Raw genomic sequence first — 288358 nt, forward strand, 5'->3', positions numbered from 1 at the left:
ACCTGATATAACTTTATCAGTTTCCAAATCAATCTGAAGTTAACCTGTGTAATTTTGCACTTAGCTTGGCTCTGTGTCTTGTACAACATAAAGTGCCTGCACAATCTGCACTCAGCTCAAGTTGGCCACGTTATTTCTGACTTGTGGAAAGGGAGAGATGAGCTTCCCCTCCCTGTGTTCTGGTCCATGTTGCTAGTATTTTGCCAGTATTTGCACATGTTTATTTTTCTCTGCTTGCACAATGGATGGAGCACTTGGCCCACGCTGATGGTCAATGCAGAAAGTCAACAAGACCCACAAAGGTGGTGAATTGTGCCCGCAGGGAACAATTAGTTCAAATCAACTGTGAAACTAAAATTTCAGGCTTTCTAGGTGTATAATTTTTACCCCAAAACTGGGAAGATGTAGCTGTATCCTTGGAAAGGCAGATTGGAGGAGCTGGACATGAGCTAACAATGCACATTTGCATCCCAGAATGCCAATGGCATCCTGGGCTGCATCAAAAGAAGCATGGCCAGCAGTTCCAGAGAGGCTACTCTTCCACTCTGCTCTGCTCTGGTGAGACCTCACCTGAAGTGCTTTGTCCAGCTGTGGGGCTCCCGACACAGGAGAGACATGGATCTGCTGGAGCAGGTCCAGAAGAGGACCATCAAGGTGATCAGAGGGCTGCAGCACTTCTCCTGTGAAGACAGGCTGAAAGAATTTGGGCTGCTCAGCCTGGAGAAGAGAAGGCTCGTGCCACAAGCACCAGGTTGAGACCTTATAGCTACATTTCAATATCTGAAGGGAATCTACAAGAAGGCTGGGGAGGGACTGTTTAGAAGGGCTTTTAGTGACAGGATGAGAGGCAGTGGTGTGAATCTAGAGCAGGATAGATTTAGCTTGGGCTTAAGGAAGAAGTTCTTCTAAATACTTTAACAGGCTGCCCAGGGATGTGGTTGAGGCTGGGTCCTTGGGGACATTCAGGATCAGACTTGCTGTGGACCTGGGCACCCTGATCTAGTTGGAGGTGTCCCTGCTGACTTCAGGGCGCATTGGAAAAGATGGAGAAAATGTCCTTTGAGCATCCTTTCCCGCCCAATGCAGTCTGTGAATCTGTGAATGTGTGTGTAGAACAATGAATGCAACTTGATTTTAAAAGAGACAAGCAAAACAAGAACCCCAAATGGTGGTTTATCCAAGCAAGTTTTTGTTTCCTTTATTTTGAATTAAGATTCCAGAAATTATAATAGTGCAAACACTCAGTATAAAAGTTGCAATAAGAAATTTACATTCACATTTAACATTTCAGTCCATTCACTTTTTTGAACATAAAAATAGGACAAATATTCAATTGCTCTTCTCAATTGTAACAATCCTGAAAAAAAGACTGAAAGATACTCTACAATATTCTATTTACATAAAAATAGACCCGTATTATTAATGCAAATCTCTCATCAGAAGTTACCCAGCATGAAGTTATTGTATTGTACTAGGTATATACATACATACATATATATATATAGTGTATAGCTATGTAAGTATAAAAAATATTTATAGGTTCAGTAGGCTGCAACAGTTGGAAAAATGACATCTTGACTCACTAGCTCGTTCCTTAAAGTTAAGACTCTTCCCATTTACCTTTGTGGCTGTTTCTATCGTGATGCAGTAGGCTTCTGGCCTGCTCCCTTTGAAGTCACTGGCAACCCTCCATTTGACATAGAAATTAGTGTTTCCATTACTTTTAGGGGGCTGGAAACTGAACTGAAATATCTTCTGAAGCCTCTTATACCAATTAAGTAGGGAGAAGAGTACATCTGGTTTTCCCTGTAAGGAATGGAGTATCTCCACCTGACGCAAAGAATGATTTTTCTTCCCCCCCCCCCAAATTTAAGCAGAATATTAAAGTTAGCTCAGAAGCAATGCAGAATTTGCTGCCAAGACCTGCAAGTTAAGCAGCTGAGACAATTCCTCTTGCACAATCTCCTTACTAAACACTTGAGTTCGACCAGCCTGATAAAACTCCAAGACTGTATCTTTCCTTGCACTTAATGAAAAGTGCCCATGTGCAGACAACGTAACTGCCCTTAAGACAGATTTGCATATGTTTAAAAAACTGCTAGGGAATATGAATTGGGCCACCCCATTCGTCTATCTGTGTCTCTTTTTTGGGGGACATGAGTAGAGATGCTGCTGTGCCTGCAGCTGACAAAGTCAGGCCACATTGCCCAGCTTGCTGCCAGATGCTGATACCTGTACTCCCACCACAGGGTGTGTTTCTTCACCCTTTTGTGTTTGCTTTCATGTGTACTGCTTCCTAATCAGATTATGTCAAAGCTATTTCTTTTCTCATCAACACCTCTTATAAGTAAAAATTTGGTTTTGAAAAAGAAGGAGCTTGACAGCCATGTTGTGAAGGAACTATGGAGTGAGATGGTAACCAGGCCTGAGTGGACAGTAACTGCTAGCAACAAAAATATCATGGCACTGAACAACTCAAGATAAGTTAAGGGCAGCAAGGGCACTGATGTCTGAAGAAGTAGTGTTTTATGAGCTGAAGGTCACATTTTGACATGCAAAGAAGAGTGATGTGGTGTTAAGAGGCAGGCAGGCATGACTAGCTCCTTCCTCTCTTAGTGCTATGGCACTTACTATGTTTAAATATTACTAGGATCCTTGGAATTATGGATAAAACTAGAAGGAACACTGTGCCATCACATCTAAGCAAACCTGGTTTGGCTGTTTTGAGTGTAGGACACATGATCCATGTGTTTGTTTTTTCCTTCCTACCTTCCACTCCTGATCATAAAAAGAATCACATGCACTTTTAAACCTTTTCAATTAACAGATCAGAATAAACAAACCCAAACTACTTAACATCTCATTTCCAAGCAGAGCCTATGGACATATACCAGAAGGGCAAAAATTAACCCCCTGACAGCAGAAAGTACAAGGATTAATCAAATCAGCAGGATAAAACCCAGACAGAGGAGAGTTGAAGCACAAATTGTAGTAGCAGAGATTTTAAGAGATGGGTCAAATTTGGCTGATTCAGCTTAAGACTGTGAAATGTGTGCTACTACTACTGCTTTGCATCATTATCCACCAACTGTGCTTGCACACAGACAAAAAGAGCCTCCAACAGGGAATTTTTTTAACCTCCATTAGAATTTCACTGAATATATGATCACCACTCTAAAATTCTCTGGTTTGAGTTAAATCAGATTGGAAGAGGTAACTGCTCTTGGACCCTGGCTTTGAAACCAGTTACACTGAAAGCATTCCTTCCCTTCTTACTGTATTCTGTAACATTTTCCAAAGCTGCTTAAATGCAGAAAAGAAACTCACTATTTGCTTTGTCTACATCCAAATTCATATGGACTATCTACTTGTACAAGGGAGCAAGTTCCATAGTCAGTGCACTTCTTTTACTCAAACTCCAGCAAAGCTAGAGTGAAAAAAGCAGGAATTCTAAGCAAAGAAGGATTTCTGCTGTAACAATTTCAGAATGCAATAATCATGAATCAATTGTTGTGGTGGCATGTGCAGTTAATTTTAACCCCTCACTGAAAATTCTGGACACACTGCTTTGAAATGTAAGAGCAGACAACCTTTAACACCCCCCCCCCCCCCCCCCCCCCCATGCACACTAAGGAGCAGAAGACATAAGGAATCATTGAATAACTTCAATGTGCCAGCCCAAGGTGTTCATAACTGATGCCACCATTCACAGGTGTAGGATCAAAGCAGCAGGTCAGGCACTTGAAAGTAAGACACAGTAGTCTGCACAACCGCAGTGATCAAATCCCACAAGAACTGTTGGCTGTGGCACCACCGCCTAGCAAACGTGGCAGTGCAGTTCCAAGTTATAGCTAAGTGGTCTGGATGTTGGTAATGAATGTGCTATGTTCAGCCTGTTCTGAAGAGAAGGGCAGATGGATATTTATTTTTTTTTTCCCAAAGGATCTCCAAACTGTCTCAGTGGATTTTCTTCAGAGACATCTAGGAAATCTGTATTTAGCTTAGAACTGCAGACACCTGTGCATGGCCTCTCTTCATAAATGCTTGGAGCACTTCTTGCACCCACATAGACAGTAAACCAAAGTAGGAAAAGAAGTAGTAAAAAAAGCTTCACAGTGATGCAGCACTGTTTGTTCCTTCAGTTTTATGCAGGTGCGACATGTCCAGTGTCACAGAAGGCATAAAACAGGGATCCTAATATTAAGAAGCAGATCCTCCAGCATGCAGTAAGGCACAAGCAAAACCAAGTCCTTTCAACACATAGGCTATGCACATTAACCAATGCTCATTCAAATGTCAAGGGGCTTCCTTACAGTCAGAAAGCAGGCATTGAAGATGTCAACCTCCACCTGTTTCTAATAATTCCTTCTGAAACTCTGAGAGCATGGCATCAAGAGATCTCCAGTACTCCTGGACATGTGAGCAGACATGAAAACTCAGAAATGGACCTGGTCATGCAGTTAGTCACCAGCCTTATTTTGTTTTGTTGCACTAGGAATCTGGTTGAGCACTCTGCCAGTTCAGATACTCACAACCTGTTCCACGTCACTGAGAGCTTTGCCACTGACTTCAGAAGGAGCACTGGCTTTTCACCTTTTCCTTTTAGAAACTGCTATCTTCTTTTCATTATTTTGTACTCCTGCTAACTTAGTGATCTTTTTAAACCCTTCATTTCACATTTTTGTCCTTGCACCCATCAGATCATTTTGCACCAGGCAACCCAAGAGGCTTGACGTTTTGAGGAGTAATTAAAGACCAATAGACAGCCCCCTCCCTATATGTGCTTTGCCCCATTTATTCACAATTATGTATTTATTAATGGTTTTGATTTGGCCTGAAATCTCAGTGAGAGACAAAATTGGAAGGAATGAAGAGCTAAAAAATGTTGATACAGAGTTCTAGGAAAAGCCAACCACAAACAGGGCTGGGGCAGAGCAGTAGAGTCCAGATTATCATTAGTCACAACGGTTATGCCCCACTGACATGTAAAAACCACTGAATTTAAGATGAGTTAGTTTATAACTGTGTTAGAAACCCTTAACTGCTGTATGAAGCTAATCACCAGTACAAGGTAGTGGTTCTTGTATGCAGGCTACTGGGATATGTTGTATGAATCTACATCTTAATTTATGACAGAAGTACTTGCAGAAGCTGTACTGCTTAGTTAACCCCACAGCCACCTGATGAAACAAACAAATTAATGGATTTCTAGGCCCTATTATAAAACTAGCTCAAACCTGTAAAAGACAAGAAATCCTCATTAATCCATAGGAGAAAGTATTCACAGTCCACATCACCTTTTCCCCCTCTGCCACCAACCTTGGTGTTAACGCTCCTGCAAAACTCCTCGTCTATCATACAGCAACCATATAAGGAATGTGAGAAACAGTCCTGAGCTGGAGTGACCACAGGTGTGAACAACTTGTAAAATGATGCATGCAAAATACCTCCAGGTTCAGCAGCAATACTGAAAAAAATGAGCTAGAGCCTTGGATGTTGATATCCTACATCTCTAGATGATATGGGCCTCAAGCTGTGTTAGGCTGTGATTACTAAGGGAGGCTTCCCAGTAAGCATAGCTTTAGTGGGAGCAGCACTAGCATCAGCACACAACCCACACGCCTGAAAGCCAGAGAACACTGTGAACCTTCTTCTGTTAGTACTCCAGGCAAATACTTTCTGCTCAGCTATAGAAGTTATTTGGAAAATGAGTCAAAAAGAAAAGAAAAGAAAAGAAGAGAAGAGAAAAGAAGAGAAAAGAAGATAAAAGAAAAGAAGAGAAAAGAAGATAAAAGAGGAGAAAAAATAAAAAGAGAAAAGAAAAGAAAAGAAAAGAAAAGAAAAGAAAAGAAAAGAAAAGAAAAGAAAAGAAAAGAAAAGAAAAGAAAAGAAAAGAAAAGAAAAGAAAAGAAGAGAAGAGAAAAGAAGAGAAAAGAAGATAAAAGAAAAGAAGATAAAAGAAGATAAAAGAGGAGAAAAAATAAAAAGAGAAAAGAAAAGAAAAGAAAAGAAAAGAAAAGAAAAGAAAAGAAAAGAAAAGAAAAGAAAAGAAAAGAAAAGAAAAGAAAAGAAAAGAAAAAGGAAAAGAAAAAAGAGAAAAAAGAAAAACCTAACAAAAATTAGGCAACCAAATGAGTCTGTATCTATACACATACATATAGATATACATATGTATGTAGCTAGGAAAACAATCTCTTTGCATTGTGTTCTTTTCATATACAATAACTTATAACCATGTCAGAAATATACTCTGGGTAACGTCAATGGGCCAAATTCACCTCCTTTCCTTTCAGTAGCGTTGCACCTGCATACAGCAATGATGGATTTGACACTTGGTCCTTCTTGGTGACAATACTACATCAACTGCAGTATCAGCAAATACCCATTGAATGTTAGATATTACACCATTACAAACTAGAATGTCTGCTTGGGTTTTTTGTTTGTTTTCTTTTTATATATATTACAGTAAAGTAGAATTTATTGCTTCTAATGACCAGAAGGTACTTTATGAAGATAGCATAGATGTTGATAACACTTTTTATATACTGCATTATGGATCTTGGGACACTGAGGTTGGCAGATCACAACCACTAAATTATTATTATTATTATTATTATGTATTTTTTTCTTCTTCTCTATTTGCTGTTTGCATTTTGATTTCGCTTTGCTGAACGCACATGCAACTAAGTGGATTTAACTCTGTGCTAGAAGTGATATGTCCAAAAAACATTTAGGAGAAAAAAACCAAAACCAAAACCAAAACCAACTTTAGTGTTTTCATTTTTGTCTTACTGAAGTCAGGCATGAGTGGCATGCAGTAGATTGCAAGGAAAAGCAAAAGGACTTCCATTTCCAAAGGATTTTTTATCATCTCCATGCACATGTAAAATGTCTCTTACAAAAATTGTTAACGTTTATTAAAAGTGTGCCTCTTTGCCTCTTTTTATTACAAGTGTACATGCAATTACCTGGCCAAGCTAAAACTATTTACAAAAACCTCATAATACAATACATCTCTGAAAGTGAATGAAAGGCCAATGTTGTCCATCCTTTTGTAACACTGTACAAGATTACAAATAAATAAGGCAGTTATAATACAGGTTTATCACAAATTAAAAAATGTTGGTTGTTTTTTTGTTGTTTTTTTTTTTCACTGTAATACAAAAACTCTAACTTGAAAGAACATTATGGCTAAATAGTCCTCCTGCCTGGGCAGAACATGTAGAGAATCTGGACTTGCTGATAGAAAGAACACACTTCGTTGCTGCTACAAGCGTTCGAGGCAGGAAAATGAACCGGGCTATTTGCTAGTGTGTTCAGACTCCCCGACGTGCTGAAATGGCACAGGTCATACACTGTTTCCCTTCCAACAGTCACTCCCAAGGACTTTCTTTTGCCTTCTGAATAAATTGAAGGCAAAAGCTTGCATGAGATTGAGGCATGTGACCTACCGTCAGTTACAGCCCAGTAACTTACTCAGCTGAGTACCGCTGCGGGACCGCCTCTGCAACCCAAAGCAGAACTTTGCTGACAGAAACTCAGCTCCTGACCTTCATAAGCAGAGAATCATTGGAAAGGACCTCAGAGATCATCTACTCCAACCCCTCTGCCATGGGCAGGGACGCCTTTCAAATAGGCTTGGTTGCCCAAGGCCTCATCTGATCTAACCTTAAACAGCTCCAGGGAAGGAACATCCACAACCACTCTGGACAACATATTCCAGAGTCTCATCACCCTTATACTGAAGAACTTCTTCCTAAGATCCAGTCTAAACCTACTCTCCCTCGGCTTAAAACCAACTGCCCTTGTCCTGTTCCTAGGCACCCTTATGAAACATCCCTCTCCAGCTTTTTTGTAGGATCCCTTGAGGTACTGAAGGCAGCTCTAAGGTCTCCCTGGAATCTTTTGTTCTCTAGTCTGAACAACCTCATCTCCCTCAGCCTATCCTCATAGCAGAGGTGCTCCAGCCCTTGGATCATCATTGTGGCCCTCCTCTGGACTTGCTCCAGCAGTTCTATGTCCTTCTTATGATGGAGACATCAGAACTGGATGCATGCTAAACTCATGGTGATTTCTGCAGGCCTTGTGGATACATAAGGGATGCAGATTCAGCCCCCAGGAGCTGAAGCTCTTGGCTCTCAGTTTCACCTAGAGAAAGCAAAGGAGGAATTGCATGTCTTTTTGTGAAGACAAGGGAGTGTGACTGACCCTGGTGGGAAGCAGCTACCAAACCCAACACATTGTACAGGCTGGATAGAAGGAAGAGCTTTCTAGTCAATGTGAATGGGACATGTTGGGAAATATCTAGCCAGTAATTCAACTGAATTCCAGTTTGCAATCTCAGCAGAGAAAAATAATCTAAAAATCATTTCAAGATGAAAGTAGCATAGGGACACTTTGAAATTAGCTCCCAAGACAGTGAAGCTTGAAGGTCTCTGATACTTATCTTCTTATATAAATAAAGAGAGACTTCAATTATTACTGTTATCTGAAAGAGAAAACATGCAAACTGATGTGAAATATTGTGCTTGCTATTGACAGACATTGACATGCCGGAATGGCACCACTTTGTTGTAGGGCTCCTATCTGTTAATTGTTTTAAGCTAACAGCTGCACAAAACAGTGAACAGAAGTGCAGGAGGCTATTCTGCCCAATGAAGTTTCCATCCTCAGTTAAATTTGAGGGACTCTGGGATACTGCAGGCAGAACTGACTCCTTGCTGGGGCTACAGCAAGATCACCAAGGCAAAGGTTACAGAGCTTGCTCAGAAAATTAATAAATGCAAGATGGGAAATTAAACTGCAAGCATTAAAGTGGACACACTTCAAATCCCAAACAAATCCAAGGAAATCCTTCTGATGTTTTTCAGGGATATTGGAGTGAGACTTGTATTATCTTCAGCCAATTACCAATGAAAATTTGATGACAAGCTTCTCTAATTTGGCAGAAAATGTGCATTTTTGAGGCTATTTGAAGGATTACTACTACTTCTTTCTGTGTACAAAATTTACTGAAAGAATGTAGAAGAGAGGAGAGATTAAATCTCTCATTTAAACATCACATAAGACCCAATATAAAACAAACACACCCAGAGAAGGAAAATGGGGGAAAAATGGTATGAACAAGGAAGGAAAGCGTGAAGGCAAGAGCACAGCTTCATTATATTATGATTTCAACAGGCATTTAGCTTTCCCTTATGGAATGGCTGCTGCACACTGTCTGCAAGTTTCATGTGGCTTTTTGCTAATTTGTGCCTTGGCTGAACTTTCTTCCTGATTCTGCACTGTTTAATCTAGGACAACACAGTGAAAGATATTTTTCCCCATAGTAAAACCAGCAGCAACATCTGCCACAAGAATACAAAGATACAAAAGGGTCTGACTCAAAGAAAGCCTAGAAGCTGACTCCACCATCACTGGTGCTGTAAGATAGCACATGAATACTGGGCTGGCTGCAGCTCTAAGAAGCCATCCTGGTCTATTCAACCATCTCTGGAGGCACAGATGTCCTGCAAAAGGGCTGAATGAGAAGCTGGTGATAGACTGTGCCTCTCTGATCCTTTCCATTCAACAATGAAAGCAATCTTATGGAAGAAACCATTGGAACAGTCTGCCCAGGGTGGTGGTGGAGTCACCAGGTAATTAGAAGAGCCATGGATGTGGTGATGAGGGGTGTGGTTCAGTGGTAATAGCTTAGCAATAGTGGTGAGATTGTGAGCTCTGTGTGAGCAGTTGGAATTGATGATCTCAATGGTCTCTTCCAACCTCAATGGATCTATGATTCTATGGTTCTTAAGTGACATGCCTCATTCAGCTGTTGGAGAAGGGAATAAATCTCAGAAAAACTTTGGAGTAATTCTACTAGCACCTGCTAATCCTTTGAAATATTAAAAATTAATAATCCTGATTTACCTTGCTGCATGATCTTCCCCTGGCCTTACTCCAGGTCTAGGCTGGGGATGATAACCGTCACGAAAATATTAACACAAGGGATACAACTCATTTCTGCTCACTGTCCATTTAGTGCTAAGAAAAACAAAGGTAATATGCCTGTATCTTGGACCTAGTAAAAAGAAGTAACAAAGAAATAATGTCATTGTAAGTTTTTGGGGTGAGTCAATGACTGCATTTGTCTGTGTGTTCACATGCTACCAGATCTACTGCTTGGATCGAATAGACTTTTACTAAAAGTCCATTTAAAAACAATGTTGTGTTAGTATCTGTAAATTATATACATTCACTGATTCAAAAATTGTGTGACTTGGGGTTTGTGAGCTAAATGTAGTGATTAAGAATGCTACTGCGTAGAATCATAGAATGGTTTAGGTTGGAAGGGGCCTTAAAGTTCATCCAGCTCCAATCCCACTGCTACAGACAGGGACACCTTCAACTGGAGCAGATTCCTCAAGGCCCCATCCAACCTGGCCTTGAACATTTTCAAGAAAGGATCATCCACAACCTCCCTGGACAACCTGTTCCAGCATCTCACCACCCTCACTGTAAAGAGCATCTTCCTGATATCCTGTCTAAATTTCCCCTCTTCCAGCTCAAAGCCACTGCCCCTTGTCCTATTACTACAAGACATTGCGAAAAATCCCTCCCTAGTTTTCTTGTAGCCCCCTTCGGGTACTGCAAAGCTGCTCTAAGGTCTCCCCAGAGCCTTCTCTTCTCCAGGCTGAACAGCCCTCACTCTCTCAGCCTGTGCTCCCCCTGGGGGAGGTGCTCCAGCCATCTTCGTGGCCCACTGCACATAATGCTTCCCATTTTGGTAACGTATTTAATGTTCATGTGTGATGATTTAGCTCTCACAAACCCATTAGAAGACATAAATATGTTTTGTGCTCTATGTGGACACCACTTATTCAGTTACATTATGTAATTATTTTGTTTTTAATATATAAAATCTCTATTCTCTACAGGTGTTTATTTAAATGTCTTTGGATTCCTCCAAAGGAGAATTAAATTAGTCCAGAGAACTACCTGTGAATTGGGTAGCTGTTAGGGAGAGAAACCATACAATCACAGAATCATTTTGTCTGGAAGAGGCCTTTAAGGTCATCTAGTCCAACTGTTCTCTAACTCTACCAAGGCTGAGGCTAAACCATGTCCCTCAGGACCACATCTCTGCCCCTTTTCAACACCTCCAGGGATAGGGACATTCCACAGATCAGCCAAAGTACATATACTTAGTACAGTTAGGAAGCAATTATTGTGGTGTTGGTTTTTTTTATAGTCATTTTAATCACAACACTGATTTTGCTAGCTTTGTACTGAAACACTGAGCTGGCAGGGGCCATAAGGATAAATTAGAAGCCCTGCTGGAAACCGCAGCAGCCTGTTATGGCTCCATGGAGAACAGAAACTCCTGCAGCATTTCTTCAACAGTTTGCATCTGTTGACACAGTAGTTGTCCATGTACTTCTAACACAAACAGTGACTGCTTCAGAGCAAAAGCTGATGGCAGGACAATCACTGAGAATGTCCTGTCCACTGAAATCAGTAGTAAAATTGGCCTGCCAAAGGCAATCTGGACAACTTCTGTAGTCTTGGATGGGGGGGGGGTGTGGTTTTTTTGTGTGTTTGGGGTTTTTTTTTGTGTTTTTTTTTTATGGTGTTTTTTTTTTTTTCATAGAATGATAGATGGTTTGGGTTGGAAGGGATCTTGAAGGTCACCTGGTTCTAACCCCCTGCCACATGCAAGGGGGTTCTTGGGTTGCTTATAAATTGTAAATACATGTAAATATTGTATATTTTGTACATATTCATTGCATTTCATACTTCTAGATTCTAGTCTGCTTGTAACTATAGCTTCATTTGCTTTCCCACTGAGCTGGTCTGGCAATTTTATGCTGGGGATAATTTTAAAAGGGAAAAGCAGTGGGAATATGGTCCTTTGTCTGCAGATTAAGAGCAGGCCTTGCTCTCCTGGCATGTTCGCCAGTGTGCTCCTCATTTGGGCAAAGTTTGCCTGTTCTTGTTTCTCAGAATTACAGCTTTATGTAATTGTGCAGCTTTGAAGAGTGAGCCTGGGTAGGATCAAGATATAATAAAACTGTGGCTAAATTTAAGAATTAATTAAGATGTGAGACTGTGCTGGCAAACATGCAAATGTCACAAGGCTAGCAGCAGCAGGTTTGTCACCAGCACAGGACTATTCTTTTGCGATGTTTAGAAAGGTAAAGCTAAATTCTGGAAGGAAGCCCCACGTCCTGTGCTGTTTAGAAAAGCCTGAAGTAATGATACCATCCTTCTGCTCTTCAAGAACACCAGTGCTGTACAGAGAGGAATGTTTCTATATTGCATAAGTGTATTGCTGTGCTTGCTGGGTGGCTCCTCTCTCCCACACAGAGTCAAATGACCTGTGAAGAGACAGCAGCTTCTCATTTCTACCACCTTTCTTTCTCTTTTTTTTTTTTTTCTTTTTAATTATTATTTGTTTATTTTTATGTGAAAGAACATATATATTGTTTTTCTGCCAAACCATTAAGCTCTGTGGTTTATCTATTTCATAGCTTGGTGTTATGATTTGAATTGGAGGTGGCTTTTTATAGTTGTTGTTGTTTTTTTTTTACTTTAAGTGTTTCAGAGCATGCAAGGAGAATTAAAAAAGAAAACCCAAACCATAAGGTTTAGCAATTAGCTGAGTCCAGCCTTCATTAATCTGCCCTTGACAGCACAATGAATGCTGTTCTCTTTGCTTTAACTCCTGCGCTGGGAGCACAACCTCTCTAACTCTTGCTGTAGCCCTGGAGAGTCTCCAGCCGCCCCACACTCCACAGTTCAATGCAGCTTTGTTAATCCCAGACCCAACAATGCTGGCTATGACAGAAAGAGAAACCTCTTTGCTGTGTCACTGCACGTGGATGTGTAAATAAATACGTATTTTTATGTTTATCTCTATAAATCTCTATTAAGTCTACACAGGACTGGTTGTATATGTGCATATATAGATTAAAACATATATATACACACACACATAAATAATTGCTTGCATGTTTAACTATTTTTTTTTTCATCTCCCCTTTAAAAATGCCAAGAAAATATTCCTCATTTCCAGAAAATCAGGTTTTTGACTTTTCCTAACAGAATTGCTAGCCCTTATATGTTCCATTCCAAGAGTTTGTTACACAGTCCCCAAGTTCTCTTTGGTTGGGTTGTAGTGGTCCTTGGTTAATGCCACGGCCTCTCACCTCTGATCTCTTGGTAAAAATTCAGGCAGCCATTTCTCTCCAAGTAGACTGCAAATGGCACCACCACCTCTGCTTTTCTCTAGGCCTCCTTCACAGCCGGCACAGAAGGAAGATAATGCAGTGTTTGATTGGCGTGAGAGGCAGATGCTTGACCTGCTGCAAGCCCAGCTTTGACAGTAAAGCCAGCCGCTGAGGACACTGATGGACAGCTGGTGCCCAGTTTTGTCTGAATGTTTGCTCTCCCATAAGGGTACATTTTCCGCTCTAAGTTTAAAGACCGCGTCTGCCCGTTATTTCCATCAGCCTTTCCTTCTAGGAAATAGGTCAGCATTTCGCCTTTCCCCTTTACACTGACTTTACCTCTGCACACGAATTCATAACTGCACCTTTTTAAGATCCTCTGAACTTCTTCTGTCACCTGAAGACAGAAAAAAAACCAAAACAACAAACTATTAGTTTTTCCTATTCATGTAAGGTGAGTCCTGGAACTGACCACTCCTCCTCATTCTATTTTCTCTGCCACAAAAGAAAATGCTTAAGCAGAACCAATTAGCACTTCCTGCTGCTCTCAGCATCACTTGGAAGTTCCATCATGAGTTAAAAATACACTGGCCAAACTGGAGTCTGAGAAGCAGAACTTCTTGTCTTGAGCTGAAGAATTACACAGGGAGGTAAGGTCTGTTCAGCAGAAATGTGTAACCACACTGTCCACTGTTGGAAGCTGGATCACTTCCAGTGATGGTAATTTACTCCAGAAGAACTATTGATCCCCGGACACTAGATGGCTATTTTGGATAGAGGACTGCGAGAGTGCATTGAGAGGTGCAGCATAGCTTGTAGCCAAGCTCTAGCAGTAAAACAATGCTCCCTGTCTGTGTAGCTTCTCTGGTCCAAAGGATCCAAGGCACTTTTAAATATACATAAAGTGCAGCAGAATGCAAATGGACCTAGACTCTCTCCTTGCACTCCTCACTCAAGCAAAATTGCTACAGCACAGGGACTGGCCCATGCGGTGTTGGCATTCCCTGGCTTGCCTCCAACTGTGTGTACTGCAGCACAGAACTCTGTTTCTTCTGATGGCAAATGGTTCATCTGAGGGTCTCTTTGCCTCTGAGTAGTGAAGTGCATAGAATAGAAAACAACTACACCTCTGAAGCTTGAGTCATCTGAAGAAAGTTGCCCTTTTCATGAGAAGCACAAGGTGAGGTGTGGCAGAGTTTCCTAAGCAGTGTTGAAAACGTAACCACATATGAAGCAGGAAGTATGTAATGTCAGCAAAGCACTCTCAGCAGGGACTCACCTGAATTTTCCCTTGCACTCCAGTACTATCCATCCGGCTGGCAACATTGACAGTGTTCCCCCAGATATCATACTGTGGTCTTCTGGCTCCAATGACTCCAGCTACTACGGGCCCAACATTAATACCTAAAATGTGCAATAAAATGAGAAGAACAATGGAAGTACTGTCAGAGGTGAGTGGAATGCAGGCAAGGCAGGGAAGAGTGCAACTTGCTCTCTAAGGCGGCTGGGAGAAAGGACTCTGAGAGCTAAGACATATAAAAGTATGTAAAAATTGCATGGGAAAGGTTGAATCATGAAGACAAGGATTCCATTTGCTGGAGAAAACAAGACTGGTTGAGATGATTTGGCATCTGTGAACAAAAGGCTTTCATTACACTTCCAGTGTTGAGAAAGCTTTTGCAGGTGCAACTTAACTGAGTAGTTAACTGAGTAGTTAACTTAACTGAATAGTTAAGTACAGTCAGGCAACTTGCAGCATCTCAGCAGTGCAGAGTAAGCCACAAGACTGGGCACACTAAATAGCACTAGGTAAAATTATTGGTGCAGTTTCCTCCTAGATGTGAATAGATTTAGTAAACACAGTTGTGATTAGGTAATATAATAGTTATATAATTAAGTAAACGCAATTATCATTTCTGATAGCAGTGCTCACCATCCAGCCTGCTGAGTCTCCACATAGATGTTGCTGTCCTGCTTCTGGAGACATTTTGGTTCATAGATTCATAGAATGGTTTAGGTTGGAAGGGACCTCAAAGATCACCTGGTTCCAACCCCTGTGCCATGGGCAGGGACATCTTCCACTAAAACAGGTTGCTCAAGGCCTCATCTACCCTGGCCTTGAACACTTTCAAGGAGGGATCATCCATCACCTCCCTAGGCAAACTGCTCCAGTGTCTTACCCCTTCATTGTGAAGAATTTCTTCCCAATAGCCAGGCTAAATCTACCCTCCTTAAACTTAAAGCCCTTCCCTTTTATCCTATCACTACAAGCCCTTGTAAAAAAACCCTCCCCAGCTTTCTTGTAGGCCCCTTTCAGGTACTGGGAGGATACTCTAAGGTCTCTCCAGAGCCTTTTCGTCTCCTGGCTGAACAGTCCCGACTGTCACAGCCTGTTCCCACAGGGGAGTTGCTCCAGCCCTCTGATCACCTTTGTGGCCCTCCTCTGGGCATGTTCCCAGCAGTTCCATGTCCCTTTTGTGCTGGGGGCACCATAACTGGATGCAGTGCTCTAGGTGTTGTCTCATGAGAGCAGAGTAGAAGGGGGAGTTACCTCCCTCATCCTGCTGGTCACACTTCTCATGATGCAGCCCAGGACACAGTTGCTTTCTAGGCTGCCAGCAGCCATTACTGCCTCATAAGTTTTTCATCAACCAGCACCCTCAAGTCATTCTCTTCAAGGCTGCGTTTGAGCCACTCATCACCCAGACTGGATTTGTGCCTGGGATTTCCTTGACTCAAGTATAGGACCTTGCACTTGAACTTGAGCTTCATGAGGTTGGCTTGGGCCTTCTTCTCCATTCTGTCCATGTCCTCTGGATGGCATCCCTTCCCTTTGCCATGTCAACTGGACCACACCGCTTGGTGTGTCACCCACAAGCTTGCTGAGGGTGCACTCGATGTCACAATCTGCATTGCTGTCAAAGATGGTGTTAACCATTGAGTGCAGGACAGGTAATCCTTTGCAGACAGTACAGGGAAATCCAGCAAACAACAATGTTGTGCACTTTGGTCACAACAACCCCACACAGTGCTACAGGCTGGGCTTAGAGTGGTTGGAGAGCAGCCAGGCAGAAAGGGACCTGGGGGTACTGATTGACAGCTGGCTGAACATGAGCCAGCAGTGTGCCCAGGTGGCCAAGTAGGCCAATGGCATCCTGGACTGCATCAGGAATAGTGTGGCCAGCAGGAGCAGGGAAGTCATTCTGCCCCTGTATTCAGGGCTGGTTAGGCCACATCTTGAGTACTGTGTCCAGTTCTGGGCCCCTCAGTTTAAGATCATTGAGACTCTTGAACGTGTCCAGAGAAGGGCAACAAGGCTGGGGAGAGGCCTTGAGCACAAACCCTACGAGGAGAGGCTGAAGGAGCTGGAGTTGTTTAACCTGAAGAGGAGGCTCAGGGGAGACCTTATTGCTGTCCACAACTACCTGAAGGGAGGTTGTAGCGAGGAGGGGGTTGGTCTTTTCTCCCAGGCAACCAGCACCAGAACAAGAGAACACCATTTTAAGCTGCACCAGGGGAAGTTTAGACTTGAGGTGAGGAGAAAGTTCTTCACAGAAAGAGTTATTGGCCACTGGAATGTGCTGCCCAGGGAGGTGGTGGAGTCACCGTCCCTGGAGGTGTTAAAAAAGGGATTGGATGTGACACTTGGTGCCGTGGTTTAGTAGTCATGAAGTGTTGGGTGACAGGTTGGACTTGATCTCTGAGGTCTTTTCCAACCTTATTGATTCTATGATTTTGATGTTGTGCCCATGTGATAATGGTAGAAACGTGACTTACCGACTCGTAGGACAAAGTCGTTGTAAGACTGGTAGTTGATTTCATCAAGAACGTCAAACATCTCGATTGCAAAATCTGCCAGTGTACTTAGGTGGGAATAGATTGATTTTTTAGCCTAGAAACAAAATAGCATTGCACATTAGATCTGCATGGTACTGAAAGGCAAGTGAAGTGAAAAACAATGACAAGCTCAGGCTGGATGGCATATAGGGAAAGGATCTAACGTGTTTTGCTCTTAGTGAGATTGGCTTTTGATGGTGGCTACAGCACATACATTATTTTCTCAAGTACTGAATTTTTTCCTTTTCTCTCTTTCCCCCCCGTTCCCCCCCCCCCCCCCCCCTTTTTTTTTTTCTTCTCTCTTCTTGATTTCTGGGAAGAATGGAAAGCAAAGTTCCCATGGTAAAGTGGTTCTGTTGCTAGAGAGCTGCAGATGTTTGTTGTGACTGTGGCAGGGAATCTAACCTGCTTTCTTACCAGGCTGCTTTGCCTGATGATTATTAATAACTATAGTTTCTGCCCTCTTCTCCCTTTGGGGTTTTTGCTAGCTCCCAGATCCATGGGGTGCATGCTGTTCTCATTTACAAAAAGTCCTGTTAGGTTTAATCCTGTGAGATGCAGAACATCACCATTTTCTTTCCTTTCCAGGCAAGCAAAAGCAAAAGAGCCAGAAGGGAGCAAATAAAGTCCTGAAATATTGACTTGCAAAAAAAACCCACTCAAAAACCCCAAAATGTAACAAAAGAAGTTTTGCTACTTCAGGTTGATTATAAACTGAGGATCTAATTTTTGGAGGATATTGTGGATAGCAGCAATTAGCTCTACTCTGCTCTGGTGAGACCCCACCTGTAGTACTGCATCCGGTTCTGGGGTCCCCAACACAAGACGGTCATTGAACTGCTGGAGCAGGTCCAGAGGAGGCCATAGAGATAATCAAGAGGCCTGAGGCATCTCCTCTATGGAGACAGGCTAAGAGAGTTGGGGCTGTTCAGCCTGGAGAAGAGAAGGCTCCAGGGAGATCTTAGAGCAGCCACCTTCCTGTACCTGAAGGAGGTCTACAAGAAAGCTGGGGATGGGCTTTTTACAAAGGCTTATAGTGATAGGATGAGGGGCAATGGCTTTGAACTGGAAGAAGGGAGATCTGGACTGAATATCAGGAAGAAATTCTTCAGAATGGGGGTGGTGAAACACTGTAACATGTTGCCCAAAGAAGCTGTAGATGTCCCCTCCCTGGAGGTGTTTAAGGCCAGAGTGAATGGGGCCTTGAGCAACCTGGTCTAGTGGAAGGTGTTCCTGCCTGTGGCAGGGAGTGGTGGGGCTGGAGCTGCATGATCTTTAAGGTCCCTTCCAACACAAACCATTCTATGATAATTGATGAAACTCATGGAAGAAACATTTGCTATCAAGAAGTAAGACGTTCTCTGCTGCTCCAGAATTTCTCAAGCAGTGTGTCACTAGAAAGTGGAAAAGAAAGGCTGACATGTTTGTTCTGTGACTCCTGACCTTTCTCCCCTGAGCTACCCTTGACTAGCTAAAGACAGGTTACTAGAACAGACCTTTGACATGGCTCTGTATGGTTGCTCTTATGTCGTGCTTTGATTTGAACAATAGGCATGAATTCTTGAACAGTTTGCAAAGTGAAAGTGGGCTAAAGGTAGGATATGGTGAAAGAAATATGGGGTCAGTGGCAGTCTGGCTTCAGTAGTGTTGCACAAGAGGGCTGTGGCAGCTGGCATGAGATGAGAGCTTGCTGGGTTTTTTACCATGACAGTGAGATTTTGTGCATGGAGCATCTGACAGTGGCTGAGCAACCTGAGAACCAGGTAGCTGTTTGCTTTGTTCAAGTCACTTTTAAAGCGCTCCTTCACCTGGCTAGGAAATTAACAATTACAGCAAAGTGCTGACAGAAAGAAAATGATGGAAGTCATCCCTGGACCAGTCCCAGTTTTTAGGAAGGATATTTTTATGTACCTCCCTGAGTTTCTGGCATTCTGTTTCTTGCAGTATCAACTTGCTCTACTCTTTTCCAGCCTTACTAAGACAAAGAAAGAACAAGAATTAAGTTTAAAGAGCTGCTGACTACACCTCCAACAGAAAAGATGAATACTGAAAGTCTAGAGAAGGGAGGGAGGAGTGTATAGTTTTATTTAGCCCTCTAAACTTCTTTATGTCCCTTATCTTGAAATTACTGCCTGATGAGTGCTTTGATTTAGAATCATAGGCCCTTCTGGTTGGAAAGGATCCTCAAAGGTCATCTTGTCTAAGACCCCTGCAGGGCCCCTCAAAGTTGCAGGATTGACTACTGGTGCCAGGTGCCAGGTGCCAGGTGCACTGCAGGTGACATAAGCCCCACAGAAGAATTACTGGGAAGCTCTATTGAAGCTGCACTGATGAGCACCTCAAAGTTAAGACCCTGATGAAATCAGGACCTTGGTGAAATCAAGGCCCTGGTGAAATCAGGACCCTGGTGATTCACCAATGGAATTTCAAAGGCCTCCACACACAGAGTGAGCTGGTATTGTGCAAAAGATCTACAAAAGAGCTTGTTTTGCGTGCTGCCCTGATGGTGTAACTGCCAAGCAATTATTTATTTAAACATCAGAGGAATAGTTACTGGAATGACATCCCAGAGCATCACAGCAAAGCCACTCTGACAGAGGCAATGGGCATTTACTGTAGTCACCTGTTGAAGTCAAGCTGCAGAAACAACAGTCCAGCAAAATAAGGGCTTTAAATATTGAACTTGGTGAGGGCACTGAGTTCTTTGGTGTGTAAATATCCCAAATTAAGAGCACAGTTAACCCCATCCATTGCCTTCTGTCCATGTCAACAACATAGTATGAAATTGGTGGCTTGCAAGGAAAGGCTGTGCCAGCTTTTCTGAAGAAGACAGGACATACCTAGCAGAGGGGAGACCAGAAGCACTTGAGTCTCTTATGGGTGCCCATGGACACACATGCCTTCATGAGGCAGCCCAGGAACTGCCATCAGGCTGGCAGTGATTGTCAACACACAGTGAGCTACCCAAGAACATCAGGCTGCTAATATGTGACTGTATGCTGAAAATCTGGTGGGAAACTGCCAAAACGATGTATGTAATTTCTACTTGCACTTGAATGTAGTGGGGCTCTACAAAGGGACCTGGCCTGGCTGGATCAACAGCCTGAGGCCAATTTTATGAAGGTTTACTGATGGATTCTGCAATAGGGTCACAACAACCCCATGAACACTCCAGGCTTAGGGCTGGAAAGATGCCCAGCAGAGAAAGACCTGGAGGGACTGATCAACAATCAGCTGAACATGAGCCAGCAGTGTGCTCAGGTGTCCAAAAAGGCTAAGAACATCCTGGTCTGGATCAGCAAGAATGTCACCAGCAGAACAAGGGAGACGGTTGTCCTCCTGGGCTCAGCACTGGTGAGGCCACACCTTGAGTACTGGGTTAAATTTTGGTCTCCTCAATCCAAGAAGGATATTGAGGTGCTGGAGCATGTCTAGGGAAGAGCAACAAAGCTGGTGAAGAGTCTGGAGAATAGGTCTGGTGAGAAGAGGCTGAGGGAGCTGGGGTTGTTTAGTCCGGAGAAGAAGCTGAAGGGAGACCTCATTGCTCTCTGCAACTCTCTGAAAGGACATTGGAGCCAGGTGGGTTTCAGTCTCTTCTCCCAAGTGATAGTATGGAAGGAAATGGTCTCAAGTTGCACCAGGGGAGGTTTAGGTTGGATGTTAGAAGAAACTTCTTGACTGAAAGCATTCTCAAAGATTGGCACAGGCTCCTCAGAGAGGTGTTTGAATCCCCATCCCTGGAAGTGTTTTGAAGAGGCAGAGATGTGGTGCTCAGGGGCATGGTTTAGCTTCAGACTTGGTAGAGTTAGATAATGGTTAGATTTGATGGTCTTAAGGACCTTTTCCAACCAAAAAAAAAAAAAAGTTGTGATTCTAGAATCACATGAACAGTGGGAAGAGACCACAGAAGAGCAGGAACCCAAAGTCAAGGTAAAAGGGTACAGAATGTTAAATAATTTTTGCCTCCACAGAAAAGATCCAAAATTGCCCTGAGTTTTCAGGGAAAGCCAGAATCCTGTACAAGACCACGTGCAGTGGTTTAAAATGCATTCCTCTCATGAGCTCAGAGCAGTATCTCCAGACCTGGACTAACTCAGCTGACCCTTCAGTTAGCAACTATAAAATACAAGAGACAAACATGTTTAGGTTTTGGAACGTATGCTGCCCAGGTTACCCAATAACACCCTTGTTTTCAGGATGATAGTTCAAAGAGCATTTATAGCAGACACACAAGTATGCCGCTGCCTGTTTGCCTGAGATCACATTCAGAGCAAAAATCAAAGGATCTTTCTGGTTTTTTCCTGTCTCTGGGACCCCAGAGTCAAACATTTCAGTGTAAACAGACTTTTTAAAAGTACTTTTTTTTTGGGAGTAACGTGCAGATTTCTAGGAATGGCACAAAGGAAAGCAGCAGTTGCAAATGACCTGCAGGCCAGAAAATCAGTTGCATGTGATATACCACAACATGATTCTAACAGTTGGTTACTGTGTGGCTTTGTTTTTTTATTTACATAACCAGGAGAATTGTTGCTAGGAAGCTCACAGGCCATCTCCTGGTCCTTTTTGCATTTGTGGCATTATCTGTCAATGCTAAACTGTATACATGGTTGGGGACAGGCTGGGAGAGTTGGGGCCGTTCAGCCTGGAGAAGAGAAGGCTCCAGGGAGATCTTAGAGCAACTTTCAAGTACCTGAAGGGAGCTACAAGAAAGCTGTGGAGGGACTTTGTACAAGGGCTTGTAGTGATGGGATGATAGGAAATGTTTTTGAGCTGGAAGAAGGGAAATGTAGACTGGATATTAGGAAGAAATTCTTTCTAGGGTGCTGGAAAGAGCACCAGAACAGGGTGCTGGGACACCAGAACAGGTTGACCAGAGAGGTTGTAGATGCCCCCTCTCTGGAGGTCAGTTGGACATGGCCTTGAGCAACCTGGTCTAGTGGAAGGTGTTCCTGCTCATGGCAGGGAGGCTGGAACTGGATGATCTTTAAGGTCCCTTGCAACCCAAACCATCCCATGATTCTGTAAATACTGGGTTCAGTTTTGGGTTCCTGACTCCAAGAAGCACACTGAGGTGCTGGAGGAGGTCCAGAGAAGGGCAACAAAGTCGATGAAGGGTCTGAGTACAGATGTCTCGTGAAGTGAGCTGAGGGAACCAGGGTTGTTCAGCTTGAGGATAAGAAGGCTGAAGAGAGACTTTCTGGTTCTCTACCACTCTCTGAAAGGAGGTTGGAGCCAGGTGGGGGTTGATCTGAAATTACTTTGACATTTTTTATTGATGAATAACTAAAGGAGTAAAAAGAAGGGCAAAGAGCTGATTTGGTGGAGCAAGTGTAAAGTGCAGCAATATACCTAGCACTGAGTTCCTGTCCATGATGGGTGTTGGGAAAGGCTGTTTGTTTTTATTGTAGGTTGAGCCTAGATTTCACAGATTGTCATCATGGTGGGGGTGGAAGGAACCTCTGGAGATCATCCAGTCCAAGCCCACTGCTAAAAGCAGGGTCACCCACAGAAGGTTGCACAGGATTACAGTTTCTAGGTGAGTTTGGTATGTCTCCAGAGAAGAAGACCCCACAACTTCTCTGGGCAGTCTTCTCCGGGGCTCTGGTACTCTCACAACACTCCTCATGTTGAGGTGGAACCTCCTGTTTTCCAGTTTGTACCCCTTTTCCCTTATCCTATCACTGGGCACCACTGACAAGAATCTGGCCCCATCCTCTTGACATCTGCCCTTTAGCTATTGACAACCATTGAGAAGACATTTTATATTTTAATATTTGAAACAAACAAATCACACTTGAATATTCTTGTCTTAGTTTTGCAGCACCTAGAGTCTCCCTTTCCCAGCATCTTGCAACATCATCTGAGATAGTAGGTTTTAACCAGTACCACTCTGACTTAGGAGCTTTATACACCAATTTGCAGAAAGCGCAGGGCTGCTGACAATGAAATCCCAGATGAAGCCACATGGATTGCAGGTTTCTTTCTTTTGGGCTTCAGTTGTTCTTTGACTTTTAGATTGAAATTGTGGTAAGGTCATACAAGTTATCTACAATCACAGAGAGTTAACTCTGTTTCTGGTGATCCTCTGGAAACTGAAGGAAAATGGCGTTTCCACAAAGTGCCATCATGTAAAATCATCTTACCTTGGTTCCTGAAGTCGGTACGAGTCCCACAGCCGCCATATATGTACTTCCAATTGTCTTGATCTTTTCTATGTCCTTATAATATTCTTTGTCCATAAGCTTTGTTTAAAACATAAAACTGTTAAATATTACATAGTATTTTAGACAAGTAACCACAGTTATCAGACAATGTGTGCAAGCTGATTAAGCCACATTATTTTTTGGTAAGTTGAGGCTTGTCCACTTTGAGATCATTGGAAAAAAAGCATCCATTAACTCACATTTTAATCCTCTTTCTATATTAGAGTTTGAGGTGAGACTCATGTGCCTGAAAGCCAAAGCCCAGAGGGACACCAACTACAAGCAAACAGGAAGTTTACAATACTTTTGTATTAGGCACTTCAGGATACGCTGAGTTGTGAGAGATCATCTGCATTAATAGCAATTTGGGAGAACTGATATGGTCCAGAGACAAAGCTTTTGTACCTTACCTCATCAAAATCAGCAATAATTTCATTTAACAGGCGCAAACATTCCACTCCCATGTTATTGCCATCCAGCTCGATGTAGAAATCATTGAAGTTTGGGATGGAAGCAAACATCACTCCCACTTGTGAGTATGACTGGTAATAAAGGTCCTGCAGTTCATGAGCAGACAGAATCTTTATTTCAGAAGATTAATCTAAACCAGGCGTCATTATTTTGGTACCTATTCTGCTGCTAAGAAACAGCTAGGACAAAAGCCATCATTTTCAGTGGAAAGAAAGCCAGACTTATGGAAAAAGGAGAAAGATGTTGAAAGATCTCTCCACTCAATAATACAGAAGAAAATTAGCACCTAAAGTACTAGACTCGTTTAAATGCCCCTCAGTCTTTTTGTCTGCTTAGATGAGGAAACAGTGAGTAGAAATTTTGTAGAAAGTCTTAACAGTTGCAGAAGTCTTTTTGTATGAGGACTATGAATGCCTTTTCTCAATTTTGCTTCATAAGTCAAAACAGGAGATGGAAAAATTGTACCCTGCAGCACAAAACCTGGGCCTCGCTCCTTCACGTCTTTCCTTCTGTTGTCAAGTCCTCTATTCAACATTACCAATATCAAAGGGTCATAGAATGGTTTTGGTTGGAAAAGGCTGTGAAGATCATTGAGTCCAACCATTCTCTAACTCTACCAAGTCTAAACCATGCCCCTCAGCACTACATCTCTGCCTCTTTGAAATACCTCCCAGGACGGGGATTCAGCCACCTCCCCGAACTCCTGTACAGTAAAATTTCTGCTTAAGAACTTGGAAGGCTCATGGGAAGTAAACCATGGTTCAAATACATTGATTCAAATGCTGTATTGTGGCCATTAGGGTCACTCCAGTGCTCCAGGTATTGCTGCTGCACTGGAAGGGCTTCCTGAACCAACTTATTTAATCACTGCAGGCTTTGATGTTAAAAGCCTCCAAGTCTTCCTTGCATAGCTACGATTCTCAACTTTAAATGGTTGGATTTTGGTAATGTCAGCACATTTCCAGAACTAGAGTGGTCCATATGGAAGTATCTGGCAGTTCATACACTTCATCACTCCAAATCAAACTGAACTCATGAAATGCTGTGATAAATCTCAGTGTTTAAAAAAAATAATCAAAAAACTCAGTGATTTGCATGCAAATCCTTGGCTGCATGGATGGTAAGTGACACAAAATTCCCCCAGCAGAAGAAACAGCCTCAGTCTAATTCTGGATGACACACATTTGCAGAACCATTATTTTAACATGAGTACAATTGTGTAAACCCAAGCCTGTCTTGAAAACACACAGCTGAAGGATGACCCAAGCTACTCAGGGTCACAGCCACACAACATCACCAGGTATGCATGTAAATTTTATCTTGGTTTACCATATTTCTTGGATTAGACATCAGAAAGTGCTGTGCAACGTGTGCTGGCAACAGGTTGAAGAGAATTCTTTTATTATCCAGCTTGACTCTCTCCATATCATCCCTCTCTTCTTCTGCCTGTGGGGATAGAGGAAAAGAAAAACCTTTCCAAAAGGCAAAAAAGTATAATCAGCTGAAGCCATCAAACAGCTTCTCTTAATTAGTCTTTTGATATTAAACTGAGCAAACTAATGTCTGCAAAGCAGTGTGTGTAGAGTCCAATGCAGAGCCACAAGGATGACTGGGGGACTTGAACATTCCTCCTGTGAATAAAGGCTGAGAAACCTGGGACTGTTTAGTTTTGATAAGAGAATGCTGAAAGGGGACCTTATCAATGTCTATAAATATCTAAGGGGTGGATGTCAAGATGAAGGGGCCAGTCTCTTTTCAATGGTTCCCAGTAATAGAACAAGGAACAACAGGAACAAGATGGACCCCAATATGAGAACAAACTTATTTACTGTGAGGGTGATGGAGCCCTGAAGTAGACTGCCCACAGAGGTTGTGGAGTCTCCTTTTCTGAAGGCTTTCAAAACCCACCTGTGTGACCTGCCCTAGATGATTCTACTTTATCAGGGAGGTTGGACTTGATGATCTCTAGAGGTCCCTTCCAACCCTGAACATTCTATGATTTGATGTTTGTACAGAGTAAAAAGCTAGAGAAATCCCCTTAAGTCACATTGTCCTAAGACTCCAATTACTTCCCATGTGGGTGGAGACAGTGACTGCAGTATCTGAATCATAGAATCATTAAGATTGGAAAAGAGCTCCAAGATCATGGAATAGAATAGAATAGAATAGAATAGAATAGAATAGAATAGAATAGAATAGAATAGAATAGAATAGAATAGAATAGAATAGACCAAACCAGGTTGGAAAAGATCTTTGAGATTATCTGGTCCAACCCATCATCCAACACTACCTAATCAACTAAACCATGGCACCAAGCACCCCATCCAGTCTCTTCCTAGACACCTCCAGTGATGGTGATTCCACCACCTCCCTGGGCAGCACATTCCAATGGCCAATCACTATTTCTATGAAGAACTTCTTCCTAACATCCAACCTAAACCTCCCCTGGAGCAGCTTGGGAGTCCAGCCATTAACCTAGGAGTACTAAACCACGTCCCTCAGAGCCACATTTACACCTGTTTTGAACAATTCCAGGGACAGAGTTTCCACCACATCCCTGGGCAGCCTATTCCAGGGCTTAACCACTCTTTCATAATATCTAACCTAAAACTTAACAGATTTGATCCACCTTTCAAACAAAAGAAGCCTGAACAATCACCAGGGTTTAAAGGAAACCTGCATCATTTTGCTGTGTAATGGAAGCCAGCCTGGCAAGACAGTAACTTCAACTGAGAAACAGGTTCGAGAATTGAGTATTTTTAAGGAGAATATGCAATTGAAATACAGTATTTCCATTAAAAAAATCATTTACCTGCCTAGAGGTAGGTTTATTTACTCTGGTAGTTAAAATTATTATGTCATACTATTTGTAAAGCACATTAATTAGTCATGAAAATGTTTCCCCTTGTATAACAGCTACAGAAATTCTGTCATTCATGTGAGTGACAGCATTCAGCATGGGTGCCTCAAAGCTGACACAGCTGAGGACCTTAACTCATGACACTGCTGGCTTGTTACAAGCATCTTGACTTGCAGGAGTTAGGGAGACTCACAAATTAGGAAAGAATTTGAAACATCACACCCTTTACTGGAAACACACTGAATCTCTAGACATCTCAGCTGGCAATCCTAGGTTTGTAAATTCCAGCTTAGTCCTTAGTTGACTCTTCACCAAAACTACTCCTGCAGAATGTGTTCCTTGTTGCTAGAGTGTCTTTTGGCCCCACATTTACATTAGATATTAGAAGAAGCTTCTTGACTGAAAGTGTTCTCAAAGGCTGGAACAGTCTGCCCAGGGAGTTTATGATTCTGATTTCATTTAGAAAACATTTGATCAGTACTATATCATTCATCTCTTCAGTCACAGTCACACAATGGTAGCACAAATCTTCTGCCAACATCCCAATGTCAGCACAATACTTTCAAGCCAAATTCTCAGACATTGTTGAGAAACTGCACTCACATAAACCAATGAAGAATCTACTCTAATCTTTGCTGATGTCTCTTCTCTATCTAGAACTTTCTATTCTGATCAATTGCAAAGTCCACATACTGTTCACAAAATCCCAGTTTGGTGAGGATTAGAAGGGACGTCTGGAGCTCATCCAGTCCAACCTCCCTGCTAAAGCAGGGTCACCCACAGCAGGTTGCCCAGGATCAAAATGCCCAGGTGAGTTTGGAATCTCTCCAGAGAAGATGACTCCACAACCTCTCTGGGCAGCCTGCTCCAGGGCTGCAGCATCTTCACACCAAAGAATTTTTCCCCCTATGCTGAGGTGGAACCTCCTGGGTTCTAATTTCTGCCCATTGCCCCTTGTCCTATCAGTGGGCACCACTGAGAAGCATGGTACCACTATCCATTCCTGAGCAGAAGAAAACCAGTCACCTCTTGCCTTCCTATCTTTTTGGTTTCCATGACAAAATTTAGGAAAAAAACCAAACAACCACCTTTTATTTAAATCCCATACTCCTCTTTGCTACCAAAGTGTTCACTTGGGAAGATATGACCGAGAAGGTTCTCCAGCCACATGCGCTCTTTCCTACCGTTGTGTATGTTTCATAACAAAGGTTTCAGAGCAAGCCACAGAACAAAGACAAAACTGCCAGCACTGAAGCAGACTGTTGTGACCTTGGTCATGTTGCTGGACTTCTGTCTAGCCTTTGATGAATGGAGTTGTTAGCAATTGGAATGTGCTGCCCAGGAAGGTGGTGGAGTCACCATCCCTGGAGGTGTTCAAAAAGGGATTTGACATGGCACTTGAAGCCATGGTTTAGTAGTCATGAGGTCTTGGGTGACAGGCTGGACTTGATGATCTTTGAGGTCTTTTCCAACCCTATAGATTCTATGCTTCTATGGAATAAAAAGACAAATCTAGTATGCCAACATAAAATAAATGAGAAAGAAAAATCTAGCCTGCTGGTTTTCTGGTTGTTTCCTTCTAACAGAGCTTTAAGGCATGTGATGGTTTTTCTCCTCCTGTCTGTTTCCCTTCAATATGGTCATGAAGCTATTGGGAGAGAAATGCAGTGACACTATGGTGTCACACCCATATGTTCAGCTGTGGATGTGACAGTGGTCACAATTATAGGACCACAGTCATGACTAAGAGGCTGAGAATAGATCTCTTGAGTGTTTGGCTTGAGCTAGTGGCTCAAACCAAACCACCAAAGTCATGACTGAATGGGTGGCCAAATCGTCTAAGAGTGTAGAAAAGCATCAAGAATGTTATCATTGTTTATAAACACAGTAGAGTTCTACATTTCCAACACACCTAGCAAGTGGCTTTTTCAGTCTTTGGATGCTAAACTCTAAACTGCTTTTTTTGACTCTGAGAAGGTTCATTTGCCAGGAGCAGGATGAAAGCCACAAAGGTCATGGAAGGCCCTTGAATAACACCACAGCTGGTAGTGGTAGCAAACCTTAATTAAAGACAAATTATGCAAAGAGCAGAATGAGGGGAATGCAGGTCAACTTAGACCACCCTAAACATTCCGAAATGACAAGTCTGCTCATGGGTAAGGACCATGTCATGTTGAAAAGCAAAGCATATTAGCTTAGGCTACAAGCTGGGTTAATCGAATCATAAAATTGGTTTGGTTGGAAAAGACCTCCAAGGTCACCGAGTCCAACTGTCAACCCAAGACCACCATAGCCATTAAACCATGTCCCAAAGTGCCATGTTCACATGTTTCTTGAACACCTCCAGGTATGTTGACTTCACCACCTCCCTGGGCAGCCTGTTTCAATTCCTGACCACTCTTTCAGTGACAAAATTTTTCCTGCTTCTAGATTGTTGCTGGTATCATGGTCTGAGTCTCTGCATGAACTGCACTTAGACTATTCAGATGTACCAAATGTCTAACATCTTGCCTTTATTGGAAATATCTGCTGGGAACATGAAGTGTGTCTTCTCTGCTACTCCTGCATAGAGTCTGAGTGTCCATCCTCTCACCATGTGCTGCCTAAGACAGATCTCATATTTGTAACTCCTCAGGAGCTGCCTGGGGAAAGAGGAAAGATCTCCTTGTGTCTCTTGCAAGGGAAGATAAGGACTGAAAGGCAAGTTAAGGAAAGATGTGGTCATAGAATCATAGACTCAATAAGGTTGGAAAAGACCTCAAAGATCATCAAGTCCAACCTGTCACCCAACACCTCATGACTACTAAACCCTGGCTTCAAGTGCCACATCCAATCCCTTTATGAACACCTCCAGGGATGGTGGTCATGTTCATCTGTGAGGTCTTCTAAATCTCTCACATCATAGAGCTCATGGGAAAGGAAATAAACCAATTACTGGTATTTTCTGAACCTTTCCCCAGCTTTCCTCTTTCTGCCCTTCAGGGGAATACATTGAAAACTGTATTTTCTTCTGTGAGTCATGAACTCCTGGTGCTTATTCTTTGAGCAGCTGACATAAAAAGATGTGTGGGCAGCAGCCTTTCCCAGGCAAAACAGACACTGAGAAGGGAGGAGTACTTGAGGCTAGAGAAAGAAGATTAAAATAGCACAGCTCACAGGTATTTAGATTCCTGGTGGAAACATTGTCCAGACAGCAAAACAGCATCCAAACCTTTGTCTATTTGCCCCTATTCACAGAATCACACAGAACCACACAGAATCACACAGAATGCATTGGGTTGGACCCTCAGAGGTCATCTTGGATTTATTAAGAGGAAATCCTGCTTGACTAATCTGCTAGCATTCTATGATGTCATAACTGAAAGGGTAAGTGCAGAGAAACCAGTGGATGTAGTCTACCTTGACCTTAGGAAGGCTTTTGACACTCCCATAACGCCCTTGTGAGCGAGGATAGAAGGGCAGACAGACAGTGAGATGGATTAGGACCTGGTTACACAATAGAGTGTAAAGGGTGGTAATCAGTGGTGCCAAGTTCAGCTGGAGAGCTAACTGGTGGAGTCCCCCAGGGATCAGTGCTGGGTCTTGTCCTGTTCAACATCTTTATCAATGACACTGATGACAGGACAGACAGACAGTCTGTTCAGTGAGTTTGCTGATGATATGGAACTGGGAGGCTTGGCTGAGACATCTGAAGGCTGTGCAGTACTTGTACAGACTGGAGACCTGGACAAAGAGGAATCTAATGAGGTTCAGCAAGGGTAAGTGCAGAGTCCTGCACCTGGGAAGAAGTCATAAACTGCACCAGTACAGGTTAGGAGGCAATCTGCAAGAGAGCAGCCCCATGGAGAAGGACCTGGGAATCCTGGTGGACAACAAGTTATCCATGGGACAGCAATGTGCCCTTGTGGCCATAAAGGCCAATGGGATCCTGGGGTGCATTAAAAAGAGTGTGTCCAGATTGAGGGAGGTTCTCCTCCTCCTCTACTCTGCCCTGCTAAGAACCTGCCTGGAATATTGCCTCCAGTTCTGGCCTCCCTGGTTCAAGAGGGACAGGGATCTACTTAAGAGAGCCTAACAGAGGGCTACAAGGATGATTAAGGGACTGGAGCACTTCCTTATGAGGAAAGGCTGAGAGCTCTGGGGCTTTTTAGTCTGGAGAGGAAAAGACTGAGAGGGGATCTAACAAATGTATGCAAATAAATGAGGCCTGGGTGTCAGGAAGGAAGGGACAGCCTCTTCTTGTACCCTGTGATAGGACAAGGGACAATGGATATAAACTACAGCACAGGAAGTTCCACCTCAACATGAGGAAGAACTTCTTTACTGTAAGGATCACAGAGCACTGGAACAGGCTCCCCAGAATCTTCTCTGGAGCCTTTCAAGACCCTTCTGGATGTATTCCTGTATGACCTGTGCTAGATTCTATGGTCCTGCTCTGGCAGGGGAGTTGGACTCAAAGGTCTCCAGAAGTCCCTTCCAACCCCTAACATTCTGTGATCTTGTCCCCTGCAATAAGCAGAGGCACCTCCAACTAGATCAGGTTGCTCAGGGCCCCAGCAAGTTTGACCTTGAATGTCTACATTCCCTGGGCAACCTGTTAGAGTATTTCACCATCCTTGTTCTAAAGAGCTTCCTCCTTATGTCCAACTGAAATCTACCCTGCTCTAGTTTCAAACCACTGCCTGTTGTCCTACCACAAGTCCTTCTAAACAGTCCCTCCTCAGCGTTCCTATAGAACCCCTTCAGATGCTTAAGTGCAGCTCTAAGATCTCCCTGGAACTTTCTCTTCTCCAAGTCAAACAGCCCCAATGCTCACAGCCTGTCTTCATGGGAGAGGTGCTCCAGCCCTCTGATCATCCTTGTGGCTTCCTCTGGACCCACTCCAACATGCCCTTGTCCTTCTTGTACTGGAGGCCCCGTTGCAATTGCTACTTAAGGAAAGCAGTCAACGTGATGTTTATCCAGCACCTGCTGGCTAGAAAACTAAGGCAGATTATTGTGAAAATAAGTAAGAAAGGCAATATATAGGAATAAACCCTGTCCTTTTTCACATTCTGCTTTTCCTTTCTACCTGTTTGGTAGTCATGGGCTGCTGGGACATTTTGCCTGGCTTTGCAGAACTGCACCATTTAGAAGCTGGCTTTGTTTTTAATTTCCACACCCTCTGCTCAGGAATCAGTCTAAGCTGTTGTGTCACCTCTAGCAAAACCACTGACTGAAGAGTTACCCCATGAAAATGCCTGGTTTCAAGATACAGCTAAAAAGCAGGCAAGCACTGGTGCTGCACAAACATCATCTTTGTACCTGAAGGTGGCACTCAAGCCCCGGAGAAGAGACCATCACATTGCTTCTGCAGGGCCAGGTTTTTGGTTATCTACCTGGCAAGTCTCTCCTTCAGACTGTAAAAATGCATACCTCTTGCAAATGTCATGGATTAACAAACACAGTCTCAAGCTGTGCCAGGGGAAGTTTAGGCTCGAGGTGAGGAGAAAGTTCTTCACAGAAAGTGTTATTTGCCACTGGAATGTGCTGCCCAGGGAGGTGGTGGAGTCACCGTCTCTGGAGGTGTTCAAAAAAAGATTGGATGTGGAACTTGGAGCCATGGTTTAGGTGTCATGAGGTGTGAGGTATTAGGTAATAGGTTGGACTTGATGATCTCTGAGATCTTTTCCAGCCTGGTTGATTCTATGATTCTATATCCTGGTATTCCCTAAAGAAGGTACAATCTTTCCTAGTTTGTGTTGCAAGGGACCTTAAAGATCAACTTCATTCTGCTTTCAACCAGTTCTTGAGAGAATATGTGGCAGGATTTGCAACTATTAGCACCACCTCCTTTACAATATTTTTAGTGTGTGCAGCACATTTAACAGTGATAACACTTTATATCAAAGTCCTATTAATCATGGAATGGTTTGCAATGGAAGTGGCTTTAAAAAAACATATTTATCTCCAACCCACCTTCCATGGGCAGAGAAACACACACACAAAATCACACACAGAATCACCAAGGTTGGAAGAGACCTCAAAGACCATCGAGTCCAACCTGTCACCCAACACCTCATGACTAAACCATGGCTTCAAGTGCCACATCCAATCCCCTCTTGAACACCTCCAGGGATGGTGACTCCATCACCTCCCTGTGCAGCCCATTCCAATGACGAACGACTCTCTCAGTGAAGAACTTTCTCCTCACCTCGAGCCTAAACCTCCCCTGGTGCAACTTGAGACTGTGTCCTCTTGTTCTGGTGCTGCTTGCCTGGGAGAAAAGACCAACCCCTTCCTGGCTACAACCACCCTTCAGGTAGTTGTAGACAGCAATAAGGTCTCCCCTGAGCCTCCTCTTCTCTAGGCTAAACATCCCACTAGATCAGGTTACACAAGGTCAAATCCAGCCTGTCTCTGAATAGGTCCAGGGCTGCATTCTCCACAACTTCTCTAATTCTGGAAGTTTTTATATATATTTTTTTTTAATAATTGCTATGCTATTATTCCTTTGGTATAATTAGTATTTATTATATAATTATTATATTAAAATTTCTATTTGCACCCTCCCCACCCCCCCAACAAATCCTGGGTGAATGTGTTGCTCCATTTGTAGGGGGGGTTTACTTTTTATTAAATTTATTCACAGAACTATAGAATCATAAAATGGTTTGGGTTGGAAGGGACCTTAAAGACCATCTGGTTCCAATCTCCCTAACAAGGGCATGGGCATCTTCTACTAGAACAGGCTCCATCTTGGCCTTGAACAACTCCAGGGAGGGCGCATTCATAACCTTCCTGGGCAACCTGTTCCAGTCTCACCACCCTCACTGGAAAGAATTCTTCCTAATACCCAGCCTAAATCTAGCCTCTTCCAGCTCATAGGCATCCCCCCTTGCCCTATCATTACAAGCCCTTATAAAAACTCTCTCCCTGGCTCTGCTGTAGCCTGTTTCAAGTACTGGAAGACTTCTCTCTATAAGATCTCCTTGGACCCTTCCCTTCTCCAGGCTGAACAACCCCAACTCTCTCAGCCTGTCCCCATAGAAGGGGGAAAATGTGGTGCTCTGGCCCTCTGATCATCTTCGTGGCCTCCTCTGGACCTGCTCTAGAAGTTCAAATTCCTTCTTGTTTTGAAGGCTCCAGAACTGGACACAACACTTCAGGCCTCACAAGCACAGAGCAGAGAGGCAAAATCACCTCCCTCATCCTGCTGGTCACTCTTGATGCAGCCCAGGACACAGTGGCTTTCTGAGCTGCCAGCAACTATTGCCAGCCTATGTTGAGCTTCTCAGCAAGCAACACCCTCCAGTCCTTCTCCTCAAGGCTGCTCTTGAGCCACTCTTCGCCCAGCTTGCTTGGGATTGTCCTGACCCAAGGACCTTGCACTTGGCCTTGTGTCCAAATTCATGAGTTTGGCATGGGCTCACTTTTCAAGCCTGTAGCAGCCCTTCTGGACAGCAACCCTTCCCTTGTATTGCTAGGGGTTTTTGTTTGTTTGATTGTTTTTGGCGTGGTTTTTTTTTTGTTGTTGTTGTTTCAGGGATTTTGTGGGATGTTTTGGTTGGTTTGGTTTGGGTTTGTTGTTGTTGGTTGGGGTTTTATTTATTTATTTTTTCTTCTGGTTTTCTTGAATAATTTGCATAAGCAAAGGTGGCTATCAATCAGAAAATGCTCCTGTTACTGTCATATGAGGCACATTCAATTACTCAACAGTGTTGTGTCAAAAATTAAACTCTCCTCCCACTGCTTGTTCCAGAAACCCCACATAACAGCAACCAACACATATTTTCTGGCAATCCTGTGGTGTTCAAAAAGGTTACATTTGACACAGAAAAAAATCCCAGCAAAATCAACAAGAACCTCTAACACCCCTGACATGAGAGCAGGAAGCACAAATATAAAGGTTTCAACAACTTGTAATCAGTCAGAATAATGCGTTTTGTCCTCATGAGGTACATAAATCATGCTGGTTTATCTCTGTTCTGGTGATGTAACCTGGATGCACAGAAATAAGATTCACTTGAATTGAAACTGAATCACTTTTCTAAATCTGTTTGTTTGTTTGTTTGTGTGTTTGAATGCTGCTTTTCTTCCTTGTGTTTAGGTGGAACTAAATTTTGTGCCCATTACCCCTTGTTGTGTCACTGTGCACCAGTGAAAGAAGACTGGCCCCATCCTTCTGACACCCAATCTTGAAGTATTTAGAAGGTCTTTTCCAACCTGGTTAATTCTATTCTATTCTATTCTATTCTATTCTATTCTATTCTATTCTATTCTATTCTATTCTATTCTATTCGATTCTATTCGATTCTATTCTATTCTATTCTATTCTATTCTAATCTATCCTAGTTGTAAGCATTTGTGAGAACCCCTCTCAATCTGCTCTTTTCCAGATTAAAAAGGCCCAATTGCCTCACTCTTTCCTTAGATGAGAGATCTTCCATTTCCCTCATTATCCTTGGGGCCCTTTTCTGTATCCTGTCCTTGTCCTTCTTGAACTGGGGAGCCCAGAACTGGACACAGTAGTCCAGAGGTGGTCTCACCAGGGCAGAGTAAAGGAGAAGGAGAACTTCCCTCCACCTGCTAGCTGCACTCTTCTTGATGCACCCCAAGATGCCATTGGACTTCTTGGCCACAAGGGCACATTGCTAGCTCAGGTGTCCATCAGCACCCCCAGGTCCTTTTCCCCAGAGCTTCTCACCAACAGCCTGTGTGGATCCATGGGGTGGTTCTTCCCCAGTTTGACCCTGTGTGTCTCCAAGGGTGGAGCCTCAACCACATCCCTGGGCAACCCGTGCCAGTATTTTGCCACTCTCACTGTAAAAAATTTCCTCCTTTTGTGCTGTCTAAACCTTACCTGCTCCAGTTTCAAACCACTGCCCCTCATTAACAGCCCTTCTAAACAGTGCCTTGCCTGCCTTCCTGTAGGTCCCCTTCAGGTATTGAAATGCAGGTCTAAAGTCTCCCTGGAGCCTTCACCTCTCCAGGCTGAACAGCCCCAACTCTCGCAGCCTGTCCTTGTAGGAGAGGTGATTCTGCCACTCTGCATCTGCTGGCCACACTGCTTTTGATGCAGCCTCGGATGCCACTGGCCTTCTGAGTTGCAAGTGTGCATTGCTGGCTTGTCCACCAGCACCCCCAAGTTCTTTTCTGCAAGGCATTGTTTTGTGTGCATGGATATGAGGAAGAAAAGTCCTGTGACTTACCTGCACAGCCCAGAGGTAGTCCAGACGCAGCTTCAAATCCACCTGCCTGGAATGCAGTGCCAAAGCACATGAAAATAGCAAAATGGCTAGTATTGGTTCATAGCCACGCATATAAAAGGAGCCACCCCTTAAAAATAAAAGGAAAGGAAATGAGTTAAAGCAGGGCTCCTGTAAGACTGCACAGGTTTAACATCAGAACTTCAGTCTGGAATATGTGGGTGCCCTTTAATCAAGGGTCATACAAGCAGGAAGATGAGCAACAGTAAATCTGATCACTGCATCACATCAACATTTCAGCTCCTTGAGGTCTTTGTAATGTGTGTGCATGCTTTTAATTAGGAACTATCAAACCACAGAATCAGGCAGCTTGAATGAAACTGGAACTGGTTGAGGGCTGCTGAAATCTTGAAGTGAAGTTTTCACCTCTGCTTTTCTATTTCATGCTGTGCGTAGGCTGCAGTGTATTCAGCTAAGGTACATCAGCATGAGTCCACAGTAGCTAGTTCCTAAAAGCTGATCTCCTGTTGGAGGATATTACTAGGTCCTACAGCCACTGAGGAGAAGGTGGCTGAAGAAGTTTTTACGGTGTGTTGAGTATGTAGCCCTAAACAACACTGAAAGTTAGAGGACAGTTCTCAGAATCACATATTCACAGATCACATTGGGTTGAAAGGGACCCTCAAAGGTCATCTTGTCCAACACCCCCCCTGCAGTCAGCAGGGACACCTTCAACTAGATCAGGTTGCTCAGGGCCCCATCAAATTTAACCCTGAGTGTCTCCAGGGATGGGACCTCCACCACATCTCTGGGTAACCAGCTCCAGTATTTCACCACTCTCATTGTGAACAACTTTGTCCTTACGTCCAGCCTAAACCTACCCTGCTCCAGTTTAAAACTTCACAGGTGAGCAGTCAGTGCTGTGGCTTGCTACAGAGAAATACCCCTTGGATTTAACTTTGCAAGATACCTACCCTACTGCTTTTCTGTAACCACTGAGTTCCAGAATAACTATGTACAAAATTGTAACAAAAAGCAGGAGAATCATTTTTGGCAAGGAAGATACACGTAGAAATATTGCCAGGGTGAGAGTCCCCACCACGCAGGAGAGGAAAGCGTAGTGGGCTGTGTCGCATGGAAGTTCATTCATGGTTTTATTTGTTCCACCAGGAGAAATGATAACTATGGAACTGCTGGAATTGGTATTCCACACCCAAGGCATGCAGCCAACCTGGAAAAGACAAAAGGGGTGAGAAAGGGATAAAGTTAAATATGAAATAAAGAGAAATGCAGCTGCTATGGGGACTGCCTTGAGTTAAGTTCCAGTTGTGAAATTATGGCTCGAGGGTTCCCATCCAGCTCACTGCTCTAGTAAAATCCCTTTCCTTTCCCTGTAGCACTTTACTCAGCTTGAGGCAGGAGACACTTTGCTCATTAGATGCCATTAAAGCCAACCAATTAAGTCTGGGCTCAGCAGAACAATTTGAATAGTGCTCGAAACCAAAAGACTCTCAAGCCAACATATTCCTGCACGGTGAGGGAACACCAGCAGATATTTTAGGTGGCCACATTGGTGTGAAAGGTTCTTGCACAGAGCACAGGAAGAAATTTTTGGTTTATTGACCTTGAAGATTGTATCTGTTTCAACTAATCAAATAAAAAACAAAACAAAAACAAACCCTTATTTTAAACTCTGAGAAGCTAAACATGAATAATATCTTTTCTCCACCTTTGAGATACTTCTGCTATCACATCTGATTCCAATCCATTTAAATGCATTCAAATTTCCTAGAGGTTCCTCATCAGTAGTTATCCCTGCCATTGCAGTGGTTCAAGGAGTTCAATTTCCTCCCTGGACTGGCAAATTTAAAAATAAAATAAAATAGTTTTAGTGCATTTTTTATGGGAAATGTGTGGAAATGTAACCTGCTTCTTCCAAAGCTGATGTCACAAACGCATCTCAGAACTGTTACCCAAGGAAGAGGGGAACTGCTGGTGAATTTTGCAAGTCTTTAGAGCTCCAGTTTTAATTGCACTTCAGCTGTCACCCTTTATGAAGGGAGAGGACAAGAGCAGAAAAGGGGAGAATGGAGTGGTAGTGAGAAATTGATTTCAACAGCGCTGCTCCATAAGCCATGCCCTGTACTTAAGCTTCCCTTTTGAAGTGTGCTATTAGACCTGATTTCACCCTAACCATCAATAATGGCATTTTATAGCATGCTGTAAAATAACTGACAACCCCAAAGGTGATGAGGCAATAGCCTGCACAGAGGGTTGTAGTCATTTTAAAAGATGAGACAAAACTGATGAAATGTGAGTTAAACTCCTAATGGCTGACATTACGAAAAGAGATGAGAAAGAGTGAGGGAGAAAAATCCGTTTAATGTGATTATGTTCAAGACCTTTAAAAACGCTGCTCATACTCAACTCCTCTGAAAACACAGGCAGGCATGAGGGCTTTGTAAATGATGTGCAACCCACCCAGGAAAACACCATCTGCTCTACCACTGAGAGTGAAACCTCAACACCTAGCTCTTCTACTAGCTGAGAATGCTAGAGGCATTACACAGCAGGATCGAATGATTTCCACCCATTAAACATCTCTCCTAAAATTTCCAATGGTTACAGGTCATTTTTCGCTTCAACAAAGGACAAAGTTTTATTTGTGACCCACTCTGAGGTGTAACTGAATAATCACTGCCTTGTTGGGGGCCAGAATTTCAAAATTCTAATCTGCCTTCTTCAGCCAGTGTTTAACAATTCCTTGGACCTTATGATGCCTCTCATTTCCACTGTCTGGAAGTAGCAACAATGGTGCTTTTTTCCATTTGCCCAGTGTCACATCTATGGGGGCTGATCCACAAAGGCTCCAGCTGTCATAATACTTGTCTCAGTTCCAAAGACAGAACTTGCTGAGATGCTAGCTAGCCTGGAGGTACTGCACACCTCCATGCGATCTGGGCTTCTGAAAAACTCAATGTGAGTTGGCAATTGTTGCTTCCAGCCCAGAAGGCAACAGTATGCTGGCCTGCATCAAAAGAACAATGATCAGCAGGATGAGAGAGGTGATTCTGCCACTCTGCCCCACTCTGGTGAAACCCCACCTGCAGTTCTGGGGTCCCCAGCATAAGAGGGACATTGAACTGTTGAAGTGCATCCAGAGGAGGTCATGAAGATGATCAGAAGGAGCACCTTCCCTATGGGTACAGGCTGAGAGAGTTGGGGTTGTTCAGCCCAGAGAAGAGAAGGCTCCCAGGAGACCTTCTAGTGGCCTTCCAGTACCTGAAGGGGGCTACAAGAAAGCTGTAGATAGACTTTCTGCAAGGCCTTGTAGTGATAGGATTGAGGGTCAAGCTGGAAGAGGGAGGATGTGGACTGGATATTAGGAAGAAATTCTTTCAGTGAGGGTGGTGAGACACTGGAACAGGTTGACTAGGGAAGCTGTGGATGCCCCCCTCCTGGAGGTGTTCAAGACCAGCCTTAAGCAACCTAGTCTAGTATAAGCATGGCAGAGGGTTGAAACAAGATGATCTTATAGGTCTCTTCCAACCCAAACCACTCTATAATTCTGCCATTCTATGATTCCATGCACACTAAGGACTTCATGTATGTCTGTGTGCTACAGGGCTTTGGGTTCCTCACACAGTTGATGTTCAGGAATTCCTAGAAATGTTTGAACATCAGTAATTCTTGGTACCTCTCACAACATTGGAATGTCAAGGGATCCTCTGCCCATTCAGTACACGGGGATCAGCTTGGTAGGTATTCTCAGGGCAGGTCCAGGGAATGAGTGAATACAGAAAATCCAGAGTAAGGGTGTTGGCATCCCAGCCAGCACTGTGGATGGCTGATGAAATCAGTCTCCCTACTGGCAGGAATACATGGCCAGAATCCCACAGAGAGGCACGATTTGAGACATCTGCCTCCTCAGCATTTCCAATTGTGTTTAGTGTACTATTTTGGTGTGGATTCTTTCCTCTGGGAACCTTAACATGTTTAATTCATCAGCATTAGCAGCCAAAATGCTGAAATTGAGCACTAGGAATTTGACAAGGCAATGGAATGCCAAACACTTAGCTGGAACTTTAAATCCCATTTGACATTCAAGTCCACCCTGTAGAACTGGCTGTTATTTGAAAGTAAAAGAAGCTCAATTTCAGAAGGATTGAGCAAGTCCATACAAGAGGATCTTCCTAGACATCACCTGTTGATGGATTGTGGAAGTTATCACAGTGCAAGAACCACTTGTCGTTATTCAGTGCTCCCCATACCTTAACCTCCATACTTCAAGATCTTCTTACCTTTTCTGATCTGCCTACACTAACAATACCCCCTTGTTATTACACAGAAATACATTCTAAAAGTTGCCACATGGAAATAATTCAAGTTGTTTGACTGGTTGCCTCATCCATCATGAAAGATTAGCTATTGAACTAGTGAGTAAGTTGAACATTTAAAAGCAATTTTCCCATAGAATGGTTTGGGTCGGAAAGGACCTTAAAGACCATCTCATTCCAACCCCCCTGGCATGGCCAGGGACACTCTTCACAAGACCAGGTTGCTCAAGGTCCATCCAGCCTGGCTCTGAACATCTCCAGGAAGGGTGCATCCACAACTTCCCTGGGTAACCTGTTCCAGTGTCTCACCACCTTCATTGTAAAGAATTTCTTCCTAATATCCAGTCTAAATCTCTCCTCTTCTGGTTCAAAGCCATTGCTTCTTGTCTTACCACTACAAGCCCTTGTAAAAATCCCCTCCCCAGCTTTCTTTTAGGTCTCTTTGAGTTACTGGAACACCTCTAAAACTTCTCTCCAGAACCTTCTCTTTTCCAGGCTAAACAGCCATAACTTTCACAGCCTGTCCCCATGGAGATGTTCCAGCTCTCTGATCATCTTTGTGGCCTTCCTCTCGACCTTCTCCAGCAGCCCTATGTCTCTTTTATGCTGGGGGCCCCGGAACTGGACACAGTACTACAGGTGGGGTCTCACTAGTGCAGAGTAGAGTAGCAGAATCTCACCCCTCATCGCTCTTGTCACACTTCTTTGGATTCAACCCAGGACATGCTTGCCTTCTGGCCTGCAAGCAACCATTACTGGCTTATGAGTAGCTTTTCATCAGCCATGAAGCACATGACATCAGCAGCCTGAGTGATACTGTTTGACATAGAAAGGTCTATAGGTGTTGACTAGACATTACCTGTGTCATTTGCTAAAAGCCATGCCATACTTATTCAACACTGACTCAGGCAGTGAAAGCTCAAATTACAGCAAAGGGCTTTAGTTTTGAAGGAGCATGCTCTGCAAGTGTGAATAATAAAAGGAGTAGAAACTCAGCAGCCCAGAATATGTGCTGTGGTTAATAGATCTACACCAGGTTGCTCTTTAAACAGAAAGTTAACCCAAGTGGTATTTGGTTTAAATACTCACCACACATCCTTGAGCCACAGAGTATATTAAGATCACAATAAAAATACACAAAATGGTACGAATTTGTATTGTCAGGCACCCTGGAAAACACTGAGGAAGAGGGGAAAAAAAAGAAAAACAAAAGAGAGAAGATTTAGAGATAAATATTTAAAAATAGTTTTAAAAGCAGAGTTGTTATTTTTTAGTGGCTTGTAAAAAGAAGTGAAAAAGTGATGATAAGGAAGTTTTGCCTTCACTGTAAATCATGAAACAAACATGCAGTTGTTGTTGTGCTTGTGTGTTTTAAATGGTAATTGCATTTTTGAGGGTAATAAATGTGAAATTATAATTATCATTATGCATTACTTCTCATTATAATTAAAACCTCTTGAAAGGTTAGGAGGATGTCTGCTCATAATGCAGATAATACGTTAGGGTGGACTTTGATTTTTTTTCTCATGGGGGACATACCCAAAATGTCCTTTGCCTTGCAAAGTATCAGCTGCAAGTAGTGATCCAAGAAATCATGCTATGGTAGCAGAGAATGTTGGAGTGGTATTTATGTCTTCTACTATAAGAGTCATGTTAAATGCCAGGCTAGTTTTATTAGCAGCACTCATTACAATACTGGATTTTGTCAGAGCAGAAAAGCAGCAGAGAATAAAAATGTCTGGTGGAACAGAGTCTTGTGAATTTCTTGCTCATCTCCATTTTTACTCTGATTCCATCAGTGCAACATGGAAAGTGCTTGCCACTGTGAGCATCTTTGAAACCAGTGACAGAAACTGAGAGATGAATGTATAAGTCTGTCAGGCTCTTGTATTTACCCCAGTTACACTGATCTACTCTGGTGACAGGGAAGACCACTTTACTTTCTTTCTCCTTGCACTAAGAATGTTTGGGGCATCTATAATCTACTAGATCCATGATATGTCTTTCAGACCACAGGACTTCTTCCAGTGACTTCAACAGCCAAGAATTGACTTCAGGAAATGATCGATTTAAAGTGGGAACAATCTTGTGTCCCATAAAAGGAAAAGGCTGAGAATTATGAAGACTTAAAATCAAATGGAGCAAGCAAACACCTGATTTTTGGATGAAAGTCACCAGACCTGAAGAAAAGCTGAAGAAAAGCTACCATCAGAAGCATAGCTTCCAGCAGTATCCTTAGAGAGGGGTTTCTGTATCTTGGTAAAACAGAAATAATGTATTGAAACTTTTCCCTTTCATGTGTGTAGAGACTTCTGCCCTGTATGTGTAACCAAGATTTAAAAGTTTGAGCTACTTCTAGGTGAATCAACTTCATCTGGGTGGTGAAATGTAAGAATACAGCAATGACAGAAACCACCCCAAAAACCTACATGCGTGATCTGCAAACACATTCTGGCTTCAGTATGGATTACGTCCATGTAAAAGCAGGTGGGGAACAATGAAGACAGTATCAATTGTAGATTTAATTACATACAGAATCATAGAATTATCAGGGTTGGATGGGACCTCAAGGATCATCTAGTTCCAACCCCCCTGCCGTGGGCAGGAACCCCTCACACTATATCAGGTTGCTCAGAGCCACATCCAGCCTGGCCATAAAAACCTTCTGAGTTAATTTGCTGCACCAGAAACTAGTTTAACTATCAGTTGATGTCAGTAAGTATATTTAGGGAGTTCTTCCTCATGTTGAGCTGGAACTTCCTGTGGTCCAGTTTGTACCCATTGCCCCTTGAATGCACCAATGAAAGGAGACTGTCTCCTTCTTGACACCTGCCCTTCAGATATTTACAATAGAATAGAATAGAATAGAATAGAATAGACCAGACCAAGTTGGAAGAGACTTTCAAGATCATCGTGTCCATCCTATCATCCAACACTATCTAATCAACTAAACCATGGCACCAAGCACCCCATCAAGTCTCCTCCTAAACACCCCCAGTGGTGGCAACTCCACCACCTCCCTGGGCAGCCCATTCCAATGGGCAATCACTCGCTCTAAATAAATAAATAAATATTAATGTATGTGTAAATATTAACAAGATGTGTAAATATTAATAAGATCTCCTCTCAGACTTCTCTTCTACAAAGTAAACTGCTCCAGGTCTCTCAACCTTTCCTCATCAAACACATGCTTCAGTCATTTCATTGTCCTCATAGCCTTCATTGGACTCTCCAGTAATATCCCTGTCCCTCTTGAACTGGGGGAGCCCAGAACTGGACACTGTTCTGCAGGTGTGGTCTCACCAGGACAGAGTAGAGGCAGGGAAGAAAACTTCCCTTGATCTGCTGGTCGCTCTTTTTTTAATGTACCCTTCTTAACGCAAATGCTGACATGGGTTAAAAAAGCAAAGAAACTTTTCAAAGGTAGGGCATGAGACCTGTCTGAATTAAAACTCTGACACTGAAAATATTTATGCTTCTGGCTTTCAGGCATTTAAAGACTGCGTCTGCTTTTTTTTCCTTGACAATAGCACAGAATTTAGAGCTTCGCTTTCTTTTCTTTGTAGAATTTTTATTAGCAAAATAACTAATGTCAGATCCCCAACACGCTAGGAAACTGCCACAGTAAAACAGTATTATGTGGTTTTATGAGTGAGGCATTTGAATGCTAAAGCACGGAGAACCTGAGTCCCTTGTCCGGTGTAAAACAGCAAAAAAAGTGCCAAAAGAGATCGAAATAAGGGAATGACTGCTCTGAAATTCAGTGTTCATTGTGGAGTCATAGAATTACTTGGCTTGGAAAAAGGCCTTTTAGATCATTGATTCTATCCATTCTCTGTACCAAGCCTGGTGCTAAATCACATTCCTCAGCACCACATCTCTGTCTCTTTGAAACACCTCCAGGGGTTTGGATTCAACCACCTCCCTGAGGAGGCTGTTCCAGTCTTTGAGAACCCTTTCAGTCAAGAAGTTTCTTCTAACATCTAACCTAAACCTCCTCTGGTGCAACCTGAGGTAATTTCCTCTCCTATCACTTGTTACTCAGAAGAGACCAACCTCCACCTGGCTCCAGCCTCCTTTCAGGGAATTGTAGAGAGACAGAAGGTCTCACCTCAGCCTTCTCTTCTCCAGACTAAACAACCCCTGTTCCTTCAGCTGCTCCTCACCAGACCTATTCTTCAGACCCTTAACCGTCTTTGTGGCCCTCCTCTGGGCACAATCCAGAACCTCAATGTCCTCCTTGGAGTGAGTGCCCCCTAAATGAACCCACCACATATAGATTTATTATATAAGACAGATTTTCACTGTAAAAATTCAAACTGAGATGTTCTGAGTCTTTGCCTGCCTTTCTTTTTCTAGCCCTGGCTTTGATCCTGTAAGGTACTGAATCTTTAGAGGAACCTGGATTAAAGTAAAATCCTACTGCCTGCCAAAACTGCTGGAACAAAACTCAGATTTGCATTAGCCTCAAGTAAATGGCATCAAGAGGAGCAATTCCCTCCAAACTACCCCTGTGTTTGTACCATCCATAGACTGAAAAACAGATGATAAACTCCTGTGCCTTTATGCAACAAGAGATCATCAAAACTACTCCCAAATAATTGTGTAGGTTTATAAATAAAGATCTGCTCTGGACCAAATACTCTGCTAATATGCTATTTATGTTTCCATGAAAACAATTACTTACCTCCTGCCAAAGGGCATTTTTTTTCTTAACTAAAATTTAGTCTGTTCTAATCAGCAAAGCTGATTAACTGCGTGGGTATTTTCTCCTGATAGTTGCCTGAAAAGACTAAATTTAGATTAAGCCACTACAGATTTCTTTCATCAGAAAATTAGGCTGTAGATGTTTTATTCTGATCTGGCAGACCCAGTTCTCTCCTACAACAACCAAATGTCCCTCTGCATCATTACTGTTGTGAAAATGTAATACAGAATTAATCATTACTAAAGGTTTTGAAAAGGGCAAGGGTTGCATGTGCAAAACATTTTGCTTTTACCATCAAAACAGCTGCTGCTTTGGCAGCAGAAGTTTTGAAAATGAAGGGGAAGTTGGCAGGACTTTACACCCAGATACTAGCTGGAATGGGAGGGAGAAGCAGTGTACTCCACAGTTAGAAAGGAAGAAAAAGTCAGGTTAAATATCAAACCCTCCTGGACATGTTCCTGGGTGATATGCTCTGGGTGCTCCTGCTCTACCAGGGGGTTTGAAGTAGGTGATCTCCGGAGGTCCCTTCCAACCCCCACCATGCTCGGATTCTGTAGTCCTATGACTTGGTAGCTACTGGCAGGTGTTCAGAGAAAATATAGCAAAACAGACAAAATGCATAGCATTACTGGCACTGAATGATACATTGCTGCCATGATTACTCATGTAAAAAGTCTAATTTCAGGTGAATCATCTTTGGGTTTAATGTGTGCCTACTGCCATACTTAGCAATGAAGTTGAAAAGCACATAGATTTCAGACTGTCAAGCATGTGCTGATGGCTTCATATTCCAAGGGAGGAACAAAACACAGCCACTAAAGGAAGAATAGTCATAAAAATCTTAAATCACTTACTTGTACTCGTGTGACATGTAGGTACATAATACAAGCCACTAGGAAGCATATGCAGAACACCAGGAGAACAAGGACTATGGTACTCCTAGAATCAAAAGACAAAGAAAGTAAAGGAATGTAACTCAGAAAATGACAGCAAAAGGCAGAGAGCTCTTTATGAATTGATATTTTGGAGGATCTCCCCCTCCCCCCTTGCTCTCATTTTTCACAGTTAAATGCACTGCTCTCAAGGATGAGGAATCAGTAAATGCTCTTCATTGTTATATCATAGAGTGGTTTGGGTTAGAAGGGACCTTAAAGCTAATCTAATTCCAAACCCCACTGCCATGGGCAGGGACACTTTCCACTAGACCAGGTTGCTCAAGGCCTCAAACACCTCCAGGGACCAGGCATCCACAACCTTCCTGGGCAAGCTGTTCCAGTGTGTCACCATCCTCACTGTAAAGAATTCTTCCTAATATCCAGTCTAAATCTACCATCTTCCTTTTTAAAGTCAGTGTTTCTTATTGTAGAACTTTTATATATGATCCCCAGTGTGACCTCAGTAAGGAAATCAAGGTGGCTCCAATATTCACCTGGATGGTGTGTCAGGAGAGACACTTCCTAATTGTAGGCTGCTGCTGACTCTCATAAGCAGTGTGTGTAACCCAATTATCTGGCAGCTGTGTAAATTACCACTTTTCCTCTTCTAATCTCTCCTTCTCAAAGACATAGAAATCAGAGGTCAGCCAATTCACTCACTTATCAAGTCAAATAAAATCAGACCAGGCAGTGATCCCTGCTTCTAATGAAACAGAGCAACACTCTCCTTCTGAGTGTTCCTCAATGATTAGACAAACCAAGTTGTCCTCAATGATTAGAAGAACCTTAGAATTCACAAAGATAATGTAATAAATCTTTTAATTCTTAATCTTTCCTCTCCTGATCTTGCAATATAGGCTTGCTCTTCATGAGAAGAGGGGTGCAGACCAAACACTTCCCTCCTTCAGAAAACCTGTGTTGTTCGAACAGTACCTTGTGGATGTGAGAAAACTGACAAAAAGTTGTTCACCAATGCTGATGCACCTTCTTTTCTAGTGTTGTGTGAGAACAATTTAGCTTGTCCAGAAGATGTGAGCACCTAAGGGTGCGCTCACCATCATTGGAGAAAGATTGCTTATACAGGGTGTCTAATGAAGAATTCCTCACTGTGGTAATTTTAGGCTGATGCCTAGGAATTTTTTCCACAGACCTTGCATAGAAGTGATAGAATGTAAATAAATTACCATTGGATGCAAAAGAAAAATAACCATAGAATCATAGAATCAATAAGGTTGGAAAAGACCCCAAAGATCATCAAGTCTGACCTGTCACCCAGTGCCTCATGACTACTAAACTATGGCTTCAAGTGCCATGTCCAATCCCTTTTTGAACACCTAAATGATAATGATAAGGCCTAACTAATCCCATTGGTCTGATACCTAACATAAACCTAGTAGTATAAACCAATTCTCTGTCTTTTCAGCTTCGTCACTCTAGCAGACACTGGCTGGTGCTTTTCCTTGGCTGTTGCTGGCCTTGGATGAGTTCTGGTTATGGCTAAGTACTAACAAGCTACCATCTGCTCCTCTCTCTTTTCTCTTGTACAGGTTGGGGGGGGAGAGGAAGGGAGTCAAGAGGGCCAAGCTGTTGGAAACCCCCTGTGGTTTTATCTGGGAGGGTGGGGTGGTGTCTTGTGTTGTTTATAAGTTGTAAATAAATGTAAATATTGTATATTTTGTACATATTCATTGCATCCCATATTTCTAGATGGTAAATATAGCTTCATTTGCTTTCAGCTGAGCTGGTCTGGCAATTTTATTCTGGGGGTAATTTCAACCGTCCACTCTCACTATTTGTCTTTGGTTTCAAACTCATGTAACAGTTCCCACCAGCAGACGCAAAGTTCTGTGGTGTGGCACGTGCATCCAGATCGAGGAGGTGACTTTGGATGCTGTCACTGTGGTTTCTGAATGCAAGTATTAACAGCAGACTCTCCTGTGCTTCTAGACATCCAGCTTGTATTCAGTATGGTAGTGTGCCAGAAATAAATGTAGGGGACATGATTGCAACAGTATCTCTTAAGGCAGCAGCAGCCAACCGCTGCCACTGGTGCTGAGTTGGACCCTGACAGAGATTTAGGCTGGCACCACTGACGATGGGGTGTGTCACATCTAAAAACCAATAAATCTAGCAAAAGACATCAGAAAGGTTCATCATCAGGGCCTTTAGTGGCTACAGTGCATGAATGCCTCCATAGTTGTACAGCTTAGGTTGACAGGAACATATCCTTACTTTCACCAACTCCATCTGGGGCTATAAAAGATGCCCTTAGATGAGAGGCTGCTCTGCTGGAATAGGAATAGGAATTGTGAGGATGTCAAACCCGTTGCTTTCTCTATTTATGCAGCAATTGGCTTTCTTACATTTTCTTGCCTCCAGATTTTGACTAGTGATACATGTCAAACACCATTATTATCACCTCTCCCTTTATAGTAACACATTGCTGTTCTTGTCTTGGCTTTTGCATTTTCTCGTCATACTTATAACTATTTTGGCAATCTAAAGTGCATTTTAAAGCTCCAAGTTCTGTGGAGAATGGAAAATTTTACAGCACTTCTAAAATTTTAGCCTATCTCATGGGTGCATCTGTGTCCCAGTGAAGGGAGAGCCTGAGAGGACTAGTTGTTTAAGTGTGTGAAGCCATCGTCAACGGGCACTAGAAGAGAGAACTTAAGACCATACAGAGGATGGCTTTTCTAACCAACCCAGTGATGCACCAGTCCATCTGAATGGTCTTTGGTGGCCATTTTCTCTGTGAGCTTACATGTTTGTCAGATCAGAGGTTAAAGTGAATCTGTCCAGTTGGTTTTTCAGTGACAGTACTTTCTGGGAAGGCTACCAATGACTGTACCATATGATTCTTGGAAACTCATTCTAGTTTTGACTACACGAATACTCTGCCTCTCCTTGTTCTAAATTGCTATGTACTGAGCAGGGCTTTACTTCAGAAGTAATTGAAAGGGATCTTAACTATGCTGCAATTACTCAGCAGAGGTCATCAGGATGGAAATTAGATGATTCTTTTAAGTGACTTTGAATTCTTCAGATGAAAGCTATTATATAACAAATTTAAACTATAATGATTATTGGAGCAAAAAAGGTGCTTCTCAAACTTCCAATTAGAAATAATGGAATATAGGAATATATATTATTCTGTCTGCAGATGTGTGAATAGAAGAGACCAGAATTTAAAATGGGATTTTCAAAAGCATTATCCTGCAGCCAGTTCTATTCCAACTGAAGTCCTGATAAATGTTTGTACTGCCAGAAATGCTTTAAACAAGTTCAGTAGATTTCAGTGGATTTGTCTTCTAAGTGCAGCCTTCTAGGGGATAAAATAGAGGAAGATGAAATGGGGAAGAAATTGTTTTAAATAAGATTGCAAAATGGATGTGTCACCTCTTCTATTTGCTCCTCTAGACTGTTAGACTGAGGCCATACCAACAGAGAATCTCTTGCTTACAACCATATCAACCTGGGTGCTAAATCCCATTCCAAAGACACTCATGTTTGGACCTGTGCAGGATACTTGAAGATGTTCCGCTTTGAATTACAAGGGCAAAAGCTGGAAACTTACTGTGGTATTATTAGAAGGTAGACAAGGCCAAATAAGGCAGCTAGAATTAGTGAGAGAACTACAGCACTGGTGAAGTACTCATCCTGAAGCTGGTGGTACTGTTAAAGAAAGGAAGAAAGTAAGACAATGAGCATTTGACATACATCCAGCTCCACCCTCCCTCCATGCCTGTCTATTTTCAGGAAGAAAGAAGCACCTATGTTTTACAAGCATGCTAACAGTCATGGCTACATGCATAGGAAATATACCAGGTGAGGCAAGTCTACATAATGTTTTCCTTGACAGCCTTCTGTGGCAGCTGCTCCTGTCAGCCTGACTTTTTGGGTTTCATCCTTTAACTAGTCAAGTCTGGGTTAGTTTCAGACATTGAAGTAGAATTATAAATAATATCTAAAACCAACCAACCAAACAATGCAAATTGAAATCAGTGAAAATCACAGTATCACAGTACATTAGAGGTTGGAAGGGAACTCCAGAGATCATCAAGTCCAACCTCCCTGCCAAAGCAGGATCTCTTAGGGTAGTCCACACAGGAATGCATCCAAGTGGGTTTTGAAAGTCTCCAGAGAAGAAGACTCCACAACCCGCCTGGGCAGCCTGTTCCAGTGCTCCATTACCCTCACAGTAAAGAAGTTTCTCCTCATGTTGAGGTGAAATCTTCTACATTCAGGTTTGAACCTGTTGTTCCTTGTCTTATTATTGTGCACCATTGAAAAGAGTTTGTCCCCCTCCACCTGACACCCACCCCTCAAATATTTATACACATTGATGAGATCCCCTCTCAGTCTTCTCAAGACTAAACAGCCCCAGGGATCTCAGTCTCTCTTCATAGGGGAGCTGCTCAAGTCCCCTGATTATCCTCATGGCTTTCCGCTGGATTCTCTCCAGCAGCTCTCTGTCTTTCTTGAACTGGGGAGCCCAAAACTGGACACAATATTCCAGGTGTGGTCTCACCAGGGCAGAGTAGAGGGGGAGAAGAACCCCCCTAGACCTGCTGGACACACTTTTCTTGATGCACCCCAGGATAAAATAATTTTCAAAAGCTCCAAACTTACTTTATTTTCACGCTCAATTTGCTTGTACTTCAGGGTAAAGAAGTTCAAGTCAGCCATCTCAGACTCTGTTTGCCGGGCCTCTATCAGTCTGCTGATGTATCTGTTGACTCGAGTTCCTGGAGTGTTGTATACAACATTGGTAGAAAACGAGGAACGATTCCTGAGTTTTTCAGAGGCTGTCCTTAACGCTCTCCTCTGTGGCACAGATGAAGAAAGAAGCACTGTATTTATTACCATTGGCATTTTACATTGCTCTTCAGATTATCTCAAGCTCATAGCCAGGATGAGATGGGAATTCAGTCATCTGAACAACTATACAAAGATTCTGTCTCTAAACTCCTTATCTGAAATCCTGATCATATTCAAATCCATGAGAAAACCCTTACTGCATTCCAGGAGTTCAATCTTCATCCACAGAAATTCATTTTACATTCTGCTCTACCACTGACCCAGTAATCAGTCTGATCCCAACCAGTGTCACTTTACCTAGAAAAATAGTGGGTTTGGGTTTTGGTTTTGGTTTGAGTTTTGGTTTTGTTTGAAGACAAGATAACCAAGTTCTTTGTGATGAGCCCCTCACTGCAAGAAAGACATTGAGTTGCTTGAGTGTGTCCAGATAATGGAAACTGAAGGGTCTGGAGAACAGATGTGATGAGGATCACCTGAGCAAAGTGGGGTTGTTTAGTCTAGAGAAGAGGAGGTTGAGTAGAGACCTCATTGCTCTTTACAACTGCCTGAAAAGTGGCTAGAGTGAGGTGAGGTCGGCCTCTTCTCCCTAGTATCAGGTGATAGAATGAGAGGAAATGGCCTGAAATTGTGCCAGGGGACATTTATGTTGGATATTGGGAAAACAATTCTTTCCTGCAAAGGTCTTTTCCAACCTGGTTAATTCTATTCTACTCTACTCCTATTCTATTCTACTCCTATTCTATTCTATTCTACTCCTATTCTATTCTATTCTATTCTATTCTATTCTATTCTATTCTATTCTTAAATTGCCTCTACTTTATTATCAGCCTTTTGATATATTTTCCCCTCTCCCCTGTCCATCTAAGGAGGGGAGTGATAGGCTTTGGTGGGCATTTGGCCCACAGCCAGTACCAAACCACCACAGTGAGGCTAAGGTGGACTTTTACATTCAAATGCAACAGGCCAATAAATTATCAGAGCCTACAAGAAAGCTGGGGAGAGACTTTTTTACAAGGGCTTATATCAATAGGATGAGGGGCAATGGCTTTAAGGTTGAGGACAGTAGATTTAGACTAGATGTTAGGAAGAAATTATTTCCAGTGAGGGTGATAAGACACTGCAACAGGTTGTCCAGGGAGGTTATGGATTCTGCTGTCTCTGGAGGTATTCAAGGCCAGGTTGAATGGGGGCTCAAGCAACTAGGTCTAGAGGAAGGTGTCCCTGCCTCATGGCAGAGGGGTTGGAACTAGATGATTTTAAGGTCCCTTCCAACCTAAGCCATTCTATAAATCTAAGAAATGTTCTGACATGAGAAAATTTGTTGTTCAGATCCCCAGCAGACCCATATTGGGATATCTGGCTATATTACCATATTTATACATCCAGATACACAAGACACAGTGTAAAATATTTCATATGCTTCAGAGAACATGTGGGCTACTTTTTTAAAGTCCTCAAAGAACAGTAAGAATTCACAATTAGACCTTATACACTTCAAAAACCAAAACTGGAGTCTGGAATCTCACTGCAACTGTGTTTCAAAGGAACTAATGAATTTTGCTCCAATTTCCTGCAGAAGCAGCACATGGACTATCCAAACTATAAAAGCTACAATGGCTTCTGAACCTTTAAAGGGAATTGTCAATAAATATGTATTCTTTAAAGAAAACAAATAAACAAGCAAACAAACCCCCCAGAAACAAGCAAACAAAGCCAAAAGGTAAAGCAATCAGTCAAGATGTATTACTAATGCCAATGTACATAGACTACTTCGGAGCACTGGTGGCGTCCTCTATGTCACATTGCCACCTGCTGGCACAGAAAATGGAAGAAGCAACTCTTAACGAAGGTTTTTCTTTCTCCATGAATTTCTGGGTAGATTCCAGATGGAAGTACACACAGCTACTAGTGAATAAAGCAATTCTGAGATACAGCATTACCAAACTATTCAAGAAAGCATTTGTATTAGGGACTAAGAGGTTTCTGATTAATCAGTTGTCTTTGGTCTTTTAGAGAATCACTTAGAGCTACAAAATTATTCTATTATTTTGCATGGGCTGCCATTAGCTTCAGATTGTGCTGGACTTATTATGCAAAAGAAAAGCTCTTGGCAATCTCAGAAAAAGCTTCAGAAAATCTAATTTCCCTAAAGGGAACAGTCAGTAGAAGTCACAGATGCCACCTGTGCTGGCTTGTTCAAGAGAAGCTCCACATTTGACACTTGTTATCATCACTTTTGAGAAAACTTATGTTATCATTGAATTTGTTACAATTTACTTAGAGAAGGAGTGATTTACTTAGAGAAAGAGTGATTGGCCATTGGAATGGGCTGCCCAGGGAGGTGGTGGAGTCACCATCGCCACAGGTGCTTAAGAGGAGACTGGATGAGGCATTTAGTGCCATGGTTTGGTTGATTAGACAGTGTCGGATGACAGGTTGGACTTGATGATCTTGAAGGTATTTTCCAACTTGGTAATTTCTATTCTATTCTATTCTATTCTATTCTATTCTATTCTATTCTATTCTATTCTATTCTATTCCATTCCATTCCATTCCATTCCATTCCATTCCATTCCATTCCATTCCATTCCATTCCTTTCCATTCTATGGGTGTGGGCATTAGGCAGCTCTAGCTCCAGCAGGAGCACCAGAAACTCCTCTATCAATTGTTCACCTCACTTTGTATGTTGTCAAAGTAGGTCTGCTTGATGTAGCCCTGGAATGGAAACCCAAAGGGCCTACACAGATTACCTTATCATCATCTTCACATGTCATGACATTGGAGAAAGGGATCTCCGCTTTGAACATCTTGCGACAGTGCATGAGCTGAACGAGCAGGTAGCAGACTGTCTTGAACTTCATTCTTTTGGCAGGCTTAATGTCTGACAGAATCAGTCCAGGAAATATCTGTGGGTTGGAAAAAAAAGTATTTGTAAGTGTGTTATTGCATTCCTGTGCAGACAGACATTGGGCTTGACAAGGCTAAGTGCTGGGCCCCACACTTGGGTCACAACAACCCCATGAACTCCCCAGGCTTGGGGCAGAGTGGCTGGAAACTGCTCGATGTGGGAGTTGGCTGACAGCTGGCTGCAGATGAGACAGCATATACCCTTGTGGCCAAGAAGGCCAACAGCATCCTGGCCTGGATCAGCAATAGTGTGATCAGCAGAACCAGGGAAGCGATTGTGACCCTGGACTCAGTACTGCTGAGGTCACACCTTGATCATTTTGTCTAGTTTTGGGCCCCTCACCTCAAGAAAGACATTGAGGTGCTGGAGAAGGTGCAGAGAAGAGCAATGAATCTGGTGAAGGGTCTGCAGGAGAAGTCCTGTGAGGAGCAGCAGAGGGAACTGGTGTTAAGCCTGGAGAAAAGGAGGCTGAGACTAGACCATGCTATCTATAACTCCATGGAAGGAGGCTGGAGTTAGGTGGGTGTCGGTCACTTCTCCCAGATACCTAGCATGGTCCCCTCTCAGCCTCCTAGCCATGCTAGGTTGGATATTAGGAAAAAAATCTTCAGCTAAGGTTGTCAAGCCCTGGAACAGGCTGCTCAGGGAACTGCTGTAGTCACCATCCCTGAAGGTATTTAAGAGATGCGTAGATGTGGTGCTGAGGGCCATGGTTCAGTGGTGAACTTGGCAGTGCTGGGTTAACAGTTGGACTCAATGACATTAAGGGGCTTTTCCAACCTAATAAGGCTGTATGATTCCATGATTCTCTGAGTCTGTGCATACCTGCAGACATTCACACCATTCAGTTGTCAGAACAGGGCAATATCAAGAAACAGTGTGTTTTGATAAACATCAGGTATTTGCAGATGGAGATTATTTAATCCCCTTTTTCCCCTTAAACCTGGGGCATAACAAATCTATTGAACAAAGAGTATATAAACACACACTTAACGTTTTGGGAACTCTTTTCCACACAGAAATGTAGACACTCAAAAAAGCATGTTAATGACAAACTCATAAGAGAGGCAGTACTGGCATTTCTTTAACCTTAAAATAAATCCCGGAAAAATACAGAAGAGAAATAACAGGAAGGAAATGAGAATTTTTATGAATTGCTCTTAAGAATATAATTTCAATCTTTCTTATTTCCCCCTTTTTTTTTTTTTTCATTTACACCCACCAAAATCAGAAGAGGCTGGCTTTAGCTTTAAAGACCCATGCATATACATACCCTAAAGGGAGGCTGCGAGGCACTCAGGACTTTTCACTCTGCTGTTAAATATGCACAATATATATCTGTACAGCCTGGAGAAGGGAAAGTTCCACAAAAATCTTACAGTGGCCTTCTAGTACCTGAAAGGGGCTACAGGAAAGCTGGGGAGGGACTGTTTACAAGGGCTTGTGGTGATAGGATGAGAGGCAAGGGCTTTAAGCTGGAAGAGGGGAGAGTTAGACTGGATATTAGGAAAAAATTCTTTCCAGTGAGGGTGTTGAGACACTGGAACAGGTTGCTCAGAGAAGATGTAGATGCCACTTCTCTGGAAGTGTTCAGGGGCAGGTTGGACAAGGCCTTGAGCAAGCTGGTCTAGTGGAAGGTGTGTCCCTGTCCATGGTGGGGGGTTGGAACCAGATATCTTTAAGATGTCTTCCAACCCAAACCATTCCATGAGTCTATGAATATTAAAGATACCAGGAAAGGAACTCTGACCTACTTTCATCTCACAAATCATGTCCCTTCTAAAAAAGAACTTTGTTTTACAGCAAAACAACACTGTGGACACTGTGAAGTTCTCAGTGCTATATCTTGCCTTCTGCTGAAAACCTTGATGAATGCAAGAAATGCAGCACAATCTGTTAAGAGCCTTAAAATAAATAAATAAATAAATAAATAAATACCACAACACCCCACTACACAAAGAAAAATTGCATCCTCCAATGTCTTTGATTCTGCTTTTTCTCTGAACTTGCTCCAGGCCAGCAATACAGGACAGTCAGACCATAGTATTCTCATTCCAACTCATTTTACTTTCACATTTCTTTTTGACCCTTGGTATCACCTCTTCTTCCTAGTAAAATATGATGGGAGGAAATAGCCTCAAGTTGTACCACAAGAAGTTTAGGCCAGATATTAGAAGAAATTTTTTCACTTAAAAGGTTCTCAAAGACTGAAATAGTCTGCCCAGGGAGACGGTTGAATCGCCACCCCTGGAGGTGTTTTGAAGAGGCAGTGATGTGCTGAGGGACACAATTTAGCACCAGCCTTGGCAGAGCTAGAAAATGGTTGGACTTCATGATCTTAAAGGTCTTTTCCAACCCAAACAATTTTGTTTCCTGTTCACTTGTTTCATAATTTTAGGCAAGGTTGGATGTTTCCTGTGACACAGCTGTCAAAGAAGGTTAAGAGCTGGGATTTTCTGACAGAGCACTCTGAAAGCAGCTAGGTTCTCCCCTGCTTTGTGAGTGTCTTTAAATATGCAGAAACCAAACAAGAGCTGATTAAAATTCTGGGAAAACACCCCAGTGTTTGAATTTCAGGTAATGGGATTCGCTGGTGCTTATCTGGGATTCTCAGAAACAGCAGCAGCACTGCTGTTCCCCTGACTGTATTCAATTGCAGTGCTCAAAATGCCGTGGGAAAGAAGATACCAAGGGCATTCCAAACACACTTACAGCCACGATAAATACTGTAGCACTTTGTCTGTCTGTGTTTTTTGTCTTCAGGCAGGCAAGACCATGCCTTCTGGCAGTAGCATCTGTTACGGTCTGCAAGTCATTTTGTCCTGAGCTAGGTGAGCAAACATATGTATTTATTTAGTTAGTTATTTATTCCTACAGTTACAGTCAGCAGACATTTGCTTTCCCATCCTTTTCTGTCACCCTTGTAATACATTCTGCTTATGACACCTCAGCTGTCTGTCACAAAAGGGAGGAACAACCCCCTGTACCAGTACAGGTGAGGGGCTGACCTGCTGGAAAGCAGCTCTGGGGAAAAAGACCTGGGAGTTCTGGTGGACAACAAGATGGCCATGAGCAAGCAATGTGCCCTTGTGGCCAGGAAGGCCAGTGGTCTCCTGGGGTGGATCAAGAAGAGAGTACCTGGCAGGTGTAGGGAGGTTGTCTTCTCCCTCAGCTCTGCCCTGATGAGGCCATATCTGCAGTACTGTATCCAGTTCCAAGCTCCCCAGTTCAAGATGGGGAGTTGTTTGAGAGGGTACAGAAAAAGGCTATGAGGAAGATGAGGTGACTGGAACATCTCTCTGATGAAAAAAAACCTGCTGAAGGACTTGGGGATTTTTAGCATAGAGAAGTCTGAGGGAGGAATCTCATCAATGCTGATCAACACTTAAATGGTAGGTGTCATGAGGATGGGGCCAGACTTTTTTTAGTGGTGCTCAATCACAGCACAAGAGGTAATGGAAACATACTTGAACATAAGAAGTTCCATCTAAACATGAGGAGGAGCTACTTTATTTTTGAGAGTGGTAGAGCATTGCACCTGGCTACCCAGAGAGCTCGTGGAGTCTCCATCACATTTGAAACCCATCTGGACCCTGTCCTGTGCAGCCTGCTCTGGGTGAACCTGCTCCCACAGGGGGGTCAGACTTAATCATCTCCAGAGGTCCCTTCCAATCCTTATTATTATGTGATTCTGTAGCATTTAACAGTAAATAATATGGATTCTATAAGACAAACTCTTAACACTTGGAATGGTGTGGCCACCTTCTTTACACATGTAGAAGTAAGTTTTTAGGAGCTGTGGGGATTAAAACACTCTCTAGGAGATCAGTAACAGGGTAAATCTTACACCAGTGCCTTACATTTCTCCTTTCTACAGACTCCATGTTGCTGGAGGGAGAAAATTAAGAGATGAGAACAATGTTAGAGCACATGACTCATTCCACTGTCACTGGCACCCAAGCCATGGGCTGGCACAGTGGTGATCATCTGGCTAGCAGCTTCATAGCAACTGCAGAAAGAATCCTGAAGCTGTAGACCAACACACTGCAACACAAGTGTTTGCTAGGTGGTAACACAAACAGTTTAATTCCAATGTGAGGGTGAGTATATTCATAAAATCTGAGAATAGTTTGGGTTGAAAAGGACTTTGAGAAGGACTTTAAAGATCACCCAGATCCAACCTCCCTCCCACGGCCAGAGACACCTTCCACTAGACCAGGTTGCTCAAGGCCTCATCCAACCTGGCCTTGAACACTGCCAGGGAGGGGGCATCCACAGCCTCCCTGGTCAATCTGTTGCAGTGTCTCACCACCCTAGCTGGAAAGAATTTCTTCCTAATACCCAGTTTAAATCTCCCCTTTTCCGTCTTGAAGTTCTAACAGCTTGTGCAGTGCAAAGGCTCAGGCACAGATCATTCCCTGTCCAGATGCAAGCTAAAGCTTCTGTCAAAAGGCTGTGTGTCTGCCTGCTAAATCAGATCTGCTAAAGTATATCTGAGCTGTTAAAACCTGGAAAGCCCAAGTTACGCATTCAAATCTCTAGTTAAGTTCCTTGGTAGGAGCTGTCAGACACTGAGCGCAAAGTCCACCCTGGAGCCTTCTAGTCCTGGCAGCAAGAGTAGCTGCAGGTAGCCATCAATTTAGAAGCAGAAATCATCAGTGTGTGCCTAGCTATGGGCTCAGATGTCTAACTTCAGGCATTTCAAATTAGGACAGTTGCTGTGCACTAGCAATGAGAGAGTTTATTTGTCTAGGTTGCAAAGTTTTCATGTGCCCTGTGCATGGCTCTTCTCTTACTACTTTGTGTTCAGAGTTCAAGCAGTCTGAACGTGCTGGTAAGTAGACGATCAGCTAAGCAAAACCATAGAATCACAGAATCCTAGAGTGGTTTGTGTTGGAAGGCACCTTAAAGATCACCTAGTTCCAACTCCTCCACAATGGGCAGGGACATCTTCCACTAGACCAGGTTGCTCAAGGCCTCATCTAGCCTGGCCTTGAACATTTCCAAGGAGGGGGCATCCACAACCTCCCTGGGCAACCTGTCCCAGTAACTCACCACCCTCACTGTAAAGAATTTCTTCCTAACGTCCTTGGAATGAATTAGTCCAGAAAGCTGACAACTTGCAATGACCATGAAAACTTGCTTGACACAGAGAGGACAGGATAATATTCGAAGTGTCAGGTGGAAAAAAAAGTCCTAGGGAGCTGCCAGCCAGATGGATAGATTTCTTGGGCTGTAAGTGCTCTGTTTTACACATTTGGAAAAAAGTTTTACACATTTGGGGAAAAAAATAAAAAAGGAGACTATAAGAACAGTGTGGCATGTTCATGTAGATCTAGCCAGAGTGATTAAATCAAATCAGCTTTTCAGAGAAGGAAATTTCATATAAGTAAAGATGGAGCTTTAAATAAAATGGAAGTGGAACTTTGATGGGACTGGCATATCTTTCTTAATAGAATAGAATAGAATAGACCAAGATCATTGCATTCAACCCATCATCCAATACCATCTAATCACCTAAGCCATGGCACCAAGCACCCCATCTAGTCTCCTCCTAAACACCTCCAGTGATGGTGACACCACCACCTCCCTGGGCAGCCCATTCCAATGGGCAATCACTCTCTCTATGAAGAATTTCTTCCTAACATCCAGCCTGAACCTCCCCTGGCACAGCTTGAGACTGTGTCCTCTTGTTTTGGTGCTGGTTGCCTGGGAGAAGAGACCAGCCACCACCTGTCTACAGTCTCCCTTCAAGAGGGAGACCTAGGACTGGAGGAGACTGGGAGGGGATCTTCTCAGTGCTGATCAGCAGCTAAAGGTGCTCCCCTGGCACAGCTTGAGACTGTGTCCTCTTGTTTTGGTGCTGGTTGCCTGGGAGAAGAGACCAGCCACCACCTGTCTACAGTCTCCCTTCAAGAGGGAGACCTAGGGCTGGAGGAGACTGGGAGGGGATCTTCTCAGTGCTGATCAGCAGCTAAAGGTGCTCCCCTGGCACAGCTTGAGACTGTGTCCTCTTCTTCTGGTGCTGGTTGCCTGGGAGAAGAGACCAACCCCCACCTGGCTACAACCTCCCTTCAGGGAGCTGTAGAGAGCAAGAAGGTCTTCCCTGAGCCTCCTCTTCTCAGGCTAAGCAACCCCAGCTCCCTCAGCCTCTCCCTTTAGGGCTGGTGCTTGAGGCCTCTCCCCAGCCCCGTTGCCCTTCTCTGGACATGTTCAAGAGTCTCAGTGTCCTTCCTAAATTGAGGGGCCTGAGCAACCTGAGCTCGTGGGGTGTCCTTGCCCATGGCAGAGGAATTTGAACTAGATAATCTTTACAGTGTCTTCCAACTCAAGCCAGTCTATTATTCAATGAAACTAAAAACTGCCAGAAAACAAAAATAAAAGCATTCCCTTAGTGGTGACCTCTGCCCCTCAGAGCTACTGGCTTATGCAAAAACTAGCAATCAGAGCAGATCACAAATTTTGGTTACCAGCAGAATTAATTATTTTTATTTTTTTTAAATAGGAAATATTTTATAGTTTGTTGACAATTGCATTGTAACTACTTTGAATTACCTTATATTCATTATATTCGTTCTTGGCTTGCATGATATTTGTAATGAAAGACCTTCCTGTCAGGCCAAATATGGAAGAATGTGGGGTATGTGTCTCCTAAATAAATAGATACATATGTAAATAAATAAATAAATAAAAGGGTCCTGTTTACTTTTCAAATTCAACAGATTCTTGGCCATCTGTTGCTTATAACATTGATTTTCATTCCTCTTGGCATCATACCTGCTCAAGTCAGTTCATATTAATGTCAGAGATGATGCATAAAGAATACAAAACTGTACCTGCATTTCAGCTACCGAGTCTCTGGAGGAAGGAATACAATATAAAATGAGCAGGTACCTGAATTCACCTACAGAAACTCCATCTTGTCTGTCTCATGGGTAGCCTTCTGTTTCTAGGTCTCTGAAGAGTTGAAGAGTGAATGACCGTAGGAGGGGACAGCAGGTGCTTATTTTGAAGGTAAATATACTATTATGGAGCTCATGGTCCAACGATCAGCGTGCAAATATACAAAGAGTGGGGGATGGCTGTGATGTACTGTGACAAAAAGCAAAGTGACATGATGATTGATTGGTGAGCCCAGTGGAGAAGCCAGTCAATACCAGTAAAATTCATGAAGTGTTTCTTTCTGCCAGTTTGGCTGACACTCCACGGAAGCACATCGGAAAGCTAATGTCTCAGCATCTGCTACTGCCACAAGCCCCTCAGTGAGAGCCACGGGTAAGGAAGCATTTGGTTTGGGTAGCTGATGACAAACCTATCAGTCAGTTCTCAGCCATCACCAGCAGGATCCTCAGCAACAAATTATTTACCATGAGGGTAGTGGAACACTGGAACAGGTTCCCTGGGGAGGTGGTTAAGGCCCCCTTCCTGGAGATATTCAAAGTGAAGCTTGACAGGGCTCTGGGCAACCTATTCTAGTTGAGGATGCCCCTGATGACTGCAGAACTAAATGACCTTCACAGGTTCCTCCCAACCCAGACCATTTTATGATCAAAAGACGTGTGACCAGCAGGACAAGGGAACTGATTTTCCCTCCCTACTGTGCTCTTCTTGAGACCCCATCTGGAGCACTGCATCCAGTTCTGATGCCCCTAGCATAAGAGGGAAATGGAACTGCTGGAGTGGGTCCAGAGGAGAGCCATGAAGACAATCAAAGGGCTAGAGAATCTCCCCTATGCTGACAGGCTGAGAGACTTGGGGCTGTTCAGCCTGGAGAAGAGAAGGCTCTGAGGAGACCTTAGAACAGCCTTCAAGTACCTGTTGGGGGCTACAGGAGAGCAGGGGAAGGTCCTTTTACAAGGGCTTGTAGTGGCAGGATGAGGGACAAGTGGCTGTGGGCTTGAGGAAGGTAGATTTAGACTGGATAACAAGAAATTCTTTCCAGTGAGGTTGGTGAGGCACTGGAACAGGATGCCCAGGGAGGTTGTGGATGCCCCCTCCCTAGAGGTGTTCAAGACCAGGTTGGACAGGGCCTTGAACAACCTGGTCTAGTGGAAAGTGTCTTTGCCCATGGCAAGGGGGCTGGAACTAGGTGATCTTTAAAGTCCCTTCCAACCCAAACCATTCTATGAATCTTGAAAAGACAAAGAAAAGTGAGCTCACACAGTAGCAGGCTCTCATCCTAGCACATTAAACATGCATTGACCTGGTTTACTTTGTGAATGTCAAAATGCTGTTCCTCAGTCACTGGTTGGTGCAGCAGAGTTGACACAACACAGTTTCTGTTTGTAATAGCCTTATTTATCCCCTTCTCTCCCTACTTGTCACTGTGCCCCAACCTCTCCACAATTCAGCTGTTTCTCTTTTCAACATGAAATCAAGCTGATGCATAATAACATCAGAAATTAAATTATACATAATGTTGTAGAAGTGAAAACAGCAGAAACCCAAAGCAATCAAATCTAGCAGCAACAAGCAAGGCTCCTACCTTAATTCAAGCCTCCCTTACATTCTCTTCATTTAGAAACTAACTCTAGTTTCAGGAAAGCCACCAGAAAAATCTCTCCCTGACTGCCAAAAGAGAATCTAGCCCACTGGTTTTCCATCTTTTTTCTTTCACACTAGCTAAACCTGAGTCTAATCATATATCGTATATTGGCCAGTAGGTCAAGGGAAGTTCTCCTCCCTGTCTGCTCTGCTCTAGTCAGACCACACAGCTGGTCTGTTGTGTCCACTTCTGGGATCCCCAGTTCAAGAGGGACAGAGATATACTACTGGGTGTGCAATTGAGGGTATGAAGGTGACAAAGGGACTGAAACATCTGATGAGGAAATGCTGGCACCCCTGAGGCTCTTTAGTTAGAAGAAGAGCAGACTGAGAGGGGATCTTATTAATGCTTATAAGTATCTGAAAGGAGGGTATACAGAAGAAGGGGCCAGTCTCTTCTCAGTGGTGTCCTGTGAGCGGCAACAGATACAAACTGGAGCACAGCAAGTTCCACCTCAACATAAGGAAAAACTTTTTTATTGTGAGGGTGCTGGAGCCCTGGAGAAGGTTGCCCAGAGAAGTTGTGGAGTCTCCTTCTCTGGAGACCTTCAAGACCAGCCTGGAAGTGTTTCTGTGTGAACTGCCCTAGGCGATCCTGCTTTGGCAGGGAGGTTGGATTTGATGATCTCCAGAGGTCCCTCACAATTCCAATTCCTACCATTCCATGACTATGTGATAACAGCACAAGAGCAAAACGCGGAACTGTTATTTTCACAGGGGATGAGAACTCTCCATGTCTCTAATAACACCATGATTTAGATGAAGTGCATTAAAAAACACCCTTGAAATGGCCTTTCTGGGATAAAACAACAGGAGTTTTCACTCACAGAATCATAAAAACTCCCAGAGTCATCAAATTCAGACCAAGAAATTGGCTGTGTGCATGGAATTGAAGATGATCTGTTTTTCCTTGGTTATATTTTTGTCAACCTCCCACTGGCTAATAGCTTCCAGCATGGAGCTTTGACAGCACTTTAAAACCTTGTCCATTGTTTTCATACTTACTTTCAGAATTGGATGCTATATTTTTCCCTCTAAAGGTCAAATCAGTGAATGAAACTTGTTTGGGCAGAGACTCAGAAGATAAGGGTGCAAAAGTGTGTATTCCAAGTTACCTGGCTAAGATAAAGAGCAATAAAGCTCTTCCTGGCCTGTAAACATGTTATGGCAGAAAACGTCTAAGATATGTCCCTTAAGTTTGAACTCTTGGAACAAACAGAGTGTGTTCAACTAATGATTATGGACTTTCAAGACTCCTACCAAGTTCACAAAACATTTTGTAGTAGAACAGGTTGCGGAGTCTGCTTCTCTGGAGACTTTCAAGACCTATCTGGATGTGTTGCTGTGTGACCTGTGCTAGATTCTACGGCCCTGCTCTGGCAGGGCGGGCTGGACTCGATGACTTTCGGAGGTCCCTTCCAACCCCTAACATTCTGTGAACCTGTGAACAAAAGGATGCTCTAAACTCAGTAACTGGTTGAGGAAGAAAGGTGTGACTTAAATGAACCTGCTGGGTTCCATCCACTGAGACCCAGAGAGGTCATGGATGTCCCCCTGCTTTAGAAGTGTTCAAGCTCAGGTTTCACGAGGCCTTGAGCAACCTGGTCTAGTGGAAGGTGTTTCTGCCCATGGCAGAGGGGTTGGAACTAGGTGATCTTTAAGGTGTCTTCCAACCTAAACCATTCTCTGAATTCTATGAATCTTCTCTCTGTAAGGTTGAGTTTAGCTTTTTTAAACATTCCTGCCTTGGTCCAAACCAAAAGAGCTAATTTCAAGTGTTTGAAAAGCATTTAAAAATTAAGAACTGCCAGTATTGCCTCTGCTTTCAGAACACGAGAGAACAGTTGTTAAAGCAGGAAACCATATCACAGAATAAGCTACAGTTCATGGAGCTTACCTTCCTACGATGGGATGGCACAATAAAATATGTTTCAATGTTGTGTTTCTTCAAGAAACTATTCCTTTCATGACCATATCCTGGTTCTACCTCATAGTCCCCATTTAGGCACTCTAAGGTGGTCTTTGTAATGTGAACTTTCCTGGAAAGAAAGAAAGAAAGTGAATGTTTTTATGCAAAGCAAAGACACATAATGCCCACATTGCTACTGAAATACATTTGTGTGCAGAAGGTCACAAAGAGGACAAATTTGGTGCAAACCCACATTTTTTTCCCCTTCTAAGTATAGAATCATAGAATCAATAAGGTTGGAAGAGATCTCAAAGATCATCAAGTCCAACCTGTCACCCAAGACCTCATGACTCATAAACCATGGTTCCAAGTGCCACATCCAATCCCCTCTTGAACACCTCCAGGGATGGTGACTCCACCACCTCCCTGGGCAGCACATTCCAATGGCAAACAACTCTCTCAGTGAAGAACTTTCTCCTCACCTCAAGCCTAAACTTCCCCTGGCACAGCTTGAGACTGTGTCCTCTTGTTTCTTATGTCATTTTAGCCAGATAGAGCACAGCCATATTGTACTGCACTTGTCTTCTAAACTTGGTCAGTGTGAGAAAAGAGCTACTGGCTGACCACCCAAACACTTGCACATCTCTTGATTTGTAGGTCAAAGCCACTGGTGGTGTTCTCCAGGGCTCAGTGCTGGGGCCAGTTCTCTTTAGTATCTTTATCAATGACCTAGATGAGGGGATTGAGACACCCTCAATAAGTTTGCAGGTAACACTAAGCTGGGAGGGAGTGTTGATCTGCTGGAGGGTAGGAAGGCTCTACAGAGGAATCTGGACAGACTGGATTGATGGGATTAGGACAGTTGTATGAGATTCAACAAGGCCAGTCAAGTACTGGGTCCTGAACCTGGGTCACAACCACCCCATGAACACTGCCGGCTCAGGGCAGAGTGACTGGAAACTGCTCAATAGGGAAAGACCCAAGGCTGCTGGTTGACAATTGTCTGAACACGAGTCAGCATGGATCAGCATAGCCTGGATCAGCAATAGTGTGGCCAGCATGACCAGGGAATTGATTGTCCTGCTGGACTCATTGGTGAGAGCACACTTTGAGTCCTGTGCTCAAGTCTGGGGCCTCACTCCAAGAAAGACACTGAGGTGCTGGAGCAGGTGCAGAGATGGGCAATGAATCTGGTGAAGGGTCTGGAGAACAGGTCTCATGAGGAGCAGCTGAAGGAACTGGGGTTGTTTAGTGTGGGCAAAAGGTGGCTGAGGGGAGACCTTCTGGCTCTCTACACCTCCCTGAAAGCAGATTGGATTGGAGTGAGGTGGTGGTTGATCTCTTCTCCCTACTAACAAGTGACAGGGCAAGAGAAAATGGCCTCAAGTTGCACCAGAGGAGGTTTAAATAGGAGATCAGAAGAAACTTCCTCACTCATAGTGTTGGTGATCAATGGAACAAGGTCCCCAGGGAGGTGGTTGGATTTCCATCCCTGGAGGTGTTTCAAAGAGGCAGAGAGGTGGTGCTGAGGGACTGACACCAAACTTGGTAGAAGTAGAGAATGGTCTCACTCAATGGCTTTAAAGGTCTTTTCCAACCAAAGTCGTTATAGCATCCTCTACATCATGCAGCTTTCAGAAGTGTTTAGCACACTGCCTGCTTGGAAAAGCATCCTGTTATTTGGAACTGGTGACTTCACACTCCAAATCCCTCTGGTGTGTGGAGGAGAAACTTTTTTTTGCTCTTTTTTTTTGCTCTTCCTCTTCATGTCCCTGACTGTGTTTTTCAGGCAGCTTTCTAATTCCCTTTGTATTGGTAGCACAGCTATCTCTGGTGCTATTCATGAGCTGTCTCGTCCCAAAACTTCTCTTCATGTTTGCTCCCCAAAGACTCCTTATATTTGAAACATTTTCACAGAAGACATCTGAAAATATATTAGTGCTTTCCACTATCAAACATACGTTGGAATTGTTTTGACTGGAAAGCCTTAAGGTACATTTCAGCTGAGTCCGAGGCTGTCCAAGGAGTACTAAAAATTCCAGGACACACCACATGGGTTAGCTGTAGAGGTTTATGTGCTACCAGATAATTTTCACACACCCTGTCCATACCTGAGTGCATAAACAAGTCCCTTTATTTTTTTGGATAGCACATCACCAGTGATGGAAATCTTGCCATGTCAAAGGAGTAAGACACACACTCCCCAGATGTATAGAGGAGCAAGGGTAAAATGTTCTTCAAATTAGTCACTAGAGGGTTTTCCTTTTATGACATGAAATGTTGGAAGTCTAGCATTCCTATGTTCCTAGTATTGCCTCCATCATGTTCTCTATATTTGACACTTTCTTATGAGGGTTTTGTTTGGAAATGTTTTCCTTCTAATCTAACCTCTTACTAACATAAACAGTAAGACAATTTGGAGAACTCCACAGGATAAATCACATAATACCTTGATTGCTTTTACCAAATACAACCCTTCTTATTGAAAGCAGCTGCTTTGCAAATGCCACAAAGAAGGAAATAAATTCTTCACTGTCCTGGTCTCAGCAGGAGCAGTACTGATTGTGCCTGGTGCTGGGAGTTCAAAATCAGTCTCTGCTCAGTGCTATGAGTTCCCAGCTCAGTCTCTGCTCAGGTACCAGTGCTTTCTGCAGCTCTGGGCAGGTTTGCATATACAGTGGCTGATGCTAGCAGTGACAACACGGATGGGGAGAGTTAGCACAAAGGGTTTGTTTGAAGACCAGGGGCACTGCTACATCCTGTGTGCCATCTGGGGCACTCATTTAGTGGCCAGCACAGCTCTGAGCCTTAACATTCACCCATGCAGGTTTCTCTTTTATTTTTTTTTCCTTTGGTTCTTTCTCAGACTTACCCAGGCAGTCCTCCAGCCTCCATGACATTAGCTAAAGTCACATCATTTGACCAGACATCATATTGCCATTTTCGAAGACCCAGGACCCCACAAAGCACCCTTCCTGTATGCAATCCAACTCTCATGTTGAGATCAACCTCTGTGGCTTCTGCAACAGACCTGCAAGAGACAGCATCAGAATATTAATCATTAGACTATGAAGTTGCTCTTGATTTTCTCTTTCTCTCCTTCCACCAAAGTTATCATAGATATATGCAGCTGAGCAACACGATCTTTAAAAAGTCTTCAGACATACTCAGGCATTGTACTTCTCCTTTGCTAGTTTCAAAACAACAACAGAATAGAATAGAATAGAATAGAATAGAATAGAATAGAATAGAATAGAATTAACCAGGTTGGAAAAGATCATCAAGTCTAACCTATCACCCAACACCACCTAATCAACTAAACCATGGCACCAAGCACCCCATCTAGTCTCTTCCTAAACACCTCCAGTGATGGTGACTCCACCACCTCCCTGGGCAGCCCATTCCAATGGCCAATCACTCTTTCTATGAAGAAGTTTCTCCTCACCTTGAGCCTAAACTTCCCCTGGTGCAGATTGAGACTGTGTCCTCTTGTTCTGGTGCTGGTTGCCTGGGAGAAGAGATCAACCCCCACCTGGCTACAACCTCCCTTCAGGTAGTTGTAGACAGCAACAAGGTCTTCTTTGAGCCTCCTCTTCTGCAGGCTAAGCAACCCCAGCTCCCTCAGCCTCTCCTCATAGGGCTTGTGCTCAAGACCCCTCCCCAGCTTTGTTGCCCATCTCTGGACACATTCCAGCAACTCAACCTCTTTCCTAAACTGAGTTGGACCAAAATCTCAGTCTTTCTGAGTTTCTTGACCTAAAGCATTTTCCAGTTTTCAAGAAACCCCAGACAGGGCTATTTTTCATTATGTAAAAGAAAAGAGGGAGGGAAAAAGGATGATAAAGCAAGTGCATTAAATGGCTTTGTCACAAAACTTCCCTATGACTATAAATTTTAGATTTGGGTTGTCAGTTTTGCAATATTTACTATCACAGTCCTACAGAAACAGATATTTTGCTGGGAGATAAACAATGAAGTTTCTGACTGTAATTCAAAAAGCTCAGAGACAGCCTGGGTTAAATCCTGTAGTTTCATGTGTAGCAGTACAGGTGTAGGTGTTCAATCACCCCAAGGGCACTACCAGCACAGCTTCCAGGTCTCTCTGCAGAGCCTCCCTGCCCTCCAGCAGATCAGCACGCCCACCCAAACTGGTGTCATCTGAAAACTTACTGAGGATGCACTCGATCTCCTCATCCTAGTCATCGATGTTAAACAGAACTGGCCCCACTTCTGGCTGTAAATTTTCCTTGATCTTCAGTGACCAAAGTATTTTTTAAAAGCATTATTCAGCTACATTGAATTTGGCAGAGAGGTCTTTAGGAGGATGATTTCAGGAGTGGCCACTGTATTTGGGTTTTGCCTGGCTGCACTTTTAAAAATATAATTAACAGAAAGGGCAACAAAGGTTAAGATATGGGGGAGCAGCACACCTGGCCTTGATTTAGGTAAAGACTTCTGGAGCCCTGAAGTGCTGAAGTATGTACCATTTCAACCATTACTAATGAGAGTAACATGGAGCTCTCTTTTGTTCCCATAGGGAATCCAAGCTTACCACATTTTTTTTTTCAGTCATATTTTATGCAACAGCACAGAAAAGCTTATGCACAGCTTTCTGAAAGATTAAATATTTCCTTGTTCTATTTCCACCCACCACAAGTCAGCTTTCCTTTATTCAACGTCTAATCCTAGTCAAGCCTCAAAAATTACTCCAGGGAATCCTAAAAGGACTTGAGTGTTGTTGTGCACAGAGTCTGCTGGACAAAGCCTTGAGGAAATTAGAGGAGCTAATAATATAAGGCACCTAGAGGTAACTAAACCTCAGTATCTCCACCTGTGCATATTTATTGTGTCATCATCAGATAGCCCTTACACCAAGACCATACCCTGCAAGCCACAGCCCATCAGGATTAAATCCTGATTACTTATCTATATTTTCCTGCAGAACTAATACCGAGGTAATTATCTCCATTGTTGAGCCTGCAAGCCTGTGAGTTTCTCTGTTTGCAAAGAAAGGGTTTTGGTTTCGTCTATGTTGCATTTCATTGTGGGGTTTTTGTTTGTTTTGCAGGGGTTATTTGTTTCCTTTGTTAATTTTTTGTTGTTTGTTTTCATTTAAAACAGTATATAAAACCTCAGCCTGAATTTTTGAAGACAGAGAAACTCAGACACTAATAAAGGGGACAGTCTCAAGCTGCACCAGGGGAGGTTTAGGCTGGATTTCAGGAAGAAATTCTTCATAGAGAGAGTGATTGGCCATTGGAATGGGCGGCCCAGGGAGGTGGTGGAGTCACCATCACTGGAGGTGTTTGGGAAGAGACTGGATGGGGTGCTTGGTGCCATGGTTTAGTTGATTAGATGGTGTTGGATGATAGGTTGGACTTGATGATCTCACAGGTCTCTTCCAACTTGGTCTATTCTATTCTATTCTATTCTATTCTATTCTATTCTATTCTATTCTATTCTATTCTAAAGACTACTCCAAACCTCTGCCAGTACTTTGTCTCTACTGGCTGGATGGAGAGGGGAAAATTTCAGCTGCTTTTAGACATTTGAATAGCATAACAAAAAGGAAATTAAAAGAAATGAGCAAAGAAACATAACATGGCTGATCACACTCCTTGTTAAATAAGCTGGGTTGTATCTTGTACCAATGAGCCACAAAGCAGAATCTGAAAACACCTTATGTTGTGAACAAAAGATTTCCAGCAGCAGTCACTTAGTAAAGAATCTAAATTTCCCCAGAAATGGCAGTGTGCTTCAGGGGTGCTTTCACCATCATTCAATTTAAGTAGGAAAAGAAAAAGCTCATGAAAAGTCATTAAACTTTCTAAATTTACCTTGAATAACTCCGTGCTTTTTATACTGTCCATTTCCATGAATATACCCAAAATAAGGAGCATTAAGTAATACATAAAGAACAGACTTCAAATATCAAATCAGAGCAGTGCCACATTCATGCTCCTGAACTTTTCTGCACGGAAACAACACAAAAAAGTCCAGTGATGCAGAGGGTGAGGGAGCTGGGTTTGCTTAGCCTGGAGAAGAGGAGGCTCAGGGGAGACCTTGTTGCTTTATACAACCATCTGAAGTGAGGTTATAGCCAGGTGGGGGGGGGGGTGGTCTCTTCTCCCAGGCAGCCAGCACCAGAACAAGAGGACATAATCTCAAGCTGTGCAAGGAGAGGTTTAGACTGGATGTTAGGAAGAAGTTCTTCATAGAGAGAGTAATTGCCCATTGGAATGGGCTGCCCGGGGAGGTGGTGGAGTCATCATCATTGGAGGTGTTCAGGAGGAGACTTGATAGGGTGCTTGGTGCCATGGTTTAGTTGATTAGGTAGTGTTGGATGATAGGTTGGAAGCGATGATCTTGAAGGTCACTTCCAACCTGGTTAATTCTATTCTAGTCTAGTCTAGTCTAGTCTATCCTATTCTATAAATATGTTTCTGAAAAGATACCAGCAGTCCATAAACAAGCCACAAAAAGGAAAAACAAAAGATGTTTTCCAAATACATTATTCTCTATTCAGTATTCCTCTTAGGTTCAAGATACAATTTACACAAAAGTTTTGCACATGTTAACACAAAAGTAGGCCCAGCCTTTTCCCATAGGCAAAAGATCACCCAGGAAAACTTGATAGTTCAGCTAGCCCCCTCTCAGACTGGCTGCTATAGCTCCTCTCCCTTCCCCAGTGCCTTTGGTTAGCCAATGAAAAAAATCCACAGGAAGGAGACAGTTCAAACATCAACTTCCACAGTCTCTCACAAAACTAAGCAGCAACACAGTGTGCAGGTGCAAAATAAGGTCAGCATCTCTGAGATCTAATGGGGATGACTGGTGGAGTTATCTGTATCAACTTCACCTCAAACATTGTGACCCTCACTACAAGAAAGAAATTGAGGTGCTGAAGAGAGTCCAGAGAAGGGCAACAAAGCTGGAGAAAGGTCTGCAGAACAGGTCTGGTGATGAGTGGCTGAGGGAAATGGAGTTGTTTATTCTGGAGAAAAGGAGGTTGAGGGGAGACCTCATTGCTCTCTACAATTCCCTGAAGGGACATTGGTCTCTTCTTGCAAGTAACAAGTTATAGGATGAGAGGAAATGGCCTCAGTTTGCATCAGGGGAGGTTTAGATGGATATTAGGAAAGATTTCTTCACTGAAAGAGTGGTCAGGAATTGGAACAGGCTGTCCTGGGAGGTGGTGAATCCACCATCCCTGGAGGTGTTCAAACAACTTGGCACTTTGGGAGGTGGTTTAATGGGCATGGTGCTGTTGGGGTGACAGTTGGACTTGATGATCTTAGAGGTCTTTTGCAGCATTACTATTCTATGATCCTGTGATTTCTGGATGAGCCAAATACTTGTTTAATATAATTTACATCAGTGCTTTGTAAGGAAAGAAACTATTGCTAAAATATGTGTACAACTGCCCCCATAATGCTGTCTGAAACCAGAATTCTATCCAGTTTATCAGAGAGAGGGGGAAGAGAAATGGTAACTGGGCAAAACTCTTCTATATTGCAACTAGCTAAAAAAATATATCTATTTAGAAGGTGAAATACTGTAGTAAATAGTGTGGAACCTTCAAATGTAGTAAGCAATTTAAGCAAGGTGAGGAGAGTACTTGACCTAAGACACTGTTAAAAACCAAGGTAAGAACAACTGCCACCTTAGAGCAACATCTGGCACATTAGAGGCCCTAATGAACACAACCACTTCAATTACTTTTCTCACAAGCCCCTGACAGTTAAGACCCACCTGATGAAAACAATATTGGTGGTATCCAATACTTAACTCCCACTTAAATATCACCATGACGGTTAAGTGACTCTAAAGTAGAATACCTGGAGTGTACCGAAAAACGTACACAAAACTTGATTCTGTAAGAGGAATTGCCCTGAAATTGTGCCACAGGAGGTTTAGGGTAGGGATTACAAAAAAATTTCTTTCCTGCAAGAGAGGTTGGCACTGGAACAGGCTGCCCAGGGAGAGAGTGGAGTCATCATCCCTGGAAGTGTCCAAGAAGTGTGTGGACACAGCACTTTGGGACATGGTTTAATGGCCACGGTGGTCTTGGGATGAAAGGGGGACTCAGTGATCTTAGAGGGCTCTTCTAAGTGGGTCAGTTCTATGATTATAACTTACTGTAATAGAAAGATCACACAGAATCACAGAACCACCAAGGTTGTAAGAGACCTCAAAGATTATCAAGTCCAACCTGTCACCACGGTCCTCATGGCTAAACCATGGGACCAAGTGCCACGTCCAATCCCCTCTTGAACACCTCCAGGGATGGTGACCCCACCACCTCCCTGGGCAGCACATTCCAATGGCTAACAACTCTCTCAGTGAAGAACTTTCTCCTCACCACTGTCTCTTTTATTTCTTTTTAAGAAAAAAAAAATATCCTCAGATCCTCCCACAGTGATCCTGGTCTGACTTTAATTTTGCCCTTGAAAAAAATAGTTTTGTGGAAGACAGGTGAAATCGTGAAAAATTTAAGCATTTTATAATGTTCCTGGAATGTTGCCCTGAAAAAGCTCGATCTAAATGTAATGAGGTAACATTCTCAGTTGTTACTCACATGCAGCACCATATTCCAGGATACTTAAATAACAATTACACAGAATGTGAAGAGAATAGAAAGTATCAATTTATACCAACTCATTCACCTCAAATCCATTGAACAGACACAAGAAGTTTCTGTTCCTTGATTTGCTCTAAAAAGCACATCTTGGTGGTACTTATCTCTGGGACAGACGCTTCAGACAAATCTGTGTGCTGAATTATAATTCAAGTGAATTTACTTATTTATTGCAGGTAACATCCTTCATTGCAGAACCACAGAATCAACAAGGTTGGAAAAGACCTCAAAGATCATCAAGTCCAAACTATCACCTAACACCTCATGACAACTAAAGCATGGCTCCAAGTGTCACATTTAATCCTTTTTTGACGATGACTCCACCACCTCCCTGGGCAGCACATCCTAATGGCCAATCACTCTTTCTGTGAAGAACTTTCTCCTCACCTCGAGCCTAAACTTCCCCTGGCACAGCTTGAGACTGTGTCCTCTTGTTCTGCCGCTGGGTGCCTGGGAGAAGAGACCAACCCCCACCTGGCTACAACCTCCCTTCAGGTAGTTGTAGACAACAAGAAGGTCTCCCCTGAACCTCCTCTTCTCCAGGCTAAACAATCCCAGCTCACTCAGCCTCTCCTCATAGGGCTTGTGCTCAAGGCCTCTCCCCAGCCTTGTTGCCCTTCTCTGGACACATTCAAGAGTTTCAATGTCCTTCTTAAATTGAGGGGCCCAGAACTGGACACAGTACTCAAGGTGTGGCCTAACCAGTGCAGTGTACAGGGGCACAATGACTTCCCTGCTCCTGCTGTCCACACTGTTCCTGATCCAGGCCAGGATGCCATTAGCCTTCTTGGCCACCTGGGCACACTGCTGGCTCATATTCAGCCTACTATCGACCAGAGAGATGTTCAAGAGGGGATTGGACGTGGCACTTGGTGCCATGGTTTAGTTAGTCATGAGGGCTTGGGTGACAGGTTGGACTTGATGGTCTTTGAGATCTTTTCCAACCTTATTGATTCGGTGATTCTATGATTCTATGATTCCTGTTTCCTGACATAAGCTGAACAAGCACCTGCATTTAACCAAGAGAAAAACATGTGCATGGAGCCTGGATCTTACAGTCTTTACTCATATAATTAATTCCTCATTGGGAAAAAAAAAAGTATAAACTGGGATTAATTAATTAACTGTGCTTGTGTACAAAGCATGCTGAATAGGTCAGTAGCCATTCAACAACCCTAAATGAATCTGGCACTGTCTTATAACCTTGATGCTTCTCCATCTTGCCTTGTTACTGTGCTCAGACTACACTAAAGACTTAAATATATGAATTCTTTAAAAAAATAAAATGCTGAAATTGTCAGTTATCTGCTGCCACAAGCTTTGCTTAAACATGTCCAGGTAACAGACTACAGCCCATCCACCTGTCTCTGGAAATCATCCAGATCAATCACCCCTTCATTCACTACTGAAGTTTGACCTACTAGAGTCAGCTACCAAAGTCTGCCCAGGAGTGTGTCCAGCTGGGTTTTAAGTATCTCCAAGGATGCAAACTGCACAACCTTCCAGTGCAACCTCTCCAGCACATGACCACCTCCATAGTAAATAAGTTTTTTCTTCTATTTTCAATAGAATCTCTTGTATTTCAGTTTGTGCCCATTCCCTCTTGTTCTGACACTGGGTAACACTGGGAAAAACTTCTCTTTATTGTCTCTCCCACCAGATATTTGTAGGCAGTGGGAAAACACCCCTTGAACGTTTTCTTCTCCAGGCTGAACACTCCCAGTTCACTCTTTCCTTTTTAATTCCATGCCTCTTTCAAGCCTACATTATCATGACAGCAGCCAATAAGTGCTAACACAAAAAGGGAACATGTTCCCTTTTTAATATTAGCAAAACTGAAGCATTCAAAAAGGAAAGTTCAGATGGTTTTATCTCTACCTTATTTGTACACGTGAAACACAGCACAACTAATGAATAAAAGATGAATGCTAGGTTTAAAAGAGGATGAAAGCATCAGATGCTGCTTTCCAGGGATTTAAGAGCATAAAAGATTCTGGAAAATGTGTACAAGGCTTGTATATCTAACTATGCTTCCAAGAGACAAGGCTTCCTTATAGATGGGCTATCCATATACTGATGGAAGGATTCACATACCCATGATTTGCACTCTTAGAATATTCTTTCAGGATTTTGTGGTATCATAGGCTATTGTGTCTGACAGTCTTTTATCTGTTTTACAATGTTTACAAATACGATAGAATAGAATTAACCAGGTTGGAAGAGACCTTCGAGATCATCAAGTCCAACCTATCACCCAACACCATCTAATCAACTAAACCGTGGCACCAAGTGCCTCATCCAATCTCTTTTTAAACACCTCCAGTGATGGTGACTCCACCACCTCCCTGGGCAGCCCATTCCAATGGCAAATCACTCTTTCTGTGAAGAACTTCCTCCTAACATCCAGCCTAAACCTCCCCTGGCACAGCTTGAGACTGTGTCCTCTTGTTCTGTTGGTGGGAGAAGAGACCAACTCCCACCTGGCTACAGCCTCCCTTCAGTTGTAGACAGCAATGAGGTCTCCCCTGAGCCTCCTCTTCTCCAGGCTAAATAACCCCAGCTCCCTTAGCCTCTCTTCACAGGGCTTGTGCTCAAGGCCTCTCCACAGCCTCGTTGCCCTTCTCTGGACACGTTCAAGAGTCTCAATGTCCTTCTTAAACTGAGGGGCCCAGAACTGGACACAGTACTCGAGGTGTGTCCTAACCAGTTCTGAGTACAGGGCACAATGACTTCCCTGTTCCTGCTGGCCACGCTATTACTGATACAAGCCAGGATGCCATTGGCCTTCTTGGCCACCTGGGCACACTGCTGGCTCATATTCAGCCTACTATTGACCAGTAGCCCCAGGTCCCTTTCTGCCTGGCTGCTCTTGCATTGAGTGAGAGAAACCATATGGATTAATTTTCCCAACTCTTCACATTGAGATATTTTATAAAAGAATATTATCATAAAAACATATGGATTGAGCTAGAACAAGAACCAGACTTCAGTTGCTTTAATGGCTGTCATGATTTAGGCCCTGGCAACAGCTGAGCCCCATGCAGCCACTCACTCACTGCTTCCACCCCCTCACCATGAGAAGGTGAAAAGGAGATTTGGAGAAAAAGTTGAAATCCCATGGGTTGATATAAGGAGAGTTTAACAACACAAAGAGAGAAGAAACAACTGGAATGACAAAAATTGCTAGTGATGTATCATTGCTGAAGTATTGGGGTCAACTTGCTGGAAAGTAACTCTGCAGAGGAAGAGGAGGGCCTGGTGGGCAAGTTCATCATAAGCCAGCAATGTGCTTTTGTGGCCAAAAAGGTCAATGGTCTCCTGGGGTGCATGAAGAAGAGTGTGGCCAGCAGGTCAAGAGAGGTTGTCCTCCCTCTCTACTCTATCCTATTCAGGCCACACCTGAAGTAGTGTGTCTAGTTCTGGGCTCCCCAGTCCAAGAGAGATAGGGAACAGAGTCCATAGAGGCTACAAAGATGCTGAGGGGCCTGGATCATCTCTGTGAGGAGGAAAGGCTTAGAGCCCTGGGGCTGCTTATCCTAGACAAGAGCAGCCTGCGAGGGCATCTTTTCAATGCTCAGCAAGAGATAAAGGGTTGGAGGCATGAGGATGGGGCCAGACTCATTTCAGTGGTGCCCAGTGATGGGACGAAGGGCAATGGGCACAAACTGGAACCCAGGAGGTTCCATCTGAACAGGAGAAGCAATTTCTTTGCTGTGAGTGTGCCAAAGCTCTGGAGCAGCCTGTCCAGAGAGGTTGTGGAGTTTCCTCCTCTGAAGTGATTCCAAACCCCTCTGGACACTGTGATCCTGGGCAACCTCTTCTGGGTGGCCCTGCTTTAGCAGAGGGGTTGGACTGGATCATTTCCAGAGGTTCCCTTTCAACACCCACCATTCTACCATTCAGTGACAGAAAATGTGGTATGCTTGCAGAAGGCCTGTCCCTGAGCCACCACTGCCTCTGTGTTTGGCCATACCTCCCCTTATTTAGAGGGCATGACATCAGTATGGTATCAAATACCCCACTGGCTTGCTCAATTGACCAATGGAACAGGCTACATTAAATGGGCAAGCTTTTGTGTACAATGCAAAAAGTTGGGGACTAAGTGAGGGGAAGCAAACCCTTGAGTTAGCAGTCTGGCTGACCACTGAAAGAATAACTGGCTAGTGGGAGAAGTGGCCAAACACTTTCCAACACAGAACAAGTTAAGGCCACATATGTGACACGCTAGTGAAAGCTTATTCCAAGTACCTTAGCACCATGCTTAATAGTGTTTATGTACATACAGAACTAATACAGATGTGTACTCCCTCCTGTAGCCTGCCCCCAAACCACTTGCATGCACACACAGAGTAATACAGCAGTGAAGAAATTCCCCATCTTCATCCCTTCCCTCCTATGCAATTGAATAATTCTGCAGCTCTTGCTCGAGCCTCATTCACAGTTCTCTCACATTCACATATTTTGCCTTGGTAAAATAATGATCAATGTAGAGCTCTCAAGCATAAAAAACATTCTTTTGATCAGCAAAGTGAATTTCACACTCCATTTCTGGGAAGTGGAGCAAACTGGAGGTTTAATAATGACAGAGAGAAAGGAGAACTCAGCATGCTGTCATCCAGAGAATACAAACACATACACAACATGATCCAGGGTCTGAGTTTACACATTGGTGTGCAAAATGAGCATTATTGCTGTAAAACATGAGACTGGAATCTACTCTTTGTGGCAAATGACAACAGGAATATTTCATTGTTTCTCAGTAGCTTTCTGGCTTCTAATCATAGAATCAATAAGGTTGGAAAAGATCTCAGAGATCATCGAGTCCAACCTGTCACCCAACACCTCATGACAACTAAAGCATGGCACCAAGTGTCATGTCCAATCCCTTTCTGAACACCTGCAGGGATGGTGACTCCACCACCTCCCTGGGCAGCACATCCCAATGGCCAACAATTCTCTCTGTGAAGAACTTTCTCCTCACCTCGAGCCTAAACTTCCCCTGGTGCATCTTGAGACTGCGTCCCCTTGTTCTGCTGCTGGTTGCCTGGGAGAAGAGACCAACCCCCACCTGTCCACAACCTCCCTTCAGGTAGTTATAGACAGCAATAAGGTCTCCCCTGAGCCTCCTCTTCTCCAGGCTAAACAATCCCAGCTCTCTTAGCCTCTCCTCATAGGGCTTGTGCTCAAGGCCTCTCACCAGCCTTGTTGCCAACCTCTGGACACATTCAAGAATCTCAATGTCCTTCTTTAATTGAGGGGCCTAGAACTGGACACAGTACTCAAGGTGCGGCCATTACGTGTGTGCGCCTTTATGTACTCATACCTGTGCGTTTATCCCTCGCAGTAATTAAATAGAGTGGAAAATTGCTATGTTGAATGAATCCCTTCCTAAAATGAGTACCTTGTGACCTGAAGTGTGAGCTGCCAGATGGAAGCTGTGGTAGCAGTGCTGCCTGGATTCCCCAAGCACAGTACTTACGTGATGGTGTCAATCATATCCAGTCCCATTTCGACACAACAATGGGCATGATCCGTTTTGGGCTGGGTCAATCCTGACACGCAGTAGTAACAATCCCCTAGGATTTTTATTCTTCTGCAGTGGTTTTCCTTTAATAAAAAAACAGAGTGGGAGAAGTTTTACTACTCATATAAATCTTCCAATATTTGCAGGGTAAAATCACCAATGCTATGCAGTCATTCAGGGAATCCTTTCTTGGTCTGCTGAAGTAAGCGTGGTCAATACGAAAGGTAATGGTCAATGTCCAAACGGAGAGGGGTGACAAGTGGCGTCTCTCAGAGGTCTATACTGGCACGGGTGCTGTTCAATATCTTCATCAATGATACAGACAGAGAGACTGAGTGCACCCTCAATCAAGATCCCACTACTACTGCTAAGCCACTACCAGTAAACCACGTCACTCAGCACCACATCCCTGCCTTTTTTAAATATGTCCAGGGATGACAGCTCCACCATCTCCACAGGCAGCCTGTTCCAATGCCTGAGAACCAGCAACTTTCAACTTTGACATCAAATCAGGGGATTTCTACCCTATCTTGTTAGACAGCATAGCATAGCATAGCATAGCATAGAATAGAATAGAATAGAATTAACCAGGTTGGAAAAGACCTTAAAAATCATCAAGTCCAACCTATCATCCAACACCATCTAATCAACTAAACCATGACACCAAGCACCCCATCCAGTTTCTTCCTAAACACCTCCAGTGATGGTGACTCCACCACATCCCTGGGCAGCACATTCCAACAGCTAACAACTCTCTCTGTGAAGAACTTTCTCCTCACCTCGAGCCTAAACCTCCCCTGGTGCAGCTTGAGACTGTGTCCTCTTGTTCTGGTGCTGGTTGCCTGGGAGAAGAGACCAACCCCCACCTGGCTACAACCTCCCTTCAGGTAGTTGTAGACAGCAATAAGGTCTCCCCTTAGCCTCCTCTCCAGGCTAAGCAACCCCAGCTCCCTCAGCCTCCACCTGGTAACATCTTGGCCTGGAAGCTGTGAACTGTTTAATCTGGGCAAGCACTCCCATGTCTTCAAACAAACTCTTCCTGTGAAAAATTTTTATAAGAGGATACACAACATTGCTGTCAGACTGGCACAGCAAAAAATAGCTTAAAAAAAGGCAAAAAGCAGCTGGCAGAGAGTTTGATCCATTACCACTTTTCCAAGTCAATTTATTACTTGTGCAGAAGAAAAAGAAAATAAAGGCTACAGCATTTCTGAGGAGAGATTAGTTTTGATGGAAGGCATACGGATAAATCACCTGCTGGTTTTGGAGCTACCACTCTGTTCCTTATCAGCTGTTATCCTCGCTGTCCTTCTTTATCATAATCAAGGAAGACACAGCAATATTGGGAAAAATGGTTTGTTTTCTTTTTCTGGACACGTGAGGCAGGCTTCCAGGAAGGAGATGCAGAGCAGCTTTGTGAGAGCAATCTTTTAAAGGATTGATATGCAAATTCCCAAAGCAAAGCCTTTCCCTCTCTTTGTTCTGTTCCCTCAGCGGCTTCCAAAGAAGCCCTTGACTCGGCAGTATTTCCCACATTTGTGACGGTGATGGATCCAAGCGCCACTGCTTACAAATTCCAGTCACAGTTGGTACAAGCAACGTCTGTTTAGAAACAGCTGATAACCTGCTTTTATGCACATGATGAAAAGCACCAGAGACTGCTAGCACTGCATTAGCCAGGCAGCCTGCCCACCTGCGATGCTTTCCCAAGACCTTTCCAAGCAGATCTGCAGAATTCCCTCTGGCATGACGGTCAGTGTGAAGCAGAAGCCCAGCTTAGAAAGCAGAGGGTGCTTCAAAGTTGCTAGTAGCTTTCTTTAGGATTTCAGACCAGCACTTTCTGAAGCAATTCATTATGGGCCCCTCAGTTTAGGAAGGACATCGAGACACTTGAAGGTGTCCAGAGAAGGGCAACAAGGCTGGGGAGAGGCCTTGAGCACAAGCCCTATGAGGAGGGGCTGAGGGAGTTAGGATTGTTTAGCCTGGAGAAGAGGAGGCTCAGGGGTGACCTCATTGCTCTCTACAACTACCTGAAAGGTGGTTGTAGCCAGGAAGGGGTTGGTCTCTTCTCTCTAGCAACCAGCACCAGAACAAGGGGACACAGTCTCAAGCTGCACCAGGGGAAGTTTAGGCTCGAGGTGAGGAGAAAGTTCGTCATGAAGAGAATCATTTGTCATTGGAATGTGCTGCCCAGGGAGGTGGTGGAGTCACCATCCCTGGAGGTGTTCAAGAGGGGATTGTACGTGGCACTTGGTGCCATGGTCTAGTCATGAGGTCTGTGTTTACAGGTTGGACTTGATGATCTTTGAGGTCTCTTCCAACCTTGGTGATACTGTGATACTGTGTGATTATACCTGTTAGGAGGAAAGGATGGGTGTGGTTTTCTGTTCAAACTACTCTTGGGGTGCTATTGCTGTTGTAGATCTTTATTTAACTTTGGGGGTTTTTTGTTTGCTTTGGTTTAGTTTGGTTTGGTTTTTTAACCTGTGAGGGTTCTGGAGCCCTGGAGCAGGCTGCCCAGAGAGGCTGTGGAGTCTCCTTCTCTGGAGAGCTTCCAAACCCACCTGGACACTTTCCTGTGTGACCTGCTTTAGGCGATCCTGACTTGGCAGAGGGGTTGGTCTAAATGGTCTCTGGAGAATCCTTTCAAACCCTCACATTCTATGATTGTGTGATTAAATGTCTTTTACAGACATTGGTCAGGCATTGGAACAGGCTGCCCAGGGAGGTGGTGGAGTCACCATTGCTGGAGGTGTTCAAGAAACTTGTGGACACAGCTCTTTGGGACGTGCTTTAATGGCCATGGTGGTGCTAGGTTGGCAGTTGGACTCAATGGCCTTAAGAGTTTTCGTGGGTTTTTTGTTGTTGTTTTCCTTCTTCTTTTTAATAAAAAGGAAGAGGGGGAAATTTGTGATTCATAAAATACATAGCTCAAAAATATTTGTCTCAAAGAAATAATAAAGTTTAAGGACCTTTCAGACATCTCCAAGCACAATACATAAGAATACACCCAGGTGCTCTATTCAGCAGGGAGATTGCATCAGGCAAGTGTCAATTCTTCTAAAGGAGAATCCTTCACAGATGACAGATTGCAGCAAGCCTTAATGTTGCTGCTGAGGTGGCATTTTTGTTGGTGTTTTTATTTTTCTGTTGGGATTTAGTTTCTCTGGTTTGTCCCTTCCTTTGTTTTTGTGTGTTTTTGTTGTTTTGGGGTTTTGTTTTATTTTTGCTTGTTTGTTTTTGCTTTAATTTGGTTTTCCTGTGTTTGTCCTTTTTTATATAAGCTATGCAAGTAAGTAATTTTTAGTTACACAAATAGATCCAAAGTCAAGGGTGCGCAGAACATGCTGAGTTCTCTGCATATACTGACCCAGGTGCTCACAAGCCCAAAGAAGGGCAGCAAAGCTGGTGAACACTCTGGAGAACAGGTCTTGTGAGGAGCAGCTGAGGGAACTGGGATTATTTAGGTTGGACGAGAGGAGGCTGAGGGGAGAACCTCTGGGTCTCTGCAACTGCTATGAAAAGAGAGCCACAGGTACAAAGTCTTCACATGTTTCAGATGGCAATAGAATAGAATTAACCAGGCTGGAAAAGACTTTTGAGATCAACAAGTCCAACCTATCACCCAACACTACCTAATCAACTAAACCATGGCACCAAGTGCCTCATCCAGTCTCTTCCTAAATACCTCCAGTGACAGTGACTCCACCACCTCCCTGGGCAGGACATTCCAATGGCAAATCACACTTTCTGTGAAGAACTTCTTCCCAACATCCAGCCTAAACCTCCCCTGGTGCAGCTTGAGACTGTGTCCTCTTGTTCTGGTGCTGGTTGCCTGGGAGGAGAGATCAACCCCCACTTGGCTACAACCTCCCTTTGGGTAGTTGTAGACAGAATGAGGTCTCCCCTGAGCCTCCTCTTCTCCAGGCTAAGCAAGCTCAGCTCCCTCAGCCTCTCCTCATAGGGCTTGTGCTCCAAACCCCTCCCCAGCTTTGTTGCCCTTCTCTGGACACATTCCAGCAACTCAACATCTTTCCTAAACTGAGGGGCCCAGAACTGGACACAGGACTCAAGGTGTGGCCTAACTAGATCTCTCATGTGGAAGACTACGTCAAGGAGAATCAAGTTTGGACTGAAAAAATAATGCATATCCAGTTTCTGCTGGTGGGCCTGAAGAAATATATTCTCTACACTACTGTGCAGAATCTGAAGAGAAGACCCCTGGAGCCAGATTGGATAGGGCCTGGAGCAACCTGGTGTAGTGGAAGGTGCCCCTGCCTTTGGCAGGGGAGTTTGATGATCATTAAAGTCCCTCCCAACCAGAACCATTCTATGATTCTATAAATTTAAGTCACCTTACTTCCTTAGGTCTTTCTAGGAAATCTCTCCAGATGACTGAGCAGAACTTGATTCAAGTTTATGTGCATGATCTGCCTCAGTGGGATCATGTGTCTACACTATCAAGGGACCTTGGGGATAAAAATCACAAAAATCACAGAAATCACAGAAACATTCAGCTTGGAAAAGACCCCCAGGATCACCAAGTCCAACCCAGAACCCTACTCTACAAGGCTCACCCCCAAACAACATCCCCAAGCACCACATCCAAAACACCTTGAAACACATCCAGGCTTGGGTACTCCACCACCTCCCTGGGCAGCTCATTCTGATCCCTGATCACTCTTGCTGGGGAAAATTTCTACTGCCCAGTCTGAACCTGCCCTGCTGCAGCTTGAGTCTTCTCCCTCTGGTTCTATGGCCAATGACCTATGAGAAGGGACCAGCACCAACCTCTCCACAACCTCCTTACAGGTAGCTGTAGAAAACCATGAGGTCTCTCCTCAGCCTCCTCTTCTTCAAATTAACCATACCCAGCTCCCTTAGTTGCTCTTCATCAGATTTATTCTCCAGGCCCTTCACAGCTTCCTTGCCCTCCTCTGCACTGGCTCCAGCACCTCCACATCTCTCTTGTCTTGAGGTGCCCAAAACTGGACACAACACTTGAGGTGTGGCCCGTAGATAGCTTGTATGGGGAAACTGAGCCCAGAAAAGAAACCCTAAACCATTCCTGGGGATATGGCAGGACAGGGAGTAGCTCTCATGACTCTCTTCTTCTCCTACCCCACACTAGATGTTACAGCAAGAACGCTGACAGCGGATGCAGCCAAGATTTGGTGCAGAAGGACCAGCACAGCAGCTCCACTGCTGAGCTTCCTCCTGACTCAACTTCAGAATCACCTTACAATTAGTCTTTGTAAACACCCCCCTCTAGTGCACACTTACCAGTTTCCACAAAGATGGTGGAATTCTATATTTTCCAATATTATCTTTCCAGCCCATAAAACTTTGTTGATTTTCTCTTTTAAAAGCACATGCAAATTAAAAGCATTTTATAGATTCCATAGAATCCATTTCTTGAAGTGATTGCTTCCAGTTAGTTCAAAGCACAGCAGAGAGCTGACTTTTTTTGACAGAGTTAGGAAAAAAAAAAGAAACAACACAGAAGATGATTAAAAATATTAGCTACTGACTCTTCACCTGAGGCTCAGAAGCAACATTGTTAAATTGAATGTCTTTGAGGCTGAACAGGTGCAAAAAACCCACTTCAATAACACTGAAATTAAAACCAAACCAAACTAAAACAAACAAACTGTTAAAAGCTAAGGAAGTAAAAAGGAAAATCTACTGAATTAAAATGGAAGGGAATAAAAATAGACTCATCCCACAGATATTGACAAAGGCTGAAGGTGTATGTAGCTGCAGAGGGAAGAACAAGTAAGTTTCTGTATCTCTCTCTAGCTTACAGAAGAGACAGAATAGAATAGAATAGAATAGAATAGAGACTACCAGGTTGGAAAAGACCTTTGAGACCATCAATGCTGAAATAATCACAGAATCATTGAAGTTGAAAAAGATCTCTAAGATCATCAAGTCAAACCTTCTCCCCTGTACCTCCCTGACCACTGGCCATGTCCCAAAGTACAACATCTACTTTGTTTTTTTGACAGCTCCAGGGATGGAGACTCCAACACCTTCCTGGGAATCCTGGTGAGGGAATCCTCTCTTGAACATGCAAATCAACTGATGATTACACTTAGAACTGCGAAGCGCCTCAACAAAGATAAGATCACCCTGAACGGCCTTCCTGGTGTATTATCTCTGCCCACCAATACAGTAACTGCCCATGGCATGTGGTGGACAGTGGATGGCAAAGAGAGATGGAGGCTGTTGAATGCCAACCCCTGCAGACACACAGAAAGAGCCCCTGGAAATCCATGTATGAACAGTACAAAAACTCCTGAGCTATGCTTGCTTGAAAAGACAGGAAAACATCACTGGAAACACTACAAGCTGGAGCAACGCCACCCAGGACATCACAAGCTGAAGGGATGTCTGCTGGAGTGACATCAGAACACCCTCTTCAGACATATCTGCCCTCCTCCCCACTGAAGAAAGAACCCTGGAGTGGTAAATGTCTCTCTCCATCTCTCCTGCTCTCTCTCCTTCACCATTCTGTCTCTCCCTTTTATTTTCCTTCTTTCACTGTACCGTCTGCAAGAAATAGTCTCACTGTATGACCTAATTTGTGCTTTCATTTTACTCACAGGAATGTTCAAAAGAACCAGGTCTCCTTCACAATTTTGGGATCAAAACACCTGCTCCAATGCCTTACTCCTCTTGCAGGAAAGAAATTCTTCCTAATATCCAACCTTAACTTTCCCTAAACTTCTGAGGCCATTTCCTCTTGTCCTGTTAGTTACTTGGGAAGAGACGTCAACATCAGCCTCACTCCAACCTCTTTTCAGGTAGTTGTAGAGAGTAATAAAGTCTCATTTTAGCCTCCTCTTCTTCAGACTAAACAATCCCAGCTCCCTCAGCCTCTTCTCACAAGGCATGCTCTCCAAACCTCTCACCAGCTTCACTGCCCTTCAAAGAAGCATGAACAAGATCTCATGTTTAGAATATCAAAACACTCTTCCAGTGATGTCATCTGAAGAGAGTCTAAACTTCATTTATCCTCGTCCACTTGTAAATGGAAAGTCTTAGAAGTCCAAGGTGCAGTAATGTGGAAGTTGAAAGGGAAATAATTTAATCTGTAAGCATAAATAATTAATTCTCCACATTGATTAGACACAAGGGAGCAACTGAGAAACATCTGCCAAAAGAAAAGAACAATTAAAAGAAGATCAAAACTTCTCTAACAAGGAAAGCCTTTTCATTACAATTCAGGATGCTGGAGAAATGTCTCCTCCTTTCCAATAAAATCACTTACTACAGCTAAAATATTTTAGGTGTAGCTGAATTTTATCACAAAGCAATGGAATTGTGACTATGCAATACCCATGCAGAAGCATGAGCAACTCTGTTGTGATGATGGAGAAAGTCTTGTGAGGAGACACTGAGGGAATTGAGCGTTATTTAATCTGGACAAGAGAGGGCTGAGAGGACTTTTTTTGCTCTCTACAACTACCTGAGAGGAGGTTGTAGTGAACAGGGTGTTGATCTCCCAAGTATCAAAGAGAGAACAGAGGAAGTGGTCTGAAGTTGCACTAGAGGAGGTTTATGTTGAATATTAGGAGAAATTTCTTTCCTGAAAGAGTGGTCAGGCACTGGAACAGGATGGTCAGGGAGGTGGTGGAGTCACCATCCCTGGAGGTGTTAAAAAAAACAAGTAGATGTGGCACTATGAGACATGGCCTGGAGAAAATGAGGCTGAGGGGAGGCCTTCTTGCTTTCTGCAACTCCCTGAGAGAAGGTTTGAGTAAGGTGGGAGTTGTTCTCATCTCCCTAGTAACAAGTGAAGGATGAGAGGAAAAAACTTTAAGATGCACTAGTGGGGATTTAGGCTGAATGTTAGGGAAAGAGTCTTCACTGAAAGAGCAGTTAAACCTTGGAACAGGTCGCCCAGGAAAGTGGTGGAATCACTCTCCCTGGAAGTGCTCAAAAGTGCTCCCTTAGGTTGCTTAGCCTGGAGAAGAGGAGGCTCAGGGGAGACCTTATTGCTGTCTACAGCTACCTGAGGGGTAGCCAGGTAGGGGGTGGTCTCTTCTCCCAGGCAACGAGCAACAGAACAAGAGGACACAGTCTCAAGCTGTGCCAGGGGAGGTTTAGGCTGGATGTTAGGAAGAAGTTCTTCACAGAAAGAGTGACTGGCCATTGGAATGGGCTGCCCAGGGAAGTCACCATCCCTGGAGGTGTTTAAGAAGAGACTGGATGAGGCACTTGGTGCCATGGTTTAGTTGATTAGATAGTGTTGGATGATAGGTTGGACTTGATGATCTTGAAGGTCTTTTCTAATCTGGTTTACTCTATTCTATTCTATTCTATTCTACTCTATTCTATTCTATTCTATTCTATTCTATTCTATTCTATTCTAAAGCCAAGTGGATGAAGTACCAAGGCATGTGGCTGAGTTGTGGACTTGGTAGTGTTCAATTAATGGTTGGACTTGATGGTCTTAAAGGTCTTTTCCAACCTTAATGAATCAGTGATTCTGTAACAGTCCCTCTCTGTATGAATTCTCTGATGTCTGACTAGGATGAAGCCATACTCCCGCAAGAATACCAATATTGTCACTCATTTTTATTTGGCTTTACATTTTTAAGACTCAATTTCCTGTCTTCAAAGTCATTGAAGCTGGCCCAAAGAACCAGAAGTTATTAAGGGGACCACAGAATCATCGAATCACCAAGGCTGGAAGAGACCTCAAAGATCATCAAGTCCAACCTGTCACCCAAGACCTCATGACTAAACCATTGCTTCAAGTGCCACATCCAATCCCCTCTTGAACACCTCCAGGGATGGTGACTCCACCACCTCCCTGGGCAGCACATTCCAATGGCTAACAACTCTCTCTGTGACGAACTTTCTCCTCACCTTGAGCCTAAACTTCCCCTTGAGCAGCTTGAGACTGTGTCCTCTTGTTAGAATAGAATAGAATAGAATAGAATAGAATAGAATAGAATAGAATAGAATAGAATAGAATAGACCGGGTTGAAAGAGACCTTCAAGATCATCATGTCCAACCCATCAACCAATCCAACCCACCTAAACAACTAACCCATGGCACCAAGCACCCCATCAAGTCTTCTCCTGAAAACCTCCAATGACGGCGACTCCACCACCTTCCCCGGCAGCCTATTCCAATGGGCAATCACTCTCTCTGTATAGAACTTCTTCCTCACATCCAACCTAAACCTCCCCTAGTGCAGCCTGAGACTGTGTCCTCTTGTTCTGGTACTGGCTGCCTGGGAGAAGAGACCAACCCCCACCTGGCTACAACCTCCCTTCAGGTAGTTGTAGAGAGCAATAAGGTCTCCCCTGAGCCTCCTCTTCTCCAGACTAAACACTCCCAGCTCCCTCAGCCTTGTGCTTGAGGCCTCTCCCCAGCCTCCTTGCCCTTCTCTGGACACATTCAAGAGTCACAAAGTCCTATATAAAACACAACTTGCTAAGACTGTTCCTTTAAGAAACCAAACTGTGCTATTGTGAAAACAGAAAACATTGCCATCATTTGAGGCACCGCATTCTGATGACCTCTTCTCCTAACAGAGTTCAGAGACTCAGTGATTTACAAGGTAAAACAAAGCGTACAAGAGAAGCGTTTGAAAAAATGTTCTTCTCTAGAGGTGAATAAAAGAAGGAAGGACGTGATAGAAGTACAAATAATTCCTAGCAGGCACTGTGAAGATGAGGAATTTTCTTCCTTTTTTTTTTCTTTTTTCCCCACAAGCAAATTTTCAAAGGTATTGAATGACAATCATCTGAACCCTAGGGTTTGCCTTCAGAACTCTCTGTCACAAGCTGGAACTATATTTGAAGCTATTTTGATTTCTTTTAAAAATCTGTAGTATTCCAAAAAGAAGAAAGCTATTTGCCCTACCAAAAAAAAAAAAGAATAAAATAAAAACCAAGATCAGTCAAACATCACATACAAAGAGAAAATGCTAATGCTAAAAGGCATAAACCACCTTCTAATTGCCAGAAAGACTGCTCTCTTCTAAATGTCCCAGATCTCTCATCTGCTGGTCCTGGTCAGCTTCAGGATCATAGAATCAATAAGGTTGGAAAAGACCTCAAAGATCATCAAGTCCAACCTATCACCCAACACCTCAAGACTAACTAAACCATGGCTTCAAGTGCCACATCCAGTCCCTTTTTGAACACCTCCAGGGATGGTGACTCCACCACCTCCCTGGGTAGCACATTCCAATTGCCAGCAACTCTTTCTGTGAAGAACTTTCTCCTCACCTCGAGCCTAAACTTCCCCTTGAGCAGCTTGAGACTCTGTCCTCTTGTTCTGCTGCTGGTTGCCTGGGAGAAGAGACCAACCCCCTCTTGGCTACAACCTCCCTTCAGGTAGTTGTAGACAGCAATAAGGTCTCCCCTGAGCTTCCTCTTCTCCAGGCTAAACAACCCCAGCTCCCTCAGCCTCTCCTCATAGGGCTTGTGCTTGAGACCTCTTCCCAGCCTTGTTGCCCTTCTCTGGACTCATTCAAGAGTCTCAATGTCCTTCTGTAATTGAGGGGCCCAGAACTGGACACAGTACTCAAGGTGTGACCTAACCAGTGCTGAGTACAGGGGCACAATGACCTCCCTGCTCCTGCTGGCCACACTATTCCTGATGCAGGCCAGGATACCATTGGCCTTCTTGGCCACTTGGGCACACTACTGGCTCATGTTCAGCCAGCTGTCAACCAGTACCCCCAGGTCCCTTTCTACCTGGCTGCTCTCCACCCACTCTGACCCCAGCCTGTAGCACTGCATGGGGTTGTTGTGACCAAAGTGCAGCACCCAGCACTTGGACTTGTTGAATGCCATCATGTTGGACTCTGCCTATCTGTCCAGCTGGTCGAGGTCCCTCTGGAGAGCTCTCCTACCCTCTAACTGATCAACACCTGCTCCCAACTTGGTGTCATCTGTCAGATCATCAATAAAGATACTGAACAGGATGGGGCCCAGCCCTGATCCCACTAGTGACTGGCTACCAGCTGGATGTGGCACCATTCACCACCACTCTCTGGGCTCAGCCCTTCAGTCAGTTCCTAACCCAGCACAGAGTGGTGCTGTCCAGTACTGAAAGGCCATCCTGCAGGTGTGTGGTGATTGCCCCCAAGATGATCTGAATGAATGATACTGTAAAAACTGAGAGATTCCCTCTTCCTATGGCATGTCAAAATGCCAAAGGTATTCATGAGCAGATACATGCTGTCTTCTGCTTATTATACTTCCTACACTGGTGACAGGGGCTTTTTAAAGCATTACAATTACAACTACCTTGGTTTAGCATGGTTTGACATAAACTTCCCATTGCAGTTGATGTTGCTTCCTAAGAAGCAGCAGCAGCACCCAGCGTGCACACTCACAGCTCATTTTACTAGTCACAGGGAACACACCTTCCACAATTACATCTTTCTTCAAAGTCACAGAGTCACAAAATGCCTGGTTGGAAGGGACCCCGAGGATCATCTAGTCCAACCTTTCTAATTAACAGTCTAGTTAAAATGGTATGGCCCAGCACCACGTCAAGCTGAGTACAATGCAGGGGTATTCAATGCTTCCCTTGGGAGATGATTCCAATAGTCTGACTGTTCTCAAGTTAAACCAAACAATTTCAAAACTAAAGCACAGCATTGTTTCCTATCAGTCCACTTCTCTATTTTGAAGCAATAATGATTATCTAGGAGCTGTTTTAACCAACTGATCAGAATCCTCCTGAAAATTTCCCCAGTTGTGGGGCTCCCAACACAATAAGGACATAGAACTATTGGGCTGGAGCACCTCCCCTATGGGGTCAGGCTGGGAGAGTTAGGACAGTTCAGCCTGAAGAATACAGAATATAGAATTAACCAGGTTGGAAAAGACCTTTGAGATCATCAAGTCCAACCTATTACCCAACACCATCTAATCAACCAAACCATCATCCAGTTTCTTTTTGAACAGCTCTGGTGATGGTGACTCCACCACCTCTCTGGGCAGCCCATTCCAATGGCCAATCATTCTTCCTGTGAAGAATTCTTCCTAACATCCAACCTAACCTACAAAACTGTTTTAGAATCATAGAATCATAGCATTGTTGGGGTTGGAGGGGACCTCAAGGATTATCTAGTTCCAACTCCCCAGCCATGGGCTGGGACCCCTCACACTTGATCAGGTTGCCCAGAGCCACATCCAGCCTGGCCTTAAAAACTCCCAGGGATGGGGCTTCAAACACTTACCTGGGCAAACCATGCCAGTGTCTCACCATCCTCCTGGTCAAGCATTTCTTCCTAACATCCAATCTGAATCTGCCCATTTCTATTTTTTTTTTCCATTCCCCTTAGTGCTGTCATTACCTAGAAGTCCCTTACCTGCTCCATTTCCCCCCTTTATCCCCTCAAATCCAGAGCACCTGGGCTCTGTTGGATTCTCCTCCCACCCCAGGTGTGGCCACTTGGCCCTCCCCACCCACTCCCCTATTTAATCCCCACCAGGAAAGGCAGAAGCCCTAAGCTGAGCCCATCTGGGCTGGAGGATCCTCCTCTCATTGCTGGTGAGTGCCCATGGTGCACACTGGGTGATGGTGGTGGTGACAACAAAGGCCGGGGGGCCTGGTGGCCCCCTGGTTGTTAGGACCAGGATTGATGACTACTCTAATATCATCCACGGGTGCTGACTGGGCCTCCTTATTGTGCTGAGCTCCTCTGTGTGGTCTCTTGGCTGGTGAGGATCTTGCCCCTGGCTCTGGGATGGGTGCAAAAATGGTGGTGGTGACTGTTCTTGGGGAGTTTTATCGTTATATCTGTCCTTCATCTCTTGATTTATCCTTCAATCTACCTGGGTCAAAAATTGCCTTATAAAGGTCCATGGTCCTTAGGTCTATGCCTAGAGATGCAAGTGAGATGGAGATGAACTTGTGTTATGATAATCAAGTGTTAGGTAGAAGAGAAGGGAGACCTTAGAGCAGCTTACCAGTACCTGAAGGGTGTCTACGAAAAAGCTGGGGAGATACTTTTTACAACAGCTTGTACAGATATGGTGAGGGGCAATGGCTTTGAGTTGGAAGAAGGGAGCTTTAGACTGGATATTAATAAGGTGCATCAGTCACACTAAATGGGAAGGCAGCCCATGGGAGAAGCAGGGAGAAGAGGAGCCTAAGCAGGAAAGCTCAATGAGGAGCAGCTGAGGGAGCTGGGCTTTTCTGGAGAAAAGGAGGCTGAGGGGAGACATTCTTACTCTACAGCTCCCTGAAAAGAGATCAGAGCAAGCTGGGAGTTTGTCTTTTCTCCCCAGAAATAAGTCAAGGGACCAGAGGAAGTGGCCTCAAGTTGTGCCAGGGGAGGTTTAGGTTGGATGTTAAAAGAAACTTTTTCACTAAAGTGATTCTCAAGGACTGGAATTGGTTGAATCCTCATTCACAGAGGTGTTGAAAAGAGGCAGAGAGAGGGTTTTGAGGGACATGATTTATCACTAGCCTTGGCAGTGTTAGAAAATGCTTGGACTCTATGATCTTAAAAGTCTTCTCTGATCATAACAGTTCTATGATTTTATGATTCCAAGAGATAGATTGTGAGGAGCATAAGCTTTGTGGAGGTGCTAGCAATGAAATCTCTGAGGATGTGGCTGGCAAAACATAAGAGATCTGATGAAGCTTTGTTTTTTTGGGGGGAGAAAACACATTTTCAGCACACTTTTAAGTGCAATTTGAAAGAAGCTGTGCGACTTCTGCAGGCACATCATTCCTCACCCTTCTCAAATGCATGTGGTACCGTTAGACTGCTAGGAGCAAAGAACATTTCCCTCAGTTTCTTTTCCTTGGGGAATCTGGCACAATGTAAATGCAGTGACCAAAACATAAGCATCAATTATGGTAGGGATCTCATTTTGCCTACAACAGGCTCTCTGAAAAGCTGCCATCATTTCTGTGACAAGTAGTGCTCTGTGGAAAAACTAATTTTACTCTCTAGATTCTTATTATCACAAAGTAGTTTTATGCCATACTGACAATATTCCTGTTTACCATTATCCTGCTTTTAATTTTTTGTTTCATGCAGGATAGAAATGTAAATGTTGAAATATGTTCCTCTCGTGTGCAAACCAAACCCAATGGAGAACACTGAGGACCTCCATGGAGAGGGGAAGAAAAGTAGATTTAAACCCAGCAACTCTTTTCCTAAACAATAAAAATGAACTGTTTTAAAATGAAAGCGTTAGAAATTCCTAGCACAGGGTGGAGGACTGCACCCAGGCTATTATAGACTTGTAATAGGGGTAACTCATCCATCATATTTCAGAAGGGAATGTCAAATCTATTGAAACAAGGATGTTGTACTTACTGTAGCTAATTCATCAAACTTGCCAAAGAGCTCATTCAGCAGCTTCACCAGCTCTTGGGCTGTGCACTGTGATGCCAAACTTGTGAACCCCACAATGTCTGCAAACAAAATGCTGCAAAGAAGGGAAAAGACAGATATCAGTAGAGCAGGACAGCTTCTTATTCTCCTTATCTTCTTTCTAGCACAAATGTGACCCAAAGCATCAACTGTTGTAGACAACCCTTGGGACACTACCAATACCTATATTCTATACTATACAGCCACAGGGTGTAGACAGAATCATTAAGGTTGGAAAACAGCTCTAAGGTCATAAAGTCCAACCTTCTACCCAACATCTGCATGACCACTAGACCATGTCCTGAAGTGCCACATCTACTTGTTTTTTTAACATCTCCAGTCACAGTGGGCACTGTCTGTGCAATCTGTTTCAATGCTTGATCACTCTTGTAGGAAAGAAGTTCTTAGTAATATCCAGCCTCAACCTTCCCTAGTGCAATTTGAGGCTTTTTCCTCTTGTCCTGTTGTTAATTACTTTGGAGGTGGTAGTCAAGCTTTGGCTTCACCAGTGCTGAGTTCAGGGGGACAATCACTTCCTTACTCCTGCTGGCCATGCCATTTCTGACCCAGTCCAGGACATTGTTTGCCTTCTTGGACATACTCAGGTCTTTGCTGAGCAGCTCTCCAGCCATTCTGCCCTGCAGTGTTGATGGGGTTGTTGCAACTGAAATGCAGGTCCTGGCACTTGGCTTTATAAAACCTTGTACAACTGACTTTAGCCCATTAGTCCAACCTATCCAGATTTCTCTGCAGAGCCTTTCTACCCTCAAGCAGATCAACACTCCTGTTTAATTTTGTCTATAGCATAGCAGTTCCATTCATGATGTTCCCTTGTGAGCACTCCAGAAGCACAGACAATTGCTTCTCCTTTTTGCAGTTAGGATCTATTCAGCTCAATTGGTTTCAAAGGCAGTTTTTGCACTGGTAGAGTTCCACATCCAAACTGGTAAACTTTGCATGAAGTTTGCTATGTACTGAAAGACAGATGCTCACAACTTGGGTGCAGTAGCTCCATCATGTGGTTTTACTGCTGCTTGTGAAGAGCTAGCATCTGTAGTGTCAGGCCTGTGTTCTCTGGGCCATGCTGCCTGGCTCAGAGAAATGTCCAGCTTCCATCAGTGTTAGCGAGGGTTTTAATTCCTAATAGCTTAATCAGCTTTAAGAGCCACTCCCCACCTCTGATGATAAAGGGAGATAGTTGAAAGAAGCACAGATACTGCTGTGAGGTAGAGAATCAAAATCCTTATGTAGATCCCGAAACTCAGGAGAATATGGAGCTATGATCCTTTTAATTATTTAGATTCCTTCATTTATTGGCAAAAGCCCTGAGCCCACTGCAGGAACCTAATGCATTTATCTCCAATACCCAGACTATAAATGCCAAACAAGTCTTTATTTATGCAAATGCTAGCAAACAGTCCCATGCTACATGGCCTAGTTACACTTGGCATAGTGTAAGACTGAGCTTGCAAACTGTGGGTGAAATTAAGTACTATGCACTCCCCCTCAACAAACCTTTACTCTAGATAAAACAGCTGATGCTACAAAAGTAGGACTAACAAGTCTACTGTTTCACTTTCATTGTAACCAAGTCTGAACTCTTCCAATAAGCTACAAAAAAAAGAAGAGCAAGCCCAATTCCTGACTCAACCCCCATTTCTATAACTTCATTTAACCCAGCTGCTAAAATCCCTCATTCAGCCACAGCAGGTTAGGTAACCTATGCCAGCACAAAACTGAGTCATCCAAAGTTCAATGGCTTTGATCTGCAAACAAAGAGTCCATGCTGTCATGTTAATCTTCAGGGCAGCCTCCTAGCTCTCCTCTCCTTTGAGTGTGCTCTACGAGAACCTTGCTCAAGATGAGCTGGGTTCAAGGAGAAAAAAAAAGCTACTCCATTCTTATGCCATTTAAACACTAGAAAAACACTTCATAAAGAAACATTCCAGATCTAGTTCACTTTTGTGAATGAATGTGAACCAACCAGATGATGCCTAAGGTAAAAGTTGTAAGAAGAGAGCAATAATGGCAGAAAAAGGCTCTGCACATTTGCCTGGGGAGATCTACTTATTTCCACAGACTCATGAAATCCTAGAACCATTTTGGCTGGGAAAAACTTTTAAGATTGAGTCCAGATCTACCAAGTCTGGTGCTAAACCATGTCCCTCACACCACATCTCTATTTGAAACATCTCCAGGGATAAGGACTCAACCACCTTCCTTGGTAGTCTGTTCCTGTGTTTGAGAGTCCTTTCTTTCAAGAAGTTTCTTCTAATGTCCAATCTAACCCCACCCCTGTACCAACTGAGGCCATTTCATCTGGTACTGATGCTTACTCCTTGGGAGAAGAGACCTATATACACCTCACTCAAGGCTCCTTTTGGGCAGCTGTAGGAAGCAAGATGATCTCCCCTCAGCCTCCTCTTCTCCAGACTGAACAACTCTAGTTTCCTCAGTCACTCTTCATAAGATAATTTCTCCAGATGCTTCACTGGCTTTCTCTGGACACTCTCTAGTACCTCTAACTTTCCTGTAGTGAGTGCCCTCAAACTGAACCCAGTACTCAAGGCGTGGGTTCACAGTGCTGAATCCAGGAGGACAATCATTTCCCTCATTCTGCACTGTTCCTGGTACAGGCCAGGATGCTCTTTGCCTTCTTGGCCACCTGAGCACATGCTGGCTCATCATCAGCTATCAATCAGCACCCCCACATCTTTTTTTTTTTTTTTAACTTGACACCTTTCCAACCACTCTGCCCCAATCCCAAAGCATTCATGGGGTTGGTGTGGCCCAAGTGTTGAACCCAGCACCTGGTGGTGTTAAATATTTTTGATTAATTCATCCTGGATTGACATCACTATGTTGTTTGACAGCCCTAGGCTTGTCTTTCTGGAATTGGTTAACATCAGATAGCAAAGATGCTGCGGGGCTTGGAGCATCCCCTTGAAGAGGAAGAGCTGAGACCTAGAGATACATGGCCTGGAGAAGAGCAGCCAGAGAGGTGCATCTTATCAATTCTCAGCAAGAGATAAAGGGTGGGGGGCAAGAGGATGGGGCCAGACTCTTCTCAGTGGGGCCTAGGAACAGGACAAAGGGCACAGTCTAGAACCCAGGAGGGTCCATCTAAATATGAAGGAAAGCTTAGCTGTGCATGTGCCAGAGCCCTGAAGCATGCTGCCCAGAGAGGTTGTGGAGTTTCCTTCTCTGGAGAGATTCCAAACCCACCTGGACATTGTGATCCTAAGCAACCTGCTGTGAGGGCTTCTGATTTAGCAGGGGGTTGGACTGGTCCCTTCCAAGCCCCACTATGCTGGGATTCTCAGATTGTCTTTTAGCTAATGTGCTGACCAGCATATCTCTTGCAATTCTTCTGTGTCCATCTTTTGCTTCAGTCTTTACTATTTGGACTACAAGTACTGTGGGGCAGTGCCAACACTTACTCTTTGTTGTATAATGTCTAAAACAAATGAAGGCAGCATTTTAGTCAGTGCAACGGGATTTTGACAACAGAATCCAATCAACTATTGGATGCAATAAACATTTTTCCACTGCTATGCTCTGATCAGTTTTTTGGAACATAAAGACTACAGAAGGCCTTTATCAGGAGGTGGCAAAAGCTGCCACAGGATGTGAGAACAGACAAGAGACTGCAGTTCTTACTTTGGCCATGAAAATAACAAGGGTACTAAACCAAGAAACAACAAGATGCACAGTGCCAGAATCCCAGTGATATGCCTGAAGTGTTCCAGGGTCAAATCACACTTTCAAATATTTTCAAAGTTTAAGTCCCCACCTGATTCTCAGCAGAACACAAATTAACACTGGAGTTCCTATTCCTTCAATTTAAATGCATTATACACCCAAAGCCAATGAGAGGTTTAAATGTAGGTCCTGTCTAATATTCAGCACAGAAAAGAGAAGGCTCTGGGGAGACCTTATAGCAGCATTCCAGTACCTGAAGGGGGGGGCTGCAAAAAAGGTGAGGAGGAATTTTTTGCAAGGGCTTTGAGTTGGAAGAGGGGAGTTTTAGAATGTAGAGTATAGAAAGTCTTTACAGTGAGACACTGGAACAGGGTGCCCAGGGAAGCTGTGGACGCTCCCTCCCTGGAAGTGTTCAAGGCCGGGTTGGACAAAGCCTTCAGCAACCTGGTCTAGTGGGAGGTGTCCCTGACCATGGCGGGGGGATTGGTGTTAGATGACCTTCAAGGTCCCTTCCAACTCAAACCACTCTATGATTCTACTGATATACTTAGGGAACTAAAGACAAAGCAACAACAGGAGTGATATCAGTGTTAAGGCACATTCATCACTCCTGCAGATGCTTTCACTGAAGAGCAAAGTAGCCTCAGTTCACTGTAACTTAATTGCTAATTGCCATGGAGATTCACATCCTCAGAGAGGATTGAACTAGAGTGAATTAGGGCTACCTTATTTATGCATGAAAGAGTCCTGGTGTACAGAGGGGCACTTCACAGTCATTGTCAGGCAATTTTATTCTTAAAATACATAGGTTGACATCTATAGGATCAAGAAGTGAGAAGCTAGGCATTAACATTTGTTTCTCTTAATGACCATTCAGGGATATGACTCTCCCTGTTTTCATTCCACAGAAGCCTTAATGATGCCACTGGGGCACTCTGGTGAAACAAAGCAAACAAAAGCAACAACAACAAAAAACCCATCTCAGTTAAATTGCAGCTATTAAAGACAGCACTTCAGATCATGGCTCTTCAGGACATGGTCTAATGGCCATGGTGGTCTTAGGCTGATGGTTGGCCATGATCCTAGAGGTCTCTTCCAACTGAAACAATTCTATGATTCTACAAACGAAATTGAAGTGGGAAGAGAGCTCAGGACATGAGCAGAAGGAGAAGGAGATTAGTTTGATATCTTTCCTTCTGATTGCTTTGTCTGAGATGCAAGGTAACAGCTATGGTTGCCCCTTCTGGGACTTCAAGTTCCCCTTTCTTCTGTAAAACTTCCTGTATTGAGTGAGCAATCCTTTCCTGCCTCACTCCATGGGGCGTGAAGAAGGAGAAATCCTACCAAGTTATACAAGAGATGTGTGAGCTTGTAGGTGGCAAATGTTCATTTTTAGCAGCACTCAAAATCACAGAGTGCCAGCTTGGAAGGGACCCCAGGGATTTTCTGGTCCAACTTTCTAGGCAATAGTCTAATGAAATGCGATGGCTCAGAACTCTGTCAAGCTGAGTTTTAAAACTGTCAAGTGTAGGGAAATCCACTGCTTCCCTTGGGAGATGACTCCAGTATCTGACTGTTCTCATGGTGGAACGTCGTCTTCTGGAGTCCAATGGGAATCTCCCCAGGGTAACTTTTCCCCATCACCCCTTTTCTTTTGAAAAGGAGTCTCCATCCTCTTGGTAGCCACTCTTTATGTACTGATCCATGATATTAAGTTCTCCCCTAAGCCTTCCCTTGTCAAGGCTGAGCAAACCCAGCTCTCCCAGCCTTTCACACAGGCACTCACTTGTGTGCTCTGTGCACTAGAATAGTACTGCTGGTTTCAGTGGAGCCAGTGGTATAAACAAATGCTCAGGAAAATGAGGAGGAGTTGTGTGCCCTGTTTTTTTTCTTTACACTTGGGTCATTTGTTTTAATTAGACTACAACTTGCAGGAATAATGATGTTTTAATGGCATATGCTGCCTGAGCAAGGAGCCTGTAGGGTTGTTGAGAAAACTATGAATAATTTCATCTCTAACTCACTGCAATGAAGGAGAAACAAGCTCTCTCAAAACTGTAAAGAGAGATGTTAAACCACAAAACAAAAGGAGTTTGGCTTTACGAAAAAAATTGTTCTAGGGAATTAGTCTACTGTGAAGTCTTACAAGCTCAGACCACCACCCAAAGGTATGTTCATAGGTGGCATGATCATAGCTACTTCAAATGTTAGAATGGGTGAACTAAACCTCAATTTTTGTTGCCAAGGGAGGTTCAGGTTGGATATTAGGATTTATTTTTTTCCCCACAGAAAGGGTTCTCAGGCGTTGGTGCACGATGCTGGGAGGAGGGGAACGGGGGTTGGTCAAGTCACCCTCTCTGGAGGTCTTTAAAAGATGCATGGATGTGGTGCTGAGGGACATGGTTCAGTGGTAGTAACTTATCAGTAGTGGTGAGTTTCTGAGCTCTGGAAGACAGGCTGGACTTGTTGATCTCAAAGGTCTCTTCCAACCTCACCATTTGTGATTCTAATTGATGTTGAAGGATTTTAATGATTTGCATTGCAGAGAGAAAAATAAAATCCTTAGTACAATGGGGAAAGTCTGAAGTGATTTCTAGCTGAGGAGTTAGCTGTGACTAACACAAATTCCTCTCTATACTACAGATCTGGGAAGAGCTCATCAAAGCTTGACACACCACTGAAGACTTTGCCCTCAACATGGAGAGAGGCATATTGCCATTCCCTTCTGGAGGTGCAGTCGGTCATTAATGACTATTTAATACTTGGTAAAATCTTCATTAACTAATTAATAAACCAGGGATCTTGCCATGGTGCATCTGAAATATGCCAGTATCATTTCCCAGGCCATTGTTCCCTTCTTACAGAGGCAGATATATATGCACACACAGAGAAATATATACAGGGGTATACACTTTTATATATATTTATATATAAATACACATATATTTATATTATTAAACACTAACATATATGTATGCATATATGTATACTTAAATATTTATAGATCTTCAATCCCTCTGGGAGAAAGTAAAGAATAAAGCTGTATGAATATCTTACTTTTCACGTGTAAAATCTAGTGCTTTAAAGACTTTGTCTCTTCAGGCAGCTATTTAGAAGACTGAATCAGATGGAGTTTGTTGCTGGTAAGTTTGGTTTTTTTATGAGAGGGTTTTCTTGTTTTATTGTTGCTTGGTTTAGTTTTTTTTTTTTTTAAGCTGACCTGTGGAAAAATCATTCAGTTGACTTATTGCATGCCTATTTCCTCCAGTCTGGCCCTTTCTGCAGGATAATTCTCTGACAATTGCAGGTATCTGCTGGGGGGGGCAGGGGGGAGGAGGAAGCAAGCCTTGAAACAGGAAAGGTAGAAATGCTGCTGGTTCTTATTTTCCAGTGAAGTGGAAAATAGAAAACGAGCTTTGGGATTAACAACTCCAGTAATTTAGAACTGTAGAGGGTTGGGGTTTTTTTTTAGTTTGGTTGGTTTAATAGTAGTGCTTCACAGAGTGCTAGGTGTGCAGAATTTATTTTTCAGTTATTGCATGGTCCACATCAGTCCTACCTAACATTGTCGTGCCTTTGAATGTAAATCTTGTGGAAAATCCTTTCGGGAGGCTTGAGGAAATCTTCCTTCATTTCCATTGCAACATTCCTGGGTAAAAGGCTCATCAAGAGACGTTCCTGAAAGAGAAAGGTAACCAGCATCAGTTGGGTGGTGTAGATTGTGGCCATTATTCAGAAGGTTTAAAGTAGCAAACTGAACAATCTTCTTTTTAACCTAAGAACTTCTGCTGCATAAATAACACGAGCCTTCCCCCCAAGACTTCTGCAAACTGTGTGGGTGTCTTTTACTAAGTTTTCTACCCTAAAAAAAACACAGGGGTGGGGAGGGGAACCCAACAACCCAGAACTATGCAGAAAGGGAAGAGCCCGCTTCAACAGCAGATAATTGTCCATAATTTTCATTAACATCACAATGCTAATAATAACAACTTACTTTATTGTTACTAGCATTTATCTGTCTGGGGAAAGGCTTCCCAGAATGTTTTTCTGTCCTTTTGTGTGTCTTATTTCTGAACTTAATGAAAGTGTTATGTTACGAGGACTATGACAGCTGGTTATTAAGCAGCTAGAGTGGCTGATGGATTTATTCCCTGGCTGGATCAGCAGAACCATAAGAAAAGTACAATTTTAATGACTTCTTACCCAGCACAGCAATGTCTGTTCCATTCCAGCAATGGAATGCATGACTGCAACCCCTGGTTAAACACCTCTCTTCTTGTTACATCCACAGAGGGATTTGTAGTAGGACTCACTAACCTGCAGACAAAGGCTCCCTAATTTTTTTGGATCTGATAACCATGGATTCACAGAATTGTTTGGGTTGGAAAACACCTCCAAGATAATCAAGCCCAACTATCAGCCTAAGACAACAAGTCCTGTGTGCACAAGTTTCTTGAACACGTCCAGGGATGGTGACTCCACCACCTCCCTGTGACTTGGAGAGGGACCTGGGTCTATTAGTTGATAGTTGACTGAACATGAGTCATCAGTGTGCCCAGGTGGCCAAGGAAGCCAAGGGCATCCTGACTTGTATTAGAGACACTATGGCCAGCAGGAACAGGGAGGTGATCATCCCCCTGTACTCAGCACTGGTGAAGCCACACCTCGAGTACTGTGTTCACTTCTGGGCCCCTCAATACAGGAAGGTACTGGAGCATGACCAGAGAAGGGCAACAAGACTGGTGAAGGGCATGGAGCACATGACCTACAAGGAGTATCTGAGGGAGCTAGGGTCGTTCAGTCTGGATAAGAGGGGGAGAAACCTCATTGTTCTTTACAACTACCTGAAGGGAGGTTTAGGCTGGATAATAGCAAATATTTCTTCACTGAAAGGGTTGTCAAGCATTGTGATGGTCTGCCCAAGGCTGTACTGGAGTCACCATCCTGGGAGATGTTCAAGCAGCCTGTGGACCTGGTGCTTAGGGACATGGTTTAGGGTTGACCCTTCAAAGATCATCCAGTCCAACCTTCAACCCAAGACTGAAGTCTCATCCAACTGGATGTATTCTGTGATTCATGTTTGAGTGGTTTTTGCATCTGATGGAGGGGTGGTGGTGACAAGTGAAAGCCTGAAAGAGTGGGATAGGGAGCACTAATCAATTACCCACAACTCTGCCTAGAGTAAAACAACACTCAAGCTGCAGGCCTTCTTAGTGGGGACAAATGTTGGTGTATTGAGGTAGCCTCAATATCCAAATCCAAATCACTGGGCCTAGGAGAGAGAAACATTTGCACATTTTCACCTTCCTCACTGATCCACAATGCTGTTTAGGCTTATTACAGCTGGTTTCTAGCAAGAAAATTAAATCTTGGCCAAACGACCAACTGAAGCTATTTCTGGAACCTGTACTCTCTTCTCCTGCTGTAAATCTTCACTCAGCATAAACACGGTCTGAAGTGAAATCACATGCTGAGAAACAAGATTCCTTTTGGAGGCTGTAATTGCCTGTCAATGATTTGGCATTCCCTGCACAAACCTCAACAGCAAAACAAAATGACAGATGCAGACCTCTCTTTTGCCATTCATAGTAGTTTTTCATTGCATTTTGATTTTTAAACTGACAGCCCTAGCCTGGGATTTGGGATGCCAAACTGGACTGCCTCTGCCAACTCTCTGATCCTCATTAATGAGGATTTCTGCACCATTACTAAAGAGTTAGTTAATTTTGAAAAGGACACTCAATTTAGGGAAAACCATGCAGATTTCCTTCTCCCAGAACAGTGAAGCACTGCAAGAAACAGAGATAGAACAGGTTATTTTATCTCCTTGGAGGTGTTCAAAGGCAGGTTAGATGGGGCCTTAAGCAACCTGGTCTAGTGGAAGGCAATGATGCCTACAGCAGGGGCTTTGAACTAGGTGACCTTTAAGGTCCATTCCAACCCAAACCATTCGGTGATTCTATGATTTTATGAAATAAAGAACAAATGTTCACTTGACTTCAAAACCAGTCAAAAATGTGCCCACCAAGACAACTAGGAATTGCTCAATGTTACCTTGGCACCATTATGTACATGGCAAAGGAAGAAAATATGAAAAGATAGAGAATCAACCCCAAAATTAAAGTGTTTTTTGTTGCTGATTGCTGGAAAGACTGAATTCAGTTTTGGGGTGTCTCATTACAACAAAGACATTGATATGCTGGAGAGGGTTCAGAGGAGGGCATTAAGGCTAATGAAAGGTCTAGAGAACAAAGACATTGATATGCTAGAATGTGTCCAGAGAAGGGCAACAAAGTTGGGGAGGGGTTTGGAACACAAGCCCTATGAAGAGAGGCTGAGGGAGCTGAGGTTGCTTAGCCTGGAGAAGAGGAGGCTCAGGGGAGATCTTATTGCTCTCTACAGCTACCTGAAGGGAGGTTGTAGCCAGGTGGGGGCTGGTCTCTTCTGCCAGGCAACCAGAACAAGAGGACACAGTCTCAAGCTGCACCACGGAAGGTTCAGACTGGATGTTAGGAGGAAATTCTACACGGAGGGCATGACTGCCCATTGGAATGTGCTGCCCAGGGAGGTGGTGGAGTCACCATCATTGAAGGTGTTTAGGAGGAGACTTGATAGGGTGCTTGGTTGCATGGTTTAGTTGATTAGGTGGTGCTGGATAATAGGTTGGACACGATCTTGAAGGTCTCTTCCAACATGGTTTATTCAATTCTATACAACTGGGGTTGTAGAGCCTGGAGAAAAGGAGGCTGATGGGAGTGCTGCTTTTTTTTTTAACTGGAGAAGACAAGCAGCAGACATGCATATAAAATATTAATCAGACTGTCCCAAAGTCAGTTTATCAATGTGATTTTGAGATTCAGCTTCTACTTTGGCAGCAGGAACTCCAGAGTACATGCTCAATATTACCATATGCTGTCTAATTACACTTTAATGCTTTCATAACTTTAAAAGTTAAGTGGTTTTATGGCCTTGGTCACCCCTATGTTACACTGCACAACCATTTTCATTCCCTGGAAGGATAACAAAAAACTAGTAAAAGAGAGAAGGCAGCCCATCATGGAAGCATGGTTTAGAAGAAGAACTACTAGGATTTGTTTATATCCCTGGTGAGATGGAAAACAAAGAAAGCAGATTTCACAAGTGAATTTTATTTTAAATGATGCTGTGCCTCTTCTTCCAACCAAGTGCAAGAAAAAAGCACTGTTAATGATGGTGGCTTGTAAAAAAACAGGAGGTGGCAATGTTTCAGGACATTGGGGTTCTACACATTGGCCACAACAACCCCATGCAGTGCTACAGGCTGGAGACAGAGTGGTTGGAGACCATCCAGGCAGAGAGGGACCTGGGGGTACTGGTTGACAGCCAGCTGAACATGAGCCAGCAGTGTGCCCAGGTGGCCAAGAAGGCCAATGATATCCTGGCCTGTATCAGGAATAGTGTGCCCAGCAGGAGCAGGGAAGTCATTCTGCCCTGTACTCAGCACTGGTTAGGCCACACCTTGAGTCCTGTGTCCAGTTCTGGGGCCCTCAGTTTAGGAAAGCTGTTGACTTGCTGGAATGTGTCCAGAGAAGGGCAACAAAGCTGGGGAGGAGTTTGGATCACAAGCCCTATGAGGAGAGGCTATGTGCTATGTGTGAGCTGCAAGATAGGTTAAGGATGACTAAACCTGTACCAGACCAATTTGACATCTTTCAGTGCTTTACTGATTATTCTTGCTTAAAGAGAAACGTAGAATCTTAGAATCACAAAAGTGTTTTGGTTGGAAAACACCTCTAAGATCATAGAGTCCAACCACTGACCTAAAGCCATCATGGTCATTGAACTGTGTCCCCAGGTGCTATGCCCACACATTTCTTGAACACCTCCCTGAGCAGCCTGTTCCAATGCCTGACCACTCTTGCAGGAAAGAAGTTTTTCTTAGTCACCAACCTAAACCTCCCCTGGTGCAATTTCAGGCCATTTCCTCTCATTCTACTACCTGATAATGGGGAGACCAACCCTTACCTGGCTCCAATCTCCTTTCAGAGAGTCATAGAGAGCCAGAAGTTCCCCTCAGTCTCCTCTTCTCCAGACTAAACAACCCCAGTTCCCTCAGCTGTTCTTCACAAGACATCTTCTCCAGACCTTTCAACATCTTTGTTGCCCTTCTCTGCACCTACTCAATGCCCTCCTTGTAGTGAGGGGCCCAAATGTGAACACAGTTGTTGAGGTGGAAGGGAATAAAGGTAAGGCAGGATACATCAGCATAGTGGTTAACAAGGCGTTGATAGGTTCCACGTGGAATATTTGGAGTCATGATGGAGGAGAAGGTAAGACTTTATGAAAGAAGTAAGGAAGCATGATATCTTGGCTAAGACAAGAAGAGTGCTGGGCAGCATGTAGTGCAGAAGCATTGGGCTGGAGACAAGGTGTAAAGAGACCCTGAAACCGTTTCATGGTACAAAGTTCACAGGACAGCATGCACAAAATGGAGTGGGGGATAAAATGAGGAAAATTCAGCACTCTGTTGTGCCTTTAAGATACCATCCGCACAATCAGACTGTCTCTCTGGACTCAGTACTGGTGAGGTCACACCTTGAATACTCTGTTCAGTTTTGGACATCTCACTATAGGAAAGACATTATGGTCCTGGAGCATGTCCAGAGAAGGACAACGAAGCTGGTGAAGGGCCTGAAGAACAGGTCTTGTGTGGAGCAGCTGAGGCAACTAGGACTGTCTAGTCTGGAGAAGAGGCTGAGGGGAGACCTCGTTGCTCCCTACAACTCCCTGAAAGGAGGTTGGATGCAGGTGAGATGAAACAAGCTGGCAATCCCTGCCTGTAAAATGCTTTGGATACCCAAGAGCAAAGGACTGCAGCATATGTGTGCACCACTCTAAAAAAAGGAAATGTGATTCCAGAATATTTATGACTGCAGAGTCTTTATGTGGCATCCTCCTAAAAAGGGAAGTGTGATTCCAGAACGCTCTGTAAGTTTGCTAGTAGGATAACAGAAGCAAGAGCAGAGAGAGGCTATGAGGATAAACAAGGAAAGGGGAAGTATAAATAGCATAGCCTGCTTTGCTTGCCCTCATATTTATGAAATCAGAATGCTCTAGAAATATGTCAGTAAGGATTAATCTTCAGAAAGGCAGGCTCACAGCATTAACACTAGGCATAACCTGTCAATGAATAAATGACTGCAGCATCAGCCTGCCTAATATTTTTATTTTCACCCCATAATCATGGTGTTCATTTTCTCTGATACCTAACTAGCACAACTCAATGTGTCCACTAAAGCAGCACAGAGAGCTTAACAGCAAAGTTGGTACTCATTTCAGTTAATGGAAATCTTCCTGGAAGCAAACTTGAGTAAGAAGCAGCTAAATTCATACAAGTAAACAGTGCCTTTTATAGTTAAGGTATCATTATTTGCCTTATGGCAGGTGGCCATATGGATATAATGGGACCATTCTCTAGTACAGATAGCTTGAAATCAATCTTGGCAGGGGAAAAAATCCCAACACAACAGAATCATAGAATCATCAGAACTATAGAAACATTAGAAAAGGCCACATGTCCACCCTCAACACCACTATAGCCACTACCCCATGTCCTGAATTGTCATGTTTACAATAGCATTTCACAGATTCCAGTGGGTTGGAAGGGACCCTCAGTGATCATCTTGTCCAATCTGCAGCAGTCAGCAGAGACACATTCATCTAGATCAAGCTGCGCAGGGCCACATTGAGTCTGACCTTGAATGTCTTCAGGGAGGGGTGCTCAAGCACTTCCCTGGGTATTTCACCACCATCATTGTGAAGAACTTCCTCTTTATGTCCAACCTGAATCTACCCTGCTCCAGTTTCAAAACACTGCCCCTCATCCTATCACTACAAGCCTTTCAAAGCAATCCTTCCCCAGCCTTTCTGCAGCTCCCCTTCAGATACTGGAGTACAGTAACAAGGTCTCCCTGTATCCGTCTCTTCTCGAGGCTAAACAGCTCCAACTTTGTCTGTCACCACAGACCAGGTGCTCCAGCCCTCTGATCATCTTTTTTAGCCCTCCTCTGGACCCACTTTGGCAGATCAATGTCTCTCCTGTGTTGGGGGCCCCAGAGCTGGACACAGACACATCTCACTGGAACAGAGTGGCACAATCATCTCTCTTGTTCTGCTGGCCACACTGCTTTTGATGCAACCCAGGATGTGATTTATCTTCTGGGCTACAAGTACACACTGTTGGCTCATGGAGATGCCCCTGCTTACTGCAGGGGGCTTGAACAAGATGACCTTCAAGGGTGCCTTTTGAACTGATGCATTCTGTGATCCTGTTATCTCCAGACACACTCTGCAACTGATGAGCCAGCATAGAGAAAGAATCAGAGGAACGTTAGGGACTCACTGCTGCACAGAAACTGAGCTCAGTAGTGGGTGTAAGAAGATAAAGGATTTTGAAAAGGCAGGAACCTGAAGTGAAAAGCAGTAATTGTAGAACCCAAGTAAGAAGTAATAAGTGGTAAGCATTTCCTTGCTCCAAGACACAGAGGTCTTGGAAAACCCGAACAAAAAAGCAAATCACAACACAAACCAGTAAAATGACATAGATGCCACAATCTCCAGAGACTAAGGTACAATATTTTGCTTTGAAGAACTTAGAATTTTTATAATCAAGATCAGAAAATTCTAGAAGTCTTTGCTACTTGTCCTCATTTGGCCTTCACAGAGCAGGGAAATGAGCCTGAAGTAATCAGCAGAAAATCTCCTTGCCTTCCAAAGAGGAAAAACAAGGACCAATCATGAGCATGTTAAGGAAGTAATGAGTGTATTCACTCAATTAAAATAACAATTGGGATTCAGATTTAGTTCATTATTACCTTGTCAGACTGGGGAATTCCTAATCAAATGTGCCTGAAGGGAGGCTAAATTCCAAATGAAATCAGTTTATGTTGAAGAGGTAATGGGGAACAGAAAACCTGGAAAGAATTTGAATTACATGGCAAACAGAAGTTCACTCTGGAATGACAAGCCTGAAAATAAAAACAAATTAAAAGCCACACACAACCAACCAAAAAAAAAAAAATCCTCCCCCAAAACCCAACAAAACCAAATAAAAAACCCCAACAACTTAGACTGTATTTTTCTTCTTCCCCAGCTGCAGAGATGGGAGCTCTCTCTTTTCCTTCACAGAAGAATGGCCAAAAAGGAACAGATGAAACATCTTGATAAACCCTCAGTAACAAACCAGGCAGTAGGATGATGAAATTGAGAGCAGCCCTGCAGAAAAGGACTTGGGGGTGCTGGACATGAGCCACCAGTGTGCACTTGTAGCAAAGGCAAATCACATTCTGGGCTGCTTCAAAAGCAGCATGGACAGCAGGTCAAGAGAGGTGACTCTGCTGCTCTGATGAAACCTCACCTGGAGTATTGTGTCCAGCTCTGGGACACCAAACACATGAGAGACATGGACCTGCTGGAAGGCCCCGGGGGGGCTGGAGCACCTCTCCTATGAAGACAGGCTGAAAGAACTGGGGCTGTTCAGCCTGGAAAAGGGAAGGCTTCAGGGATACATTAGAGCAATGTTTCAATATCTGAAAAGGGCCCACAGCAAGGCTGGGGAGGGACTATTTAGAAGGGCTGTAGCAATAGGATGAGGGGCAATGGTTTGAAACTGGAACAGGGTACATTTAGGTTGGACATAAGGTAGTTCTTTACAATGAGAGTGGTAAAATACTGGAACAGGTTGCCCAGAGTTGTGGTTGAGACCCCATCTCTGGAGACATTCAAGATCAGACTCAGTGTGGCCCTGGGCAGCCTGATCTAATTGGAGGTGTCCATTCTGACTCCAGCGGGGGTTGGACAAGATGACCTTCGTGGGTCCCTTCCAACTGGGTGCAATCTGTGAGTATCCAAGTGCCAACAGCATACGATGTTACACACTGGAACGAAAGCAAAGTGCCCAGCTCCATATCCTGCTCATGGAGATAATCTGTGCTTAAGCAGGAACACAACTCAGGAACCAGTTGGCAAACTGCACATGAAGCTATGCCAGCTGCTGTCATGTTAAGCATCTGTGTGAGAGAGTTGCTGGCCCATGGTGGAACTGCCTTGTGTTTAAGGAGTGCCGCACAAGTTGTATCAAGCTTGTGTTGAAGCATTAGCTAGCTTTATATTATCGTTGGGACACTTAGAATCATAGAATCATGGAATCATAGTATCATTAAGGTTGGAAAAAGACCTCTAAGATCATCAAGTCCAGCCTTCTACATAACAACCTCATGTTTTTCCTGTGTAAATCTCTTCCAACCCCAAATTTCCATGATTCCATGACTCCATGATTTTAAAGTTAGCATCACTTGCTCCCTAAAAGACCACATCTAAGCAGCCCATCAGCTTTCCTCCTTGGTTTAGGATGGATATTAGCAAAATATTTATTCACTGAAAGGGTTATAAACATTGGAATGGTCTGCCAGGGCAGTGGTGAAGTCACCATCCCTGCAGGTGTTTCAGTGGCAGATGCACCTGGAACTTAGGGTCATGGCGTGTGCTGCCCAGGGAGGTGGTGGAGTCCCCATCCCTTGAGATGTTCTAAGAAGGATTGGATGTGGCACTTAGTTGTCATGAAGTGTTAGGTATTAGGTGATGGGTTGGACTAGATGATCTCTGAGGTCTTTTCCAACCTGGTTGATTCTATTCTATGATTCTATGGTTTAGTGTTGGCCTTACAGTGCTGGATTGAAGGTTGGAGGAGAGGTTTAAGTTGGATTTTAGGAAGAAATTCTTCACAGAAAGAGTGATTGGCCATTGGAATGGGCTGCCCAGGGAGGTGGTGGAGTCACCACCATTGGAGGTGTTTAAAAAGAGACTGGATGAGGCACTTAGTGATTAGATGGTGTTGGGTGATAGGTTGGACTTGATGATCTTGAAAACAGCCCTTCTCCTACACTTTTCCAACCTGGTTTATTCTGTATTCTGTCTCTTCCAACCAAATATATTCTGTGACTCTGCAACTACTAGACCGTGTCCCAAAATGCCACATGTACTAGGTTTTTGAACACCTTCCTGGGCAGCCTGTTTCAATACCTGACCACTCTTGCAGGGAAGAAATCCTTCCTACTATCCAACCTAAACCTTCCCTGGTGCAGATTGAGGGCATTTTGTCTTGTCCTGCTGTTAGTTACTTGGGAGAAGAGGCCAACACTAGCCTCTCACCAACCTCCTTTCAGGAGAGCAATAATTGCAAAGAGCAATAAGGTCTCCTCTCACAACTCCTCATCTTCTGGCTAAATAACCCCAGCTTCCTCTAGAAGCAAAAACAGTTCTGTGGAGAGCAATAAGAATATGTCAAAAAGAACTTTCCTAATGCCACTTTAAAGCTCACTATGAATTCCTGCATGCTGAGGGAAGAACATGTAGGAGGTTGCCATTCCTGAGGTTGCATTACTTGATAATGTGGCATCCTCCTAAAATACATTAAAATATTGCATGAGTGTCCACAGAGCAGGGCTGGCACTGAAATTGCTCTAACTTAAGAAATCAGCCACAGGAAAATACTTTTGAAGTATTTGGTGTGCTATCTAACCTAATGATCTGAAGCACTATTGCCAGTGTTCTTAACTATGACAGTCAGAGAATCACAGAACTGTTTCAGTTGGAAAAGACCTTTGATACCATCAAGTCCAAATATTACCTAACTCTACAAAGACTGATGCTAAACTGTGTCATAGAAAAGAACAAACACAGTTTTGAAGGTGAATTTTCCAGTACAAGGTTGTGGTTTATTGAAGGAATAAATTCAGCTTTAAGCCTTCTTGTAACACAGAACACATCTTGAATGTGGTTCAGACTCACCATGCAACTAAAATTAGAATCGCAGAACTGTTTAGATTGAAAGAGACCTTTAGGAGCAACAAGTCAAACTGTTTACCCAGCACTGTCAGGTCACCACGAAACCATCTGCCTCCTCCCACATCTATATATCTTTTTAAATCCTTCCACCATTTCCCTGAGCAGCCTGCTCTAGAGCTTGACAAACTGTTCAAAGAAATTTTTCCTAATGTCCAACCTAAGTGTCCCTTGGCACATCTTAGAATCATAGAATCAATAAGGTTGGAAAAGACCTCAAAGATCATCAAGTCCAACCTGTCACCCAACACCTCATGACTATTAGACCATGGCACCAAGTGCCACGTCCAATCACCTCTTGAACACCTCCAGGGATGATGACTCCACCACCTCCCTGGGCAGCCCATTTCAATGCCTAACAACTCTCTCTGTGAAGAACTTTCTCCTCACCTTGAGCCTAAACTTCCCCTGGTACAGCGTGAGACTGTGTCCTCTTGTTCTGGTGCTGGTTGCCTGGAAGAAGAGACCAATGCCCACATGGCTACAACCTCCCTTCAGGTAGTTGTAGAGAGCAATAAGGTCTCCTCTGACCCTCCTCTGCTCCAGGCTAAACAACCCCAGCTCCCTCAGCCTCTCCTCATAGGGCTTGTGGTCGAGGCCTCTCCCCAGCCTTGCTGCCCTTCTCTGGACACATTCAAGAGTCTCAATGTCCTTCTTAAATTGAGGGGCCCAGAACTGGACACAGGACTCAAGGTACATTTTCTCATCCTAATGAAGTTCAATAAAGACCAGTGTAGAGTCTTGCAACTGAGGAGGAATAACCCCTGGCACCAATACAGGTGAGGGGTTCAAATGCAGGAAAGCAGCTCCATGGAGAAGACCCTGGGAGTCCTGATGGACACTAAGTTACCCATGGGACAGCAGCGTGCCCTTGTGGCTAAGAAGGGCAGTAGTTAGTCCACCTACATTTGTCAGAGATTGCTTTGGCTGGCTTCTGCAGAGGATCAAGCATCATCTCTTGCCTTGCAATTTCTGTAAAGTCAGGATCATGTCCCTGCTGCACACAAGCTGTTTGACAAGAACATGGGTTTTGTGCCCACACACGGTCCAGATGAAATTTTGGCTGGCAGGCAATTTGCTGATGCACAGAGCTGGTATTAAGGGTTATGAGAACAGGACATGGGTTTTCATGATGAATTTCATATTTTCTCCTGCGCTGCAATGACAAAAGGCACGAGATGCTGAGAATAAAGAAGTATGAGGAGAACCTGATTATGCATTGATAAGCACGCTGTCAGGCACCCTAGAAATTACTTCTGCCTGTGGCAGTGCAAATCGCTAATTCTTCACTTTGGTTGCTGAACTGGAAGGGAAAAAAAAAAAGGCAAAAAATCCCCACCCCAAAACACACAAAAACCCTAACCCAGCACCCTGTTATCCATTACAAGAGCAAAAGTCCAACGTGGTTTATTTTATTTGAACGTAACATTTCGGGGGTTTTTTCTCCCTCCACCCCCCAGTGCTTGAAATAAAGCAGAATGGACAAAAATCACTGGAGGGCTGCTGTGTAGTTGTCCTTCCACTCAAAGGAGGTAGTGCATATATCCAAAATGTGTAATATCTAGATCAAATTGTTTTGAAGGCAGATCTGAACCCAGCAGGGAATTTGAACCCAAAATGTCCTAAGCAGCAGTTCAAATTATTCTGTACAGGGACCCATAATGTCATTTGCTGACACCATTTCATTCCCCTTGGATAGCTATTAATCAAATCTCCAGCTCAGTGAAGAGGCAGGAGAGGCCACACCTTGAGTACTGGGTTCAGTTTTGAAGTCCTCCCTCACTCCAAGAAGGACATGGAGGTGCTGGAGTGGGTCCAGAGAAGGGCAATGAGGTTGGTGAAGGGTCTGCAGAACAGGTTGGAAAAGACTTCCAAGGCCATCATGCCCATTAAACCAGGTCTGGAAGACCCATATCCACACATTTTCTGAACGCTTCCCTGGACAGCCTGTTCCAATGCTTGACCAATCTTTCAGGAAACAAATATCCTAATAGCCAACCTAAACCTCTCCTGGCACTATTTCAGGATGTTTCCTCTTGTTCTGTCACCTGATACTAGGGAGAAGAGACCAATCCACACCAACTTCCTTTCTGAGAGCTGTAGAGTGCCAGAAGGTCTTCCCTCAGCCTCCTCCAGACTAAACAACCTCAGTGCTCTCAGCTGCTCCTCACCAGGTCTGTTCCCTAGACCCTTCACCAACTTCGTTGTCCTTCCCTGGACATACTCCAGTACCTCAGCGTTCTCCTTAGAGTGAGAGGCACAAAACTGAATCCAGTATTTGGGGTGTGGCCTTACCAGTGCTGAGTCCAGGAGGACAATCACTTCCCTGGTCCTGTTCACCACACTGTTCCTGCCAGAGGCCAGGATGCTGTTGGCCTTCTTGGCCACTTGGGCACACTGCTGGCTCATCTTCAGCTGGCTGTCATCAGCACCTTCAGGTCTTTCTCTCCTGGGCAGCTTTCTAGTCACTGTGCCCCATGCCTGGAGTTGAGCAGTGCAACAATGCCTTGCTTTGCTACTTCAGGATATGGCTTAATGGCCATGGTGGTCTTAGGTTAATGTTGGACTCGATGATCTTAGAGGGTTTTTTCTACTGAAACAATTCTATGGAGAAAGGATGATCTGAAATGGATATGGAGAAATGGTACAACAGGAGTAAAGGGGAAGAGCTCAGGTGCTCTGAGTGAGCAGGAACAGAGTAAGTGCAATCCCAGGGAACAGGACCCAGCTCACAATGCTTCTTATTAAATTCTTGCTCTTCAGAGGATGGCCTTGCTGCTGAGATTTATAGACAGTGAGAGAAGGAATTCATCCCAAGTAAATGATTATAATTATTCTTTCGTGATCTAAAACTGATTTGGCTCTGGGCCTTCACTTCTGGTGTTACTCTGGAATTGCAGTCAGCAATGTGACAAATACTTGATGCCACCATCGAGGCTGGTCATTTGTTGTGACCACAGATAAAATAGAACAGAGTAAATATCAAAATGAATTTAAAAATAACCAGGGTCCATCTGCTCCCCTTCTCCCTAGCAACGCTTTCAAAGCCTGCTTGTAAACACATGTGTGATGAGTCTCCCTGTCTCTGGAGGCACTCTAAACCTGCCTGCACACATTCCTGTGTGATTTACTCTCAGTGATCCTATTCTAGCAGGGAGGTTGGACTAGATGATCTTCAGAGGTCCCTTCCAATCACCACCACTCTGTGAGTCTGTGACTCTGAAAATTCTACAGAATTTATTGCTCATGAAAGCAGATTTATCGAAGTTACCACATGGGACTGTTACTAGAAATGCATCCCATGTGAGAAGTATTGTAAGTAGGACAAGGAAGAAACTTCACAGTTTCATCTGTGCTGTCTGTCTCACACAGTCAACACTAACTCCAGAAGGCTGGGTAGATTCAAAAGCCAAGAGCATGTTCTTTCCTTTCCCCCTCAGAGACATGCAGAGAAATACCAGGAAAAGGTTTTAGCATTTTGGATTAAAGTTCCCAACATAAAACAGCGATGGAATTTAGGTCAGAGCCCTTGAATGAGACAAGAAAGTTTAATGAGAGAAATGCAGTCTTTTTTAACAGGTAATATTGGTACTTCAGGGAACAAAAATACAGGAATGATCACAAAAATTGAACTAGGTCAGCAACATCTCTTTTCCTCTCGAACACTCTTGAGTGCTGCCAGCTGGTAACTTGGGATACACTGAGCCCCAGCAACTGCAGAATAATTTTGTAGTCTGTAATCACATCTTAATTCTCACCCTGGCTTTAGCAGTATTCTAATGAAGTGCAAGAGCAGCCCAGAAAATATTTTTGGTGATACTTCTGGCAGGTAATTATCATATTTCAGTGCTGTATTGAGCTTTGTGCTGTGTAGTGTAAAGCTAGTTTCACAAGTGTAGGAGAAAGGTGTGTTCTCAGCACTCACCTGTATACTGCAACACAAAAATCAGTAGCAGGTGGCAGAAAAAAGGAAATGGACAGAAATTGCATCAGAGGAGGTTTAGGTTGGATATGAGAAGAAACTTCTTGACTGAAAGGGTTCTCAAACGCTGGAACAGGCTGCCCATGGAGGTGGCGGAGTCAGCATCCCTGGAGGTGCTCAAGAAACATGTGGGCATGGCACTTTGGGGCATGGTTTAATGTCTGTAGTGGTTTTAGGTCGAAGGCTGGACTCAATGACCTTAGAGGGCTTTTCCAACTAAAACTGTGCTGTGTTATGTTATGATTATTTGCCATGCTGGATCCCAGAAGTGCACTTTCAAAGGTACAGATGTTAGGGTTGCCTAATTTCTGTGAAAATTCCCTTATGGCACAATTATGCCTCTGTGAATCTGGATTACAAAAGACCAGAAGCAAACCTAAAGGCTTTGATCCTAACACCATTTTTAAACAGAGAGAAAAGAATCACAGTTGTTCAAAGGAAACATCCACTTATGGCAGAATATGTTCAGGTCCTAAAAATTCATTCACTCAACTCAGAAAGCTGACTTTCAAAACCCTCCTGGACAGCTCCTGTGCAACCTGACCTAGGTGATCCTGCATTAGCAGCAAGGCTGGAGTAGATCATCTCCAGGGGCTCCTTCCAACCCTTGTCATTCTATGTGACACACACAGGCTTTGAGGATCTTGTATGGTAAGGTTTGAATGCCACTCTAAGTCCTTTATTACCATAGGTTACCATCATTCCACAGAGACCAGTGGAGTTATACCTTTGTATTTCAGTGTGGTCCTCTATTGTCAGCTAGACAAATCTAGAGAAAAATCTAGTCCAAACCTTAAAAGTGACCATATCTGAGTAGGTTTAAGAATCAGACCAGTGAGTAACAACAGAAAGACCCACAATATAGTGTTTTTCTCATTGTTTCCAAATCTGCTTGGGAGATTGAGTCATTAAATTGTGTGAAATAAACCATCAAACTACAAAGGAGGCTTTTGAGAAAATGCTTTGGTTGTTGTCATGGTTATTCACGTATATTGGTGCAGCCCCTTGTCCCCACAATGTTGTCTTCTGTTTATAGGTGTTCCAAATGCAAACGGGCTTATAGCAGCACACACAGGCAGAATAAAAGTATTCACAGCGTATCTTAACCTCAGCCAAAAACTCCATGGACTGGAATAGAAGTTGAAGTTGCTTCAGCCCTAAAATACCTGAACTTGGCTCTGCAGGTGACAGCAGCTGTGGGGTCAGCCTGCATCTTCTGTGTGTGCTGCAAGTGAAAGGTATGCATGCACTGGGGAGAAAGAGCTGAAGCAAGAGGAAGGCAGCAGCACCCTTCCCTCATGGTGGAACCACACACATGCCCCAGCACGCTGTTGTCACCAGTGTCCTCACCTGAGGTTCACACAACTACAGTCATCTCACAAGAAAAACAGAGAAAAAAAAGAAGGCAGGCATAGAAACTGACCTGTTTTTCATTTTCATCCTCCAGCCTCAGTCTGTCTTCAATGCAGTTCCTGGCCTGAAGGAATGCCTTCCTCTGAGCCCTTTCTGTCAAAATCCTCACAAAGACCCCATACAAATTTACACTGACAAAAAGGATTGCATTGGCCACCAGCTGTAGGAGAGAAAGAAAAATAAATGAAGTTTAAAACAAAGAGTTTTGGTTTACATTTATAATTAGGATAATTGTAAAAGACCAAACAAACAAACAAACAAAACCCCCTTACAAAACAAAACAAAAATCCCAAACCAAAAAAGCCAAACCAAACAAAAAAATAAGCACCACCACCACCAAGCCTCAAATGTCACTGTCTTTAAAACTTCTGCCTTTCTAGCCATGTCAGCAGTGCCCCTTCTCACAACCCACCTGCAATGAAACCATTCTCACAGCTGCAAGTCCTAGGAAAGAATACTGCATAACACAGAACTTCCCGTCTGCTGAAAGGAACTTCTCTTAAAGAATCCCAGCGTGGTGGGAGTTGGAAGGGAGCATCTAGCCTAACCCCTCTGCTAAAGCAGGGTCACTCAGAGCAGGTTGTCCAGGATCACAATGTCCCCATGTTGCAATGGTGGGTTTGGAATCTCTCCAGAGAAGGAAACTCCACAACCTCTCTGGGCAGCCTTCTCCAGGGCTCCAGCACCCTCACAGCAAAGAATTTTTTCCTCATGTGTAAGTGGAACCTCCTGGGTTCCAGTTTGTGCCCATTGCCCTTCGCTCTGTCTCTGGGCACCAATGAGAAGAGTCAGGCCCCATCCTCTTGCCCCCCACCTCCTATCTCTTACTGGGAATTGAGAAGATCCTCTCTCAGGCTAAACAGCCTCAGGTCTTGAACCGGGGATCCCAGAACTGGATACGATATTCCAGATTTGGCCTGAGTAGGGTAGAGTAGGGGCGTAGGTGGAGGACCATCAACCTCTTGTTTACGATGTTGTGTAGCTTATCCCATTCTTTTGACATTGATTCATTCATCAGCCCATTGGCAGATCTGTTCCTCTAATAACCTCCAGCCTTTGCTCAACTGGGAGATGCTTGGAAGACCCGAATTATTTTTCTATGCCTTCACAAAACAGAGATATTATTGTCCTGTTTTTAATGGTTGAGGAGCAAGGCATTGACAGAACCTGTGACTAAATCCTAGCATGTGCCTGGTTACCCCATGCTTTCACCTTGTGCAGTTTGCACTTGGAAAATCTGCTTCTCTTCCTGTGCCCATACTGCCAGTGACAACATTGCCCTTTTTTTGAGAAATCATACAAAACATGAGAAATTCTACATGACCCAGCAATGTGCTCATGCCTCCCAAAAGGCAACCGTATCCTGCATCAAGAGGAGTGTAGTCAGCAGATCAGGAAAGGTGATTCTTCCCCTTTATTCTGCTCTTCTGGGACTTCACCTCAAATACTACACCCAGTTCTGCTGTCATCATAAAAGGGCGTAGAACTGTTGGAGTGAGTCCAGAGGAAGGCCACAAGGATGATCTAAGAGATGGAGCACCTCTCGTATGAGGATAGGATGAGATGGGGCAGTCCAGCCTGAAGAAGACTCGGGGCTGGGCGGGCTCATACCTGCCTTCCAATACCTAAAGGGAGCCTACAGTAAGGCTGGAGAGGGATTTTTTATGAGGGTGTCTAGCGATGGGACAAGGAAGAATGCTTTTAAGCAGGTTTAGACTGGACCTTACAATAGAAATAGAATAGAATAGAATAGAATAGAATAGAATAGATCAAGTTGGAAAAGACCTTTGAGATCAAGTCCAACCTATCATCCAACACCATCTAATCAACTAAACCATGGCACCAAGCACCCCATCCAGTCTCTTCCTAAACACCTCTAGGGATGGTGACTCCACCACCTCCCTGGGCAGCCCATCCCAATGGCCAATCAGTCTTTCTGTGAAGAACTTCTTCCTAACCTCCAGCCTAAACCTCCCCTGGCGTAGTTTGAGACTCTGTCCTCTTGTTCTGTTGCTGGTTGCCTGGGAGAAGAGACCAACCCCCACCTGGCTACAACCTCCCTTCAGGTAGTTGTAGACAGCAATAAGGTCTCCCCTGAGCCTCCTCTTCTCCAGGCTAAACAATCCCAGCTCCCTCAGCCTCTCCTCATAGGGCTTGTGCTCCAAACCCCTCCCCAGCTTTGTTGCCCTTCTCTGGACACGATCCAGCAAGTCAACATCCTTCCTAAACTGAGGGGCCCAGAACTGGACGCAGGACTCAAGATGTGGCCTAACCAGTGATTAGGAAGAAGTTCCTCAGTATGAAGGTGGTGAGACTCTGCAATAGATTGCCCAGAGTGCTTGTGAATGTCCCCTCCCTAGAAGTGTTTAAGGCTAGATTGGGTGAGGCCTTGGAACTTAACTGAGTCTAGCTGAGAGGTGTCCATGCCTCTGGCAGGGGAGTTGGAGTAGGTTATCTCTGAGGTCCCTTTCAACCTGAGCCATTTGATGATTCTATGGACTGTAGCAGACCTCTCAGAAGGTGATGAGTGCCTTAAAATTATGACCTTTGCACAAATCAAAGCCTACTACAATGTTGTAAGCAGGGGATAATGAATTACTTTGGAACTACTCTATGAACAGTGCTTTGATGAAGGTCACATAAAAGACCCTATAGACCTTCTGGGTTTTTAAAACTCTTTTTTCAATATGGTATAAAGTTAATTAAGTAACCTAAATAACTAAACAGTGGTTTGCACACCATCTCCCTATCCAAGGCAATCCTGTCCAAGTTTTTCACCACACTTCTGATGTTTGGAACATCCTTCTGAGGGTAAATTGTGCAATGCCATGCAGGGATTGTTTGGAAAGCAGGCAATAAGGTTTTCCAGTATCTTGTCAAGTCTTAGTCTTCATATTTACACTAATCACTACCACAGCATCACGATAAGGATTCACAGGACTCATTCAGTCCAAAATGTCTGTAATCAGCTGGTGCACATACTGCCCAAGACTAGGTATAATAAGAGCAAATAAAGCCATTACAGCAAGAAACAGTTTCTATTAAGTAACTGTGCACCTAAAATAGTTCATAAAGACCATATAACTGACAATTATTTCTTAATTTGAGGTGTGCATTCCAAGATAGTGCATCTACGAGGGAGCAAGTATTAAGAATAGACCAGCAGGACCAGGGAAGTAATTGCCCCTCTGTACTGGTGAGGCCACACCTTGAGTACTGGGTTCCATTATGAGGACCTCATTACAAGAAAGACATTGAGGTGCTGGAGCATGTGCAGAGAAGGGCAATGAAGCTGGTGAAGGGTCTGGAAAACAGGTCTGGTGAGGAGCAGCTGAGAAAATGCAGTTGTTTAGCCTGGAGAAAAGAAGGCTGGGGGGAGACAACCTGACTCTCTACAACTACCTGAAAGGAAACTGGACTGAGGTCTCTTCTCCCTAGTGTCAGGTGATTGGAAGAAATGGCCTGAAGTTGCACCAGAGGAGGTTTAGGTTGGATATTAGAAGAAATTTCTCAAATGAAAGGTTTCTCCAAGAAAGGAACAGGCTGCCCAGGAAGTTGGTTGAATCCCCATCCCTGGAGGGGTTGAAAAGAGGCAGAGATGTGGTGCTGAGGAACACAATTTAGAACCAGCCTTGGTAGATTTAGATACTGGTTGGACCCAATGATCTTAAAGGTCACGTATAACCAAAATGACTCTATGACTCTGTGATTCTGTCTCTGCTGTTGCATGAACACTGCATAGCAAGGCCAACTACACCATCACTTCTTAAGAGAAATAGAATTATTGTAGTAGAGAATGTTTGCTGATTAAGAGGACTAGAGTTGAAGGCTTGAATTCGACCAATATGGCAAGCAAAGATCAAAAATGACATTTGGAAGTTCCCTGCTGATTTTGGAGAGCCTTTGTTAAATGTTTCATCCTAGAAAAGATGTATGCAACTAATGAGAGTATCCATCTCCACCTCTTGCAGTCTCAGTAAAATGGGGACACTCGAATGTTCTGCTCTGGGTGGGTTCGCTAGACCCTCTCAGATTCACAAGCAACTTCTACTTTCATAATACCCTGTTACTAGTTAACAGGACACACACACACAAACCCAACTTCCCTGCAAACATTCTCACCAGCACAAAAGCAAAAGATATCCCATGAGAATAAAGTGAATTGTGCCTAGTATTAGGCACTTTTCTCCCCAAAAAAGAAAGAGTTGTCTCACAGGAGCTAGCCCCAGTGAAGAACAGTGTTACAATGTCCTCCTGACAGCTGCAAAACACGGGTTCATGTGTCATCATTCAGATGACTTTCAACCTAAAAATGTCACAAAGCAATTACTTAGAGAATCACAGAATCACAGAATATATCCGGTTGGAAGCGAGCTCAAAGAACATCCAGTCCAACTCTGGACCCAGTACTAAATCATGTCCCTAAGCGCCAGGTCCACATGCCGCTTAAACACCTCCAGCCACAGTGACTCCACCACTGCCCTGGGCAAACCATTCCAATGGCTGAGAACCCTTTCAATGAAGAAATATTTCCTAACATCCAGCCTAAATCTCCCCAGGTGCAGCTTGAAACCATTTCCCCTAATCCTAACACCAAGGAGAAGAAGCTGGCCCCCTCCTCTCTCCAACTTCCTTTCGGGTAGTTGTAGAGAGTGATGGCATCTCCCCTCAGCTTCCTCTTCTCCAGCCTTAACAAAGATTGATAGATTCATAGAATGGTTTAAGTTGGAAGGGACCTTAAAAATCATCCAGTTCCACCCCTGCTGCCATGGGTAGGGATACCTCTCAACCAGACTTGGTTGCCCAAAGCCTCATCCAACCTGGCCTTGAAAACCTCTAGAAATGGGGCATCTGCAACTTCCCTCGGCAACCTGTTCCACTGTCTCACCCCACTCACTGGAAAGAATTTCTTTCTAATATCCAGTCTAAATCTACTGTGCTTAAGCTCAAGGCCATTCCTTCTTGTCTTCTCATTACAAGCCCTTGTAAAATGTCCATTCCTGACTTTCTTGTAGCCCCCTTCAGCGACCAGAAGGCCACTGTAGTCTCCCTGGAGAATATCTTCTCCAACTTGAACAGATCCAGCTCTCTCAGCCTGCACAGGAGAAGTGCTCCAGCCACCTGATGATCATCATGGCCCTCCTCTGAGCCCACTCCAGCAGTTCCCTGTTCCTCTTTAGCTGGGGCCACCAGCACTGGAAGCAGTGCTCCAGGTGGGGTCTCACAAGAGCAGAATAGAGGGGGAGAATCAGCTCCCTCATCCTGTTGATCACACTTCTCAAAGATGTTAATACTGATGATAAAACTTTGAATACCTAAAGCAGTACATAAGCATACCATTTCATGTTCAGGCTGAGTATAAACAGTCTGAAGTTCCTATCTTGGTTTATCTTGCTTTATCCATAAAACGCTTTGTTGAATCATAGAATCGTTTGGGTTGGAAGAGACCTTAAAAATCATCTAGTTCCAACCCCCGTGACATGGGCAGGGACACCAGATTGCCCAAGGCCCCATTCAGGCTGTCCTTGAACACATTCAGAGCATTTGAGGCATATACATTTCCAGCACAAATTAAAGCCTCCTAAAATGAAGTTACTGTAGAAATTCCAGTAGAATCCCATTTTGAGAGACGTGAAAGCAGCTCCACTCACATCATTCCTGTATTTTACCCTGCTGAAGTCCAATGACAAGAGTGTATTTTAGAGTTAATTGTGAGAGTGCAATGGAATAAAAATAGAAAGGATTTGTAAAGGCTGTATTTGAGACAGCAAAGAGAGCCCACAGAATAAACAGTGGAGAGGGTTACAGACCACGGTGCATCTGTCTGACCCTGTCCTTACACAGAACATCTGTTAACAACGCAGGGTGAAAAACTAATACCATCTTTATGCCCTGATATCAGAGTGGCTTGAGAGAGAAATAATTACTTCTAGAGAGAATAAAAAAGCATCATCTCAGTTTCTGGTCTCTGACTAGAAGCAATAAAAGATCAGTTTTGGGCTGCTCATTATAGAAAGACATTGAGTTGCTGGAGCATCTTTTGACTAATCCCAAGCTGAGCTGCTGGACTATGATGGGTAACAAAGCTGGTGAAGGGTCTGGAGAGCAGGTCTGGTGAGGAGAGGAACTGGGGTTTTCTAGTCTGGAGAAGGCTGAGGGGAGACCTCATTGTTCTCTACAACTCCCTAAAAGGAAGTTGGAATAAGGTGGGGGTGGGTTTCTTCAGTGTCAGGTACTAAAACAGGAGGAAATGGCCTGAAATTGTACCAGGGGACATTTATATTGAATATTAGGAAAATTTCTTTCCTGCAGAAATGGTCAGGCATTGGAAGAGGCTGCTCAGGGAGGTGGTGGAGTCACTATCCCTGGAGATGTTCAAGAAGCGTGGCCATGGCACTTTGGGTCATGGCTTAATGGCCATGGTGGTGCTAGCTTGACAGTTGGACTCAATGACCTTAGAGTTCTTTTCCAACCCAAACAATTCTGTGATTCTATGATTCTATATATTGCAACAATCTGCTGGCTGTTCTGAGATGATCATTATGGTTTCACTCAAGCAAAGGTGATCCCCTGGACTGAGGGATAACTGGTAGGTGGATTCCTGCATTCATGTAGCCACTTTCAGACTCAGCATCAGTCACTTTTTGACATGCTTTGAATAGTTTAAGATAAAACAGAGGCTTAGCTGTCATCTCTGGCCCGCAGGGAATCAGGAAAAGTGATAAAGCAAGTAAAAGATTCATAGATTTCCAAATGTGAGAAGAGAAAGTAGGGCAGATTGTCTCCTGAGATAGGAGTTCTTCCCTCCACAACCCATTTTCTGCTTAATTACTACTTCTTTCCCCAATTGCAAACTACACAAATCTCTCTCTCTAGATTTCTCAAATGCATGCCATTTTCTGCATCCAATTCTGGGGCCCTCAGAGCAAGACATGAAATGGTTAGACTGTGAAGGCTGTGAAGACGATCAGAGCACTGGAGCACCTCCTTTATGGGGACAAGCTGAGAGAGTTGGGGCTGTTCAGCCTGGAGAAGGCTCCAGTGAGACTTTAAAGCATCCTTGCAGTACCTGAAGAGGAGTACAGGAGAACTTGGGCTTGTAGTGACAGGGCAAGGGGCAACAGATTTAAGTTGGGAGAGAGAAGATTTAGACTGGGTATTAGGAAGAAATTCTTTACAGTGAGGGTAGTAAGACACTGGAACAAGTTGTCCAGGGCTGGTGTGGATGTCCCATTCCTGGAGGTGTTCAAGGCCAGGTTGCATGGAGCTTAGAGCAACCTGGTCTAGTGGAAGGTGTCCCTGCCCATGGCAGGGAAGTATGAACTAGATGATATTTAAGGTCCCTTCCAACCCAAAGCATTCTATGATTCATTTCAATGTGCAGATATGTACCCGTACTTTGGCAGGCTTACATACATATATCACTTCCATACATCATGTGCCACAACTCGAGGAAACACTGAGAGACTTCCTGCTAAAACTAAGGATCCTTGAAGAGGTAGTGAGGCATCTAGCACTGCTGAAATCTCAAGGAATTTGAAATCCTTCCTGCATTATTCACTATACCACTACTTTGATAGCAAAAAGGTTGCTGTTAAGGTTTCAACATCCCTTTCTATTTAAAGAAGCATCAAAGAGACAATTTACTTAATGCAAGTGACTCAAAGATGTTTTGATGCTTCAACCTCTTTCAAACTGTGTTATTCTCTTGTTCCATAATGAGATTACAGGTCAGACAAAATATAAAAACAAGAGAAATACAGAGGCATCAGGGTCATGAAAGCTTTCTAAAGCTTGCTTTATTCATTGTTGTCACTGAATCTTGCATTACAGGATCAGAGAATGCTGAGGGTTGGAAGACCTCTGGAGATCATCTAGTCCAACGCCCCCCTGCTAATAGACCAGGTTGGAAAATACCTGATCTGGTCTGGTCTGGTCTATTCTATTCTATTCTATTCTATTCTATTCTATTCTATTCTATTCTATAATCTCCTCATCCAGGTCATTGATAAAGATGTCGAACAGAACTGGCCACAGTACTGAGCCCTGGGGAATAGAATGGAATATAATAAACCAGATTGGAAAAGACCTTCGAGATCGAGTCCCACCTACCACCCAACACCCTCTAATCATCTAAACCATGGCACTAAGCACCCCATCCAGTCTCTTCTTAAACACCTCCAGTGATGGTGACTCCACCACATTCCTGGGCAGCCCATTCCAATGGCCAGTCACTCTTTCAGTGTAGAACTTCTTCCTAACCTCCAGCCTGAACCTCCCTTGGTGCAGCTTGAGACTGTGTCCTCTTGTTCATTTCTCTCTGCTCCAGACAGAATTCATTTTCTACTGCTTTTCTCTTCAAAGCAAGAATCCTCATGTGTGCATTCATTACTTGCTCTCTCTCAAATACTGAAAAATTCTTGTGTGTCTTAATATTTGCCTTTTGAGAAGACTGCTTGCTCAGCAGTCTAATTCTGCTGTTAGATGACAGTTGCATAGCAGGTAGCTCAAACCCGAGGCTGATTTTCATTGTGGAGTAGCTTTCTGTTCGTCTCACAAAATTGCCTCATAGGAAAATGTGGCTATTTCAGAAAGGTGCACATGACCTCTGGATCACTCAAAGACTCTTTTGGGGATGGATACTGAAATACACAACTGAAATAGATGACATGAGAAATACAAATCGCCAGAGAAGAAAACTTCAGCAGGCTGCCACAGAGCTTCTTTGTGTTTTCTAGAAGCTGAGCTTGTGGTGTGAATAGGACTGAGAATGGATTTCTATAGTTACCATTCTCAGGATTCTCAGCCACAATTTAGTGGCTAATGTCAATATTTGATTTATTCTTAGCAGCATGAGTTCTCACAGTACCTTGTGAAGCAGAGTAGAATATCTAGAAGGTACTTGGCACAAATCTTGTGAGGAGTGGCTGAAAGAACTGGGGTTTAAGTCTAGAATAAGGAGGCTGAGAGGAGACCTTTCCACTCTCTACAACTCCCTGAAAGGAGGTCAGAGCCATATGGGTGATGGCCTTGCCTCCCAAGTGTCAGGTGATAGGACAAGAGAACATGGCCTGAGTTTGTGCCAGGAGAGGTTGCCCAGAAAAGTTTTATATGCCCCCCTGCCGCAAGTGTATAAGACCAGGCTGGAGGGGGCCTTGAGCAACCTGGTCTAGTGGAACACGTCCCTGCCCATGCTGGGGGGGGGGGGTTGGAACTAGATGATCTTCAAACCAAAACCATCCTAGGATTCTGTGATTTTTCAGGAAAGTCAAGACCAGTACAGTCCTTTTAGATCTTAATCCTCAGTTAACTGGTAAGGCAAGAAGTTCATAGGGCCTGAATTCTACTTGTTTTCTCTGTTAATTGAATTTGACTGCAAGAAATTTCTGTGCTACTACCGCTGTTCCTGTTATGCAGCCAAGGTAACATTTACTCATTCTGCCAAAAGACTGTGAGATCTGGCAATGAAATGTGCTGTTGTGAAATATGACTGTGTATAGTGAGGCATGCCTCCAAGGAAAGGGTTTGAACAGCTTATCAAAGTGCGTCACTGCTTCTGCCATGAAAACTCTGGAAGAGCAAGGCAAGGCTGTGCTGTTTGTGAATCGTAGCCTCATAGAGTGCCTTATGTTGGAAGGGACTTCAGAGATCATCTGCTCCAAGCCATTTGCCATGGCTATGGATGCCTCTCAACTAGGTTTGGTTAAGTTCCAAGGCCTCACTCTAGGGAGGGGGCATCCACAACCACTCTGGGCAACCTCTTCCAGAGTCTCATCACCCTTATACTGAAGAACTTCTTCCTAAGATACAGTCTAAACCTACTGTTCCTCAGATTAAAACCATTTTCCCTAGTCCTGTTGCTAGACACCCTTGTGACAAGTCCCTCTCCAGCTTTCCTGTAGGCTCCCTTCAGGTACTGGAAGGCAGCCATAAGGTTTCCCCCGAACAACCCCAGCTCCCTCAGCCTATCTTAATAGCAGAGGTGCTCCACCCTGTTGTTCATCCTTGCCACCCTCCTCTGCATTAGAGCAGTTCTTTATTTGCATTACAAAACCACAAAAGAGAGAATTCACAACTGCCTCTTGATCCTGACATAGGTCTGTTTAGTGATTCACTTGATCCACTCACTTTGCAAGCTTTTGAGAACACTTCAGTACTAGATCTGCTCCTTCCATTTGAAGTGATGTAACACAGAAGAAAGAACTTCTCCTTAGTTGCTGTGTCCTAAAAAGCACACCTTCCTGCCAGAGAATCCAGCCAAAAAGAAATTTCCTCCAGTTTAAATAAATGGATTGCCATTTTGGATAAACATCCTTCTCCTATTTTGTTAGGTTTTATCCTAACTGATTTATGCCATGTGCTAAGAAAATATTGTTTTGTTCTACTGTGCTATTTTCTGTGGCTTCTGTCTTCACTCACACTCCTTCTAAATCTACAGAGAGGATTAGTAAATAGTTATTTCAGTGATGACATGTTGAATGAGAGCAGGTTTCACCCCTGAAGAAAAATTAGTAGCACTGGGATGTCCATAGTTAGGGTGGAGAACTTCTATATTGGTTTTGTATCTTCAGCTCAGAAGGCGAACTATATTCTGGACTGCATCAAAAGAAGAGTGAACAGCAGGATGAGGTGATTCTCCCCATCTAGTCTGCTCTGATGAGACCCCACCTGGAGTACTGTGTGCAGGTCTGGTGTCCCCAGCATAAGAGGGACATGGAACTGCTGGAGTGGGTCCACAGGAGTGCCACAAGATAATCATATGGCTGGAGCACAGGTTGGGAGAGTTGGGGCTGCTCAATCTGGAGAAGGCTCCAGGGAGACTTTATAGCAGTGTTCCAGCACCTGAAGGGGGCTACAGGAAAGCTGTAGAGGGGCTTTTTAAAAGAACTTGTAGTAATAAGACAAAAGGGAATGGATAAGACAAAAGGCTTGAGTAGGGTAGACTTGAAACGGATATTAGGAAGAAATTCTTTCCAGTGAGGGTAGCGAGCCACCGGAACAGGTTGCTGAAGTAGGCTCTCTCTGCATGACCTAACCAGATCCCTGTACTCTTCTTGAGTTGCCTGGCTCTCTTTCCAAAGGTAGTAAACTCTCCTTCTTTTCCTGAGGCCCTGCAAGAGCTCCCTTTTTAGCCAAGCCAATCATCTTCCCCAACAGTTCCTTTTACAACACAGAGGAACAGCCTGCCCCTATGCTTCTAAGACTTCCTTCTCTTGCCCAAAATCTGTTTGGACATGCTGCATCAAACACACTGCTCCTTTCCAGTACTTGATCCCCCACAAGAATCCACCTGAACATCTTCATTTTCAATTATTCATTTATTTTAATTTAAAGCTGCAGTGATTAAATACATCAAAGAATAAAACAGAGACTTGTGAGGACACAGAGTCCAAGCTAGTTTGAAACCTTTGGTGGGACTCTAGTTGGTAGGTGACTGGACCTTCCGATCTTAAATGCAATTTTTCTTCATCTCAGTCCTGCACATGAGTGAGAAGCAGAAGGTCACAGCCTCAGCCTGGCACCTGGCTGCTGTAGACAGAAACCATGTATTACCTAGTCCACAGCTCCTAGACTACAGAGATGCAAAATGAGGCCATGGCTTCAGTTCAGCAAGGGCTGCCATGTTCTCAGATTGCTCCTCTAACAACCCACAAAGAAGATTGCCCAATCTGAGTGGGACATCCTTCCTCCCAGGCTCCCAGCCACGCTTCTTCTGCACCCCACTGTGTACCACCAACCAAGCGAACTCCCTGCTCCAGCTCCCATGGCATGGTTTGACTCTATCCACAAAACCTACTCCACAATCTGCCTCTTACTGGACTTGGCTTACTGAAGACTGATCACTATGTGTTGAGCTCCTGCACCTTCTGGCAGTTGGAACATGCCTCCAGCTTTTCACTCAGGACCTCTCGCTCATCAGCTTTAGTTTGGTTGTCAAAATGTTTTAGGCCAAAACTCAAAAGTGCTCTACAAAGCTTTGCCAATAAATGGTGCTGGGGCAGAAGGCTCATTCTGCCAAGCCAGTGATGGAGCTGGTGATAAAACATGAGTCTTCCAAGTCCTGTCTGTTATTCAGAGGTTAAAGCTCCCTCTTGACAAGCCTGGGAGTTGTATGGCTAGGGATGCAAACCTATCCACAGGGTTCATTATACATGTTGCACAGACACTGTACCATCTAGTTGCTACTAAAACAGCACTGTCCTGTGCTCTGCACAGGACATATCCAAAGAAGGCTTCAATTTTGCTTCTAGCCATTTGGGTGCATAAAATCTAGGAAATGCATCATAAAGTTCTCCATGTGCCTGTTTGGAATTTAGTTTCAGGGACTTTCTCAAGATCTGAGTGTCATCCATGGTCACAAACAAGTTCCCAAGTCAGTGTTGTTCAGTCAGGAGAAAAGGAGGCTGAGGGGAGACCTTCTGGATCCCTACAACTCCCTGAAAGGAGGTTGGAACCACATGTGAGTTAGTCTTCCGTCCTAAGAAAGAAGTGGCAGTATGAGAGGAAATGGCCTCAAGTTGCAACAGGGGAGGTTTAGGTTGGATATTAGAAGACACTTTGTGGCTGAAAGGGTTCTCAAAGACTGGAACAGGCTCCCCAGGAAGGTGGTTTAATCTTCGTCCCTGGAAATGTTGAAAAGAGGCAGGGATGTGGTGTTGAGAGGCATGGTTTAGCACCAGACTTGGTAGAATCAGAGAATGGTTGGACTCAATGATCTTAAAGTTCTTTTCCAACCAAAAGATTTCTGTGACTCTATTGTGCTTTGCAGCTTTGAAAACCTGTCTCTTCAGATAGTAAGACTTTCTCTGCAGGGTCATTTAATCTGAGGTATCTGATGACAGTGTTGACACTGGAGAGCTTTACTGCTGTCAAAGTTGCAATGGGGCAATTTAAACAAAAATGATAGCAAATGCTACCCATTTTCTTGTTCAACTTTGAAAACTGTTTTTGCAAAGAGAAACCATCTTCAAAGTATATCACTAAGCAACTGATCAGGCAAGAAATTGATGGGAGATTTCCAAAAAAAAACCCTAATTCTGGTCACACTTAAGAGAAGGGAGGTTGTAGCCAGGTGGGGGTTGGTCTCTTTCCCAGTCAACCAGCACCAGAACAAGAGGACACAATCTCAAGCTGCACCAGGGGAGGTTTAGGCTGGAGGTTAGGAAGAAATTCTTCACAGAAAGAGTGATTGGCCATTGGAATGTGCTGCCCAGGGAAGTGGTGGAGTCACCATCCCTGGAGGTGTTTAGGAAGAGATTGGATGGGGTGCTTGGTGCCCTGGTTTAGTTGATTAGATGGTGTTGGATGATAGGTTGGACATGATGATCTCAAAGGTCTTCTCCAGCCTGGTTAATTCTAGTCTAGTCTAGTCTAGTCTAGTCTAGTCTAGTCTTTCTATTCTATTCTAATTATGAGGGAAACAAGAGGAGATACCTCTGGTTTATGATTGTGGTTAACAACTGCATTCATCAGACATTGATTTCAAAAGAAGCATCATCCAGAGTAGAGTGGGAAGACAATTTCTCTTGACCCATGGCAAGCAAATCATCTGGAGGATTCTGTCCAGCTCTGAGCCCCCATTACAACAACAGCTAAAGGGTGGAGAGCAAAAGGATGGGGTCAGACCCTTTCCATTGATAGGACAAGGGGCAATGGGCACAAACTAGAATCCAGGAAGTTTCATCTAAGCAGGAGGAGAAACTTCTTTGCTGTGAGGATGTTGGAACCCTGGAGCAGGCTGTGAAGGTTGTGGAGTCTTCTTTTCTGGAGCAATTCCAGACCTACTTGGACACTGATCCTGGGCAACCTGCTGTGGGTGACCCTGCTTTAGCAGGGGACTTGGACCAGATGGTCTCCAGAGGTCCCATCCGACTCCCACAAGAATGGGATCTTGTGATCCTGTTTTTACTACGATTCTTCCCCTACAACTACCAATTTATTAAGCAATTCATCCCAACTTTCATTTAAAAGTGAAAATCCTCCTTCCTACAGACTGTCTGGTGGGTCTATTTTCTGCTTTGAATGTCTTGTCAGTTCTTATTAGCTTCAGGCTGTCCATCAAATTAAGAATGTGCAATCTTAAGACAAATGGTGCTATTTCCTTATACATATGATAAGAGGTTGGAAACAGTAGAATTTTATGCCCTGGTGAAGTCGAGAGTGGGATTTAACTGAGTTCTTGAGAATTCTGAAAATGACAGAAGAAAACAGAACACATCAGTAATTTCTTCTCCCCCTTCAAAACAAATGAGGTGGGGGAGACAATATGTTAAGCCCCAAAGCAAGCTGTTTACTGGTAATGAAAGAGGAAGAGTCAGTTGTGGCCATACCTTGAGTACTGTGTCCAGTTCTGGGCCCCTCAGTTTAGGAAAGATATTGACTTGCTGGAGCATGTCCAGAGGAGGGCAACAAAGCTGGGGAGGGGTTTGGAGCACAATCCCTAACAGGAGAGGCTGAGGGAGCTGGGGTTGCTGGAGTCACCATCACTGGAAGTGTTTAGGAAGAGACTGGATGGGGCACTTGGTGCCATGGTTTCGTTGATTAGATAGTGCTGGATGACAGGTTGGACTCGATGATCTCAAAGGTCTCTTCCAACCTGGTCTACGCTATTCTATTCTATTCTATTCTATTCTATTCTATTCTATTCTATTCTATTCTATTCCATTCCATTCCATTCCATTCCATTCCATTCCATTCCATTCTATTGTAATATGTCATATATCTCTTTAACTGCACACAAAACCTCTCTTAAGGGTTTGCTGACTGCTCTGGTTTTTGCAGATGGAAAAGGAAAAAAAAACCCAAACAGGCGTGGAATGGGACACCAACTCTTCAGTGCTGCATCAAAAGAGATGTGATCAGCAGGTGGAGAGAGGTGATTCTGCCACTGTCCTCTGATGAGACCTCTCCTGAAGTAGTGTGTCCAGCTCTGACACCCCCCAACACAGTAAGGAGAGAGAACCGCTGGAGTGGATCAAGAGGAGGCCACAGTACAAAGCTTTGGGAAATCACACAGAATTGGAGTATAAGGGAGAAAAGCTGAACAGTATTTTCTTAAAAGAAAAAGGTAGATATTTTAGGGAAGAATACTCAGGGAAAAGGTGTTAGCTTTTCAATCTGTTGTTTGTTTTGTTGTGTTGTCCAGCCTCAGACTTTCCCAGCACCTGCCTGGAGCATCAGTGGTGACAATGGTGACTTCATTGTCATCAGGGACTGTGTTTAATATTGGTTTGTGTCTCTTTTATTGGATTGTTCTTATTTCTATCACAGGTGGTTTAGTTTCTTTCCCACCCCATCACTCTCTCCCCCTTATTCCCTGCTTCCCTTTGGGAGGCAGAGGGTTCTATAGAGAGCCTCTGGCACCCATTTAGTGGCAAGCCCAGCCCTGACCCTTGACAACTTTGTAGGATTACCAGTACTATACAGAAGGCTCAGGGAGCAAGCAGGTAACTGCAGTACCCACTGAACAGATGCCTGCCCATGACCGAGATCCCATGAAGGGTTAAGAAGTGAAACCACCAAACCCACAGCTCCCAGATGTAATAATTCTTCATAAAAGATCCAAGCTTAAAATCAATGTTTCCAGCAGTGGCTGAAGGTTATGAGTATCATGCAGTATTTTGATAACATTTTTTTTTATTATTTAAATAAGGACCCCAGGAGAGGAGTACAAATATCAAATGTTTCTTGCAAAGACATACTGGACCATTCCAATTCAGGAAATTCAACTGCTGCACCACTCCTTTTATTAAAAACCCCCACCTTTCCACACCACCTCTGTCTTCCTTTGTCAAACAGCTGTTTGCTTGGGCATTTTTTATCCTGAAATGGCTCTCTGTCAAACCCAGATGTGCTGTGAGATATACCTGGCTTGGAACCATTAAAGAAAGCTGGTGTCAAGCCCACCAGCTGGCATTTAAGCTATTGCAGAAGTCATTATTTTGTCATGTAAATATAGAAGTGCAGATAAAGTTTATGGGGCCTATGAAGAAATATGACCAAGAATACAGCAAGAACTTTGTATTTTTTCAGTCAAATGATTATGCATTTGATTCCTGAGAAGGGATGAGACTGTTTCTGCACCCTGGCATCCAAGAACGATGCAGGCATCACAGCACTGATGACAAAATTGTCAAGGGTTAGGGCTGGGCAGGCCACTAGATGAGTGCCAGATGCTCTCTTTGAATCCCTCTGCTTCTGAAAGGGAATGCAAAGGGAATAGGGGAGAGATACTGATAGAGTGGAAAATAAACCGCATTCAGGCATTCATGAATCAGGACTGAAGGCAGAGCAGAGAGAGTCCTCCTCAGGTACCAGCCATTGAAGAAGAGGCTTGGCCCTGGTGTTCCTGGGCATCCTACATGATGCCCATAGGATGGAATCCCTTCTTGGTCATTTTAGAGTCACCTGCCCAGTCTCCTTCTCCCTGCAGCTGCAGCCTTTTCCTTCCTTCACCCCAAGGTGGCACACAAGGTGTAGCAGTGCCCTTGGTCTGCAGCCCAACCCTTGGTGCTAACTCTTGCCATCAGCGTTGTCACTTCTGTCAGCAGCCACTGCCTGGGCAAACCTGTCCTCAGCTGCAGAAAGTGCTGGCCCTGAGCAGAGACTGAGCTGAGTTCTGGTCTGGCTTAAACCAAGAGAAAATTCTTCTAGATGTATCTAGGAGCTGAAGTGATAGGTAGTCCCATTTGGTTTTCTCTGTTGCTCAACACTTCTGCTGAGTGAGAAAAAAATGAACCAAACAAATCAGCAGTGGGACAGAGCGAACCAAACATAGCCAGGCAGAGCACTCTCTAGGCTCTCACAAGCAATCAATGGCGATAGCAACATGCCATGCTCTGCACAATAATTAAGCTGAAAAAATGCAAAGTCTCATCTGCTATGATCATCTAAAAGAAGCTATTCACAGAGTAATGTGATATGGGAAAAGGACCTTGGCGGATCTGGCAGTATGAGAAGTGGCTGATGCACACCAGGCTGCTGCACGCATCCCTGCCTGTGTGTCACTGCACAGAGCTCTGTAACAGAGAGGTGTGAGACACTAGCTAAATAAAAACCAGAAACACACAGAAACAACCAAGAAACCCAAATCAAAACAAAACAAAACAACCAACCAGGTTTGGTGTTTCAGAGTTTTATATAGTGGCTGAGGGAGAAAGCTGGCTGATGGGAGACCTCATTGCTCTTTACAACTCCCTGCAAGGAGGCTGGAGTAAGGAGGGTGTTGGTCTCTTCTCCATAGTATCAGGTGATAGAACTAGAGCAAATGGCCTGAAATTGTGTAGAGGGTGGGAGAGATTAGGTTGGATATTAGGAAAAAATGTCTTTCCTGCAAGAGTGATCAGACATTGGAACAGGCTGCCCAGGGAGGTGGTGGAGTCACCATCCCTGGAGCTGTTCAAGAAATGTGTGGACATGCATGGCACCTTGGGACATGCTTTAATGTCCACGGTGGGGTGGGTTTGAAGGCTTGACTCAGTCTTGGAGGTCTTTTCCAACCAAAACAACTCTATGCTTCAATGATCTTCTCACTCTGGAGGCATTTGATACATAAATACAAATAAGAATCCTAACACTCCACTGTGAGACGCTACATGACAGAGGACCAAGACAAAGACCAAAAATAGACCAGGGAGAAAGAAATGAGGCTATCCCTGTAACCCTGTTGAGAGATTCAAAATAGCACAGTAGGAAATCCAGAGGAGAGCAAATCCTTTTCATCCCGTACAGTTATCCCTTGTTACACGGTTGGGTTTGGCTATCTCCTTTCAAGCTGCCAAGGCCTAGATACTTCTCTGAAGAAATTAGAAGTCTGCCTGGGTATAACATGATAATTAATAATTCTCAGTTATCTAAAATGCAAATTAGGCTGGCAGAGATGTTCTGTTAATGATCCTTTTAAAGCTAGAACAGCCTTTTCAGAAAAAAAATTATTTCCTCACAAATGTAGGTCAGTGACTGTATCCCACTGATCAGATCACTGGAATATCTTAACCTACTTAAAGGAGTTTAAATTTAAACGTGCTTCCAAAATCATCCACTGAAAAATGGCATATGTGTGTGTGTGTGTGTGTGAGATACATCTGTATGCCATATATATAGAGAGAGAATAGAATAGAATTAACCAGTTTGGAAAAGACCTTTGAGATCATCAAGTCCAACCTATCATCCAACACCATCTAATCAACTAAACCATGGCACCAAGTGCCATGTCCAGTCCCCTCTTGAACACCTCCAGGGATAGTGACTCCACCACCTCCCTGGGCAGCACATTCCAATGGCCAATCACTCTTTCTGTGAAGAACTTCTTCGTAACATCCAGCCTGAAACTCCCATGGCGCAGCTTGAGACTGTGTCCTCTTGTTCTGGTGCTGGTTGCTTGGGAGAAGAGACCAACCCCCACCTGGCTACAACCTCCCTTCAGGTAGTTGTAGAGAGCAATAAGGTCTCCCCTGAGCCTCCTCTTCTCCAGGCTAAGCAACCCCAGCTCCCTCAGCCTATCCTCATAGGGCTTGTGCTCCAAACCCCTTCCCAGCTTTGTTGCCCTACTCTGGACACCTTTCAGCAACTCAACATCTTTCCTAAACTGAGGGGCCCAGAACTGGACACAGGACTCAAGGTGTGACCTAACCAGTGCTGAGGACAGGGGCAGAATGACTTCCCTGATCCTGCTGTCCACACTGTTCCTGATGCAGGCCAGGATGCCATTGGCCTCCTTGGCCACCTGGGCTCACTGCTGTCTCATGTTCAGCCTACTATCAACCACTACCCCCAGGTCCCTTTCTGCACTCTGACCCCAGCCTGTAGCACTGCATGGGGTTGTTGTGGCCAATGTGTAGAACCCGGCACATAGATGTGTTAAATCTCATGCTCTTGGACTCTGCCCATCTGTCCAGCCTGTCAAGGTCCCTCTGCAGAGCTCTCCTACCCTCTAACAGACCAACACCTGCCCCCAGCTTGGTGTCATCTGCAAACGTACTGATGATGGACTCAATCCCCTCATCCAGATCATCTATATGTTTTATATATGTAAATATTTACATATATATGTTGTTAGTTCCAATTTGAAATGGCAGAAAAAGTCACCCAAAATATTAACATAAAATCAAAACAAAGAAAACACCGAAGCAATAGCTCCTGAATCCTTGTACATACAGCTCATTCCAGTATTTTGTGCTTGTCCTGCCATATTGCTCACAGAATCATTCTGGCAGGAAAAGACCTTGAAGATCTCTCTAATTCTACCACATCTGGTGCTAAACCATGTACCTCAGCATCACATCTCTGCCTCTTTGCCAAACCTCCAGGGATAAGGATTCAATAACCTCCCTGGGCAGTCTGTTTGAATGATTGGACAATTCTTTCAGTCAAGAAGTTTCTTCTGGTATCCAACCTAAACTTCTGGTGCAACTTGAGGCCATTTTCTTTCATCCTATCACTTGTTACCAGGGAGAAGAGACACATCCAGACCTCACTATAACCTCTCTTCAGTGAGCTGTAGAGAGAGAGAAGGTCTCCTTTCAGCCTCTTCTCCAGACTACACAACCCCAGTTCCCTTGGATATTCCTCACTAGACCTGTTCTCCAGACCCTTCACCAGGTTTGTTGCCCTTCTCTGGACACATTATATATATATAAATACCTGAGTGCTGGGTGTCCAGAAGGAAGGGACAGCCTCTTCTCACTCGTACCCTGTGATAGAACAAGGGGCAATGGATATAAACTACAGCACAGGAAGCTCCACCTCAACATCAGGAAGAACTTCTTTACTGTAATGGTCACAGAGAAGTTGAAGAGATTGTGGAGTCTTCTTCTCTGGAGACTTTCAAGACCCATCTGGCTGCATTCCTGTGTGACCCGCACTAGATTCTGTGGTCCTGCTCTGGCAGGAAGGTTGGACTCAAAGGTCTCCAGAGGTCTCTTCCAGCCCCTAACATCCTGTGATCCTGTGATCTCAATGTCCTTCTCATAGTGAGTGGCCCAAAACTGAGCCCATTACTCAAGGTGTGGCTTCATCAGAGTCCAGGGGCACAACCACTGCCCTGTTCCTGTTGGTCACGCTATTGCTGATCCAGGCCAGAACATTGTTAGCCTTCTTATCCACCTTACTTCATGTAGCCCATTTCACAACGTCCCTGCCAAAGCAGGGTCACATAGGGTAAGTTGGGGAGGAATGAGTCCAGACAGGTCTTGAAAGTCTCCAGAGAAGGAGATTCTACAACCTCTCTGGGCAGCCTGTTCCAGGTCTCTAACACGCTCACAGCAAAGCTTTTCCTCATATTGATGTGGAACTTCCTGGGTTCTAGTTTGTACCCATTGCCACTCATCCTATAACAGGACATCACCAAACAAAGCCTGGCTTCTTTTTCTTGGCACCCACCCTTCTGGTATTTGTAAATATTAATAAGATCACCTATCAGTTTTCTTTTTTCCAGACTAAACAGCCCCAGGTCTCTCAGCCTTTCCTCATCAAACAGATGTTCCAGGCCCTTCATCACCCTCATAGCCTCTGCTAGACACTCTCCAGTAGTTCCCTGACCCTCTTGAATGAGGAGCCCAGAAGTGAACAAAGTACTCCAGATGTGGTCTCACTAGGGCAGAGTAGAGGTGGGGGAGAACATCCCTTGATCTGCTGGTCACACTCTTATTACACCCAAGCATACCATTTGCCTTCTTGGCCACAAGGGCACATTTTTAACAAGATTATCACTAAATCAGTAATTTCTTAGTATTATTAGACATTCAGACTATAACTATATCTAATTTTTGTCACCTGTGTAGGTCATAGTGCATGATTTTCCACAGCCTCACATAATTCAAGGGTCTGAATTAATTTTGCTGAGAGATCATCCCACTCTGATGTAGAGAAAAGGGCAACACAGAAGGAAAAAATAGGGACTGGGAAGTGATTTCCCCAATCTGCTACTAGGAGCTTAGGCACCAGTAAAATCTCTAGGAACAAGCTATACAGACATCACATTACTGAACATGCCCCTGGCACTAGGCAGAGTGAAGCAAGCATAAAATTCCAAGTGAGTAATAGGATATAAAATAAGCATTGCTTTGATGATTAAGTGCACCATACTCTTGACCATAATCTCTGTGAAGGCAACTGTGATATGAAAGTCTATATATCCAGACACAGATCCAGGGAGTAGCTACACTCTCACGGAGAGTACAGAGAGACTCTCCTTCAGTAAGAGATGAGTAAGGGCCTCCCTTGACTTGCACACACAGAGCAGATACCAGAGATAAGATTCACTTCATCCCAAGCAAAAAAACAGCAAAGTGCTGCAGTCCTCCTCTAATTCAGCTGTTTTTGTGGATGCTTCCCTTATACCACTCTCAGCCTGAGCTCAGCTTTCCCTCCCTCTGCTACAATCCTTTCACACCCACCTTCTGTGTGTAAATCTCTGTATTTATGACAGGCAGCTGCAACCATTTCTGAAGCCATGAGGAGAAATTCTTTTCCTGGAACAAAGCAATGCCAGAGACATGCACCCTTCAGTAGGATCAGAAGTGCTTTGTTGGAGTGCCAACTACCAAAAGCATGCCTTCAGAGGAAGGTGAGGAACAAGGTGTCACACTAACTGGCAATAAAGGCAGAAAAGATTCTTTCCAGAAGACACAGGAAGCTTGTGATCAGACAGGACAGCTCCTTACCTGCCCTGAAATCATTTTCTTTCTAAAGTATATACATGGACTCTAAGGCACCACAGATGGATCAATGGTATGGTTACTATAATTTGCTATCCTACTTCAGTGCTTTAATATTTACTGTCAAGCACAACAATTAGACATCTGTTTAGGAGGGACCATCTTTGTGTTGTACATCACCCAGTTCAACAAAAGCCTGCTGAACTTCTTTGCTGGGGGATTATTTTTTAATGTATTTTATTAAATTTGGGGTTCTTGGCAGAAGTGCTAAAAAGGTACTTATGAAAGGAGAGTAGAAGGGGGTTGGGGGTTTGCTTACAGGTCTGATCAAGCTCTGCATGATCATCCTTTCCCTTTCTATTTCTGCCAAGGGTCAGAGATGGACTGGTCACTAAATGGGTGCCAGAGGCTCTCTATGAACTCTTCTGTTTCCCAAGGGGAGGAGAAAGACAATAAGGGAGAGAGACTGATAGGGTGAGAAAGAAACCAAGCCAGCTGTGATGGAAATGAGAATGAAATAAATACAGATAGATACAATCCAATATGGAACTCAGCCCCATCACTGTCACCACTGATGGTGTGGAAGAACACTCAGACTGGACACACTGCCAGATGGGAACTGGATTCAGGAGCTGGGTTTTCTGGAACTGGATTCAGGAACTCATGGATCAGGACTGAAGGCAGAACAGACAGAGTCCTTGGACACTAGCCACTGAAGAAGGGGCTTGACCCTGGTGATCTCTCATCTTGATCCTGAAGATGATGTCCATGGGATAGAATCCATTGTTGGTCAGCTTGGGGTCACCCATCCTGTCCCCTCCTCCCTGCAGCTGCAGCCTTTTCCTTCCTGCACCCAAGGCTGGCACACAAGATGGAGCAGTGCCCTTGCTTTACACCCAGACCCTTGGTGCTAACTCTCCCCATCAGCATTGCCGCTGCTGCTAGCAGCAGCCACTGTCTGTGCAAACCTGCCTTGAGCTGCAGAAAGTGTCTCACTGAGCAGAGACTGAGCTGGGAACTCACAGCACCGAGCAGAATTGGTTCTGGTCTAGCTGAAACCAGGACACTTTCCCTGCCTGACACTGGTTTTTGTATAGGTTACTAATACAAGGGGTGACACTCTGACAGTCGAGTAGGAGGTGAGTAAGGAACAGTCTCCATTTTAAGATAACCTACATGCCATGTTGACTTTCTGGCATCATAGCTTTAGAAACCTTCCCCTTTCAGCAGAATACAGCCCACAATGCTGCTTTTCAGTAGAGCCAAAGAAAAATCTAAGAATATTTTTAATTCTTTTTCTAATGTGCAAATATCTTCATACCAACTTAACTCACCCTGACTCCCAGCTCCCACTGATTTGTCAGACTTCTTGGCATGAAAACTTAGCATGTGCTTCTCATAGGCTCTGCCTGCAGTGATTGCTAATGCTCTGGAAATCCCTGGCCCTGATGCTGTATTGCTTCTGCTCATCAGTGTGATTAAGAATAAGACCCTAAGCTGTGCAGCTGCAACCACACGATAGCCAACCCGTGATCCCTTCTGGTAACACAGACAACACTTATCTGTGTGATTCTGCCTGATCACATCTTTCTTTCTCCTCTGTGCATGATCATCTCATCAGAGCAAAATATATTATGGCCATTACTGAGCATATGGTCACGACAAAAGTCTTGAAATGCCCCTTTTAAAATCATGGAATCACAGAATGCATTGGGTTAGAAGAGGCCCTTGAAGGCCATCTTGTCCAACTGCCCTGCAGTAAGCAGGGACACCTCTACTTAGATCCGGCTGCTCAGGGCCCCATCAAGATTGACCATGAATGTCTCTAGGGATGGGGCACCCACCACCTCACTGGGCAACATGTTCTATTATCTCATCACTCTCATTGTGAAGATCTTCCTCCAGATGTCCAACCTAAATCTATCCTGCTCTAGTTTCAAACCATTGTCCTTTATCCTATCACTACAAGGCCTTCTAAGCAGTCCTTCCACAGCCCTCCTTATGTCTTTTCGGGTACTGGAAGGCTGTTCTAAGGTCACTTCTGAAGGCTGAGCAGCCTCAACTCTCCCAGCCTGTCTTCACAGGAGAGGTGCTCCAGCTCTCTGATCATCTTTGTGGCCATCATCTGGCCACTCAGCAGCAGGTCCATGTTGTTCTTGCACTGTTTTAGGCTGGATGTTAGGAAGAAGTTCTTTACAGAAAGAGTGATTGGACACTGGAATGGGCTGCCCAGGGAGGTGGTAGATTCACCATCACTGGAGGTGTTTAGGAAGAGACTGGATGGGGGTGCTTGGTGCCATGGTTTAGTTGGTTAGATAGTGTTGGATAATAGGTTGGGCTTGTCCAACCGGTTCAATTCAATTCAATTCAATTCAATTCAATTCAATTCAATTCAATTCAATTCTATTCTATTCTATTCTATTCTATTCTATTCTATTCTATTCTATTCTATTGAAGGTCTCAGAGATGGACACAGAAACTATTTACAAGGTATGAATTCAATGATGGCAAAATAGTTCTGGGGTTATTTGATAAATAATCAAAAATAGAATTAACAAACTCATAAAACCCCAAATTAACAAGAGAGAGATTTTTCAGTTCATATAAGCTAAAGTCACTTTGGATCAGGGAATAAAGTTCAATTCTTAATTGTGGAATGTATAAATAAACCTCTCCTGTTTGGATAGGCTTTCACAATTAATGAACCACCTATCACTACGCTTTTACTGCCAGTGCCTGAGCAAACACTTGCATGATTACACCAGCACAGTTTCAGGGGGCACTTCCCATTGTCTGTTTGGTACCAGTGGCTCCCATCTTGACCTTTGAAACACAATGTCTTACTACAGTCTAATAATTAACAAAGGGTGAGCATAGCCTGGCTTTTGCAGTGTGCAGCCAGTGCTCATGGGCACCTTCATGGAATCACCAGCCTGTGGCACTCATGGAGATGCCTGTGGGGACCACAGTGTGGCTGAAATGGCCATGCAGCAGGAACTCAGTAATAGATTTGTGGAATCATAGAATTGTTAGGGTTGGAAGGGACCTCAAGGATCATCTAGTTCCAACCCCCTGCCATGGGCAGGGACACCTCACTCTAGATCAGGTTGCTCAGAGCCACATCCAGCCTGGCCTTAAAAACTTCCAGGGATGAGGCTCTCCACCACCTCCCTGGGCAACCTGTCCCAGTGTCTCACCACCATCGTGGGGAAGAATTTCTTCCCAACATCCAATCTAAGTCTACCCATTTCTATTTTTGTTCCATTCATCCTAGTCCTATCACTACCTGACACCCTAAAAAGTCCCTCACCAGCTTTCTTGTATCCCCCTTAAGATACTGGAAGGCTGCAATTAGATCTCTTCAGAGCCTTCTCTTATCCAGACTGAACAGCCCCAACTCTCTCAGTCTGTCCTCTTAGGAGAGGAGCTTCAGATCTCTGCTCATTCTTATGGCCCTTCACAGAATCATAGAATGATTTGGTTTGCAAGGGACCTTAACAATCATCTAGGTGAAAGTATGGATAACATATTATTCAATCCATATATAATCACCATCATGTCTTATATTGTATCTAAAGGGATATTTAACCTTCATAACAGTGACTAGAGGATACCTCTACAAACACTTGACAAGTTTGGTGAGGAGACCTGACTAGGTCACTACTTTTCTGTGTGAAAGGGAGAGGGGAAGGGGAAGGGGAAGGGGAAGGGGAAGGGGAAGGGGAAGGGGAAGAGCGGGGAGGAGGGGGGGAAGGGAGGGGGGGAGGGAGGAAGGAAGGAAGGAAGGAAGGAAGGAAGGAAGGAAGGAAGGAAGGAAGGAAGGAAGGAAGGAAGGAAGGAAGGAAGGAAGGAAGGAAGGAAGGAAGGAAGGAAGGAAGGAAGGAAGGAAGGAAGGAAGGAAGGAAGGAAGGAAGGAAGGAAGGAAGGAAGGAAGGAAGGAAGGAAGGAAGGAAGGAAGGAAGGAAGGAAGGAAGGAAGGAAGGAAGGAAGGAAGGAAGGAAGGAGAAAAAAACCAACACAAGAACTAAAAGGATGTATAGACAAAGACATAAAATAGGAAATGGATTCTCTAAAGCTTTGTGAACTAACCACACTGGAGACAGATGTCTTAGAAAAAAAGCACGAGTTCCCATTGCACCTAAAATTAGTACAAAATGGAGTAACTTTTTAAAATGCACTAAATTGAGTGTACATAATTAAACCAAGCTTCTAATCTAGGTCATTGTTTTGTGTGATACTCAGATATGCATGAATGCATTTGGTGCAGAAATCAGGAAGGGTTATGCAAATTTAGGTAAGGACAAGTTATGCTTCATTTTCCAAAACTGCTGTGTCTGAAACACCTCTTTGAGTTGCACAAGAAAACTAAATGTTACTACAATATTTACTACATCCTCTAAATCTCACCAGAACTGATTACACTGCAAATACAAAGTCACAGAATCACAGAACTGGTTTTGTGAAATCTCTGCCTCTTTGAAACACCTCCAGGTGAGCAGCCTATTCCAGTCTTTGAGAACCCTTTTTCTTCTAATTTCCAACCTAAACCTCCTCTGATCCAACCTGAGCCCATTTCCTCTTGTCATATTGTTGGTTACTGGGGAGTGCAGATCAACACCCACCTCACTCCAGCCTCCTTTCAGAGAGTTGTAGAGAGCAATGAGGTCTTCCCTCAGTCTTCTCTTCTCCATGTAAAACCCCCAGTTCCCTCAGCAGCTCCTCACCAGACCTGTTCTCCAGACCCTTCACCAGCTTTGTTGCCATTCTCTAGACACACTCCAGCATCTTTCTTGTAGGTAAAGCCCCCACGCTGAACCCAATAGTCAAGGTATGGCCTTACCAGAGCTACATCCAGGGCGACAATCCCCTCCCTAGCCTTACTGGCCACACTGTTCCTCATACAGGCCAGGATACTGTTGGCCTTCTTGGCCCCCTGGACACACGCTGGCCCATCTTCAGCTGACCATCAATGATCAGTCCCAGGCCTTCCTCTGAGGGGCAGTTTCCAGCCACTCTGCCCCAAGCCTGGTGAATTGCATCAGGCACATCTAATCAGAGCCTGCATCCCCCAAAGCACAATAAGAAGGACATGTGAGTTTTTGCATCTTTGCTTTGCACTTGACTTATACCCTATTGACAAGTCATTTAAGTCCAGCTAAGTCAATTAATTAGCTGCTTTTATACTACATTGATTACTCCAAATAGGAAAGGTGGGGTTTATCTACTGCCTGTTGGTCCTGCATTAACACTTTAACAGGACATGCAGCTCGTAATGCTGGACTCACATGGAGTGGCAGCACAAAAAAGCAGAACAGCAACAAAGGGAAGTGGAAAATGGTGCCAGCCATTTCAGAACATTATCTTACTGAAGGAGAACGTTAGTCAAGTGCTATATGAGTGCACACAGAGTTTCTGAAATGAGCTCATCAATGTAACCACTTCTTTCAGTGCAACCTCTTGGAGAAACTGATTCTTCACAGCTTGAATAGCCACATAAGCCACACATTATGTTGGGTAAAAAGCTGTCTGGAGGGCTGGTCCCAAAGAGTGGTGGTGAATGGAGTTAAATCCACTTGATAGCCAATTACAAGTGGTGTTAGGCTGGATGTTAGGAAGAAGTTCTTCCCAGAAAGAGTGATTGGCCATTGGAATGGGCTGCCCAGGGAGGTGGTGGAGTCACCATCACTGGAGGTGTTTAGGAAGAGACTGGATGGGGTGCTTGGTGCCATGGTTTAGTTGATTAGATAGTGTTGGACAATAGGTTGGACAGGATGATCTTGAAGGTCTTTTCTAACCTAGTTAATTCTATTCCATTCTATTCCCCAGGGCTCAGTACTGTGGCCAGTTCTGTTTAACATCTTTATCAATGACCTAGATGAGGAGATTATAGAATGGAATGGAATGGAATGGAATGGAATGGAATGGAATGGAATGGAATGGAATGGAATGGAATGGAATAGAATGGAATGGAATAGAATAGAATAGAATAGAATAGAATAGAATAGAATAGAATAGAATAGAATAGAATAGAATAGAATAGACCAGGTTGGAAAAGACCTTTGAGATCATAGAGTCCAACTTATCATCCAACACTATTCAGGCACCCTTAGTAAGTATGCAGACACCACCAATTTGGGTAGGCTTGTTGGTCTGCTGGAGGGCAGGAAGGCACTGTAGAGACATCTGGACAGGCTGAATTGATAGGCTGAGATCAATTGTATGAGACTCAATAAGGTCAAGTGTTGAGTGCTGCACATGGACCACAACAACCCCATGCAACACCAGAGGCTTGAGGCAGAGTGGTTGGAGAGCTGCTCAGCAGAGAAAGACCTAAAGGTGTTGATTGATGGTTGGCTGAACATAAAGCAGCAGTGTGTTCAGGTGGCCAAGAAGGCCAATGGCATCATGGCTTGTATCAGGAATAGTGCGGGTAGCAAGAACAGGGATGTGATTATCCACCTCCACTACATACTAATGAGGCCACACCTAGAATACTGGGTTCAGTTTTGCAGCCCTTGCAACAACAATATTGGAGTGCTGGAGCATGTTCAGAGAAGAGCAACTAAGCAGGTGAAGGGCCTTAAACACAATTCTTATGAGGAATGGCTGAGGGAACTGGGACTGTTTAGACTGGACAAGAGAAGGCTTGTCCAGGGAAGACCTCATTTTCCTCTAAAACTGCCTCAAAGAAGGTTGTAGTGAGGTAGGGGTTGGTCTCTTCTCACATGCAACAAAGAATAGGACAAGATGAAACAGCCTCAAGTTGTGCCAAGTGAGGTTCAGACTGGACATCAGAAAAAACTTCTTCACATAAAGATTTTTCAGGCTGTGGAACAGGCTGCTCAGGGAGGTGATGGAGTCACTATCTCTGGAGGGATTTAAAACACTTATGAATGTGATGCTGAGGGATGTGGTTCAGTTGCAGTGGCTTAGCAGTAGTGATAGGTGGTGAGCTCTAGGTGAGCAGTTGGACTATGAGCCAGCAGTGTGCCCAGGTGGCCAAGGAGGCCAATGGCATCCTGACCTGGATCAGGAATGGTGTGGCCAGCAGGAGCAGGGAAGTCATTGTGCCCCTGTACTCAGCACTGGTTAGGCCCCACCTTGAGTCCTGTGTCCAGTTTGGGGCCCCTCAGTTTAAGAAGGACATTGAGACACTTGAACGTGTCCAGAGAAGGGCAACAAAGCTGGGGAGGGGTTTGGAGCACAAGCCCTATGAGGAGAGGCTGAGGGAGCTGGGGGTGTTTAGCCTAGAGAAGAGGAGGCTCAGGGGAGACCTTATTGCTCTCTACAAATACCTGAAGGGAGGTTGTAGCCTGGTGGGGTTTGGCCTCTTCTCCCAGCCAACCAGCACCAGAACAAGAGGACACAGTCTCAAGTTGTGCCAGGGGAGGTTTAGGCTTGAGGTGAGGAGAAAGCTCTTCACAGAGAGAGTTGTTAGCCATTGGAATGTGCTGCCCGGGGAGGTGGTGGAGTCACCATCCCTGGAGGTGTTCAAGAAGGGATTGGATGTGGCACTTGGTGCCATGGTTTAGTCATGAGGTCTGTGGTGATGGGTTGGACTTGATGATTTTTGAGGTCTTTGCCCAACCTTGGTGATTCTGTGATGCTGTGATTCTGCGATTCTGTGACTTTACAATCTCACAGGTCTCTTCCAACCTCAATAGTTCTGTGATTCTATTCACACATGCAGAAGTCAACAGTGAAATAGACGTCTTTTTTTTTTTCACAGGTACCATTTAAATATGCTGTCAAGATGAGGCAAGAAAAGCCTCACCTGAGATTTAACAGTGATCTTCTAATAGGCAGGAGCAGCAAAGCACAGAGCTTCATGTCAGCCCCTGGCTGGGTGCTGGAGGATGGGTGCTGCTGCAGCACAGGAGGAAATCTGCCAGCTTTCTCACATCTCACATTTACAGCCCTTACAAATGCAGTTGGACAAGATTGGCTTTTTCTATGCCTCCCTTTCCAATAGTCCAGATCTGACTGAGCCTAATAGAGGATATTTCTCACAGAGGGGAATATGATTTCAAAATTAACATCTTTAAATACAAAATAATCTTGCAGGAAACAAGCAAAAATAAATAAATAAATTAGTGTTCTGCTTGAGAGCACAGTATTTATGAAACAGCAGGCCCTTTAGTTGCCCTGGAAACTCTATTTGTAAAGGGCCACAATTTATATTGTCCCGGAGGCTTTTAACATTTGCATCAAAGCTTCAGAAGATGAGAACTGTCAGTGGGTATTTATTCACATCAAAAAAAAAAAGAGGCAAACTTCATTTGAAGAAGGTTCAGTGGTGTATTTGATTTTTTTCCCCCTTCCCCTCGCTGACAATAAATGATCTTTCAAGAAGCAAGCCAAAAAAAAACCCCAACCAAAACAAAACCCAGGAAGTTTCACTTTTGTGGTGTGTTTATGGAAAGTCAAGAACAACACACTTTGAATGTTGCATTTGCTGGTCAGAGAAACATAGACAGCTTCTATGTGCACTGGAACCCCAGAAGGAAACTGTATCCTGGGCTGGATCAAAAGAAGTGTGACCAGCAGGACGAGAAAGGTGATTCTTCCCCCTCTGCTCCACCCTTGTGAGATATCACCTGGAGTACTGCATCCAGTTCGGGTGCACCCAACACAAGAAGGACATTGAACGTAGACATTGACTGGGTCCAAGGAAGGGCCACAAAGATGATCAGAGGGCTGGAGTACATCTATGGAGACAGCCTGCTTGAGTTGGGGTTGTTCAGCCTGAAGAAGAGAAGGCTACAGGGAGAACTTAGAGCAGCCTTTCAGTCCTTAAAGGCAGATACCAGAAAGCTGTGAAGGGAGTTTTTACAAGGGCTTGTAGTGATAGGATAAGGGGCAATGGTTTTGAGCTGGAAGGGGGGACATTTAGAGTGAATATTAAGAAGAACTTCTTTATAGTGAGGATGGTGAAAAATTGGAACAGGTTGCCCAGGGAGGTTGTGGATACCTCCCCACCCCCACCCCAAGCTGCTCAAGGCAAGGATGGATGGGGCTTTGAGCAATCTGGTCTAGTGGAAGATGTCCCTGCCCATGGGAGAAGATTTGAAGCGCTTTAAAGTCCATTCCAACGCAAATGATTCTATGACTCTATGATTGTATTCTGTGATTCTAACCAAAGAGATGGGAAAAAAAATAAAGCAACTCCAACAGTTTATGCACATTGATCATCTTCTGTTTACCACTCTTCAGTAACACCCCTGAGGTTACATCCAGAAGCCTCCATCAGGTTAGGCTTGGCAATCATACAGTAAAGGAGATCTCCTTAGAAATAAAAACATAAAATGTAAAAAGCCAAAATTAAACAAACAAAAAAAATACATAAAACACATAACTGACAAAATTAATTTTAGGAGCAGGGAGAGCTTTATTCTTTTTTCAAGAGCTAAAAATGGCCAATTGCATCCTGGCCTGGATCAGGAATAGTGTGGCCAGCAGGAGCAGGGAAGTCATTGTGCCCCTGTACTCAGCACTGGTTAGGCCACACCTTGAGTCCTGTGTCCAGTTCGGGGCCCCTCAGTTTAGGAAAGATGTTAACTGGCTGGAACATGTCCAGAGAGGGGCAACAAAGCTGGGGAGGGGTTTGGAGCATAGCCCTATGAGGAGAGGCTGAGGGAGATGGGGTTGCTTAGCCTGGAGAAGAAGAGGCTCAGGGGAGACCTTATTGCTGTCTACAACTACCTGAAGGGAGGCTATAGACAGGTGGGGGTTGGTCTCTTCTCCCAGGCAACCAGCACCAGAACAAGAGGACACAGTCTCAAGCTGCGCCATGGGAGGTTTAGGCTGGATGTTAGGAAGAAGTTCTTCCCAGAAAGAGTGATTGGCCATTGGAATGTGCTGCCCAGGAAGCGGTGGAGTCACTGTCACTCGAAGTGTTTAAGAAGAGACTGGATGGGGCACTTGGTGCCATGGTTTAGTTGATTAGATGGTGTTGGGTGGTAGGTTGGACAGGATGATCTCGAAGGTCTTTTCCAACCTGGTCTATTCTATTCTATTCTATTCCATTCTATTCTATTCTATTCCATTCTATTCCATTCTATTCTATTCTATTTCTATTCTATTCTATTCTATTCTATTCTATTCTATTCTATTCTATTCTATTCTATTCTTCCTAGCCCTTCAGCTGCCATCACAGCTCCACAAATCTGAGCTGTACAAAACACCCTGCAGAAAGAGCCAGTACTTTTTGTGTGCTTTTCTGAATTTAGACAGCTAAAAAACAGTCTGTAGAGGAGTCTTGATATTCATACTCAAGCAAACCCACCACTGAAGTCACAGTATGAATTGCTTATTCCAGAATGAAACAAGACCGCCCTGGAGATACCCTGCATCAATTCTATATCTCCACTAGTGTCTACACTTGAAAAGTGTAAGGAATGGAAGCTGCACCAAGATGAGTTCCTTTTTAAGAATAGAATAGAATAGAATAGAATAGAATAGAATAGAATAGAATAGAATAGAATAGAATAGAATAGAATAGAATAGACCAGGTTGGAAAAGACCTTCATGATCATCGAGTCCAACCTATCACCCAACACCATCTAATCAACTAAACCATGGCACCAAGCACCCCATCCAGTCTCTTCCTAAACTCCTCCAGTGATGGTGTCTCCACTCTCTCCCTGGGCAGCCCATTCCAACTGCCAATCACTCTTTCTCTGAAGAACTTCTTCCTAATATGCAGCCTAACCTAGAGGGTCTTGCAGAAGATGCAGAACTTTATATTTATGGCCTGTTTAATAAAAGAATTCAGAGAAGACATCAAAAAAGGCAGGCTTTTCCCTAGTCATAGAGATGATTAGGAATGAGTGGAGGGGAAATCTTTGAGAGGTCTGTGCAAGAACACTAACGAGGAAAAGAGACAGACAGAATGAGATATTAAGAGTCCTCTGACTCATTTCCTTTGGGAGAGAAAAACTGAATGAGTGAAGAGAAGAAAAAATTATAAAATAAGCAGAATACTTCTTTCAATAACTTTCAGAAGAAATCTGTTCTATCTTTGTGTAGGTGATTATACACTTTAGCATTTGCAGTATTTAAATGTCTTATTCAAAGAGCAAAAAGAATGCACAGTGAAAGACCCAAAAATGAAAGCAGACAAGTGGAGGGAAATGGTAATTTTTCACAGTGTTTTATAAAACAAAGCCATTGATATGCCCCACTTCATACATTTTTTATCTGTTCTTTGGTCATTTTCATATGTTCTCCTAAAGTATGCTCCAACCATGTGTTATCCTGTTACAACTTTTCCTTCTGAATAACCAGTGACTCCCTTGATTTTCACAGGATCATAGAACTGTTGAGGTTGGAAGAGGCTTTTGAGATCTTCAAGTCCAACCACTCACTCAGGGCTCACGATACCAGCATCATTGCTAAGCCACTACCACTTAATCATATTCCTCAGCAACATATCCAAGCCTTTTCTAAATACATCCAGGGATGGTGACTCCACCACCTCCCTGGGCAGCCTGTTCCAGTGCCTGAGAACCCTTTCTCTGAAGAAATTTTTCCTAATATTAAACCTGAACTCCCCCTGGCATAACTTGAAGCTGCTTCATCTTTTCCTGTAACTTTCTGCATGTGAGGAGAGACAGCCCCCCACCTGGTTCCAACCTCCTTTCAATCAGTTATAGAGGGCAATGTGATCCCCCCATCAGCTTCCTCTTTTAAGCAACCCCAGTTTCCACAGCTGCCTCTCATAAGACTTGTGTTTGAAGCTCTTCATCATCTTCATTGTCCTTCTCTAGACATGTTCTAGCACCTCAGTGTCCTTCTTCACAATGCCTTTCCTTCAGCACAAAACTGAACCCAGTATTCACTACCTTGAGTCCTGTGTCCAGTTCTGGGCCCCTCAGTTTAGGAAAGATGTTGAGTTGCTGGAATATGTCCAGAGAAGGGCAACAAAGCTGGGGAGGGGTTTGGAGCACAAGCCCTGTGAGGAGAGGCTGAGGGAGCTGGGATTGCTTAGCCTGGAGAAGAGGAGGCTCAGGGGAGACCTTATTGCTGTCTATGACTACCTGAAGGGAGGTTGTAGCCAGGTGGGGGTTGGTCTCTTCTCCCAGGCAACCAGCACCAGAACAAGAGGACACAGTCTCAAGCTGCACCATGGGAGGTTTAGGCTGGATGTTAGGAAGAAGTTCTTCACAGAAAGAGTGATTGGCCATTGGAATGTGCTGCCCAGGAAGCGGTGGAGTCACTGTCACTCGAAGTGTTTAAGAAGAGACTGGATGGGGTGCTTGGTGCCATGGTTTAGTTGATTAGATGGAGGGTTGGACTCGATGGTCTTGAAGGTCTTTTCCAACCTGGTTAATTCTATTCTACTCTATTCAAGGTGTGGCCTCACCAGTGCATAGCAAACAGGGGCAATCACATCCCTGGACCTGCTGGCCACACTATTCCTGATCCAGGCCACAATGCTGTTGGCCTTATTGGCCACCTGAGCACATTTCTGGTTCTTGTTCAGCCAACCATCAAGTAACACCCCTAGGTATTCACTGAGCAGCTCCCCAGCCACTCTGCTCCAAGACTGTAACATTGTGTGAGGTTGTTTTAGCCCAAGTGCAGCATTCAACACTTAACCTTGTTGAATCTCCCAACTTGGCTAGGTACACTTATCTTACAACTATCACTTTTATCTTGGAGACCTAATTGTGGCCTTCCAGTATCTGAAGTGGGCCTACAAGAGGGCTGGTGAGTGACTTTTTAGGGTGTCAGGGACTAGGGGGAATGGAGCAAAACTAGAAGTGAGTAGATTCAGATTGGATGTTAGGAAGAAGTTCTTCACCATGAATGTGGTGAGACACTGGCACAGATTGCCCAGGGACGTGGTGGAAGCCCCATCCCTGGAGGTTTTTAAGGCCAGGCTGGATGTGGCTCTGAGCAACCTGATCTAGAGTGAGGGGTACCTGACCATGGCAGGGGAGTTGGAACTAGATGATCGTTGAGGCCCCTTCCAACCCTGAAAATTCTATGATTCTATGATCTCATGGAGCAAAAGGAAAAAAAGAAGCCAAAATTCTCTGTGGTTAAATCAGTGCACTGCCTTCAGAAAGCCTGTTAGTATATCTTTAGAATTAGCTAACAGAAACTAAAATAATCAGCATTTAAGGGTTGTATTCATACTTCAGGTTTCTTATTGCTTAGGGTTATTTCTTACCATTATTACAATTAAAATGCAGTATGTTCTGGCAGAACTCCATTCAGCTTGCACCAGCACAGGTTAGGGGCTGGTATGCCAGAAGGTAGCTCCATGGAGAAGGAACTGGGAGTCTTGCTAGACAGGAAGTTCACCAGGAGCAAGTAGTGTGCTGTAGTGGCCAAGAAGGCAAATGGTGTGCTGCTCGAGTTTCTACTCTTAACTCTATTCTGCCCTAGTCAGGCCACATCTGGAGTATTGTCCCCAGCTCTGGGCTCCCCAGTTCATGAGAGAAAGGGAACTGCTGGAGAGAGTCCAGTGGTGGCTACAAAGGTGCTGACGGTACTGGAGCATCTCTGTGAGGAGGAGAGGCTGAGAGCCCTGGAGCTGTTTAGGCTGGAGAAGAGCAGCCTGAGAGGGAATCTTCTCAAAGCTGATCTATAGCCAAACAGTGGGGATTGTGAGGGTTGGTCTGGGCTCTTTTCAGTGGTGCCCAGAATAGGGCAAGGGGCAGTGGACACAAACTAGGACTCAGGAAGTTCCACTTCAACATAAAGAAAACCTTTGCTGTGAGCGTGCTGGAGCACTGGAGCAGGCTGGTCATTCCAAACCTGCCTGGACATTGCCATCTTGGGAATCCTGCTCTGGATGAATGATATCTAGAGCTCCCTTCCAACCCCTACCCTACTGAGATTCTGTGATTTTTTTTATCTTTATCTCAAAGTTATGTCTGGGATACAGAATTATAACAAATAGTCCTTAAATTATACAAACCATGGCTGATGATTTCAAAAACGTATCTGCAGCTTTACTTTGCCAAGACAGAAAAAAATGATGTGAAACAATTCCAGCTGCTACTGGGAAATATATAAGATGAATAGACGTTCGTTGTTGTTCACAGCAGGGGCAGAGGGGAGACTTTCTTACTCTGTACAATTCCCTGAAAGGAGGTTGGAATGAGGTGGCTGTTGGTCTCTTCTCACATGGAACTAGTGATAGGATAGGATAGGATAGGATAGGATAGGATAGGATAGGATAGGATAGGATAGGATAGGATAGGATAGGATAGGATAGGATGGAATGGAATGGAATGGAATGGAATGGAATAGAATAGAATAGAATAGAATAGAATAGAATAGAATAGAATAGAATAGAATAGAATAGAATAGAATAGAATAGAATAGAATAGAATCGACCAGATTGGAAAAGACCTTCAAGGTCATCGAGTCCAACCTATCATCCAACACTAGCTAATCAACTAAACCATGGCACCAAGTGCCTCATCCAGTCTCTCTTTCAGGCTCTGGCCAGCCTGGTCTAGTGTGAGGTGTCCCTGCCCGTGGCTGAAACTAGATGATCCTTGTGGTCCCTTCCAACCCTGACTGATTCTATGATTCTTAAACACCTCCAGTGATGGTGACTCCACCACTTCCCTGGGCAGCACATTCCAATGGCCAAGCACTCTTTCTGTGAAGAACTTCTTCCTAACATCCAGCCTAAACCTTCCATGGCGCAGCTTGAGACTGTGCTTTAGGTAAACAGGATTTCATCTACATCTGCTTCTGCGAATAAGAAAGCAGCTAAGGCAAATATATTGTAAAAGTGTGTAAGTGGCTTATAAACCTGCTCCATTTAGCTGTAACATGAAATGCCCTCACACATTTTTGAGCATCCTGCCACAAGTCATGCAGACCAGAGGAAAAGTCATCCCAAAGTCATTGTGAAGATGAGAACGCGACAGTGTGGCTTAGGCCGGAGTATGCATACATATTTTAAACTCTTCCTTGGGGTTTTAGGATGCTTAGGATGAAGTCTGCTTTATCAAAGTCTTGTCCCAGGCAACTGCAGCTGGAGTCAGGAGACTCACAATCTATTCTGATTGGCCCCTGATTTTTGGAAAATTGTGTTGCTTCTTTCTCTCTAGTTTGTTTTTTTCTGCTCCTTTGCCATGCCTATCAGAGCACAATGGATTGTCTGTTATTTGTGCACTTGTACAGAAGTCAAGAAGATAATCAGAGCTGACACGGGTAGGCATCACCATAACATCAATGGCAAATCACAACAAGACAAGATGAATTTCAGCCTGGAATTTGATATATAAGGTTCATCAGCAATGCCTTGTCTGCTTGGTGCTACAGTTTTCTTAGCTGCAAAGAGAGAATAAAATAGCAGCTTAAGCAAGCAGTGCTGTCCTGAAACACTACTGCAAAGTCCCACTGGTTTCAGGCTATACAAGTAGTCTGGTTAGCACTGCATCATTCATGTTCAGCAAGACCTCTTCTGTTTGCCATGCATTTGGTTCATGACCTCTTTATCTGAAGGCACGCAACAGCAGCACTAGGCAAGCCACAGAATCATAGGATGGTTTGAGTTGGAAAGGATCTTAAAGATCATACAGCTCCCACCACCTCCTGTGGGCAGGGATTCTTCCCACTAGACCAGCTTTCTCAAAGCCCAGTCCAATCTGGTCTTAAACACTCTGAGGGATGAAGCATCCACAGCTTCTCTCTGCAACCCTTTCCAGCATCTCATCAGCCTCACTGTAAAGATGATATGACAAGACATAGCAAAGATGATATGAAGTCCTCTTCCTGAAAGACACTGCAAGACAAATCTAGATTCTATCTAGAATGATAGAATCTTACAACCATTAAGGTTGGAAAAGACCTCTAAGATCATTGAGTCCAACCATAATCCAGCTACCATCACCACTAAACTATATCCTGAATGCTTCTTGAAGACCTCCATGGATGGTGACTCTACCGCCTCCCTGGACAGCCTGTTGCAATGCCTGACCACTCCTGCAGGAAAGAAATTTTTCCTAATATCTAATCAAACCTTCCATGGAACAATTTCAGGCCATTTCTTCTTGTTATATCACCTGATAATAAGGAGAAGAGACTGATCCCCACCTCACTCCTACCTCCTTTCAGGGACTTGTAGAGAGCAATGAGGTGTCCCCTCCATCTGCTATTCTTCAGTCTAAACAACCTTAGTTCTTTCAACCACTTCTCATGATACTTGTTCTCTAGGCCCTTTACGAGTTTTGTTCCCTTTTACACTGGTTGCTCATTTCTATCCCTTTTCATGCCAGCACACAGGCAAGTGTGAACAAGAGTAGCAAACTTCTTCACCCAGGAATCCATCTGACAAGGCTGTTTCTGCTACTCATTAGGCCCCTAGTCTATTCAGTGTAATGCTTCAGCCGTGTTTGGGTGGTGAGAATGAGTGAACAGGGGTGCACATCCACATCCAGAAATGTGGTGGAGACTCCATCCCTGGAGACATTCAAGGTCAAACTTGATGGGGCCCTGAAAAACCTGATCAGGTTGGAGATGTCCCTGCTTACTGCAGGGTGGTTGGAGAAGATAGAAGAATAGAATAGAATAGAATAGAATAGAATAGAATAGAATAGAATAGAATAGAATAGAATAGAATAGAATAGAATAGAATAGACCAGGTTGGAAAATACCTTTGAGATCATCAAGTCCAACCTATCATTTAACACTATCTAATCAACTAAACCATGGCACCAAGTGCCCCATCCAGTCTCTTCCTAAACACCTCCAGTGATGGTGATTCCACCACCTCCCTGGGCAGCCCATTCCAATGGCCAATCACTCTTTCTGTGAAGAACTTTCTCCTCCTCTTGAGCCTAAACCTCCTCTGGCACAGCTTCAGAGACTGTGTCCTCTTGTTCTGGTGCTGGTTGCCTGGGAGAAGAGACCAACCCCCACCTGGCTACAACCTCCCTTCAGGTAGTTGTAGAGAGCAATAAGGTCTCCTCTGAGCCACCTCTTCTCCAGGCTAAGATGACCCTCAAGGCTCCCTTTCAACCCAGTGAATTCTGTGATCCACAGAACTACTGTCTTCCATGGTTGTGATGGCTTAAATGTGGCCTGAGCATAAAACTAGCCCATGAACAGCTGCTTTGAGAAACCCAGACGGAAATAACCAGCCTTTCATTATTTGTCTAACGCTAATCACTTACCTATGAGACTTCCTTCCTGCTAGACTCTGGTATCTGATGTTTGTGGAGTCTGAACAAAGTCCAGGCACTGATGCTGAGCACCAGAGATTTCTGATTCCTGTTCAGAAGCTATTACTTGAGCATCACATGTATCCTGTTATCTGACCTGTGTGGTAGCACTTTTACACCACTTTATAATCCACAGGGAGGTGAGATCATGACAGAGGTGGCTGTGTCACCAAGGTGAACCTGGCTGTGGGAGAGTTTATAAGCTTGTGCAACTAAGCTTGACTGCCACACTCCCAAAAGCATGCCCAGGTGGGGCAGTATGGGGTGCTACCCACCCTTACCAAAGGCACAGGCACAACTGACCTGGAATGGAAGGAGTAACCCCACAGTGTAAAAAGCAAATGCAACAGAACTTGATGCCCCAAGTTGTGTCACTAAGGCTCTCCTTTTCTGAACACAAAGAGCTATGTTCTGGTTTCCTTGAGTCAGAATGCATTAGCTGGAGCTCCTGTTCTGTTTGCAGACATTCTATCATTGGCACAAACATGAGTTATGGTTTGAACATGGAATATCCCACACTCAGAACAGTGTGCTTCAGACCCCAAGGGCATCATCAACAGGCTGGTGCAGAAAGCAGATTGCTTCTTGTCTTTGGCATTATGTTTGGCTGACACTGACAATCTACTGTGTCCATCAGTTTAACAAGGACTAAATTAATCCACAAAGTGGAAGATGGAACCAGGCCTCAGATGTTTATTAATTGTTCAAAGAAATTCTTGTTTGTGTTTACATCTTGGTAATTCTGGCTTGAAAAAAAAATAATTCCCTCTATTCTTCACAGCACTCATGTGTTGAACTAGAAATGCACCCCTGAAGAGAGGTCAGGAGATGTGTAAGACACGAAGCATAGATAATGGACTATATATGACTATCAAATCCTCACCATTACAAAGACCAGTAACTCTAAGCAAACTTTAAAAGGTAATCTTTGGGGCACATAAGACATTTTGTTGAGGAAGACAATTTCTGCCCAGTTTAGGTTTTACATCTTTTGCCTAAGAGGACAAAAATCCCCCATTGTTATGATCAGTAACCCAAGCTCAGTGCTTCAGCAGATGACTTGATGATCTTTGAGGTCTTTTCCAACCTTGGTGATTCTGTGATTCTGTGAATGTGGTGGTGTAAGGTCTTAGGCTGGACTTGATGATCTCAGAGGTCTTTTCCAGCCTCAGTGATTCTGTGATTCTGTGTGATTCTGTGACCCTACTCGAGAAATGAGGCTTTGGGAAATGATACTTCATAGATTTGGAACTAAGGTTCATCAGTGTAGACTGATGAGACAGATGAAGTCCTAGGACTGAATGTTGTGCAGCCTTAGGGACATTAGGAAAGATAAACCCCCTTTCTTATTGAAGGAAGTTCCCTCTTTTGTAGCTGGCTGATGTTCTTTTTTGGGAGATGTTTAGTAGAGGTCACTGCACCAAGAACTGCAGCAGTCAGCACAAAACTGGCTGGTTCCACAAAAGCAGCAGCAAAGGAAAAAGCAACCAAGCAAAACAGGTTTTTTGACTATTAAGTCCTCTGATGACAAGCTATCAATGCTATAAATTATCAGTTAAGGACAGAGAATAACTCTGAGCTTTGCAAGAGGTCATTGCCCATCTCAGTACTGCTCATCCCAACTGTAAAATAAAAATTTGTCCTGCTCTGAACAACACTGATTCTGCTCATTCCTGTGCCTTCTCATCTCGCTCCTTGCTCAGTGAGGCACTTTCTGCAGCTGAGGGCAGATTTACACAGGCAGTGGCTGCTGCTAGTAGTGACAAAACTGATAGAGAGAGTTAGCACCAAGGATTGGGGTACAGACCAAGGGCACTGCTACATCTTGTGTGCCGCTTTAGGGGGCATGAAGGAAAAGGCTGCAGCTGCAGGGGTGGACAGGACAGGCACAATCAAGACACCAAAGTCAAGTTCTCTTCTTTAATGGCCAGGATCTTTCTCCTTTGTCTTTGAAAAACTGATCCATGAGTTTCTGATTCCATTTCCAGAATCCTGTTGCTGAGTTTGGATTCCATCTGCTACTCAGTCTAGCTGGGACTTTTTCCACAGCATCAGTGGTGACAGTGGTGACTAATTGTCATCAGGGGTTGGGGCTGATACTGTTTTTATATCTATTTTTGTCTATTTCATCGGATTGTTCTTATTTCTACCTCAGCTGGTTTAGTTTCTTTCCCACCCCATCAGTCGGTCTGCCTTACTCCCTTTCTCTCCCCTTTGGAAAGCAGAGGTCTTCATAGATAGCCTCTGCCATTAATTGGTGGCCAGTCCAGCCCTGACCTTTGACACAACTGTAAATACTAACTAAGAAATATCTCAACATATTTCCCTAAAACTCAAAGGCACATTTTTCATGTCCCTTGCCCACAGCCAAGATTAGAAAATCATACAGCTTGTTCTATACATTACCCACTAAACAAATGTATAAATAATGCAAGATTTCAGCCTGGAGAAGAGAAGGCACCAGGCAGACCTTAGAGCAGCCTTCCAGTACCTGAAGGGGTCTACAAGAAAGCTGAAGATGGACTTTTTACAAGGGCTTGTATTAAGATTACAAGGGATAATGGGTTTGAGCTGGAAGAGGGGAAATTTAGACTGGGTATTAGGGAGGAATTATTTACAGTGAGGGTGGAAGACACTGGAACAGGTTGCCCAGGGAGGCTGTGGATGTCCTCTCCCTGGAGGTGTTGAAGACAAGTCTGGATGAAGCCTTTAGCAAACTGGTCTAGCGGAAGGTGTCCCTGCCTGTGGGGACATCCTGTGACGCTCTGATTCTATGATTGGCACTAAATAGAGAGCATTCAGGAACTCATTCACAGTTCCCCAACTGTTTCTGTCAGACATCAACTAAGAGTTTGAAATCATGCTGTAGAGATAAAAAAGCCATGTCAAAAATTTTTACTGGTCACCATCTGCTGCATTACAAATTCAGCAATAGCAATGGAACTGGTTAACTCTCCAGCATATGAAGCATACTCTCTCCTCTTAAACATAGAATCATAGACTCATAGACTCATAGACTCATAGACTCATAAACTCATAGAATCAATAAGGTTGGAAAAGACCTCAAAGATCATCAAGTCCTACCTATCACCCAACACCTCATGACTAACTAAGCCATGGCTACAAGTGCCACATCCAATCCCCTCTTGAACACCTTCAGGGACAGTGAATTCACCACCTCCCTGGGCAGTAGATACAATGGACAACAGCTCTTTCTGTGAAGAACTTCCTCCGCACCTTGAGCCTAAACCTCCCCTGGTGCAGCTTGAGACTGTGTCCTCTTATTCTGGTGCTGGTTGCCTGGGAGAAGAGACCAACCCCCACCTGGCTACAACCTCCCTTTAGGTAGTTGTAGAGAGCAATAAGGTCATCGTGTCTTTCAGAGAAGCTGTCCTGGTTTAAGGCCAGACAGATCCTCTATTGTCCCTGAAAGGGGCAAAAGAATAACACTCACACAAATGGATTGGAAAGTGATGGAAAGTTTAAATGGAAAAAGCAATTGGTGTTTTGCAGGAATTGCAAAGTATAGTGGCAAAGATATCCCAAAGCATACAGAGTCCCTTACAGAAAACCCAAAGGCCTCCCAACACTTCCCATCTCCCCACCTGAGGGTATACCCAAAACCCCCCTGGGCTCTTTCTTTTGCCCCACCCCTGCCCTGCTAGGCTAGTCTCAGGCTGGCCAGGTCTGAGATTCTGTCCCCCTTCTCCTCCTGGCATTAGGCCTAGCCAAGCTTAAGAGTCCTTAAGATACTCCCCCACTGTTACCTGATATGGAGCACCTCCCATGGGAGCAGAGAGGGAAGAGGAAGAGAAAGACTTTGCAGCTGGATTTATAGGGTACAGGATTTATGGGTAGAAATATGCTGTTTCCTATGTCCACCTTATTGGGTTGGACGCTGAGGATGCCAGAGGTGTAAGTGATGTGGCAGTAACATGAGACACCCAGCCTAAAGTGCCACAGGAGGATATTCCAGATGCTCTTATGAGGAGAACATGCACTTTCAGTTGGAAAAGCATATTACCCTCCTAGCAAAGCCATTTCAGCTGCCTGTGTTAATGGAAACCGATACTGTGAAGTGCTGTTTAGAAGAGGAATCCCCACTTCAAGGCTGTGGTTTCTTCAAAGGGAAAAACGGATCTTTTCTGGCAGCGTAAGTGAGGAGAAATGGACTATTGATAAAGCTTTTATTTTGACTAACAGATGAGGCAAATTAACTCAGCTGCAATCTCCTCAATCTACTGCTGCCTAAAAATAGAGAAAGAGCAGCGTGAAGAAGGGCAAATAAGCTCATGTGAACTTTCCTTCCATCTGAGGGAACTCAAGCAGTTATCACTCGCCACTGTCATTTCCGTAACTGTGGGTGGGAAGAGGAAACTCACACTCTGAACACTCAGTTTGTTTCTCTGTTTAGAAATCATCATTATTCCTTGTATCTCAAAGCACAGATAAATGACAGATCCTAGAGCACTCATCATAGCTAATCCAATCACGGACTTAAAACCCAGGCTTCTTCAACTCCCACAGCTCTACAACAGCTGATTTGTTTTAAACCAGCATGGATCAGTAAAGACACTGGAACATCTGCCTCTTCTCATATCCAACCTAAACCTCCCCTGGCACAACTTGAGGCCATTTATTCAAGCTGCACCAGGGGAGGTTTAGGCTGGATGTTAGGAAGAAATTCTTCACAGAAAGAGTGATTGGCCAGAGGAATGGGCTGCCCAGGAAGGTGTTTAGGAGGAGACTTGACGGGCGCTTGGTGCCATGGTTTAGTTGATTAGATGGTGTTGGATGATGGGTTGGACTCGATGATCTCGAAGGTCTCTTCCAACCAGGTTTATTCTATTCTATTCTTGTAGTGAAGACCCCATAACTGTACCCAGTACTCAGGGTGTGGCCTCACCATGGCTGAATACAGTGCTCTATTTCTTGTCTCCCTTTATTGCCTGCCTCACAGCCAGACAAGAGTCACATTTCTGAGATTTTTCACTGTTTCAAATCCTGCTGGAGGAAACAGCTTTCCTGTCCACGTGATGTGTTGGGTGAATTTAGTTCTGTCAGGAATCAGCACATATGACAAGTTCATGCAAAATAAATATCCCAGCATTTTATTTATTGTACATTTGTAGGAATTAAAATTTATCCCACATTATTTATCCCAGGGAGGCAGTGGAGTCACCATCCCCAGAGGTGTTCAAGGAATGTGTGGACATGGCAGTCTGCGACATGGTTTAATGGTCATGATGGTCTTAGTTAGCACTGGTTAGGCCACACCTTGAGTACTGTGTCCAGTTCTGGGCCACTCAGTTTAGGAAAGATATTAACTGGCTGGAACACGTCCAGAGAAGGGCAACAAAGTTGGGGAGGGGTTTGGAGCACAAACCCTAGGAGGAGAGGCTGAGGGAGCTGGGCTTGTTTAGCCTGGAGAAGAGAAGGCTCTGGGGAGACCTCATTGCTCTCCACAACTACCTGAAGGGAGGTTGTAGCCAGGTTGGGGCTGGTCTCTTCTCCCAGGCAACCAGCACCAGAACAAGAGGTCACAGTCTCAAGCTGCACCAGGGGAGCTTCAGACTGGATGTTAGGAAGAAAGTCTTCATTCCATTCTATTCTATTCTATTCTATTCTATTCTATTCTATTCTATTCTATTCTATTCTATTCTATCCTATCCAATCCTATCCTATCCTATTCTATTCTATTCTAGTTTAATGGTTGGATTCAATGATCTTAGAGGTCTTTCCCAGACAAAACAATTCTATGATTCAGTTTCGGAGGTTTGTTGGTTTTTTTTATAGGTTGCTTTACCATGCAGGAGTGAAGCACCAACATCATTCACAGCTGGATTCTATGATTCTATGAATTAATCAGAACATGAAACCTGCATGAAGCTATGCTCTACCTTTGCCATGCTCAGAAATTACTTTCTAACAGTTATTCCACATCGGCACAACAAAGAGCTTGCAAGCAAAAAGGGAATGGTGCTGTTCTGACTCTTTTTCCTCTTTCCACACACACCACCTGCATTTAGTGATGTTCTGTGTTATTTTATTCCTGGAGGGAAGGCAGGGGTAATGGATCTACACTGAAAGAAAGAGATAAGAAAAAAAATAGAAAGGAAACTTCTGCTTTAGTTAGTAAGGGCCATCTAATAGAGACATGCAGACGTTTGGGGCTCTGCTTAAAAGAGATGAAAAGAAATGGAAACATGCACCAGCTCGATGTTGTGTTACACTGCACTGCAATAACCACTGGGGAAAACAAGATAGGGAGGAAATAAATAACTTTGAGTGAAGAAGGAAAAAAAGTCAGATCACATCAAGGACAACTGTTCCCAGAGAGAGAGAAAGAAAGAGGGGGAAGAGGGGAGAAAGGAGGGGAAGAGGGGAAAGAGAAAGGAAAGGGAAAGGAAAGGGGAAGGGGGAAGAGGCAGAAGGGGAAGAGGAGGAGGAAGAGGCAGGTTTGAAATGTGCTAATATACCCCACTATCAGAAATCATGAATTTAGGACATTTTACAACTGTAGTGCATTACCATCCTGGACAAGAGATTCTGAGTCACTCTCTTGTTTTCCATGTCTCAAGCACACAGGTGCATCTTTCCTTGGTTTTGGGATCCAGATGGTGTCTTTTTCCTGTCCCTCTCTTTATGTTTCATATATATACTGATATAATCTGATACTTTTCATAGTGGAAGAGTAAAATATTCCTGTAAATCAACTAAGAAAACTCTGCCTTATTTTTCCCTCCCTGTCTTATCTCTTGGCAAGAGGAAGAGTTAGGGGAAAGAGAAGGGGAAGAATTAGGGGAAGGGGAAGGGGAAGGGGAAGGGGAAGGGGAAGGGGAAGGGGAAGGGGAAGGGGAAGGGGGAAAAGGGAAAGAGGAAAGGGGAAAGAGGAAAGGGGAAGGAGAAGGAAGAGAAGCCCTCAATAACATATCCCATAGAAGCCTCAAAGATCTTTAAACACCAGTTAGAAACCTCTGAGCTTGGAGCTGCACAAACATGTATCAAAGCTGCTTTTTCACACCATAAGCACATAAATTAAATGAAGCCCCTAATTGCTAACATTCCAGACAATATTTTGCTATCAGCCAGGGTCTAGATGATAAAATGCTACCATTTTGAAATGAAGCCACCATTTGGCCCGCTCTGTTAGCATTAAAACAGAAGTAGTAACAAGACACAAGGAGACAGTCTAAATCACACACATATTAGCAAGGACTGCAAACATACAGCCCTGCAACACTATATTGCCATTGCTATATAGATAACCTTAGGCTTTGCACTGATTTTCAAGAACCATTAAGGTTAGAAAAGCCCTCTAAGATCATCAGGTCCAACCTTCTACCCAACACACCCATGACCACTAGATCAAGTCTTGAAGATCCACACCTACTCAGTTTTTTAACACCTCCAGGGATGGTGACCTGGGCAGCCTATTCCAATGCCTGACCAGTCTTTCAGTGAAGAAATTGTTCCTAATATCCAGCCTAAATGTCCCCAAGCACATTTTGAGGCAATTATCTTTCCAGATAAAAATTGCTCTTCAAAGCACTCACCAGCTTTGTGCCCTTCTTTGGACATGTTTCAGCACCTCAATGTCTGTCTTAGACTGATGTGCCCAAAACTGGACACAGTACTGATGGTGCAGCCTCACCCATGCTGACTGCAGGGGTACACTCACTCCCTTACTCCTGCTGGCCAAAACATTTTTTATCCAGGCCAGGATGCTGTTGGCCTTCCTGGCCACCTGAGCACTCTGCTGGCTCAAGTTTTGCAAAATCTCTGGAGTGAGCCATGCCAGGTTTCCTCTGGGCTAAAACTTCAGGTTCTCAGGCTGCACATTTTTGACCTCTCTGCACTCTGCTTTATTTGTTTTAAACATAATAGCAGCTTTCTTCTCATTGACCAGACATCAGTAGCTAATTTGTGTTACTACTACGGATCTTTTTATGCTAGCACAACAGTTTTATGACTATAACATGATGATATAGAGTGAGTAAATATAGACCTATGGCCTTGAGACATGGAGAAGCAGAAGATGGCATAGAGGAGTGCAGACCTGGGATTACAAGAGATAGGACATTGGTACTGATGAGATTTCTCAGCCTGGAGAAGAGAAGATTCCAGGGAGGCCTATCAGCAGCCTTCCAGTACCTGCAGGAGGCCTACAAAGAAGGCTGAAAAGGTACTGTTTAAAAAGGGCTGTGGTGATGGGACAAGGCGCAATGGTTTTTAATCACAGAAGACTAGTTTTAGGATGGACAATAGGAGGAAGTTCTTTATCATAAGGGTAGTGGAACGCTGGAACAGGTTGTCCAGGGAGGTAGTTGAGGCCCCATCCTTGGAGATATTCAAAGTCAGTCTTGACGGGGCTCTGTGCAACCTGATCTAATGGATGATGTCCCTGCTTACTGCTGGGGGGTTGGACTAGCCGACCTTTGGAGGTTCCTTCCAACCCAACCCACTCTGTGATTCTATGATAATATCTGTAGCTGTATATAAAAGACTCAACAATGCAGACCTCAAGTCGTCTGAACTAAGTTTAGGTGTGTGCTGGTGTTCCTGGGCCAGAATGCCCATGGACTAACCATGGACTGCAGACCATCAGCAGCTCTGAGTCATCCAGAACAGCTGACCTGAGATGGCTTCAGGTGTATCCCACCATCAGCATCACACTCAGTATAAAAGAGGAAGTTTGTTGTGGACAAAGGAAGTTTATGGTAGAGTCTTCTGCTTGGGCACCTCTTTCTTCTCCTGCTCTTGAGGACTGTGTTCCTGTTTAGTGTGACTGCTTTTCTTTTGCAGGGCTGAGTATAGCTTTGGACACTTCGCATTGACATTGGTACCAGTTTGGCTACTTCATTCAATATGTTTTCTTTTCAACCTATGGGTCGTCTTCTCCTTTTCCAGGTGCCCCTTCTCTGCTGGGGAAGGGTCATTGGGTGATAAAGCAACTATTCCAGTTTAGCACCAGATATGGGCTAAACATAGACAAGATGTAACAAAGAACAAGCATTTAGCATGCATAAAAGGAACAATTTATAGCACATTTAGAGGCAACACAGAGCTGTAGACCAATCAAAAAAAAGCAAAAGGTATGTTAAGAAACCATATAAATTTGTCTCCAAGTGAGCCTTAAGCAAAGAAGAAGAAACCATTAACATGAACGTTCCTTTCCTTTCAGACAAGGATTCCAGATGCTGCCAAGGCAGGTAACACCACCAGCAGAATGAAGCCACCGATGTTAAGACTTGGAGAAATGGGGAAGGGTGAGCAGGACATCAGTGAAGGAGGGTAGAAACTGAGTGCCCATGCGAAGGCTATATGAGAAGTCATTGAAAAACCTGCCATGAGAAAAATCGAATCCTTATACAGTATTGAACATGGTGACAGTAACCTGCTATTGGTGTTGTTTGGAAACCAGGGAAGATTAGCAGAGTCAGCAGTCTGCAGACTCCAAAAGCCAGGAGTACATTAATCTCCATGTGGAAAATGACACTGAGCTCTCCATTCCAGAAAAAATCCTATACTTCATCCCTTAGATAAAAGGACTATGGTCAATACCTGGTAATTCCCCTGCCACAAACGAAGATTAAAATCCCACTTTAACTAGACTATGGAAAATACAAAAAAAAGTTTAAATGACTAAATGTCACCATAAAGTGAAAGGGATTTTTGCCCAGGGAGGTGGTGGAGTCACCATCCCTGGAGGTGTTCAAGAGGGGATTGGACATAGCACTTGAAGCCATGATTTAGTTAGTCATGAGGTGTTGGGTGACAGGTTGGACTTGATGATCTCTGAGGTAATTTCCAACCTTATTGATTCTATGAAGAAAGTTACACAGGGGTGCTGAGAACCATCCATAGATGTGTTAGAATGGAATGGAATGGAATAGAATAGACCAGTTTGGAAGAGACCTTCGAGATCATCGAGTCCAACCTATCACCCAACACCATCTAATCAATTAAGCCATGGCACCAAGCACCCCATCCAGTCTCTACTTAAACACCCCCAGTGATGGTGACTCCACCACCTCCCCAGGCAGCCAATTGTCCAATGGGCAATTACTCTCTCTATGAAGAATTTCTTCCTAACATCCAGCCTAACAATACTAGAGATACTAGAGATAGTAATACTTGAAAAATACCACAGAGGGAAAAAAACTCCAACCTCTATATTTGATGATATAATGTATTTGATGATGCCAAACTGGGAGGAATGTCTGACACACCAGTAGGCTGTGCTGCCATTCAGACAGCAACTGGTAGAAGGGCAGGGCAGAGGGGAATCTTATGAAGTTTAGCAAGGCCAAGTGTAGGGTCTTGCACCTGCAAAGGAATGACTTCCTGCAGCAGCACAGGGGAGAAGGTGACCTGATGGAAAGCAGATCTGTGGAGAAAGACTTTGGAGTGCTGGTGGACAACACGTTCACCAAAATCCAGCAATGTGTTCTTGTAGCCAAGAAAGCCAAAGGTCCCCTGGCATGAATTAAGAACAGTGCAGCCAGAAGGTCAAGAGTGGTTCTCCTTCATCTCTACTCTGGCCTAGTGAGGCCACATCTGGAGTACTGTGTCCAGTTCTGGGATCCCCAGTTCAAGAGAGACAGGGAAATACTGTCTAGTCCAGTGAGGCTTATGAAGCTACTGAGGGGACTGGAATATCCCTGCAAGGAGGAAAGGCTGAGAGCCCTAGGGCTGTTTAACCTGGAGAAGAGCAGCCTGAGAAAGGAGCAAGAGCTAAAGGGTGGGGGGCAAGAGGATGGGGCTGGGCTCTTTTCATTGATGCCCAGTGATAGGACAAGGGGCAATGGGCACAAACTGGAACCCAGGAAGTTCTACTTGAACAGAAGGAAAAACGTCTTTGCTGTGAGGGTGCCAGAGCCCTGGAGCAGGACTGGATGATCTCCAGAGATCTCTTCCAACTCCCACCATGCTGAGATTCTGTGAACTAGAACAGACCCTCAGCAGTACTTTATCTGCACGATGGAGAAAATCTGAGCATTGCACTGAATAATAACTGCAATGAAGCTGAGGTATCTTTGATTTGCAACCCTTTTTATTGTGCTGCTGGACTCTGCCTTCTGTGTGAGAAACAAAGGTGTGGAGATTAACAGTTCTGTCAGTGATGTGTTCATTAATTACATTTTAAAGACTAGTAGAAATAAGATTAACTTTGGCATGCTACTGCTAATTACTTGTGATGTTCCAGACTACTATCACAATAACCTGCAGAGTTCAGATAAAATAAAATTGTAGGTATTAAATAGAGTATTTTAAATCACAGAACATTTTGGGTTGGAAGGGACCCCCAAAGGTCGTCTTGTCCAACACCCCTGCAGTCAGCAGGGACATCTCCAACTAGATCTGACTGCTCAAGGCCCCAGCAAGTTTGACCTTGAATGTGTCCAGGGATGGGATCTCCACCACATCTCTGGGCAACCTGTTCAAGTGTCTCACCACTCTCACTACAAAGAACTTCCTCCTTACGTGCAACCTAAATCTACCCTGCTCTAGTTTCAAACCATCTCCCCTTGTCCTGTCACTACAAGCCCTTCTAAACAGTCCCTCCCCAGCCTTCCTGCAGGTCCCCTTCAGGTACTGAAAGGCTACTCTAAGGTCTCCCTGGAGCTTTCTGTTCTCCAGGATGAAGAACTCCAATTCTCAACCTGTCTTCATAGCAGAGGTGCTCCAACCCTCTGATTATCTTTGTGGCCTCCTCCTCCTGCTCCAGGAGGTCCATGCCCTTCTTGTGCTGGGGTCCTCAGTGCTGCACACAGTACTCCAGGTGAGCTCTCACCATATAATAATCATCACCAGTTTCCTTTATGTAATCCTTTTCATAGTCTACTAATTCCCTGCTGCAATTTTGGTACTTGCTGGCTCAGTAAAAGCACTGATCATGGAAATAAATAAATACATCCACAAGACCCATTTAAAATATAGCCACGAAAAAAGACAACATTGGTTTCACCCCACTGCTGGAAAAAATTAGTTTGTTTGGTGGTGTGTTTTTTTTTCTTCCACTAATCTATGGCAACACCTTTCTTTCTTCTGCTCTTTGGTAACCATGTTGGGACTTTGGTTTTCACAAAAGGCTTGCTCTTTAAAAAAATAAATAAAATTATGTGATGTGTGAGGCTGCTCCCTGCTGTGTGATTTGCATGCATATTTAATGGAAAATAGGGAGTCAAAGGTATCTAGAGGGCCAAAAAGAAGTCAGTGAACAGTAAGTCATGAAATCTGCACACACAACCACTCAGTAATTTCTGTCAGCAGTTTTTGCCTTCCTCACCCCATCTGGCCCTAAGGTCTCTAACACCTACTCTCTGCATCGCAGCAAAAATTAGACCACGCTCCTTGGGGCGAGGTTCTGTGCTTCTGTAACTGCTCTGAAGCCCCTCAAGTACATCTGGAAAATTATGGGGGGGGGGGGGAGGGACAGTGACTCCACCACCTCCCTGAGCATCACATTCCAATAGCCTATTACTCTTTCTGTGAAGAACCTTCTCCTCAAACTCCAACTCTCAACTCCAACATGGCATGATATGACATCTGATGTTGCTTAGAGCTAGAAAACATGAGCCCATGATCTCCACAGACAATGCTGTGCTCTCAGAAAGCTATCACTTGCAAAATAAATGTGTCTTACTGTGGACACCTGGAAATGAACTTCTCCCACAATAAGGTGACCTGTTGATTTCAACATGCTGAAGTATTTGTACTTATAGGAATGAAGGTTTTAAGCATGCCATGGGAACCCTTCAGGGTCTGATTCAATATAATTTAAGTGGGGCTTTTGGCACCCATAGAATGGTTTAGGTTGCAAGGGACCTTCAAGATCATCTAGTTTCAATACCCTGCCATGGGCAGAGACACCTACTAGACCAGGTTGCTCAAGGCCTTGTCCAGCCTGGCCTTTGAATACTTCCAGGCTTGGAGCCTTTATAGCTTCTCTGGCCAGCTGGCTCCAGTGCCTCACCATCCTCATGGGGATGAATTTCTTCCGCATGTCTAATCAAAACCAAGCATCTTTGTTTGAAGCCATTACCCTCCATCCAGTCACAGGAACACAGACTGAATACAGGATCTTAGGGGTTGGAAGGGACCTATGGAGACCATTGAGTCCAACCCCCCTGACAAAACAGGACCATAGAATCTAATGTAGGTCACACAGGAATGCATCAAGATGGGTCTTGAAAGTCTCCAGAGAAGACTCCACAACCTGTTCATGTTCTCTGTGACCATTATAGTAAAGTTCTTCCTTATGTTGAGGTGGAGCTTCCTGTGCTGTAATTTACATCTATTGCCCCTTGTCCTATTCCAGGGCACAAGTGAGAAGACTCTGTCCCTTCCTTCTTGACATCCAGCACTCATATAATTACAAACATTTATTAGATCCCCTCTCAAGGAATCCCCCCACCAGGTCTCTCAGCCTTTCCTCATTAAGGCAGTGCTCCAGTCCCTTAATCAACCTTGTAGCCCTCCATTGGACTCTCTCAAGTCAATCCCTGCCCCTCTTGAACTGGATGCAATATTCCAGATGAGGTCTCACTAGGGCAGAGAGGGCGAGGAGAACCTCCCTTGATCTGTCATTCCATGCCTTTGTCAAAAGTCCCTCTGCAGCAATCTTATAGCACCCCTCAGGTATGCTCTATGGTCTCCCTGAAGCCTTCTCTTCTCCAGGCTGAACAATCCCAGCTCTCTCAGCCTGTCTTCATAAGAGAGGTGCTCCTACCCTCTGATCATCATTCAAAGATTGGCATACGGTGATTCCTCAGACAGAAGGAAGAGAAGATGTGCATCCAAAAATCCACTCCAGAACAAACCCTTCAACTTGGCTATGCCCTTTTGTTTTCCAGTGGCTCAAACTTCAAACAACACGAAGCACTTGTCAGTTTCACTTCAATGAAAGTTACTAGATCTCTGTTTCCTAAAGCTCAGGCTAAACAAAGGTAAAATTGGTTCCCTGCCTGAATCAGCCAAAGTAGGCTCCTTTAACAGAATACTGGCATCTGTGGTTGGTACAGGTGCTTCTTCATTTCTGGACCTGGCAGATTTCTATTTAAAGATTTTAATTGACCTGTTTGCTTGGGGCTAGGAGACAGGGAGGTGGAGAAAGAACAGAGCCATCCACGCCACTGCAGCTCTGCACAGAGCAGTACTGCCTCCCTGGCAGGCCAACTGTGTGTTGTGTCTATGAGCAGAGGGGTGGCCATGACAAAATCCAGTGGCCAAAGAGCAGATCTGGACTGCAAGCCAGTGCCTATTTGCAAAGAAAGGCTGTGCTAGTCTTGGGCTACTCTCGGGCCAGGCAAATAAAAATCAGACAATGTGGCTTCTATGTAGCTTTAAACATCTAATCATTGCAAAACAATAATTTAGAAAAGAAAAGCCATCTTCTGTGTGAAGCAAGAGTTTCTTCCATACCCAGAGGTAGCCTTCGAAGGAGAAGACGTTTTGCCTGAAAATATGTGACGAATCAAGGTGTCTTTCTGTGTGACAGGAGTTCACAGAGCAGCTATTTTGCTGTTTTCTGCCTCCCGTTACCAGCAAAGCATCCTGCTCTGGGGACTGCGTGCAAATCACTGAAATCAGTTCGGTTTGGGGGGAGAGGCTGCTGGAGAAGAGACCTACATGTGTGACATCAGCTGCTGGTCAACTATTTCTATGTGTTTTCCAGGCAGCTTCTTGTTGGTTAAGTAACAGAGTTAAATTTGGGTGAAGGAAAAGAGTCAGCAGATTTCCACCCTTCCAAATGTTCCACGATCAAGCCCTTGGTTAGACAATTTAGTGAGCAGACGTTGTTGTCCATGTCTTTATGCTGCTTGTCTAGAATAGCAGGTGCCACACTGATCTGCATCAGGGGAAATCTGTCTCCATGTCAGGGCAGACAGCAAAGCCTGGAGTCCCATAAGGACTAATTGGTACGCTAGCAAAAAGAGCTACCTTCAGCCCTACCCAAAGAGAAATATTTTATTGTTTTTTAGCATCCTTTTGGATGCTTTTAAGAAAGGCTCCTCTCAGCACTTCTGCACTTCATCAGCTCTCCCTCTCTCATGGAAACTCTAAATCACGCATTTAAAAATAGACCATCAGATTATCTGGGTAAATCATAAAGCTCAGCTTATCTCTCTCTTCCCCTTCAAAATATACAATTTATTTTGTCCACCAGCTCAGCAGCGTGAAGCCATGAATAATCCTGTTTGTCTCAGTAACCTCGCTCCTTTGATGGTCCCTGTGTTTCTTCCTTATGTGTATGTATGTCACACTGGGATGTGTGTCCCTGAGGGCAGGTGAGGAGGAGGAAGGAATACACACTGCTGGGCACAAAGGTGTACAATTCTGGGTATGGCAGTGTTTGTGCCTGTGCCAACTGTGCCTCCTAGCAGCACAGCCTTACACAGACACCAAGCATAATACCAGGATTTAGGAGAAGTAGAGTACTAAGTACTTCCATCAGGTATTAAATTGTTGTTTAGCACCAATTTAGACCCCAGAACCCGCATGCTTTCACTGAGGGCATACAGAATCAATGTAATGTGAGGGAGGACCCACATTTTTCCCCCAATTTCTCTTTCCCAGTGGTTCAGAGGCACCGTGTAATGGAGCCTTAAGCAAGAAACCCCGACTCCCAGTCCCAGCACATCTCCCCATCCTCCTTCCCCTGCCTCTGCTGCCCATCAGGCCAGGGAAGCTAGAGAAAGCCCTGCAGGGCTATAAATAGCGACTGGGGGAAGGGAGGGAGGAAAGGAAGGAGGAAGGGGGGAAGAGTGCAGCAGCACATTTCCAAAGATGCTGTTTGCTGAAAGAGGTTTTGATGGCTTCTTTCAGATGGGAAAGGGGACACTGGGAAGTTCAGTGACATAGCAGGGAGTGTTGTTGGGGAGCAGGGCAGCAGCTGGAATGATGATTGCTTTCTGCCTCTGTACCTCAGTGTGCCCATCTGTAACTGAGAGCTATGAGGCATGGCTTTAACATGCTGCTGGATCCCTGCTCATGGTAGATAGGTTGAACTAACTGATCTTTGGGGTTCCTTCCAACTCAAGACATTCTGTGATTCTGTGAATGCCACACTGGGTGGAGAATATCGAGGTGGGTTCTCCACCTGGGGTGTCCCACCTGTGTCAGATCATTTCTTCAGAGCCCCCACACTACCACCACTGCCACCTCGAAATGTGCCACAAAGGGTCTGCAGCTGGGAAAGGTGGTAAGGATGCAACTCGAGACCATAGAAGCATTATTAGCACAGGCAGCTCAGCTCATCACCTGTGCCAAGTTCGGAGCCAGTCAAGCAGCGTCCTTTGTAAGCACTGGATGTTTCCTGGCTGTGCTGGTGCCGCTCCAGAGCCTGCCCCAAGGAGACTGTACCCCTTCCTCAGTCCCCACTTTTCCCTCCAAACATGAAGCCCAGAGGTCTCATCTCCCAGGAGCCACTCGAATCCCCCTCCCGCTCCCGGCTTCCTGCAAACTTTGGGGAACTACAGAGGCCGCCTATGGCCCCTGCCCGGCCAGGCATACAGTGGGCACTGCCCAGCCGCCATCTCCTCCGCTCCTCTCCGCGCCTCCCCTCTCCTCTCCTCTCCTGCTCTCCCCTCTGCGCCTCCAGGCTGCTCTCCGCGCCCCTCCGCATTTCCCCGCTCGCCGGGCCCGCACCCCGGCCGCGTAGTGCTGCAGTGCCCGGCCCGACCCCTTCCTCTCACCGTCCTCCAGAGCCGCTGCCGCTTGGCACTGACGGAGGTGGCGGTGACGATGAGGTGGGAGACGGACACCACCAGCCCGAAAACGATGGCCAGCAAGGTCCGGACGGGCAGCAGCGAGTAGGAGACGAAGGTGACCAGCATGAGCTGCCACATGCCCTGCTCAGGGGCGCTGGGGGGTTCCATGCCGTAGGCGCCGAGCGAGAAGGGGCAGCAGAGGAAGGAGAAAGTGAAGCTGAAGAGCAAGGTGAGCTTGACGATCTGCTGGAGCTGAGTGACCTGCAGGTACTTGACATTGGTGACGATGAAGAGGGAGAGGAAGATGATGCAGTGCACCGGGTGTGAGCCTTTGGAGATGGTGAGGCTGGGGCTGGAGAGCAGCTCCACCAGGGCCAGGCTGGCGGTCAGCACGATCAGGACGGCCAGCGCTTTGAGGGTCGACGTCTGCTCCAGCTTCAGGTTGTAGCTCTGGAAGAGAGCTTCCAGCTCCTTGCAGTCAAACTCGTCTTCGCAGGCGATGGCATCCAGGAGCAGCAGAGGCGGGGGGTCCCCCAGCCCGGCTCCCGCAGCCGCGGCGGCGGGCGGGGAGCAGCAGCAGCGGCAGCACTTCTTCCTCTTGGTCTTGACTTTCTGAAACGGTATTTCCTCCATGTCAGTGCCATTCATAAACCTCGGGGACGAGATGCTCCTCCTGGTGTCCCCCGCTGCCGCTCCTGTGCCTCGCTGCCGCCGCTACCGCCGCTGCTCATAAGCAGCGCAGGGGGCTGCGAGCAGGACCGCTGTCGCCCGCCCGCCGGCAGCCCCCGCAGCTCCGGACGCGGGCACCGGGCGCTGCCCGCCAGCCGCCGCCGCAGGTCTGTGTACCCCCCCTCCCCGCCTCCGGTTCTGCCCAGGATGGCTGGGACCAGCCTCACTCGCGTGGATGTGCCAACCTCCCTGCCTGCTGGCTCGCTCTCCCCTTCGCCACCCTCCTCCTCCTCCTCCTCCTTCTCCTCCTCCTCCTTCTCCTCCTCCCCTGGTGCTCCAGGGATGTTAATCTCCTAATGACACCAAAACATCATCCAAAGGTTTGAAATCAAGAGCAGGAGAGGGGTGGGTTAAAACGGAGAGAAGGGGATAATCAACAGGCGGGTCTCCCGTTAGACATTGAGATTTGGAGGAGCAGCATCTATCGAGCTATGGAGAGCGGGTGGCAAATGGGCTAACGTTAAAAAACAAACAAACAACAACAACAACAAAAAAACCCACAAAACAAGCCAATAAAAAAACTACAAGAGAAAAACAAACAAACAAACGAAAAAAACACCCCACAAATAATGAAACTCGGCCAGGGGACTGGGCAGAGGGAAAGCAGGAGGAAAGGAAAAACAGGGTGATGGCCTTCCCATATCCAAGAGCATCTCCTCAGGGATGGGGAGTGAGAAGCACTTGCACGTCACTCATTTGGGAAGCCAGACATGGCCCCTGGGAGAGGCTTGGGGCCACAGGGAGACATCCCATGGCCCTCCCCACCAGGTGACCATGGCCAGCCACACAAGTCTTCTGTGCACACCACCTGTCTGACAACCTTGTGTTGCCCACTTGCCTTTGCATCAGTTTAAATAGATATAAACATACAACAGCTCTATAGAAAAGCAGAGAAATACATTTAAATACACACACACACACGTAAATACATAAATATATGTACATTATATAGGTGAATTCTGCTTCTTTGGAGAAATAAAATCCTATCTGCCTGAATAAACATGCTGATTTGACTCATTTGCCTCCTGGATTCTGAAGCAGCTGGAAGAAAGTGCAGTGAAAGAGGAAATCTTCAAGAAAAGAAGTCTCTCTGTGCACTTTCTGCCTGGTTAGGAACACTAATCAGGCAGTGGCAGTGGAGGGCAGTTCTGGTGACGTGAGCTGATTATCATCCCCCACAAAACTGCACTTGGTGCCTCATCAAGATTTTGAGTTTGGAGTCTGTTGTTTTTGAAAATGACCTTCCAGTTCTGCCTGTAAATGGTGCTGCTGCTACACAACACTGTCACCAAGTTGCCACCTCAGAATGCAATACCATTGGCTTTCTTGGCCACAAGACAGCATTGCTGGCTCATGATGAATTCTGTCCACCAGAACTCCTTCTCTGTGGAGCTGCTTTCCAGCTGGTAACCCTTAAGCTGTAATTTTCAAAAGCAGTGCATGGGTACTATGTAGAATCAAAGCCGAATCCTACTCTCATGGGTGTGTTGAAAATCCAGTTGGTGATTTTTGTGTCAGTGTTATCCAGTTCTGGTTCTGGATTTGGCCTAAAGGGGCTTAAATATTAAGAGCAGGCAGGAAGTGGTTTGTTACAGCTGTCAATGGTTCACTTCTGCATGGTAAAACAACTCTAAAAAACACCCCCTCTGATATAGAATCATAGATTTGTTTCTGTTGGAAAAGACCTCTATGATCATAGAGTCCAACCATCAACCCAGCACCACCATGGTCACTAAATCATGTTTCAAAATGCCATGCCCACATGTTTGTTGAACACCCCCAGGGATGGTGACTCTACCACCTCCTTGGGCAGCCTGTTCCAATGCCTGATCACTCTTACAGGAAAGGAATTTTTCTTAATGTCCAAACAGCCTCCCCTGGCACCATTTGAGGTCATTTCTTCTGGTTCTATCACCTGATACTAGGGAGAAGAGACTGACCCCCACCTCACTGCAACCTTCTTTCAGGGAGTTGTTGAGAACAAGGAAGTCTCTGCTCAGTTTCTTCTGAAGCAACATAATGGTTTATATTAATATTTTAGTATTTTATACCAATTATGCCCCTCTAGGTTCAGTGTGCAGTCATTCCTTTGAACCTGCACAGACCTCCTCAGGAAAAGGGAACAACCTTAGTGCTGTGTACAACTACCTGAAGGGTGGTTGTAGACAGGTGGGGGTTGGTCTCTTCTCCCAGGCAACCACCAACAGAACAAGAGGACACAGTCTCAAGCTGTGCCAGGGAAGGTTTAGGCTGGATGTTAGGAAGAAGTTCTTCATAGAAAAAGTGATTTGCCATTGGAATGTGCTGCCCAGGGAGGTGGTGGAGTCACCATCCCTGGAGGTGTTTAGGAAGAGACTGGATGAGGAACTTGGTGCCATGGTTTGGTTGATTAGATAGTGTTGGATGATAGGTTGGACTTGATGATCTTGAAGGTCTTTTCCAACCTGGTTAATTCAATTCAATTCATTCAATTCAATTAAATTCAATTCAATTCAATTCAGTTCTATTCTATTCTATACTATTCTGTTCTGTTGTAGTCTATTCTATCATCACTGGAGCTTGTGTATTACATAGTAAAATGTATATGATATGGGCACGGTGGTCTTAAGTTGGTGGTTGGAACTGATGATCCCGGAGGTCTTTTCCAATCCTAACAATTCTATGATTCTATGATGGTTTCTGAGGCTGTGACCTACACTCTCAAAAAATGCAGATCTGTAAAGATAGCTGGTATTTAGATTTCTGTAATGTCTTTCAGAAAGAAACTCAAGGGCATAGTTTTGCTGTCCTGAACTCTGAAAACAGGAAGAGATGTTTTGCTGAAATGAAATGAAATCTAAAAAACAAAGAAAAAAGAAAGAAAGAAAAAGAATCCCCAAAGCCCCCAACCAAACTACACAAATGTTTCCATTACAGTATTTCTTGTGTGCTTAGAAAGCTGATAAAAATCTATCTCCTCATTCACTTTGGTGCATAAATTCACTTCACACATATATTAGACAAATACATGCTGTTATATTTTCACCTGTCCTCATCTTTCTTCTGACCTCATGTGTCCTGAGGGATAAATTATTATTTCACATCTCATGCTGCATAAAAGGTGGCAGCTAGCTGCCAGCTCTAGGAACAATCCACTGGAAGAGTTCATAGATTCATAGAATAATTTGTGTTGGAAGGGACCTTAAAGATCATCTAGTTCCAACCCCCTGCCATCTGCAGGGACACCTTCCACTAGACCAGCTTGCTCAAGGCCTCATCCAGTCTGGCCTTGAACACACTTCCAGAGAGGAGGCATACACAACCTCCCTGAGTAACCTGTTCCAGTGTCTCACCACCCTCACTGGAAAGAATTTCCTCCTATTATCCATTCTAAATATACCTTTAGTAGCTTAAAGCCATTCTTCCTTGTCCTATAACTACAAGCCTTTTTGAAAAGTCCCTTCCCGGCTTTCTTGTAGACCCCCTTCAGGTACTGGAAGGTTGTCCCAACCTGGAGGTGCTCCAGCCCTCTGAACATCTTTGTGGCCTCCTCTGGACCCATTCCAGCAGTTCCATGTCCTTCTTGTGTTGGGAACCCCCAGAACCAGACACAGTGCTCTCACCAGAGCAGAGCAGAAGGGCAGAATCACCTCCCTCATAGTACTGGTCACACTTCTTTTGATACAGCCCAGGACACAGTTGTCTTCTGGGCTGCAAGCACACATTGCCAACTCATGTTTGATTTTTCATCAGGTGACACCTCCAAGTCCTTCTGTCTTTGAGTTGTCACATTAGCAGTTAGAGTTTCTTTCATCAGAGTCTCAGTTGAAAAATGGAAGGCAAGTAATTCCCTGTGAGGCAACCTGTGGTTTAAATTAATTTTATGCTTATTGGAACCTCAGTTTGGGTTGGTTAGTTAGTATATTCAGAAAGTAGGCTGATATGTGTGAGAAAGCAAAGAGTGACATGACAGTCCTGATAGACAAGTTCACCATGAGCCCGCAGTGTGCTCTTGTGGCCAAGGAGGACAATGGTCTCCTGGGATTCATGAAGAAGAGTGTGACCAGAAGGTCAAGGCAGATTGTCCTCCCCCTCTGCCCTAGTCCAGTTCAAGAGAGACAGGAAACTGCTGGAGAGTGACCAGAGGAGGCTACAAAGATGCTGAGGGGACTGGAGCCTCCCTGTGAGGAGTAGCAGCTCAGAAACTTGGGGCTGTTTAGCCTGGAGAAGAGCAGCCTGAGAAAGGATCTTCTTGATGCTGAGCAAGAGCTAAAGTGTAGGGCAGCCAGACTCTTTTCAGTAGTGCCCAGTCACAGGACAAAGGGCAAAGCACATTAGCTGGAACCCAGAAGGCTTCACCTAAAGAGAAGGAAAAAAGTTCTTTGCTGTGAGGGTGCAGGAGAACTGAAGCAGGTTGCCCAGAGAGGCCGTGGTGTCTCTTTCTCTGGAGAGATTCCAAAGCCACCTGGACAGGCACAAACTGATGTGGGTGACCCTTCAGGGGGTCAGACTAGAGGATCTCCAGAGGTCCCTTCCAACCCTCACCATTCTGTGAGTCCCCATTCTTGTTAGGTCAAGGGGAAGCAATGAACTGCTGAAGCTTCTATATGACAATGGGAACAATACACAGTGGTAAATGAAACCTCCATCTTTTTGAACACTGTTTCACATCACGGGACAAATACCTCACCTTATAGTGCCAAACCCAGGATTTGCCGCCTGATCTCAGAGACATAAAAAGGGAACCTCAGAAACTTTCTGTGAGAGAGGGATCTTACAGCTAGCAACCAGCTATAAACTGCTGGAATGCTCTGGACATAATGCTTTATTTTCTCACCAAACTTATCTGATGCACATGACAGCTGCCTGTTTGGGGTTCTATGAACTATGAACAACACTTTGTGGTCTGTAGTGCACTTCTGTCTGCTTTCTAAAGAAGATACATGACTGGGTCTGATAAATAATGTGCTCAAAGTTTTGGATGTTGGCCAGATCCAAGGCAATTCTTCCTGTTGAATGCCCTTGCAGCATTTGTAATCAGAGGCTGGTCTGAGAGTAAGTGTAGTATTGACAGGAAAGGGCGATTAGAGCCCAGCTTTATCACCTTTTGAATTGCAAAACCTGTGTTTTTTCGTCCTTTTCCTAAGGGGCGAGCTGACCTGGTTGTTTCAGTCACTGGAAGTGGAAAACATTTCTTCATGGAGAGATGGATAATATATGGATTTAGGTTACACTAAAGCAGAAGTCTCTCTAACTTTTACTGGACCTTAGAAATAGTCTGGAATTAAAGCGCTCCTCAGAGTTTCAGGATATCTGTTTTTATTAACTTTGTGTATGCAGATTATCCTTTTATTTTATTTTTTTCAGTGTCCACCTTGTTTTGCTTTACTGAACTCAGTACTTGCCTTTTGTCCCTCTTCATCTCCAACACTTTCAAGTACTCACCACCTGATGCATTGGCTGGATGGAGCTTATCTTTGGAAGCAATCATTTTCACAGGACCAGAGCTTTTCAGTTTCATGATGATTTTAGAATTAAACATAGTCAAAGTTTGGCATCAATAGTATTTTTGGCTTGGGTTAATTTGTATCCAAGTAAAGATTGTAAAGATCTTCACCTTTTACCCATGTCTAGTATTGCCTATTTGTAAGAGAACTTCATGCTCTATCATGTAAGACAGGGAGAGAAATCTCCTTTCTTCTCACCCCTTCTGACAGGAAGAGTAAGGACTCTGCATAAAGCTATTGAGAAATTTCTGCAGACTCATTCCAGCAGGCACAGCTTGTTAATGCCACTACAGAAATGTGTCTAGTGAGAGAAAAGCAGGGATGGGGAGAGAACAGAAGAGGTCCTGCAGAAAAGGGGAGAAATGACCAGGCTTCAACATAAAAATTCAACAGAGTGTTTCCCTCCTCTCAAGGATCTCTGAAATATATTCACAGTTCCATTTTTTGTAGAGTTTGGGGAAGCCAAGGTTTCAAAAATGAGAATCTCTGAGGTTTTTTTCTAAACCATACACAGATTTCATTTGGAATTAGTGATAGGACAAGGGGCAATGGTTTTAAACTGAACCAGGGTAGCTTTAGGCTGGGCATTAGGAGGAAGTTCTTCACAATGAGAGGGGTGAAATACTGGAACAGGATGCCCAGACATGTGGTGGAGACCCCACCCCTGGAGACATTCAAGATCAGACTTAATGTGGCCCTGGGCAACCTGATCTAGTTGGAGGTGTCCCTGCTGACTGCAGGTGTTGGACAAGATGACATTTGAGGGTCCCTTCCAAGCCAATGCATTCTGTGAATCTGTGGATCTTATTTTGAGAAATGTAGACTAGATTTCTGTAAGGCTACTGAAATACTGTTTGAATCGGTCTTGTGAGGTTCATAATGAGGTCTCTTCCAACCTGGCTCTCCATGATTCTGTAATAACTGTTACTTAACATTGGTTGCAATTTGAAAGTTTGATATATTTTACATGTATTCTGATGAAGAATGACTGATACATATAGTTCTGATCTATAGCACTTCCATGGTTAAATGATTTCAGCTGAAAGTTGGAATTCACCTAACTAAAGAATTTCTACTACAAAGCTGGAATAAGCTTTGCCCAGCAGCCCCAAGTGAAAGCCTTACAACATCTACAAGCTCAATGCTTAGTCAGCATTTGTGTCTGACTTCAACACTGTTCTCCAAAGCAGCTTATTTATAGAATCATAGTATCATAGAATCAACAAGGTTGGAAAAGTCCTCAAAGATCATCAGGTCCAACCTGTCACCTCATGATTGCTAGACCGTGGCACCAAGTGCCACGTCCAATCCCCTCTTGAACACCTCCAGGGATGGTGACTCCACCACCTCCCTGGGCAGCATATTCCAATGCCTAACAACTCTCTCTGTGAAGAACTTTCTCCTCACCTCGAGCCTAAACTTCCCCTGGTGCAGATTGAGACTGTGTCCTCTTGTTCTGGTGCTGGTTGCCTGGGAGAAGAGACTAACCCCCTCCTGGCTACAACTACCCTTCGGGTAGTTGTAGAGAGCAATAAGGTCTCCCCTGAGCCTCCTCTTCTCCAGGCTAAACAATCCCAGCTCCTTCAGTCTCTTCTTGTAGGGCTTGTGCTTGAGGCCTCTGCCCAGCCTCGTTGCCGTTCTCCGGACACGTTCAAGAGTCTCAATGTCCTTCTTAAATTGAGGGGCCCAGAACTGGACACAGTATACTTTTCCTTTGTGCTTCTTCATACAAGAATCAGTTTTAACAGGTGATCAATTACCTAAACATAAATGGGTCCTTCAAGGGTGAATTTAGGTTGTAAGACTAATCACTCAATGACAAAACTGTGCTTTAGCTTCTGCTCGGAGTCACAAAATCACAGAATGATGGGAATTGGAAGGGGCTTCTGGAGATCATCTAGTCCAACCCCTCTGCTGAAGCGGGGTCACCCAGAACATGTTGGCCAGGATCTCAATCAGATTGACCAGGTTTGGAATCTCTCCAGAGAAAGAAACCCACAACCTCTCTGGGCAGCCTGCTCCAGTGCTCTGACACTCTCTCACCTCATGTTGAAGTGGAACTTCCTGGGTTCCAGTTTGTGCCTGTTGCCCTTTGTCTTGTCACTGGTAATCACTGGGAAGAGGCTGGCCCCATCCTCTTGCCTCCCACCGTTTAGCTATTGATCAGCATTGAGAAGATCCCTTCTCAGGCAGCTCCTCTCCAGTCTAACAGCAGCACTTTTGCTCACTCAGTTTCCTGTGGATCACACAGTGCTTTTGTACTCAGACTATTTTAATCACAATTCTGACTGTATTGAAGACTATTTAATTGTGTCATCTACTGGAAAGAAATAATAAAAAAAAAAATCAGATGAGAAGAAAATTACATGAAGGCCTTAACCTCAAGTCACTTGTCAGACAAGACTGCTGCTGAAGCAATTAGGAGATTTGACCAAAAAATAATACGATTGAATTGGCTAATTTGCCAGCAGAGAATGGGGATGGGTTCTCTCCGGTCCTCTGCTGAGCGGAGAGCACAGATATTAAGAGCATTTGAATCCTTTACCTCTCTCTTCTCTTCTAAGCCTTCCAGGAGAGCATGAGACTTCTGTGACCTACTGAACTTCTATATTAATACTAATGAATCTCTCCAGTGAGCAAGCAATGCGCTCTTCAGCCAGCCTGGATTTATAGCAGGTCAGCTGGATCCTTCCAGCTCTTGACAAGCCATTCATTTCCTCCACCAGTGCTGCATCCACTCTGATTTATCTATTCTTCACCTAAAATTAGAGCAATCTAAAGAATGTTTGACAGGCACAATTTAGGGAAAGGTGGTTGGGACATTTTCATGTGGGATTCACTGTTTCTTTTCTGATCTTTAGTAAGCTACAGTTCTCAGGATCTTGCCCTAATATCCCACCCCATCTGGCTTCTGTCTTCCCCCTTGCAAGGACATGCTTCCTGTTACCTTAGGGAAAAGTCATATTTTTTTTTTCCTCCTGAGCCTGTGGACAGCATGGAAATGACAAAGGAAAGGTTTCAAAGCTTCTTCAAACCTGTTTGCCGCATACAAGGGGTATACAACAATGAGATATATTGAAGAAAGGAAGGGGGGAAAAAAACAGCAGCAAAACAAGAAATAAACCATCTGCCCATTTACTTCTGCTATTTTGGTTTAGATGTGTCAGAGCTTACTCTTCTTCAGTGGAGAACAGTGTGCAAGAGCAGGTTGAGCAGGCAGCTTTTGCAAGAACTCGGGGGGGGGAAAAAGAGAGTGTATCAGCTTTGGAAAAAGGGCAGGTGAAGCAGGAGACAGTTAAGGATATTGTAAGTTTATGAAGAAAGAGAAATAGAGATGAGAAAGCTCAGTTAGAAGTTAATCTGGCCAATGCTGTTAAGGATAATAGAAAGTGGTTTTATAAATACACTACCAACAAAAGGAGGGCCCAGACAAAATCTCTGCTCCTTACTGGATGAAGGGGGGAACATAGCAACGAAAGGCAATGTAAAGGCTGAGATACTTAACACTATCTTGGGCTTGGAGGAAGTGGCATTTAAAAATTGTCCATCTTCCTTGGGCTTCTTTAGCCTCCAGAGCCTTAGCCCATGGGTTTCCTGCAAGTACATATCTGAGGAGTACAAAGTTAGCCCTGCTGAAGTCCAGGGTTGTACTCCTACTTACTGCCCTGCTTCTACCCTGTATAATGTTAGACTCCACCATGTCATGATCACTGTCACCAAGGCTGTTCCCAGCCTCAATGTCCCCAACCAGTCCTTCTTTATTAGTTAATACAAGGTCCAGCAGTGTGCCTCTTCTTGTTGGTTCCTCCACTACCTGCATCAAGGAGTTATCATCGATACACTGCAAGAGCCTTTTGGACTGGCTGTGCCTGGCTGTGTGGATTTGCCAGCAAATGTCAGGGGATTGAAGTCACCCAGGAGTGTGTACTAGAGGCTGCCTTATCAGCATCTTCTGTTTGATTTGGTGTTCTATAGTAGACCCCCACAACAGTTTCACCTCCCTTTCTTACCCACAAGCTTTCCACCTGTTCTACCTTCCCCCCTGGGTGGAACTCGACACATCACAGTATCACAGTATCACCAAGGTTGGAAGAGACCTCAAAGATCATCAAGTCCAGCCTGAATTCTGGTTGCTCTCGCACGCAGAGAGCAGCACCACTGCCTCACCTTGTTGGTCTGTCTTTCCTGAGCAGTACATAGCCATCCATGGCAACACTCCAGTTGTGGGAGCTGTCCACCATGTTTCAGCAATTCCAATTATATCATAGTCATGCAGCCTAACACAGACCTCCAACTCCTCCTGCTTATTTCCTATGCTATGCATTGGTGTAGAAGCATTTCAGAGAGGGAGTTAATCCATTAGTTTTCACTCCTGCTGTCCCACCACTCCTGGCCACCTTCATGGCCACCAGACTACCAGTGAGCCCTGCACATGCTGGTGTTTCCTTCTTGGCTTTTTCATTTTCCTCAACACATGGCTTATTATCCCCTACCTCCCCTGAGGTAACAGTGGAGCTGGCACACCACCTCTCAAGCATCCCAGGCTTGTTTCCAGCAAGCCTGTGTTCTCCCTTTCCTCATTTCAAATCTAGTTTAAAGCTCTCTCCCAACACCTCACCACTCATCTATGCAACAGAACAGTGCATACTTCCCAAACCAGTTAGCAGATTTGTTATCAATTTTTGCTATGAGAGTCATCTGCCTGACTAAGGCACTGTTAAAAATCCCTTAGCTCTCAAAACATGTTCAGAAAAATTGAGACTGCTTGGAAGAAAGCTTTTTAAAATATTTCTTTCTTCCATGACAGGCATTCAATTCTTGATTCAGGAGTTCTGCAAGTGCCTAACATCAGGGTGCTGGCAGTGTTTGACAACAGTACATGACTCCAATCTTTGAAATCAAGGGGAGTTTAGATTTTCACTGCAGCTTTATTAGCTCTGATATTATATTTCCCAAGGAAATGCTTGTTTCCAAAGGAAGGTTTATGCTTGTCTTTATATTCATATTGCCAGTTTCTAAGTTGAGAGCATGGCTCTGCTCAGAGCCTAGAGGTTTCCTGTTTACCCAGTGAAATGGAGTTTTGATCTATTTCATTGTGTGAAAGGACAAGCGTTTCTCATCATCTGTTGGATGTCTTGAAAAGGAAAAGCCAAGATGTAAGCAAAAATAAAGACCGGCTAAGCTGACTCCTATCTGTATTTCTGACACATCCATTTGAAAAAGAACACATTAAATAGTGATTCACATTCACCAAATCTGGACTCTTCCTACTTTTCTCGTCTCTAAGGCATACTGCACACATGTTCTTGGATCAGTTATGTTAAAGCATGGTATTATTATTATTATCATCATTATCATCATAGAATGGTTTTGGTTGGAAAAGACCTTTAACTCTAACCATTATCTAACATTGCCAAGGCTGGTGCTAAACCATGGCCCTCAGCACCATATCTCTGCCTCTTTTCAACACCTCCAGGGATGGAGATGCAACCACCTCTCCAGGAAGGAAGTTCTAGTCTTTTAGCACCCTTTCAGCCAAGAAGTTTCTTCTCATATCAAACCTAAACCTCTTCTGCTGCAACCTGAGCCATTTCCTCTCATCCTAGCACTTGTTATTTGGGAGAAGAGGCCCATCCACACCTTGCTACAACCTCCTTTCAATGAGTTGTAGAGAACAAAATGGTCTCCTTTCAGCCTCTTCCCCCCTTTTTTTTCTTTTCTTTTCTTTTTTTTTTTCTCTAATTAAGATTATCAGGTTCTGAAAAAGTTGAGACATTGGATTGTTTTTTGTTGCTGTTTGTTGTTTTTTGTTTTTTGGTTTTTTTAATCTCATAAGTGTTTTTTGTTTTATTTTAGCCAAGTTTTTACTCCTGGTAATATTCAGGATGTGCTGTGCTCTGGCTTTCCATCACACTGCACTCATTAGCAGTTCTGTAAACAGCTTTTTCAAGTGCCAGACGTGAGGCTTCCTTGTGGACCTCTGATTTGGGCAGAACTCCACGCTGATTTCATTTGGGAGCTTTTCTTGAGTGAGTGTTCTAAAAGCCTGAGTGTTTTCATTTGCAGAGCTTCCTGTCAAAGTGAAAATTACTCTGCCAATATGAATGAAACAACTCAAAATGTAATTCAGTGAATTAACCCAAAATGTAACACAATGAATTAAACAAAAAGTAATGTATTTGTCCCACTGGAAGAAACAATTGAGCTTTTTACCCTAATTTTAGCATTTTCTGATTAATCACAGAATCGCCAAGGTTGGAAGAGACCTCAAAGATCATCAAGTCCAACCTGTCACCACAGACCTCATGACTAAACCATGGCACCAAGTGCCACATCCAATCCCCTCTTGAACACCTCCAGGGATGGTGACTCCACCACCTCCCTGGGCAGCGCATTCCAATGGCTAACAACTCTCTCTGTGAATAAAAAAAAATAGAAAAAATAGAGTAAACCAGGTTGGAAGAGACCTTCAAGATCATCATGACCAACCTATCATACAACCCACCTAATCAACTAAACCATGCAACCAAGGACCCTATCAAGTCTCCTCCTGAACACCTCTAATGATGGTGACTCCACCACCTCCCTGGGCAGCCCATTCCAATGGGCAATCACTCTCCCTGTGTAGAACTTCTTCCTAACCTCCAGCCTAAACCTCCCCTGGTGCAGCTTGAGACTGTCCTCTTGTTCTGGTGCTGGTTCCCTTCAGGTAGTTGTAGAGAGCAATAAGGTCACCCCTGAGTCTCCTCCTCTCCAAGCTAAGCAACCCCAGCTCCCTCAGTCTCTCCTCATAGGGCTTGTGTTCCAAACCCCTCACCAGCTTTGTTGCCCTTCTCTGACACATTCCAGCAAATCAACATCTTTCCTAAACTGAGGGGCCCAGAACTGTACAGGGGCAGAATGACCTCCCTGCTCCTGCTGGCCACACTGTTCCTGATGCAGGCCAGGATGCCATTGGCCCTCCTGGCCACCTGGGCACACTGCAGGCTCATGTTCAGCCTACCATCAACCAGTACCCCCAAGTCCCTCTCTGCCTGGCCGCTCTCCAGGCACTCTGACCCCAGCCTGTAGCTCTGCATGGGGTTGCTGTGGCCAATGTGCAGAACCCGGCACTTGGATGTGTTAAATCTGATGCCCTTGGACTCTGCCCATCTGCCCAGCCTGTCGAGGTCCCTCTGCAGAGCCTCTCTATTCTCCAGCAGATCAACTCCTGCCCCCAGCTTGGTGTCGTCAGCAAATTCACTGATGATGGATGATGGACTCGATGCCCTCATCCAGATCATCAATAAAGATGTTAAAAAGCATGGGGCCCAGCACTGATCCCTGGGGCACACCACTGGTGACTGGCTGCCAGCTGGATGTGGCACCATTCACCACCACTCTCTGGGTTCGGCCCTCCAGCCAGTTCCTAACCCATCGCAGTGTGCTCCCATCCAAGCCATGGGCTGACAGCTTGGCCAGGAGTTTGCTGTGGCTCAAAATTATAACTGTGAAGCTAACAACAGTTTCAAGACACAGCACACTACAGACAACCTCTGTGTTCCCTGCCAATTAGTACTTTATGCACTTCATCACTGAAGTGAATACAGGTATAGTCCACAGGTTTTTTTAGAAAGCCATAGAAACAATGCCCCAAACCAGTGGTATTTCAAATAAAAATCTTTCAGCTAGAAAGATAAGTTTGTTACAGATGGCTAAGCAGCAGAATAGACTAACTAGAGAGAGATCCACCTCCTCCAACACCCTCTTGCAAAGAGCAGAGCACCCAGAAACAGCATATGGAATCATAGAATGATTTGTGTTGGAAGGGACTTTAAAGATCATGTCGTTCCAGCCCCCTGCCATTTGCAGGGACACCTTCCACTAGACCAGCTTGCTCAAGCCCCCATCCAACCTGGCCTTGAACACTTCAAGTGAGGGGGCATACACAACCTTCCTGGGCAACCTGTTCCAGTGTCTCACCACCCTTACTGGAAAGAGTTTCTCCCTAATCTCCAGTCTGTATCTCCCCTTTTCCAGTTCAAAGCCATTGCCCCTCATGCTATCACAACAAGCCCTTGGAAAAAGTTCCTCCTCAGCTTTCTTGTAGGCCCCTTTCAGGTACCAGAAGGTTGCTACAAGGTCTCCCTGGAGCCTTCTCCAGGCTGAACAGCTTGTCCCCATAGAGGAGGTGCTCCAGGCCTCTGATCATCTTCGTGGCCTCCTCTGGACCCACTGCAACAGTTCAGTGTCCTAAATATTCAAAGGCTGCTCCAACTTGATCTCCACCAAGGACCAAGATTCCCTCTGTTTTACATCTAATCTATGTAATGAGATTCCTCATGTAAGTCTTGCAACTAGCAACTAATTAGGTCAAATTAACAGCACAGATGTTACTGGATCTATTTGGAGTTTGAACTCTCAAGCTGGAACAACCCTCCTCTTTAAGGTATCAACTGCTGGGTTTGGAAAGTAAATAGACAAGTTTGTATCATGGTGTGTTCACTATTCCTATAGCCAGACCACTAATCAACATTAAGACAGATTTCCAGTGGCTTCCAATGCTGTATTTATTTTCTCATCACCTGTGCTCCCCTTTCATCCTAAACCATTTGCATAAACCAGCATAATGCTATTTAGCTTATGCCCCACCACTGCTATAAATAGATGAACTGGAAACTCAGCTTAGTGAAGCAACTTAAGCCCTTTCTTGGCTCATTCTTTCCTCCAGCTTACACACCCGTGTGTGTGTGTGCCTCTGTGTGCTTGTGAAGGTGTGACAGAGAGCTTATGTATACAAAAGAAATGTTAAGAGAGAATCATTGTTTTTACCAATGATGGAAACACAACATTTTCTGAGCTGATGCAAAAGTAGGAGCTGTAAGAACAACCCCAAATATTATAGAGCATGTCTGTGTGTGCATGTGTTTGCAAATGCAGGGGGGAAAGGTCAGTTTCATTTATTTTTAAAGGCACAAAAGGGAGATGTTTCACATTTTTCCTCATGTGAGACAAGGTGAGAGTTATGCAGTCAGGTGGTGATGTTGCTAGCACAGCATCTCCTACCTTTAACAGGCAGTCTACCTTTGGTTTGTTTTTATTTTGTGCTTCCATTTACTTGCTCCACAGCCCATTTGCTTATCAGAAAGATTACAGCTGAAAATTAGGCTGCTTCTTTAAAAATCTACAGGAACAATTAAAAATCTCATCAATATATGTCTAGTTAGAGGGGACTCATGGGGCTCATCTCTCTCTTTCATTTTAGGTTTTGTGTGTTTGGTTTTTTTTCAAAGCAAAATAAAAACGATGCTTCGATGCTTCAATTTTATTTCAAGTAGGCATTTGGTTGTTGTGGCTTTTCCCTCACAAATCTTGTTTGCAGAAGTTGTAAAAAATGCAGTAATATATAGGTCTGTGTGTCTAAAAAAATAATTGTGTATCTGGTACAGCTATTTTTGTAACAACTTAGCAGTTAATCTCAGAGGATGCTTCCCGTCCTCAGCACTGAGAGTGCTTTAAACCTGAAAGGAGGTTGGAATGAGGTGGGGGTCAGTCCCTTCTTCCCAGTATCAGGTAATAGAACAAGATGAAATGGCCTGAAATTGTGCCAGGGGAGGTATAGGTTGGGCATTAGGAGAAATTTCTTTTCTGAAAGAGTGGTCAAGGATTGGAACAAGCTGCTCAGTGAAGTGGTGGAGTTACCGTCCCTGGAGGTGTTCAAGAAATGTGTGGCCGTGGCACCTTTGGACCCAGTTTAATGAGGATGGTGGTCTTAGGTTGACAGTTGGACACAGTGATCTTGGAGATCTCTTCCAAATGAAACAATTCCATGACTCTGTGGTTGCTCTAAGGCGAGATTACTGTTGATTTTAACTCTGGTCTGAGTAGGTATGAGCCTGATGACATCTATTATAGATTAGGACTTATCCTCTCCTCTGAAATATATCTCACTTCACAAAGAAGGTTAACTGCTATTTTTCTTCCCCTAATCCTGCTTAGCAAGTCAATGCAGTAGTCTGGGCAGTTTAAATATTCCAGTTAAGTGGGAGAAAGGTCACTGTATGATTACTGAAAAGGTGTCAGATGACTCTAAAGGGCGAATGCATTTTCCTGATGGATTTTCTGAAGGATGTCAAAAAGAGTTTAGGAAAAGAAAAGCAAGACTATCATTAAACTAAAAAATCTGGAGGAGTATTCATTTACCACAGAATTATACAACTGTTTTGATTACAAAAGTCCTTTAAGATCACCAAGTCCAACTGGCAACCTTAGGCCACCATGGCAGTGATGAAAACTTAACTTATTTTGGGGAGTAGGTTCTGCAGTTTTGTCCAGCACTGAGAGACTCTTTTGCCTCCATACCAAATTCCCCAAAAGCTAGGGGAGGACCTTTCCTTTTCTTTGGCCCCCAGGTGCTGCTCTGAGGTGTCTAGTGATGAAGATTGCCTCATGGTGGCCAGCTCTGCTCATCATAACCCCTAAGAAAAATTCCTCTGAATTCAGTGGCTGAATCCAGAGGTTAAGGAAGTCAAGTGGGTATTTTTTGTCTGACCTGGAATGTGAAAGTTGTGCACATGGTCAGAGAAATAAGAAAACTGTACTGTCATGGTGAACTTCACAAACCTTTACATTTGTGCACCTGAAGGGACCTACAAGAAAGCTGTGGAGGGACTTTCTGCAAAGACTTTCTGTGATAGGATGAGGGGCGATGGCTTTGAGCAGGAGGAAGGGAGATTGGCCTATCAAAATCATGTTTGGGTTTGTCAGTAAATTATCTAACACCCAAGAGTAGTGGAACATCCTGAAACTAGCCCTATTGAGCATCTAGTAATCACTAAATGACAATAGTTCATATTGTAATATCCATTCTTTCTCAATAACACTGGTTTCACAGTCTGCCCCTTTTCCACCCCACCCACCCCATGTTCTGCCTTTTCCCCCTCAAACACAGAGCACCTGGGCTCTGTTGGAGTCTCCTCCCACCCCAGGTGTGGCCACTTGGCCCTCCCCACCCACTCCCCTATTTAATCCCCACCAGGAAAGGCAGAAGCCTTAAGCTGAGCCCATCTGGGCTGGAGGATCCTCCTCTCATCGCTGGTGAGTGCCCATGGTGCACACTGGGTGATGGTGGTGGTGACAACAAAGGCCGGGGGGCCTGCTGGCCCCCCGGTTGTTAGGACCAGAATTGATGACTACTCCAATTATTATCCACGGGTGATGGCTGTGCTTCCTTATTGTGCTGAGCTCCTCTGTGTGGTATCTTGGCTGATTGAGTGATAGTTGCAAAAATGCTGGTGAGGGAGCAGGAGCTGCTTTGGGAAGATGGAGGAGGAGGGTGGCGGTGAGGGAGGCAGGGAGCTTAAACTATATGACCTTCAGAGGCCACTTACAATTCTGGTGATTCTATGACTATATGATCTAGTTCCAACCCCCTTGCTATGGGCAGGGACACCTTTCACTAGACCCAGTCAGCATCTTTAAGGGCATATTTATTTTTTACTGTACATAGAAATCAAAGTATAATGTGGTAGCTATGATGAACTGATGGATTTTGGACTTGAAGCTACATTATTTTGAAAACAAGATCTTCTGTTGTTGACTGTGGTCGTGTGAAGGTTTAATCCTCTCACCACATAAAGCACAGCTAACTCAGTCGTTGAAGCAAATGAAAAGCTGTATTTTACAAACAGAATGAAAAGCAATGAATATATACAAAATATACAGTATTTACAGCATATACAAAAATATACAGGAAAGAACATTACGGAGAAAAACCCTCCTGGGGGGGGTTCCACCTTGGGTTCCCTCCAGAACCCCTCTCTCCCTTCCTCCCCTTTCCCCTAGTAGTTAATTGGGTGAAAAAGGAGAAAGAGAAAGAAAAGGATTTTAAGGGAAAATTGTTAGTTCAAAGCAGTTGTTGAGAAAGTTAGTTTTCTTATCTCATCAGTTTCCGTCCAAGGTCAGTTGCATGCAGGTTGGCCAAGAAGGAAAGAAAGACCAAAGACAGACTGCAAGTTCTTAAAGCTATATTCTACTGATCTTCCAATTAAATTAGTTTAGAATTATTTCCTTCTGTTTTCCTTTTTACACCAAAATGTTCAGCCAGAGAATTCTGCAGCTGTCCTTTTCTTAAAGGCACAGCCTAATCTGTCACAGTTAACATAATAAATGAAATGATTGCATGAAATTCAAGAGTGAATAAAAATTATTGGCATAAGAACCATTTAAAATCCTTCTGAATTTGTGGAAAGGGTTTGGCTATTTCAATACTATTCCTCAGCAAAAGTTAGTCTATGTCTAAATTGCAGGTAGTGGAAACACTGAAGTCAATTCATAACTCAAAGACAAGTTGTCTTACCAATATATTAAATGATGTCATTCTAGAAAGAAAATTCCATAATTCACGCCTAATTTTGCAGCCTGACTCAAAGTTTGATTCAGAAAAAGGGTAGGAAGAATACTCTAGGAGAGTTGGGCTAGATGATCTCCAAAGGTCCTTTCAGAACAAGAGGACACAGTCTCAAGCTGCACCAGGAGAGGTTTAGGCTGGAGGTTAGGAGGAAGTTCTATGCAGAGAGAGTGACTGGCCATTGGAATGGGCTGCCCGGGGAGGTGGTGGAGTCACCATCACTGGAGGTGTTCAGGAGGAGACTTGACAGGGTGCTTGGTTGCAGGGTTCAGTTGATTAGGTGGGCTGGATGATAGGTTGGACGTGATGATCTTGAAGGTCTCTTCCAACCTGGTTTATTCTATTCTATTTCTAACCCCTACCACTCCCTGGTTCTGTGATTCTCTGACAGGCATGTGTTAATAGCTAGCTTTGCTTCTAAACACACTGAAATATGTGGAAATAAATACTCTTGTGTCTACTGATGTAATTATTTCATCTTTTTTCTTTTCAGAAATATACGGATTTAAAGGTGATTATTTCAGCAACTAACCTCAGAATTTTGAGTCTTATATTTAAAGAGACTTCCTTTACAAGTCTTCATAGTACCTCAAAAATCAAGTTTTGGCTTCTGAGCTAGAAAAATAGTATCTACTGTAGGAAATGAACCACTCGTTGTAATTCTCCTGTGCCTCTGTAAGAAATGAAGGTAAATATGTAAAGAAGGACAATTCCTTAATTTACTTCTTTTTCAGCAGCTCTTCTCAGTGAGGTCAAAATGAAACATGCATTGTGATATAATAAAAAATATTTTATCACTAAAATTTGTGTTTGAAGCCTTTCTGCAGCTGCAGTTGAGAACTTGTACACATGTGGAAGGGTTGGGGTTTATATTCTAGAATCTCTTTACGTGACAGCTGAGGCTTTCAGTCACAAGTCTCCTTGGAGAGCCCAAGCTGCTCTCTTTTTATTTCAAACATTTTATCCACGCTTCCTGCACAGCTTGGAGATTGATAATTTGGGACAGAATAGTTTGAGTTACGGGTATGAACTACAGTACAGGAAGTTACATCTCAAAATGACAAGGAACTTCTTTCCTGTAAGGATCACAAGAGTGCTGGAACGGACTCCCCAGAGATGTTGTGGCGTCTCCTTCTCTGGAGATTTCCAAGACTCTGGATGCGTTCCTGTGCAACCTGTACTAGATTCTATGGCCCTGCACTGGCAGGGAAGTTGGACTCGATCTATGGAGGTCCTTTCCAACCCCCAACATCCTGTGATCTACACTGGGGATTAGGAAGAAGTTCTTTACACTGAGGGCTGTGAGACACTGGAACAGGTTGCCCAGGGAAGCTGAAGAGGCTCCAAGTCGGAGAGTGTTCAAGGCCAGGTTAGATGAGGTCTTTGGACAACCTGGTTTAGTGGATGGTGTCCACCAGATGGGTTTGGAAATAGATGATCATTAAGGCCTCATGCAACCTAAACCATTCTATGGTTTTTATGAAGTACTAGTGTGGCCAGCAGGTACAGGGAAGTCATTCTGCCCTGTACTCAGCACTGGTTAGGCCACACCTTGAGTGTTGTGTCCAGTTCTGTGACCCTTAATTTAAGAAGGACATTGAGACACTTGAATTTGTCCAGAGAAGGGCAACAAGGCTGGGGAGAGGCCTCAAGCACAAGCCCTGTGAGGAGAGGCTGAGGGAGCTGGGGTTGTTTAGCCTAGAGAAGAAGAGGCTCAGGGGAGACCTTATTGCTGTCTACAACTACCTGAAGGGAGGTTGTAACCAGGAGGGGGTTGGTCTCTTCTCCCAGGCAACCAGCACCAGAACAAGAGGATGCAGTCTCAAGCTGCACCAGGGGAAGTTTAGGCTTGAGGTGAGGAGAAAGTTCTTCACCAAGAGAGTTGTTAGCTGTTGGAATGTGCTGCCCAGGGAGGTGGTGGAGTTACCATCCCTGGAGGCGTTCAAGAGGGGATTGGACGTGGCGCTTGGTGCCATGGTTTAGTAGTCATGAGGTGTTGGGTGACAGGTTGGACTTGACAATCTTTGAGATCTCTTTCAATCTTATTGATTCTATACTCTGCCTGGAAATAATTCCATAGTACAACTTTCAAAAACCGTGTGTAATGATCTGATTTTTGTAGCCTTTGTATTTTTCATAGGGGGGAGTATAATTTCCTCTTTAAAGTACATTGTGACTTGTGGAACCAATTCCACTATTGTGGAACAGATTCTCGATATGATTTTTCCCCCTCTCATCTTTAAACATTCCCATGACTACACCAACAGAACAATTAAAAGCAATGATATGTGAGCAATGTGGAATGCTGCTCACCCACCCTATCACAGTTTGTTAGCATCCCCATGTGTGCCTCATATTATTTTGTCCTTATTTTGTCAGTGAAACCCTTCAAAGATCCTCTCACACTCAATATCTCTCTTCACCTTATATAGTATTTGAACTACACGTTGCAGATGAAATGCCCTCCTAGAATTTCACTGTTTGAAACGGATCAACCTGGCTTTTAAATAGATTTTCAAAACCCATTTGTCATCGAGGCGAACTTTTTTTAACCTGAGAAGTTCTCTGCATACATTTATGGTAATGAGTACAAGCTATTATGCCTGTCATAATACAAAGCAATTTCAGCTGGTATTATTTCCATAAATATTTAAAAGCTGGCACACCTACAGCATAGGCTTGGGATATTGTGTTAGGGCCATGAAAAAAAAAAAAAGACCAAAAAAAATGGAAAGGCTTTGTTATCTTCATCTAGAAGGTAACCAAGATAAAACCTGGTTAAAACAGAAGTTAAGATGAGACACTTGAGCTAGGATTGTTTAGCCTGGAGAAGAGGAGGCTCAGGGGAGACCTTATTGCTCTCTACAGCTACCTGAAGGGAGGTTGTAGCCAGGAGGGGGTTGGTCTCTTCTCCCAGGCAACCAGCACCAGAACAAGAGGATGCAGTCTCAAGCTGCACCAGGGGAAGTTTAGGCTTGAGGTGAGGAGAAAGTTCTTCACAGAGAGAATTGTTAGCCATTGGAATGTTCTGCACAGGGAGGTGGTGGAGTCGCCATTCCTGGAGGTGTTCAAGAGGCACTTGGTGCCATGGTTTAGTCATGAGATCTTGGGTGACAGGTTGAACTTGGTGATCTTTGAGGTCTTTTCCAACCTTGTTGATTCTATGATTCTATTTTATTTTGAGTGGTTAAACAGAAGTTGAGAGATTTCTGAAGCTAAATTTTCTACCCAGCAGCTCCATGACGATTAAACTGTGTTCCTAAATGAAACATCCACTCATTCTTAAACACCTCCAGGTCTCCACCACATTACTGAGCAGCCTCTTCCAATACCTGACTGCTCCTGCAGGAAAGAAATTCTTCCTAATATCCAACCTAAACCTCCCCTGTCACAGCTTGAGAGCACCATGTCTTGTCCTGTTAGTTACTTGGGAGAAAAGACCAACACTGGCCTCACTCCAGCCTCCTTTCAGGTAGCTGTAGAAAGCAATAAGGTCTCCTCTCAGCCTCCTCATCTTCAGACTAAACAATCCTAGCTCCCTCAGTCTCTCCCCATAAGACATTCTGAAAACCCTTCCCCAACCTCATTGTACCCACCTCAGCACCTCGATATATTTCCTATACTGTAGTGCCCAAAACTTGTGGTCTGTCTTCACCATTTCTGGGGCACAATCACTTCCCTGGTCCCTCTGGCCCTGCTATTTCTGATCCAGGCTAGGATGCCATTGGCCGCCTTGGCCACCCTGCTGGCTCCATGGACTAGTTTGCCTGCACTACTGAAAGTAACTTGCCAACCTGCTGCTCCTGGAGTTGCAGCATAGACAGCAAATTTTATATGACAATGGCCATTTTGAGTCACTAGCGTGACTATATCATTCATTCATTTGCACTGCTTGGCACATACCCATGCTAAAAATCTGGCACAACTTCTCCTTTATAGTTTCCAAAGTGAATTTTTTATAGTTTCTGGAGTGAAGCAATAAAAGTGAAATAGATTCACAATCTTATGAACTCTATAATTTTAGTAGTTTATCTTGTAGCAACAGCAAGCAAATGGTCCTCTAAAATGAGTCAGTAACATCAGAGAAGAAAGAAATTATTACAGTCCAAATTTAGATAAGACTGCTGTCCTCATTTCTCTCTTTGTTTTCTGTACTAAAAACTGCAACTTCTGAATCTTAAGAAGGTTCTCATTTTACACATCCAATCTCATTGGAGCAGAGGTACACATCCTGTCCCACATCTGGGATATTTAAACACAGTCTAAAGAAACAACAGAAGACTCTGAACAAGATTTCAATTAACTGCTCACCGACATAGCCACAGGTGTCGATGACTTCCCAATTAGATGAAATTATATCATAGAATTATAGAATGGCTCAGGTTGGAAGGGTCCCCAGAGATTATCTGCTCCAATCCCCCTGCCATGAGTAGGGATGCCCCTCAACTAGACCAGGTTGCCCAAGGTCTTGTCCAATCTGACCTTAAACACCTCAAGGGAGGGGGCAACCTATTCCAGAATCAATGCCCTTGTATTGAAAAGCTTCTTCCTAAAACCCAGTCTAAACCTAATCTACCTCAGCTTAAAACCATTCTTCCTAGTCCTGTCACTAGATGCCCTTATGAAAAGTTCCTTTCCATCTTTCCTGGAGGCTCCCTTTGGGTATTGGAAGGCAGCCATAAGGTCCCTGCAGAGTCTTCTCTTCTGCAGACTGAACAACCCCAGCCCCTTCAGCCTATTCTCATAACAGAGGTGTTCCAGCCCTTGGATCACCCTTGTGACCTTCCTGTAGACTTTGCTCCAACAGTTCTATGTCCACCAGCATTCCCAGGTCCTTCTCTTTGTAACTGCTTTCCCAGCAGGACACCCTTCACCTGTCCTTGTGCAGGGGGTTGTTCCTCCCCAGGTGCAGGACTCCATTCTTGCCTTACATACACAGCCTGTGCCTGTACTGCTGTTCCCTTCTTGCATGCTTGCCACACAGCTGTAGGCAGAGGAAGCTTGTGGACAGACTGTCTGTGAGTGCCTGCAGACATCTAAAGATGATATTTGCTCAGGCTGTTAAGTTCCTGCTGTAGATCTTTGGAAAGAATTATTGCAAAGCAATCTGAGCTCAGGCATCCACAGGTCTGGTATAAATTAGAAGCAGGCTGAGTAACCAAATGTGAGTAATTTCTCTGGTCCTGGAGGTGAAAGCTTCCAATCAGGTTCTTCTCTTATTTACATCTAGCTTCCCAGAGCTTTTCTGCTGGCTTTATTATTCTCTCTAGAAATGTGTTTTTTCAAGCATTTAAATGCTACTCCCTCGGTGTTTATTTAATTTCCCCCTAGTACCTCCATCTATGTTGCTCTTTATTCTCCATGATGATTCAGGAATAGAATATTGTTAGAGTACTTACCCATTATTATTTGTGGCTATTTTGTAAATGTCCCCATTTGCATGAAGTTTTATTTTGTCCCAGGCATAAGGCTGTATGCTAGCTTTATTTCTAAGGAGACAAACAACTTGCCTCTGTTGGCTAGTAGAACAGATGTCATTTGCCCACACAGACTCTCAGCAGTCATCACATAGAATCATAGAATCATTAAAGTTGGAAAAGACCTCTAAGATCATCAAGTCTAACCTTCTACCCAACACCTCCAGGATCACTAGACCATGTCTTGAAGTGCCATATATACTCATTTTTCAAATACCTCCAGGAATGGTAACTCCACCACCTTCCTGAGCAGCCTGTTCCAATACTTGACCATTCTTGCAGGAAAAAAATTTCTTCCTAATATCCAGCTTAAACTTTCCTTGGTGTAACTTGAGGCCATTTCCTCTTGGTCTGTCATTTGTTACTTGGGTAAAGAGGCCATCACTGACCTCACTCCAACCTCCTTTCAGGTACCTTCAGAGAGCATTAAAGTCTCTCAGCCTTCTCTTCTTCAGGCTAAACAATCTCAGCTTCCTCAGCTTCTTCTCAGGGAGGTGGTGGAGTCACTGTCCCTGGAGGTGTTCAAGAGGGGATTGGATGTGGTACTTGGTGCCATAGTTTAGTCATGAGGTCTGGGGTGACCGGTTGGACTCGATGATCTTTGAGGTCTCTTCCAACCTTGGTGATTCTGTGATTCTTATAAGACATGATCTACAAAATTCTCACCAGCTTTGTTGCCCTTCTCTGTACCTACTCCAGCACCTCAATCACTTTCTTATACTGTGGTGCCCAAAACTGGACACAGTTTTCAAGGTGTGATCTCACCAGTGCTGAAGACAATCCTGGTCCTGCTGGCCATGCCATTTCTTATCCTGTCCAGGATGCTGTTGGCCTTCCTGGCCATCTGGGCACAACCTGGCTCATGTTCAGACTGTTGTTAATGAACACCCCCAGGCCTCTCTCTGCCAGAGAGCTTTCCAGCCACTCTGCCCCAAGCCTAGAGTCTTTATGGGATTGTTGTGATCAAAGTGCAGGATCTAGCACTTGGTCTTGTTAAATCTCATGCAGTTGTCCTGAGCCCATGGATTCGACCTGTCAAGATCTCTCTCTAGAGCCTTCCTACCCTGCAGCAGATCAACACTCCTGCTTAATTTTGTGTCATCTGCAAACTTACTGAGGGTGAACTCACCCCCCTCATCTAAATGATTGATAAAGGTGTTAAACAAGACCAACCCCAGCTCTGAGCCCTGGGGAACACTGCTTGTGACTGGATGTCAAGTCATCCCACAGAATCAAATGAACTATGATAGCTCTTTGCCCTCGTTCTTATTCTTCACAGCACAGGTACAGGTTAAGAGGCTGGGGCTGTTTCCTTGCAGGGGCATGTGTATGTGGTTGGATTTAATTCATCCTGGAGCATTATAGTTTTGCATTCCCTGCTGATTACTACACAATTACTTGCAGCATCAAGGCTATGGAGCTTGACTTCTCTGGCATAGCACAGAGATGAACCCAGACAATAATTGTGTCTCCAACAAAATACATGTTGCTATCCCAAATGTAGCTTGCACCTTAAATGTAGACAGCAGAAATCAATGTGGCTACATAAGGAGGAATTTGGTCCAGTGTCTACTCTGCTCAGAGGTACCAGAATGGAAACCACACCAACTCAATTCAACTCAAGCACAAACACAGGAGGAGGCAAGAAGATGCATTTGAGAGTATAGGAAGCACCAAGGAGCCAGATTTTCCAGCAGGCAGAGATTCTTTTCTACAAGTGCTGCTCAGCTTGGTCACACTCTGTTTAAGGTTCAGAAGCACTTTGTTCACACTTCACATGCTTGGAGTGAGCATAGTGGGCTGAGCCTTATGGCAAGGGCGGCATTTTCCACTGAAAAAAAAAAGAAAAAAAAATAAAAAAGAAAGGAAATTATTGGCTTTGATAACAAAGAAAAATGCTAGAAAAGCTTTAATCTAATTTCCTAGTCAAGACACCACATCACCCTTACTTCTTCAAATATGTGCTACTTGAGGTAACAGTCTTTCAGGTAGAAATTGTGAAGCATTTTGCCATACTTTGGTTTCACAATATGGAGAATGTTTTGCCTTATGAGATGAGCAAAGCAGGCATTAATCTTCCTAGATCAAACCCAGTGCAAAATCATATTTAGAATAGAATAGAATAGAATAGAATAGAATTAACCAGATTGTAAACGACATTTGAGATCAAGTCTAACCTATCATCCAGCACTATCTAATCAACTAAACCATGGCACCCAGCATCCCATGCAGTCTCTACTTAAACACCTCCAGTGATGGTGACTCCACCACCTCCCTGGGCAGCACATTCCAAGAGCCAATCACTCTTTCTGTGAAGAACTTCTTCCGAACATCCAGTCTAAACCTCCCATGGTGCAGCTTGAGACTGTGTCCTCTTGTTCTGATGCTGGTTGGCTGGGAGAAGAGACCAACCCCCACCTGGCTACAACCTCCCTTCATGTACTTGTAGACAGCAATAAGGTCTTCTCTGAGCCTCCTCCTCTCCAGGCTAAGCAACCCCAAATTAAGACAGGATGGGATCTTTCTCATACTGTCTTTGGAGAGTTAGGAAAAAAAGAAAAAGGGGAACATTTCACTTACAGATCAATAATGAAGGAAGAAATTGTTGTCCAAAACCAACAGGAACAAAACAAACAAACAAAACAAAACAAACCCGCAAAACAACCAAAAACCAAACCAACCAAACAAAACCAAACCAAAACCCAAAAACCAAACAAGCATAAGGAAGATTCAAAATGAAAGTTTGATTAGGGCAGAACATCAAAACACTGAGAGAAAGCCTAGCTTCCAGTTTGGAAAAGGGAGGAAAAGAAGTTGAAGGGAAGGTCTGAGGAAATTAATCCAGAAGGCCTCTATTTAGGACAGACTTTTAAAATATATTGGATGTTTTGCTAGTAAACACACAGTATCATGTATAATTTTTTCCCTGAAAGAGTGGTCAGGCATTGAACCAGGCTGCCCAGGGAGGTGGTGGAATCACCATCCCTGGAGGCATTCAAGAAATGTGTGGACATGGCTCTTTGGCTCTGATGCGTGGACTCAATGATCTTGGAGGTCTCTTCCAACCAAAACAATTCTACGATTCTATATACTGTGCAGGAGTTGTAGAGGTTGGATAGAAATTATACTCAGAGAACTTCTGAGCTGCTGAAAGTTTTCCTGGGATTTTAATTTCCCACTAAATTTTCCTCTGGACAAATCCCCCCACCCATAAAAGCAGATTCTCCAAGGCACCTCAGCTGACTCCCCACGATTCCAGCTCCTTCTCTAATGCTCAAAATTTGGAGAAGCTCTGTGGCATTTCTCATTCTCATATTTGGAGTTACACCTGGTACAGGCCAACAGACAGAATCCTCATGCCAAATTCCTCCATGCCTGTCCCCCCGAGACAGGTCTTGCATCCTTGTATTCAGCATATGCTCCAGTTGCAGGAAAAAAATCAACCAGCCCAGGTCATTGACATGACTAATCTACTATGACAGCACAAGCCAAGCAGACATTGGCAATATCTATTCACTCAGAAAACACTGAGAAAAGAGGTTCTGGGAAGGAGAGAGGAAAAGAATTTAAGACTGGGAATTCTGTAGAGCATTGTATTAAGTAGTTCTCTTCTTTTTTTTTGCACAGCATAGTGGACAGAGTTGAGACATCCCTAAAAGTATGTTTTCTTTTGAATACTAAATATCTCACTTTCAACCTCTGGCTTGGAAGAGAAGGTTCATTATATGCAAAGCATCTTTCCAGTGACTGGCACCTGCATAATGCACTCCAGCATGTCTGCTGGATGCAGGGACAACCATCATTAGTGACTCACATGGAGAAATGGGCTGGGCCCCCGCCAGCATGACTGCATTAACCCCTGCTTAGCAGCTGCACTTTACAGCCTGCCCACACATGGGTTCTGTGGAGCAGTGCTGTCTGCTAATAACATCTATCTAGGAGCCATCTGCTTAAAAAACACAGATTATGGGGAGTTCCAGGAAACAGTGGACCAAACACTGTCTGCTCCTCCCTGATTCATCTGCTTTGAAGCTGAAATAATAGAAATTGAAGCTTGTTTTGCTGACTCCATTGGATTAGGAGAACATTCTCTTAATGAGAGCGTTCTCTTCAGGAAAGGAGCAAACCCTCTTCTGTGCTGTCCTCTGGGCCATGCAGCATGGGCAGTTCAGCAGGTGAAGAGAGCAAAAAACTATGAAACCAGCTCTTTCTGCTTGGCAGGATAAATGTGAACTGATAATCCTCTCTAAATTACAGCCCTGTATTTCCTTGGGTTTATAGAGAAAAATAAGATAATTCAAACCAGAAAACAGGCACCTGCTGAGAGTCAGAGATGTACACTGGGCTGTTGTCATGTGCACAAAATGTGAAACATAAGAGTAGTTTTGGTTGAAAAAAAACCCAAAAGATCATTGAGTCCAACCACCAACCCACCACCACCATGGCCATTTAACTGTGTCCCAAAGTGCCTTGTCCACACGTTTCTGCAACACCTCTAGAGATGGTGACTCCACCACCTCCCTGGTGGAATCACCATTGCTGGGTGTGTTTAAGCAGCATATAGACCTGGTGCTTAGGGACATGGTTTATGATTGTCCCTAAACTGGGTCAAGGGTTGGACTGATGAGCTTTGAGGTCTCTTAAAACTGGATGTTTTCTGTGATTCTGTGTAAGGCAGTACAATCAGTGCTGTCAAGCATTCATTTTTCCCCGGTACCCCTGTACTCCCTCTTGCCAGGGAGGTTGTGGAGGCCCCACCCCTGGAAACATTCAAGGTCCAACTCAATGGGACTCTGAGTAACCTGATGTATTTGGAGATGTCTCTTCTCTCCACAAGGGGTTTGAACAAGATGACCATCAAGGGTACCTTCCAACCTGATGCATTCTGTGATTCTACCTCCACTCTTCACACTCCCTTATCAAACCTGCTTTCAGAACACTCCCATTCCTAGGAAAAGTTCATACCTTAATCCTTCTAAAGATTTCCTTTCCCCCCTGCAACCTTTATCTTTCGCTGAGTATTGAGAAAATCCCCGCTCAGGCTGCTCTTCTCCAGGCTAAATGGCCCCAGGTTTCTCAGCCTTTCCTCCTCACAGAGATGCTCCAGTCCCTTTAGCATTCTTGTAGCCCTCTGACTCTCTCCAGTAGTTCCTTGTCTCTTTTGAACTGGGGAGCCCTATTCTGACTAAGAGAGAGTAGAGAGTCAGGAAAACCTCCCTCAACCTGCTGATCACATTCTGCTTAATGCACTGTGGGCCTTCTTTTCACAAGTACACATTGCTGGCTCTTTAGTGAGCTTATTGTCCACTGGCACTCCTAGATACTTCTCCCCAGAGCTGTTTTCCAGGTTTTTCTGGGCAGGCTATTCATGGTCTGCCTCTGATCCAAACTGAAATGTTGTGTTTCCTGGCAGGATATTCCCAAAGGTTCTAGGGTTTCAGAGAAGCTCTGCCAAACTCACCAGCCCTTTCAGCCAGCCTTTAACTGGAGGGGGTTGAGCTCAAGCAAAACACTTTGTTAGCACTGACTGAATTGCAACAGGTTGCAGCTCAGCATGAAGCCTGCGCACAGTTCTAACTTGACACTACCAATCTGAACACAAGCTCCTTGTGTTTTCCTGCACTTCAAGAGCATGCTGGTACCATATGTGTAAGAGCACAGACTGTTCCTGAAGGCAGCTGTTTCTTAGTTTTTAATTGTTGTTGCCCAAATTTGCTCAACTCCTACTAGTACAGAATTAAAAGAATTGTGGAATCCTAGAATTGTTTCAGCTGAAAGAGGCCTCCAGCATTATCAGGTCCAACCTTCAACCCAAGACCAGCATGGCCAGTAAAATATGTGGAAAATATCCATACGCAGAAAAGTACAAAGTAACTGTGCTCTGCTTGCCTTCTCCAAAGCCCAGCTCCTGCTTTTCTGGTACAGAAAGAAAACAGTGTGGTATTTTCTGTAGAGAGCATCAGGAGCTTGATCACAACTACCCACTGCTTTCAGCAACACTTTGTTGGAAGAATTAACTGTGACACTGGTTGCCTGCTGAAGTTGAGCAAAAGAAGAAATCATGGAGATCAGCTATTTTAGTTTTTTTCCATAGCTAAACGCTCTTACTCTCATAGGCTTCAATAAGATCTCAAAATAAATTCAACAAAATTGTGCCCAGCAGTGTGCCCAGGTGGCCAAGAAGGCCAATGGCATCCTGGCATGCATCAGGAATAGTGTGGCCAGCAGGTACAGGGAAGTCATTCTGCCCTGTACTCAGCACTGGTTAGGCCACACCTTGAGTATTGTGTCCAGTTCTGGGCTCCTCAATTTAAGAAGGACATTGAGACTCTTGAACGTGTCCAGAGAAGGGCAACAAGGCTGGGGAGAGGCCTCAAGCACAAGCCCTGTGAGGAGAGGCTGAGGGAGCTGGGGTTGTTTAGCCTGGAGAAGAGGAGGCTCAGGAGAGACCTTATTACTGTCTACAACTACCTGAAGGGAGGTTCTAGCCAGGAGGGGTTGGTCTCTTCTCCCAGGCAACCAGCACCAGAACAAGAGGACACAGTCTCAAACTGCATCAGGGAAGGTTTAGGCTGGATGTTAGGAAGAAGTTCTTCAGAGGAAGAGAGATTGGCCATTGGAATGTGCTGCCCAGGGAGGTGGTGGAGTCACCATCCCTGGAGGTGTTCAAGAGGGGGTTGGACGTGGCACTTGGTGCCATGGTCTAGTAGGCATGATGCCTTGGGTGACAGGTTGGACTTGATGATCTTTGAGGTCTTCTCCAACCTTGTTGATTCTATGATTCTATGAAAAATCATAGAATGCCAGGTTGAAGGGGACCTCAGGGATCATCTGGTGCAACCTTTCTAGGTAATAATCTAGTTGAAATGAGACAACCCAGCACCCTGCCGGAAAACTGACTGATGTAGGGGAATCCACTGCTTCCCTTGGGAGATTATTTCCCTGTCTAACTGTTCTTGTGGGGGGAAATGTGATTCTGGAGTCCAATCAGAATCTCCCCAGGAATATCCTATCCTATCCTACCTGTGTACTACTAATTTCAGAGCAGTGAGCATTTGCTCAGTTTGGACTAACCTACCATGAAAAGAAAGAAACATTTTCTTATTCCCCCTTACAAGATTTTAGAGGCATTGTGCATTATTTGACATTTTTCATAAAACTACAGTTCCTGGAGTCCAGAGACAGAATGCACAGCTTAGGCTTTATTCAAAGCAAAAACTCTCCAGCTTTTATAGTGTCAAAGGAAGTTCACAAACCATCCCTGGAGGTGTTTCAAGGAGACAGAGATGTGGTGCTGAGGGAGATGGTTTAGCCTGAGATTTGGCAGAGGTAGAGAATAGTTCTACACGATGATCTTAAAATTCTTCTCCAGCCAAAATGATTCTATGATTCAATGATGATGCCAGACTTTTCTTGAAAGTACATCTATATGCTGTCACAACACAAGTGCAGTTTAGGTGTCTTCTTCACTCCTGTGGGCAACCAAGAGCCATTTCTAGTCTACACATAATAAAGCAATCTCTTACCAACACTTCTGTACTGGGTTATTCTCTTCTGAAGACAGAAATGGGAGAAGCTAAGGAGAGGACAGAAACTAGAGGGAAAAAAATGGAAAAGAAATGCCAGTTTATATGTCTTTGAATAACTATGTATTGTGTATGAACATAATTACATCTATTAATCTAATGTGTTCCACATGCATTGAACATTGGATATCTAATATTCATACTAAGTATTCAATATTAAAGGGAAAAACCCCTATTCAACATGCATATTCAATCCAAGTGTAACTCAAGGAATCATAGAATTGTTTCTGTTCATAATAACCTCAAAGATCCTCAATTTAAGACCACCATGGCCATTAAACCATGTGTCCCAAAATGCTGTGTCCACACGCTTCTTGAACACCTCCAGGGATGGTGACTCCACCACCTCCCTGAGCAGCCTGTTTCAATGCCTGACCACTCTTGCAGGAAAGAAATTTCTTCTCATATCCAGCCTAAATTTCCCCTGGCACAATTTCAGGCCATTTCCTCTTGTTCTATCACCTGACACTAGGGAGGAATTGTATTCAGAGGAACAAAAGCAATTTATTGCATTCACAGGAATTCTTGTTTTAAGTTAGCATTACAGTTTGGAGATTTGTCTTCTGACTCATTGTTCTTAACAGAAACAAACACTATTAATAGTAAGATTATAGGGACCCAGAACTCTGAGAATGAGTCTATTTCAGTCTGTCTGCTCCATATTTGCATCCCTTACTGTCTAAGTAAGTTTTGTGGGGTGTAGAGATGACATAATTAAGCTTATGAGAAGTCTCTAGACATTTGTGAAATAATGACTCAATGTCAAGATGGGTGACAACTGTTGTCCCTCAGGAGGCTGTATTGGGACCAGTGTGGTTCAATGCCTCCCTCAGTGATACAGACAGTGAGATTGAGTGTGTCCTGGGCAAGTTAGCTGATGATACCAAACTGAGATGTGTGGTTGATAAGACTGAGGGGTGAGTGCCATCCAGAGGGACACAGACAGGGTGGAGAGCTGGGCTGTGGAGAATCTCATAAGCTTCAAAAAGACAAAGTGCAAGGTCCTGCACCTAGCTCAGGGCAACCTTTGATATGAGCCCAGTCTGGGGGATGATGAGATTGAGAGCAGCTCTGCAGAAAAGGACTTGGGGGTACTGGTGGGTGAGAAGCTGAACATGAGCCAAAAATGTTCACTTGCAGCCCAGAAAGCCAATGGCATCCTGGCCAGCAGGTTGAGAGAGGTGATTCTGCCACTCTCCTCTGAGTGAGACCTCACCTGGAGTACTGTGTCTGGCTTTGGGACCCCCAGCACAAGAAGGACGTGCTGAAGCAGGTTCAGAGGAAGGCCACAAAGATGATAGAGGGCTGGACCACATCTCTTATGAAGCAAGATGGAAAGAGTTGGGGTTGTTCAGCCTTCAGAACAGAAGGCTCTGGGAAGTCCTAGAAGCAGCATTTCAATATCTGAAGGGAAGCTACAGGAAAGCTGGGGAGGGACTGTTTAGAAGAGCTTGCAGCAATAGATGAGGGGTGGTAGTTTCAAACTAGAGCAGGATAGGTTCAGTTTGGAAATTAGGAGGAAGATCTTCACAATGAGGGTGCTAAAATACTGGAATAGAATAGAGTTAACCAGGTTGGAAAAGACCTGCAAGATCATGAAGTCCAACCTATCATCCAACACTATCAACAAAACCATGGCGCCAAGCACCCCATCCAGTCTCTTCCTAAACACCTCCAGTGATGGTGACTCCACCACCTCCCTGGGCAGCCCATTCCAATGGCCAATCACTCTTTCTGTGAAGAACTTTTTCCTAACCTCCAGCCTAAACCTCCCCTGGTGCAGCTTGAGACTGTGTCCTCTTGTTCTGGTGCTGGTTCCCTGGGAGAAGAGACCAACCCCCACCTGACTACAACTTCCCTTCAGGTAGTTGTAGACAGCAATAGGGTCTCCTCTGAGCCTCCTCTTCTCCAGGCTAAGCAAGCCCAGCTCCCTCAGCCTCTCCTTGTAGGGCTTGTGCTCCAAACCCCTCTCCAGCTTTGTTGCCCTTCTCTGGACACGTTCCAACAACTCCCACCCCAGGAGACATTCAGGATCATACTTGATGGGGCCCTGAGCAACCTGTTTTAGTTGCTGTCCCTGCTGACTGCAGCAGTTTTGGACAAGATGACCTTCAAGGGTCCCTTCCAACCCAATGCATTCTGTGATTCTGTAATTCTGTGAAATACAGTTGTAAAGACCTGACCTGAAAATTTTTATGCCCTCACTCCAGAACAGCTTTGATGGGAAGATTTCAGGTCTAGGCAATGATCTGCCCTGCTCTGTTTTTCATGCACTTTCTTTCCTGGTGGTTGCTTGGCAAGCTGGAGGGTTCAGAAGCAATTTATAAGACTAGATGGATTTTGCAAGGTTTCTGAAGAGGTACATTAGGCATGACAAATGTCCAGTGCTGTCATCACTGCCACCAAGGGTCAAAGCAATCCATCCGCAGGACTACTTTGCTGCTCTGTCTACATCTCTTTGGAAGCTTTACATCAGCTTTGGGCCCAGAGATAATTTACCAGCAAGCTGCAAAAATATCCAAGCAGGCTGCAGTAAACATCTTGAAGAAAATATTTCTCTGTGTCTCCTACAACAGACCTAACTTCTTTGTACCATAATAAGCCATCAGTAACTACCTCAGATAATAACAGTTATGTCCCAGCTGGCTCTTTCACTAGGATAGAAGAAAGAAAACTAATCAAATAAGCAGAAAATATAAACCAAATGAGCTGCACTGTGATGGATCTCAAAAGTGAGATCATGCCTCCTTATTTCCTCTTCATTGCTGTAGATCACACTTACTACTGAAATGACACAGATCTGACAAATTCAACCTCAAAACACCTCTTGAGGTTTTGTTTTCCTTGCAAATGCAGCACGCTGCAGACTGCAAAGGTAGAAAGGTCCTACAGGGCTTTCCTCCCTTAACTCCATTGACGGCATTGTGTTGGGGAGGAGGTTCTGCTTGGGTTTTATTTAGTCCAAAGCAAGTGGAGGCAATGTCCATGCTGTTGTTTCAGCAGCTGCCTGCCACTCATCATAACTCCAGTTCAGTGTATCTCCAGAACCAAGCATCTTGTTTCCCTCCACAGATGTTGCCTGTCCTGGTCTGAGCAGGACCAGCACTGTCCCTGCTCTTTGCTGCAAAATTTGTATGGCTCAGTCTCTGCTCTGTGAGGCACCTTCTGCACCTCAGGGCAGGTTTGCACACACAGTGGCTGCTGCTGGCAGTGACAAAGCTGACGAAGAAAGTTAGCACCATGGATTAGGGTGCAGACCAGGGGCACTGATATATCTTGTGTACCACCTTGGGGTGCAGGAAGGGAAAGGCTGCAGCTATGGGGAGGAGGGGACAAAACAGGTGACTTTAAGCTGATCCACAAGGAATTCCATCATATGGATGGCATCTTCAGGGGAAAGCTGAGGGATCACCAGGGTCAAGCCTCTTCTTCAATGGCTAGTGCCTGAGGAAGGCTCTCTGTCCTGCCATTGATCCTGATCAATGAATTCCTGAATCCAGTTGAAGAAGCCATCTCCTGAAACTGATTCCCATCTGCTGCTGAGTCCAGTCTGGAACTTCCCCAGTGCCTTCCCCCAGCATCAGTGGTGACAGTGACATCATTGCCATCAGGAGTTGGGCTCCATATTGATTTGTATCTCTTGTTTCATTGGATTGCTCTTATTTCCATCCCAGCTGGTTTAGTTTCTTTCCCAACCCATCAGTCTCTCTCCCTTATACCTTTCTGCTTTGGGAGAGGGTTTGGACTCTCAGAGGTTCCTTCCAGCCCCCACCTTTCTATGATTCTATGATTCTCTTCCTTTTGGGAGGGTTTCTGGCACTTGTCCAGTGACTGGCCCAGCCCTGACCCTTGACACTTACAGGCAGCAAATACCACGTCGTGTAGGCAGAGAGCAAAAGATTCCAGCTGAGCATTATTATGCTGAACACACTCTTTCAATATTGGCAGACAAACCATGACATTTGGGAACCCAGCAGTAAGTACTGTTTTTTCTTGACTCTGCAGTCCAAAAGTTTCTGGAGGTATTCAAGCCCTTTCTATTCCTCACATGCCAGGTGCCTTCATACCTAGTAGTTATATAACAGATGAACTTCAGTTTCTGGGTCCTGTAACCCAATGTTTGGCCTACATGTTGCTAGTTCTGTGCAGCTGAGCAGGGTTATTATCTGGTCTACATTTAGCACTACACCAGTACCTTACCAGTACCTTACCAGTACCTTTGCTCAGCACAGCTAAGTTTTCTATTTTCTCCTGTTGTGCATCACATGATGCAACCCGAAATATTTCCAGTCAAAAACCTTAAAAGTTATCCACAGCTTAACAGCACAATGAGCAATTTGACCTTCTGTCTTCCTTTTTTCTTCTTAACCATTGTAATTTTTAAGATTTTTTTTCATCTGTTTCCATAAATGATTAAGGTTAGAAAAGACCTCTAAGATCATCAAGTCTAACTGTCAAGCCAATATCACCATGGCCATTGAACCATGCCCTGAAGCCCCATGTCTACACACTTTTTGAATACCTCCAGGGACAGTGGCTCCACCACCTCCCTGTGCAGCCTGTTCCAATGCCTGACCACTCTTGCAGGAAAGAAATTTTTCCCAATATCCAATCTAAATCTCCCCTGGCACAATTTCAGGCCATTTCCTCTTGTTCTATCACCTGATACTAGGGAGAAGAGACCAACAGCCACTTCACTACAACCAAGGAGGAGAGATCAAGGTCTCCCCTCAACATCCTTTTCTCTAGGCTAAACAAGCCCAGTTCCCTCAGCTGCTCCTCACAAGACCTGTTTTCCAGACCCTTTGACAGATTCATTACCCTTCTCTGGACATGCTCCAGCACCTCAATACCTTTCTTTTTGTGAGGGCCCCAAAACTGAATCCAGTACTCAAGGTGTGATCTCACCAGAGCTGACTGCAGTATCACAGACACTTCATAGAATCAATAAGGTTGGAAAAGAGATCAGAGATCATCAAGTCCAACCTGTCACCCAACACCTCATGACTAACTAAACCATGGCTTCAAGGTGTAAGACTCTCCCCTTGCCCTTGGTCAGTTCAACATCAGAGTGGCACTGCAGCAGGATTCCCCAAGGCTGAAGAGGAAGGCAGCAAAAGGGCTGTGAGAATCATAGAGTCAACCGGGATAGAAAAGACCTCAGAGATCATCAAGTCCAACCTATTACCTAATACCTAACACCTCCCTGATGGCCATGTGATTGTTGATTCAGGCCAGGATGCTGCTGACCTTCTTGGCCACCTGGGCACACATTGTCTCATTCATAGGTTCATTCATAGAATGCCACATCAGAAGAGACCTCAATGATCATCTAGCCCAAACTTCAGGGTAAGAATATAGTTTCAATGGGATGGCCCAGCACCCTGTCAAGCTGGGCCTTGAAGCTGTCCAATATAGGGGAACCTACCACCTCCCTTGGTAGTTTATTTCAATATTTAATAGCTTGAATGGTGGGGGGGGAAAAATTCTGGCATCCAGTCCAATTTTTCCCAGTAGCAACTCATGCCCATTAACCCTTGTCTTTACTATGAGACTCTTTGTGAAAAGGGAGTCTCCCTACTCATGATAGCCACCCTTTATGTACTTGTACATGGGTCTCATCTTCAGCTGGTGGCTGATGAACACTGCTAGGTCATTTTCTGCTGGTCAGTTTCCAGCCCCAAGCCTGAAGTGTTGCAGGGAGTTGCTCTGACCAAAGGGCAGGACTCAGCACTTGGTCTTGTTGAACATAAAAGCACAGAACAGCCCACACTGGAAAAGCCCAGCTTGATTTTGAGCACAGGACCTTGAAAGATCACCTGGTCCAACCTTTCATTTCAAGTCAAAGTATCTCACCAGCTTTATACCTTAATCATTACTTACTACATCACAGCAGGGGTAGCAGTTCTGGGTCACTCTGGAAGCTGAGCAAAACAGACCTTTAAATTTTAGCTTACAATATACTGATAGAGAGTATGAGGAAGTACTTACTGAACCTGCTTCCTGCCCTGTCCTCCCTGCATGAACACTGCACTGCTTGCTGCTGACAGAAGATTTCTGAAATTGTATTTCCTACTAAGCTCTGCTCAGCCACTGCAAGATGACATGTTTATAGTGTAAGGCAGATCTACAGAGTGGATATCCATGTTCAGATCCAAGCCTATAACATTTCATTCTTCTCTTTAATTGAGGCTGAAGGAGCTGGGATTGTTTAGCCTGGAGAAGAGGAGGCTCAGGGGAGACCTTATTGCTCTCTACAACTACCTGAAGGGTGGTTGTAGCCAGGAGGGGGTTGGTCTCTTCTCCCAGGCAACCAGCACCAGAACAAGAGGACAAAGTCTCAAGCTGCACCAGGGCAAGTTTAGGCTGGAGGTGAGGAGAAAGTTCTTCACAGAGAGAGTCGTTAGCCATTGGAATGTGCTGCCCAGGGAGGTGGTGGAGTCACCATCCCTGGAAGTGCTCAAGAGGGGATTGGACGTGGCACTCGGTGCCATGGTTTAGTCATGAGGTCTGTGGTGACAGGTTGGACTTGATGATCTTTGAGGTCTCTTCCATCCTTGGTGATTCTGTGAAATTGTGTAATGTCTGAGCTCTTCACTGTATTGCCGTCAACTGTGAGTACTGTGAACCTCCAGCTGCATAAACACAAGAGTTGTCACTTTAAGGATACAATCCTGATGTTTGCCTGTCTCAGAGCCCAGGACTCTTGCTGAAACTATTTGGCAAAATTAACTTTTGCCTCCAATTTTTGGTGCCTTGATGAGGACTTGCTGTCACAACTCAGATAGTTAAAGCAATCAAATAGTTGTTCAAAAGGAAAAATACCACAGGTTGGGGACTGCCAGTGATAAAGGCACTGACTGCAAGGTCATCTCAGGACTGATAAATCCTGGGTCACACCCTACAGAGAGAGATTCACACCTTTGCTTCAGATCTGATACAATAGAAATGTTAGCAAAGATGATCTCAGGATTGATAAATCCTCGGTCACACCTGACAGTGGAAGGTGCAAGCCTTCCCAATGGCCCTAACAGAAATGAAGCAAAAGTCCAGCTGTGGATTGCAGGTGCAATTCTCACCCAGAAAGTTGTCCCTGTCTTGGGTGGAGGAAAAGGAGCCCAGCCAGGCAACCATTTTTGTCTCTGTCTTATCCCCCAGCCTCAGCTACTGCTGCAGCTGGTGGTGGTGCTTGTGCTGGCCTATGCTTCACCCCACTTGCTGACCCTGCTGCTAGTGCCAATAGAATATGCCCTCCCCACTGCCAGAGGCAATGCCTTGAGATGTTCCTCTCACTGGTTTTATATCTCATCCCAGGCTATCCTTGCCTTCTAGGTGGCATTCAGCATGATTTGGGAGCAATGCTGAGTAACCCAGTCATGTGTATTTAGCATGGACTTGATTTTCCTCATTAGTATATTGAGGGGTGTCAACTTTTATGTTAAAATTACAGTGTACTAGGCAAAAGTCTTTGTTCAGGAACCCTGGCCCTCAAAATTTGCTTTGAAGTTGGGTGTTTCTGTTATTTGAGCTGTGCTTCACTAGTTCCAGCCAAAACAGGGCCATCTGATCTTTGTTAGACTCCTTCCTTCAGCTGTTTGGCAGCAGTGTGGCAGATCTTCGTTGAACACAAACACCTGCTGATTGGAAATGACCTTGGTCATTTCCAAGCTGCTAACTTGACTCTCCTTCCTGTACTGTGGCCAGCTGGGCAGTTTTACCACAGAAGTAGTTTTGCAAGAAAGCAGCCAGGGTTTACAGTGGAATGGAAGCCCCAGATGGATTAACACTGTTATATTTTCACCGAGTTTCCTCCCAGAGACCGGGATTATAAACAAAAGGGTCACACCTGAGTCATCTCTGGCCCATTTCATCTTGAACAGTGTCTACTTTGGGGAAAGTGAAGAAATCCAGAAGAGGAAACTCAAAAGCTGAAGACCGAAATAAAAGCCCAAGTGGAGAAAAATCACAGTCTTGCTGCAGGTGCTTCAGAGAGGGAAGGGAGTAAATCTCCCTCCAAGTCCATGACAATGGGCCAAGAAATGTCAGACTTTAATTTTTTATTTTTTTTTTTTTTAATAGTATGCAGGGAGTAGTATTATTAAACCCAAAATAGACACCTAAACATAGGTTAGGAACTGGACAGTATCTCAATCTCTCTTCTAAATAGCTTACTTTTATTCACAGGCAGATTCCTATTTACCCCTGTTCTAGGATGGACCATTGGATCAAGTTTACAAAGTATGCCTGGTTTATTCCCAGTACCTCTTTGTACCTGGCAGCCTGATCAAATCAGGCAGAATTAGGTTGTATCGTTGTATCCTTCATTTGTCTTCCAGTAGGTACTTGTTACTCACCTGAAGACATCACATCTGGGGAGGAATAACACCAGACACCAGTACAGACTAAGGGTTGTCCTGCTGGAAAGCAGCCCCATGGAGACCCAGACTACAGCAAGTTATCCATGGGAGAGTACTTTGCCCTTGTGGCCAAGAGGGCCAATGGCATCCTGGAATGCATTAAGAAAAATGTTCTCCTCCCCCTCTGCTCTGCTCTGGTGAGACCACACCTGGAATATTGTGTCCAGTTTGGGGCTCCTCACTTCAAGAGAGACAGGGATCTGCTGGAGAGAGTCAAATTGAGAGCTATGAGGATGACTGCAGGACTTGAACATATCTCCTGTGAAGAAAGACTGAGAGACCTGGGGCTGTTTAGTCTTGAGAAGAGAAGGATGAGAGGGGATCTTATTAGCATCTAGAAATATATGAGGAGTGGATGTCAAGATGAAGGTGCCAGACTCTTTTTGGTGGTGTACAGTGATAGGACAAGAAACAATGGATATAGGCTAGAACACAGGAGGTTCCACCTCAACAAGAAGAGAAAATTCTTTACAGTGAGGCTAATGGAGCTCTGGAACAGGCTGCTCAGAGAGGCTGTGGAGTCTCCTTCTCTGGAGACTTTAAAAACCTGTCTGGATGTATTCTTCTATGACCTGCTCTAGACGGTCCTTTTTTGACAGAGGGGTTGGACTCAGTAATCTCTGGAGGCCCTTCCAACTCCTACCATTCTGTGATTCACCAGCTTCAGTGAAAATCCAGTCAATAAAAGCAAAGGTATTCAAGAAATGAAGTTGGGATGGAATGATTTTCAAGTGCATTTTGTTCATAAAACTCCTCTAAGCAAGTCAAAATATCATTATTTTGTTATCACTAAGCTGTCCTTCTACAGCTTGAAGAAAAGAATACCAAGCAAGATGGACTAAGCTGGAACAAGGCCCAGGAAATACTGACCCTCAGAAACTTCCCTCTGAATCATTGCTGTTTCTGGAAGGGAAATGTAATCCACCTTCATCTATTACAGTCATATGTGAGGATTAAAATGGAAGGGATTCAGAGAAGCTAATGCACATGTCTCTGACCACGGTTGCAAAGCATCCACTCTTCTGCTTCTCCTTGGAATTTGGGTTATAACTTCCACCACAATAGTGAAGACTGTCATACTTCTATCAGTGTTAAGTGGAAATATGATGCAAGAAAGATGGAATGATCATGAAATTAAATGGAGGGATGCTTGCAGGTCTTCAGGTGCTTGAAGAAAATAGTTGTGGAGTTCTGAGGGTGCATTAATGCAATTAATATCAAAGTGAACACAGTGACAATGCTATGGAAATATGACCCTAGGATTTGTTTTCAGCTATCATATACAATACTTACTTTGATGACTTGGAAGTAAAAATTAACTCAAGTTTATAGAATACATAGAATACATAGAATAAACCAGGTTGGAAGAGACCTTCAAGATCATCGCGTCCAACCCATCACCAATCCAACACCGCCCAAGCAACTAACCCACAGCACCAAGCACCCTGTCAAGTCTTCTCCTAAAAACCTCCAGTGATGGCGACCCCACCACCTCCCCAGGCAGCCCATTCCAATGGGCAATCACTCTTTCTGTATAGAACTTTTTTCTAACATCCAGCCTGAACCTCCCCTGGCGCAGCCTGAGACTGTGTCCTCTTGTTCTGATGATAAAAAGGCATTAACTTCATCGGAAGCTGGTGACAATGCTCTTTTCTCCCTTCCTCCTCCACATCATTTGCTATAAAATGCCACAATGTGTCTGGAAGCCTTCCCCTGGATATCAGACAGACTTTGTTGACAGAAATCTATGGCAGATGGTACACAAGTGGAATGGAAGATGTGATAAAACTTTCTGGGATAACACTAGTTAAAAGTGAATGTATAGAATGGGACTATTCAGTGGCCATCCCCTTTTCCTGGATCTACAACATTGTTCAATGTTTAGAGGAGCATGAAGAAAGATGGATAGATATACTTGACATTAGAAGAAATTTCTTGGCTAAAAGCATTCTCAAACTCTGCAACAGATTCCCCAGCGAGACAGTACCTGGGGCTGTTGAAATGAGGCAGAGATGTCATGTTGAGGTACCTGGTTTAGCACCAGCCTTGGGAGAGTTAAAAAATTATTTAAAGAATAGAATAGAATAGAATAGAATAGAATAGAATAGAATAGAATAGAATAGAATAGAATAGAATAGAAATTAAATGATCAGGTTGGAAAAGAACTTTGAGATCATTGAGTCCAACCTATCATCCAACACCATCTAATCAACTAAACCCTGGCAACAAGTGCCCCATCCAATCTCTTCTTAAACACCTCTAGTGATGATGACTCCACCACCTCCCTGGGCAGCACATTCCAGTGGCAAATCACTCTTTCTGTGGAGAACTTCTTCCTAACATCCAGCCTAAACCTCCCCTGGCACAGCTTGAGACTGTGTCTTCTTGTTCTGTTGGTGGTTGCCTGGGAGAAGAGACCAACCCCCACCTGGCTACCACCTCCCTTCAGGTAGTTGTAGACAGCAATAAGGTCTGCCCTGAGCCTCCTCTTCTCTAGGCTTAGCAACCCCAGCTCCCTCAGGCTCTTCTCATATGGCTTGTGCTCCAAACCCCTCCCCAGCTTTGTTGCCCTTCTCTGGACCTGATGATCTTAAGGTCTTTTCCAACCAAAATGGCTCTGTGATTCTGGGAGGAAAAACAGCAATAAAACAGCCTTCAGCAACAAAAGGGATGAAGGAGAGTAGGAAGCATGTTAAGAGGCACAGATGCAGAAGGCACCTGCCAATGAGTAGAAAATCGCTGACAAAGTGCTTTCATGCTTTATATATTAGTCAAGCAGACACAGCCTGCCAGACATCAATGCCCACAAGCTATGGGATAAAAGTGATGTGAAAAAGCCAATCTGTGTGACTTCTTATCTCATCCTTCCATCCTCAAAGGCATTTTCTTATGCTCTTTAATGATGCCTGTGGTTTATTAACAGTTTGAAGGGAATTCAAATGTTGTCCTAGTTTCTCCCAGGTGTTCACCTAGGGGACGAATGTCAAGTTCTGAGTCTGTAAGCTACTTGTAGCTATGGAATGGTGTCATTTAGCTCCCAGACTTACTGCTACAAGTTCATTGCATCTTTGCCATAGTAGTCAATGCCATGCTAAGACCTCTATAAACCAAAATACATAGTTTTGTGCTTATATAGTGATAAACATGTCTCTGAAACATCCTACAGGCACTCTGAAACATCCTACAGGTATATCCAGAAACAGGATCCACATACTGACATGTTTCTCTGCTAGAGATTCATCCTTTAGAAAACTCTCAGGCAGGCAGAAAAAAACCCAACCAAGCACACAAATTTGGAACAGAAACCACTTAAGCTCACAGGATGTTTTAGAACAAATTGTTTAAAAGGAAGTGTTTTAATTTCACTGAGACTTGGACAGGCTGGAGAGTGAGTGGAGGGGAACCTCATGAAGTTTGACAAGGGCTGGTATAGGGTCCTGCACCTGGGGAGGAACAACCCCTTGCACTTACACAGATGAGGGGTTGACCTGCTTAAAAGCAGCTCTGAGGACAAGGACCTGAGGGTGCTGGTGGAAAAGAAGTTCATTACAAGCCAGCTATCCAGAAGTGTGCTCTTGTGGCCAAGAAGGCCAGTGGTATCCTGAGGCATTAAGAAGAGTGTGAGCAGCAGATAAAGGAAGGTTCTCTGACCCATCTACTCTGTCCCAGTGAGGTCACATCTGGAGTACTGCACCCAGTTCTGGGCTCCCCATTTCAAGAGAAGCAGGGAACTACTTTGGGAGTGTCCAACGGAGGCTATGAAGACATTGAGGGGCCTCGAGCATCTCTGTGATGAGGAAAGGCTCAGAAACTTGAGGCTGTGGTGCCAGGAGAAGAGCAGCCTGAGAGGAGATCCTCTCAAAGATGAATAAGAGCTAAAGGGTGGAGTGCAAGAGGATGGGGCTGGCCTTATTTCTTTGGTGCCCAGTGAAAGGACAGGAGGCAATGGTCACAGACAGGAGGCAATGGTCACAAACAGGAGGTCAGTAATATCCACTGAAACAGAGAGAAAAAATGGTCAAACGGATGGGTCCAGACTCTTCAGTGGTGCACAGCGATAGGACAAAGCACAACAAGCACAAAGTAGAACCAGAACATTCTCTCTGAACATGAGGAAAAACTTGTTTGCTGTGCAGGTGCTGGAGCCCTAGAACAGGCTGTCCAGAGAGGCTGTGGAGTCTCCTTCTGTGGAGAGATTCTAAACCCACCTGGACATTGTGATCCTGTACAACCTGCTGTGGATGACCCTGCTTTAGCAGGAGGGTTGGACTGGATGATCCTCAGAGGTCCTTTCCAAACTTCACCATGCTGGGATTCTGTGTGTATTGTGGAAGAAACCATTTCACCATCTGGAAAGAGAGCAAAGTGCCCTGCAGGGGGTTACTTTTTGAGCAGCCTATCAAGACGTCAAGGCAAGAACAATGTTTCTTCTCGAGACATTCAGTTCCAGGCTGTCTGTCTCGCATCACCATGTGATGGGGCAAAACCCCTGTACATTCAGCTCCCATTCATTCTAAGGGGCAGAACATGCATTGCAGAACTTCACTAGCTCTTAGCAAGCAAAAGCTAGACAAAAAGAAAACCCTGGGTTTCATCATCAAAGCATCTTCAACAAAATGTCCATGTCATGGTTCAGTATTCATTTCAGAAGAGAAAATAAGGAGTTCTGTTCTCATCAGGCTGTGGAACACAGCTCTGCTTCTGCATTAGCTGATCATAATTCTCACTTCCTTCAATTAAATGCCCATTATCAGCTGCTTTAATATTGTGCCAACAAGACAGCTGCATTAGAACGGCTTCATTCTTTTCCAATCTTTACTTCCACTAATAACAAACTATTGCATGAATGTCACCGAATTAAGAGTCAAAAAATCCCCAGTGTTATAATTAATCATCTTCTGTTGGAGGAGAAAATGGGTCAAGGAACTATCTTTTGCTTTGGCCAAGGTAATCCATTTGAACTCTGGCAGAAGACAGAAAAAGGACTTCCACACTGCCAGCTTGTCAGACAGCATCCTCACACCTGCAGGGATAGGAGTTTCATGTTTTCTACCATCTCAGGGAGAAGTGGAGAGGAGGGAAAGGAAGGGTAAGGAATGTGAGTAAGGAGGTTTGGAGTCTATCCACAGCTTCTGCTTTCTTTCTGCATAGCTCTGAATAAATTCATTTAGCTTTCTGTTTCTTTTGGATCTTCACCTGGGTTATCATTAGGTGATTTAACCTGAGGATTGGGGATCATGCAGGCATACTTTGGGCAGGTAGGGGAAATTCAAGTTCTGCAGTTTGGCATCAAGCATGGACAGGCAGAGCACCTCTGTGGGTGAGAAGGATCTCTCATCACCCAGTTGCAGGATGCTGGGAGGTGGTGGCAGGAGTGTTAAAGTTTGTTTGATGAAGTGGCAGTCAGAAAGCACATTTCAGGTGGCTGCCTCACTGTATTAAAGGCCTATTTTTATCCAGTCATTTAAGTTCAAGGACATTTCTCCTGCAGTTTTTGGAGCTCTGTGTTAGCTCTTTGCCCTACATTATTAAAAGGGAAGTCTGAGCCTCCTTCTTACAGGCAAGAGTAGCACAGATAAACAGAGTGGAGCAGGTATTTCCAGGATTTGGGGCTGTTTATTCTTCAGAAGAGGAGGCTGAGGGGAGACATCACTGCCCTCTACAACTACCACAGAGGAGATTGTAGCTAGACAGGCATTGGTCTCTTCTCACATGCCACAAGGGAGAGGACATAGAGAAATGTTAAGTTATGCCAAGGCAGGTTTGTGTTGGATATTAGGGTAAAATTCTTTCCAGAAGGAGTTCTCAAACCTTGGTACAGGATGCCCAGGGAGGTGGTGGAGTCACTACCCCTGGAGGTATTTAAAAGAGGTATGGATGTGGTGCTGAGGGATGTGTTTTAGTAGTAGTGGCTTAGCAGTAGTGGTGGGCTGTTACGTCTAGGTGAGCAGTCAGACTTTATGATCTCAAAGGTCTCTTCCAACCTCAACAGTTCTAAAATTCTGTGAGTGTAAAATACAGTCCAGGTGGGAAGTGCTCAGGTAACCCTGATAAAGGGGCTCTGACAGGCACCTTTCTTTAGAAGTACAATTCCTCCTCTTACAACAAAGGCTGCTTCAGGCTGGATGGAGACACCTGACTTTGCAAACAAAGCATGACCTGCACATAAAACATGTTCCTGGGCTCACATGTTGTCTCCATCCACTGGTCATCTGGATGAGCTGTTTCAAGCATTTTTAAAAGCTCCTAAAGTAATCCAGGGAGGGAAAAATCTACTCAATTTGCTGTCTAGGATGTCATCTCTCCTCACTCACCTTCTACTTTCCTTGCAGTTTGGATGTCTGCACCAGTCACAGAATCAGAATAGAATTATAGAATCCATAAGGTTGGAAAAGACCTCAAAGATCATCAAGTCCAACCTGTCACCCAACACCTCATGACTACTAAACCATGGCACCAAGTGCCATGTCCAATCCCCTCTTGAACACCTCTAGGCATGGTGACTCCACCACCTCCCTGGGCAGCACATTCCAATGGCTAACAACTCTCTCTGTGAAGAACTTTCTCCTCAACTCGAGCCTAAACCTCCCTTGGTGCAGCTTGAGACTGTGTCCTCTTGTTCTGATGCTGGTTGGCTGGGAGAAGAGATCATCCCCCTCCTGGCTGTGCAAAGAGCACAAACTGGAAAAGAGGGAGTTGTACCTCAATATGAGGAAAATAAATCTTCTTTGCTGTGAAGGTGCCAGAGCCCCGGAGCAGGCTGCCCAGAGAGGTTGTGGAGTCTCCTTCTCCAGAAACTTTCAAGACCCATCTGGATGTGTTCCTGTGTGACCTCTGCTAGGTGATCCTGCTTTGCAGGGCAGTTGGATAAGATGATCTTCAGCAGTCCCTTCCACTCCCTATCATTCTGTGAGCACCACAAACATGTGCATCTGCAAAATTAGCCATCTAATCAACATGTAGGAAGGAAGGAACAGAATATACAAGGACTGGTGGCTGAATAAGAATAGAATATGTGTGCATGGATTTCCCTTTACCTGGACTGATGACAGGTGGATCTCCAGGCATTCACGTCATCAAATAATATACTCTCCTGTAGTGTTGGGTGATAGGTTGGACTCGATGATCTCAAAGGTCTTTTCCAACCTGGTCTATTCTAATCTATTCTATTCCTTCTATTCTATTCTATTCTAGTAAGCATGAGCATAAGGGCACATGGACAAATTGAATCCCCAGCAAACTGGGACCAAAAGCCAGGATGATCTCAAAACACAGGGTCATATACTTCTGTGATTAGTCTCGAGCTGAGAAGGTAAATATTCTGCACTAAATGAAAGACAGTAATCCTACATGAAAGCCAAAATGCCTTTTTGTACTTTTAATGCAAAATACCCCTTTCAAATCATCCAGTCCATGATTCATTTTTCCCTAAGCAGAGTATAGGGGGAAAAAAAATTCACTGATAATATCACAGTAGGGTGTTGTGTCACTTTTTTCTTAAGCATGAGTTTGCAAACATGCCTCCTTTCCCTCAAATGCATTTAGCTACTGCTTGAAAAGGTGAAATGAAAATCACTGAGCAGCTTCTAATCTCTCTGTCTCACTGGAGATGTGAGCAAGAATCCTTCTGTACGACTTGCTCATCATCCAAACTGTGCTTATGCAACGTTTTCCTTATGAGGAAACACTGAGAGGAACGTGTTCCTGAGCACACAATTAGAGCAATCATCTGCTGCTAATTGTGTCTTCTGTTTCTGGGGTAGTTTCCACAGGAAGGAATCCATGTATCTTGCAGATGTAATTGAATTACACTTCACAATGCCTCTATTAAATGATGAAGCACTAGTTCTTCCTGCTGAAATAGCTGGTGCTGAAAGCTTGAGTTAGTTGTCCAGAGCTGATAGATTCTTACATGGTTCACCTCATCTGCTGAATTAATCTCAGGCTGTTTCCATCCTCATCCTGTTGCCACTACATGAAGCCCAGGAGGTTTGTGCTAATAAAGCGTGTCCTTCAGCAAGGTAGCCAGTAGTCATCTGAGTGTATCAGATGTTAGAGAATTCATCACATCTCTCAACATTTCTTCCTGTGGCTAAGGAGCACCACTGCTAAAAAAAAAAAAAAAATACAGTGTCTTTCCTTTGGGATTTCTATGGCTTCACCTTCCTTTCCCTAAGAGATCCAAAAGGCTTTTGGTGGTGACATCTCTGCATGGAAATCAGGACTGGGATGGAGTTCATGCAGTGGTCTGCTTAAAAAGCTTTCTGCAGCAAAGTCAGCCCTCAGCACTCCTGCTTCTTTTCTGGGGAGCATCACTTTAGCTTACACCTTCCATGCTGGAGCAGTCTGTTCCTAAAGGACGAGGTCTTTTCCAACCTTATTGATTCTATGATTCTATAATTTTATGACTCATGATGGAGCAGTTTGTGAGGAACTGCAGCCCTTGGGAAGGGCTTATGCAGGAAAGGTTGATGGAGGACTTGTCTTCTTGTCAGAGGGACCCCACACTGCAGTCAGGGAAGAGCATGAGAAGTCCTCCCACTGAGGAGGAAGGAGTGGCAGCAACAACATCATGAAATAACTGCAAACTTTATTCCCTGTCCTGCTGCACTGCTTGCAGGGAGAGGAGGTAAAGAAAATAGAGAGTGAAGTTGAGCCCAGGAAGAAGAGGAAGGTGAGGGGAAAGTGATTTTAGGATTTGATTTTTATTTCGTTAACCTACTCGGATCATGACAGGCCATCATGGGTTTATGAAAGGCAGGTCCTGCCTGACTAATCTAATCTTCTACAACAAGATGACCTGCCTAGGGTATGAGGTAAGGGCTGTGGTCATTGTCTACCTGGACTTTGACACTGTTTCCCATGGCATTCTCCTTCAGAAACTCATGGCACAAGGCTTGGATAAGTGCACTCTGTGCTGGATTAAAAATCGGCTGGATGGCAGGGCCCAAAGAGCGGTGGTGAATCTGGCTGGTGAGCAAGATGTAAGTGATGACTGGACAAATAAAAGGGAAGCTAATAAATAATCTTTTTAGACTAACAGATGATGCCACCCTGAAGGTAAATGTACAAACATAATGAACTGTTGTAGCTGGGAAATGAGAGAAAAATTGGCTTTTCCTTAGAGAAGTGAAGTTCTCAACATACTGCAGATGCTTGGTGGAAAGAAACAGCTAATGAAAGTCTAAACTGTTCCCATTCGTGCATTAGCAGGAAGCTGGAGTCAGCAACCAATAAGATCTGTTTTAATACTTTACTCTTTTCATTCTCCTTAATTTTTTTTAAATTAGTGTTTTGTTTTGTTTTGTTTTCTTTCTTTGAGGGAATAGAGAAAAGCGTGAAGAAGGAAGGGACAGCAGAATCATAGAGCCATAAAATGTTAGGGGTTGGAAGACCATCAAGTCCAGCTCCCCTGCCAAAGAAGAATCACCTATGGCAGGTCACACAGGAACACATCCAGATGGATCTCGAGAGTCTCTGGAGAAGGAGACTCCACAACCTCTCTGGGCAGCCTGCTCCAGGGCTCTGGCACCTTCACAGCGAAGAAGATTTTTCTCATGTTGAGGTAGAACTCCCTCTGTTCCAGTTTGTGCTCATTGCACATCGTCCTGTCACAGGACACCATTGAAAAGAGACTGTCCCCTTCTTCTTGATCATCTAGTTCCAACCCCCCATCATCATTTTCAGGGACACCTTTCACTCGAGCAAGTTGCTCAAGGCCTCATCTAACCTGAACCTGAACACTTTTAAGGAACGATCATCCACAACCTCCCCAGGCAACCTGTTTCAGTGTCTCACCACCCTCACTGGAAAGAGTTTCTTCCTAATATCCAGTATAAATCTGTCCTCCCCAAGCTTAAAGCCATAAATATTCTTCAAGGGACTTTCATAAGTCTTCCTCCAAACTGAAAAAGAGACACATGCAACCCAAGGGATTTGTCCAATGAAATCACTTCAGAGGTTTGGCAAATTAAGCAAGACATATCACCATTGTTCTCTCCCTCTCTTTATTTGTCACCAGTTCAATTGCAAAGATTCAGCTTACTCAGATGGGCAGATGGCTCACATTAGGAGAGGCAGAGGATGTACAGCATGTTCTAGAAAGACCGTGCACTGTGCTCTGATTTCCATTTTGTTGTCTTTTGCCTAGTAAGGCAATGCTACACTGATCCTGGAGAAAGGGCAGTTTCCTTCTCACTGAGCTTTCCTTCTGAACTTGGCTCAGACTTCTTGAAAAGTTCCTGCAGGTTTCATTGAGAACTTTCCATGTGAGCAGTCAGGCATGCCAAGAAGGCCAGTTGTCTCCTGGAGTGCATTAAGAAGTGTGTGACCAGCAGGTCAAGGGAGGTTCCTCTCTCCTCTATCCTGCCCGAGTGAGTTCACATTTAGAGTATTGACAGTTCTGGGCTCCCCAGTCCAACAGAGGCAGGGAACTATTGGTAAGAATCCATCTGAGGGATCAGGATGGGGCCAGATCCATTGGTGCTCAGTGAAAGGAAGTTTAGGAAGTTAGGAAGGATGTTGACTTGCTGGAACGAGTCCAGAGAAGAGCAACAAAGTTGGTGAGGGGTTTGGAACATAAGCCCTACGAGGAGAGGCTGAGGGAGCTGGGGTTGCTTAGCCTGGAGAAGAGGAGACTCAGGGGTGACCTTATTACTCTCTACAACTACCTGAAGGGAGGTTGTAGACAGACGGATGTTGGTCTCTTCTCCCAGGCAGCCAGTACCAGAACAAGAGGACACAGTCTCAGGCTGCACCAGGGGAGGTTCAGGCTGGATGTTAGGAAAAAGTTCTATACAGAAAGAGTGATTGCCCATTGGAATGGGCTGCCTGGGGAGGTGGTGGAGTCGCCATCACTGGAGGTTTTCAGGAGAAGACTTGACGGGGTGCTTCGTGCTGTGGGTTAGTTGTTTGGGTGGTGTTGGATTGGTTGATGGGTTGGACGCGATGATCTTGAAGGTCTCTTCCAACCTGGTTTATTCTATGTATTCTATGTATTCTAAGAACAAAGTGCAGTGGGCACAAACCTGTAGAGGGCTACAAAGATGATGAAGGATCTGGAACATCTGTCTGACAAGGAGAGGCTGAGAGACCCAAGGCTGTTTAGCCAGGAGAAGACTGACATCTTATTGATGTCAGATGAAGGGTGTCAAGAAAAGAGGCCAGTGTCATTTCAGTAGCGCCCTGTGCAAGGGGCAACAGACGCAAAATGGAACAGAGGAAGTTCCACATCAACATGAGGAACAGAATAGAATAGAATAGAATAGAACAGAACAGAACAGAACAGAACAGAACAGGTTGGAAAAGACCTTTGAGATCATCAAGTCTGACCCATCACCCATCTAATCAACTAAACCATGGCACCAAGTGCCTCATCCAGTCTCTTCCTAAACACCTCCAGTGATGGTGACTTCACCATCTCCCTGGGCAGCCCATTCCACAATCTTCCCTGAGAGCATGCTGGAGCCCAGGAGCGGACTGCCCAGAAAAGTTGTGGCGCCTCCTTCTCTGGAGACTTTCAAGCACTGTCTGAATACATTCCTGTGTGGCCTGCTCTAGGTGATCCCACTTTGGCAGGGAGGTGGACTAGATGATCTCCAGAGGTCTCATGTTCTCTTTATTTTATCTTTCTGCTTCTGAATTAACTGTCTATTGCGATAGTCTTGAATTGCCTGTGGAAGGGAGAATGGCACCCATTGATTTGAAGTAAGTGAAGCTGTGGTAGGTGGGGCCAGGGATAAAGGAGGTTGGAGCAAGATGAGGGTTGGTCTCCTCTCACATGTAACAAGTGACGGGACAAGAGGAAAAGACCTCAAATTGTGCCAAGGGAAGTTCAGGTTGGGTATTAGGAAAATTTTCTTCATGTCAAGGGTTCTCAGACATTGGAATAGGCTGTCCAGGGAGGTGGTGGAGTCACCATCCCTGGAGGTATTTAGAAACAGTGTGGATGTGGTGCTGAGGGATGTGGTTCAATGGTAGCAACCCAGCGGTAGTGATGGGAATGTGAGCTCTAGGTGAGTGTTTGGACTTTATGATCTCAAATGTCTCTTCCAACCTTAATAGTTCTATGATTCTAGTCCCAGCTCAGTAGAAAAGATCTCACAGCTCTTACAGACATACAGGAAGACCAGAAAAAATGACCCTCCCAAACATTTATGCTAAGATCTCTCATTACAGCTCAGACTTGAAAGCATTCCTAGATGGAAAGTACAAGTCACAAATTGCTGGCTCTCTGAAGATGAACCACCTGGACCATAAGGACATTCCACTTTTTTGCTTTATCTGTATCCCTGTTTGCTCACTCCTACCTATAAACACCATTTGATTTTTAATCCAGACTGATTGTGCTAGCCAGATGCACTTCATCCTACTTGGGGGGGGGGGGGAAGAAAATGAGACTTTTTTAGTTCTTTATACTCAGCAATCTCTTACTCCACAGAGGGTTAGAAGATTCCTTTGACATGCAGTCAGTATTCTCAACCTTTTGACTTGCAATGAGCAGTGAAAATTCTGCTTCTATCTCAAGTTTGTTCACCAGTAGAAATTGCTCACACATTTGTTTCAAAAGTACTAAACCAAACAGAAACATTGTTTGATGTGCTACAAAATTCTTACACCATATCAGACTTGTTGTCTAGGTGTAGTAGCAACACTTCTCAAGGGAAACGTGGGTTTAAGAGCCAAAATGTCTACCTGTGCTGCAGTGAGAGGTGGGGGGAGGAATAAAGTTACTTTCTCAAGACAGAGCATTGCACATCTTCTGCCTAAACACAGATCACAGATCAAAGCCTTTTGAGAAACAAGTGGTTTACTCATGAAGGAGATAATTAGATCTTCATTGCTAACACGTGTCTGTTGATGAGCCACTGTTACAGCTCACAGGGAAAGTATTGATTTAGGGTAACTTTCCAAGTGCTTTATTATCAAGTAGTCACTCCCAAGGCAATTGGAGACAAAATGTAATGTAATTAAACTCTGAAGCTGTGCCACAATATCTTCAGGAAAAAGCCTTTCAATGAGAACTTCTACTCAAGTTCGAAGGAGATGCCACTTAATGAACTCTGTCGGAGAAGTGCTGTGGTTATAAACCACAGGAGCAATCATAGGGAAGGAGCTGTGAAGAAAGGCAAGCAAGGAAATGCTCCTTCAAGGATGCAGGCACAAATCTGTCAAGATAACTGCAGAGGAGAGGGGAAATATCTGTGTAAGGACGTGTAGGAGATCAAAGGAACGTGATCATATCTCTGTAAATCAGTGTTGTTCTCTTGACATAAAGGGAGCTTCACATTGACTAGCTGAGAAGATTTGCAATTAAGAGCTGTCATTCCACTAAAAAAACACCAAAACAACAGCTAGCTGTGTCTGAAAATGTGGGATCCTTGTTTCTCCTTCAAGTCCTATTAACACTGTGTCAAAACCAGCTTCAATAGTTGTATTTGTTTTGAAGAAATCACACAGAAGCCACTGTGCAGTTCAGCATTCTTTGAAGGATTCACTCTAATGTAACACAAGCTTCATCTCATCTTACACATGTTCTGTTATCACCCAGATTCACTGCACCTCTTCCCTCTTCTGTAAATGAGGTGTTGAAGAGCTGGCAGGTTTTGCTTTAGAGCGTAACCACACTGAGCTACCTACAGCAGCCTGGGGAAAGTCTCTTTTCTCATGTTTCAAGATTAGTTGCACATCATGATGTATTCCTTCTGTCAGTAAGGTAGTTGTAAAACTACTTCTTCTGGGTTGGCAGAATTTCATACTTATTTTAAGAGACTGAGTTGATATCTACCACTGGTTCTTCTCTGACCTCTGGTCAGGTCTCATTGACATAGCAAGAAGTTTGGGGGAAGGAAGAAAGCCTTTTCTAGCAGAACACAGCTGCAGCAGCAGGCAATACTTTTGCGAAGGTCAGATAAGACCTTGCAAGAATTCCACTTAAAATCCCAAAGTCAGACTATCCATTCTAATAAAATACATCTTGATGGGTTCCCTCAGAACTTCTCTGGAGACTTTGAGAACATGTCTGGATGCATTCCTTCACAATCTGATCTGGGTGATCCTGTTCTAGCTGGGAGGTTGGACTAGAGGATCTCCAGAGGTCCCTTCCAACCCCCACCATGATGGCTCCCTTTCTTGATTTCCTGCTTGTTGGAATGCTCTGATCTTGAGCTTGGAAGAAGTGGTCCTTGAATATTTGTAAACTATCTCGGGCACATTTACCTTCTAGCCCCCTGTCCCATGAGAAATCTCCTAGCAATTGCTTGAAAAGGCCAAAGTTTGCCCTGCTGAAGCCCAAGATTGTAATCCTTTGTATTCTGCTCCTACTGCACAAAATCCTGAACTCCACCATCTCATGATTGCTATAGCCAAGGCTGTCCTCAACCTTCACTGCTTCAACCAGACCTCCTTGTTAGTGACTATAAGGTCCATAAGTGCTCCTCTCCTAGTTGGCTCATCCTCCATTTGCACCACGAAGTTATCATGAATGCACTGGTGGAATTTCCCAGACTGTGGCTGGCTGGTTGAGTAGCCTTCCAGCAAATATCTGGGTAGTTAAAATCCACCATGAGAACCAGGGTCTGAGATTCCAAGGCTGCTGCCAGCTGCTTGAAGAAGGCCACATGAACTTCCTTGTCCTGATCAGGTATCCTGTAATAAACACCCAAAACAGTTTCAGCCTGGAGAAGAGAAGACTCCAGAGAGATCTTAAAGCATCCTTCCACAACCTGAAGGGTGCCTACAAGAAAACTAAGGAGCGACTTCTTGCAGGGGCTTGTAGTGATAGAATGAGGGGGAACAGCTTTGAGCTGAAAGAGGAGACATTCAGCTTAGACATTAGAAAGACATTTTTCCCCATGAGGGTGGAGAGACACTGGAATAGGCTGCATAGAGAAGCTGTGATGGCTCCAAGCCTAAGAGTGTTCAAAGTCAGGCTGGATGAGGCCTTGAGCAACCTGATCAGGTGGAAGGTGTCCCTGCCCAAGACAGGGGTCTTGGAACTAGATGATCTTTAACATCTCTTCCAACCTAAACCATTCTGTGATTCTATGATTTTTTTTTTTTAATTTTTTTTTTAAACTTTGAGCTACCTGGCAATCTGAGATGATACATGCCAGGAAATATTGACTTTCTCAGTGCTTCCAACATGGTAAGTGATTACAGCAGAATTGTAGACTATTTATCAGAACATCTGCAGACATTTATCAGCTACCAATGTCTGAGTTCATGTGCCAAATCCTGCAACTGCACTTCATGGCATCATGTATTCTTAAGATCAATGGTAAAGGCTGAAACATCATTTTTTGCTTTCTTATCCATTTTTCAGTGTTTTTCCAGGTGCTCAATAACCCCCAAGGCAAGAAGCTGGTTAAGGTGTGATTATGAAGGTAGCATGAAGAGCAAATGAGATGGGGGGACTGTATTTTACTCCTATTCTATTCTACTCTACTCTACTCTACTCTACTCTACTCTAATTAAGGGTGGGGGGAAAGGCAATATGTGGATCATCAAGGGGGAACAAACTGCATCCTGCATCTGTGGTCAACAGAAAATGACAGAGGACTCCCTCACTGAGACACAGCTGAGCTTTTTTGTACAAACATTGCAGTTGCAAATACATTTGGAAGTCTGATTTTGTGCTCTTTCTTCCAGCATATGAGGCCAGTCATGCAAGGTATACTGAAGGCTGACAGGCAGAAAGATAGCTCATGCTCTGTCTCTCCCCCAAAGCATTTTAATTTACTGGGGAGTCTGTCAGGGCCTTTTCCACATAGCTACACACTCCAGTATGACTATATACCTTCAGGATCACATGGCAGGTGGATAAATGTAATCCCTGGGCTTCACATTGTCCTCTTCAGTCTTGACTGGCTGCACTATCTGCCCATCACCCTCTGAAGGTCTTCCATTTCGAAGAAAGGTTGGGTTAGATCTAAGACTGTAGCTGGAAATTCCACTGTGTTTCTTTCTCCAGACTTGCCACCATTGAACTCATCTTCCCAGTTCAGACTATGTTTGTTGACTGGAATATTTTCTCCTGCGCAGGCAGCAGGCACGCTGGCAGCAGACATCACAGTAGTCTTCTTACCTTGCTCAGAAGTCTTCTTATAGTTCTACTTTATATTTTCCACTCAGAACACCAACCATGACTTTTGTGAGACTCCAGCCACAGCAACAACAGCAGATTGCCATCAGAGTCCTCATAGTAGTGAACACAGGGGAGAGAGTACTTATGGAAGTTGTAGATTGCCCTAAAATATCCAGGTCCTGAACTTGGGTCATAGCAACGCTCCAAATGTTACAGGCTTAGGGCAGAGTGGCCAGAAAGCTGAGTGGCACAAAAGGATGGTTGACAGCCAGCTGGGCATGAGTCAGCAGGTGCCCAAGTGCCCAAGAATGCCAACAGCATCCTGGCCTGGATTGGAAAGGGTGTAGGAAAGTGATTGACTTACTGTACTCAGCACTGATGGGGCCACATCTTAAATAGTGGGTTCAGTTTTGGGCACTATAGTACAAGAGAAACACTGAGGTGCTGGAGAGGGTCCACAGAAGGGCCAGAAAGTTAGTGAGGAATCTGAAGATCATGTCTTATGAGGAGTGGCTGAGGGAACTGGGGTTATTGAGTTTGGAGAAGAGAAGGATGAGGTAACACCTTCTTTCTCACTAAAACTTCCTGAAAGATGTTGGGGTGAGGTGGTTGTTGGTCTCCTCTCCCAACTAACTAGCGATAGGATGACAGGAAATGGCTTCAAGTTGTGCCAGGGAAGATTTCGGTTGGATATTAGGAAAAATCTCTTTCCTGCAAGAGTGGTCAGGCATTGGGACAGGCTGCCCAGGGAGGTGGTGGAGTCACCATTCCTGGAGGTGTCCAAAAAACGTGTAGACATGGCACTTTGGGAGATGGTTTAATGGACATGGTGGTGTTGGCTTGATGTTTGGACTTGATGATCTTAGAGGTCTTTTCCAGCTGTAGTGATTGTATGATTCTGTATACTGTACAATCCATGAAACATTTGATGTTCATTCCACTGCCACAAGGTATTACGCAGGTAATACACTTGGCAAGATATCACTTACCATGTATACCCTCAAATGCCAAGTCACTAGTATTTCCAGATAACCACATGCACAAACCTGAGGTCTGCTGTATTTCAACCTGCCAATCTGCTTTTTGAATGTTAGGTGTTCACTTGTGGGACCTACAACAGCTGGCCTGAAATAACTCTGCATGAATATGCAGCATCTGTTCTTTTGAACGTCTTGGCCTCGTAAACAAATTGGAACTGCCTGAAGAGGCTTCATACACAAATATAATTCAGTAAGAGCTACTTACTGAATCATAAGTAAGAGAATGGAAGAAAATGCAGATTATTTTTGCTCTCTTAAAATTCCCCCAGTTCTGACCTTCAGAATGTGTGTGCAGACTTTGCCAAAACACAGTTTTTAAAAGCACAGCAGCAACAAATAGATGGAAGAAATGTGATACAAGGTGATGGTGTGATATCTGTTTCCTATGTATCTCTTTGAAAAGCTTCAGGTTTTTTTTTGAAGACTAGTCAGACTAAAATTCTCTTTTAATAACAGGCAGTTCCTCAGGTGTCCACTGCAGAAAGCTATTTAGAGCCTTCTGATGTACGGCAGGTTTTATAGCTATAGGTAATCATTACCTGTGGAGAGCAACATAAACCACAGGCAACTGACTGTAAGGATGTGTAGCACACAATAACAGCAGCAGCAACAAGACCCTTAAAACTGCTGAGGCTCATTTGCCACAGTAACAGTTTATTCTGTGTGACTGCCAACCTAAAAATATCCGCTTCCTCCACACCTCCCCCATGCAAGGTGCAATTTCATGAAACTGTAGAATCATAGAATGGTTTGGGTTGGAAGAGACCTTAAAGATCATCTAGTTCCAACCTCCCACCATGGGTAAGGACACCTTCTACTAGACCAGGTTTCTCAAGACCCCATCTAACCTGGCCTTGAAAACTTCCAGGGAGGCAGCACCTACCACTTCTCTGGGCAACCTGTTCCATTGATCACCACCATCACTGTAAAGACTTTTTTCTTAATACCTGGTCTAAATCTCCCCTCTTCCAGCTCATAGCCATTACCCTAGTCTTACCACTACGAGCCCTTGTAAAAGGTCCTTGGCCATCACTATTGTAGGCCCCTTGTGCTATTCTATTCTATTCTATTCTATTCTATTCTATTCTATTCTATTCTATTCTATTCTATTCTAACCAATTCTCCCTCTTTAAAATTATTTTCAGTACTTACCATAGTTCTGATGTTCTAAGTGATTGTAGGGAAACACATTTCTGAAAAAGAAATAGAAAAAAACCTAAAAATAACAATCAGCAGTACAGGAGATTGCTGCACACTGAAGCTCAATGATTTGCACTCTCTGCCCTGACCTCCTTAAGAAGGGCAAGACATAGGAGAGAACAGGCTTCTTGTTCCATCATCTCCAGTTCTCTAAGACGTAAAATCATGTCAACCCATCCCCATAGTGACCTCCAAAGAAAGAAATGTCAACTAAGGGCAAGCTGTCAGCATAAAACTGAGAAAGACAGTCTTTGTCAGGATTTTTGTGAATTTAAGCCCTTGAATAGAGAAAATGTCTCCAGAAAAGCAGATTGAATCCCAGAACTCAAATATTGAGTTATTTCCATATACTTTCAGAATTTTGGGGTGTTTTTTTTTTTTTCTCCCACTCACAGTGAATCAAACCTCTGATGCCAGGATGGTGCCTACTCAGAAGTCTTCTAGAAACTCAAATAAAGTTAACTTGTTAATTTTGTAGCAACAGGACAAGGGGCAGAGGTTTGAAGCTGGAAGAGGGGAGAGTTAGACTGGGGAAAAAAATTCTTCACAGTGCAGGTGGTAAGGTACTGGAACAGGGTGCCCAGAGAGTCTGTGGATGCCCCATGTAAGTGTTCAAGGACAGGTTGGATAAGAGCTCAGGCAGCCTGGGAAAGTGGAAAGTGTCCCTGCCTTTGGCAGTGGGGTTGAAACTAGAGGATCTTTAATGTCCCTTCCAATCCAAACCACTGGAGGTCTAGGGAGGTTCTTCTCCCCCTCTATTTTGCCCTAGTGAGACCACATCTGGAATACTGTGTCCAGTTTTGGGGCCCCCAGTTCAAGACAGGGACCTGCTGGAGAGAATTCAATGGAGAGTCATGAGGATGATTAGGGGACTTGAGCATCTCTCCTATGAAGAGAGGCTGAGATCCCTGTTTAGTCTTGAGAAGACTGAGAGGGGTTCTCATTAATGTGTATAAATATCTGAGGGGTGGGTGTCAAGTGTAGGGGGTGATAACCTTAGTGATACTGTGATATTGTGATAAGATGGTGATAACACAAGGAACAACAGGTACAAGCTTGAACATTGAAGATTTCACCTCAACATGAGGCGAAACTTCTTTACAATGAGGGTGATAGAGCACTGGAACAGGCTGCCCAGAGAGGTTGTGGAGTCTCCTTCTCTTGAGACTTTCAAAACCATCCTGGTTGCATTCCTGTGTGGTCTACCCTAGGTGATCCTGCTTGGCAGGGTTGTTGGACTTGATGATCTCTGGAGGTCCCTTCCTACCTCTAATGATCTGTGATTCTATGATTCTATGATTCAAGGCCTTTTTCAACCTTAGTGATTCTAAAATCCTAGGATTCAACAAAGCCAGGTTTCAAGTACTGCACTTGGGCCACAACAACCCATTTAATGCTACAGACTTGAATTAGAGTGTCTGGAATGCTGCTCATCAGGGAAAGACCTAGGGATGTTGACTGATGGCCAGCTGAACATGACCCAGCAGTGTGCTCATGTAGTCAAGAAGGACAATGGCATCCTGGGCTGGATCAGCAACAGCGTGGTCAGCAGGTCTAGGGCAGTGTTTGTTTCTGTGGACCCAGAACTGGTGAGGGCACACCTCCAATATTGGATTCAGGTTTGGGCCCCTGACTACAAGAAGGACACTGAAGTGCTGAAGCAGGTCCAAAGCACAAGTAATCTGGTGAAGGGCCTTGAACACAAAACTTACAAGGAGTGGCTGAAGAAACTGGGGGTGTTTAGTGTGGAGAAGAGGAGGCTGAAGGGAGACCTCATTGTCCTCTACAACTACCTCAAAGGAAGTGGTAGTGGAGTGGGGGTGTTGGTCTCTTCTCACATGGAACAAGTGACGGGACAAAAGGAAACAGCCTCAAGCAGTGCCAGGGGAGGTTCAGATTGGATGCTAGGAAAAATTTCTTCCCAGAAAGGGTACTCAGGCACTGGCACAGGCTGCCCAAGGAGGAGGTGCTCCTGCTTTGGCAGGGAGTTGGAATCAATGATCTCCTTTCCAACCCCTAACATTCTGTGGTGAAGTCACCATCCCATTTCAAAGACACACGCTCGTGGTGCTGAGAGGTGTGGTTCAGTCGCAGCTGCTTAGCAGTAGCGCTGTGATTGTGAGCGGTTGGACTTAAAGGTCTCTTCCAAGCTCAAAAATTCTATGGTTCTGTGATTCTGAAGTTCCCTGCCATGTACTCTTTTACCCTGTGACAACCTTCTTTGATACAGATTAAAAGCCACAACTATCTCCAGGTCTAGAGAATTTGCAGGCAACGATCTGAGTCTGAGGCATCCCTCACGTGATGTTTACTTCAATATCTAGTGTTCAAAGGATTCTGCCTGCTCATACTCATCAGTGAGAATGGAAATCACATCAGCCCGTGGCAATTGAATGTGCTCTACTTAAAAATGTTTCAACTTGTTACCGGTTGCAGGCTACAAATGCCTGTGATCTGCCTTGGTGCGCTAGAGGGAAGTGCTAAGCAAGTAAGGAATAGAGTAGATATGCATGAAACAGCAATAAAAGGCCTCAGGACACTTTCCCCTTTATGTATTGCAGAAGTATTGATGAAAATAATGGCAGTACTGTAAGAAGATCCACATAAAGAGAAGGCAAGGAAACTGAGTGCTTGCCTGATGCCTGAAAGACCTTAGTCTCGTGTCATCTTCTCACATTCAGCATTTGAGCAGTCTCAAAGACTGAGGCTTCTGTTTCTGTACTTCAGTTCCTACACTTACAAAGAGATGTAAGAAGTAATTTTCACACCCTTTATACTCAAAGACACATCAGTGATAAAATTATTCAAAGGTCTGAATCGATCACAGAATCATATAATCATAGAATTGTTTTGCTTAGAAGAGACCCCTAAGACCATCAAGACTAACCATTAACTTAACACCACCATGGCCATTAAACCATGTCCCAGAATTCCTTGTCCACACATTTCTTAAACACCTCCAGGAATGGGGACTCTACCACCTCCCTGGACAGCCTAATGCCAATTCCTTGCCACTCTCACAGGGAAGAAATATGTTAACCAAATCTTAGGTAACTCATCTGCTAAGGTAAGGAGATTGTAGTAGGCCAGGAGGTATTTGGGCTGAAGTAAAATTTGCAAGAAATTTTCTAGGGTTGTACATTTAGGGCATAGGTTGGCTTCCCTCTGCAACTGATGTCCTTCCCAACAGACACTGAGCAGGCATAACATGCATGAAAATGCAGCCTTCAGACCTCGTGTCCTTTTGATCCCCCATCTGCAAGGCTGTTTAAGATCTTTCATTGTGCACACTTGGGTAGTCTGATGGGTTTTGTGATTAAGTCCCTGTCATTAAGGCACTTTTATCATTATGCAACCTTTCCAGAAATGTAGAAGTGCTATTTATAGAAGCTCTATAGTTATAGAAGTACCTACAGTAGAAGATACACTTAATATAGTACTTAAAGAAGATATAGTTGCACTTACTCACTTCAAATGATCCTTCTTAGATCATTTAAAATAACATGTTTATCTCCTTTCTGTGTGTGTTAAGAAGAGTGTGACCAGAAGGTAGACAGTGGTTCTCCTTCCCCTCTACTCTACCATAGTCCAACCACATCAGGAATACTGGGTCCAGATCTGGGCTCCCCAGTTCAAAAGGGATGGAGAACTGGAGAAAGTCCAGTGGAGGCTACTAATGTGCTGAGGGGCTTGGAGAACCTCTGTGAAGAGAAAAGGCTGAGAGCCTGAGACTGTTCAGCTTGGAGAAGAGCAGCCTGAGAGGGGTTCATCTAAACTCTCAGCAAGACCTAAAGGGTATGGGGTAAGACGATGGGGCCAGACTCTTTTCAGTGGTGCCCAGTGATAGGACAAGCAGCAATGGCTACAAACTGAAACCTGAGAAGTTCCACCTCAACTTGAGGAAAAACTTCTTTGCTGTGAGGGTGCCAGAGCCCTGCAGCAGGCTGCTCAGAGAGGCTGTGGAGTCTCCTTCTCCAGAGAGATTCCAAACCCACATGGACATGTGATCCTGGACAACTTGCTGGTGGTGACCCTGCTTTAGCAGGGGGCTTGGATTTGATGATTCCCAGAGGTCCTTTCAAACCCCTACCATTCTGGGATTGGTTTCATGATTCTAATGAATTTCATATGCTCCCTGGTGCGTTGTAAGTCTACTCTTAACTTAGGGCACCTATTGAGCAGGCGTATCTGCATTTGTGAGTAAACAAAAAAAACCCCAACAACCCAAAACAATCAAGAAATGTTTTGGCAAAGTGTGAGAGGAAGAAAAGTTGTAGTTCAATAGCATGCCAGACTGCTTCATAATGAGATCATCATAAGGGCAGAGATAAAGGTACATGGTACTCCACATATAAGATGATTGACTGTGGAATTTGGCAGACCCTTCTGGTACATCCCTAGAAAAGCTAAACCCATAAGCTGGCACATCTCACAGGAAAGCAGTGAAGTGCTGATGATCCAGAATCCTCTTTTCAATATTGCTTCTCTAATATTTTCCCAAATCCTGCAGCTCATGCAAGGTGCAAGAATCCTTAGCAAAGCTATTTCTGTGCTCTTCTGGTGACTGTAGATATTACCAAGAACTCACCCCATTGTGTTTAGTTTCCTTTAGGGAATTTCCAGCACCAGTGTGAATAAACACTCACAAGGTGAAAGAGGGCATTCTGACACTTCCTAGAATTCACAATGCACATTTAGCGCTTTGCACAAATCAGACATAGTAACTAATGGTAATACTTAGTAGTAAAGGTTGATGTTTTCTCTTTTTCTCTTAAAGGCATAATTTAAGCTAACTGTAGCACTTTTTTCCACCACAAAGGCAGGAAAACTTGGTCTACCTTGCTCTGGTTTTCTAGTTTCTAACTCCAACCATCTCATGCTGAGGATATCTCATGGTGCTGAGGAGTATAGAGGCTGACATGGCTACAGAAGGATACTAAGAGCTCAGTGCTGACCAGCAGCCCCTGCAACTTACTTTGCTACAGCGCTGTCTCATATGATGCCTTCTACTCCTCTCTTGCACACCCATTTTATTCCATCATTTACCAACTGTCCTGGCTAAGTGGGGAGGTCCTGGATGACTGGAGATTGACACATATCTGCAGTAAGGACCAGAAGGAGGATTTTGGGAAGTATAGACCTGTCATTATGACCATGGTGTCAGGGAAGGTCATGGGACAGGCTGTCTTGAGTGCCATTATGCAACGTGTGCAGGACAACCACATGATCCGGCCCATTCAGCATGGGTTCATGAAGGGCAAATCCTGCCTGACCAACCAGACCTCTTTCTATGACAAGGTGACCTGCTGAGATTATGAGGGAAAGGCTGTGAATATTGTTTATCTGGACTTTAGTAAAGCTTTCAAAACCACTTCCCACAGCATCCTCCTGGAGAAACTGGCTGCTTATGGCTTGGATGAGTGGACTCCTCGCTGAGTTAAAAACTGGCTGATGACTAAGCCCAAGGAGTAGTTAAATCCATTTAAATCCAGCTGGTGTTCCTCAGGGCTCAGTATTTGGGCCAGTTCTCTTTAATATCTTTATCAATGACCTGGATGAAGGGACCCTGTCACCCTCAGTGAGTTTGTAGACAACACTAGGTTGGGCAGGAATATTGATCTGCTTGAGGGTAGGAAGACTCTCCAGAGGGACCTGGACTGGCTAGATAGATGGGCCGAGGCCAGGGGGATGAGTTTCAGCAAGGACATGCGCTGAGCCCTGCACTTGGGTCAAAACAGCCCACTCCTGCATGCATTGAAAAGAGGCATAGATGTGGTGCTGAGGTCTAGCCCCAGCTTTGGTGAAGTTAGATAACAGTTGGACCTGATGATCTTAAAGGTCTTTTCCAACCGAAGCAAGTATAGGATTGTATGATTTCTCCTGGTGCTGCTTTGCCTTCATTCTCTGTGCTTAATAATTCCCAGCCTCAAAGAAATCAGTTCATAACTGAACATCTCTGTGTAGTTTTTAATTATGAAGATGTATACTATAAACAAGAGGAAAATATTCTTGGCATTAACTCCATAAATATGTGCTATACATTATTGTGGTGGGACTCCTTCTTGACTATTTGCCAGAAACAAACTATTTGACTTCAAGAGCCAATATTAATTTTATGTCAGCTGAAGACACATGCCAGCTTTGTCAGTACTAATTACTAGGTGCATAAAATTAGAAGCTGAGAAGATTGGATTATTTATCGCTATGGATCGCTACTGATGAGTCTCTGATTATATATCACAAAAATGTCAGAAGCTAATCATTCCATTTGCCACAGAAAAAAAGCCATTTTCACTGACTTGACGTGGGGTGCATCAAGAAAAGTGTGTCCAGCAGGTCTAGGGAGGTTCTTCCCTCCTGGATGCATTCCTATGTGGACTATCCTAAGTGATCCTGCTTTGGCAGGGGGGTTGTACCAGATAGTCCCTTCCAACCTTTAACCTCCTGTGATACTGTGATTCCTTACTCACAAAAGAGAATCACAGGATGATAGAACCACTGAAGTTGTAAAAGACCTCTAAAATCAAGTCCAACCATAAACCCCACACTACCATGCCCAGTAAACCATGTCCCGAAGTGCCATCTCTCCCCATTTTTTGAACACCTTCAGGGATGGCTACTCCACCACCTTCCTGAGCAGCCCCATACAATCTCTGATCACTCTTTCAGTAAAAAAAAATAAGGGAACAGAAAATTAATTTAAAGGGTATGGATACATATAGCCATCAAAACTGGAATGTTAGCCTAAAAATATGTGTACTCTATCATGTGTCTTTAGGCAGTCATCTCTTCCAGAGAGCTCTGGCTGAGAGCAGGAAGGCACCTCACTGAGTAGCAGAAAGCAAAACGCGTTGGGCAGAAAACCTCAGGCTGTTTTGCAGCAGATTTCACCCTACACTGCAGAAATTGCAGGATATCAGCACTTTAAAATTACAAACATGTGCCGCACCTGGCTCCTGAGCAAACAAAGAACAACATGGGACTCTCCCCTGACGACTTATTTGTGGTGAAATCATTGAGCCACAGCAGAAAGCTTGAATTGCAAAAGCAGGAGCCTGAATAGGGCTGCTTATTCCCACCTCAATTACCTTTCCTCAGTGAAGGCTGCCTGTTTTATCAATAGCTCTGTCAACATTTTAAAATCCCCTCAGAGTAATTCAGATTGTTGAATGTAAATAAGCCACCTGCTTTCAAACATCCAAGCAGGATTTATTTATTTCTCTATTTATTTATTTGAACAGATAAAGATGGGGGCCTGCACACAAATAAGAAAACACTCCCCATTGCCTTCAGTCTCCGGGTTTGAGACAGGCAGAAAATGTTCCAAGAGAAACCTTTTACTAGACAAATATGTGACAGTAAGGCAACTTAAAGATGTGTGTACTTACCTGCATAACATCAGATGAATGGTGATGCAACCCAGAATTTGATGTATCTCCCAAGCAGTTCCCTGTAGTAACAAGGGATCTGTAGGAAACGTGATAGGATCTTATCACAGGAGACAGAATAGGAGGCTCAGGGGAGACCTTATTGCTCTCTACAGCTACCTGAAGGGAGGTTGTAGCCAGGTGGGGGCTGGTCTCTTCTCCCAGGCAACCAGCACCAGAACAAGAGGACACAGTCTTAAGCTGTGCCAGGGGAGGTTTAGGATGGATGTTAGGAAGAAGTTTTTCACAGAAAGAGTGATTGTCCATTGGAATGGGCTGCCCAGGGAGGCAGTGGAGTCACCATCCCTGGAGGTGTTTAGGAAGATACTTGATGGGGTGCTTGGTGCCATGGTTTAGTTGATAGTGTGTTCAGTTTTGAGCCTCTCACTACATGAAGGACATTGAGGTGCTGGAGTGTGTCTAAAGAACAAACGTGGTGAAGGGTCTGGAGGACAGATCTGGTGAGGAGCAGTTAAGGGAACTAGGGTTGTTTAACCTGGAGAAAAGGAGCCCCAGAAGATGCATTATCACTCTACATCTACCTGAAAGGAGGTTGTAGAGAGCAGGGGGGTGGGTCTGTTCAACCAAGTAAAAAGTGACAGGACAAAATAAAATGGCCTGAAGTTGCACCAAGGGAAGTTTAGGTTGGATATCAGGAAGAATTTCTTCACTGACAAGGTTCTCAGGCATTGGAACAGGCTGCTTAGGAAGGTGCTGGAATCCCCATCCATGGAGCTATTAGTGGTTTTGCTGAGGGATATTGTTTAGTCAAGAACTTGTCAGTGTTAGGCTAATGGTTGTTCTTGGTGATCTTAAAAGCCTTTTCCAATTTAGACAATTCTGTAATTCTGCTATATCGCAGTATCCCATGGAGGACAGAGTCACCTTCATCATTGGTGGTGTGCACTGAGTATCCATCTCTGTGCTCAAAGTTGTTTGAAGGCTAGGAAACACAGAGTCCACCATGGCAAACACAGCAACCTCTTCTGAAGTGAAAAGTTATTTGTGTGATAGAAATACTCATGTATGGTTTTGTCTGGGAGAAGTCATACCAACCTCCTCCCTCCTTCCCTCCCAACAGCTTTTTGCTGCCATAAGAGTAAATACAGACTAGCAGAAGACAGCAGTGGAGTATGTGCAATATGACAGACCCATTAGCATAAACATCCTTGTCATTGTATCCTTCTGCTGTCAGAACCTGTCAAACTTGATTTTCATTCTGCCTCATTTTATGCTTTTCCCCACCTACCCTCAACTCTGGCTTTTCTGAGCAGGCAGCAGGAGTAGGTTTTAGTTCACATTTTGTATGATAAAACCAACTTGTGAGTCCACTGGAGCTCTGTACATTAACTACAGATACATGCTGGACTGTCATTTATCTGCAGAAGAACTGAGTCTTTATTTTTCATTAGAGTAGGACAAAGCAAATGTGTAATGTTTTAGCTCTAAGGCAATTTCTACCTGACTTAAAGTATCAGTAGTAAATTTTGCAGTGTGGATTTACTGCCACACAGCTGTGATAGAATCATAGAATTGGTTTAATTGGAAGAGACCTCCAAATTCACTAAGTCCAACCATCAGCCTAACACAACCATGGCCACTAAACCATGTCACAAAGTGCCATGTCCACATATCTGTGGACCCCCTCTAGGGATGATGACTCCACCATCTCCCCAACCTGTCAGTGTCCCTCTAGATGTATCCCTTCCCTCCAGTGTGTTTCCAAGATCACAATCAAGATGACTATAATGCAACAGAAATGATGTTTTATTATAGAAAACAGTTTGAAATAAGCTGCTGTATGAAAAGGTTATGGAACAATTTAGGTGAACAGACCAGTCAGTGCAGAAGAGGCTCTTGAAAGAAAAATGAGCAGATGGTTCACTGGCATACAATATATTTCCATCTTCTCATTTCGTGCTGGTGGGAGATGGGGAGAGGGAGATTTGCTTCACAGAAAAGAAAAAATAAAAGTATTGAAGGAAACCAAGCACACAGATCAGAATTTGAGTTGCAAGCTACATGCAGCCAGGTTCACAGTTTCCACTTGGCTGCCAACCTTTCTTAAAGGAGATACATATCCCTAGTATTGCTGAGTAACTCATGAATAGAATAAAATGGAATGGAATGGAATGGAATGGAATGGAATTAACCAGGTCAGAAAAGACGTTTGAGATCATTGAGTCCAACCTATCACCTAACACCATCTAATCAACTAAATCATGGCACCAAGCACCCCATTCAGTCTCTTCTTAAACACCTCCAGTGATGGTGACTCCACCACCTCCCTGGGCAGCCCATTCCAATGGCCAATCACTCTTTCTATGAAGAACTTCTTCCTAACATCCATCCTAAATCTCCCCTGGCACAGCTTGAGACTGTGTCCTCTTGTTCTGGTGCTGGTTGCCTGGGAGAAGAGACCAACCCCCTCCTGGCTACAACCTCCCTTCAGGTAGTTGTAGAGAGCAATAAGGTCTGTCCTGAGCCTCCTCTTCTCCAGGCTAAGCAAGCCCAGCTCCCTCAGCCTCTCCTCATATGGCTTGTGCTCCAAACCCCTCCCCAGCTTTGTTGCCCTCCTCTGGGCACATTACAGCAACTCAACATCTTTCTTAAACTGAGGGACCCAGAACTGGACACAGGACTCAAGGCATAGCCTAACCAGTGCTGAGTACAGGGACAGAATGACTTCCCTGCTCCTGCTGGCCACACTATTCCTGATATTCCAGGATTCAATTGGCCTTCTTGGCCACCTGGGCACACTGCTGGCTCATGTTCAGCCTACTATCAACCAGTGTCCCCAGGTCCCTTTCTGCCTGGCCGCTCTCCAGCCACGCTGACCCCAGCCTGTAGCACTGCATGGAGTTGTTGTGGCTAATGTGTAGAACCCTGCTCTTAGATGTTTATCTCTTTTTCTGAGGTTGCTTCCTGTCTGTTGCTTTGCAGATGATGGCAAAAGCATGGTGAGACCATTGGGCACGTGCCGTACAAGGTATCTGAGCCATGTGTTAAATATCACAAATCCAGTCTGGGTTGCTGTCATGTAAAAACACCAGAGAATGGTGACTAAGGCAAAAAATGATAGGCTGATTACTCTCAGTAGAAAGATGAAGAGTAATGGATGTGTGTCATAAATATCTTACTCTAGTGGAGTTTAAAGTTACAAATTTGAAGGACTGCATTGACCTGCCTTGGTAAACTATTGCCTAGACTTGAGACAGATCTGACTCTGCTCAGTGCTGTGACTGCCCAGCTCAGTCTCTGCTCAGAGAGGCACTTTCTGCAACTCAGAGCAGTTTTGCACAGACAGTGGCTGCTGCTGGGAGTGACAATGCTGACATGGAGAGTTAGCACCAGGGTTTGGGCTGGAGACAAAGGGCATCTTGTCTACCACCTTGGGCTGCAGAAAGAAAAAGGATGCTGATGTTGGGAGGAAGGGACAGGACCGGTTACCCTAAACTAACCAATAAGGGACTCTATCCCATGGACAGTATCTACAAGAAAAAGCTGAGCAATCACCAGGGTCAAGTCTCTTCTTCAGTGATTGGTGTCTGAGGAAGACTCTGTCCATTCTGCCTTCACTCCAAATCCATGAATTTTTGAATCCAGTTCCAGAATCTAGCTTCTAAATACAGTCTCCATCTTCTGCTGAATCCAGTTTGGGACTTTCCCATTGCCTGCCCACAGCATCAGTGGTGACAGTGACATCATTGCCATCAGGGATTGGTTTCAATATTGGCTTGTATCTCTTTGTCTCTATGTAATTTGATTGTTCTTAGTCATGTCCCAGCTGGTTTACTTTCTTTCCCACTTTGTCAGCCCCTCTCCCATATTCCCTTTCATCTCCCTTTGAGAAGCAGAGGGCTTCATAAAGAGCCTCTGGCAGTTGTTTAGTGGCAAACTGGAGGTGTTTATGAAGAGACTGGATGGGGTGCTTGGTGCCATAGTTTAGTTGATTAGATAGTGTTGGGTGATAGGTTGGACTTGATAATCTCAAAGGTCTCTTCCAACCTAGTTAATTCTATTCTGTTCTATTCTACTCAATTCTACTTCTACTCTATTCTACTTTTATTCTTTTCTATTCTATTCTATTCTATTCTATTCTATTCTATTCTATTCTATTCTATTCTATTCCTATTCCTATTCCTATTCCTATTCTATTCTATTCTATTCTATAAACTCAGCCCTCAACAAACACAGTTCACTGAATGGAAGAGATAAAAATTTGTAGCATTCTTCCATGAATGTGCAACATTGCTAGGGATGAGCAACAAGTCCCAGGTCTGTTTTGGCTGGAAACTGTTCTAGTAGAGATGTTGTTAATTGCTTTTTTAAAGCAGAAGTACAGAAAGAGAAGCTTTCATTCAAAACCTTTTCTAGCAGGGCAAGGCCAAATATTTGGTAGCATCCAAATATCCTTTTTAGAAACCAATGGAATTGTGCTTAATTACTTTTTTTTAATCCATTTGTAAATTGTGGAATATTTCTTTCCACAGAGAGATGAGATGCCCAAGGGAGCTTATAGCAGTGGGGGTTTGGGTGAAACATTAAAAGTTATTTAAAGGATCACATGAAGTAGATCAAAACAGCAGCAGCCTGAGTCCTGAAATCAGGCCTCCAGCTTGACTTACAAAGTATCTTTGAAGTGTTTAAATAAAAAGATAATAACTAACTTTCCTTTTAACTACCAATACTCATAGTTTAAACCTCAACACTCCTTTTTAGGCAATGCTCTAGAAGCATTTAGATATATTTCCCAAGGATAAATTCATGTAATGTCTCAAGGCAGCCACGTTATGCTCTTCTAAATGCATTAAAATGCCCTGCTCACAAACCTCAGGCAGAATTTACCCATGACTTGAGAAAGATCAATGGACATCTATAGGGTTTGAGCTGCTGTGCACACTCTCACAGTGCAACCATTTTTTCCTGATCTCCTGGCCTGCAAGCTAATATTTTTGCATAGCCAAGAACCACAAAAAGCCCCTCAGGGAGTGGATGCTCTAGGGTGGTCTCACGAGAGGAATCAGTACTCCAAAAGTACTCCAAAAGAGAGGAGTAATTTGGGTTTGCCACCTCATCAGGCTGTTTTAGGAGGGATCCTGAATTCTGTGACCTAATCTGCTATGACAGCAGCTTTTTGGCTGCAGACATACAGGTTTGCCTATCCTTTGAGTAGTCACTACTCCTGGGTGAAGAACTGTAAAAGATAGCTCTTCTTCCCCACTATTCATGCCCCATTGCCCTCAGTCTCTCCCACACCCATACAGAGCTAGGAAAAGCTACTTGTGTTATGCATCACAGCACTCACTGAAAACATATCTCAAGATATGATTCAACATTCCTTTGGGGCCAGAGGCTTGACCCCAGAAAGAGTACCAGGAAACATCGGGCTACCTGATGATCCAAACCAAAGTGAAATGATTCCTCTTTTCAGAAACAACTGGAAAAAATATGAATTTGATTCACCCACATCAGCACCCTCTCTTCTGGAGATCAGCTGATACCTAACTATCTACACACAATCAAAGAGCTTCAGCAGGAGAGCGTGGTACACACTGATCTATTAGCAGGTGATGACAACACTGTTGCTGGAAAGTCAAATTCTCTGAACACAGCAAAAAGGATTCTCTGACTACAGGATTAATGGGTGCTAGCTTTGTGTTATATTTTGTGTAAGAAAGACTTAGGACTGTAACTCAAGGAGAAACATCCTGGTTTGTCAATACCAGGAGGAAGGAGGCATCCTACTCCTGGTAATGCTTGGCTGCTCAATTCCCACACAATCACAGTCACACAGAGAATCATAGAATAGGAGGGGTTGGCAGTGACCTCTCAAGACCATCAAGTCCAACCTCTGTGCCAAAACAGGCTCACCAAGAGCAGGCCACATAGGAAGGCAACCAGGCAGGTTTTGAAAGGAGACTCCATAACCTCTCTGGACAGCCTGCTCCAGAGCCCTGGCACCCTCACAAAGAAGTTTTACTTGAGATAGAACTTCCTTGGTTCTAGCTTGTGCCTGTTGCCCCTCATCCTACTGTTGGACACCAGTAAAAAGAGAATGGCCCCGTCTTGGCACCCACTCTTCAGGTATCCATAAACATTGATTGGATCCCCTCTCAACCTTCTCTTCTCCAGGCTAAACAGCCCAAGGTCTCTCAACCTTTTCATATCAGACAGATCTTCTATTCCCTTAATCATCCACACAGCTCTCTGTTATATTTTCCCCAGTAGTTTGCTGCCCGGGGAGGTGGTGGAGTCCCCATCATTGGAGGTGTTTAGGAGGAGACTTGATAGGGTGCTTGGTTGCATGGTTTAGTTGATTAGGTGGGCTGGATGATAGGTTGGATGCGATGATCTTGAAGGTCTCTTCCAACCTGGTTTATTCTATTCTATTCTACTCTGTCTATTCTACTCTAACTGCAGAGTCCAGAACTGAACACAATGCTCCAGATGAGGCCTCACTAGGGCAGAGTTTATCATGATCGTTGTCATTATATTCATCATTAGATGTGGCAAGTTCAGAAACAAATCTCCACACAGCAAGATGGATGGATATCCAAAGGTTTCAACTGCTGAAGGACATTGGAGCTGTCAATAATTATTCAGGGAGAATGTAACTTAATCATCAGAGTGCCAATTCTAGGAAGTTCCCTCTAAGTAACAGCAAAGCTCAAAGACTGTGACTCCTCACTACAGAGGAGTAGAGACAGATTCTACCTTGAAAACAAAGCATTGGGTTCATAGAATCACAGAATGCTAGAGGTTGGAAGTGACCCTCAGAGATCATTGGCTTCAATGCCCCTGCCAGAGCAGGATCTCTTAGGGCAGGCTGCACAGGAATGCCTTCAGGCAGGTTTAGAATCTCTCTGGAGAAGGAGACTCCACCACCTCTCTGGGTAGCCTGTTCCAGTGCTCTGTCACCCTCACAGTAAAGAAATTACTCCTCATGTTGCAGGGAACCTCCATCTTATACCCACTGTTCCATGTCCTATTACTGGGCACCACCAAAAAAAGACCCTCACCTTCATCCTGACACCCACCCCTCAGATATTTATAGACATAAGACCCCCTCTCAGCCATCCCAAGACTATACAGCCCCAGTTCTCTCAGTCTTTCCTCATAAACCTGCATGAGCATGAGGTAACGTCATCTGAGAATGTGGAGGACCCAGAAGAGTAATCAAAACAAGATTAAAAAATTCCCATTTGACCTAATGAGTGGCTAAGGCAGCAGATATTTTTGAAGAGAATATGTTTGGCTTCGGTACGCACATAGAAACAGCTCTTTAAATTTATCACACCAAGCAGAGACACAGAGCAAGTCTTGCTGAAGGGCCAGATGGCTTGGATTCTTAATTGGTATATGCTGTTTGTTATTGTTGCAGATGAGATGGTTCTCATCTTCGCATAACGAATGGCTTTTCCACAGGTTTCACAGTAAGTCGCTGGGAACAGCTACTTCTTCACTGGGTAGCGAGAGTGTAGCTGGTTTAAGTTCAATGGGTTCCTCATTGCTTTTTTAAACTACCTTAACTCCAAAAATTCTGCAACATGATACATAGAATCAACCAGAAAAAGACCTCAGAGATCATCAAGTCCAACCTATTACCTAATACCTAACACCTCCTGACAACTAAACCATGTCTTCAAGTGCCACATCCAATTCTTTTTTGAACATCTCCAGGGACAGTGACTCCACCATCTCCCTGGGCAGCCCATTCCAATGGCCAATCACTCCTCTTGTGAAAAACTTTCTCCTTACCTCAAGCCTAAACCTCCCCTGGTGCAGCTTAAGGCTGTGTCCTCTTTTTCTGCCACTGGTTGCCTGGAAGAGACCAACCCCTACCTGTCTAAAACCTCCTTTCAGGAAGCTGTAGAGAGCAAAACTGTCTCCCCTAAGCCTCCTTTTCTCCAGGCTAAACAACCCCAGCTCTCTTAGCCTCTCCTCATGGAGGTCGTGCTTGAGACTTCTCACCAGCCTTGTTGCCCTTCTCTGGAGAGGTTTTTCTGACCTGGAAAAAGAAACAGGCACATAAAGAATATTTTTCTCACACTGGATGTTCAAGAAGAAATCTCTCAGGATAGAATCACAGAATCATAAAATCATAGAATGATTTCAGTTGCAAAAGACCAACATAAGACCACCATGGCCATTAAAACATTTACCATGTCCATGAATTTCTTTGAACACCTCCAGGGATGTGGGACTCCAGCACCTCCCTGGGCAGCTGGTTCCAATATCTGACCAGTTCTTTGAGTGAATATATTTTCCCTAATAACCAACCTAAACCTCCCCTGGTGGAACTTGAGGCCATTTCCACTTGTCCTCTCACTTGTTACTTGGGAGAAGAGGGAGACACCTACCTCACTGAAACCTCCTTTTGGGTAGTTGTAGAGAATGAAAAGGTTTCCCCTGAGCCCACTTTTCTCCAGGCTAAACAACCCCCGTTCTCTCAGTCATTCCTCGCCAGACCTTCTTCTCCAGACCCTTCACCAGATTAGTTGTCCTTCTCTGGGCACACTCCAGCACCTCAATGTCCTTCTTGGAGTAACTGCTCAAAACTGATATGAGTACTCAAGATGTGGTCTCACCAGTGCTGACTCCAGAGCATCACTTCCCTGATCCTGCTGGCCACACTGGAATGTGTGGAATACGACAGAAGAGATAGTGTCCTTAACTTGCTCTAGCTCCACCTCTGGGTAGAAAGAAGAACATCTCCAGCAGAAGGTCTATAGCAACACCTGGGAACTTCATCTAAACCTCTCCTGAAACAGCAGCCTGGCTCTTAAGCGGGAACCTGGGAGAGCTGCCATTTCTGCCTGATCTGATAAGAGCAGCACACCTTGCAGATATTTTCTAATTTAGGTTTGTTATTTTTGTTGGTTCTTTGGGCTTAGACTTTGCATATGAGGTCAGAAACAGTAAGAAGAACAATTCTACACTCAAGCTGTGTCAGAGCTAATAAGTAGGATCACCTGAAAAGTGAGAAAACTTTTATCTGTTGACCATCCACATTGTAAACCTCATGCCAGTGGCAGTTCCTTGCAGGGAGTTCCCATCCTTTTGGTTCTGTCAGGGTGCTCAGACCTTAACTGTAACACTAGCACTAAAGATTTTGCCTGGCAGCAGAAATCCTACCACTCCTTGCTTCTTGCTTCTCCATCCTGTTGATTAAGGCAAGAAGAGGCTAGGTAGAAGACAACAGGTTTTCATGGAAGAAGGAAACTTTGGAATAGCATTTAACATCTTTCCCAAGAAATAAGAAGCCCAGGCAGAGTGATTCCAGTGCCAACTGTCAATGTAGGCTGGAACATATTTCACAGTTAATGGACAGTACTAGTATATACAAAAAGTCTCATGCATGTAAGAAAAACTGACAACACAAGTTCAGTGTCTGTGAAAATCAGCAGAAGCTTTTCATCAAATTCAGGATACATCACAGCGAATATTTTGTTGGTGTTGCTCAAGCAGCTCTCAGTCTCGCTCCTCTGGTGCACCAGTGGGAATCGCTCTTTGGCCTCTCTCTGACAAAATCTTCTGGACAAAACATCTGCTTTCACATCTCATATTTCCCATCCTAGAAGAAATCTCCTGTGGCCAAAGGTAGCTTTGCAGTTATTAATAATCCTGAGGTTCACTGAAGGGAATTGAAAATAAACAGTGTAATGAAGACATTCTTAATACATGACAGGAGTAGTACCTTAGCACAGGTCTTCATATTGATTTCTAAAAACAGCACACAAAAGGGATCTTCCATATGCTGAGAGCCTTTTATTAGGAACTCTCCTGGTGTGAACCAGACCAGCGCTGATTCTGTTCAGTGCTGTGAGTTCCCAGCTCAGACTCTGCCCAGTGAGGCACTTCCTGCAGCTCAGGGCAGGTTTGCACAGACAGTGGCTGCTGCTGGCAGGGATAATGCTGATGGGGAGGGTTAGCACCAAGGCTTGGACTACAGACCAAGGGCATTGCTACATCTCATGTGGCACCTTGGGCTGCAGGAATGAAAAGCCTGCAGCTGCAGGGATAAGAGGACAGGACAGGTAACCCTAAACTGACCAAAAATGGATTCCCTCCCATGGATGGCATCTTCAGGATAAAGCTGAGGGATTACTAAGGTCAAGGCTCTTCTTCAATGGCTGGTGTGCCAGGAGGACTCTGCCCATTCTACCTTTGCTCCCAACCCAGGAATTCCTGACTCCAGTTCTGGAACACAGCTCCTGAATACAGTTTCTATCTTCTGCTGATGAATCCAGTCTGGGATGTCCCCAGTGCCTGCCTACAGCATCAGTGGTGACAGTGACATCATTGCCATCAGAGCTTGGGTTCCATATTTGTTTGTATCATTTTGTCTCTATTTCATTGCATTCTTATTTCCATCCCAGCTGGTTTAGTTTCTTTCCTACCTCACCGGTTTCTCGACCTTATTAGTTTTCTCTTCCCTTTGGGAAGCAGAAGGGTTCATAAAGAGCCTCTGGCACTCCTTTGGTGGCTGGCCTAGTCATGACCTTCCACTGGATTTTACCAGACTTGCAGTATAGAGGAAGCCAGGAGGTTAAACTTACACAGTTTTCTTGTTTGCTTTCAATGCAATCAGTAATTTTTTTTCAGACTGGATTAATTGTGAAGAAATGAAAGCAAAAGTACAGGAAGTTAAACAAAGGAATATTTTTTTTCCTTTGGTATCTGCTCTTCCTTCCATAAAAATTGTCTAAACAGAAAAACTATAGTAAGAAAACAGATCTAAGAGCATCCATCACTATGTATGCATCACTACACTGTAGATCTGGAGGATCCCATTGTTCCATAAGACAGAGAGGGTTTAGTTTAAACCATTCTCATATGTGCTCCAAATACTTCAGAAGAAAACATCTATTATTTGAGCGTAGATGTCCTTTCCAAACAGTTGAATGGCATGAAGCTTTGGATCTGCCCAGCCTTCTTCCACAGGAAACTCTTTCGTCCTGTTTGGTTTAGCTAGGCAGCGTATCTGCAGCTCTCTCTGGTAGTTTCTTTAACAGCAAGCCATCCAAGTCCCAAATCACTTCTTCCTCTTTCCTCACAAGGCCACAGCTCTCTGCATGCAGATGGTGGCGGACCAGGGATGAGCCAAGACTCAGAAGCACTCCAGATTTTCTGCAACCCACATTTTTCTTATCATACAACAACAAAGGCAATCTTTGCAGTATGTTCTCTATTGCAATAAGAAGAACAGATCCAATACTGGAAACTTTCTTTTGTGTACAGGCATAGAAAACCTAGCAGATAGACCAGCTATTCCTGAACCTCTGGTGCTCTGCTGCCACACGAATTGGAAATGCTTGCACAGAAATTGAGACCGGGATTGATAACATTTCATTGAGATCTGGGGGCACTTTTCAGCTCCTGACATACCCTGAAGCTTGACTCACTTGCCAAAGCAATTTAGTCTCAACTTTTATTCTGGTCATGACCTACACCTCTCATCATTTTGTCTTTTACCCAGAAAATTTGTCAATGTAGCATTTTACTGCACCCTCACACTGGGGCAATGTACCTGTACTTTATTGCTACTCCGTCAGACTTCCATCACAAAACCACTGTAATATTTTGCAGACTTAATAATACAGGAGATTGAATAATTTAGTTAGTCCATAGTTTCACACAATCATTTTCAGATGGCACCAGAGAAGGGAAAATATTCTTCATAAAAAGGCTTTTAAATGTTTCACAAAAGTTTCATTAAGACACCATTGGAGGACCAGAGAAAAGGCATAGCAAATAAATGTGAAGGAATGAATAACAGATTGAGAATGAATTTCCAATATCTCAAATCCTCTTCTCCCCCCACACAACAGGAGCATTTAATGGACATTAACCTGACTGGCATACTTTGTTTCCCCTCCATTTCCCCTTGTTCTGTTCTTTTTTTTTTTGTTTTAGACACTCAGAGCTCTATAAGAACACAGGCCTTTGACTGTATGTATCACACACAGAATCACCCAGAATCACAGGGTTAATGAGGAATCTTAATAGAATATCTAAGCATGCTATGCCCCACAGCTAATGCCTATCTGTTATTATTATCCTTATTTGATTAAGTTGGATTTGGTTTCACGCACCCCTGTTGTGGTTACTCAGGTACAAGACCAGAATACTCACTGGCTGATAAATTTATATCAGGAAAAGCCTTAACTGTGCCATACTCAAACTCTCCAGGACTCATTTGCTCAATGACTCTGCCACACTGCTTTCATGAGACCCCACTTGGAGTACTGCATCTGGTTCTGGGGTACATAACACAAGAAGGACATGGAACTGTTGGTGTGTGTCCAGAGGAGGTCATCCAGATGATCAGAGAGTTGGGACACCTTCCCTAAGGGGATGGGCTGGGAGACTTGGGGATGTTCAGCCTGGAGAAGAGAAGGCTCTGGGGATACCTTTGTATCACACAGTATCACAGTATCACCAAGGTTGGAAGAGACCTCAAAGATCATCAAGTCCAACCTGTCACCACAGACCTCATGACTAGACTATGACATCAAGTGCCATGTCCAATCCCCTCTTGAACACCTCCAGGGATGGTGACTCAACCACCTCCCTGGGCAGCACATTCCAATGACAAATGACTCTCTCAGTGAAGAACTTTCTCCTCACCTCGAGTCTAAACTTCCCTTGGTGCAGCTTGAGACTGTGTCCTCTTGTTCTGGTGCTGGTTGCTAGAGAGAGGAGACCTACCCCTTCCTGGCCACAACCACCTTTCAGGTAGTTGTACCTGGAGGGAGCTACAGGAAGGCTTGGAAGGGACTTTTGCAAGGGCTTGTATTGATAGGATGAGAGGGAACGGCTTTAAGCTGGAAGAGGGGACATTTAGACTGGATATCAGAAAAAAAGTCTTTACAGTACGGGTGGTGAGACAGTGGAACAGGTTGCCCAGGGAGGTCAAGGGTGCCCCTTCCCTGGAAGTGTTCATGGAGGTTGGACAGAGCCTTGAGCAAGCTGTTCTAGTGGAAGGTATTCCTGTCCATGGCAAGGGGGTTTGGAACAACAAAATTTTTAAGGTCCCTTCCAACACAAACAATTCTATGATTCTATGATTTTCCAAGGATGAATGAGGCAAAAGCAGCCTGATTGCCTTCTGTGATGAAATGACTAGACTTGTGCACACAGAGCACAGTGGATGTTGATTACCTTGACATTAACAAGGCTTTCCACATGATTTCTCCCAGCATCATCAAGACCAAGATAGAACACTATAATCAAGATGAATGGACTACTAAAGAAGTAAAAAATGGTTCAAAATGGTGTTAGTAAATAGTTTGCACTCCACTTGGAAGCTGGTTAAAAGCAGAGTACAACAGGGATCTACAGTAGTTCAGTAGCTTTGTCAATTACCTGGAGGAGATGTAGTGCCCTCTCATCAGTTTTGCTGAGTATTCCAAACTGAGATAAACCATCAGCATGATCAAAGGCAAGCCAGAGATTTAGAGAGGGAAAGACAGGCTGGAGAAATGGGTAAGCAGGAACTGCCTGAAAGTTAACAAGACAAATGACATTTCTGGCTACCTTGGGTAGGCTAACCTTACAACAGTTACAGGCTGGGAACTAAGTGGCTAAGGAGAGGAGAAACAAAAAATGTAAATGGAAACAAGAGAGCTTCACTTTGAGGAAACTCCTTCCTTGCAAGGACAGTCAAACAGTGCAGTAGGCTACCTGGAGAGGCTGTGTAGTCTCCAATCATAGAATCATGAAATCACAGAATCACAGAATAGAATAGAATTAACCATGTTGGAAAAGACCTTTGAGGTCATCAAGTCCAACCTATCATCCAACACTATCAAATCAACTAAACCATGGCACCAAACACCACATCCAGTCTCTTTTTAAAGACCTCCAGTGATGGTGACTCCACCATGTCCCTGGGCGGCACATTCCAATGGCCAATCACTCTTTCTGTGAAGAACTTGTTCCTAACATCCAGCCTAAACCTCCCCTGGTGCAGCTTGAGATTCTGTCCTCTTGTTCTGGTGCTGGTTGCCTGGGAGAAGAGACCAACCCCCACCTGGCTTCAACCTCCCTTCAGGTTGTTGTAGACAGCAATAACCATCAACCTAAGACCACCACAGCCTTTAAACCATGTCCAAAAGTGCCAAGCCCACTCTTTTATTAAATACTTCCAGGGATGTTGACTCCTCCACCTCCCTGGGCAGCCTGTTCCAATGCCTGCCCACTCTTTCAGGAAGGAAACTTTTCCTAATCTCCAAACTATACCTCCCCTAGCACAATTTCAGGCCATTTCCACTCATTCTATGACACCACCTGACACCAACCTCCTTTCAGGTAGTTATAGAGAGCAACCTTAGAGGTTTTTAAGACTTGAGTGGATAAAGCTCTGAGCAATCTGGTGCCTGGTAGTGTTGGCATGGCTGTGAGCTGGAGGCTGGATTAGAGACCTCCCATGGTGTCCTTCAACCTAATGGATACTGTCATTCTGTTTGTTCCACACACACAGTTGTGTAACCACCTCCTCCCGTTTAGTCTTTCCACTTCAAAACACAAACCCACCGAGAGATTTCATCTCTGCAGACATCTATTGTTAAATATAATCCACTGAGCTATACAGCGCCAGAATAAAGCCAGTCACTACTGAGCTGCTCTCCCCCTTCTTCAACATTCCCTTTTTGTGCAATAAGAGGGTTAGAAATTTTGCATATAAATTCAGCTGTCATTTTTTCCTGAGGAAATATCAAAGAACAGCAAAGTCTTTAGAAGTGACAAAGAATTCATGTTCAAATCAAAACAAGTTTAACAGAATTTGCTATTTTTAACAGTTGGAAGAGGGGAGGATGAATTTTTTTTTCCCCCCTCAACATTTTATTTTGCTCCACACAGATTGTGCCACTCATCTGTTTCATAAGTAGTGTGAGTAGGGGGGAAAAAAACTGAGGCTTTTTGCCCTGCAAGGATGACCCACAAATACAAAACTAGGATTGGCTTCAGTTTTGGAAACTTCTGAACTGTGGTAGTTTGGCCCTGGCCTGGAGGCCAGATGCCCACCAAAGCCGCTCTATCACTCCCCCTTTAAGTGAACAGGGGAAGAAGGGGGAAAAAAAAATAACAGAATCCAGGAATAGGACAGGAGCAATTTTAATAACACTAATAAGCAAACAGCAATAGACCGCGTGGAAGAAAAAGCAGAGAGAGAGACGTTAGTCTCTACTCCCCATCAGCAGGATGATGGTCAGTCTTGGGAAGCAGGGCTCTCTAAGCTTGGTGGTTACTTGGGAGGATAGACACCATGGATGAATCCTCCACATCCTTCTTTCACTTCCTTCTTATACCTAAGCTGATGTCATGTGGTATGGAATACCTCTTTGGCCAGTCTGAGTCAGCTGGCTCAGCCGTGTCCCCTCCCAGGATTTTGCCCACCCCTCAATGTACTCTTGGGGCAGGGAAATGTTGAAAGGACACAGAGTGGATACTGGATTCAACAGTAGCCAAAACACTCCTGTGCTATCAACTACTGCTGCAAAAAACAGAGCACTAGAAAGATGTTGTGAGGAGAATTAACTCCAGCTCAATCCCACCCAATACATGAACATAACACTTTGGGTTATGGTTCATTGGTCACGGTGGTCTTAGGTTGAAGGTTGGAATTGATGATCTTGGAGGTCTTATCCAGAGAATAGAATAGAATAGAATAGAATAGAATAGAATAGAATAGAATAGAATAGACCAGGTTGGAAGAGACCCTTGAGATCATCAAGTCCAACCTATCATCCAATATTATGATTCTGTAAGAAATAAAGAACAATGAAGGGGGTAAGATAGATTTATTGAACATTATTGTCACATTTACTTAGCTCCAACCTCCAGATCTACACAACTCAAGAAGCCTACTCACTCTCTTCCCCACTCACTTTACTTGTGTGTGGCATCACTGCTAATCTTGGTGGCATTTAAAGAGAATGCCTCCTGTCAGAGCAATATTGTATTTCACTTAGTAATTTCTAAGTATGTGAGTGTAGGAGGTTTTGGCCTCAGAAACTCACATGTTTATCTCAGCCAGCCAAACCTCTCAAGTGTGGGAGCCTGGGCCAAAAAATTAAATCCCTGAAGACTGCTGTTCTCATGGAATTGCTGCAGTGAGCTACAAAACAAACAAACAAAAAAGGACATGGGGAAAACTAAGGGGTTTTTACAATTCCAGGTCAGGAATGATATAGTTTCAGTCTCCATTATTCTGAATTGTGCTCTTGGAAAGAGTGGGAAGGTACTTGACTTCCAGTCCATCTCTTGCTAAAAGGTAAAGCCACTGAGAAAGCAACAATGGGAAAGCTAGAGCAAAATTGCACGCCTGCCAAATCCCCAAGCCTTTGCAATCAGGCTTTCAGCCAGGTTGGAGCATTTAGAAAGCAACAGCAGCACTAAAATACTCTCTTCCTGTGACAATGGATTGCCTACTTCTCAATGCTGAAATTACTCAAACTCACTGTAGGCTCCAGCAGTCAGTCCCTCAGGGTTGCTGTCCCACTTAAGCGACATTTCTAAAAGCAGCTTTTATAGCTGCACAATGAATTACTATTATGAGGATCCAAAGAGTAGTGATGGTAAGATCCTTCATTACTAAGAAGCGGAAAGCTTCACCCCTTTTAAGAGATGTGTGGGTTTAGTTTGGATGATGAGAAATCATGTTCTACCCTGCTTTATGGTGCAGGTGAAAGCAAGCGACCTGTGAATATCATAGAATCATTGCAGCATCATAAAATGATTTGGGTTGGAAGGGGCCTTAAAGATCATCTAGTTCCAAACCCTATGCCATGGTCAGGGAAACCTTCCACTAGACCAGGTTTCTCAAGGCCTCATCCAACCTGACCTTGAACACTTCCAAGGAGGGGGCATCCACAAGCTCCCTGGGCAACCTGTTACAGTGTCTTACCATCCTCAATCTAAAGAGGATAGTAATATCCAGAGTATTCCTAATATCCAGAGTAAATCCCTCCCTCTTCCAGCTTAAAACTGTTGCCCCTGTCCTCTCATTGCAAGCTCCTGTAAAAAAGCATGAAGAGATGCAAGGATTCTATCTATACCAGATTAATTATTAACCCACCTGTCTGTCCTGAAAGTCCAGCAGGAGCAGGACCCTGCCAACAGCCTTCAGAGGCACGTATAGAATAGAATAGAATAGAATAGAATAGAATAGAATAGACCAGACCAGGTTGGAAGAGACCTTCAAGATCATCATGTCCAACCTATCATCCAACCCACCTAATCAACTAAACCATGCAACCAAGCACCCTATCAAGTCTTCTCCTGAACACCTTCAGTGATGGTGACTCCACCACCTCCTCGGGCAGCACATTCCAATGGGCAATCACTCTCTCTGTGTAGAACTTCCTCCTAGCCTCCAGCCTAAACCTCCCCTGGTGCAGCCTGAGACTGTGTCCTCTTGTTCTGGTGCTGGTTGCCTGGGAGAAGAGACCACAGCCTCATCCTCCCAGGACCAGGGATACCATATGCAGTACCTGACTTCAGCAGTTAACAACTGAAGCTGAGACAAGACCTAGCTTTAGCATTCCCTAGCACAGGTTAGTTAAATGTCAAGGAATGTATTTATAAAGGTTATTATGGAAATTCTTTACCATTTCATTCCATTATGTAAATTATTGGATTTCATTTATGCCCTGGTTCTACTGTTACTTGGGGATGTCCTAGCATTTCCAGCCACTGCTTCTACTGTGACCTGGCAGTCAGGTAACTGCAGGCAAAACTGCAGTTAGATAAGCCCCAAGAAGCAGTGTGAATTGTTATGCTAATTTGTAACCACGACTTGAGTTTCTTCTCTCCTGTTGTCGATCCTCCTTCTTTGCTGGGAGAGGTCAACAGGTGATAGAGAAACTGATCTGATCTAAATGTAGACAAGACCACACACAAAATCGTCTGGAGTTTTTGAGACTAGAAGAAATTTCTTCATTGAAAGGGTTCTCAAAGACTGGAATGGGCTCTGCAGGGAGGAGATTGAACCTCAATCCCTAGAAGCATTTCAAAGAGGCAGAGACGTACTGCTGAGGGACAGGATTTAGCAGCAGCCTCAACAGAGATATAAAGTGGTTGGACTGGATGATCTTAAAGGTCCAAACTGAAACAATTCTGGGATTCTGGATGAATGCATTTGAGATTGAGTTTGAAAAACATTGAATTTCCAAAATAATACACTATTTAAAAACTCATGTTTGCTTTCTAGGACAATGTTAGCTTGAAAGTCCTATAAAGATTTTGCTCCTGTTAAGAACACAACATTTTCAAATGTTATCTTCTTTTTTTCCTTCTTCTTAGAATCATAGAATCAGTAAGGTTGGAAAAGACCTCAGAGATTGTCAAGTCCAACCTGTCACCCAGCACCTCATGAGTACAAAATCATGGCACCAAGTGCCACATCCAATCCTTTTTGGAACACTTCCAGGGACGGTGACTCTACCACCTCCCTGGGCAGCACATTCCAAACAAACAAATAAAATCAACAAAAAAACCCTCTATCTATACTTCTATCAACAACCAGCAAACAAACAAACAAACAAACAAAAAAAACCACCCAACAACAAAACCCAAAAGAACAATGAAGATTTGTATAAATATTAGGGAATATTATTTCACAGAAAAAGCTAAGGTAAGGCTGCACCTTCACAGAAATAGAATAGTTTTAAGTGGTTATGTGTCCTGTAGTATTGATACCAGCCTTGGATTTCACGCACCATTTCATAGAATCATAGAATCAGTAAGGTTGGAAAAGACCTGAGAGATAATCAAGTCCAACCTGTCACCCAACACCTCATGACTAACTAAACCATGGCTTCAAGTGTAACATCCAATCCCTTTTTGACCACCTTCAGGGATGGCGACTCCACCACATCCCTGGGCAGCACATTCCAATGGCCAACAACTCTTTCTGTGACGACCTTTCTCTTCACCTTGAGCCTAAACCTCCCCTGGTGTAGTTTGAGACTGTGTCCTCTTGTTCTGGTGCTGGTTGCCTGGGAGAAGAGACCAATCCCCACCTGGCTACAACCTTCTTTCAGGTAGTTGTAGACAGCAATAAGGTCTCCTCTGAGCCTCCTCTTCTCCAGGTTCCCTCAGCCTCTCCTCACAGGGCTTGTGCTCCAAATCCCTCTCCAGCTTTGTTGCCCTTCTCTGGACACATTCCAGCAACTCAACATCTTTCCTAAACTGAGTGGCCCAGAACTGGACACAGGTATGGCCTAACCAGTGCTGAGTACAGGGGCACAATGACTTCCCTGCTCCTGCTGGCCACACTATTTCTGATGCAGGCCAGGATGCCATCGGCTTTCTTAGCCACCTGGGCATACTGCTGGCTCTTAAGACAAAAAGCAGATTTAGAAATAGTTTTACTACTGGCACACAGTTATCTAGGCTGATGTGGTTTCAGTCCTAGAAAGAAAAAAGAAGAACAATAGAAAAAAGACACACACACCCACCAAAAAAAACCAACCCCAAACCAAAACACCCAACAAAAACACACCACTACGAAAACAACAAAACAAAACACCCCACAATAATTCATGGCTGGAATGTGGAGGACAGACCCTTCAATGCATTAAGGACCTCTGTTCACATTTTGATCTTCTAGGCAGTTAAAAGAGCATTTCCTAGAAAAATACTTTGAGGAATATGCATTTCTATTAAGAAATATACTTCATGATACATTTGTACTGTGGATCTACATTTCTTTAGCAGGAAAAACATTGTGTTTCCCTTCTCTCTTTTTTAAAATGCCTTATTTCCACATCTTCTGCCAACCTGAGAAAATATTCTTACTGAATCTTGTCAAAATTACAAAGACTGAGCTTTCTCCTGCCCCCAAACATGCTCTGCTGCTTCAAGTGCATTCTAAATTGCATTTAATATTAGTTGGAAGTTAAATGCTTTACTGGGAACTGATTTACTAGTCTGTATATGAAAGACATCTAGCATGTTCTGTAGTCTGATGTCTATGCTGGAGAGTTGGGCTGAGGGCAGTCTCATGGAGTTCAACCAGGGCAAGTGTAGAGTCCTGCACCTGGGGGAAAATAACCCTGTGCATCAGGACAAGTGAGTGGGCACATCAGGATAAGGTCATTGGGAGCAGTCAACATGGTTTCACCAAGGGGAAGCCATATTTAACCAACCTGATAGCCTTTTATGAGGACATAACCAGCAGTATAGATGAGGGTAGTGCAGTGGCTGTGGTTTCTTGTCATCTCAGGAAAGCACTTGACACCGTCTCCTGCAGAGAGAGGTCCCTTCCAACCTCTCCAATCTGTGGTAACAAAATTCCTCTAACAGTCCATGCTCTTTGATTCCTCCTCAATAAATACTATTTCTGGACTTAGACTGTAAGAGGAGACAATGAAAGAACAGAAAAAGAAACAGCAGTGCTTAAAAATCCAATGAAAAGGACCAAGTTTCCTTTGGATACATCTCTGCACTTACAGCCTTGCTCTAAGACCACAGAAGCTGATGAAAGTAGCCTCATTTATTTCCAGGATCCATGGCTTCTAACATTTCCATCTGCTGTGTGATATGGTTAATTCTAGATCTAATATCCCCATGAAATTGCTAAGTGTATGAAAGGTTATTGTGAAGTACAAACATGGAATTTAACAGCACAAATGTGCCCTAAGCAGTAATATTGCTCTTCCTACAGGTCCTGCTCCCTTTATTTATGCTAACATTTTCCTATTGCCAAATAGGAGCTGGGATTGTTTAGCCTGGAGAAGAGGAGGCTCAGAGAAGACCTTATTGCTGTATACAACTACCTGAAGGGAGGTTGTAGCCAGGAGGGGGTTGGTCTCTTCTTCCAGGCAATCAGCACCAGAACAAGAGGATACAGTCTCAAGCTGTGCCAGGGGAAGTTTAGGCTCGAGGTGAGGAGGAAGTTCTTCACAGAAAGAGTTATTGGCTATTGGAATGTGCTGCCCAGGGAGGTGGTAGAGTCACCATCCCTGGAGGTGTTCAAGAGGGGATTGGACATGGCATTTGGTGTCATGGTTTAGTAGTCATGAGGTGTTGGGTGACAGGTTGGACTTGATGATCTTTGAGGTCTTTTCCAACCTTTTTGATTCTATGATTCTATGATAAAGAGAATTCATTGGATTATAAGGCTCCTGGTCACTCAAGCCTAATCCCACGGTTCAAACCCTTTATTTTATTACAGGGATAGTGCTCCTTCTGGTACTGTTCTGTTCTGGCACTACCAGAATAGTTGGTGACAGGTCTGGAGAGCAGGTCTTCTGAGGGGTGGATGAGGGAACTGGAGTTGTTCAATATGGAGAAGAGGAGCTTGAGGGCAGACCTCATTTCTCTCTACAATTCCCTGAAAGGAGGTTGGAGCCAGGTGGGGGCTGGTCTTTTCTCCCTAGTGACAAGTCACAGGGTGAGAGAAAACAGCCTCATATTGCACTAGGGGAGGTTTAAGTTGGATGTGAGAAGAATTTCCTTTGCTGAAAGTGTTCTCAAACACTGGAACAAGCTCCACATGGAGGTGGTTGAACTCCCATCCTTGGAAGTGTTTAAAAGAGGCAGAGATGTGGTGCTGAGTGAATCAGTTTAGCACAATGCTTCGTCAACTTAGAGAATGGTTGGACTCACTGATCTTAAAGGTCTCTTCCAACCAAAATGTTTCTATTATTCTATAGCACATCTAGCCCACAACTAATGAATGTCCTGTTTGGCAGTATATGAAATTTTCATATAGATATGGATGTCACCAGATGATGCTAAACATTGTTCCTAATTTTGATGGGGACGGTGTATTAAACCAACTTTAGAGATGCCTAGTAACAGAATTAAGGGTCTATGGGCATTTGGTTGTTGAACATTTGTTGAAGTAAGACATTCTTTAAGGATAAAGTCATGACTTCACTGCTCATTTTGGTCATTTAACTGGGCTGAGGGAACCACAAACATGGAAGCATAAATGCTGTTAGCAGACTGCCTCTAGGATATTGCTGATTTGGTAGACATTTATTACTCTGATCAGATTAAATACTCTTCAGGAAGACTAGCAGCTGCCGGGAGCATTGAGTATCATGTACCACAGTGAGGATTCCCTTACCTGCTTCCTGTTACTAACAAAGCCACAAAGAAAGTATCTATTTCTTTAAAATCCAAATTATAGTTTAAAAAAAAAAAAAAAAAAAAAGATGAAAGCTATGTTGTACAGTGATCAGGACTGGGACTAGAAGGTCAAAACAGTTCAATTTACTTCTGTACTTTATAGCTTATCCACCGCTTGATGCTGTGACAGTTCACTCACCTCCCTGTGGATCAGTCTTCAGTCTTCTTCACTAAAATTTAAGCATCTTGGACCAAAATCTAGCAAGAGATCTTTGCAAACAACAGATGAGTGATTAAAATCCCACTTAAATATTCTTACATGTCCACATTGAAGTCCATCTGTCCTCTAGAAGGCTGCAAAGACTTAAACAAGAATCTCAAAACCCAGCAAATGAATCCCTAAGACAGATTCTTTGTATTGTCTTAAATGGGTTTTTCACCCTATTTTCTTTTACTTGTCATCACAGGATCACAGGATGTTAGGGTTTGGAAGGGACCTCTGGAGATCAAGTCCAATCCCTCTGCATAGAATCCAGTGCAGGTCATGCAGGAATGCACCCAGATGGGTCCTGAAATTCTCCAGAGGAGATTCCACTACCTCTCTGGGGAGCTTGTTCCAGTGCTCTGTGACCCTCACAGTGAAGAAGTTCCTCCTTATGTTGAGGTGGAACCTCCTGTGTTGTAGTTTATATCCACTGCCCTGTGTCATGAGTGAACCAAGCTGTCCTTGCTACCAGTTACTCTACACATGTCCTCTACATCTGTAAATCAGTTTCTAAAAGCAAGAATTCAATAACAACAGCTAAAGAAACTTTTAAAAGATGAATGGATTTTGGTTCTTTTGTTCTTTTCCATCTTCACATAAAACACTGTAAAAAGAAAAGTAATGCTTTGTTTATGCATGTAGAATCACAGATTCCTAGGCTTGCTTGGGAGACTTAGGGCATGTCTGTCTTGTCTATGAGCTACAGAGAGAAGGAAGCTTCTCCAGGGTACAATCTAATGCAGGCATCTTATCAAGGGGATTCTAACCCAGAGAAGTTAAGAGGAACAAGGTGACGTTCCAGGTCAAACTTAATGGGGCCCTGAGCAACCTGATCTAGTTGGAGATGTCTGTGCTCACTGCTAGGGATTTGGACAAGAAGACCTTTGAGGGTCCCTTCCATCCTGATGCATTCTGTGATTCAGTGTGATTCTGTGAACAAATGGAAACAAGTTGCCCAAAAGTAAATGGCCTGGATATATCCCTCACACTGCAACCAGTTTTTGAGGTTGCTTGGGGGTACTGGTGAGCAAAAAGCTGGACAAGAGCGAGCAATGTGCACTTGCAGCCCAGAAGGCCAGTGGCATCCTGGGCTGCATCAAAAGAAGCACAGACAGCAGGTCAAGAGACCTGATTCTGCCACTCTGCTCTGGTCTGGTAAGACCTCACCTGGAGTCCTGTGTCCAGCTATGGGGCCCATAACAAGAGACATGGACCTGCTGGAGCAGGTCCAGAGCAGGGACACAAAGATGATCAGAGGGCTGGAGCACCACTCCTATGAGGACAAGCTGAAAGAATGGAGGCTGTTCAGCCTGGAGGGCAGACCTTGGAGCAACATTTCAATACCTAGAGGGGACCTACAGGAAGGCTGTTTAGAAGTGCTTCCAACCCAATGCAATCTGTGAATATGTGAATGTGGCTCTTAAAGTGTCCCTATGAATTTAAATTAAACCAAAATTCAGTCTGCACTACTTCAGAATACTCACAAGAGGAAGTAGAACTGTCCACTCTCTCTCTCTTCCTTCTCTTCCTTTTCTTTTTCAGGACTCTTTCCACCTACTGCTTTTGGCATCACTAGCTTTTGCATGACCATATGGTAGACTGGCAAAATAAAAAAATAAAAGCAGTGGTGGGGTTTAACTCATCTTGTTTCCCTGTGTTTGTTGATGTTGTCAGGAAATCACAGAAATGGATCTGTTGCCACAAGGAGGAGAGACAGCACTGGGATCAGAGTGGGGAAGGATGAAGTGGCAGAGACAGTTTAAATTATTTATGAAGTTATGATTGGCATTTTTCACACAGACAATTCTCTGTAAATAACAAGAAAATTGCATTTCAAAGGCATCATCTGAGGAATAAGTTATACAAAGTCTCAGTAAATGTGAAGAATATCAGAGGTGCCATGCCCCAACTCTTACTGCCTGGGAGCGTAATTCAGTCACAACACTTCATCCTAACAAGGGCAGCCACTTGGGTTAGTATCATGGGCAGTGGCATTGTGTACATCCTCAGAAAGTTTGCTGATGACACCCATCTGTGTGGTGCAGTGAACTGAGTTCAGGGAAGGGATGCTCTCCAGAAGGATCTTGATAGGCTTGGGAAGTGGGCCCCTGACAAGAGCATGATGTTCAACAGGTCAAAGTGCAAGGTTCTGAATCTGTGTGGGGCCAACACCAGGCAAAAATATAGGCTGAGTGCAGAGTAAGTTGAGAATAGCCCTGAAGAAAAAGAACTGGGAGTGCTGATTAATGAAAAGCTCAACATGAGCCAGCAGTGTGCTCAGGCAGCCAAGAGTGCAAATCATACCCTAGGCTGCATCAAGAGCAGTGTGGCCAGCAGGTCAAGAGAGATGATTCTTCCCCTTCACTCTGCTCTTGTGAGATCCTGCCTTGAATACTGCATACAGTTCTGGTGTCCTCATTATAAGGAGGATATAGAACTGTTGGAGTGAGGTCCAGAGGAGGGCCACAAGGATGACTGAAGGGCTGGAGCACCTCTGCTATGACAATAGGCTGAGGGAGCTGGGGTTGTTCAGCCTGGAGAGGAGAAGGCTCTGGGGGCACCTTCTAGCTGCTTTCTAATACCTGAAGGGATCCTAGAGGAGAGCTGGGGAGGAACTTTTCATAAGTACATCTCACAACAGGAGTAGGGGGAATGGTTTTTAGCTGAGGGAGAGTAGGTTTAGACTGGATATTAGGAAGAAGTCCTTCAGTATGAGGGTGGTGAGACTCTGAATTAGGTTGGCTGGAGTGGTTGTGGATGCTTCTTCCTTGGAGGTGTTTGGTTAGATGAGGCCTTAGGCAACCAAGACTAGTTGAGAGGCATCCCTGTCCATGGCAGGAGGCACTGGAGTAGATGACCTCTGAGGTGCCTTCCAACCTAATCCATTCTACAATTGTATGATTCATCATCTTCATCACGAAGGAAACGCAAGGTAGTGTAGTCCCTCCCCAGCTCTCCTGTAGCCCCCTTCAGGTACTGGAAGGATGCCCTAAATTCTGCTTGGAGCGTTCTCTTCTCCAGGCTGAACAGCCCCAGCTTTCTCAGGCTGTTTCCATAGTGAAGGTGTTCCAGCCCTCTGATGATCTTCATGGCCTTCTCTGGACCTGCAGCAACAGTTTGACATCCTTCTTGTATTGGGGGTCATAGACTGGACACAGTGCTCCAGGTGAGCCCTCATGAGAGTAGAGGGGCAGAATCACCTCCCTTGTTCTGCTGTCCACACTTCTTTCGATGTAGCTCAGGATTTGTTTGGCTGCAAGCTTGCAATTTCATCCAGAGCTAAATTTGGGGATTTATTGCAGAATATTAGTGATTTCCCTAAAATAATACCAAAGAAATCCAGTATTTCCTAGACCAGCAGTAACTGTAGCATAAGAGTAGCAGATTCTTTTTGGAGAAGACTGGCAACCGCAGTGGCAAGTCACCACCAAGATCCCATGGTATTTTTAACATTTTCATCTGCCACTTCCATTGACCAGAAATGCAGACAAAGTCCCACTAGAGGCTGATCTTGTAGCATTTCAGTAAAAATATTAGAGTAGGATTTTCAGTCTACACTTGCTGAAGCAGAAAATGCACTCAGTTTAGATAAATATGATCAATGGGCCAAGGAAAGCATCCAGCCCCGTTTTAAAGATGTGTTGAGGGTGCACATGGGGATGCAGTTTGTGACATATATTGATGAACCTGTCAAACAGGAATGGGATCTGATGTAATCTGTAAGGGAGGAGGATAAAGAATAAGGTTTCATTACTCTGGGAGGAAGACATTTTATTTCTGGTGGCACCCAGAGATGAATCACCAAATCTTTCAAAATCCTTTCCATAAATGCAACTTTAAAAAATGCATAAATGTCTGGTTTTGGGTTTGTTTGTTTGGGGGTTTTTTTCATAGACAATATAGCTTTCTATTGCTTACATCCTGGAAGCACACACATGCAATTTCTAATTCATAAGACAATGACATTGTCAGGGTGACGTTTAACATCTGTTAAAGAGCATGGAAAGAGAAAACAGAACAGAAATTTTAGCAAGCCATGTACCTGGTGCATCAAATTCTTTCAGAGTTCAGGCAGCACTGAGTTTAAAAATGGGGCAATCTCTTTTTTCTCTAATCAACACAAATTTTCTTTCACTGAGGAGTAACATTGTGATTTGTTTAGATGACAGGAAGTTGGGGGCTATGACATGTGGACCCATAGATTAGTTTCATTTTTCTACTAAAAGAAATACATAGAATTATAAAATCATAGAATCATTGAATTGTTTCAGATGGAAAAGACTTCAAGATCATCAAGTCCAACTATTCTCTAACTCTACCAAATCTGGGGATAAACCATGTCCCTCAGCCACTTTCCAACACTGCCAGGATTCAACCACCTCCCTGGGCAGCTTATTCCAGTGTTTGAGAACCCTTTCAGTGAAGAAGTTTCTTCTCATATCCAAACTAAACCTCCCCTGGTGCAACTTGATGCTATTTTCTCTTACCCTATCACTTGTTACTAAGGAGAAACAGCTAACACCTACCTGGCTATAATTTCCTTTAATGGACTTGTAGAGATCCAGAACATCTCTCCTCAGCCTCCTTTTCTCTAGACTAAACAACCCCAATACACTCAGCTGCTCCTCAAAAGACTTGTTCTCCAGACCCTTCACCAGCTTCATTGCCCTTCTCTGGATCTGCTCCAGCACTGCAATGTCCTTTGTGGAGTGAGGGGCACGAAACCAAGTTCAGTACTCAAGGTGTGGCCTCACCAAGGCTGAGTTAGTGTGGCCAGCAGGAGCAGAGAAGTCATTCTGCCCCTGTACTCAGCACTGGTTAGGTCACACATTGAGTACTGTGTCCAGTTCTGGGCTCCTCAATTTAAGAAGGACATTGAGACTCTTGAACATGTCCAGAGAAGGGCAACAAGGCTGGGGAGAGGCCTCGAGCACAAGCCCTATGAGGAGAGGCTGAGGGAGCTGGGGTTGCTTAGCCTGGAGAAGAGGAGGCTCAGGGGAGACCTTATTGCTCTCTACAACTACCTGAAGGGAGTTTGTAGCCAGGAGGGGGCTGGTCTCTTCTCCCAGGCAATCAGCACCAGAACAAGAGGACACAGTCTCAAGCTGCACCAGGGGAAGTTTATCCTCAAGGTGAGGAGAAAGTTCTTCCATGAAGAGAGTTGCTAGCCATTAGAATGTGCTGCCCAGGGAGGTGATGGAGTCACTGTCCTTGGAGGTGTTCAAAAAGGGATTGGATGTGGCACTTGGTGCCATGGTTTAGTAGTCATGAGGTGTTGGGTGACAGGTTGGACTTGATGATCTCTGAGGTCTTTTCCAACCTTATTGATTCTATGATTCTCTGAGTCCAGGGGAACGATCCCTTTCCTCGTCCTGCTGCCCACACTTTTGCTGATCGAGGATGCTGTTGGCTTTCTTGGCCACTTGAGCAAGAGCTCCCTCTTCTTTTTCTCTCCTTCATTCTTTTGTCAAAAAGAAATACTTTCTCTAATACCTAAATATAGATTGAAAGACAGACTCTGACAGATTTCCATTTTATGAATAATGTATTCTCTTTCTCTCACATGTGACACTTGGAGATGAGTTCGGCATTGTGCTAAATTGTCCATGTCATCCACTGCCTCCAGTACTTTTGACTATGATATTACCCTATATTTCATGACATTATGCAAAATAAATGTAATAAATCCATTTACATTCCCACAGTCATTTAGCATCCAGAGTTACACCGCACCTCTGCTAGTCAGAGCTTCTTTGTAGCAACAGACCTTCCTGAGAATCTAAGTGTTGTTGATGCCACACCTCCTTGCAAACATATTTCATACTTGGGATTATTTTTCTTTCCCCAGGTGTCCACATTATGAGGAACAAAAAGCATTCCTACTCAGCAAGAAACATTGATTTTGTGTGGATTTTAAAGATACACCTGATAATGTAAAGACATTTTAAAGAGAAATTATGAGAAGCCAAGGTAGAAAAGATGTTGAAGAACATCTGAGAAAGAGATTCCACATCCTCTCTGGGCAGCCTGCTCCATCAACCTCACAGCAAAGGTTTTCTTCACATTGAGATGGAACTTCCTGGGTCTAGTTTGTGTCCCTTGCCATTTGTCCTATCATGGGAAACCACAGAAAAGAGCCTGTCCCCTTCTTCCTGGCATGCACCCCTCAGATACTTATAAACATTAATAAGATCCCCTCTCAGAGTGTTCTTCTCCAGGCTAAACAGCCCCAGGGCTCTCAGCCTTTCCTCAAAAGATTGATGTCCCAGTTCTTTCATCATCTGCATAGCCTCTGTTGGACACACTCTAGTCTATCTCTTTCTCTCAAACTGGGGAGGTCCTTTTCACCCCCTACCATTTTGATTCTATGATTCTGTGGTCTAATGGAAGGTGCCCCTGCCTTTGGTGCTGGGATTGGAACTAGATGGTCTTTAAGGTTCCTTCCAATCTAAACCATTTAGACGAGGCTCAGGGGAGACCTTATTGCTCTCCACAACTACCTGAAGGGAGGTTGTAGCCAGGTGGGGGTTGGTCTCTTCTCCCAGGCAACCAGCACCAGAACAAGAGGACACAGTCTCAAGCTGCACCAGGGGAGGTTTAGGCTCAAGGTGAGGAGAACTTCACAGAGAGAGTTGTTAGCCATTGGAATGTGCTGCCCAGGGAGGTGGTAGAATCACTGTCCCTGGATGTATTTAAAAATGGATTGGACATGGCATTTGAAGCCATGGTTTAGTAGTCATGATGTCTTGGGTGACAAGTTGGACTTGATCTCTGAGGTCTTTTCCAACCTTCCTTACTGATTCAATGATTCTATAATCTCATGAAATATGAAGCATTCCTTTCACTCTAGGATTTTATGACACTGTCAATATTAACTATAGGATTTAAAAGTAAACTCTTGGATAGCAGAAAAAAACCCAAACAATAACTACCAGCAAACAAACAAACAAACAAACGTTAAAAAAAAAAAAATCCAACCAAAAAATCCCCCCAAAAAACTCATGAAGTTCAGTTATGTCAAGTGCAAGGTCCTGCATCTGGACTGGTAAAATCCCAAGCAAAGATACAGGACAGGTGAGGAGTGACTTGAGAGCCATCTTGAGAAGAAGGACTTGCGAGCGTTGGTGGCTGAAGAACTCAGCATGAGCTGGCAGTGGTTGCTGGCACCTCAGAAAGCAGCTGTGTCCTGGGCTGCATCAAAAGAAGTGATTTCTTCCCTTCTGCTCTTGTGACTATTGCATCCACTTTTGGTACCCCCTGTATGAGGACGACATTAAACTGTTGGAGCAAGTCCAGAGGAGGCCACAAAGATGATCAGAGGGCTGAAGCATTCCCCTGCTATGGCAACAGGCTATGAGAGTTGAGGCTGCTCAACCTGGAGAAGAGAAGGCTCTGGGGATACCTTATAGCTGCCTTAGTGTACCTGAAGGGGGCTAGAAGAGAATTGTAGTGGGACTTCCTACAAGGGCTTGTAGTGATAGGATGAGAGGCAATGGCTTTGAGCTGGAAGAGGGTAGATTTAGACTGGGTATTAGGAAAAAAGTCTCTCAGATGAGGGTGGTGAGACAGTGGAACAGGTTGCCCAGGGAGGTTGTGAATATCCCCTCCCTGGAAGTTTCCAAGGCCCCGTTGGAGGGGGTTTTGAGCAACCTGATCTAGCGGGAGAGACAGGTACTAGATGATCTTTAAGGTCCCTTGCAGCCCAAACCATTCTACAATTCTTTGCTCACAAAGGTCAAAAGTCATGCAAGAAGTATACTCTGATATAAATATAGTCATAGACAGCTCAGGAAATGAGTATCAGCCCAGAAAGAATAATTCATTTACATCAGAAGGGACTAATTCTGCAAGAAAATTATTTCTTAAACAGCCTATTGTTTATGCATGAGAATAGCAGCTTAGCAGCACCTGAAGGTAACCTAGAAATTATTAACTTTTGTAGGCAACCCAAGAGGAATTGTAAATTGATACTGCTACCAATCTCCTCTCTTTCCCCATACAGAGGATAAAGTCCTTATTAAATTACATTTCTGATTCTGAGGCTGTTTTCCATCCCACTGTTGTCTCATGACAGCTTTGAAGTGTTTACTGAGAATGGCCTTACCTCCTTGCTTGTTTTCCTTACAGGGTTCATTTAACTAATTCAACATATTCAGACAAACATTCATTGTCATTCCTTTCTAGCGCTGTCACAGGCAGAGATTTTCAAGATGTTTTCCAGAAAGTGAATGATATTCATGAAAAATCTTGCCAAGCTGACTGGCATTATTTGTAAGGCCTCTTCAGGTATATAAAGATGCATTTTTTCACTCTTCCCAGAAGATTTAATAATAAGGGTGGTTTAGGATAGATAGCAGGAAATTCAGTAACTTTGTAGTTATCTTGCTCAGCTTTTGTATAACTTTTAAAAAGTTGAGGTTTGTTTTTGTTGTTTGCTTTGTCCATCTACCAGTATGGCTTCCATTTCTATCCATTGTGAGACCTTCATGAGCCCAGCTCTTCTTTGGAGCTGGGAACGTGGATGTTAGATTTTATTTCAGAAGTGAAGAGTAGAGATGTAATAGTCTAAGAATCAGACTTGAAAGGAATTCCCTGAGAAGGATAGATTCATTAAGTTGAAAAAGACCTCTAAGATCATTAAGTCCAACCTTCAACCTACCACCACCATGCCAAATAAACCATGTCCTGAAGTCCAATGCTTACATGCTTTTTAAACACCTCCAGTGTTGGTGACCCCACCACCTCCCTGGGCAACCTGTTCCAATGCCTGATCACTCTTGCAGGAAAGAAATTCCCCAATATCCAACCTAAACCTCCCCTGGTGCAACCTCAGGCTATTTCCACTTGTCCTATTACCAGCTACTTGGGTACAGAGACCAACAGCTACTTGGTTAAAAATCCCTTTCAGGGAGCTCTAGAGAGCAACAAGGTCTCCCCTCACCATCCTGTTCTCCAAACTAAACAACCCCAGTTCTCTCAGCTGCTCCTCACCAGTCCTATTCTCTAGACCTTTCACCAGCTTTTTTGCCCATCTTTGGATAGGCTCCAACACCTCAATGACCTTCTTGGAGTGAGGGCCCCAATACTGAACACAGTACTCAAGATGTGGCCTCATCAGTGCTGAGTCCAGGGAAATAATCACTTCCCTGCTCCTGCTGGCCACACTATCCCTGATGCAGGCCAGAATGCTGTTGGCCTTGTTGGCCAGCTGGGCAAAAACTATCGCTATTCTTCTGCCCTGAAGAAGATGATGGAATAGAATCATAGAATCAATAAGGTTGGAAAAGACCTCAAAGACCATTAAGTCCAACCTGTCACCCAAGACCTCATGACTATGAAACCATGGCACCAAGTGCCACATCCAATCCCCTCTTGAACACCTCCAGGGATGGTGAGTCCACCCCTTCCCTGGGCAGCACATTCCAATGGCTAACAACTTTCTCTGTGAAGAACTTTCTTCTCACCTTGAGCCTAAACCTCCCCTGGTGCAGCTTGAGACTGTGTCCTCTTGTTCTGGTGCTGGTTGCCTGGGAGAAGAGACCAACCCCCACCTGGCTACAACCTCCCTTCAGGTAGCTGTAGAGAGCAATAAGGTCTGCCCTGAGCCTCCTCTTCCCTAGGCTAAGCAGCCCCAGCTCCCTCAGCCTCTCCTCATAGGGCTTGTGCTTGAAGCCTTTTCCCTCAGAAAAGCTATGATTTTCTTTAGGAATCCAGACTCTTTCCCTGCTCTGTACTTTTCCTCATAGATGTGTTTTCCTTTCTTCCTTTATTTTGGTGTGTGTGTTTGTTTGTTTGTTTTACTTTATTTTATTTTACTTCAGAGAAGCAGCAGCAGCATCTACAAGCTATCAGCATCATTTTCTTCTGATAAATGACTGTGGAAAGCCAGTGTTTGGTTATTTAAAGTAGACCGACAGCTCTTTTTTGCCATAAAACTATGCAAGCAGCGTGCAGACTTTCACGTTTCGGCCTCTAATGAGTATTTGAGGATAAAACCATAAATAAATTATGGATTTCTTGTCTATGGAACAGACACTAATCAATTAATCATTGTTATTTTGGCTGCCATGGGTGCTCCGAAGAAATTGTTTCTGTGAGATATTTATTGCTTGCCAAGGAACACACCCTACAGCATTAAAAATATTTGTGGTACTCTTTGGAGCAAAACCAGATAATGGAGTTCAGCTTTAGCAATCAAACAACCTCCCATATCCACCTTCAAGAATGTCAGGTTGTAGTTTCTTTACCAATACTAGAGTATAAATATTCCTAATGACAGCAAAGTAATAACCTCTTCACCCCTGCCCCCCTTTATCAGTTGGCTCAGGTGAAAGAATCCCAGAATGTCTGAGGCTAGAAACAACCTCTGGAGATCATCCAGATCAACAATCCAGTTTAAGGCAGAGTCAAATAGACCATGTGGCTCTGGTTCTCATCCAGGGTTTTGAGTGTCTCTAAAGATGGGATCTCCAGAGTCAGTCTGTGCTACCATTTCCAGTGCTTCAGCACCCTCACACTAAAAAAGAAATATCTCTTGCACTTAAATGGAAGTTTCTCTGTTTCAGTTTGCATCCATTTTCTCTTGCCCCATTGCTGGACCCCAATGCTAACATACAAGCTCCATCTTCTCTACTCCCTCCCATCAGAGATTTAAGCATATTGCTAACGTCCTAAGTCCTAGCTCTTTCAGCCTCTGCTCGTATATCAAATACTCTAATTCCTTGATCATAAAATCTTAGAATGGAAGGGACCTCACATATCATCTATTCCAAACCCCTCTATGGGGGTCATGGATGTCTTTCAACTAGACTTGGTTACCCAAATCCTCATCCAACCTGGTCTTAAACATCTCCAGGGAGGGGATATCCACAACCACTCTGGCCAACCTGTTCCAGAGTCTCATCACCCTCATACTGAAGAACTTCTTCCTAAGATTCAGTCTAAACCTACTCTTCATCAGCTAAAAGCCATACCCCCTAGTCCTGTCACTAGACACCATTATGGTAAGTCCCTCTCCTGCTTTCCTGTAGGCTCCCTTCATGTATTGGAATCTTTCCCCTGAGTCTTCTCCAAGTTAACCCAGCTCCCTCAGTCTATCCTCATAGCAGAGATGCTCCAGCCCCTTGATCATCCATGTAGCCCTCCTCTGGACTCACTCCAACAGTTCTATGTCCTTCTTATGATGGACACACTTGAACTGGAGACACTTGAATTGTGCACGGTATTCAAGATGAGGTCTCACAAGAGCAGAGTAACGAGAAAGAACCACCCCTCTTGATGGCCCTTTGATGGCCTCGCTCCAGCATGTCCATGTCTTTCATACTGGCAAACCCACAACTGGACCCAGTACCCCAGACACTGTTTCCTTGAGTCTGTAGAAAAACATCTCTACTTTCCCCTCAAAAATCCTACCTCCATTCCCAGTTGCAGTGACAACTATTAGGTCAGCTCCTCAGCTCATGTAAATGAGTATAGTTCTGCGGAAGTGTTGGAGTAGCTGAACAGCTGTCTCAAAAATGTCACAAACTGACATTAAAGCCATTCCCTTTCTGGTCAGCTTGTACCTGCTCTTCTTACAGCTTCAGTACACGCTCAAGTATTTGCAGGCACATCTCTTTCTCTATGAGTTTCAAATTACTTTCTAATGAAGGGCTGAAGGGATTTGCAAACCAAATTACGTCGTTAATTACACTTCTATTTTCTCCACTTTCCACCATCAATTTCTCATTTTCATATTCTCCTTTTTTTGGTACAATCTCCTCAGTTTCTTCTTTCCTGGGCATTATGACAGTTACCTTTCCCAGTACTTCTGAAATACCACCTCTACATTTCTCATCTTGCCATGTTCCAAGTGTCTAGCTTTCAAAAGGGTTTATTTAATCTCCTTCCTCCAAGTTACCAGACCATGAGAGCCTCACACAATTGTCTTACTTGTTGAGAAATTAGTGTCTCTGATTAGCAGAGACCATCCAGGATCTCTCTGGTAGAACAGGACAGGACAGAACAGGACAGGACAGCAAAAGCAGAGCAGAACAAACAGAACAGAATAGAATAGAATAGAATAGGAATTCACAGCTTCTCTTGGGCAACCTGTTGCAGCGTCTCACCACACTCACTGTAAATAGTTTCTCTTATTTGTCACCATTGTCCTGGTTTAAGCCAGAGCAGCACTGACTCTGCTCAGCACTGTGATTTCCCAGCTCAGACTCTGCTCATGGCCAGCACTTTCTGCAGTTCAGAGCAGGTGTGTACAGACAGTGGCCATGCTGATGGGGAGAGACAATGCTGATGGGGAGGGTTAAGACCCAGGTTTGGAATGCAAACCAAGAGCACTGCTACATCTTGTGTATGAGGAGGTGACCATAAATTGACCAACAAGGGATTCCATCCCATGGATGGGGTCTTAAGGAGAAAGCTGAGTTGTCACCAAGGTCAAGTTCTTTGTCAATATCTGATGTGCAAGAAGGACTCTATCTATTCTGCCTGTTCTCCCAATCCATGAGTTCCTGAATCTGGTTCCCACATGTCACTGAGTCCAGTCAGGGTCCTCCCCAGTGCCTGTCCACAGTATCAATGGTGGCAGTGGAATAACCTCCAAGCATCAGACTGCATAGGTTAAGTTTGATAGTGATAACAGCAAAACATGTTTTCTGCCAATGGAAAAAACATTGGTAAATAACATCAGACAGCAAATTCTTCCTCATGATTGCAACACAATGCAGGTGTCCTTTAAAACTTACAGAGCAGATATTTGACATTGCCCAGAGACAACAGGAAGGCAAACAGGATGCTTATTTAGGTCGTCTAGGGTGAACTATCACAGAATTGTCTTTCTCTAAACCTGAGATGATCTCCTGATGATTTCCCTTATGGTTTAATCAATATTATTTCATTTTCTACTTTGTTTTGCGCTATTTTATATCACTGTGGCTTTATTTTGTTGATTTTATCAGCTGTTTCCAAAGGTCCCAGTAGAGCCAGAGTCCCTATTTCAGGTACTGAGAAGAACCACTTCAAAAAGAAATTTTAAGAGCTTCATCCTTCCCCCACTTGCCCTTAGTGTCTTATCCATGCTGCCGGTGTGAGCCAACAAGCTTGAATAACAAACCATAAAACACACATAAAATAACAGGTAGACCATTAGAGATTTTGCTACTAATTTAAAGAGAATGAGGCTGGAAATAGATAATATTATATATAACAGCCAGAAGGAAGGACTAGCTCAAACTGCAAAGAGTAATGTCACCAGCATCTAAGTTAAGAATGAATACAGTTAAGAAGAGCTTAAGGCTTCTTACACACAAATCTGGGGCAGTAGAGGTGTGAGCAGCTAAGGGAACTGGGGTTGTTCAGTCTGGAGGAAAGGAGGCCCTGGGGAGACCTTTTTGCTCTCTACAGCTCTCTGAAAAGACTCATGGATATGTTGCTGGGAAACATTTTTTAGTGGCAGTGGCTTAGTAGTGGTGGGATTGTGAGGTCTAGGTGAGCAGTTGGCCTTGACGATCTCAAAGGTCTCTTCCAATCTCAACAGTTCAGTGATACTAACAGAAAAGGGTCTCCCATGACATCTTCATGTACATACATAACTGCTGTGGCTCTTCACTGAAGAATTTGTGGATTGTCACTCAAATGCCTTTCCTTTTCCTTTTTCTTTCCATTTCCCTTTTCCTTTCCTTTTTTTTTTTTTTTCTTTTTCTTTTTTCTTTTTCTTTTTTCTTTTTCTCTTTCTTTTTCTATTTTTCCTGTTTCCTTTCTCTTTTTCTCTTTTCCTTTTCCTTTTCCTTTTTATTTTTCCCTTTTCCTTTTCCTTTTCCTTTTTTCCTTTCGTTAATATTTTTTCTTTTTTTACTTTTCTTTTTTCTTTCTCCTTCTTTTTCTTTCTCTTTTTCTATTTTAATATTATTTTAATTTTCATTTCTGTTTCCTTTTATTTCCTTTTTTTTTTTTTAAATCCTTTTTTTTCTGATTTTTTTAAAGGGAGCAGGAGAAAGAAGGAGCTTCAGTTGCAGTCGCCAAGCATGTGTTGTTAATTCAGTAACAGAACGTTTTATCCTGTGGCACCTTGTCATTTCTCTTGGCTAATCCGAATGAGTCTGGACAGGTGCAACTCCATGAAGTACAGTTGGCTTATGTAACAGCCAAATTTATGTACCTACAGATTATACTGGTTCTTTCACAACGCTTGCAGTTACAGTTGAGAAAATCTCCAGCAAGCAGCTAACTGCAGTGCAAGACTGAGCATCTTCTTTTATATTTCAGAGCCTTGCACTGTGCTGCCAGAAAGCTATTTTTAGACCTGTTCTGCAGTTGCACAGTTGTTGCTTATATCTTGTCTAAAGGAAGTGAGGTTGCCCTACTGAGACTTTGCCCTTCTCTCAAGGGTAAACTGAAATCCATTAAACTTAAATATATGCTGTAAACTCTGCACATTAGTGGCTATGATAGAAATATTATGTTGTTATTTATAACAAGATATCCATTCGGGAAAGTGAAAGAGATTGGCGTATCTGAAAATTATTGCTTCTTCATTCTCCTCTCAAAGTCATTATCTTAGTGCCTAAAGCTTGAAAGTTTGTTTGCTGCCATCAGGGCAAAGTGAAGAAAATGTGTCTGCACAGAACAGACCACTGGTGCCACAATAAATAACTTGTGAAAGGGAGCATAGACTTTCAACTAGATCCTGTATTCCTCCAAAGAAATGCGCACAAATGTTCCTGATTACAGGGGATGATTTTCAAACAGGCACTCACAGTAGTGAGAGATAAGTAAACAGCAGAGTCAGAGACAAATATTCACTTAATCTACCTAAATATACTCTGATAAAGAAGGGTCGCCCACAGCAAGCTGCCCAGGATCACAATGTTCAGGTGGGTTTGGAATCTCTCCACAAAATAAGACTCCACAGCCTCTCTGGGCAACCTGCTCCAGGGCTCCAGCACCTGCACAGCAAAGAAGCTTTTCTTCATGTTCAGATGGAACCTCCTGTCTTCCACTGTGTGCCTTTTGCCTTTTGCCCTTTGTCCTGTGACTGGGCACCACTGAAAAGAGCCCAGCCTCATCCTCTTGCCCCCAGCGCTTTAGCTCTTGCTGAGCATTGAGAAGTTCCTCTCTTAGATTCCTCTTCTCCAGGCTAAACAGTCCCAGGTCACTCAGCCTCACCTCCTCACAGAGATGCTCAAGTACCCTCAGCATCTTTGGAGTGTTCCATTGGACTTTCTACAGTAGCTTCCTATCTCTTTTGAACTGGAGAGCCTGGAACTGGAGCCAGTACTCAAGCTATGGCCTCACCAGGGTGGAGTAGAGTGGGAGGAGAACATCCCTAGGCCTGCTGGTCACATTCTTTTTAATGCAGCCCATTAATGATCGAGAGAAGCAAGAATCTACTCATGTACTCCAACATACTACGTTTCTGTAGAACTGACTACAAACATAGTGAAGGTGCCTTATCCTGACACTGCTCTTGTCAATTACACAGATTCAGATACATATTATTTAACTATTGACTTTTGTAGTTAATACTAGAAGAGAAAACTGATGAAGGAAATGGGAGGGAGTAAACAGAAGGTCTGAAGAAGAGATTTCTTTGAGAGCTTCTATAACATATCTGCCATGCTGTAAGATGCAAGAGCCCATTGAGTAATAGAATATGCTACTTAATACTGCATCTTCTAGTATTAACTAATCTTTTTTTTTCTTTTGTCCTCTAATGATCTTCTTTTATTGTGTCTATGTTATAATTTAGTCAAGGTAAAGGGCAAATGTTCTATCCAAAGGCAGCACTGAGTGGCTTACCTAGCAGTGGTTGTCACTGGCATTCTTTGGAGGGATCCAGTGCAATCCCAATATTAAAACCACTTTATGAAATTTATACACACACTAGATGCAAGAATTGACATTTTCAGTCTTCCAAATAAGCCATTCTGCCTTCCAATGAGCTTCATTAAGCTACAAAAGGGTGGTTTTTTATACCTTGTGGAGAAAAGCAGACAGACAATTAGCTGGTCATACAAAATTTGCTGAAGTCTACAGCCAGCAGTCTGATAAAATGGAATGGAATGGAATGGAATGGAATGGAATGGAATGGAATGGAATGGAATGGAATGGAATGGAATGGAATGGAATGGAATAGAATTAACCAGGTTGGAAAAGACCTTTGAGCTCATCAAGTCCAACCTATCACCCAGCACCATCTAATCAACTAAACCATGGCACCAAGCACCTCATCCAGTCTCTTCTTAAACACCTCCAGTGATGGTGACTCCACCACCTCCCTGGGCAGCCCATTCCAATGGCCAATCTCTCTTTCTGTGAAGAACTTCTTCCTAGCATCTAGACTAAACCTCCCCTGGTGAAGTGTTGAGGAAACCACAGTGGTGAATCCTTTGCATGAAGAGTTGAAGTTTTTACAGTGAAATTGTAGCTTTAATTATTCTAGCTCAAAATTTTGAACAAGATCATGATTTCTCTGAAACAAAATTATACACAGAGCAGCTGCATTTAGGTTTCTGGGTTGGAAAGCTAAATCTGAATCTTTTGCTCATGCAAAGTTTTGAGTGAGAAAAAGCAGTACTGAAAAAACAAGTTGTGTGCATATATGTATGTGAAACTGCATGAGGTTTAACAAGTCAAAGTGCAAGGTTTGTCATCTGGGCTGGGCCAGCCCCAGCCACAAATACAGGCTGGGTGCAGAGTGGGTTAAGAATAGCCCTGAAGAAAAAGATTTGGAGGTGTTGATTGATGAAAAGCTCAACAGGAGCTTTTCAGCCACTCTGCCCCGAGCCTGGAACATTCAAGGGGTTTTTGAGACCCAAGTGCAGGACCCAGCACTTGGCCTTGTTAAATCTCATACAATAAACCTTGGCCTGACCACCCAGCCTTGCCAGAGCCCTCTGCAGAGCCCTCCTACCCTTGTGGAGACCAACATTCCCACTCATTTTAGTGTCATTTGCAAACTTACTGAGGGTGCACTCAATCCACTCATCTAGATCATTGATAAAGATATTAAGGAAAATTTGCCCCTGAACTGAGCCCTTGGGAGCACCACTTGTGACCGACTGCCAGCTGGAGTTAACTCCATTTCACACCACTCGTTGAGCCTGGCCATCCAGCCAGTGTTTTACCCAGCAAAACATCCACCCATCCAAGTAATGAGCTGCTAGTTTCTCTGGGAGGATGTTGTGGGAGACAGTGTAAAAGGCTTTACTAAAGTCCAGATAAACAACACAACACCCACAGCCTTTCCCCCAGCAGATCACCTTGTCACAGAAAGAGATCAGGTTTGTCAAGAAGGACCTGCCCTTCATGAAGCCATCCCGACTGGACCGATCATCTGGCTGTCTTCCACGTGCTGAATAATGGCACTCAAGATGACCTGCTCCATGACTTTCCCCAGCTCCTAGGTCAGACTGGCAGTTGTATGTCTTGCAAAGTCTTTGTTGTATACTTGGAAGAAATAAAAGGGCAAACATCTTTTCCATAGTGAGTAGCATTAAAAACATTTCCCTCCTAATGATTGATTGATTGATTGTTTACAAAGCACTCCACCTTTCAGAGATCTAAGTGCCAGCTGTCATAGGGAACAATATCCCTGTAGTATCTACCTAAGGGATGGAAAGTACATGTTGGTTTTGTTACCTGCAATAACAACTGGTAGAGTGGCAACACCTGCAACCAGTTGTTCTTTTGTTTCTTTCTTAATGAAGCTTTACACTAGAAGGCTCCTTTGTGTGTGGTTCTAAAGACACAGTATGTAGGAAAATTGTCTGTCCTACTGGCATTTGAGGAGGATCATGCTAGACTACATTGTTGCTGGGTGCTTGTGGGGGCCACAGCAAAGAAAAAATTCTGTCATCACATTTTCTCTCTGTGTCAGGAGATAAAAATTGTCTGGGCCCAAAAAGTGGTGTGTAATGGAATTAACTCCAGTGGACATCTGGTCACAAGTGGTCTTCCTCTGGAGGTGTTCAAGAGGGGACTAGACGTGGCACTTGGTACCATGGTTTAGTAGTCATGAGGTCTTGGGTGACAGGTTGGACTTGATGATCTTTGAGGTCTTTTCCAACCTTATTGATTCTACTCTATTCTATTCTATTCTACTCTACTCTATTCTACTCTATTCTATTCTACTCTGCTCTGCTCCACTCTATTCTATTCTACTCTATTCCTCAGGGCTCCGTTTTTGGGCCAGGTCACTTTAATTTCATTATCAGTGATGTGGAAATGAGGGAATTGAGTGCACCCTCAGTAAGTTTGCGGATGACACTAAACTGGGTGGAAGTGTTGATCTGCTTGAGGGTAGGAAGAGAAATGGCATCAGGTTGTGCCAGGGGAGGTTCAAGTTCGAGATTAGGAAATATTTCTTTACAAGAGTGATCAGGCATTGGAACAGGCTGCCCAGGGAGGTGGTAAAGTCACTGTCCATAGAGGTGCTGTAACCGTTTGATGCTGTGCACTCAAGAAACCAGTGAACATGGCACTTTGGGATGTGGTTTAATGGCCATGGTGGTCTTAGGTTGGACTCACTGATTGTTTCTGACCAAAGCAATTCTACAATTCTATGATTGCCATAAAAGAGTGGATAACATATGTTAAAGAATTGCTCTCATCAAAATTTTTACTGCTGAAATGCACTCTGCCATAAGACACCAGTGTTCCCAAAGTAGCTTCTGTTGCCTCTTTCAAGTATCTCCTGCTGTATCTGCAATTGTAAGCTGCTGGTGAGATACACTGCAAATCAAATCTCTCTTTTCTTTTTGGTCTGTTTTTCTCTTTAACCTGAATCTTTATTTCATGTGCTATTGAGCACTTTCATCATATAATTTTTCACACAAAAGTCGAGGTAACTATATTTTATGTCAAGTTCTGCTCTGGATATGTTGTGTGACTTGAGAGTTTCTAGTGCTTCAGATGACAGAGCTGTTTCGTATGTGTGGGTAGGCATTTCATAGAGAATTTTATGAAAACAAGTATTTCAAGCCTGGCAGGGAAATGACTAGAAGTGGACAAGAGAGAATATAATTAATAACATCAAAATCACCCACAAAATAACGTCCAGGGGTCACATTCAGAACAGTTACTCCAGATATCATTAATTTTTCATGATTTTTCTAAGCATTATTCCAAGAGAAGTTAACCCCTTCTTTAAAGAACATTACCTCTTATGTTAAGCCAGAGAAATCTAAATTGACTGTGGAGAAACAAAGCAGCTTGTTATCACAAAACCACTTTCCTTTGCACTTCACATCCTCATTCAGTTTGCTGGTAACCAAGGTCTTACACATATCTCATCTTGATGATGGCTGAATCAGGGGTTTCACTGAAACCTTTTTCACTGAAAGGGTAGAACAGGGTACCCAGGGAAGTGGTTGAATCTCTATTCTTGGAGGTGTTTTAAAGAGGCAGAGATGTGGTGCTGAAGGACATGGTTTAACACCAGCCTTGGTAGTTAGAGAATGCTTGGGCTAGATGATCTTAAAGGTCTTTTCCAGCTGAAACAATTCTGTGAATCTATGATTTTATGATTCTATGTATTTCTTTTAGTGGGTGTTTTTTGAGATCTTTTCCAACCAAAACAATTCTATGACAGCTTGCATAGAACACTACTGCCAGCACCTTCTTCCTTTCCTTTGGGATTCCATTCAATCTCTTGAGCTTCCAGCTTATTTCCTGTTTCAAACTATAGCAGCAGCATTGTTCCCCTCTTTAAGGGAACAAACTGTTTCGTGGAGCAGATGCACACAGGAGGAATAACTTGGGTCTGCTCTTCCCACCTAAATGCTTTAGGGAATCTGTTTTAATGACTACAAATGCTAGGTCAGGATTATAAATGTTAGAACACTTTCCTTCTTAGCCAGTAAGGTACACTGGCTAAGCACACAGTGAGTTAGAAATACTGTGCTTTGTTGGTCCCTGTAAATGTTCTAAAAATCTCTTTAAAGTGACATGCTTTGGCCAGAATAAGTTGTCTGTGAAGGCTCGTGTAACATATTTTCATTGACATAAATATGTAGTCAGCCAAAACTCAAGTTCTGTTATCTTGTCTTTTCCCATGAATATTCTGCAGATGGTTCAGCTCCAAAGTGTTCATTTGTGCTGGAAAGCCTGATTTGGACTGATTTAGACTGGATGTTAGGAAGAAGTTCTTCATAGAGAGAGTGATTGGCCTTTGGAATGGGCTGCCCAGGGAGGTTGTGGAGTCACCATCACTGGGGGTGTTTAGGAGGAGACTTGATGGGGTGCTTGGTGCCATGGTTTAGTTGATTAGATGATGTTGGATGATGGGTTGGATGAGATGATCTTGAAGGTGTCTTCCAACCTGGTCTATTCTATTCTATTCTTCTATTCTATTCTATTTGTGCATGTGAGAGAATATCAATGGAAAGAAGTTGAGATCCTACAGGAAATCAAATGTCTCTAGTTATCCTGGGTATAAGAAGGCAGAATCAATGGGAATCTGGCTGTGTTTACCTATCTCAGAGTCAAAATTATTTCTGAAGTTAGCTGTATAACTCCATCTTGCTGTTGCCCTAGAATGTCTCCAAAGGAGTGAGTTTGCAGCACTGCATCATTCTGTTCTGTGTCACTGCTGGAACCAGGGTTTGGCTGCTGCACAGCTGCTGGGATTTTCCCATCAACACTATCAGGAGTGTCTTCACTGTGGGGGTGGTGAGACGCTGGCCCAGGTTGCCCAGATCGGTGATAGATGCCCCATTCCATGTCAGGTTGGATAGGGCTCTGAGAAACTTGGTCTAGTCGCTGATGTCCCTGCTGATTGCAAGGCAGTTGGACTAGATGAACTCTACAGGGTCTCTTTCAATTCAAACCAGCCTGTGAGTCTGTGAAAAAATGATGGATGTAGAAGTGAACATGGAGTCAGACTTGTCACAGAAACTTGAAGGTCCAGCATGTGGTAGTTTCCCAGTACACATCAGCTCTGAAAAGTTGTGCTGCTTCTGCAACATCTAAATCCCCACAGCTCCCTATCGTAATGAATTATTGCAGTTGGTATCCTGCTACATTCCTTGTATGTATTATTTGAATAACATTATTGTCTGTTAGGATGCTTATTCTAAATTATTCCTCTGCCAGTTTGACTACTGGTACAATTTTGCTCTCATTACCACAGTATGATTTTTGATTGCTCAGAATTACACAAATATAGAATAGAATAGAATAGAATAGAATAGAATAGAATAGAATAGAATAGAATAGAATAGAATAGAATAGAATTAAACAGATTGGAAGAGATCTTTGAGATCATCGAGTCCAACCTATCACCCAACACCATCTAATCAACTAAACCATGGCACCAAGTGCCTCATCCAGTCTCTTCCTAAACACCTCCAGTGATGGTGACTCCACCACCTCCCTGGGCAGCCCATTCCAATGGCCACCTGGGCACACTGCTGGCTCATGTTCAGCATACTGTCAACCACTGCCCCCAGGTCCCTTTCTGCCTGTCCTTCTTACGTCTTATGCCTGCATTTCTTATGTCTGTGCCAATATGGTTGTTCCTCCTTCTGAGGAGTATGATGTGAGAATTTATAGAATCATGGAATCATTAAGCTTGGAAAAGACCTTTAGAATCATCAAGTCCAACTATAACCCAGTTACCATAACCACTTCATAGAAGGCTAGCAGTCAAGCAGGATCTCCCCTTGGTAAATCCATGTAGGGAGCTGAAGGGAGCAACTTTACACCTGTAAAAGAAGATCAAAACCCAAGAGTTTTTCAAATCTACATAGAAGATGAAACCACCTGTCCTAAGTCCACAATACTGACTGTTACTTATTTTAAGTTCTTCATATATAGAAAACAAGTGAATGTCATTGAATGCATGAGGACAGAAGGATATTACTGAGCTGTGTGTTTAATAAAAGCCCTTGCTTAAGTTGCTATGACAGTGCACCAAGGAAGACACGAAACCTCCATTCTCTCACATAGATTAGAAGGGAAAGGAAATGAATAATATTTCTCTTATCTAATATTTTCTCTATAGCTGCTTTGCAGGGCATGTTCCCAGGGAAATGAAGGCTTAGAAAAATCACATTGCCAAAGAAACAACCAGAATGGATGGGGTTTTTTGAGTAGCAGGACTGTCACCACACCAAGTTCCAGATTAGCAACAGGCAAACATTAATAGGCTTGATTTAGATCTTCTCTTTGGCATTTAGAAACTGATTGAAATCTACCCAAGCAAATGGGGAAAAAATACACAGTTCTGTGGTTCTGTTCCTTAAATAACACTTTCATATGAGAGTCTCAACATAGTTCACTTGCAGTTTTTATTACCTTCATTGGAGATAAAGCATTAAGCCTTCAAAAAATGGGGATGTTGACAGTCTATAGCTGTGATTTTCAGTTCCCAAACTTTCAAATTTTTCTCTGATCCAAAAACCTTGGAGGATGATTTTCAGAGGCATAATTTGAAGTTCTATCATTTGCATAATCTGTGATTATCTTACGGGGATGCTTGGCTTTGAAACCCCCAATTTCCTTGAACACTAAGCAGCCAAACATAATATTAGAGTCATAAAAATACAGAACCATCCAATTAGATTTTAACACTTTGGATCTGAACGATGCCATTTTGGCTGCAAATCTTCTCAACTTTGATGCATTTCATCACCAGTGATGACCTTTCAGATCATCGAGTCCAATCTACAATCCAACACTATCTGATCAACTAAACCATGGCACCAAGCGCCCCATCCAGTCTCTTCCTAAACACCTCCAGTGATGGTGACTCCACCACCTCCCTGGGCAGCCCATTCCAATGGCCAATCACTCTTTCTGGGAAGAACTTCTTCCTAACATCCAGCCTAAACCTCCCCTGGCACAGCTTGAGACTGTGTCTTCTTATTCTGGTGCTGGTTGCCTGGGAGAAGAGCCCAACCCCTGCCTGGCTGCAACCTCCCTTCAGGTAGTTGTAGAGAGCAATAAGGTCTGTCCTGAGCCTCCTCCTCTCCAGGCTAAGCAAGCCCAGCTCCCTCAGCCTCTCCTCATAGAGTTTGTGCTCCAAACCCCTCCCCAGCTTTGTTGCCCTTCTCTGAACACGTTCCAGCCAGTTAATATCTTTCCTAAACTGAGGGGCCCAGAACTGGACACAGTACTCAAGGTGAAGCCTAACCAGTGCTGGGTACAGGGGGATGAGCACCTTCCTGTTCGTGCTGGCCACAGTAGTGTCTCTAATATAAGCCAGGATGCCATTGGCTTTCTTGGCCACCTGGGCATACTGCTGACTCATGTTCAGTCAACTATCAACCGATAGCCTAAATGGGGTAGAAATATTTCAGTTGGAAAAGGTCTCTAAGATCAAGTCCAACCACCAACCTAACAGCGCCATGGCTGTTAAAATATGTCCCAAGTGCCATATCCACGCATTTCTTGAATGTGTCCAGGGATGGTGACATCATCACTTCCCTGAGCAGCCTCTTCCAATGACCACTCTTTCAGGAAAGACATTTTTCCTAATAACTAAACTAAATCTCCCCTGGCATAATTTCAGGCCACTTCCTCTCATTCTGTCACCTGATCCTAGGGAGAAGAGTATGACCCCCATCTCACTCCAGCCTCCTTTCAGGGAGTTGTAGAGAGCAATGAGGTCTCCCCTGAGCATATTCCAGTTTCAAATGATTACCCTTTCTGACCAGCTCTAGTTTCCTGTAACACACAGGAATCACCAAGGAGATTTTTCTACTTAGTTGTCAGCCTTGTGCAAGAAAATCTGTGAGTGCTTTGGAAAACAGGGGTTCCTGAATGCTGTTTGAGCACAGCACATTCTTTAATTTGGGTAGTTACTCATGCACTCATGAATGATAAGCATTGCATCCTTCACAGAGAGTACAGCTTACCAATCCAGACCCAGAAGTGGTGACAAAAGCAGTGCTTTAGCATATGCCATCAATAACTTACTGCTAAATGTGCTACCCGTATGCCCTAGTAAGGTGTGTCAGATCTTTTCTCATTAATTGCTTCCTTTCTCCATTCTGCTAGACATTTTCCACATTGAAATCTGCTGTTCACAAGTGGCCTCTGTCAAGGAGCTGGGGCATCAGCTTTCTCAACACAGTGTGAAACAGAGAAAAAGAGGAAATTAGTTAGAAATTGAAATGACAGCTTTGGTGATGGCTTTGTGTTCATCCAGCCAATTGTGCTATAGTGCAGTCGAATGAACTCTTTCCAGTGTACCTCAGAACAAAATATGAAGGAGCAAAGGGTATGTATTTCTTCTTTTAGTGCAGTATAAGATGCCTGTAGTGTCATTTCAACTTGCAGAAATGAAATTGCTACCAAATGTTCCTTATAATTGAAGTTTTTACTGCCTGGGAAAGTAGTGATATATCTAAAAACATAACTTATCAGTCGACCTTCCTGGGAAACACAAGTAACCTCAGAGAAAACTCCCAGTGTGAGTTCCTCTATCATATATTACTCAACTCACTTCTTACAAAATCTTCTCAACTGGATCAATTTAGTATAAAAGTAGTTGTTTACATCTGTTGTAAACTGCTTTCCAAATGCAGCGATTGGTGCTGGATCACAGAATCATAAAGTTATAGAATCATGGAATCATAAAATCATAAGAGTAGTATGAGTTGGAAGGGACCTCAAATATCATCTAGTTCCAACACCTTGCCATAGACAGGGACACCTTCCACTAGATCAGGTTGCTTAAGGCCTCATCCAACCTGGCCTTGAACACCTCCAGGAAGGGGGTATCCACAACCTCCCTGGGCAACCTGTTCCAGTGTCTTACCACTCTCACAGTAAAGAATTTCTTCCTAGTATTCAATCTAAATATCTATTCTCCAAACTCAAGTCCATTGGCCTTTATCCTATCACAAAAACACCTCCAGTGATGATTCCACCAATTCCCTGGGCAGTACATTCCAATGGCCAATCTCTCTGTGAAGAACTTCTTCCTAACATCCAGCCTAAACCTCCCCTGGCACAGCTTGAGACTGTGTCCTCTTGTTCTGGTGCTGGTTGCCTGGGAGGAGAGACCAACCCTCACCTGGCTACAACTCTCTCTCTCTCTCTCTCTCTCTCTCTCTCTCTCTTTATATATATATATATATATAAAATTCTGTCAAGTCTGGGACTAAACCATGTCCCCCAGCACTACATTTCTGCCTCTTGGAAACACCTCCAGGAACGGGAATTTAACCATCTGCTTGGGCAGCCTGTTCTGGTCTTTGAGAACCATTTCAGTCAAGAAGTTTCTTCCAATGTCCAACCTAAACCTCCCCTGTTGCAACTTGAAGCCATTTCCTCTCATCCTATCACTTGTTACGAGGGAGACTCCTTGGTACCAAACTCCTTCCAGGGAGGTGGAGTGAGAAGATAATAATAACAATAACAATAACAATAACAATAATAATAATAAATGTAAATATACATATATTTTTAATAGAAAAGGGAAAGGAAATAAATGAAAGATGCACTAGATTTTTAACAGTGGCTGTTATCCATATGAGCTGATAGGGTCCTGGAAATCCTGGATAATTTGTAGACAAAAGTAATGGTTACAATCAATATTAGATTAGGTGGCTATGGATTTTACATACCCTGGTTAAAACGTTTCCTACAAAAGATTGAAACAAGAAGCAAAGTGTAATGAAGAACACAAAAAAAGGGAATGGGAAATAATCTCAAATCAATCCAGTTATAGAGAAACTCTTTGATGTGAGGGTGCTGGAGCCCTGGAGTAGGCTACCTAGAGAGGTTGTGGGGTCAGCTCTGAAGAGATTCCAAACCTTTCTGGAGATACTGTGGTCCTGGACTACCAGTTGTGGGTGACTCTGCTTTAGCAGGGGGGTGTAGGACTATTATTCTGTGATTCTATGTAATTTTGGGTTTAGCAACAGCACTCAACTCTTTGGAGCAGATACTTCAAACAGACTGCGTGTTCGTGTGCAGGAGCTAGGAAACCACTGAAGGTTTTCTGATTTACTGGTTTATGGCCAGACAAAAAATGAGCATAGAACAGAACCATAGAATGATAGAATTATTTCTGCTGGAAAAGACCTCCAACCATCAGCCTAACACCAGCATGCCCACTAAACCACGTCCCCAAGGGCCATGTCCACACATTTCTTGAACACCTCCAGGGATGGTGACTCCACCGCATCCCTGGGCAGCCTGTTCACAATGCCTGATGACTCTTTCAGTAAAGAAAATTTTCCCAATAAACATCCTAAACCTCCTCTGGCACAGTTACAAGACCTGACCTGAGTTTGAAATGAAAAGCTCTTAGGAGACCTCCCATTTTAGCTCTGTGAGACTTCCCGTGGTGAAGCTTTAGATTAAAGCTTTTAATGAAGCTCAAGTGTGGAAAGCCACAGAATTGCCATTCAATTTAGCTGATAGAAAAACAGCAAAGAACTCTGGAGAAACAGTAGCTGCAAGAGACCAATGTAATTTCAGCAGTTATCTGCACAGCATGGAAGTTCCCCCCCCCCACTCCCAATATTTGCCGGTGTTTAATAGGGATGAGCTCTCTGGCTTCCTTTTTTCAGCAGCCCTGGGTGCTGGGAAGTGTCAAAGCTATCGGTGCAGGTAATGGCTGCTACACAGGTGGTAATGTTTTCCATCTCCATTATTGAATCTATATGGGAGAGACAAAAGTAGACATAAAGCTTAATTTTCATACTACCCTAGCAGAATCACAGATCATACAATGGTGAGGGTTGGAAGGGGCATCTGGGGGCTGGGGGTTGGTCTCTTCTGCCAGGCAACCAGCACCAGAACAAGAGGATGCAGTCTCAAGCTGTGTCAGGGGAGGTTTAGGCTGGATGTTAGGAAGAAGTTCTTCCCAGAAAGAGTGATTGGCCATTGGAATGGGCTGCCCAGGGAGGTAGTGGAGTCACCATCACTGTGGAGGTGTTTAAGAGGGGACTGGATGAGGCACTTGGTGCCATGGTTTAGTTGATTAGATAGTGTTTTCCAACCTGGTTAATTCTATTCTCTTCTATTGGGTTAATCAAGCAAGGACCAACCTGATGCTCCTGACTTGTCTCAGGCAACATCAAGCCAAGCAAAGCTGCTAGAGATGGTTTCTGACACTAAGCATGTACATAAATAACCACACCACCATGTACCACAAGCTTCAGCAGGGCTTGCTGGAGTGCTGCTTGGAGATGGCATGCTAGTATGACTTTCTGTTCCTCCCAGGCTGTGCTAACTCTATCTGATCCCACAGGACAACCTTTAAGAGCAGACTTCAGTAGAGTTTAAATTCATGAGAATCAATTCCATCAAAAAGTAAAAAAGAAACAACAGCCTTTTTTATAATGAAAAGGCCCAGGGGAAGTAGTCCTGAGGTTTTCTTTCTCATATGGTAGATGAAGAGAACAAATCTTGAAATTAAGACACAAAAAAAAGTGTTCTTTTTGTGGCTGAATTTATTATCCTTTTTTTCCAGTTATTTTGATGCTTGTTTGTTTGCTCTTTCTGAGCAGTTAACATTTGAAACACTCAATTATTCCATTTCATCTTCTATTATACATAGTTTTCACATAGCTGTCACCACTCTTAAAAAATACAGGGCTAAGAGGTTGGGCAAGAAAAAAAATCAAGGTATCACTGAGAGCATTTTTCCCACATTCTATTACTGGCTGTCAAGTGGACAAAGTATCTAGTAAGAAACTAACAGATATGGAAGAGAATACTTAAAAGGCACTAGAAGACTCAGGAAAGCTTTAAATATTTTACAAAAGCTGTGATCTGCAGGCTTTGCCTTCTGCCAACATCCACTCAAAGGGGAAAAAAAGCCTGAAAAAAAGAAAAAACCCAACCCTCTGAAAGAAATAGATAGCTCATGGAGATATTCTAGCCAACAAGCCTCCAGCTTTTGCTTTGAATAAAAGCTGGCAGAACATTTTGAAAACTCTTCCATGAAAGATAGAAGAAAAAGTGAGTTGTTTTTTTTTTTTCCTCAGTGAGCTGAGTTTTTCCAGAGGATCTATTTTAATAACAATTCCAGGCCAATTGGATGTCTGCACCAAGTTCTGAAGTATATGTTCTAAGGTGCTGCTTTGCAATGCATTTCATGGTAGTATCCTAAGAAGAGCCTTGCCAGAGAAGCAGAAATATTTTGCTTGATCTCAGTACAGTGATAATGAACTTTTGGGCAGAGATAGGATGCTCAGAACATTAAAGATTTGTACAATCACTAAGGTCAAAAATGACCTCTGCTAAGATCAAGTCCAGCTGTGAACCCACCACCACCGTGACCACTTAGACATGTCCCCACATGCCTTGTCCACACATTTTTTGAGCACCTGCAAGGATGGTGGAACCACCACCTCCCTGGGCAGCCTGTTCCAATGCCTGACCACTCTTTCAGGAAAGAAATGTTTCCTAGTATCCCACCTAAACCTCCCCTGGTGCAATTTCAGGCCATTCCCTCTCATGCTTTCACTAGTCAGGAAAAGAGATCAACCCCCACCTTACTACAACCTCCTTTCAGGTAGATGTTGAGAGTGAGAAGGTCTCCCCTCAGCCTCCTTTTCTGCACACTAAACAATCCCTAGTCCCTCAGCCACTCCTCCACCAGACCTGCTCACCAGACCCTTCACCACCTTCACTGCCTTTCTCTGTACCTGCTCTGTGTATTTATTTGTGTTTATATTTGTTATATACATAAATTATAATGTTTATAGCAGAGGTAACTGTAAAACATGATGCACTCCTGTTGGAAGGGTCTCTATTTTCTCTTCCAGATGAGGTTCTCTGCAACTCAAAGCACTCTATGGTAAAAAAAGAAGGCATTTAAAATTTCAAGTTGAACAGAAACCTTTTTAAATGGATCCAAGTCAGATAAAGCACTGTCTGACTCCAAGAAAAGCAAAGAAAGATCTTCCCAGCTAGCAGATCTTTTATTTTGCTCTCAAGACAAGGTAAAGCTTTAGAAAATTGGGAGATAAATGGCAGATGAGATAATGCAACCTGACTCTGCCAGAAAAAGAGAATTCTGACATGATGTACTTCCATTCTTGGATATGACATTTACTTTTGCACAGGGAACTAGAAAAAATAATGTCTCTGGACATCTGCAAATGCTTCCTATCACACCAAATGGAAAACTATTGTAAACTGTGGCAAGTATGGGTGTCAGAAAACCTGAGATAAATGAGCAACTCGCTGAAGGGAAAGCC

The 288358-nt window shown here is 44.0% G+C and overlaps 1 protein-coding gene across 1 annotated transcript; it reads right to left on the reverse strand.

Annotated features, from left to right (window-relative positions):
* Window positions 1-12998: 12998 nt before the first annotated feature.
* ADCY1 (adenylate cyclase 1) lies at window positions 12999-171666 on the reverse strand. The gene is made up of 20 exons (XM_054160964.1): window positions 170997-171666; window positions 115456-115605; window positions 99729-99847; window positions 92411-92522; window positions 78051-78178; window positions 66806-66964; window positions 63922-64063; window positions 53323-53478; window positions 50383-50577; window positions 49328-49425; window positions 45670-45754; window positions 41197-41286; window positions 36745-37001; window positions 35774-35900; window positions 25052-25168; window positions 23662-23808; window positions 23192-23290; window positions 16989-17103; window positions 14491-14615; window positions 12999-13608 (listed from the first exon to the last, which is right to left on the reverse strand). Exons 1-20 carry the CDS (start codon window positions 171657-171659, stop codon window positions 13270-13272), a joined length of 3423 nt encoding a protein of 1140 aa, XP_054016939.1. The 5' UTR covers window positions 171660-171666; the 3' UTR covers window positions 12999-13269.
* Between the last annotated feature and the right edge of the window lie 116692 nt (window positions 171667-288358).

This window comes from Dryobates pubescens, chromosome 4, assembly GCF_014839835.1.
Source record: "Dryobates pubescens isolate bDryPub1 chromosome 4, bDryPub1.pri, whole genome shotgun sequence".
Lineage (NCBI taxonomy): Eukaryota > Metazoa > Chordata > Aves > Piciformes > Picidae > Dryobates > Dryobates pubescens.

Excerpts from the sequence above, each read along its gene's own strand:
- ADCY1 (XM_054160964.1), bottom strand. The coding sequence starts at position 171,659 with ATGAATGGCACTGACATGGAGGAAATACCGTTTCAGAAAGTCAAGACC. Across the intron at positions 66,965-78,050 it reads GATATGATTGACACCATCAC|GTCTGTTGCAGAAGCCACAG; the intron begins GTAAGTACTGTG and ends TGTCTCTTGCAG. Across the intron at positions 64,064-66,805 it reads GAGGCTGGAGGACTGCCTGG|GAAAGTTCACATTACAAAGA; the intron begins GTAAGTCTGAGA and ends CTTTCTTTCCAG.